The 288,358-nt window shown below is 42.8% G+C and overlaps 13 protein-coding genes and 1 long non-coding RNA gene across 36 annotated transcripts in view; 4 read left to right on the top strand and 10 right to left on the bottom strand.

Annotated features, from left to right (window-relative positions):
* Window positions 1-13,169: 13,169 nt before the first annotated feature.
* wu:fa11c10 (protein FAM110B) lies at window positions 13,170-37,536 on the bottom strand. Of its 4 annotated transcripts, none has more exons than XM_035645573.2 (3): window positions 37,382-37,536; window positions 18,311-18,735; window positions 13,170-17,952 (listed from the first exon to the last, which is right to left on the bottom strand). In XM_035645573.2, the coding sequence occupies exon 3, from the start codon at window positions 17,940-17,942 to the stop codon at window positions 16,533-16,535; it is 1,410 nt and encodes a 469-aa protein (XP_035501466.1). In that variant the 5' UTR covers window positions 17,943-17,952; window positions 18,311-18,735; window positions 37,382-37,536; the 3' UTR covers window positions 13,170-16,532. The 4 variants fall into 4 exon arrangements, with proteins under 4 accessions (XP_035501466.1, XP_035501467.1, XP_035501465.1 ...); XM_035645574.2 differs by having other exon boundaries at window positions 37,392-37,530; XM_035645572.2 differs by lacking the exon at window positions 37,382-37,536 and adding an exon at window positions 27,843-28,000.
* Window positions 37,537-57,822: 20,286 nt separating this feature from the next.
* LOC118317165 lies at window positions 57,823-67,304 on the top strand. 2 transcript variants are annotated; one of them, XM_035645644.2, is made up of 5 exons: window positions 57,823-57,841; window positions 63,700-63,799; window positions 64,562-64,726; window positions 66,412-66,543; window positions 66,884-67,304. In XM_035645644.2, exons 2-5 carry the CDS (start codon window positions 63,700-63,702, stop codon window positions 67,015-67,017), a joined length of 531 nt encoding a protein of 176 aa, XP_035501537.1. In that variant the 5' UTR covers window positions 57,823-57,841; the 3' UTR covers window positions 67,018-67,304. The 2 variants fall into 2 exon arrangements, with proteins under 2 accessions (XP_035501537.1, XP_035501536.1); XM_035645643.2 differs by lacking the exon at window positions 57,823-57,841 and adding an exon at window positions 62,053-62,246.
* Window positions 67,305-70,118: 2,814 nt separating this feature from the next.
* Window positions 70,119-100,992, bottom strand: bcl2l1 (BCL2 like 1). 5 transcript variants are annotated; one of them, XM_035644039.2, is made up of 3 exons: window positions 100,865-100,992; window positions 94,327-95,074; window positions 70,119-73,852 (listed from the first exon to the last, which is right to left on the bottom strand). In XM_035644039.2, exons 2-3 carry the CDS (start codon window positions 94,879-94,881, stop codon window positions 73,709-73,711), a joined length of 699 nt encoding a protein of 232 aa, XP_035499932.1. In that variant the 5' UTR covers window positions 94,882-95,074; window positions 100,865-100,992; the 3' UTR covers window positions 70,119-73,708. The 5 variants fall into 5 exon arrangements, with proteins under 5 accessions (XP_035499932.1, XP_035499935.1, XP_035499934.1 ...); XM_035644042.2 differs by lacking the exon at window positions 100,865-100,992 and adding an exon at window positions 98,774-98,971; XM_035644041.2 differs by lacking the exon at window positions 100,865-100,992 and adding an exon at window positions 98,787-98,971.
* Window positions 100,993-103,160: 2,168 nt separating this feature from the next.
* Window positions 103,161-130,778, bottom strand: arfgef2 (ADP-ribosylation factor guanine nucleotide-exchange factor 2 (brefeldin A-inhibited)). The gene is made up of 39 exons (XM_035644038.2): window positions 130,217-130,778; window positions 127,976-128,006; window positions 127,083-127,206; window positions 126,374-126,520; window positions 125,090-125,269; window positions 124,560-124,899; window positions 124,260-124,391; window positions 124,031-124,158; window positions 123,013-123,146; window positions 122,237-122,471; window positions 121,982-122,081; window positions 121,166-121,305; window positions 120,790-120,898; window positions 120,514-120,703; window positions 120,284-120,395; window positions 119,978-120,183; window positions 119,736-119,820; window positions 117,163-117,334; window positions 116,836-116,987; window positions 116,600-116,728; window positions 116,332-116,490; window positions 115,327-115,474; window positions 114,989-115,085; window positions 114,814-114,854; window positions 114,554-114,723; window positions 113,239-113,390; window positions 112,843-113,015; window positions 112,449-112,609; window positions 112,224-112,354; window positions 110,668-110,797; window positions 110,352-110,487; window positions 109,129-109,267; window positions 108,937-108,994; window positions 108,667-108,775; window positions 108,375-108,514; window positions 108,032-108,203; window positions 106,330-106,468; window positions 105,538-105,655; window positions 103,161-104,807 (listed from the first exon to the last, which is right to left on the bottom strand). The coding sequence occupies exons 1-39, from the start codon at window positions 130,425-130,427 to the stop codon at window positions 104,643-104,645; spliced, it is 5,595 nt and encodes a 1,864-aa protein (XP_035499931.2). The 5' UTR covers window positions 130,428-130,778; the 3' UTR covers window positions 103,161-104,642.
* A 189-nt stretch (window positions 130,779-130,967) lies between these two features.
* Window positions 130,968-150,842, bottom strand: pard6b (par-6 partitioning defective 6 homolog beta (C. elegans)). Its single transcript, XM_035645250.2, has 3 exons — window positions 150,447-150,842; window positions 148,833-149,055; window positions 130,968-135,015 (listed from the first exon to the last, which is right to left on the bottom strand). The coding sequence occupies exons 1-3, from the start codon at window positions 150,507-150,509 to the stop codon at window positions 134,081-134,083; spliced, it is 1,221 nt and encodes a 406-aa protein (XP_035501143.1). The 5' UTR covers window positions 150,510-150,842; the 3' UTR covers window positions 130,968-134,080.
* An 11,566-nt stretch (window positions 150,843-162,408) lies between these two features.
* Window positions 162,409-176,057, bottom strand: adnpb (activity-dependent neuroprotector homeobox b). 3 transcript variants are annotated; one of them, XM_035645786.2, is made up of 5 exons: window positions 175,481-176,057; window positions 175,020-175,126; window positions 167,826-167,942; window positions 166,702-166,794; window positions 162,409-166,527 (listed from the first exon to the last, which is right to left on the bottom strand). In XM_035645786.2, exons 3-5 carry the CDS (start codon window positions 167,931-167,933, stop codon window positions 163,516-163,518), a joined length of 3,213 nt encoding a protein of 1,070 aa, XP_035501679.2. In that variant the 5' UTR covers window positions 167,934-167,942; window positions 175,020-175,126; window positions 175,481-176,057; the 3' UTR covers window positions 162,409-163,515. The 3 variants fall into 3 exon arrangements, with proteins under 3 accessions (XP_035501679.2, XP_035501680.2, XP_047187030.1); XM_035645787.2 differs by lacking the exon at window positions 175,020-175,126; XM_047331074.1 differs by lacking the exons at window positions 175,020-175,126; window positions 175,481-176,057 and adding an exon at window positions 174,310-174,331.
* A 1,039-nt stretch (window positions 176,058-177,096) lies between these two features.
* On the bottom strand, window positions 177,097-180,954 carry dpm1 (dolichyl-phosphate mannosyltransferase subunit 1, catalytic). The gene is made up of 9 exons (XM_035645794.2): window positions 180,771-180,954; window positions 180,027-180,126; window positions 179,906-179,939; window positions 179,738-179,814; window positions 179,344-179,369; window positions 179,082-179,177; window positions 178,661-178,729; window positions 178,430-178,544; window positions 177,097-177,668 (listed from the first exon to the last, which is right to left on the bottom strand). The coding sequence occupies exons 1-9, from the start codon at window positions 180,911-180,913 to the stop codon at window positions 177,564-177,566; spliced, it is 765 nt and encodes a 254-aa protein (XP_035501687.1). The 5' UTR covers window positions 180,914-180,954; the 3' UTR covers window positions 177,097-177,563.
* Window positions 180,955-181,962: 1,008 nt separating this feature from the next.
* Window positions 181,963-219,034, bottom strand: LOC118317244 (collagen alpha-1(XIV) chain). Of its 7 annotated transcripts, none has more exons than XM_035645779.2 (42): window positions 218,605-219,034; window positions 215,550-215,681; window positions 213,342-213,446; window positions 210,134-210,319; window positions 206,038-206,211; window positions 204,532-204,729; window positions 203,826-203,993; window positions 201,422-201,541; window positions 201,159-201,323; window positions 200,246-200,404; window positions 199,924-200,096; window positions 199,235-199,364; window positions 198,418-198,563; window positions 197,997-198,126; window positions 197,535-197,674; window positions 196,766-196,892; window positions 196,471-196,610; window positions 196,242-196,374; window positions 194,617-194,762; window positions 194,284-194,413; window positions 194,078-194,194; window positions 193,835-193,981; window positions 193,519-193,575; window positions 191,493-191,531; window positions 191,237-191,375; window positions 189,898-190,040; window positions 189,391-189,500; window positions 188,903-189,061; window positions 188,733-188,810; window positions 187,910-187,996; window positions 187,744-187,797; window positions 186,349-186,444; window positions 186,176-186,229; window positions 185,825-185,878; window positions 185,664-185,717; window positions 184,552-184,623; window positions 184,425-184,460; window positions 184,248-184,314; window positions 183,933-184,121; window positions 183,705-183,782; window positions 183,022-183,183; window positions 181,963-182,862 (listed from the first exon to the last, which is right to left on the bottom strand). In XM_035645779.2, exons 2-42 carry the CDS (start codon window positions 215,665-215,667, stop codon window positions 182,837-182,839), a joined length of 4,806 nt encoding a protein of 1,601 aa, XP_035501672.2. In that variant the 5' UTR covers window positions 215,668-215,681; window positions 218,605-219,034; the 3' UTR covers window positions 181,963-182,836. The 7 variants fall into 7 exon arrangements, with proteins under 7 accessions (XP_035501672.2, XP_035501671.2, XP_035501676.2 ...); XM_035645778.2 differs by having other exon boundaries at window positions 181,963-182,865; window positions 218,605-219,033; XM_035645783.2 differs by having other exon boundaries at window positions 181,963-182,865; window positions 215,550-215,587; window positions 218,605-219,033.
* A 163-nt stretch (window positions 219,035-219,197) lies between these two features.
* Window positions 219,198-227,364, bottom strand: slc35c2 (solute carrier family 35 member C2). 5 transcript variants are annotated; one of them, XR_007030485.1, is made up of 11 exons: window positions 226,302-226,819; window positions 225,761-225,974; window positions 225,405-225,555; window positions 225,004-225,067; window positions 224,798-224,870; window positions 223,516-223,684; window positions 222,938-223,021; window positions 221,343-221,518; window positions 220,963-221,092; window positions 220,601-220,694; window positions 220,322-220,464 (listed from the first exon to the last, which is right to left on the bottom strand). XR_007030485.1 is itself a non-coding variant. In XM_035645788.2 (10 exons), the coding sequence occupies exons 2-10, from the start codon at window positions 225,872-225,874 to the stop codon at window positions 220,319-220,321; spliced, it is 1,107 nt and encodes a 368-aa protein (XP_035501681.2). In that variant the 5' UTR covers window positions 225,875-225,974; window positions 227,229-227,364; the 3' UTR covers window positions 219,198-220,318. The 5 variants fall into 5 exon arrangements, 4 of the variants coding, with proteins under 4 accessions (XP_035501681.2, XP_035501684.2, XP_035501685.2 ...); XM_035645788.2 differs by lacking the exons at window positions 220,601-220,694; window positions 226,302-226,819 and adding an exon at window positions 227,229-227,364 and having other exon boundaries at window positions 219,198-220,464; XM_035645791.2 differs by lacking the exons at window positions 220,601-220,694; window positions 226,302-226,819 and adding an exon at window positions 227,229-227,341 and having other exon boundaries at window positions 219,198-220,464; window positions 225,761-225,971.
* On the top strand, window positions 227,314-228,153 carry taf13 (TATA-box binding protein associated factor 13). Of its 2 annotated transcripts, none has more exons than XM_035645797.2 (2): window positions 227,314-227,469; window positions 227,596-228,153. In XM_035645797.2, exon 2 carries the CDS (start codon window positions 227,597-227,599, stop codon window positions 227,969-227,971), a length of 375 nt encoding a protein of 124 aa, XP_035501690.1. In that variant the 5' UTR covers window positions 227,314-227,469; window position 227,596; the 3' UTR covers window positions 227,972-228,153. The 2 variants fall into 2 exon arrangements, with proteins under 2 accessions (XP_035501690.1, XP_035501692.1); XM_035645799.2 differs by having other exon boundaries at window positions 227,336-227,469; window positions 227,593-228,153.
* A 1,420-nt stretch (window positions 228,154-229,573) lies between these two features.
* Window positions 229,574-232,888, bottom strand: tnnc2.2 (troponin C2, fast skeletal type, tandem duplicate 2). Its single transcript, XM_035645796.2, has 6 exons — window positions 232,734-232,888; window positions 231,865-231,916; window positions 231,276-231,419; window positions 230,877-230,991; window positions 230,589-230,725; window positions 229,574-230,239 (listed from the first exon to the last, which is right to left on the bottom strand). The coding sequence occupies exons 1-6, from the start codon at window positions 232,734-232,736 to the stop codon at window positions 230,208-230,210; spliced, it is 483 nt and encodes a 160-aa protein (XP_035501689.1). The 5' UTR covers window positions 232,737-232,888; the 3' UTR covers window positions 229,574-230,207.
* Window positions 232,889-234,202: 1,314 nt separating this feature from the next.
* On the bottom strand, window positions 234,203-244,860 carry LOC118317249 (troponin C, skeletal muscle). Its single transcript, XM_035645795.2, has 6 exons — window positions 244,723-244,860; window positions 242,226-242,280; window positions 238,023-238,166; window positions 236,755-236,869; window positions 235,771-235,907; window positions 234,203-234,676 (listed from the first exon to the last, which is right to left on the bottom strand). The coding sequence occupies exons 1-6, from the start codon at window positions 244,723-244,725 to the stop codon at window positions 234,645-234,647; spliced, it is 486 nt and encodes a 161-aa protein (XP_035501688.1). The 5' UTR covers window positions 244,726-244,860; the 3' UTR covers window positions 234,203-234,644.
* On the top strand, window positions 235,904-238,374 carry LOC118317252. The gene is made up of 2 exons (XR_004795374.2): window positions 235,904-236,884; window positions 237,898-238,374. It is a non-coding gene; the product is annotated as an uncharacterized LOC118317252 (long non-coding RNA).
* A 37,596-nt stretch (window positions 244,861-282,456) lies between the features above and the next one.
* si:rp71-17i16.5 (phosphatidylinositol 4,5-bisphosphate 3-kinase catalytic subunit gamma isoform) overlaps window positions 282,457-288,358 on the top strand; it is a 12,151-nt gene continuing 6,249 nt past the window's right edge. The window contains exons 1-5 of one of the 2 annotated variants that reach the window (XM_047331164.1): window positions 282,457-282,572; window positions 282,757-282,969; window positions 284,338-285,485; window positions 285,910-286,573; window positions 287,413-287,478. In XM_047331164.1, coding sequence (XP_047187120.1) covers window positions 282,793-282,969; window positions 284,338-285,485; window positions 285,910-286,573; window positions 287,413-287,478 — 2,055 coding nt within the window. In that variant the 5' untranslated portion in view covers window positions 282,457-282,572; window positions 282,757-282,792. Of the gene's footprint in view, window positions 282,970-284,337; window positions 285,486-285,909; window positions 286,574-287,412; window positions 287,479-288,358 lie in introns of both variants that reach the window. The other variant, XM_035645636.2, reaches the window with a different exon arrangement.

Here is a 288,358-nt window from a genome sequence, read left to right as displayed (position 1 = left end):
ATTCCGGCAGTTACAGCTGCTACAACTGTTGGCTTGATCTCAGAAAACCTCTCTATAATTCATCTACACCCTTTCTACACATGCATTCATGCACCCACCCATGCATGCTTGCACACATCTACTACTGTGTGTCACACACATACACACACATACACACACACACACACACACACACACACACACACACACACACACACACAGGGGCAGGCTATGGACACAACTGCTTACAGATTCTCTGTTTACATATTTCATGAGTTAGACATCCAGGTCTAAGTCTTAATGGAGAAATTCAGCTGAATTATGGGCCCCTGGGTGCCACCTGGTCATGTGCATTTGCAAACTTAATAATACTACTATGACTTACTTCTGCTCACACTTACACACACAAATAGTTTTCCTTATTTTTTATTTTTTTGTCTTTCTTGGACACTGTATCTCCACGCACACACACATACTAACACACACACACACACACACACACACCTTGGGATCTCACCCTGTCAAATGGCTATTATTATCACATCAAGAACTAGAGATGGGAATTAGGGCTCATTGTAAGGGGGAAGGATCCAATTGCTGTGTTCTGGGGGTGCTCAAAATAATTATTTGGTAGATTTTGATATGTGAATTCCCCCGGCGTGAGATTAATAAAGACTTATCTTATCTTAAATAATGGCTCATCTATCTTTTATCTTCTGGGCTGTCCCAGGCTGACTGAATGAGAAAGTTAAACCATTGCTGTGTTTTTTAAGTGGCAGTGAGATTGTTTGTCGACCCTGTACTCTGCTTTATCATTGCTTTTACTGCTGAAGTGTATCCAAATGCTGTTGTATACTGGAGTTTGGCCCATTTTTTTCCTCAGGTTCACTTATCTGATTGGCTGTTTCTCATAAAGTATGTCTCTGTTTCCTTTGTTCATATCAAAGAGGCGTCAATAGGAATCAGATTGTTCACGAATGTAACATCACCACACACACACCTTTTATAGACAATGTAAATCAGACAAAAAAAGAAAGTGAAGGGCTGAATGGAGATAATGATGAATGTCATCATCATTATCAACCAGCTCACACACAGGAGGCAGCGGTTCGTCCGAATGCTCATGCACAAGACCTCAGAGGTTAAAACTTGCCCTCATCTGACTGCCTGCCCTGATAAGAGTTGTCTGAATGGTGTGGGTTTTGCCAGCAGAGAAACATCCTGTCTTCTTTTCACACTGTATGATTGATTTCACGCTCATCTTACTTCCAACTCTGCCTCACGTTTACATAACACTGGCAACAAACGGTAGAAATGTGCCTCATGATTTAACGAATACATTTATGGCTTTTTTTTTCTAAAGCACACAAGCCGATTTAGAAACGTCTTCCCAGACCCAAATAAATCAAACCAGAAGGCCCGAGCCATTACATCTTAATAATGCACGATTCTAGCCCCCATACACCCATAAGCAAACTTTCTTTCCTGTCTTGCTAAAATTCCTTGGCTCATTCCGGCGACCTAGTTTACAGCCCTCGTCTCTGAGCCGCAGAGAGTTGGTTGCTTTTGAAGATGCATTGAGCAGCACAGCATGACAAGCCCATTATAGAGCGGGAGAGGGTGAGATCGCTCAATTACCAACTGGCAAGACTTGAGGAAAATACAATGCTCACTATTCACTTAACCATCAGTTTTTATGACTCAGTGATAGATATTCATCTAGTGTTAGGTTATACATAATAATCTGTTATATCCAGGGATATAAAATGCAACCTGGACAAATAAATAGTAAAAATATATATTTACATATTTTGCTCAATCAAGTCAGTAATCCAGTTTTGTTAACATGAAAGGGTTTGTGAAAGACTGTATTCAGTATTTATTACTTTTTTCCTGGACTGTGACTAACTGTGACCCGTAGTTGCACTAGTTGGAATTAGAGTGTTATAGATATGAGATAATGAGAAAAGGTGCCATAGAGAAAATTACCTGCATACTGTAGAAAAGTCACAAACATGTCACCTTTGCAACCTCATTTACTGCCGCTTTGGAAAGTATTTTGAGTTTTGCACACTTTATTGTTTTGTAGATTGATGAAATGGGTTAAATCTTTTGGATATTTCATGCTAAATATAGGAACCCACAATGTCAAAGACACTGGAAAATGTATATAGCCTTTATATAATGTACAAATATGGCATCAAGTCTTGTTGGATTAAGGCTTGGTCACACCAGAAAAATTAAAAGTTGGAGAAATATGTGGTTCTTGATGCTTAGTGAAATAGGCACTACTGTACCTGCAGGGCTAGTTGACTACTGTGGAGCTAAATAACACACTCTAAATAAAAATCTGTACAAATCCCCGTGACATATTCACAAAAGTTAAACTCAACATCAATCATTTGCGCAGATCAGCCTGCAAATAAATTCACAGATTGCAGAAAAAGGTTCTTACGTCACAGCTTAGCACACCTGGACATGGGAAGCGTATCCCATTCCTTCTGGCAGCTCCTCTCAAGCGCAGTCAGACTGGAAGAGAACAGCTGTTCTCTGAGGTTTGGCTGAGCCATTCAAGGACGTTCAGACACTTATCCTGAAGTCACCCAAGTGTTGTCTTGGCTACATGCTTCAGGTTGTGCTAAAAGACTAACCTTCTCTGCAGTCCGAGGCCGTGTGCACTCACAGGCGGGTTTTCACAAGCCAGAGAGCAGTTTTTCCTGATGATCTGATAGTCCTACAGTGTATTTTGACAAACTCCAGGTGTGCTGCTACAATGAAGCTCTGTTACTGTGGCCATCGGGTTCTTGGTCACCACCTGTACTGTAGGTCCACTGTGCTTCTGAGAACAGATTTAGAAATGTCACACCCTTTCTCAGATCTGTGCCTCAACATGGTTTGATATATCTATGGAATTTCCCCTTTGTGGGACAAATAAATGTATATCTTATGTCTTAGCTTGGTCTTTGATTTAACAAACCGTAGTTATAGGAATTTTCACCCGTAGGAATTTTCATGTTGATTGAACTTTACTGAGGTTGACTTGAGATATCTCAAGAATATTCAAAGCCATCAGGAAGCACCTGAGCTCAGTGTCTTATTTTTTTTTTTTTTACAAATAATTGCCAAAAAAATTGGAAATGTATGAACTAAATACATTCTGTAATACAAGAAAGAGTGCTAAAGGAAATGAGTTTCAACTAATTTCAGAAGCAATATAACACGAAGATAATGGTAAGCCTGGTCTGTTGTTTGTTCTTGTACAGTTTGAAGAGAGGCAGGTCTGCTGGGCTGCTCAAAATAAAATAAAGCCGAGTGCACAAGTGCACTTGCGAACGCACCTGAGAGAGCACATCCAAACAAGTGCATGAAGGCTTTTACAGAGGTAATCAGGCAGACATGCAGTACAGTGGAGGCAACCGTGCTACTCTGATGAATCTGCAAACACACACACACTGACACAGTTAAGCCCCTGCACATGCACGCACACACGCACACAAACACACACACACACACACACACACACACACACACAGACACACACACACGCAAATCCTTTGTAAAACAATAGTGAAATATTAATCCAGGCTCAAATGCGGACTCTTCCTTAGTTGAGTGGAGAGAGGAGGCCAATGAGACAACCTACATATCAGGAGGTCTCCGACCGGATCCGGTTATTTCACATTAAAGTTGTTTTAACATCTTGCATTGCTCCCATCGTAATTTAGTAACAGTCCACTAACAGTTTGATGCCATGAAGTCCGGCTTCAGAAAGCTGTGTGCTTAACTGGAAAAGTCAGCGAGACATATTTGCGGGACAGTGGTGTGTGTGCGGGATGTACGGCAAGTTTAACTGACACAGCAGAGACAGAGGAACGTGCAGCCTCATTGTGCAGCCGAGTATAAGCTCGGCCATCTTACGGAGGCAGTTTCACGGACATTAGCTGGAGCCAAAAGTGGGCTACATCGTGCATTTGTAATTAGAACACGGTTTTTACTCCCTGTAAATCTCCTCGGCTCGGCGAAGACGGGGGAAGACAGAGGGCTGCCATTGTCTGTGAGAATGTTGCAGTTGTGTGCATTGTTTTCATGGTCTGAACACCCTGTGTGCATCTGTGTGTGTTGGTTTGTGTGCGTGCGTCCGTGCGGGTGGGTGTGTGTGTGTGTGTGTGTGTGTGTGTGTGTGTGTGTTTTGGATGCTCCAGGCACTTCCTGTATTCCTTTCTTGTTGGCTGTTTTAAGACAGAGGATGAGATTTGGGCTCAATTCATTACAAATTCTGGTCAATTTATGAAATCGTGCTCCTCTTCCACGGGGGGTTTTCAGTCACGTTATCGTCTCAGCAGAAAATCATCATCAAGAATCAACTTGAATACAACTTGAATTGTAGAAGCATCAGGCCCACCGTGTTCCCTTGGGAAATGCTCGACTGGAAGAGTAATGCTTAAAGCTTAATGTAAAAATAAAGCTGTCATGCAACTTTTTTCAAACGCTCACATCCCTGCTGCTCTGTGTGTAAAGGAAATTGTTAAGTTTTAAATCAGATCAACATGATATAAACCCTATTTCAAAATAGCTGAAACAAACAATTTTTTTCTGTGAATTTTACTTTTGATAACTGGCATAAACAATTTGGCTGGTTGTTGCCTGTATCAGATACTTTCCCACTGTCGAAAGGACAGCTGCTCATGACAGCTTTACTGTATCACCGAGTACCAGCTGTGGTCCAACGGTTCACTCTGAGAGACAACTGGCACACACACACATACACACACACACACACACAGACACACACACACACACACACACGCATAAGCATTCTCCATGCACGAGGCCCCCATGACCAATTGTCATAATGACTCTTGTGGCACATGAGAAGGCGATCGAGAGGCACATGTGGTAAGCCCCTCCATTACAAAATTCTCTAAAACTCTGCTTAAGTTCCCTTGGAGCAGGTCAGCATACTGACCGGCCCGAACATTTTGGAAGGATGGGAAAAAGAAGAAGAAGTTAAATGGAGTTTGCAATTTCATTTTCAAATGGTTAGAAATGCATTTTCAATTTAATTGTGACCTACATATTGCTTGCTTTAATTGAAAATTAGGCTGCATTGTTTATATTGCATTAACGTTTGAATACTGTCCACTGAGTAGCAGGTTAAGTGTTTGAAAATGAAAAGTCAAATGGAGTTTTCATTAAAATTTTCATATTGTTTTCAAATTGCATTATCATTTTAATATAGTCATAGAATTTCGATACAAGGATGTGAAAATGAAAATGAAAACTGGATTATTGAATTTTCATTTACATTTTTTTACTTTTACTACTGTTAACTGCTAAAGGTCTGCTGTTTTTAAAATGACCACATAAGCCGCTTGAACACATAACCTTTCTGGTCATCTTTTGGTGGAGGACAGTCTCTCTTGAACCCTCCTACAAAATGTCTGAAGTGTTTCTGATGTCATTGAAAGATTTTGTTCTTACTACTTGCTCAAACAAGTCCTCAACTTTGGCCGTGCCGAGAATGGTTCGCAAAGACAACAATTCATTGCTGTGATCCCAAGCAAAAATTTTTAAGGGGAAATTTTTCTGAATCATCTTTTCATAGAATTGTGAATACTATGTTCCATTTCTGCCTGATTGACCTATAATTCCGCTTCGGGCAAATAACACCTCCTAAACGTCTGGATCATAAGTTATCAAAGAGGTAGAGAAATTCCTTGCTGAGCTAGGAGCCACTCCGAGACGTGCTGTTGCTGACGAAGAGTGTCCGGTAAACATGGCTTTTCTATGTTTATCTGCTTTATTGGATTGAACTACCGGGCCCATTTGTTTGGAGAGGATGAAACCTCTGCGGATAATTCAGCTCTGGGTGTAAAACTCCTCAACCATTTTCACGGAAGGAATCCTGACCCAGGAGAAGCTTCAAGGGCAATGGTGGTGAAGAAAACGTCCATGATTCCACACTGCTGCACAACGTCACCAAACTTTTCAACAGCTTTTCATCATGTACCATCTTTGATTGAAGAAAATAATATTTTATAACATTCTTCATATGGGAGGGCTGAAAAATTGAAGCTGATTGCAAAAAATGTCCTCCATAATCCACTTTGTTTTACTCTGCGAACGTCCCCTGCACTCAGAGATTACTCACAGCTCAGACACATGTATGTTTCAGTGCTGCAAATATTTAACCAAGGGCAAAAGATCCCGTTATCTCCTCAAACACACACACACACGCACACACACACACACACACACACACACACACACAAACACACTTATCTATAGAAAAACCCCCACGAATGCTTGCCTAATGTGTGCATGCAAAAGCAGGTCAGAGGTGATCAGATACAAAGGGAGGAAAATACGAGACAAGCTGCAAAAGCTGGAAGCAAATACAGGATGTGAAATGAGATGAGGAATATGAATGAAATCGGGCTGATGTTATGACAGGAGAGGAGGCCGGTAGACTGTCACTGTCTGACTCAGCAATATATTCAATTTTCTGTGCTTTGACTGTGTGTGTGTTTTGGACGTTGTGGCTAAGTGTTTGTGCCCGACAGAAACAGCCACAGAGGGATCGTCATGTCATGGTATTTAAGCTCTGATCCAAAAACAAAAGGCTGCCTGTGAAAAAAACCAGAGACGAACGATAAGAGAAGTTCTGTGTGTTGCCTTCATGAAGCGGAGTCAGAGAGCTGGTTATTAGGTCACGTGTTTAAAGGTCACATGTTCTGCTGTATACATATAATATAAAAACTGCTTGAGTTCTGTACTTAATTCACTACAATAAGGCAACTTTGACAAAAAAAAGGAATTGCAGAGTTGATGTTTACTGTGATGAGCTAAAACTATGCTGTTTCACAAGTGGATTTTCATACCATTGGAAAAATTAAAGGAAAATTAAAACAAATGATCTAAAACTGCATCACAAACGGTTTTTAATACCGCCTAAATAAAAAAATTATTAAAAAAATATTTTTTGGGAAAAATACAAGTTCAAACAATTTTGTCATTTCCATGAAAAACAGGCTGTGTGTGGTTAACACTGTCGCCTCACAGCAAGAAGGTTCTTAGTTCTAATCAAGGATTGGACAAAAAACATTCAGGCCTTTGTGTGTGGAGATTGGAGATTCTAAATTGACCATAGATGTGAATGTGAGGTGAGAGTGAATGGTTGTTCGTCTCTGTATATTGGCCCTGTAATACGTTATTGACCTGTCCAGGGAAAACCCCGCCTCTAGCCCAATGTCAGCTGGGATTGGCTCCAGTCAGGTTATTATTTGGATTCACACAGTACTGTTTGTTGTCTACCAATTTTGTCATAACGCCATAGGCCTTATAGGCAAGTTTCACCACTCACCTGGTTTCTTGGCAACGCCACCGGGCTCTTATTTCTGACACTCAAAAAGTTCTGATTGAGTACTTAGTAATAAAGTTTATAAGATATGACTGGCTTATTGAGGGGAGGGGCGGGACATGTCATACAGACTCTTCTACCCAGGATTCTTTGCGGGGCTTGTCTCCTCCCTTATTATGACTCTGATAGACTCAGATTTTTTAAAAATCTGTGTTTATTTAGGTCTATTAAGACCAAACAGAAACTAATTTGAAAACTTGAAAATATAAACTACTTTATGGTATAGTTCTGACAATGGTCATGTGTGTGTGTGTGTGTGTGTTTGTGTGTGTGCGTGTGCGTGCGCTCGTGTGTGTGTGTGTGTGTGTGTGTGTGTGTGTTTGGCAGCCGTCATTGGACGGTAAACTCCATGTTTCCGCTATTTGCTGTGGGGCTGCTGGCCAGAGATTTCATTTCTGGCCACATATGGATGGTGTGAATTCCTTTTCTGAACACTGAAGAAAAAAGATCAAAGTGTTTATTTTTTATTTTTGGGACCTCCTGACCCTCTTTAAGCACACTAGCTACTGAATGAAAGGGAACTGACATGGGACCAAAGGATTGTGGAGGATCAAAACACTGCCTGAGGGGCATGTCTGCTTGGTGTTTGCACGTGGGACTGTTGTCATGTCAAAGTCCAACTGATCTCTTCCCAGATTGCTGTGCTTACTGAGGTCTTTAACTCACAGGTCAGTCCATTGCTGCTCGGACAGTCCCCGCAAGTCATAAAAAAGACAGGGCAAATGAATAAGCCTTTCATTAAGGATTAGGGGTGTAACGGTTCACAAAATTCACAGTTCGGTTTAATACGATACAGTGGTGTCACGGTTATGTACGTTTTCAATACAACAGCAAATTTGAAATGCCAAAGAAATGTCCTTGATTTTTTAATTTATTCAAACGAACATAATGATGTTAAATGTTTTTCACTTTGAACAATGCCCCCCCTTCTGGGTTGTCTTCTTAGCAGTATACATTCAAAAGCAGATCTTATTATTTAAAAAAATGTGTAGTATTGTAGTAGTTATAAACAAATACAAACAAAAAAAAAGTACATAAGAAACATATTTTTATTTATTGAACTCAAATGCGTGTTTTTACTAAAGTGAATGTCCACATTTTCTGTACACGGCAAAGATCTGCTTGATGTGACAATGTCACCTAGAGTGGAAAACACCCTCTCACTAGGGACAGGCGTTCACACCCAAGGAACAGCGTTACTGTGTGAGGTAATGTGCCGTTAGCTTTGTGTAGCCCTGGCTGCACTGGAGAGCAATTTTTTGCTTTGGGGAGGGGAGGTTCAGACAGCACGCTGCCTGTCACGTAGTGTGGACTGCCTCGTTGAGCGCAGTGGTTCATTTTTTTCCACTGGCAGTGTGTGTAACTGCCACTTACCTAACTCGGTGAGCGAGTCCACGAAACAGAAAACACAGGAAGAATTTGTTGTCTTTGGTTCAAAGTTACACTCAGTGTCTGTCAGGCTTTCATGCACCACTCTATAGGCATGATGAATTATTGATAATTTCTCTTTGCAGTTATCCTCCATAAAGAGTCTTAATCTGGCTCTTGTGTGTGTGTCTGTGTGTGTGCTTTGTGACTGTGTATGCGTCAGTGTTGCAAAACACCCACAGTTCACTTCTTTGGAAACAGAGCTTAGACACACTCAACTTAATGTAAGACTCTTAATCACAACGCCCTCTCACGCTTTCCTTAATGCACCAGACATTAGGAAACACCTCTTGCACTATGCAGCTGTTCTTCAATGTTAACATCTGTTTCTCCGACAGAGATTCACATTTCGATTGCACTTTGTTTCTTTATATTTCTTAAAATATTATGATATAATCTGTGTTGTTTTTCTGTTGCTCCATTGAAAATGAAGACACATTTGATTCGTTCCAGCCTTGAGATAGACTAGCAATCTGTCCTCCCAAACGTCAGCTGGCTCCAGCCTGCCGCCCACGAGCCCTTCAAAAGGAGTGTGGTAAAGATAATGGATGGAAATCAATAAATGGTAATGTCATTTGTTTTGCAGGTGTTTGGTCATAAATCAAAGTGTTGGACCGTTAAAACTTTGACCTGATGGTGGTGCTGGATTAAAAGTCGACAGGTCATCAAGGATTCTTTATCTGGGGACGATAAATGTTGTAGTAATCACCCCATAGTGGTTGACAGACTGACATTGCCATCCTGAGATCCTGCCAGGCCGTTAGAAACAACTGTATACAAGTTAAATCAATCACAGGAAAAAGTTCACATGCTCGGAATTGTGTCATGACGTTGTTGTTTTGAGGGAACAAATGAACAAGCCATTCAAAGCAAACAGTAACACAACTGGACGCTCGGAAGTTTCTGCTGGGGAGAACAAACCCCATTTAAAAAATCAGAAAACCGGTGAATCTGATTGGATGCGACTTGTCAGCTGATATTTGCACAACTGCGATTGTGACGTGCCTGGTGCTGGTTAACTGCAGTTGTACACATGTAAATTCAATGCTCTTTCTCAAAGGCTTAGTCTACATCCACACCACTAGTTTTCATTTTAAGAACGCCTCACTGCTTTTATGTTTGCGCCTGCCGCCCACACTACTCCAGAGTTTCAGAGAGCCTAAAACACTGCTCGCCCCGTTTTAGTATGGAAACTCCGGGGCTGCGTTTAATACTGAATTCCATTGTACTCGGAAATCAGGAAAAAACATGACTTCCGACTGGGAAAAGTGCAATGGGGATTCCAAATCAAAAACTCGGGCAAGATCCATGTACTGTAGACCAAGTCGGTAGAATTGCCATCACAGCAATATGGCATCGTAAAGTGTAGTCCTGCATTGTATTGTAGCTAACTAGCTAGGCACCCATTTATCATACACAATTTTGAACTGTGTGGTATGTTATTGGAATGAGCAAGACATGGACGTTTCTCTTCACTGATGGTGTTGTGATAACTCATGCAGGTAATCAGTACGTGCTTGTGATGTTCAGAGGCTAGCCAAACAAACATGAGTTACCTGCGGGCATCCATGTTTTCCCAAACAGATGAACTGGAACACAGTTGGATCGGAAGTCACAAAAAACGACACAGAATTATCGACTATCGACGGAATTATGTTGCATTGGCCACAAGTCTCTGCTGTGTCTGGCTTAAATACAAAGAAAGCTAGTTTGGTCTGAACTACATTGGGTTTGAGCACTGGTTACTGTGGATTTTTTTCAGTTTTTGACAGGCCTCTTTCCAACATATTGTCTCTTCGCCGCACTGAATGGTCTGAACCACAGCAGAAAACTCAGGAGTCAGCAATAGCTCAGTTTAGGAGGGATGGAAAACAATCATATCAGCGTGATTTTTTTTAACTCAAGTCGAGAGTTGGCCTTGAAAAGAAGACAAAATACTGCCTCACTGTACTGGCTGTGCAGTGAAAGGCTAAAAGAGTGAAGACAATAAGCTCTAAATTCCACTCCACTGGATCAACACGTCACCACTGCAGCCCAGTAGTCTCCCAACGCCAGAGAGTCATCCTCACAGGAATCCAATTACTCAGTACTCTGGTTTTAATTGTTTTGCATTACACAATAACATTTTCTGATGGATTCTTTGCATGTTGTTTTGTCTTTTTAACACACTTGATTTTGTGACTGCATGTGTTCGCCAGCTAAATTTAAACACTGGGATTGAGGGTATTTGCTGTTTGATCCTGTCTGAGGCTGATGAAAGATTAAGGCTGCACCGGGTCCAAATGTATAGAGGAGCATAAACAAAACAGAGTTCTTTGCGTGTGTTTCGGCAGCGGGCCAGTGTCCAAAGCTGATGTGATTGTGATGAACAGATAGAGAAGGAGAGAGGACGATAGGGACATGGATGTGGAGAGATAAGGCAATGCTCTGCAACAACACGTTAAGCTAACACAGACAGCCCAGTTTTGTTTTCCCACAGGGTATACAGTAGGTCCCAGTAAAAGACGCACTAGCACACACTCACAAACACACAAATATAGTAAAAAACAGAGATCCCATCTGCCCCGGCGCCTTAATCAGCTTATCACTCCCTGCACTGAGGCTGTTCAGAATGACTGTATCAAGCTTTGACATACATTAATGGCACCACTGGGATCAAACAAAATACAGCTTCTAACACAGCACCCCCCATCTCTCTCTCTCTCTCTCTCTCTCTCTCAAACACACACACACAAACACATGCCATACACGCTGCCGCTAACAACGCATTCCAAACATGCTCACATGCACAAACTGCCAAGACAACACTGCCAGGACAACACTGCCACACAAGATTGGAAACACACTCTGCATGTAAGCACTGTAAAAATCATTTAACATGCACACACGTACACACACACACACACACACACACACACACACACACACACACACACACACGCGCGCGCTCAGAACACAGGACAAGACAAGACTGAGACACGCAACAGAGCCAGCACAGGCAAACACCAACTGTGTGTGTGTGTATTTGTATTCTGACAGGATGCCAAAACCCAGCTGATCTCTAAGTAAATATGGACATACGGTCAGCCTCTGTAAGGAGTGACAGAGAGAGAGACAGAGAGGCCGGGTGCATGAGGTTGACACAGAGACGGTTCTTGCCGTGTTTTCCTCATCTGTCCACGGGGAGAGCGCAGCAGGCAGAGACATCTTATCCTCCCGCACACGTGTTCCTTTCCCAAAGCCGAGGCGTTAAGCCTTTTTGACTCACTTTCACGTCATCTCGGGGATTGAGATGAAAAACAAGGGAATTGTTGTGCCAAGCTGACTAGTTAGTTGTTGAAGTTTCACAGAGCCCCGAGAGGGACTGATGTGAAATGTGATGAGTTGGTCAAAATAAAGACTGCTACAGCTTGGAACTAAACCAGTGACCTATTTATTTTACACAGCATCTGCTTCTATACGCACAGTTTATGTCTAGGGCGGCGTTAAAATCCAGGATGTAGAGATGGTGGCCCTACTAAATTTAAATGGCTTATGCTCCGCAAAGAAAAATGCCACAACAAACAGTAAAAGATGTACTGTATGGCAACTGTGTGACTGTAGCAAAGGAGTTTTTAATACTTGTAATAGGCTGTAAAATAGGCGCCCAATGGGATGATGTTAAATATTTAGCTCCTTGTAAAAGAGGCAATAGACAACCTTCATGGCCCTAGTGGTTCCAGGTAGTATTATTGTTTGGACGCTGACGTAAAGACACTGCAGTCGCAAGACGCCAGTACGGACGAAGGGACTTTTCCTCAGAGCCGGTTCCTGAGGAAGTTGTCAGCACCACTTTGGAGACAACGCAGGAGAAGAAAGAAGTTTGTACACTGCAGCTCCTACTTCGTTTTCTGGCTCCTAGCTTTAACTAGCGCCCTGTAACAGTAAAAAAAAAAAAAATATGTTGGTTGTGTTACTTACTGATCTAGTAGAAATAAAACAAACCACATGGCATTTTGAAGCCTTTTGAAGTCTCAGAGCTCTTGTTTTATCTCTTTTTCTCTCACTCTCCTTCTTCGTCGGCTTTTGTTCCTCCATCAACAGGATCCTTTTTCTTTCCGGAGGTTTAGCTGTTTTTATCAATTCGGCAGTTCCATCGACCGCCATCTCTTCCTTGTTTTGGTTCCGCAATGGGTTCCGCAGTTCTATTGTGCTGTAAATGGAGTCGTAATTCTTTTGCGAAAACCACATCCCGGTGGCAAAGAGAATAATGTATAAGCAAGGCTTATAGGGACCAATATAAGCACAGATGGTGTCGTTTTTCTATCGCCATTAGACTGTGCAATGAGTTTTAACTTCATAATGACAAGTTTGAACAAAAAGTTTATTTCCACTTTATGCAGCCCTAAATTCAATAATGAAAACAATGATTTTAATTATCTTTTTACAAAGGAAAATTAAATGAAAACTGATGGCACCACTGGATAACTAACTAATGATCGTTTCCTTTGAAAATGACAATGTGACAGAATGTATAACACATTTTATTTACACAAAGGGTTATGGTTAAGGTTAAAGGATATCAATACGTATTGAGGTTATTTGCTCCTGTCACATTAGAGTTGAGTTACATTATCGTAGCTCATTCCCTCAATATCTCTCTCTTCTTCCCACTTCTACCTCCCCCCACTAACTTCCTGTCTCGTCCTGTTCCAATCCTCTTCCTTTAAAACTGCTGTTGGTCTTTGCAGCTCGTCTCCCTCTCCCCTCAGTGTTGCTGGCCGTTTATCAGAGCTGCCTGGGAGATCAGGCGGCTGGCTGTCATGATGGCCAGCCCCAGGCTCCAGGCGGCAATATTCATCACTTCAACAGTGCGCTCTCCACCACACTTCTCCAATCCTCCAGCCACCCACACGCTCAAAGCCAGTCGATCGAGAGCGTTAAATCACCGCATCCTGGAGACGATGTTTACAGTGATGGGGTGAGTGGGGATTCTGCGTGAGTGGTCACAGGTACTGAAGGAGCCACAGTCCTGCTGTGTGAAAAGCTCTGGTTAAGTCAGGCACGAGAAACTGACACACATTAGAAGTGCTGTTTGATCCCGGGAGCAAGTCTGCGTGGCGTGGTTTAGTACTCTTGTGGTCATATGATGACACACATCAAACAGGTTGTATTATTGGGAAATGTAGGAGGCAGGATTCTCTGCCTGTAATGCTTTGATTCAAACTATAAGTTTTCAAAGTTGGAGGCAGGCCTCCCCGAGGAGGCGGAGAGAGAGATCAAGTAGAAAAGCCTAAATGTGTGTGATTTGCTTGAAGAAATGCTGTAATTCAGAGATTGTGATGATTTTCTACACACATTCAACAACTAATAAAAGCATTAGGGCAGATTTTTATGTATCTGTTGCAGTCTGAAGTAAAGTCAAACAGGATCATCAGGCTCTCTGATCACATGGTTAATGCCAATGGAATCAAATAATTAAATTCACTAATCATAATCACATTTGCATCTGAGAGGAGGCACACACTATCAGACAGAGAAAACCCTTGATTTAGACCATTTTCTTTTTAATTTATTTAAGTAAAAATTAAATTCCAGAGAGTTTGGAAAAGGATGACCTCTCCAGCAGCATTATAATTTTCTTTGGCCAAAATTTACAATGCAGTGAATGGATAAGTTTTTAGTGTGGACCCCTTCTACACCCATTCATTTCACACTCTGCACCCCTCCAACGGAGCGTTTTATTGAGCAGTTGCTTTGTTCAGAGGGTCCAGAGCCCTGCAACAGGGTGGGGTCGTCGCAACAGCCCACCAGGCTGCAGACTGTGGCACACAACAACAACAATTTGTGCATTTTCATGTGGAGACTTAATTATGGACTGCGAGTCCAAGACTGGAGTGAGAGATTGTGTGTGTGCACACATTTCGTCATCTCAGATGATGTAGAACACTATCAAAGTAAACAAAAATGATCCAGGGGAGCTTGCCGAAAAGGGCTGCGCGTCAATTATTGATGTTGAAATGAGATTAGACCAAACATCTGCCTGTGCCGAACTGGACCGGAGTTCAGACGATCCCAACAACAAAAACACTGTGGAAAGCTGAGGAGCGACTGTTTGCTGCCTTGCACTGAAACCATGTGGGTCGACCATCATATTTACAGTCAACGTCAAAGATGAAGAAGAAAAAGAAAACAGCTAACATTAACTTTTTTTTTATTAACTGTTTAGAATACAACCATGGTAAAGCACTTTCTTCACTTGTAGACTCTTTGGGAATCCAGTGCCAGATTCAACAGCACACTTAATTCACTGTCACTGCTGCTGCTGCTGCTGCTGCTGCCACGTTCTCCAGCGCTCGGATGCGGCTGCTGCTGCAGGTTGCAAGAGGGAAACCTGGCTGGAACAGCTCCAAGAAGCTGGACACAGAGGGTGGAGAGCTTGCACAGGGGGAGCCAGACCTCCTCTCTTGCTTCCAGCGCTACAACGAGGAAGTCAAATAAACACACGACAACCTCACTTCCTGTCGTGCTCCCCATAGGGCACAAGTTACACGTAGCCCCCCCCGTAGACAACATTCACACTTGGGACTGGTGCCTGCATTAGCTTGAAAAATCTGATCCTACATAAACTGCACTGTAGCTGTAGTAGACGTGATGAGATTGCACTTCAGAGCACAAAAAGACTGAATTCTGTACACTAATCAAATAGTAAAAAATACATTAAATTACATTTTCCAAATAAATATTGGTCCTTTTTTCATTAGTATATCAAATACATCTTCCTGAGACACTTACAGAACAACAGAGATATTAATACACCGTAGATATCTCTTGATACTCTTCCTTTCACCCGCCCTTTGATTATTTCTCTTGAGGCAAAATAACTCCTCATGCTACACTTACTTCAACCATCCACTGATGAGATCATCCCTCATCACCTGACTTTCTCGCTCAACCGTGCCAAGACATATAGTACGCAGTAAACAGCACCAGCGCAGTGTGACCCAAGACACGAAAACCATGTTTTCCGATGCAAACACGTGTCAAGAGAAATGTTGCACTCAGACATACAGATGCCGCGAGCTGTACTAGGTTTACTGTAAATGACCTGAATGTACATCTGTGCGGGATTGCCTGTGTGAGAGTAATGTGTGTGTGCTTTTTGTTGAGATGACTTTCCCTTAAAGTAAAAATTGTGAACAAACGTTTTACTCACATGCGGACAAAAAATTGTCTTATAATAATAACAGCCTAACAGCCAAAAGGGTTTGTTTAAAAAAAATAGTTTAGGGAAGCTTTTGTTGTGACGTTTCACAGTATCAACATTGTTCGCTTCCTGGCGCTTGCTCGCCAGTCAACACACTGTGTGTGGCCAATTTCCAGTTCGGCTTTTTGCTGCAAAGCTCTCTGCTACACACACACACACACACGAACTGCACGCACAAACCGCATGCACGCACCCACACACGCAGACGCACACACACACGCACACACACACAAACACAAACTAAGTACCTTTAAATGAGGAAAAACATTTGCAAACATCATCTGTCTTCTTCCTCAACATCATCATTTATAACAGTCTATTATTGCTTCCTTATACCAGTATTGCTATACAAGATCAAGTGAAGGAAAAGGGAAATGTATCTTCCTGACTCGCAGCCCAGATAAAAAGACATGTACATACGTACAAAAAGGTCTGCTTCCCTGTTTTTTCCACATAGTTCTATACGTTGGAGACAATGCTGTTAGTGTCTCGTGCCTGGCGAATACCATATAGCCACTTTATGACCCGAGCGTTCCGCTCGATGACGGAGATGCCGTAGGGAACCCGTTCATTGGCCCCAGCAGGTCCGTCCTCGTCATCCTCGTTGTCCCTCGCCCGCTCCGCCTCGTCTCCGCACTCTGAGCTCGGCGTGCTGACGCTGCGGAGCTTGGAGATGGACACAATGTCCGAGTTGGCTTTTGTGAAGCGCTCCACTCCGCCCAACCCCTCCACCTCCTCCGGGTCCAGCCCGCAGTAGTTGAAGAACCGCTCCAGGTCGGCTGTTGCGCGGGAGTAGCGGTCGCTCAGGTCCGATTTGGAGCGGTGCAAGGATGGGTGCTTACGGGCAGACCCCTTGGAGCTGGCGTTGGATATGCGGGTGAAAGCGGGGGAGGCTGGCGGGATCATGCCCGCTCGCACCAGCATGGGACTGGGCGGCAGGTAGGCTGGAGGGGAGGGCAGAGCTTGGGAGGGGGTGTTCTGTTGAGGGTGAGGTTGGTTGTGTGGGGGTGCAGGAGGTGGTGGAGGCGGGACCTGGGGGTGTGGAACTTGGCCCTGTGGAGTCTGTCTGGGCCTGAGCTGGGGCTGCAGCTGGGCCCTCTGAGGCTTTCTTATCTCAGCCTGAGGCCGAACATCCACCCTGCGGACTGTCACTGAGTTAGGGGAGCTATAGGGCGCTGGAACCATAATGCGTGGTGCTCGTGCTGGAACAGGGGGTGGACGCCGGGTGAGTTCTCCTGCAGGGGTCCGGAGGTTGTTACTGAGCGGAGAGGAAGTGCAGGAGGAGGCAGTTGATGAGTTGGTGGTGCCATGATTCAAAGGTTTCAGGTTATTGAGGAGTCGGCTGCTCCTCTCCTGTTCTGCTGACAGGCTACTGCCGATGCTCTTAGCCCCCGATGACGGAGATGACGAGGAGGGGGAGGTAGATGAAGACAACTGGGAACAGGGCACCGGTCCGTCACATACATCATTGATTAGATTATTCAGAATATCCAAGTTAAGAGCAGGTCCTTTTCTCCCTTCAGCTCCCTCTCTTCCTCCCCGATTCTCCACGTCATTTGGGCAGCGGGGAACTTTGCGGGCCGGAGGGTTGCTGATCTGGCAATGGAGCATCATCCCCGGAGGAACGAGGGGCTTGCGGATGATTGGTGCTTTGATGGGAGCCTGACGGGTGAGGGCCACCTGCTGACTCTTGACGTACTTTGCCTTGTCGGCCTCCAGGCGCTCCACCGCACTAAGTTTACGTGCCCCGGGCTGAGCCTGTCGACGGAAGTAATCTGGGCCCTTGTTAAGTATCCTGAAGGGCATGGCAGAAGTGAAGGGAACTCCGGCCAGGCGGCCATCTGAAGGCCGCAGCGTCTCTACCGGCATGCTTGAGTAGCTGGCAGAGGGGAAAAAAGATTTTCAAGTCAAAAATAGTTGAAATAGTTTGAAATTATGTGAAAAGAAAAGAAATGACAGAGTGAATGATCAGGATTTGAGAGAAATAATAAGACAAAGATTGTTTAATAATTGTAAACAAAAGTGTTATATGGCTGTAATGTAACAACCAGAATGTTGTGAACAGGAGGTGTATGGTAGACTGAAGCAGCGATGAGAGTGGGGCTTTAATGCTCCACGAACATCCTTTTAGAGCTCCCACATGTCCTCTCTAAGCTTAAGAAAAGAGATCTTTTGTACTCTCGCTTTTCTTCCCAATCTCCTCCCCCTCCTCCCGGAGCCCCCTTTAACTTCCTTACCGGTCACTGTGGTGCTGCTGCTCTCACTTCTCTCCCCTCTCTTCCTCCTTTCTTCCCCGTCGCCCCTCTCGCTCTTTTATCCTTCCTATTTTCCGAGTCCCGGCTCAGTGAAAGGCTACTTGTGGGACAGGGTCAGTCGGGGTCAAATTCCACATCGGGTCCGGCCAGACCACCGCTGTTAGCTCAGCAGTGACCCAGAAGGGGGTTGAGGCTGCGGATCGGGGTCAGCCACAGCGCAGCTGATCTGATGGGAGCGCCTTATCCCAAATAGAGGTCGGGTAGATCAGCCGGCAACGATCCCGGCAACACGACAGCCTTTAGGTTCCCAGATGCGATGTCCGTTCAACTCGTGTGTTCAGCCTCAGTCCGTCTGGCCAGCTCACACAAAAAGCCGGCCGGCAACTCGGCAGCAGAGCCCCACAGTCCTGGAGAGGGTTTAAAAACAGATGGGAGTCCAAGTCAGATAATGGCAGAACACTGTCGTCTGTTGTCCGTTTTTCACTCTTCAAAACATCCACATACACACACACACACACACACACACACACACACTCTCTCTCTCTCTCTCTCTCTCTCTCTCTCACACACACACACACTCACACACACAATTCTCTGGCTGACAGACGGTGGCTCTCTTAAACACTGAAGTGGAGCAGACGGGACAGGCTTTAATACCACGTCTGGCTCCTCCCAGTCGGCCAATCACACGTCAGGCCAGGAGCCTGGCTGGGGCACAGGGGGCGGGATGGTAGACGGGAGGCGTGCTCGCATTGGTTCAACTCTAAAGGGATTTTGACCAATCGGGCTCCTCCCCCCCTCCAGGCGCAAACAAAACACCGAGGCAGGGTTTTCATTCAAATGAAAATTCTTTGAAGGGAGCAAGGGGGTAGAGAAAGAGAGAGAAGGGAGGACAACAGGCAAAACAGCTGCAATATTTGACACTGACTTGCATCAAGCTCAGCGGGGGAGCCGTGAAAACATTGTGGAAACATTGTGGAAAACACCCCCTGAACACAGTGAAAGGCTGCAAGACTGTTCAACTCGTCTTGCTCTATGCGTTTCACCACAGTGAAGACAAATTGTTGACAGTGTGAACAACGTTATTCTGTTTTCATTTTGATTTGAACCTTGCAGCTGGTGCTCGGGAGTGCAATGATTTCAGTTTCCACAAGCTGGCCGAATACATTCAGTATTTCTTTACAGACAAAGAAATGTGAAAAAGGACAGTGAAAGTTTTTTGTAACACCCAATTACTCGCTCAGAAACATTCATCTATATTTACCCCCTTCCTCCAAGCTACAATTTCCCCAAAAAATAATTCTCTACATCTACCCCCAACACAACTCCACATCGCTCCCCTCCTTTATCGTTTACAACATTATATTCCAGAGTTACATCACAACCGCCCCCCCCTTCCTCTTCCTCCACCTACTCACCTCCAACATATCTCCTATCCACACATTTTTAATTAGTCTTTTTATAGCAGTCTTCCTTTGCTTCCTCCCTCAACATGTGATGCTGTTTTTTGTCTCACATCTCCTACTCACTCATCCACGAAGAGCCGACCAGCAGCAGACAGAGCAAAAGCAACCATGACAGCTTACACTTGGACACACACACACACACACACACACACACACACACACACACACACATCTTTACCATGTGACAAACCAAACGAGGGTTTAAAATAGTTCAGCTTAAATTAAACACATTTGCATCAGAGAAAAATAAGAGTGGCAGAAGAAAGAGAGTGGTCCGAGTGAGGAGGAAATTTGTTATGTTATGTAGGAAGAAAGGGTCTTTTGTTTAGTTAGTTTCAGTTAGAGGACGACAGAAACTCTAGATGACACGATGATGACGATCAGTTTGAACTTTTGATATGATGATGCTGAGGGAGACGCACGCACGCACGCGCGCGCGCGCGCACGCACGCACGCACACACACACACACACACACACACACACACACACACACACACACACACACACACACACACACACACACACACACACACACACACACACACACACACACACACACACACACACACACACACACACACACACACACACACACACACACACACACACACACACACAGTACTATATTAAAACATCTTTGAGCCCGCTGTCGGACTCATTACGGACAGATGAAATATGAAAATCAATGAACAGATCTTTTTTTGTTATTTTATGGATAATTCTTCCATGTCATAACCTGGCGCTAAATTACCCACAATGAGCGCTAAGGTAGTCGAACAGTTACAGCCACGCCGCACAAAACACCCACAGTTTGATTGAAGGGACCTCTTATACCTGTTGTTCCCTTTCTCTCCCCTCGGTGGTTTGTCTGCCTCTTTGCTGCTCAAATTAAGGTGAAGTCAATAGATCTAATAATATTGTTCTGAGTCTTACTCCCTAAGACATATATGTCAGTTTATGTTTGCATATTTTGTGCTTTTCTTGAAAATCTTTAAAACCTAAAAAGGACCTTCTAAGGAAGAAGGAAAAGCCCTCAGCAGGAATGAAGGCCTTCTGCCCAGTCACTCACAACACCAGCGTCAGTGCAGTAGCTATAGGTGATTATAGAAATGGTTGTATACACTATGTGTCCATTCATAGAAACACGTCCTAGGAAAAGACTTTACCAGAAATGGTGAAGACAAACTGTCTGGTCGGAGAAACCTCAACTACCTCAGGTTTCGTACGCTGTGGCCTTGTCATTACCGGTACAAAGGCCTCTCCTAAAAAACACGTGTGTGTTTTCAGTCCAGATTTAGAGACTTTTCATGTCTTGCACACATTAAAGTCTCTTAGAATGGCCAGCGGCTTGACTTTGTCAAAGTGGACGAATCACATAAACACAGAGGGAAACTGTGTTTAGCGAATCATAAGGTCAGTTCACGCTAAAGAATACATGTTGCAAGAGCTGCAAGAGCTGTATAAAACATATACACACCCATAAAAAACCTTTTCAGCTGATAACTACATTCCCACGATCTACTCATTATTCCGTCTTTTTGTTATCTTATTGACCGCAACAGTTCTGCCACTAGCCTCTTTAACAGAGATCCTGCTGTCTCTGTGTGCTATCTTGGATATAGCATGCCAGGGTTCCAGGATCAGAGGCGTGAAGTGTACTGTAGCACAACAGCACCAATGCTCCCCCAATCTGTGTTTGTACCGTTTATACAGAATGACGAGGCAGAATAAAGGAGCGACATTCAAATAACAGCTGATAAATGAAGTCACACTTTGTGGAGATCAGATTTGGGAGTAGGCAAATGAATACCCAGTCCTTCGTCAGAGCTCGGCGACGAGAAGAGCCGTCAACACTCTGTTGGCCGAGATGGTCCTCAGTCTACTGACATTTGTGTCCTCAGTGTCTGAAGTCAGAAAGCTAAACGAAAATGACTGCTGTGGGGCTAATGTGTGCGTTACACCTCTGGCTTCCACAGAACAAAGTGCAAATTGATCAAGCACGGGTCCATGCATGTGTGTGTGTGTTTGAATTAGGTTGCGACAACTTCTAAGGGAAACAAAAACATCCCCTCATCCTGCCCTGTTCGACTTGTTTTTCTTTTTCTTACTTTCCATCTTTTATTTTCCGTTCATGTTCTGTTCTGCTGTTACACAAACAGCTGATGTCTCCAAAAGCGACGAGCGCACCACAGGCACCGACCACAGCGACAGACCACGGAATGATATTTTCTATTGCATGATGGAAACTTGCTGCGTTAGATTATCATAAAACTATGCAAACCGCTGTGTTGTTATGAATCGGACTGCTTTAAATTCGGCTTTCTAACCGTCATATTAGTGGGTAATTGTATGGCTTAGGATGTGTGCTGTGTGTGTCTGTGAGAGATTGGCTAGTGACTGAGTGGGTGAGTAGTATATTATCAAGACATACTGTAGAAAGAATAATAAAAATAAAAATAGGGAAAGGTAGAAGTGTGTATGTTAGAGCCGGAGGCAGGGGAAGCTTCGGATGTAGGAAGAGATGACGAGCACTGTACCACAACTGAATGACTCTGGTCCTCTACCAACCAGCCTGCATAACGCTAATTACAGTATAGGGAGAGCTCGTGACTGGGAGCAATTTGAGGGGCTAGTATTTTCTACCGCCAAGCAAATGATTGACGGAGTAAATAGCAAACATCAGCACGTAAGGAAGTGGATTTCAGGAGCAGAGGAAAGAGAAAGACCAGCTTTTTACACCTGTCTTCCTAGAAAATGCAGCACTGTGAGGGTGCAAACATTGTGTGACAGGAACAGGGTGTGATCGTCGGCGTGTTCTGTGACGCCATCAGGCTCGTCCTGTCGTGGTGGCCTTAGTACCAGCGGACGTTGACCTCAGACTGAAAAGAAAACAAGTGGGACTCCACCTAAAAAGATGTCACCGGATATCCCCTCCTGTCCAACGAGAAACTCGCAAAAGGTAGAATATCTCCTCTGAAAGAGCTTAAAGATTACATTTAACTGATCCTGGACTTTTGTGTGGGCCTTGTTTGTTTGCCTGAGAGCATAAAAGGGTTAGACAGACAGTGTTGTTCAGGCTACATCCACATTACTAAGTTTTCATCTCTATCCTTCAAACACCTGAAAACACATATCACATGACCATTAACGTACACTAAGCATGTGCTTGCCACAGGAAGCAGATCATCAGCTCTGCAGTTGGTTGATTTGTTGCGGAAAATACCAGGAGGAATAGCACCATATATATGTGGAATCTGTAGATATTGTTTCTGATGTGAAGCAAGATTCCAATCTCTGTTGACATCATTACATTTAGTAAACAATGGGATAGTGTTGGGGGTAAAAAACAAACAAAAAAGATGAACTCTGGAAACTCAGACCATGGCTTGATTCATTTACAGAGAAATGCCAACACTATGTTCAGCACCGTTCATCCTGTTATGGTTTACATAAAGCATCAACCCTGCAAATGAGACCTCAGCTGTTCTGTATATTTGTTCAGACAAAGGTGAAATTATTTCACTCTTCTTTTTCTATATTTTTGCCTTAACAACAACATCGTCCCTGTGCTGGAGAAGATTCAGTATCCTGGGGGTGCAGTTACATGCTAGAAAATAATATTAAAATCCTTCAACCTGTGAGGAAAATCTCTCTTTCATTAACATTTGGAAGAGTCACCTTCACCCCAGGCGGAGGCAGAAAGAACAGTGGGCACTTTGTGGCGAGTTACTCAGTGGTGAGTCACCCACTGGAGGGACAAGCAGGAGGCAGTGATACATTGCACAACAGGAAATGTGTGAGAAAGACAGAAAAACAAACAAATGTGCTCAGCTGGAGTGTTTGCTTCTGACTGTGTGTGTGACGAGCAGGCTGACCCTGTTTTTACGGTGACCTTTGCTCATCTATTTCTGGGCACTCCGACCGGCCTCTTTGCTGTGAAGTCGGTACACAATGCCCAGGCAGTTGCTTTAGAGGAATCACACATTGAAGTAAGCTGTGGCTGTGACTGGCTATCTAATCTAACCGCTGTTTAACAAAGATAACAACACCAGAAAACCAGAATGGCACTCAGGAGAGCCCATACCTCCGACAAGGCCCAACAGTCTCCTTAAATTCAATCGGGCCGCATCAAATCGCATGTTTAGTCTTGAGTGTACCAGCCCCTTTTCCCAGACCTACACCAACATTGAATGGGTACTTTCTTGGCCAATGTCCCATCCTTCTTCCAAGTTTCGAGGAAATCCTTTTGGCAGTTGCTGCGTAATCTGGCCAATAAACAAGCAGACAGGGCTGAAATAATAACCTTTGAAGTGGGGTTGTATGAGGTACTTATGCATAGTTAATATAATACCATATGGAGATGGTGATCAGCGCTGTCATTTTACGGATTTTGGAGGAGAAGTGGATGTAGAAAAAGTCTGATTCCTACTGTTGCAGAGGGGACCGCCGAAAAACGTCTTTTTCGCCACATTTTTAAATGCATACCTAAATATATCCTTTCAACTGTATGCTAAATAATGTATTTTTTCACTGCTTTAGTTTGCCGCCAGACAGCCATTTATTTTTGCACTTTTTTTCAAGCGTACTTTGGCCATGTATTACTACGCCAACTCACACCAGTGAAGAGCAGCAGCGTATTACTGAGCACAGAGATCCATAGAGCATCCATTGTCCTCTATTTTCTCATCACCATTTTACCAAGAAATAAAAAAAGATATCAAGTGTCCAGAGACTGCAACGAATCATGTCATCAAAAATATTGCTGGAGCGAGGACTTGTGGAATAGTCAATAATTAAAGAAAGGGTTGAAAGGTCGGGAAACCTACATGTATCTTAACGTGTATACGTGTGATGTGTACAAATTGCACCAGTGTTGTGAGGTGCACATCATTTTTTGATTATTCGACGCACACAGAACCGACAGCTGGTGGACGGTGAGAAAATATTCAATTATTTTAACAAAACATGTATTGCTTTAGAATCGCTGACTACCACTACAGGAAGTAGTAAAAGACCTTTCTGTAACACTTCCATAGTCTGACCAACTCTTGTTGCTCTTGTTCTGGTTGAATAAAAGCCTTATCTCATTACAAATTTTAGGTTTACATGATTACCCAGGTTGTGGCCTATCAGATTATGTGCATGCAACACAAAAGCACCAGCCCATCACCCCACTGGGACGCCCTGGTTTCGGTTTTTAAGTCAATAAAATCTTAACAGAAGGGTTGAAAAGGTTATCAGCCACTCCCCCTCAGGGCTGATTTAGGGAGGTCCAAAGACAGCTAATGAAGACAGAGAGGCGAGCAGCACGGCACCACAGCACCACACTTCACAGGATTCAACCCAATGCTCTGGCTCCGCCACACGGTGAACGCTGCGCCATAAAATGATATACATCACGTGACATCATATGATGCTTTATCGATTGTTTTGTCGTGTCGCAAATCACACTCTTTACCGCAATATTTTTCATCTTTTGGGCAACGCTTTCTGTTCCTCCATACAGCATGGATGCAGACAGGAAAGCAACACGAAGGCAACACAAACAGTGAACGTTGGTTGCACAGAACACAGTAACTCAGAACAGGAGCAGGAATAGGACCAGCCAAGACAAAAGGTCGTACCTAAAACAGGGGGCTACTTCTGTCGCATTAATGTGGTTTGTGCATGAAAAGTCTTAGCCTGGCGTAGCCAGACTAATACTCAAATGGGTATTAGTCTGGGACCTTTCAGTTCATTTTCGATTTCCAAGAGCCGTTACCAACATACTCCCGATGCAATTGGATAAACTTAAAAACCAGTGAGAGCAACGAATCATGTGAAAATGTCAACAGACTAGAGCAGAGAGGAGATGTTGAGTTTTTGTTGAGCAGCGAGTGTTGCTGTTTTAGTGGAGATAAATTTGAAGATATCAGGTACTTTTAGTCAAATGCTCGTTCATCAGCAGCAGCCTTGGTTGTTTACAAAAGTTGCTTCTCACCGCATCACGGTATAAACCCGTCCATTATCAGAGAATCGGTTGTGATTGGACTGGCAAGTTTTCTGCCGGGAGGAAAATCGCTTCCCGATGTAGGGGATCCAGGCAGAATCTGGCAGAGCAAATGAAATGAGCTCCCACAATTGGTCCGGGTCCCAGGCTAGAAAAGTCTGACACCAACCAGAAAACTGTAGTTTGAAAATGATGCCGCAGACCGGTCCTCACAATAGATTAAAAAACATAACTAACCTCTTTTACAACCTATGCAAAAATCATGTCAAACAGCACAGACGGAGTCTACGGATCAGAGCCACGTAAGTATAGTCGTTGAGTGCTGAAAACAAACCCGAAACTCAGACACTGCATGAGGCTTGAGCCCGCTGTACACCATATGGCAAAGAATCACGGACGAAGACGGAAGGAGGTAACAGCTGCTGTGACATCTTCACATCTGGATATGAAATGACCTATATTGGCATATGAGATTATGGTTATATTGCAGAGGCCTTCACAAAGTGCTGTGCCTTTATCAGCTCTGGCAACACTGCTCATTCCCACAGAAAGCAGCTCTCGGCCGGGTGGAGAACTTGACACACATGCATGAGTGAAGAGTCTGGACTACAGAGTTATGCAACCGTTATATGCACTGGGGTCTAGTCCACTGCAAAAACAACCACTGAACCATAAGCAGACAGTTATTATAGCATCTAGCTCCATCTTTGTATGCCATCCCCCCACTCTCTCCCTCCATTGCTCCCCTCTTCAACCCCCTCCTCCATCTCTGGCCATCACTGTCTGCGTCTGTGGCCCCAGGAAACACACACATCCATGCACAATTACACCCAATGGTGGGGTGGGGAGGGTTCAAATTAAATCCTGTCCTGTGTGCTTATGTGTATCCGTCATCCATGAATGTCATCATCCTCTTTTTCTCTGCGTGTTTATGCCATGAACAGAGTTTTGACTGAGCGAATAATCAGTGGGGAGCCAGTGGCTGAGTCTTCCCTTAAAGAAAACTAAACCCAATGGCATTTTTTCTGTCTGCACCCGATAACTAGCATGACTTTTTACAGGCCCTCAGGTTTACCGAGCAGGCAGAGGTTCTGACATTGCTGAGCCTCTAGAGGGTGAAATAATTCTGACCCAGCAAAGAATTTCTGCGGATCATGGAAACTGTGATGATACTCACCAAACTGATCTGCAGATCGGGATTTTCACATCTGCAGATCAGTGTTTCTAAATGTTTTGCGATCAACTCTCTCTCTCTCTCTCACACACACACACACACACACACACACACACACACACACACACACACACACACACACACACACACACACACACACACACACACACACACACACACACACACACACACACACACACACACACACACACACACACACACACACACACACACACACACACACACACACACGGGTACATACTACATACAGACACTCGTCCCTACAAATTAAATTATATGCCAACTTCATACCACAAGTGAAACCTCACATGGCTCATCAGAGTTCATTAGACGTTTGACCCCTTATCAACACGTGTCCGTGACATCATCTGAAGGGCGAGATAACGCTCTCCGAAAAACACTTTCCTTTTTCTGCAGGAAAGATCAGCATCAAACTTGTTAAAGTTACAACACACGGACCCATCCAGCCTGTCGCTCAGCTTCTCACCCTGTTACAGATGAGAGTGAGAATAGTCCTGGAGCAGAGCTGCCAAATGTTATACCCAAGACCAGTATTTTTAGAACAAGCTCAAGGAAGCGCAGGCAGAGAAACAGAGACAGACAATAGCTGCCTCTATTATAATGGCTCTATTTACATTGCTCTGGGTCAAGTCCACAAGCGTCACAGTGAAAACCTAATGCTCATGCTCTCGCTATCATCCTCAACAAACTAATCACTCATATAAAAATTCAGGAAGACATCACAACTATAATAATTAAGTGGAACATCACTCTCAAGTGTAGGAGTTTGCTACCAGAGCAAGAAGCACTGCTGCCTGATCACTGATCTGTGAGAAAAAGGAGCGAAGATTAAGTTTACTTACGTGATGTGTACAGGCAGTAAGATCCTAAAGTGGGTCTCTGTGGTGCAGGAGTCGTGAGTCACACTGAGAGTAGCAGGCAGGAGTGTGTGTGCGCCGCTGCTTTCGGCTGGTACGAGCGCCAGTGTTGTGTGTTCCAGCGTGTGAGCAAGCAAAATAAACACTAACCTGAGTGTCTCTCTGCTCCTTAGTAATATGCTCCCTTCCTTCTCCTCCCACTGCTGAGGTGGACTCCACCCCCCTCAGCAGGAACAGAGTTGGGAGAACAGGAAGCAGCCTTTTCTTGTTAATCGCACAACCTTTCCTGACTCATTTTCTTATGAATTTCCACAATCCATGGCAGTGGCTCCGGTAACACAGGAAATTATTTTTATGTTGTTGTTTTAAAACCTGCAGATGTGGTGGTAAGTAAGAAGTGAATAAAGTATCACCAGTGGGAATATTGGTGAAAACAATCAATTTCGGAGATCATCAATTAAACAGTGTTTACAGTACGGGGGCAAATCACTTGTGCAACTTAAATTCCAGGACTGATTTTGCTTTGCACGACAACCACTTTTTTGGACAGACGAGGCAGCTGGTTAAGCAAAAGAGGTTTACATTTACAACTCTCTGTTCTCGTTCAGTTCACGCATTAGACACTACTTCCTAGAGCTACAGTGGTAGCTACTTTAATAGACGAAGTTAGTCGACTATTCAAAGAGTTGAATAATCATTTCAGTAATTATTCAACTAAACATACAAACCAGCACTTAGTAGTTTTCCTCGATTGTAAATGTACATATCATCAGGATTCATACTAGAAATCTGAAAAAAATCGTATAGGCATTTCCTAATAAAACATTTTACAGACAACACGAGTGATCAGAAAAATTAACTGGTTGATAAATCTACTTGGTGCATTATGATACTTTAGAGTAGCATTAGAATATGCACACAGTATGAAAAAGAATGGAAACATAGTTTGACTAACTAGGTGGGTTTGCCAAATAAATGACTGATGGTTTCTACAAACCTGCATTGCCATAACAGGAGTGCCATTGCAGGAGGCCCCATAAACAACACAGTGTCCAGCAAAATAGTTTAAACTGAATTCAACTTTTGCATAAGAAAGTCGATAATGATAATACTTGACGAAGTGTAGGTGAGTTTACCTTCTCCTACAAGACTAAACCAGCAAATGCACTTGTCTGCATTCCTATATCAGTGGTTTACTTCACCTCCCGTACACCATAGCTGAGCTGCCCTTTCTCCTCACAGTCCAAACACACACAGCGCTGCTTATTTAAAGCAGTCAGCAAGGGTGGAGTGCACCAGTCCAACTTGCGGCGCGCACACACACACACACACACACACACATACACAAACACACACACACACACACACACAAACACACACGTAGACAAACTGACGCACAGAATCAGGCAAGTCTCAGAACGAACACGCGGTGGTCAGTGACTCTCCGGAGGCTGCAGCAGGGAGCAGACATCCACTTCTCACTGTGGAGGAAAAGCAAGTGGCTGCTCTCGAGTCCAAAACACACAGCAGTAGCCAGTGGGATCAGACAATAAATTATTCAGCTCGGTCAACAAACTCCAACACCTTCACTACCTAAGTTAACACCTTCTCCTCCCTTCCTTCCTCCCCTCCCTTCCAGCCTTGCTTCCAAAGAATGGGCCTGGCAAACAATCACATATTTAGCATTTCTGCTTTTAATTCCTTCTCTAATTTCTCCTTTTTTTTTTTTTTTACCTTTTGTGTCATTCCACATCTTGTGAAAGCCACATGATCTCTGTGCCATGGGGAACTATTTTCAACATAATACCCTATGAGCATCCCACCATCCCCTCTGGCAGTGGTAACATGCCTCCATGAGAACACACCTTTGCTCAGAGACACAGAGGAGACAGGTGGATTAAGAGCATTAGTGTGTGTGTGTGTGTGTGTGTGTGTGTGTGTGTGTGTGTGTGTGTGTGTGTGTGTGTGTGTGTGTGTGTGTTGGAGTATGAGTGTGTGTGCATGGTGCTTTCTCATTTGGCCAAATACTGTGTGATCCATTATTCACCCACACAATGATGAGACTATGGTCTGGATGCTCTGTTCACTGATTCTCATTTTGATTCATCAGCTGGAGATGTCTTTTTATAGTGGGATCTAAAAGAAGGAGAGGGGTGTAAAGTTACTGCAGCTCTAGCTTCTTTCTCTCACACCAAAATCACAACCTCTGTCACTTGTTGCACCCACACACCCACACACACGTGCACGCACACACGTGCAGGGAATAACATCTCACATTACTGCTCACATTACACCCTAGCTCGCACGAACACGCACTGCAGCCTGGTTTGGTAAACTGGAATCAGTCTCCTGAGCCAAGTGATGAACAATGTCGAGATGTGCGTATAAAATGGACAAAACTACTGTAATGATGCAGGCGACGAGCACAAGCTGTTGCGTGGCTGTGGCCTTAAAACTTTGCAACTGGTGTCTTGACTTTCACGAATGATAACAGGTGGCAGTTGAAACTCTAATTTCTGGAGGGCCTGGTTGCACTGACACTCGGTGTGTGTCGTCTTTTAAATACTCCATCAGGCCGAAAACAGGCAGCGCAGATATCTTGAGCTTGTTTAAACATTGTGGGTTCTTTAGGGCAACATGTGACACATTTCAAAGCCCCTGACCCACCAAAATCTGAATTTAGATAAAAAAACCATACTGCCCCACAGCGGACAAAACTCTGATTTCAGTTCAAAAAAAGGTTTGTTAATAATTCAAAGAGAGCAAGTGACAGTTGTGTGCATGTGCCTGCTGGTCAGCTGAATGACATATCCTCTTCAGACCATCCAGGGACACGTCACCTTGAACTATGTCGTCAGATGTTTTTGGCATAATGAAGGTATCATCTACATATGTGTTCACAAGAACAAAAACAGGTTGTATGATATGGTCATGTAATATCATGATACATACAGTGAGACAACAGAGCAACAGTGGAGATTTTCAGCATGAGTTCTACAAAGGCAGCTGATCCTTTGTCCTTGGCCCCAAAGCTCCAAATCATTGAATCTGACAATTCCCAGAATTGGGGATGCAATAAATAACCAATTTCATAATCATTTAATCTGTAATTTTCTCAATTAATCATTTGGTGTATGTGATGACAAAAAATTGGTTATAATGTCCCTCGATATTTCCCAAAGCCCAAGGTAAAATCTTGTTTCATCTCCCCAACAAATCTGAAATCTTTGGTTTAGTGTCATATAGATATATATATGCAAATTGTCACATTAGAAAACCATGAAAAATGATAACCCTGATCACATCAAGGTCATTTAGAATTAGAAGTTCCCTCCAACGCCGTGGAAGAGAACTGTAACTATCGTTGTTTTTACCTGACAAGATGCCTGTAGGCAAGACTCACAAGTCGGCAGCCATCTTGGCAAAGCCATAATAAGACCAGAATCCTCTCTAAAGGAAAGGGGAGAGATCTGTGACTGCACTTTTAACGGACAACAAGAAATAAAAACTACATATCAAAAATGCATTAATGAATTTTTTGCCCCACATAAGGTTTTACTTCTACTACACATGCGCAAAGGTGGGGATGTCACCAACTTTTGTTTTTACAGCTCAATCTAGAGATGAATCGATGTGATATTTTACATCTGATGTTTGAATAAATTGGAGTTAAAGTTGATGCATGACACAAGTTTTTCTCTGATATCCTGATTTGAACTCCATCTGATACCAGTTCAGGACATGTGTCAAATACAACCACCATCTTTGGCATTATGGACTATTCTATTCAGGATTCTTTACGTTGTTTGTCTCTACTCTTATGACATCTCTGATACTGCTGCTGCTCGTGAAGGGTCAACTGAACTTCATGTGTAAAATCATTAAAGGGTTGTTGGTTTTTTTTACATAAATCAAACAAAAGCTACTTTTAATAGAGTTTGTAAGTGTCAGTTAAGAAGTTGACTCAATGAACATTGACACAAAACAATAACATTTCTTTGAGATAGATTGCATAGCCCTCACGTGTATCTGCAGACAGTTTGCAGCTACAGTTAGTCCTGTAACATTGATCGTCAACATAAAGACATGTTCAAACCTGTTGGTCTGAGCTCTCTGGTTAAAAGGTCAGTGGGTCAGGTGTAGAGGAGCAGTGTAAATAATGGTTAACCAGAAGCATGTTGCTAAATAGCGATCTCTAAATAGCCAAAGGCGATGACAACAGAGAGAGGGCAGTCTCTCTCTCTCACGTGTAGCGAGGAAGCAGGGGCCCTGTGGCAAGGGAAAAAAAATGAGGAGGGAAAGATGGAAACGAAGGTCGGCATCCGGGCTGCTGTCGTTTGTCTTGGAGGGATTGAGCAGATGGTTGACAAGGGAGATCCTCCAGAAATAAATGAGCAAACACATCCACACCCACATGCTAATGCTCTTCCCAGCTCACAGTGTGGGCGTGTAGGGATTCATGAAAACCGAAGAGCACACACTTTGTTACATATCAAACACACTCGCGGCAGTACTCATTCACACACACACACACACACACACACACACACACACACACACACACACACACACACACACACACACACAGAGTCTGACATTATACAACGCACAAACATGCACATGTATATACATATGTACACTCATTACCAGCAGCAGGAGATGTTATAAAGGGAAGGTTCCTTTAACCTAAACTAAGAATACTGAACCAGGTTCTGCTTGGTGTAATCATTCCTCATTTTTATACTGGCCATGAAGAGATACATAGACACCTTATGCACTTATGCACAATGTAAGCAATGGGGAGAAGATTCACAGGGCTTGTTTGTTGATCTGAACCTAATATGAGTCTTTAGTTGTAAGTAACTGTCACACTGTAGCCTGATAACAAGTAATAATGCAGATGAGGGTTGACCCAACTGCAGAACATATACATTAGATTATTATATACCAATTTTTGTTTATAAGTACAAAATTATGTCAGTGGGACCTGGGTGGACCCTTGTGAACCTCGCGTAATTTGCAAAAGCAGAAAGTACAACACTGGCCTAAACCCTCTCTGACCCAAATACCCGAGACAGTACTAGTCATGTGTCTTCCCCCGACGTCAGCGTGACTCCTTGTCCTGTCAACATGTGTCTCCGCTCTACTGAACTCTACCAGAGGTCAGCAGCTCAGGACGTGCACACACCGAGTCCTCACATGCAAACGGCTTGTCTGGTAAGCCTGAGACAAACTGACAGCGATGTGCTGGATCAGAGGTAACGTACAGAGGAGGAGCTTGTGCGATGTTATTGTACTTCATCATTCTGTGTTTAATGCAGCTGTTAGCTGATCTGGCCTCTATGTGCAGAAAACACGTTTGTAAATTCGTCGTGTGATTCTGGGATTTTGTGCCTGGTGAAGTAAAACCTGTTTGCTGCTAAGTATATGACAACAAGCCACATGCAGATTGAGTCAAGAATCATAATTGGGCCAGACTCTGGGAACCAGACACTTATTGTAAGAGTGAATCAACGGTGACTACACAAGTACAGTATCCCGTTTGTGTGTGTGTGTGTGTGTGTGTGTGTGTGTGTGTGTGTGTGTGTGTGTGTGTGTGTGTGTGTGTGTGTGTGTGTGTGTGTGTGTGTGTGTGTGTGTGTGTGTGTGTTGTATTCTCTGGTCTAGTAGGGCATATTACTTTGCCTGGTCTTAAAAATGATGGCAAAAATAATATGACCCATCAACACACGGCAGTGCAGATAAGGTGCACACAAAGCTACAATAGCACCAAGATAAAGCCCAAACAGTTAGCACCACAGAACTGACATCAGCCTGAGATACACATAGAGAGAGAGAGAGAGAGAGAGAGAGAGAAAAGCATTTAAGCCTCTGACTCAGTCCCTGCAACACGGTGAATAGCACTTGTGGATTTTTGCAACAGGGGCGGTGTGGATTTTTTTCTGTGACAACACTTGGACCACACTGTCCCCATGTTAAGTGTGGGATAACTCTGCACTGCTGCATAGAAAAACAAAACAAATTTTCCCGTGTTCTTCTGCAATAATGGTGATGGCTATAATAGTATAGGCCCCAGCTAGTGGAGCACAATCCGGCACAGGCCACACTATTATTTCCTGGTTATTCATCATGGACGGATTGGTTTGTAGGTTTGGTAGGAAAAATATATTTTCCAGCTAATCACAGGCTTGCTGTCTGTTACAGACATTCTGGATGAGCCGAGAGAGAAAACACAACATCACCGGCATTAGCTGCAGTGCTCAGTTAAGACTATTGTGCATGCCATCACAGCAGGATGATGTAATAGCCAAGATTGAATGTTCCAGTGTGTGTCTATGTGGAGCACAAACTGTGATATTACTGCAGACATCGACCATAGCCCTTCATTAGAACAGATTCCCTCGTTTTTGCCCAAGCCAGCTAAACGCACAAGGCATCACCATCATAAATACTGAAAATTTTTAGAAAATTAATTAAAAAATTAAAAAGACAGAGAGAGCGACACAGAGAGCACACTTCATGAACCAAACATTAAACATGTTGACTTACTATTTAATGGCTTCAGAATTTTCTGCACAACATAGCAGTTCAAGCATACATCCTATAGTGCCAACTATGTGTTTGTGTTTTCAAGAAAAATCATTAATATGCAACTTTCCTATCTAAATCCAGCCATTTAAAACATTTTGTCTTATCAGAATCTTTGGTAGTTGCCCAGAAGTCAAACATTATAGATATTCCATTAGGAAAAATCTGCAACATATGCTTGGTGTAAAGCTGAATCAAACATTGCTATTCTTTAATCAATTAATATGCCGTTATTATACATAAATAAAAATAAAATATCGAAAAATTTCTATCACAGTTTCCAAGAGCCCTTGGAAGCGTCTTCTTTTTTAGTCCAACCCCCAATTTTATTCAATATGCTATGATATAAATGTAGCATGGCATAGCCAGACTAATGTGTTAGTCTGGGACCTCTCAATTTTTTCTAAGAGGCGTTACCCACGGACGCAGACCAAAAGGCCTCCGGACGCAATTGGATAGACCTACAACACATGAGAGCAACGAATTATGTGAAAATGTCAAAAGACTACAGCAGCGAGGAGATGTCTGGGATGATGATTCCACAGATTCTGTGAACGAGTGTTGCCATTTTTGTGGGAGAAATTTTAAAATATTGGGGAACTTTTAGTCGAACGCTCGTTCAACAGCGGCAGCCTTGGTTATCAACAAAAGTTGCTTCTCTCTGTGTCATAGTATGAACCCCGCCCACTCTCAGATAATCGGTTGTGATTGGACTGGCAAGTTGTCTGCCGGAGGGAAATCACTTCCCAATGGTTGGGATCCAGACAGCTTAGCAGAGCAAATTAAATGAGCTCCCAGAATTCATCTGGGTCCCAGGATATTATAACAGAGTCAAGCAGAAAATCCTCACACCAGATATATTAGATTGTTGCTTATCAAAATTGCTGCCAATACATAATGAGTGTTATTGTTTCCATCAAAGTGGTCTACTCAAACAATCAAACGACATGGTGAAGACAAATGAAAAGATTAAATTTTATCGGCGTCCATTTAAAAAAAGAAAAAAAAATTTCACTTTAGAATTCATCATCTTGAGTTTTTAAGCATGACTTATATATTATTTTCCCCTCCCCAGCTCTGCAAAGACGCTGCTCAGGCCAATTTGAGCTTCTGAATTAGACAAACAGCTCCAATTCTAGTAGAATATAATCAGACAACATTTTCCAAGTGCATTTCATAAGCCATCTCATGCTTTAACACCACGGATTTAAAAGTACAGCCCCTGACAAGGACACTAGTTGGCTGCGGTGAGCCCCTGTCTTGTGGTGTGTTGTGAACTTAAAACCCCTGTAAGTCTCTTTCCAGACACCACCAACCGATACACTTCCTCCCATTTGATGTCCCCTCTGTCTAATTGAGGGAAATAAAGTATCTGCAGATTCTTGAAAAGACAGATGTGAATAACAGGAGGCTTCTCTGCGCGCTGCTAAATGCACCCTGTCATGAGCTGTGACTAACATTTACAAAATCATATGCCTTTTCCATTTAAATAAAAGAAATACCGTAAAAAAAAAAGACCTTGTGCAGTGTAAACTGACTTTTCTAGGCTGCAGGACGCACATTCCTGGACTGAAAATGATTAAGAATGGAAATTACAAGCCGATGTGTTTATAACTGTTGCCCAAGGTGAACAGTTTTTGGAAGTCAGTTACTGTCCTCAGGGAGTGTGAGCCAATTATCAAACCAACATACTTTGGTTTGTGTCCTTTTCCCACATTATAGCTGGTGTCAAGAAAGGCCAGTGAGAAGGTCAACAGAAAGTCTTTAATGAACAATCAAAAGGATGTGTTTCTGTAGGTGAAGCCGAGCTTTGACCTCCAGGCAAACATGAGGAGAGAAAAAACAAGGGTGCGGTTGAATTTTGAAATTTGCTTAGGAAGTTACCTAAATCGTGAAATTACCCCGAAGTATTTAATAGGCAGCCATGATAAGAGCCCCACAATTCAATGCGGCAGCAATATTTTAACGCGACATGCCATGCACGAACGTAAACTAATAAATCCGAAGTAGAAGAAGAAGAAGAAAAGTATGAATATGACAAAGAAGGGACTCACGTCATCATGTAAATTACCATTACATATGAAGCATTATATGCCATACACTGAAAAATGCTGGATGGAGCTGCTGCATTTTTTGTAGTCCAATTTGTAGTCTCACAATCCAAATCCACCCCAAGTTTCAGGACTCGGTTATTTTACAACCCACAAAAAAATTACCACCTTGAGTCTTGATCTGCTCAAAAAAATCCAGATTCTTAATCTGACTCCAGACTCAAACTTGCTGATTCAAAGAAAACCAGACCAATACAGGAAGAGGATGTCTGATTCAACAATAGCATGTTTCAGGCCCCTAACTTCCTGCTCTGATGGAGAAAAGGGAACTGCTCTCCGCCCTCTTGTGAAAAAAAACAAACCCACGTGTGTAAATACAACAACAGTCCAGCAGTGTGAAGCTTATATGTGACCTTTAAACCAGACCAGACTCATATCCTCTGATACTCAAGTGGATTTCCTCTTTTTATGCAACAAGTGCCATGTTGTGTTCCCTCACAACTCTTCTAGGAATCACACGCTCCAGCTCTGACAGGCCTGGTTTCCCAACATCACATCGACACTAAGTTCTCCTCTGCAGATTTCAGGGGAAACGGAGGTGGTCTCAGGGACATGACAGACCCACTGCAGCCTACATGGGGCATGCTGAAATACCATGGAATGAATGGAAAAATACTGCTTGTAAAAGCCAGGTTAACACTTTTATTTTAAAAGAAATATTTAGATTTGGTTATAACCAACTGCAAGGCACCGTGAAGTGAATCCTTCCTTTCATAGTTTTTCAATCGAACTAGCGAGCACGATGCTAAAGTTACATCATAAACTGTGTTCACCATGTTCGCCACATCCATACCACCACTTTCATTATACAACTAAACTACTCACCACGACGTACTTCTTCAGTCCCTAAAAGACGTGTATGTATTTCTTCTGTGAGAAGTGTTGACGCAGGAACTTCAGGTTACCAGCAGACATTAGCCTTCCTTCAGTTAAATGAACCAACAGACAGCGGTGTCCACTTTCACGAACACTTTCAATGTTGGCGCGGACGGAACCACACGCGAACTCAGCCACAATGTAACAAACAGCGCTTCGTAATAATGTCCACGTTTGAAACGTGTAACGCCTTCAATTAAAGTGACGACGATTCTGTAACCGTTCGTTTGATGTCTGTGAAAAGCTGAATTTCTTTTGCAAAGCAAATATATATTTCAGCGCACTTAGACACTTAGCGCACCCCTAAAATGAGCCCCACTTTGGTACGGTCAGGTTTGACCTCATTGGTCGGCATGGACCATCTACAGTTTTGGACGACGCTGCGTTCCCCGGTACCTTGGCAACCCCTTCTTCTCGCGAGAATAAATACATGGAAACAACGCAACGGGTTTTATTTATTTATTTACTTTATTTTTATTTAACAAATCCATATATAAACAATATGGCTCAAAATTCTTCACCGTATTATAAAGGATCAGGTGCGAAAATATTATAAAATAATATAAATAAGAAAGAAGACAGAAAAAAACAAATAACATCAATAATTAAGTTAAAAATAAAGCTAGAGCATTTTTTGGAAATAATATTCTTCAATAATGTTAAAAAGTTTTACTGCATTACTTTTTTTCAAAACTTTAAGGGCTTTGACATACAAAATAAATTCATGGTGAAATACATTAAAATAAGGTTTCACTTTCATATACCCAGAAGAATTCAATTCAATTCAATTCAATTTTATTTGTATAGCGCCATATCACAACATACATTGTCTCAAGGCACTTTACATAGTGAGGTCAATATTACAATATTACAGGGAAAACCCAACAAATCCCACAATGAGCAAAGCACTTGGCGACGGTGGAGAGAAAAAACTCCCTTTTAACAGGAAAAAATCTCTGACAGAACCAGACTCTGTTGTGGGCGGTCATCTGTCTCGACCGGTTGGGGTGAGGAGAGAGAGGAGGAAGAGAGGAGAGGTGGGCAGAAAGAGGGTGGGAGGAGAGACAGTAGGAGAGAAGAGAGAGAGAGGACAGTTGTACAACTGCCGCTGTAATCTCTACCAGACTGATACTTATAATTAAAAAATACAATTATGTTGTTGTCATTATTAGTGATGATATTAATATTAATATTAATAATAGCAATAATAATAATGACGGGTTTGGGTCCTGCAGCTCTGGGGTCAGAGATACACTAGGAGAGATAGAAAACACAAACAGGGTTAGTGACATGTACTGTAAACATATCGGGGGATGGGGGGGGGTAGTATAACAGTTGCTTTAATTTCTACCAGACTGATACTTATAATTAGTGAAAACTGATACTTATAAATACAATGATGTTATTAATAATAATGATAGTAATAATAATAATGACGGGTTTGGATCCTGCAGATCTGGGGTCAGATCTACTAGGGGAGAGAGAAAACAGAGTTAGTGACATGTAATGTAGATACATGGGGGCAGAGAGAGAGAGAGAGAGAGAGAGAGAGATTGAAAAGGTGGGAGAAGGAGAGAGATATAAAGGGAGAGAAAGAGGGAGAAGGAGAGAACGGGAGAGGGAGAAAGATGCTAATGATATAAGTTCCCCCAGCAGTCTAGGCCTATAACAGCATAATAAAGAAATGGTTTATTAAACACCTGAGCAGTTCTAACTATAAGCTTTATCAAAAAGGAAGGTTTTAAGTTTAACTTTAAATGTAGACAGGGTATCTGCATCCCTGACACAAACTGGGAGCTGGTTCCAGAGGAGAGGAGCCTGGTGGCTGAAGGCTCTGCCTCCCATTCTACTTTTACAGACTCTGGAAACCACAAGTAATCCTGCATTTACAGAGCAAAGTGATCTATTGGGATAATATGAAACTAGGAGCTCTGTAAGATATGATGGAGCTTGATTATTAAGGGCTTTGTATGTTAGGAGCAGTAGTTTGAATTCTATTCTGAATTTTACAGGAAGCCAATGCAGAGATTCTAACACTGGAGAAATATGATCTCTTTTTCTAGTTCCTGTCAGAACTCGAGCTGCGGCATTTTGGATTAGCTGGAGGCTTTTCACAGACTTATTGGGGCATCCTAGCAGTAATGAATTACAGTAGTCCAGTCTAGAAGTAACAAAAGCATGGACTAGTTTTTCAGCATCCTTTTGAGAGAGGATGTTTCTAATGTTCTTGATATTGCGCAGGTGAAAGAAGGCTGTCCTAGAGACTTGTTTTAGGTGTGAGTCAAAGGACATGTCCTGGTCAAAGGTAACTCCAAGGTTTCTCACAGTAGAGCTGGAGGCCAAGGTAATGCCATCCAAGGTAACTATATGATCAGATAATGTTTCTCTGAGGTGTTTAGGGCCGAGTACAATGACCTCAGTTTTTTCTGAGTTTAGAAGTAAGGAGAATGAGGATCTTGTTGACAAGAAAGTAATCTTTGGTATTAGCCGTAACAAGTCCATAAACAATGTCTTTTTGAGAGAAGAGTACAAGTGGAGAAATCCATGGGTTAAGCCAGTCGTGTAGAACCAGCCAAAAGGCTTCAGAATACATGCATTGGAAGAATAAATGTTCAATTGTTTTGATATCAACACAGAAATTCTAAATCGTTGTCTTAATAATTCACTGGATCGATACACACCATTTAAGATCTTAAACTGGATCTCTTTAGCTTTGGTAGCAATGGGGAATTTCAAATATTGAGTTCAAAAATTCTGAGTAGTTTTTTTTTCTGGGTAGATTTGAGAAATTGATTTTTTATAAGATATACATGAGCATGAATTTGTTGAGTCAGACAGGCCTTCCTGCTGCAGTAGAGTTCTTCTGTATTATCACTGTTAAATGACTAATAATGCTCTGATAGTGTGTGTGTGTGTGCGTGCGTGTGTGCGTCCGTGCATTAACTATTAAATGATATATGTGTTCAATGACAACATTTAATATACTGTCATATTTAGTTCTGCAATATATTGCAATTATTGACATATTTTAGGGTTAGGGGTTACACAATGACAATTGACACAATCAAGGAACATGGCAATTCAACAATTAAATAAAGAGCAATTGGAAAGTGTAAAGTATGTTGGTCCTATCAGCCCCTTGTAGTAAAATGTCACCACTAAAATCGTACATTATTTCCACCATACTATTCTTATATTTACTGGAATAATATGCTTAATCCTAATAATTAACCATTAATGGGTGACAAGCAGACATATTACTGTACTATTATAGCCCTATACATTTTTCAACCTCTAATAAAACAAATCAAAACCAGAAACCGAGAGCTGAATGGTGATCAGGAAGATTAGTAAGGTACAGCATCCGCCTCATTCATGTTCTCCTAGGAGAGAGGCCATAGGAGGGGGTTGACAAAAACAAGCTGGGGGATGATCTAATGTTTTGGCAACAACCTGCCTTAATTAACTAATTCAGAATTACCTCAGCTCTAAGGGGAGCAGCGTGTTCTTCCCCCTCTTTCTCCTCGTGTGTGCAGAGGAAGATGCAACACTGAATGCACTTACTTAACAGTTCCCACAAGGACAATCATTGTTTTTCTGCTCCTCAGAAGCCCAAGCATTACCCCGTTTCACATTCCTCATCAAGTCAAAGAGGAAAGGCTAAATGCCTAGATAGGTGTCGATAAGAGGCAATGAGTACACATCCCAAACATCAAAGTGCTGCTAAGAGCTGTGTGTGAGGCGATCAGAGCACAACTAGAATATAACTGTGGGTGTTTAGTGGTGGATGCTGTGTGTTCAATGTGAAAACCAGGATTTTGTTCAGTGTGTATGAAATGGAAAAGGAACGTTGCAACTTGTAACCCCATTTGGATCATACCATCTATCTGTAGAAAACCAGAATGAAAAGGTCTGCAAAGACGAATCACACTTGATAGGCAGTGTCATCAGTATAACCTTACCTTTCCTGTAGCCCAATATGGAAAGACAGTTATACCAAGTTCTGTCCAAACATTCGGCAAACAAAGGTGGTGGAGGTGGTGTTCGAGCCATTCAGCTAATGATAAAAACATTGTAAATGATAATTTTCTTCGTACTTGTTCCACATCCATCCACAAAAACATCTATTAATGCAATTAAACCGCAAGTTTTAGAGTCCGTTGACATTGATTGGGGCGGTAGTATGATAGGCAAGTGAAAAGACATGGTTTAAATTCCAAAGCACATGCTTTCTCACCATTTTCACTTTCCTGAATGCTCAAACACAGAGCCCTTTCCTAAACTGTTTGTTCTCCTCCCGTGTCAGGCCGTGATCCGGCAGACAACAGAGATGTGTGGAAAAACACTCAGCCGCAAATTTGGTCTCAAGAGGACCGCTTTGCTGGCACAGTGGGGGTTCCAACACGGAAGGATCTGCCAAAAAAACATGTCTTGAACGCGGCTCAATGCAACGCAGCACAGACCCTGACACATGCAGGTTTTGAGGTTATGACACAGACAAATTCCTATTATAATACTGAGATAAGGAATTAACATAAAGCTGGCAGAGTTGATGTAAAATAACTTCTCTACTCCGTAATCTAGTTATTATCAGATGTTTTGAAACACAAAACCTGTAATTAATCCAAATACCATCTATAAATTCTGTGAAATAAAACAAAGTTGGCAAGGCTATCTTTTGTGTTTTTTGTTTGTTTTTTTGATCTTTCTACTTTGTCTGTTGTGGGGGGAAAAACTGAAGCTTCCGAACTGCAATCTGCATCTTTCTGAAGTAACAACAGAACAAGGTGAGTGGAGAGAAAGCATGAAATAAGACATTGCAAAGGAGATTTTGACTGTGTTCCTATCACAAAACAAAAACTTTGGTGTGTGATTGTGCCTTTATATAGTAAGTCTGGATCAGAGATGTGAGCTTCTTTCTCACTGTGGCACTGTAAGGGTTGGCAGGTCCTCATTTTTCCTGGTTATATAACTATCATATCTCTTTTATCTGCAAACTGGCATCAAACACACTCCAAACACATACACCTCCCACACCTTAAAACACACAAAGTGAAAGTATTTGTTGACTGCTCCAAGCACTTTCCTGCAGTTCACATTCAGTTTCTTGAGCATTTGCCATAAAGCTCATAATTACATTCATAGACGTGGCTGTTTCCCTTCTTGTGTAACAGAACAATTATTTCCTGAACAAAGAAATTATTTCCACAGAATCACATGCAATAAATATCCATGTAAATAGAAACCTGACTCACAGCTCCACTGACTCCGCCGATTGTCCTTTCACTGACTTCCAGTTAAAGAAGAGGAAGCTCATAAGGGCTCAGACTCTGACCCTTGGTTGAACCGCTGGACTTAAAAGAGAAGGAAATCATTCAGGGGCCCCTCGAAGACCCATCGGCTGCTTTGCTTGTTTTTGGTCACAGTGTATAACATACAGTAAGACAGGTGGTAGGCACATGGGAAAGTGCAGCTAATGTTAAATATGTTAAAGATGTTCAACAGATGCAGAGTAACATTAGTATTAATTTTGAGTCTTGTTTCTGACCACCTATTGAATGTAAGGGCAATATTCATGATCCTTTTAGCTCTGCTTTTGGTCTCCACTAGCTCCTGAGAAACACAATTAGTTCTTTGGCTGCGAGATGCTCAATTATAATTCACCAGCTAGTTGCTACATTTGTTAACTGTGGGTGTCTCAAATCCACAGAGGCTAACAATGTAGCAGGCTGGCCGGCAGGTAACGTAATGCAGAAAATGCCAAGACATACTAAAAAAAGATGAGTCTGTAGGGAATATCAACATTTTCCAAATACAATTGTAAATTGTATAATTCAGAAGGAAAAACACTATTCAACTAAAATGACAAAATATTAACTCATCACCCTACAGAAAAAAAACTTTCAAGGCCTTCCATTTCTGTAAATGTCAGCAAATATTTAATTTCTCATGAAATTGTGAACACCGCCACAGAGCCTATATGGACAAGTGAGCATGGTAAATGTCACCTTATTTGAAATTGTTCACTCAGGCAGTTGAAACAGCAGATGTGAGATGTGAAACTGAACTAAAATGTAAAGTTGCAGGCTTTAAAATACAAACATAACAAACAATGAGATCTAGAGAAATAAATGAATAGTCTACTGCCATGCCAGCTGCTCTGTACTGTACTGATTGCCCCTGATATACTTTGAACAAAATGAAAACTTGTATACTTACATAGCGTGACAGCTAACAATTGGATTTGTGCGATTAGTCAACTAAACAATTAAACATTGCTACCCTCATTAGTCGGCAGTGTTGAGCCTATGATGTTGTGCAGTCCTCACCACTAGTGGAACTAGTCTAGATTTTAATTTCCATTTAATCAAGAGGGAAATTAGTCTTTAGCAATTCCTAATCAGCACTAAACACAGAGTACGGCTGAGCTTTATGGGAATGTTGTTTTGCAGTTATCAAGTCATAAACCAAAGTATTGGGGGGGAATTGAAAGATCTGACCATATGATGGTGCTGGATAAAAAGGCAGTGGATCAAAGATCATCTCGAGGGGATATGACTGTCTGGCCCAAATTTCATGACAGTCCATCTGATAGTTGCTGAAATATCAACTGACCCAGTTTAAGGCCGTGCAACTAGTCCTGAAAAAAAATGAACGTCTACAGAGAGCTAAAAGGAAAAGTCCAAAGAACATTTATTAGAAGGATAAGCCCCTTGAGATGAACCATCTTGTTTTCATGGGGGTCCTTAACATAAAACACAATACATAGCACACAACAGCAGTTACACTCACCCATACACAAATATAAGCTCTCCCAAACCCACGGATTCCTCATCTTCATATAAACATATGCATATACATACATTAACATGTACATACAGAAACCCAAACGTACATACACACATTTAAATAAATGCATGAATATGTACACATAGGATCAGAAGCAGGAGCAGGTTGTTTTAAGAAGGGCAAATAGAGCCAGAGGCCCAGGTATTTATTATTATTACTGTCAAAATTGAGATTTCCTGCCTTTTACATAATAAATAAGGTCTAGGGGCTATGTAAGTACCGTTAAAGTGCCAAAACGGTCAATAAACAGACAAATACACACAACCTGCATTCAGCAGCTGCTTTTTTTTGCGATGCCCCAGGACCTCCGTATAATTGTGATGTTATAGCCGCCAGTCACAGCGGCCTGGCCCAGCAGCAGCTCCACGTCACGTCAGCTTTTTCCAGCTTCCAGTCCCTCAGCAGATTGATTTGGCGTCTTCAATATGGATTTTTTTTTATCTCTACTATAAAATATAATGAAAACAAACTTTGGAATGTTTGGATTTCTATGTACAGAATATGGGAAATTTAACTAAGAATTGAGTACAATGTAGAGTCAGCGTCTTTTAGGCCACATGTCAGTTCCCTCTTGCCTTCACCCTTTACTGTATGTGTGAATTGTTTGGTTTTTTTGACCAGCTCTCTCTATCAGGAGAGAGATGTCAGGAATAAGACTATAGACCTATTTATACAGCTGGCTTCCTGCTATTCAGGGGCTTCTGATGGAGAGAGGTCTGGCCTGGATAAAGGTAGTCCATCATAAACGACAGCTCCTCTCTCTCAAGTCTTCCGCTGGTCCATCCAACCAGCCCTCATCAACATTTCCCAGTTTCCCTCTCAAAACTATAAATGGAACTTCTTGGGAAGTAGATGTTCAAAAATAAAACAGCATTGTGTGTTGACTTCTTATTGGAATTCATGTAATCATTCTTCCACAGTTGGTGTGAAGTGTTTTTCCTGGATACTGTTCGATAGTTGTTGTTCACCTGATGCATCGTACATCACAGACAAGAGTCAGGATTTATTTCTACTGTTGCGGGAATTGCTGCTTAACTTCGAGCCAAATATTGAAACAAAGCTTGATACAGTAGCAAGTCACCAATATTATAAATATTTACACTTCAAACTGAGAGATGCAGCAGCACTAAAAAGCAAACACGGTGAAAGCGAAACCACAATGAACCGGACAAACAGTGAGAGAAACACGATCGGGTGAAGTCTCTCAGCAGCAGGCTCATCTGGTTTGCCTTGGCGTGCTGGTTAAAACGTGAAATGCGGACAGAGCAATTGCCCGGGCAGCAGACGAGACTTCCAGTGGAGCAGACCACAGCGTTCTTCTGTTTTTTTTTAATGGTGGTGTTGGGCTGTGTTACCTCCACACACTGGAATGTGAGCAAAACGGAAAAACTGACACATGCAAGTAAAAAAAAGCAGTAGCTAAATAACTGCATGCAGCTCCTCCATGAGCTCATGATGCAGGCAACACATTTCTACTCACATGTGGCAACAACCACTAACCAGCTCATGTGGTTCCTATTATTTACTGGATATAAAATGTATTTTATTGACAGCTATCATTACAATTTAATGTACTGTTCGCTGAAGACAAACTATTGACAGAAGACCCACGCATTTCTATCCATTTTGACTTCCTGCAACCTTACGTTACCCCAGAGAAGCACTTAGAAGGGTCATTTCACCCAAATCACCACTAAAACAGTCTCTCTCTTGCCATGCAGATAGTTTTGGTTTTATGAGACCAGAGTTTGAGATAAGCCACCACTTGTTAATCATCTGCCTACACCCCTGTACCGTGGCGGAAAAGGGAATGTTGTCTGTGCTGATCAAAACTTTAAAAAAAAAAATACATTTGCAGGGTGGCCTTTCTGAGGGGTGTCATTTCCATAGGGGATGGTCAAACACTAAAATCTCTCTGAACAGTCTGACTGACCAGGTGCCAAAATCTAGATGAGAGAAGATACGAATGATCATCGGAGCTGCACAGTGCACTCTTTGCAGTAAGCTTAACTAGCAGCAGCAGTCTACTCCCTCTCCCCCAGGAAACTGGAGCTGCCTTATCTTCTAAGCAGAGTTGTCTGGAACATATGGAACCTAAGAGGAAGACCTGCAGGCAATACTCAGGGCTAAAATAACAAGCACATCCTCTGCATGTTTTCCGTATTTGCAGTCAATATAACTGAACGTCAGTCAAGGATAAGTTAAATGAAAGAACATTATTTATTGTCAGGTCTCAATCAAGGAAACTAAACATGATAATAGGATTAATGTGTTAATAACAAATTTCAAATTGTTGTTTCATGCCATTATCATGGAAGTCAATGTTATTATTTTTTGTAATATAGAAAAGAGACTGATATTCATTTCTTAATAGTTTCTGCCTGCCAGCACTTCCAAAGCCTCTGAAACTTTACATATATTTGCCTTTTTTATATTCTGTCCAACTCCACTGTATCACGACTGTGGAAGAAGTTAGTGTTCAATATTTAAAAATAAATTGTCTGTATTACTACAAAATTGTAATGGGGGTGACTGCAGGTTAACAGGCCAGCAGGCCTGCGTCAGGGTAGAGAGGTAAAGGTCAAGGTTGACAAATTCAGGTCAGATGATCACAGAGCTGAGACAGATGGTGACTTAGGCAGCAGGTCCCATGATGTCACAGACACCCATGGGGTACCAATTCAAAGTCAATAGGCAAAGAGACAAGAGGGAAAAAGAGCAGAGTGGTGACAATGAGACAGGAGCTGAAAAACTTGTTGTAGGTAAGAATAATGGGAAGGTTTGACAGGAATTTTGGCAAACCCAATCTTTACCACTGGTAGCTGGTAATGACACTGTATATCAGCAGTAGCAAAATATTTTTATTGTGCCCAAATTCAGGAAAGAATTTGTCATCATTTGTTCAGTTCAGTACTTTATTCATCCAAAATTAGAAATGTGTCTTGCAGTCAGGAGCACAGAACCAATAACAATAGAAGTTACATGAAGACAAGAACAAAAGCACATACAAGTATTTCCTGAACACACAAAACAAAACACAAAAGAAAAAAAAAACGATTTAACTAAAAATATTAAAATTACATTTGCAAAATAAGCAGATTTATTGCGCGGGGAAAAAATGAGTTTTTACTCCTATTGCACTTGACCCGGGCTACCCTGAATATCTGACCTGCCGGAAGAGTTTCAAACTCAAAGTGAAGAGGGTGATTTATGCAGTATATAGACCTGGGCCTGTTTATGACCTGCTGGTCGAAGATAGCTGACAGAGGGGGTCAGTGGGACACCAATCACTTTGCCAGCCACCTTATGGCCACCACAACATGGCTCAGATTACTTTTATCCCTAATGTTCAGGTTACCACACCAAGCAATCATGGTAAATGTCATAACAGATTCAATAAAAGACTTGTAAAACAAGGACATCCTCACCCTATCAACATTAAAAACATTTAACTTCCTAAGGAAGTACAAGCGTTGCTGTCATTTCTTACAAACTGTATCAGAATTAGCATCACATTTCAGGTTCTTGTCAATGACTGTTCCAAGATATTTGTAGTGTTCTACAAATTCAATGCCAATTCCTTTGATAACAGTCTAAGGTTGTGGATGGGATTATCTTCTAAAATGCCACTTTGAAACTCAAATATATTAGAGTGGATTTCGCCTAAGCTTTAAAGTCATTTGTGGCCAGTCAGAAACTTTGTTCCGCTCAAGGGTTATGAAGCAGTTGGTATGATCTCAGATTCACATTTAGATCTGGCCAAAATTAATGGACCACGGAGGTAAATGAACCAGAGTCCAAGTACTGGAACACCGTCTTACTGAATGGAATCAAGAGTTAGTGAGGCACATAAACCCCCATAAAACCAAAGCTTTCGCACTTTGGTGATTGTAATGATTAAACAAACATGACACAATGTGTTGAATAGTAAAATGTACAGGTGCCAGTATGCAGCTTGCATGAACCTCACTGTTAGCATTTAACAGACAGATATCCCCTCCATCAAACTCTCAGCAAACAAAGCAAAACAGCATATTTCCCAAACTTTGTAACTATGCCTTTAAAAGAAAATGTTGAAATCGGATATTTCTCTTTTAAGTAATACTCATTTTTCACTCTGGTATCAAAACACACGAGCACTACACACACAAATGTGAGATGCACTGATAATAAATCCAATTTGCCAAATAAACTGCTGAAGTCAAACACATCTGACAACAATGCAAATCTGTGCCAAAGGTTGTAGAAAAAGTAAATAAGATAGATTTCCCCATTTTCTATGCTTCCCTCCCTCTTCCATTCATCCTCCCCTCTGCCGCCTGCACTTCCCCGCTTTGCAGACAACCAGCTGCTGCTCCACAATCTCCCTCTGAGTGAGGGATGATCCCCAGAGAGGAAAAGAGGGGATGGAGGTAGAGACGAGAGGAGGAAGAAGGGCTGGCAGGACGGAGGGAGGGAGTGGTTGGGTGCGACTAGACGCTCCGGGTCGCAGGTCAGGGCTACATGTGCCAGGATCTTTTGTGTTGAATCCCCCTCCATCACCACTTCCACTGTTGTTGTAGCACACGCTCATCGCTTGGTGTGAACTCTGGGGTTCCACACACACACACACACTCACAGAGGTCTCTGGTGGTCTCTGTCACACACACACACACACACACACACACACACGCACACTCACACACACACACACACACACACACACACATACACACGCACACGCACACGCACACACACACGCACACACACACACACACACACACACACACACACACACACACACACACACACGCACACACACACACACCCCTCTGACTGCCTGTGGGGGTCCCAGTCCAACAGACCCCACCCACACACTCATTACAGGGTTTAACCATGGACCTGTGATATAGGGTTTGGGTTTAACGGCAGAGTCAGGGTCAGAGCCCAGGGGAGCGAAAACCTCCCGACCCCAACCTCCACCCCCAAAACACACACACAGGCCCATGGGAAGATATAAGTCATAATCATTCTATTCTGTCATCCTTTCTCCCTCCAACTGCCCTCCACCTGAAATATTCCTCCATCTCTCCCCCCCTCTCTTATCCTTTTAATATTGCTGCATTTTCTTTTTTTTTGCCAACGAATTAAAAGAAACAGAGGAAAAGCAGGTCACTCAACTTTGGATTTGTTTCTGTATGGCAGCCAGGCAAACAGCTGCCATTAGAAAATAGTAATAATGTAAAAAGCTTGAAACACTTTCCAAAACACTGCACTTGGATTATGCAGAGAAATGGCTTCAAAAACGTCTTGGTTGAAAGGTTACAGAGCAAAACAGAAGTTTGTAGGGATTAAAGTCTGCTAAAGGCATCATTCTGTAAATTAAGTTTATTAAGTTTAGGAAAACGCTGAGAAGAGGGCAGGGCAGGTTTTAAGTGTCTATGAGAGAAAGACAAATATCTGTTGATGCACAGATTGCAGGGAGGAAATGGAACAGTAAAAGACTGCATTTCTTCTGACACTCAGCCAATCAAATCGTGTCCAACATTTTGGGAAATATGTTAATTTGCTTTCTTGTGGGGCAAAATGATACAACTCAACTCTGCATGCAAGAGCCTGAGCTACAGCTAGCCACCAGTTGGCTTAATTTAGCATATATGTATAATAAGCAGGGGGCAACAGTGAACTTTACATCTTGTTTGTTTAATCCGAACAAAAACTGAAGTGTATTTGTGTTGTGTATTTTTCAAACTCATATGAGGAGCTGAGTAAGAAAAAACTGTAACTTCAGCCTTTCGACATGTAATTCAAGGTTGGAGATTAAGGATGACAAGCGGCATCTGCCACTAGATAAAAAGAACTACACATGTCGACAAAGTGGTGACAACATGGCTGCAAAGCCTCAACCGCTGGCAATCACCTTTCATTGCTAACAGCTACAAGACACTGATAAATGCAGTAAATTTGAATGGAGACAAAAGAAACAAAAGAAAAAGGGGACTGACCATAAAATGATACTTATATCAACAAGAGGTTTTCCTGCACTTCCTGTTCTGCTGATATTGCATGTGGAGTCATGAATTTTGAGTGTTTGTTGGTCAGCTGGTGATGTCAGAGTAATGACAGGACTCCAGGAGCCAAAAGGTCCTCCAAATAATCCCCCATAAAAATCAAAAACTGTCATTTTTACGCCCAAGTTTTGTAAAGATTAAACGGACAAGATCAAATGTGTCAGTTACCTTGTTTCTAGTCTTCATGCAGATTCACCATCTCCTGACAGACTTGACAGCGATACTGAGCTTGTCTGTTGCAAGGAAGTGATTTAGGATTTATTTCCCAAAACTGTTGAATTATTCTTTTAATCTTTTTTTCCCCAGAAGGTTCAAGGATATCCTGTCTCTCCATGAATCACACAGCTGATCCTCTTCCACTACTAAGTCAGCACACGCATTGCTCACTGCTTACCCCAACCCCATCATTTTCCTGTTTCCTCCATGTTGAACCCACCACCACCACCACCACCATCACCCCAGACCCCGCTGACTCTCAGCTGTACGCATATAGAGGCACTACACCAAAACATGAATTATGGATCCAATGAAATGAATTATGAAAAGGTGAATAATATACAATGGCTGGTGCTGGAAGATGTGCATCTGTGGATGAGAAGCAAGAGTTGAATAATCCCAGAGAGCTGGATGTTATATTAGAGACAATGTTCGTTATCTTTGTGTTTGCTGACAAATACGACCCGTCTACTGAATCAGAGGCTGGTCACGGATCACATGCTGTTGTGGAAATTGTACTTTCATTCATTCTCAAATCAAAATCATCTCTTTAATCCTCAATATCAATTTAATGTGTCACGCAAGCTGGTGCTTTGCACAGAGCCAAAACTGAAAGTGTTGCTTTGGTGCAGGGAGATTTCAACTATGCACATGAATACAATGTAAACAGAGCAAACTAATCCACCATTAAAAATGATGCGGCGTGTGTAATGGGATAAAAACAAGGGGAAGTAGTTTGAAAAAACGTGCAGAAAATATAGTCTAAATAGCCAAAGATGAAAAAAAAAATTATTAGAGGCCAAGAAAGTTAAGGAGACAAATAGGAATATATATCATGTTCTAAATATATAAATTAAACAGTTGTAAAACACTTAATAATAGCAGAGTTTTCATTCATTTTTGTTATACTATGTCAATTTCTACTTTAATTAAATCATCTATGTTTATATCACTGTGGCATTCCCCCCATCAATGTTATTTCATGTAACATTTTTCAGCCAATCACATGCCCCGAGGCCAATTTTAAAGTGCCCCTCTGGAGATCTATTGTACATGTGAAAAATTAAGTTTTACATTCAATGCAATTTTTGTGTATTTTTGTGTCCTTACAACACTGCTGGGTCAATTTAATTCTGAATAAAACATTTCCGACGTCAATTCTTTAAAAAATCATATCATGTGAACTCCAGGAGGTAGACTGCTCTCACAGGGCTCAAACAACCTCAGGCAGCTCCATCGTCCCTCACTTTTGGCTCTCACCATGTCACTTGTTTGGAAACCAGGATATGAAGGCATTCCTTTGGAGAATTTCTGGATCTTTTCTCGGGGGGTGGGGTGATGAGAGGGTACCGTGTGTGTGTGTGTTAGATTTTTATTTAATTCGCTTTTGCTGCGTTTGTTGTTATTCGTTGTTGTGCTGTTTGACTCAACGTGTACACATTTAAGAAATATTTTAAACTATTTGAACAAAAATCCAGTTGAGTGGAATTTCATTCCAGAACACACACTGACATGGCCTTGGGTCCTGCCCGCAGCAGATTTTACTGTCAACTGACAAAACTGTACAGTTAGCAAACATGTGCCCCTTGGGTTTGACTTATACTTCACCTGATTCATTTTTAATTTCAAGTAAACATGCTTCCACGTCTATTTTGATTGTACTAACAGAACATTTGTAAAATTTGATAATAGAAGCACATCTGTTTTAACTGATTTTTAAAGTTCTCTTTTTCTTCAAAACAAAGAAATAAATACTAAATTAAATCACATTCAAGACATTTCGGGCAAAAAGATTCTGTCTTAAATTGAATTCAAAACACTTACAAAAGAAGCAGTATTAAGTTTAAGTATTAAGTATTGATGTGCTCAGCACCACTGAGGGATGAGGTAAAACCTCAAAACCTATTGTTAATCCAGTCGTGAAGGCAGTGGAGTTGTGTCACCGGTGAAAATGCAACTTGACATGCGAGTTTGAAGAGAACAGGGACCTGTACAGTATCACGAAACAAGGTCAACTTAGTCTGGTTCTCCTTAGATGACATGACTTCACCGAGACTAACATCAGTGATCCGAGATAACTGGTATCAAAAATGTATTTATCAACTGACTTAGCTAAGTGATTATCCATTTATAAAATGTAAAGAAGTGTGAGTTTGCAAGGTATTGAACAAATAATACAACCCTAAAATACTATCTCTCCAAAATATGACAGTTACAATGGTAAATCTAAATAAGTGTGAGTTTGTCTTTGACTATATTGCCTGTCTTTTGGCTTTTCCTTGCACTTCACAATTTTTTTCTGGTAAAGTAATTTTCGATATTCATTGCCACTAGACATGCAACCAAAAAAAGGAACAGAGAGGCTGGGACCGCAACACACACTGAAGGTGTGTGTTTACATTCTGTGCTCAGGACGTCATGACTCTACTGTATGTTTATGAGAGTTGTTGGCTGCTACATTCATGTTTTAAATGTTGTTTATGTAAACCACAGTTTTTTCAGAGCTGTTACGGTAAATGGGCAAATATTCAGGTGGCTGATTCTATTGGTTCCATAAACCTTCAATATTTCCAGTGACCACAGAACTCCACTCAGACAGTAACACTCCAAAAAGGGTGAAATGAAAATACTGAATGAATTTTGGGACATATTATTGGAACACAGGAATACTTTGTTCTTATTTATACTGCCTAGTTAATCAAAAAATATAATTTTAGGGTGAATAGAATAATACTGTTTATAATATGTTCGTGTCGGGTTTTTTTGAGGCACCTCTGACATACAACTGCGAAAAATTCACTTGGATGTCACATTGTGACGCGCGTCCTCAAACCTCTTCACCTCTGAACATCCGTAGCATAGGTCCAGTCATGAGCTGGTCTAAAACAGCTAATGACAAACCAACATTCTTCCGATTGTCTGTTGTCTACAGAAGAAAGACCATTAGCACCAATTATATCGACTCACGTTCCTGTCACGTTCGTCCAAGGCCCTGGGCGATTTAGGCCCCTTCACAATAGAGACCAAGGTGGCAGAGGAGGGCAGTGCTGTAGATGAATTGGTATTAAGTTAATTAGGGCCTAGCTGGGAACCCCATTGGGTCGGGACCCTGGTATTGTGTCCATAGGTGATCCATCATGAGAACTGAACCATTGCTGACACACAGAGGAAGGTTCACAGCTTTAAGGGCATAGAGTAAACTGAACCTCCGCTGCCACGGTAACCAACCAACACAACAGAGCTAAAAACAAGCCCACAAGAATACTAACCACTACTCATAATAATAATAATACTAATACTAGGGCTTGTTTGGATGTGACAGTTATTTCACTGTTACAACCTTTTTCATCAATGGTCAAATTTTCAGATGTTGCTTTTAATATTGTTTAATTTTAATGTCAATCATAAAACATTTAATACAATCTATGTGTTTGTACTGTAAATTGTAATATTTTGGACAATATACTAAGTTTTTTAGAGAGTAAGGATGGTACTTACTTATAAAACATACTTGGCACTACATGAACCTGGTTTTCTTCGGCATGGTTCTACTAACAGTATCACAATCAGTGTTCGTCACCATCTTCTGGTAGCAACAACATTCTCCTTATTTTCCTGATCATGGGAAAGAGAAATTACTGTAACTGGGTTTAGGAGAGAGTCAATTTATAGGGTTAGATTTCTACGAGACAGATCTACAGAAGTGATGAATAATAGGAGTGGAGGAACTAATGAATACACATGCTTCCTTTCAGCGCCTGGTATATTTTTATTTGGCCATTATCAAAACACTAAATGTGGGAAAATCTTTTGAAAGAAAGACGTTCATAACGGGAGATAAGTTCATAGCCTGGTAGAATCAATGCCATGAGCAGGAAAGCTGTTCTGCATCTAAGAAAGTCAAATATTTTGAGTTTCAAAGGTCAATTGTATCATGGGTGAGTCTGACGCAGCGACTCAGGTTGATACAAGTCAACTAAAAATCCTCAAGTTTCTTGGATTGTCATGAAAAATACATAGATAACTTCAACTTACAAACGTGAAAGAAGCTTCTGTGTTGACTAAAATAGATGTTGAGGGAATGGACTCCTCACACTACTCACTGCTTTAGAGCAGAACAACATCACCAATACCATAATACGGGTGAAAGAATATAGCAGCCGAGGAGAAATCGTATTACTGAAGACCCATTAAAACACATTATATAGTAAACTGGTTATTCAAATTCCCTCCCTTAACCTGATTTCTCCCTATAATCTGTTTGTCTAGTGTTCAATAATCACAGTGATTGAAGAACTTTTTCATCCCAGGGACACAACAATCAACCCTGACCCCCTGGATGAGACAAAGAAAATCTAAAACTGAAAAGTGAGGGTCAGACATCTTGCCCAGTTGAAACAGACAATGCTATTACACCTCACCAGACGTCTACTTTAAACAGCTATCAGAAGAGGAACTGAGAGGAGGAGGGCGAGGGAGAGAGAATGTGGAGGAGAAAACAAAGAGGAGGAGCCTCAGTGCTGATTAGGATCTTTTCCATGTCTGCATCAGCAGAAACAAACAGTGGAAGTCTTTCATCGGGTGAGTGGACATATGGAGGACAACTTGATCATGATGTGTCCAACAGCATGTTACTGAACAAGTTACTGATAAACTTGATTTGTAATCTGAACAGTGTGCCAACGTTTTTCCAATAAACTTAAAAGAATTAAAATCTAGATGCAGATGCTATTCAATCCCAAAACTCAACATTTTAATAAGATAAAAACAATGACAGTTAAGACCAAAATGATCAATTTTATGTTGTATCACTTTGCCCTGAGAAAGTTTCTGCCAGGTGCTGGAAAGGAGACTGGCCTATTGACGACCTTCAAATTCAGGAAGAACAATGTGGATTCTGTCCTGTCCTATAGGAACAAGGACTTGTTTTATGGACTTGTAAGGAACCACTGTGGCAGTATGGGACGGCCAAGGCTGTTACTATGAGCAACTTGGTCATCATTTAACTGGAGTGAGAGCTGTGTCTACATTCTAAGCAGGGAGTCAAGTGCTGATGTAAGGCTCTGCCAGAATTGTACCTTATCACTGATTCTCTAGTAATTTTCATGGACAGACTCCATGCACAGCTGAGATGAGGAGAGGGTTTGGTATGGTGGCCTCAGGATTACATCCCTGCTTTTTTATGGGTCATTCAGTTGGCTTCATCAAACCACAACCTCCAGAGAACTTTGGAGCTTACCACCAAATCTGAGGCCGGTACACTACCTGAAAACAGGCTTGGAATTAATCTCTGCCCAACGTGAAAGAGTCTGTGTGTCTTGTTCATGAGTGAGGCTGAAGACTGTGACAGTGAAGAGGGAAAAAAACATTAGACTCACCGGTCAATGTATGTTCTAACCCACACATTTGGACAAGAGATCTGGGTAATGACCAAGGGAGAGCAATCACATGGATGAGTTTCCCTGCAGGACAGTTGGACTCACCCTGAGGGTGTGCTCATACAGAACACAAAGCAAATTATCAGAGTAAATGGAAAAACTAATTTACCCAGAATGATGCACATTGATGAAGACGGATCTGCACAACTTGTAAAGTTTCAAAACATTTGTGCGTATCCAGGGTCTTTATCAATATACTTCATAAACGTAGAGAGATGAGAGGAAAAAGGAGAGAGTGGAGGGAAATAACATGGATTACTAGAGTTCCGATTGAGTTTCAACAGATAACGCCAGGCGTGTCCATCTGTAGCTTAAAGTTAACATCTGTACCATTGGCACATTAGCTGTTTGGGCAAAATAGGCACAAATGATGCAAAGCAAACATTTTCTTTGGTTTTTGTTTGAACACACAGAAGGAGACTGAGAAGCTTAGATGTCCGAAGCAGGCTCGGATTAGAACTGCAGCTCCCTTGTGTATAAGGGAGTCACTTGCGGAGGTATTATGGACATGTCCAACATCCCAAACACACAAGATGGTTTACATATCTTGCCAGCGAACACATGGCTAAAGAGAACACTTGGGCTACTTTGCTTAGCTAATTACCACAGCAGCCCCAACATAATTACACATGAAAGAAAGGTTGATATATAGAATCAAGCATGTCAACAGGCACGAAAAAATAATGAAATGTGGGCTGTATGTTTGGCTGCTGTCGTGGATTATGCGTGCAGAGCGGAGCGCTCGCTCATGGGCCACTTCGCAGTCCCTTTCATCCTCAGTCATGCATCGGTGTTCTCTTTGAGCGGATGCCAATAAGAGGGCAAGGGCAGAGGGCCCACCAATAAAACACAAAGCAGCAGAGAAGAATATGGCAGAAGCGATTGGGAAAAGGAATAATGAGGGAGAGAGGAGAAGAGGAGGAGGAGCAACGGCATTAGCATGGGAGTGGTGGCAGTATGACCCAGTTACACACAATGCCTCAAGGGTGGAAGTGGAGGGGACAGACAATCATGTAAACTCATGTGCCCACACACACACACACACACACATACACACACACACACACACACATACACACACACATTGAGGTGCCTGCCAAGGTTCATACATGTTCTTCAGGAAGGACAAGGCCAAGTACAACAAGCCTGGACATGCTGGGTTGAGGCAGTGCCAGATAGAGCTAGGCCCGAGTCTGAGGCTTTCACACAAAGAGCACGAGGCCAAGCCGTGACAGAAAGATGTGAGGCCACACACCATCGCACTCCGTTTTTTTCCCTTGGGTGACCTACATTCATCATGTTAGAGGAATTAAGACTTTATTCTTGCAGATGCATTCTTGTGACTCACAAGCAGACACTCAGTCCACGCTCCTTCTGTCTCTGTGCCCTGCGGTTTCCCCTCAGCTGAGTGAGCTGCAGCACTGTTATGTATGCCGTATACGAAGAGATGAAAGAGGAACTTGAGAGGAAAAAAAACAACTTACAAAGCACAGTGAAATCACAAGAAGCACGTCTACCGAATACTGTAACTGTCCTGCAGGGTTCACTGGACGGAATTCATTAAAAGCGCTCATCTCGACAAATGGAGATGATAAAGCATCCTCAGACAACCTCTTTCTCAGCTGCCATCAGAACCAAGAACCATCAATGTCACAGTAAAGCGGTGGGCTGGGTCTGTCTTTTGTCAGGATGTCAAGCAGGAAACACAGATCTGCTGTGTGTGTGTGTGTGTGTGTGTGTGTGTGTGTGTGTGTGTGTGTGTGTGCGCGTGTCTTTTGGTTAAGTCAAAATGACACTCTGATAACCCCCCCTTCAATCCTCATTTCTGCTGCTTCATTGTTGGAAACAGACGACGGGTGAGTGCTAAACAAAGGGGAAAGGAGAGATGACGAATGGCAAAGGTTTCCTCATGAGAGATGGAGAAACATTTACAATTCTAATGGGACAGGAGAGGGTTGCTGCAGGTCAAAATAGGGTGAAACCCCTCTGGGGATAGGGGACAAAGTGATTGTGGAGGAGAAGGGGAGAGGGGGTTGATTTGGGTTGATTTGCACCGTCACAGTCCTAACCTCATTTCCATAAATGAATCAAGGACGCGTGCCATACTGTGTTGGTATTGTAGTGGCAGCTGCTGTCTTTTCTTGACAGACGCAACGGCTTTGCGAGTGTCGGCGAGGGGGCCGCTCCATCACAAACACTTTCTTGCTGGTGAGATAAATGCACTTCATGAAGCTCGACTTTTCGAGAACTTGATCATCTATGATGGTACTTTGGATGTATTTCTGGAAAATCTCCTGCACAACAATAATGTTTGTGTTTCTTTGCTTCAGATGCTTTCCCAGAAATGAAAACTGAAACCCGGCTAGTCGGGCGGCATGTGGTTGGTTGATGATCTTGACAGACGACGTCTCTTACAAGAAGTTGGAGCAAACCGCTGGCACATCTGAGTTAACCATTAAATCCATGTTGAAAAACAGGAAAGGCAATGTGCTTTGAGGAAGTACTCTACAGTGTTTGAGTATCAGTTCAGTCTCAAATATGCAATTAATATGTGATTTACGTTAATAATATAAATAAACTGCAGCAGTTTTGCTCTTAATCGTGCTGCAAATATTCATACCAATGCTGCGGGACTAAAAGACCCACAATGTGTTTAAGTCAACAGTTGAAGTCAAAATGAAGTCACATTCCTGTTTCTAAGTCCTGTCGTCAAGCACAGTTTACACAAACACGCTAAATGCTGGTGATTATCTGCACGCCTGGGGCCAGAGTTACATGTTCCAACCCAGTGAAATATGACCTTGCCAGTTGCAGCGAGATAAACGAATGGCTTTCGTCAGTTTTAACTGACAAACATATCACTGTCTGTTCAAATGTGTTACATCAAGGAGATTTTCAGTCTGCTGCTCCCACAAAAAGGTTATGAAGTGCTGCCATCTAGTGGACATTTGTGACACCTCCAATTAAAGCAACACACTCATCTTTAAGGGTCAGTCCCCCCAAATATTTTCTCCCTTTTCCAGGTTTTGAGATTTCCATCTTTTTCAAAAAATTCTGCCTCCAGCCCAATACAATAGAAGTTAATGGAAACTGTGTTATTGAAACAGTACACTTGAAAGAATTTAATAATTGATAATAATTCACAAACTGTTACAATAAATGTTCCTAAAGTTTCCCTGAAGTGCTTCGTATCATAACCAATATAGCAAATGACTGAGTAATATGGAAAATGTCATACAAAGCCCACAGACAATTATAACCAGATTGTGCAGTTCGCCTCAGATTTGCAGAGCGTTTTTGCATCTTTCAGCTTATCGATTTGTTCTTTTAATGGCTTGGTTCACCATGACATACCTCAGCGTCACTCAGGAGAGATGTAGTGGGCAAAAAAAGGTGCTGATAAAACTACCAGGCATCAAACAGCAGACAAAGTTAGCAACTAGCCAATGCATATAATGGAGCACTTAGCAGCTAAAGAGCCAGATGTTTCACTTGGGAGTTGGTCGAACACAACATAAAGCAAAAAAGAGAGTGACTATTGTACTTTGATTCATCAGGTGGACAGAAACTTGACACCTTCTTTATAGACTTTATAGAGGCGTCTTTTCAACAACTAGAAAATTACGGCTTTTTCATCTTACACTTTTCAATCAAGACACGGCAAAGACGTCTTTTCAAAAAATTCTTGCTGGGTGGGTAATGTATACTTTGACTTATTGGAGTTAGCTGAATTGTATTGCATTAAAGGCCTTTCTGATATTTCTATATTTTATATTCTGTCTATATTGGTATATCAGTACCTCCAACAGACACTGTATGCAACCCTAGTGAATTCAATTTGGTATAGCACCAAATCACAACATACATTGTCTCAAGCCACTTTATATAGTGAGGTCAATATTACAATATTACAGGGAAAACCCAACAAATCCCACAATGAGCAAGCACTTGGCGACTGTGGAGAGAAAAAACTCCCTTTTAACAGAAAGAAATCTCTGACAGAACAAGACTCAGTTGTGGGCGGTCATCTTTCTCGACCGGTTGGGGTGAGGAGAGAAATGGGGAAGAGGAGAAGTGGGCAGAAAGAGGGTGGGAGGAGAGACAGTAGGAGAGAAGAGACAGAGAGGACAGTTGTACAACCGCCACTTTAATCTCTACCAGACTGATACTTATAATTTCAAAAAAATTTAGAATTATGCTGTTGTTATTATTAGTGATAATATCAAAGATACACTAGGAGAGAGAGAAAACAGAGTTAGTAACATGTAATGTAAATACATGGGGCAGAGAGAGAGAGAGAGAGAGAGAGAGAGAGAGAGAGAGAGAGATGCTGATGATATAAGTTCCCCCAGCAGTCTAGGCCTATAGCAGTATAACAAAGAAATGGTTTAGTAATCACTTGTGCAGCTCTAACTATCAGCTTTATCAAAGAGGAAGGTTTTAAGTTTAACTTTAAATGTAGACAGGATATCTGCCTCCCTGACACAAACTGGGAGCTGGTTCCAGAGGAGAGGAGCCTGGTGGCTGAAGGCTCTGCCTCCCATTCTACTTTTACAGACTCTGGGAACCACAAGTAGTCCTGCATGTACAGAACGAAGTGATCTATTGAGATAATATGAAACTATGAGCTCTGTAAGATATGGTGGAGCTTGATTATTAAGGGCTTTGTAGGTGAGGAGTAGGATTTTGAATTCTATTCTGAAATTTACAGGAAGCCAATGCAGAGATTCTAACACTGGAGAAATATGATCTCTTTTTCTAGTTCCTGTCAGGCCTTTCACAGATTTATTGGGGCATCCTAACATTAATGAATTACACAAGTCCAGTCTAGAAGTGACAAATGCATGGACTAGTTTTTCAGCATCCTTTTGAGATAGGATGTTTCTAATGTTCTTGATATCGCACAGGTGAAAGAAGGCTGTCCTAGGGACTTGTTTTATGTGTGAGTCAAGGGACATGTCCTGGTCAAAGATAACTTCAAGGTTCCTCTGAATGCAGTGGTTATAAGTTATTGCAACACTAACAACTAAATGGACTAACAACTAAAGCACAATTCTGACACAGGCACCATTTGCTTAGATAAAGCCAAATAGAATTATATAACAGGGTAATAATTGAGAAGCACTTGTCTGTTCCCGCTGCACGTACTTTGGCCTGTGTATGCGCGTGCGTGCGTGCGTGCGTGGAGGGAGAGCAGGTGAAAACAGACTGTGAAGCCAGGAAGGGTTAATGAGCCATGGCACGTACAGTATCCTTAGAGTTATATAACAGTACATGGTCTCCTATATTCAAATCACAAGCTAAATACTGGAAAGAAGCAAACTTTAAGTGGAAAATCTTATTGCATGTGTGTTAACTGTAGTTATCTAACTCACAAAACCAATATAATAAAAAAAATCTAAGAACATTTGTTTATTTAAATAACCCATGCAACAAAGTCACAAAGTTCAGTACTCGTACTAGTTGTTTCCGCTTTATAATTTATCTTATAAGATTTATTGCTCATTTTACTTCATTTTACTACCCCCAGGTTGTGTTTTGAGTCAGAGAGCATTATGCGGCGCACACAGCCAAGCAGTGTGCAGCATATGAACAAGTCTGTCCTTATGTGCCCTCTGGGACTCTCCTCCTGTTTTCACCCTGCCTCAGACCCGCCCACAGGCAGCCAGCCTCTGATAGAGATGGCCGGGTGCCAGCCCTAACTTGTGGAGGGGTTATTAAGTGAGAAATGTGGTAACTTGTCCCTTATTCTGTCTATTTTTCTATTACTCTTTTATATCCGCAAAGCACTCTCTCATTCGAGACAGGAAATACGGCACAATGTAAATATAGAACCCCTTCTGTGTCCTAATGTAACCTCTCCTAAAGTGAGCCCACCATCTTGTCTGAATTAGAGCTGTGAGGAGAGTGAGGAGCGTTTGTGAGGGACATAAGAGAAAGTTTATTTGTGTTGTCTTTGGGAACTGTTAGCAAAACTCAACCCACTCTCTGTTTCTCCCTCTGCCAGTAGGATCACATGCTTTGCTAGATTGTTTACTTGCACTTGTTTGGTCTTTCTCCTTTCTAAGCTCCCTCCCTCTGCATGCTCTATTTCTCTTCCTCCCATCCAGTCTCTCTCGCTCGCCCACCATTTGGTTCCTGCTTAGTGTTAGTCGTGGCGATAGAGCCGATACCAAAACGGGAAAACAGGCCTGAGCAGCACTTTTCTTTCAAGATTTGCTTTTTGACAGTTTGCAGCAGTTTCCCTTTTTGACAACCACTGTGAGTATCTGTCTTTGCTGAATCCAAGAAACAGACTATACTGTAAGAGTGTTTGGCGAGGAGCAGTTGAAGGAATGACAGAGTTACACCATTCCCTTCCCAAATCCCACACAGAGGCGGAGTGGCAGATGTGCAGAAATGATAGTGACATGACAAAGAATGAGCTGAGAGATTTCTACAAGTTCACCAATGTGCAGCAGCTGCATTCATTTGAGAAGCTAAAGAAATGACAGAATGAAGTGTGTCAAACCAGAAGGTTTTCTATTTATACCAGAACTAAAGGATTACCGAGTGGTTACAAAGATTTTACCATATCACTCCGTGCAGTGTCTGTCTCTGCATGAATAAAACACTTGTGTATAAACAGTAAGTATGAAAACTGAATGATATTTGTTTTTGGACATGAAAATTCCCTCCAGTAGCTTTTATTTTGCAAAATAAAAATGTTGAGAGCAAAGACTGTAATATTGAGTCAACGCTTTCACCTTTATCCTTTTCAGAAGGTCAGCTTGAACTCCTAAATTGACTAACTGCCAAATTCCGCCATTTTGTGTGTCTGTGTGTGTGTGTGTGTGTGTGTCTGTGATAATCCACAGAAAGGTGAAAGAACAAAAGCAATGTGAACAAAAATCTTCAAAAAAAACAAAATTTACAAAGTCATTGCACTGTTGTACACAATGATGTGATCTGTTCTGTATCACCGACCACCAAACTCGTCTGGCATGAGAATCAGCTTACTTACTTTCTTTTATTTTGATTTTGGAAGAACAGGTTTATGTTCACAGATCAAATCTCAACAACAAAAGTTATAGTGTATTCAGGCGCTTTTGTCCTGCTCAACAATTTACACTGTAACAAGAATAATATTGCATGTGGACATTTACTGTCCAAAGTGAGTAAACACACCTACATGAAGAACACTGGCACTGTCTTATCAGAGAGAGTCTAAAAAAAAGGTCAGTTCAGATTATGTATAGTAAAAATCAACACTTCCCCCTTCATTTGCACAAAAACAGGGCCCTTAAAATAATTTAGTAAACGAAAGTGGGTTTCCAGGATCAACTACTGTTCGGTTCAGGTTGAAATTTTTTTGTTTGTTTTGCTACCCGGTTAATTATTTCTTTGATTGTTTCCCACAGCTTCTGAAGGAAGCATTAGTATCAGCGGCATGAGTATCAGAAGCATTATCTGCAGTGGCAGAATTTGATAGATTTGATACTGTACATAAAAAAAACAAAATAATTTCACAGGAAGGTTTATTTGTCAACAGATATTTCTGTTAATACTTATCGAAATTTCTTAACCTAATTCAGCCACACACATATAAAAGATGATGACAGTTTGAAATTTAGTCAGCAGGGGTTCCACAGGTGCAGAGGATCTAGAGGATCCTGTGTTTTGTTAAAGTCTGGACTAAACTTGCAGGTTCGTGTGACTGTTCACCTGTTTTCAGATGCTGCACCTGACAGCAGGGCGCGTGGGAAGCCTCCTGGCCAGGAGAGCGACTGCGGCCTTGACCAACAGCAGCGTGAGGATGGCGAGCCACGGACACGGTACAACTACATTTGTGTTTTTCACTATGTGTGACTGAACTCACTGCCTCTCCAGAACAATGCTCCTTGTGTAGAATAGTCTTTGTTTTCTGGATGAACTGTGACTTTTATCAAGGTGCAGGTATACAGGTTTTTAAATAAATTCTGTAGGACAGTTGGGAATTTGAGAAGCTTTGCTGTTGCAAGAACCTTTAATCCAAATTTCACACAGTTGATAGTTACAGCTCCTCAAACTGGTGCCTCCAAAGTATAAATATAAAAAATATGTAGAGAACATCTGCCACCAGTGAACATGTTGATATTCCAACCCATGATTACTCAGTAGTCATTACATCATTGACAGGTGTTATGGTATCATAAGATGGTCTGTCATCTTCACTAATATCTTATGAAATGTCCCGCCGTTTGAATACGCAGAGACAGAACAGAGACATAAAGAGCTGCATAAAACTTTACCTTGAGTGTGTTGATGTGGATGTTTGGAGAATTTGGTACAAACCTGAGAGCACAGCAGAGGTTGAGTGGCATCTCAAATTAATGAGGCCAGATTCAAAATATATCAGTCTAATTTAAACAAAATTCCCAGTATTTTAGTTTTCATTTAGTTGTTTTTTTTGTGTGCATGTGCCAGAACAGGAAGCTTCTGTGTGCAAAACCAGAAGGTGGCGCTGTTGTACCATCATGACCCGACATCTTCTCTTGCATTGTTGCAGCATTTGATCCAAAAAAAGTAACTCCTCTTACCTCTGTGTGTCACTGCAGATGTGGCAGAGATGGTGGACATGTCTCAGCCATTATATGTGGACCGTGTGGACATTCCTCTGCCTGACAGACCCTACAAGGACACACTATCACCCGCTGAAGAGAGCCTGAAGCAGAAGGAGAAGGGGCCCTGGAGCCAGCTGTCTAAAGAGGAGAAGCTCGCCTGTATGTCCCTCACACAGAGGGGGAGGCATCACACAGTACATGAAGACAAGTTAAATACAATTCAATTCAATTCAATTCAATTTTATTTGTATAGCGCCAAATCACAACATACATTGTCTCAAGGCACTTTACATAGTGAGGTCAATATTACAATATTACAGGGAAAACCCAACAAATCCCACAATGAGCAAAGCACTTGGCGACGGTGGAGAGAAAAAACTCCCTTTTAACAGGAAGAAATCTCTGACAGAACCAGACTCAGTTGTGGGCGGTCATCTGTCTCGACCGGTTGGGGTGAGGAGAGAAATGAGGAAGAGAGGAGAGGTGGGCAGAAAGAGGGTGGGAGGAGAGACAGTAGGAGAGAAGAGAGAGAGAGAGGACAGTTGTACAACCGCCGCTGTAATCTCTACCAGACTGATACTTATAATTAAAAAATACAATTATGTTGTTGTTATTATTAGTGATGATATTAATATTCATAATAATAATAACAATAATAATGATGGGTTTGGGTCCTGCAGCTCTGGGGTCAGAGATACACTAGGAGAGATAGAAAACACAAACAGGGTTAGTGACATGTACTGTAAACATATCGGGGGATAGGGGGGTTGTATAACAGTTGCTCTAATTTCTACCAGACTGATACTTATAATTAGTGAAAACTGACACTTATAAATACAATGATGTTACAGTGACACACCTGAAGTCAATACAGTGAAGATCCACACAAGACCACCAGTCCTTTAAAAGAAATAAGTACAGTTAAAGTTCTGTACTCTAGTCCAAATCAGAAGTTTGTTTAGTACTGGTGCATTTTGGTTTCATACAAGTTTATACTTACATGTCAGAGTCGGGTACTGTGCCTTTTACTTCACTACATGAAAACACCCAACAGTATATGAACTAGTTAGATTACTATAATTGACATGTTAGCCCATCAGTAACAATAATCAGATAATATATTTCACAGTAAATCTCAAGTTGATTTTCCCAGCATCGTGGGTACTTTTACCTCTGATACTAAAACTGTGCTTTCTACTCTAGTACATGTATCTGACAGTTTGCTCCTTTTCAGAGTGAAATATTACTCACAACAACATGAAACGCTTACAACAGTGTTAAAGGGATTGAACCAGTATCCAAACATGACTACTTACTTGAAAAAAAAGCTGTCCAGTTTTGTTCCCTGTCCACACGTTTAATGTCAGACTCAAGTCCCTCAAATGGCTTAATTTAAATACCTGTTAAACAAATAAAGCAAAGATGGGAGAATACTAAAAAAAACTAAAATATAAATAATATAAATTAATGTTAACACTTTGTAGTTGTTCCAGCATCTCACAAGCCCCTGAATTCATCCTGGGACCGTATCTACAGTAATGACAGCTACTGTCACCTCAACCGGCTACCATGGTCAAATAAATGGACACATTTCCACTGATGCATCAAACAATCTAATTATGTCAAAAAATTTGAATATACCAATCACAAGGACTAACTAAATTCAAACAAACTATTCAGACTTTATCACTGCATCTCTTTGCACTCACCACGTGCAGTGGAGAAAATTAGGGAAAGGGATCCTGCCACAACACAGACCACAGAGAGAGGAGGGGGGTGGGTGAGCCTGTTGCATCCATGACACTGTACACCTTCCTGTTTTTCTCCTCTTTGACCTGCTGCAGTGTACCGACTCAAGTTCTGCCAGACCTTCCCAGAGATGCAGGAGCCGTCAGCAGAGTGGAAGACCGTCCTGGGGGGCATCTTCATCTTTCTGGGCTTGACTGGCCTGGTGGTCTGGTGGCAAAAAGTCTATGGTAAAAAAAAAAAAGTCTGCCTTAATACCTGTGAAAGGACAAACCCAAGCTGCGACAACATCGCACACACCAGGTGCTGCTACATTTCACCTGGTGCAGACCTTTCTTACAGCAGATTTTTTAACTCACTGCAGAAAAGGCCCAGTTGTAGCTAATGCATCGCATTAAGTCATGACAGGTAGCCATTGTGCACAGAACCAGGGCCCTGGCTGCAGGTGACTCATCTAAAAGGGACTGCAGCCTTTATTAGTTAATCATTAGGAGTCACAGCTCTCAGATGAGCATTACTGATTCACTGGTCTGCTGTATAGCTCTCTGTGCCTTCTCTTTCCCCCTCCAGTCTACCCTGCACGCCCCAGGACCTTCGATGACGACTGGCAGGCCAAACAGGTAAAGAGGATGTTGGACATGAGGGTCAACCCGGTCGAAGGCTTCTCCTCCAAGTGGGACTATGAGAAGGGCCAGTGGAAGTAGAGAGACAGCGGGACTGTGGCGGAGGCGGCGCAGCGTTTGGACCCATCATTTCAGAGTGTGGCTCTGCAAAGCTGATAATGAAACAGAGTTTGAATGTTTCAGTTTAGAAATTATAACCACTATGAATATGTAAAGTACGCTCCATCTCTGAGATAATTCTACTCTCTGTGCCTCCTCTGGCTGTCAGTCAGCTGCCTCCTCTCCAACCACTGCAGCCCTCTGTCATGGTGATAATAACTGTGTCCGTCCAGGTGTAGCCATACTATAATAAAGTTTTACTAAATGTCTCAGTCCCAGTCATTTATTATGTGGTGTAAGTTTTGCCAGATGGTCCTGACAAATATTGCATTTTACATGTCAGTGGTAGAATGTTACTAAGTGTATTTACTCAGGTACATTTAAAAGAGTGGGATAGTGATGTGCTTGAACAAGAATCATTAGCTTCAATACTTCTTGCTGCTTCTTACAGTTCTACAGCTAAACTAAAGCTTTAGTTACTTTTAAGGTTTTTTTTAATACAAGATAAAACAATTAGCTCCAAATGTGATGTTTTTCAGTGAAAATATTCCTTTAAGTGAGTTATCTCCACCTGCGCAAAAAGTAGCTTATATATTTAAGTTTTCCTTGTTCTGCGATACCTTATTGCTACCAGCATACAAATGTACAGTTCAATGACATCATGTAAAATAAAGGTGACGAGGCTTACAGAGAGGTGCGGAAGACATGAGTCAAAAACCAAAGGAGAGCAACCAGCAGGCGAACAAGTCCAGTAAGCAGGGCCGGAGTGGGGCCACTTTTCAGCCCGGGAGTTTCAGGCCCAAGACTGGCCAAAAAGTAGAGTCAAAAGAGAACCTCTACCATTTGCACCAGTGTCAAGAAGCTTCTTGCTTTGCTCAATACAACTGCTAATGTGCTGTTGAAGGCACAGATCATACCGGCTCAAAAGTGTGACCGACTCTAGAAAGTTGCCATGATTGACTGCAGTATTTTACTAGAGTATAAGCAGCCTCTGCTTGACCCACTCTGTAACTAAGTCCACATTTGCCTATGACTTTTATCACATCATGATGCGTTCAATCACCTGCTTCTTTTTCATCTGCTCATGATGTAGAGTCATTTGTTTGCCAGCCAGCAGCCTTTTCACATCTGCCCTTTGAGCCAACAGAAAGTAAGCATCAGCACTATCTCTGTGAATCTTACCTTTCTCATGCTCCTCTCCTCTATCCGCTGATGAACATGTTTCCATGTTTTCATACCTCCCTTTGCTGCAGGTGCAAATGCCAAACACACAGAACAATACAGTGATTGTGTTTTTTCACTGTATGTCAGCCACTTGCGGTTGGTGCCATGCTTGCTGTTAAAAGACTTTAGCTAGCAGAGGATGTTTTGTGGGTTGCTGAGGATGGTAATGGAAAAACGTGTCTGAATCCTGTGGTTGAGGATGAGCAAAATAATCAAAATGATGGGTCTTCTCGTCTACACTAGCATCTGTCTGTACTTCTGGGATCTTCTGCTGGGCTGCTGTTGTCTCACTGGATACTGTCTCTTTATCTCCTCTCTCAACATCTGACTCCCCTGTATTACATGGCATTAAAAACGCAGAAGTGCATAGACACTGTGTGTCATGACCGCAGGTAGGAACTCTTGATTAAACAACTTTAACCTATTATTTATTCAATCATTTTATTGTAATGCACTTATGCGGCACAATGAATTCTGTCTAGCATCACTTTAAATCTATAGCCTAATGTTAACACCATTCTGAATATCTGGATATCACATAGAATCTATCACCTCTCCTGCTCTATGTGTGTTATCAAATCTTTCATGAAATAACTTTCATTGATATTGTTTGCCCTGTTATCCTCTCTACCTGTCTCTTCTGCAGTCATGGCCTCTGGCTCCTCTTCCTCAGTTTCAGCAGGGGACTGGCCAAGAACAATCATGAAGAGGTCATTTTATTGTATACACAGATCAAGCTTGAGGTTGTTGGGTTTTTTTAAATCAATATTTACATGATATTAGCAAATGTTGTGATCACTATGGGCGATACAAATAGGCTAATATTCAAGCCTAAAATGTAACCCTAGATTACCCCGCCTAGATTACTGCAACTCCCTTCTCTTAGGTGACAACAAAAAATCCCTTGCCCGCCTCCAACTGGTCCAAGACTCAGCAGCTAGGCTTCTCACCAGCTTTAATAGACGGCATCACATAACCACAGTTTTAGCTTCACTTCATTGGCTCCCCATCCATTGTAGAATTGTTTTAAGATTGTACTAATTACTTTTAAAGCACAGCTTGTTCTTGAGGTCTCCAAGCTACATGAATGAAATGCTGACCCCTGCAAGCCAGCTCGCAGCCTTAGATCCTCAGGTGGGTCTTTCCTAGTTGTTCCAAAGTCGGGGCTCAAATCTAAGGGTGACCGAGCTTTCTCCATCAGGGCCCCTCGACTTTGGAACAGCCTGCCTGAGGAGATAAGGCAGGGTCTGTTTCTTCTTTAAAGTCAAAAACCCATTTCTATAGATTTCCTTTTATGTGATGTCGTCTTTAAATTGTCTTTTTATATCTTTTTTTTATACAGATATGTCATCTGAAAACCGTATTATTATTGTCTGTGATTTGTATGTTTTTGTGAAAGCACTTTGTGAAGCTGCCTTTGGTGCTATATGAATAAAATTATTATTATTATTATATTTAAAAATGTATATGAACCAGTCCTCAAGGCAGCCTACTCAGAGCCTGGTACAGTCCACTCAGAGCCTGGTAATATCAACTATTGTTAATATCATGTCAATATTATCACGCATCATCTTCCTGTCATTCTGTCATGAATGCTAATCAGTTGAGGTTTATTTTAAATCATGCTTATCAGGGAGTTGATGGTAACAGTACTAATCCTAATGAGTCTGGCGAGCTCCTGACTTTTAGTCCCAACCTCGTGACTCATGTTCCCATTTGTGGTTTAGAGCATTAAGTCTCAGTGGATGTTGTTGTGGGTTTAACAGTCAAAAAACTGTCGGCTAAATAAATTTCTCCTCTGGAAGACCAGTGATAACCTTGCTGACCCCAGTACTTTGTAAAGGATAAGACACACTCAGTACATCTTCCAACATGGGCTTTATTAGGTTCAATGTAGTTTAATTTTTACAGTGCCGCTCTATTACAGACAGTCAAACCACTGGACATGGTTGCGATCTTTGATTCTATACTCTCATGACGAACAAAGATGCCTCAGAGACCAACATTTTTGAAAATAATCCTTGTTTTGTCTGCATTTCTTTTGTCTAGTAGCAGTCCGATAATCCTAGAGAATAAAGACAGGAGAGACAATGCACAACAACGCAAAGGTGGAATTTAAGGCCATTTGAAGGGGCACAATTATGCTTTTTTACACCAAATATAAATAATGTTTAAAAGCCATCAGTTCTGTTTTTCTTAAATATGTCACTAAGCTAACGTACTATTCTAATCAGTTTAAATAACTAGCATATACATATATATGTGTATATATATATGTATGTATAGGGTCGTGCCAATGCCTTCACATTTCCTTCATTTGTGCTTATTTCAGCAACATTTTCGGCACATAGAAAGTCATCCTCACGCACGCACGCACGCACACACACACACGCACACACGCAATGTGTAGGAAGGGAACTTGTTGAACCTGTTTTAGTGAGGGCCTGGTCAGTAGAGGAAAGCCTATGAGCAGCTTCTTGGCGGGGCACACACTAGAAAAATATATATATGTATATAGACTGGACTGGAATGTATGGGAGCAGACCTTGGCTAATGACATGCTCAGGACACAAGCACGTAGAGGGCCAGTCTCATCAACAGTCAATTCAGGGTCAAGGCTTTTTTTTTGTCTTTTCTTTTAATTTGGTGAATGATTCTCTGAACTGTGCAGATGGAAAAGGGCAAAAGTCAAAACCAATGAAGGGAGACGAGTCCTGCTTCGAAGATGGCGGCACAGCTGTGTGTGGCAGTGTAGTGATGGATGTTCCACCTGTAAATCCAGATTCATTCATTTCATATGGCCGCTCTCTTTAATGTCCACTCTCTGTGGCTCCACACAGTTGAATCTAGTGCTGAGCCCTCCTCGTCAGATGAGCTTCCTGTTAGCCCTGTGTTGTGCTTTGTTACACCAGGACATAGTGTTGTGAGCTGGAGACAGTTTTTAGAATGAGCGGAAATTTAAAGCAATTGGAAGATCCTGGGAAAAGGGAAGAGAGAACCCCACACACTTAAACTCGCACGCACGCACGCACGCACACGCACACACACACGGGCACCTTTCCCTCCCTTCCTAGTTAATTAGCCCGGCTGACAGTTGTCAGTGCATCAAACACCACACGACAAACAGTCCTCCGACTCCAGCTTCTCCCCATCTACATGTGATTGACAGGTGGGTATAATACGAAATACACGTGTGTGTGTATGTGTGTTGAGCAGAAGGGGGGCCAACCTATGACAGACACACATGACTAGGTGCAGTGACAGCTGTGGGACCGCAGAGGAAGAGGTGGAGCTGGATGGAGAGGGAAAAGAGGAGGAGAGTTGAGACGGAGTTGGGGTGTGTGGGGAGGACGAGGCAGGGAAGTGGAGAGGTTGGTACTGTGAAGGAGTGTGTGTGAGATGCGATATGAAGGTTTGGGCGTCTTGTGTCACGCCCCAACAGCCACCGACAGCTGCTGATCTGCTGAAGATGGTGAACAGACAGATTGTGACACATTCCTTATCACGTTTAACTCAAATCACTTCAGATGCAGAAGGCAGCTGCTTCATCAGTTTGCTACATAAACCTTCAGACGTCGGATGTTTGCCGACATGCTTGTAAGATGTGACTAACAGATGAAAAAGATTGGAATGTTTATTGGATTAGCAGGAAAAAAACAGCTAAATAGTTTCGTCTTACACAATTATGAGTGAAAATGAGTGGTACTTTATTTTAACCTTATTGAGCAGTGTATATAAACAACTGCGGCTGCAGTCTTGATTACAGGTCTGGTCTATAAAATGTCCGAAAACTGTGAAAAATGGCAAAAGACCCAAAATGGCTGAAGAGAGAAAGAGAGAAAGTCATGGATCATCATGTGAGATTCGGAGCTCTGTCAATTAACTTGATAATTAAAACTTTTTAATAATTCTATAATATAGTTGTAATCAGACAGTTATTTTCAAGTGTTTATTAACACTTTTTTCAACAATGAGATCCTGTTACTTCTACAACTGGAGTATTAAAAGATAGTGTATGGGTGACATGTCTGAAGTGATAAATTGCCCAATATATTGGTTGAGATGAACAAACTGAAGATGCATTGTTAAGGCAATTTAAATATAGTTGTTGAAATGTTGTCAAAATAAGCCACTTAGCAACAAGAAAGAGCAGGAATGTCAAACTAGTTTGCAACTAATTGACAACAAATACTTTATTTAACACTTAAACTGACCAATGTGGTGGTTCAAGTAAAGCATTACCAAAGTGACAGCTTAACATCCAAATATTCGACCTTTCTGATTGTTGATGCTGCTGAATAATCTTCCAGAGTGTCACTGTGACCGCTGCCGCCCTCTCTCACTTGTGTGTGTGTGTGTGTGCTGCTACAGTATTTGCTGCATCCTTTAGCTACTGCGTATTCAACATGGATGGTCTGAGCCGTGGCGGCCTGCTCAGATGAAACGCAGATAACGCTGATTCTGAGAACCCGCCACACACACGCATACATGCACACAGTGATCTGGCAGTCAGCAGGCTGACTAAACACAAACAGGATCAAACCGAGGCCAAGTACAGTATGATCATAGAGCATGGATCAGCGGGAGCAGAGGGGTTTTAATGGTTCAGAAATCCCCCAAAAAAACACACCAACAAACACAAACAAGCAGAGGATTTAGTTTCCCATTGGGCTTTTAGTTTTGGTAAATTAAAATCTGACCTATTTTCATTCACCATTCATACAAAAAAAACCTGTAAGCATGAAGGACAAAAGGGCAAGACAAAAACAATCAGTGTATGGAGTCACAGGTTATGATGTTACGCTGCGTGGGCAGCTGATCTGGATGGCAGGGTGGCAGGAAATGGGGGACAACAGAAGCTTGTTCGGGGGGCCGGTGCTACATCCTCCCCCCTGCGTTCATTTGCCATATGGCACAGACAAAGCTATTGTCGAGCTGCGAGTTTGCAAGATGAGACGCGTAGAGCAGCCAAGGCCACACAACGCGCCGACTCTTTGTATCAGAGAGGTTCAGGTCTTTTACCTTTTTTATTTTTACGAGGATGAGAATGGGAAACCAAAATTTGTTAAAAACTAATACATACAAAAAGAAAAATTATACGAGTGGAGAAAGGGATCAGAAGGAACAATGAAAAAAAATAATAATATGCCCGTCTCTGTATGACCACGCATGTTTCGTCAGGGTGGAATCAGGGGAAAACATGAATACTAGTTCTCCTCCCCCTCCGGTCTCTTTTCTCAAAAGTCTGACAACACGTGAGGATTCTCAGTCCACTCTGTGGTGTGTGTGACGGGGGGGGGGGGTAGGTAAACATCATCAGCAGTTCCGATGAGACAAACAGGGCCTTCATTCTTTTACTTCCGTGGTGAGTACAATATGGGCAGTGAAGGAGGCGGGTGGAAAGGATGGTGGGAGAAGATTGTTTAGAGGCTTGTGGGTCCATCTCCTCTCACAGGCGCTTCTGGGCAATCAGTGAGCCCACCACGACCCCGGTCACCAGGGTCATCCCTGCCAGCAGCCACTTCTTGAAACTCTCCTGAGACCTTCGACTCCCTGCCGCCGCGTCCTGCCCGAAGATTTCAGCAAAGTGCTCCTGGAAGACATGGGGGGGACAAAGATAGACAAAAGAAAGGTTTAACATCAGGGTATCTGCTGCTTACTATGTGAGATGTATTCAAATGTCGAACAAAAAAAAATCCCCCATACACATGTAACAACTTCCCGAAAACTCGGGGGGAAAAAAGAAAAGCCACAGGCAGGTTCAGAGAGTCAGGTAGATTCCCCTCTGTAAAGGTCTCCAGGCCTCCAACCGGCAGACGGCTGCAGAGACACCCACAGCTGGGTCTCCGAATGACTGTCAAGACCGACGCGCTCGTGTGTGGGGAAATTTCCATCCACCACACTGATCATATAGGTGAGGCACCATCAAAAAAAAACCACAGCAGAAGCCACCTGCATTGATGCTGTGCACACTAACAACAAGATCTCACTGATTGAAAGGGAAAAAAATCCACATCATTTTATTCACTGGAAATAATGATATGCTTCAAAAAAAATTCCACCAGGCCTCCCCCTCCTTTTTCCAGGCATCCAATCAGCATTGCTGTGTGCTGACATTCTTTCCCGCTGCTGTCTTACACTGCCAATCCTGCATAACCACCCACTGAAATCATTTCCTGGAAATGAGCAGCAGAGCACGCTGTTCTCATCTCTGGCCACAGGGAGGCGCCAGTAATGCTCAAAACACTACTTCTAAGCGACAAAGACAAGACGGAATTACTGACACAGAAAGAAGGGGGAGGGGGATATGTGTTACTGTAGTGTATCAAAAGGGTTAGAGGATCTTGGGGCCTGTTCCATAAAGTGGATCTTACAACTGATTTAACTCTGAACTCTGAGTTGAAACTCTTAAACTCGAGACGTTAATCACGAGCATAATGAGTGAAAGACAGCAACTATCAACTGAGCAACAGTATCAAAATTCACCATCACATCGGGCCAGTTAAGTGCAGAAACTGCATTGTCCTCCATAAAAATAAAAATCAATGTGTTTATGCATGATATGCATGCTTAATAAAAACACAGCAGCAGACAAAGAGTTAAAGTGTCAAATTTTGTCTTAGTTTTATTTAGTGTTGTTGACACATTCATTAATTAAGACTTGTTTTTACTTATGAACCTATGATTGGTATCATAAGCAGCAAGGAATAATGATTCAGGGTGAAACAATGTCCATGTTAAAACTTATTATTATTTTTTGTAGGTCTACTTCACATATTAATCTCCTCTCGACAACATATAATGACTTTATTTCATCCTGCATTCGATTCAGAGCTTAAATGATCTGTCAACTAATCAATTCTTTCCCTAATCAGTTGTTTTCAGACAGTATTTCAAACAGTGAAGATTTGTTGCCCGTTTGTCATTCCTGATCGTAAAAATGAAAATCTTTAGCCTTTTCAGACAAAACAAGGAATTTTGAATGTCATCTTATACTCTGGTAAATTGTGATAAGAATTTAATCTGATATCAACATCTGCTGCTTACTACGAAAAATAGCCACTGATGTGCTGGTAACTGTTACAACCATATCTGTCCAAGAGACGCAGGCTCTGGAATGATCAGGTCAACCGAAAAGAGAGTCTTTTCCGAATTTTACTTAAATGTTATCTTTTAGAACTATTTTATTTAACTCTGAGGATTTTATGACTATGTAATCTGATTTAGGATTTTACCTACGTATTTTTCTAAGGTAAAACTGCTCAGTGTGCATCTTAATTAAAATGAATAAATAAGTAAAAACAAATCACAGGGATCTGTATCAAAAATGTTTATGATTTGATCAGCTCATATATTGTTATTAGTTGTTTTTTAAGCCCCCAAATATCAATAAATCAGGCTAAAAACTCCAGTATGAGTGGAGAAAAATAAATTCAATCATACATTCACTTTTCAAAAGTCTTTTACTCTCCAGTGAAACCAATCACACCATTAAAATATGACATCATCACTCACGATCGGTGTGGCTTGATCATGGGTAATAATGAATTTACGAACAATTTTGTCGTTTAAACAAAGGTTACTGTATGAATTTGAGATAAATGTTTCACTAAGAGGGGACAGCAGCCAAGAGAGCCACAGCGTCTCTTTTTTTCCCCCTTAACTTTTTCAGTAAATTTTTTGGGCCTGTGACTTTACTGAGATGGAAAGAACCCAGTGGGGAGCGATAGGAAACATAGGGAAGAGAGACGAAGGATGACGAGCAGTAAACAGTCTGGGAGTTCTGGCCAGGAGTCAAGCTGGAAAGCCGCTGCTCAGGGTATGTATGCCCATGTGTCCCCCCCGTCCCCAACCATTCAGCTATCAGGCTGCCGCAGTGTCAGAGTGTCTTATGTGAGACGTCACGGTTCAAAGAAATGTCTGATTGCACACAAAGGTGGTTACGTTAGTAAAGCTATTCCTCTGAGCATGATCTAATATTCATCAGAGAGTGAAGTTTTGCAAATTCATGAGTTTTTATAATATCACCGGGATCAATAAGAAATTAACCACCTCCTTAAACGCTCTAATACACTGCTGTAGGGGAGGGGTGGCGAGTTTCGGCCCACACGGACATAATGAGTGAGATGAAGAAGTAAAGGGGGAGTGACCGTCCCAAGTCAGAGGTGGTTTACACGAAAATTAATTGAGGGAGGATGAGGAGTGAGGCGTAGGCGTTTCATTCCTGAGTCATTCCAGGGGTTTTACGTCATTGTGATTTTCCTTTTGATCACAGATGTTTGGCGTGTAGCTCCTTTCACGCCCCACTGTCTCTGGCTGCCTGATGCGTGATATCATCATCCTCCTCCTCATCATCATCATCATCATCACACCTGGGCCGCCGCAAAAAAAAAGGCTAAACCCTGAACAATAATCCTGTCTGGTCTCTGAGTTCTCAGGAAACGTGTGCACAGTGACACTAGTAACTTGTAAATAATACATGAGTGCGTGTGGTGTCATGTCTGCAGAAACATAATGCTGAGTCGGGCTTCTGAGGAAGCTAATCTGACCTCACTGCTAAAATTTCTAAGAACACGCAGGCCCTGAATATGCTGGTGGAAGATAAGGGGGGAGATGGTGAAGTGGTGACATCACTCCTAAGATGACTTGCAGCTCGCCATGCGCATCATCACAAGAATATGATATCACAATGGTGTTGAAACAATTTTTCACAGTTCGATTTGCATGATCCATGTCAGGTTTACTTTCAGGCTCATTTCCAGAGTCTTTCACCACAATACGCCTGGTGCCATGTATAGTTTTGTTACTGTCAACAAATTTCATGAAAAAAAGAAAAGCCAACAAGTATTGTGAAATAGAAATTATAGATTTTGTAATTCAAATCAATCCCCATTTGAATGATCTGATGTTGATCCATAAAGTAGTGTACTGTAGAGTTGCAACAGTTTATCGAATAATCAATTAGTAATCGATTACTAAATTGATCGCCAACTATTTTGATAATCGATTAATCGGTTCAAGTAGTTTTTATGGGGAAAAAAGTCAAAATTCTCTTATTTCAGCTTCTCAAATTTGCTCCTTTATGACAGTTAACTAAATATATTTGATGTTTAGAAAAAAAAACATTGTCTTGGGATTTGGGGAACACAATCTTAATTTTTCACAATTTTATTTCATTTTATGGACTTAACAACTAATAGATTAATCGAGAAAATAATCAACAGGTTAATCAATTAATAAAATAATAGTTAGTTGCAGTCCTAGTGTACTATCCCTGCTCCGCAACCTCTGTGCCTCGGACAACACTGGTGGCACTTGTTGATCATGTTAAATTATGATAATACACTAATGTAACTGCTTTGGGGTTAATTTTTGTATATACACATGCATAAGGTTAGAGCCGTCCTTGTACCGTTGACAGCATCAGCTCTCTGAGAATCTCTTTCATATCTATTTAAACCAAACCATTATGAAGAATCATTGTCGATACCTATATACCTATAGCTCATATTCTTTAGAGGTCAGGGAAAATGCTTGTTTGGTACAGACACAAGCAAAAATCAATATCATCGCAGCTTTTATATATTTTTTCAATAAAAGTGAAATGCAAACATCACTATTCCCACTAAAATCATGATTTCTCGCAACTGCGATAGCTGTCAAAATATTTGCAATGATTATGATTTTTTTGCGTATCGTTCAGCCCTAATGTAACTGAAATATGCCAAATCAAATTGAGTCAAAAATCGATTTGGGGAAATCAGCGTGATGCACAGTCCTGACTGTCACTGTGTCAAAGAGATAAAAGCTTATTAGGAAACACATCTGTGAGCCACAGTGTTGACATGTCCCTAACCCAAACCTAGATGTTCTATTTGACAGTAACATAAGCTGTAGTCATAGATGAAAACCAAAACTGTAAGCGGGCCCTAGAGAGAAAGAGCAAAGCTGGTCTCACATTAGCTCCTTTCATTCATGGCTTCAGTCTAAATAAGCACCTGCCAAACATCCCTGAGAGGCATTTACACTTGTGTGTTGACTCAGTCAAAGAGCAGCATCTGAGGAATTTGTAAATATGTAACTTGGTGTAACAGGGGAGCAGGTTTGGGAGCCTCACGGGACGCCTGGCTGCCTCGCTAAAGGCAAGAAATTCTACTGGAGCAGTTTGGCCTCACACGGGGACCCTCTCTACCAGGGCCTTGTTCATCACTGAGAGGAATCACACTCTCTTCCTCCTCTGTGTTTGAGGAAGCTGCCAAGATTAAATGTTTGTCTTCAGCTTCACTTTTGACTTCCTAATGGCCTTGAAACCGCACATGACCAGTTTCAGAAAAGACTGTTGATATAACTTATGGCACCGATGACAACACGGTGTGATAAACTGCAGTCACGGTGAGTGTGTGACAGTGTGTAACAAGAGACTGGGTTGAAAACCGTGCAAGAGGAAAGTTGCTTTTAAGTATCACGACCACTTAGCTTCTATAAAGTAGAGAAAGTGGAATTACCCACAAGGGGCCGATAGATGTGCTGAAGTAAATAATGACGTAGGGTGATTACACCATAGTGCACATTAAGTAATGCGAGTCAGTGCTTTACTGCGGCCCGTTAAGTGTTTTTCCTGTGAAACCTAGAACAATGTGAGGAATGTGGGTGTAGAGAACAAAAGCGCAGCTCCTTGTGATGGTGACTGGCACCTATGTAAAAAAAAGACATGTCAAGACATGTTACCGTGCAGTGGGCATCATGAAGCTAGCTGTGTGTACTGATAACGTGGCACTGTCAGGGGATGCAATAGACATGCTGCCTTAAAAGCTGTCAAAAGTAGTTTTTAGATTTCATATCCTCAGTCCTGTCTTACTGTGCGTGGTACAGTACAGAAGATGGATCCTCCAGTGCTCATAAGTTCTTTTGAATTACAAAACCAACAGTGCACTATTCCATCCCTCAACCCTCTCCACTTACCAGTCTGTCTAACCAAGCCCATTGGTTCCCACTCTTTAAAAACATTTCAAAAATATATGCCAGCTAAAAAAGAAGAAGCCAGGGACTGTAAAGAAAAGAGGAAAATAGTGCATTTGATGGGGACTATTTTCAGCTGTGGATTAATACATATTTGGTGCTCTAGTGAGCGTTTCAGGCACAAGGACAGTGTCTCTACAGTGGTCATGTTTATGTACATGTCACACAGAGCAAGTGTATTAATAGTTTTTGAACAATGGAACATATGGCCAAGAAGAGGAAGGTATATCAGGCTTTGATACACACACTTTTTAGTAGGATATATTCACAGTTGGTTTAGATTTTACATGCGATTTGCTGGTGATGACAAAATATAGACAATCCCCAGACGTATCCATTAATCTTATTACAGACTACTAGAAAACAATTAACTTCCATACATACAAATAAATATATTCAAACTGACCATTCAATAGTTTTTCAGTGTATTAAGTTTGTTTTTCAGTGTCTGAAGTGTTTTTGCTAGTTTTCTTCCATTTTCCTATTTTAAAATTTATTTCGGCAGCAACGCACAGAATATTTTCACAAATAAAATAAAAGTTGGAATTTTGAATGCAGTAAAAATGTCAAATGAACAGTTAACAAGCAGCATCATAAGCTTATTGTGGTCATATTTGGCATTGAATGGTAGCATCTGCCTAGTTTATCAATCAGGTGATGTGCCTACAGCCAAGGAAAACATGCCGTCTAAAATTATGAATCAGGGAATCAGAAACTATAAAAGACCAGAATTTTTATTGCCATCAACACAATGAGTGACTGTTCACACATCAAGGTAACAGTGCTGGTTTGAAACGCTCCGTTTCCGCCCGGTCCCACCCGACAGGTAAACCCCGTCTTTATCTGCTCCCTTCCTTTCTCTTTGACACGGTCACGCCTTTATTTCTTTATCACTGCTAAGTTCCCAGAGGAAATCAGGTGCTAGGCAGCGGCCTGCAGAGTGCTTTCAGGTCTTGCTTTTTTTTCTCGGTCTGTCTACTTCTTTAACTTTCTTAACTTGTTAGCCAAGGAAAAAAACAGATGAAAGAAAGATTAGTTCATGAAAGGTAAGAGGTTGGGTATAAGAGAGAGAAATATTGAAGGGGCACAGGGAATGAGATTCTGCAGTTGGTTGCCACGGCTACCAGAAAGCAGCTGATTAGCGGGTGTGTGATGTGTGTTTGGGCCTGTAGGTCCGACTTCGTGGCTGACAAATGGCCCAATACTACATGTGGAGAAAGCAGCGTTTTAACGATCATTTGCAGTAGCTTCCCATTGATCAGCACCGACTTGTCGGTTGCTCCAGTGTTGCACCATAACAAGCTGCAACACTCAAATCCCCTGATATTGAAACCCCCTGAACACGACACACACACACACACACACACACACACACACACACACACACACACACACACACACACACACACACACACACACACACACACACACACACACACACACACACACACACACACACACACACACACACACACACACACACACACACACACACACACACACACAGATTAACTACCCACATCCTCTTCCTTTTAGGCAAAATGAGGCTGAAGACGGATTGAAATTCAATAGCTTAAGGATACTTTGAAAAAAGTGTATAGTGTTAATATTAGCAATCATATGCGCAATCGTTGTCAAACCACAGACGTTATCAGGGAGGAGACAAACCACTTGGAAGAATCCAGACTACAATAATCTGTAAGGCCAAAGATGGCGGTTGTATGACATATGTCCCACCTCCCCCTTAAAACAAAACCATCATTTGCCGAACTCAGGAAACATAGCAAGCCAATGATGTTGTTGCACTGACCCAAACGCACCGCTGAGGTTCATGACATGTTTGTACTATTGTGGCAGCCGCTGCCGACAGCCTTGATAAATGGAAGAAGAGGATATAAGAGAAAAACTTGTGTGATGCATTAGCTCTATTTATTCAAACACCAGGCATAACTCTCACATTTATTCAAGAGCTCTGGTGGGATGAGCTGATGGCGTCAAGTAACGAACCTTTGTATAAGAAGTTGGTGATGTGAAACATTGCTTAGGTGTAGTAGAAGTACATCTTGTGGGAGGAAAACTTTTCAAGCCTAATTTTAAAGCAAACTCTAAACTTCTAAATATGACGTTTTAATGTGCCTATAAAAGTTCAGTTGGGACTCCTCCTCATTCGTTTTGATCGTTCAGGTCTTGTTAGCCAAAAATAACTGCCCTGGGGGACATTGCCATGATGGCATCATGCACATTTAGGAGAAACTTCACAACTGTTCTCTCTGATCTCAACAACACACACTCAGAGTTCTTGTTGTTTCTATGGAATATATCACAGTCATGGATTTCCCACACAGCCCGTGTGTAAACAGTAGATCTCCACTGTGTACAGCTTCTTGTTTTTCCCTCTCCATCTTAGAGTTTAAGCTTGCTGTGATTAACATTGTGATAGTTGTATGTAATAATTAAGATATTATTATAAAAACTGAAATCTAGTATGAGGGGGCTTGACTGAAGATGTATCTGTCACATTATATGCACCAAAAGATTCATTTGTTTAATAAAAAAACCCCAAAAAGATTGATTAAGTCATTTATTAAGTCAGGTTTGTTGTGAATTTTAAGGTTGAACTGTATATGTAAGTGCCAGTCCCTCTGTGACACATCTGATGGCGACAGCTCGCTTTCAATCTAGCAACCTGCATGTATGCGTGTGACATTTGGCGTCTGGAAACTGGCTTAAAGACGCAGAGATGGTGGCTGTGATGAAACGGTGCTGACACTAGAGAGGATGCTGAAGGTGCGGGGAAGAATCTGGAGAATTCAGTAAAACTACATAGAAAATTAAAGTTCTGGGTTCTGACAAAAAAAGATAAAGACTAGACACACACACACATACACACTTTCACAAATAAAGGCCTCTTTGTGTGTGTGTGTGTGTGTGTGTGTGTGTGTGTGTGTGTGTGTGTGTGTGTGTGTGTGCACGCACAAACACTCCCTCTGAATAGCAGTGACTTGACAAAAACAATCTAGAGCAACCAGCTCTGTACCATTTCCATCCAGAGAAAGGGGACAAATGAGCTCACAAGGTTTACAGGAACTGTTGGAGGTCATGATCTGTGAGGCATTGTGGGAATAAACAAATCAAAAGTGGCTATACTTTTTTTTAATGAAGAGACAGAAATGTTTTTGGTGTTTTTAGCTTTTAACAAAAAAAACCATTTGATTTTGCTTTTGACTCTGGCTCTCAAACTTGTAATGATGTGCGAAAGTGTGGAAAATCTGTCAGTTTTGTGTTTTCTAAGAATCTGCGGTTTTGATATGGGTTTCAAATCAGAACACGGTCTCAGTGCCAAACCTTCACCACGTGACACCGTTTCTATGGAATTCCCTGTGAATGTGTTGTGAAGGTCATATCCTGTATGTGTGTGTGTGTGTACTGATACTGAATATACTGTCCCTTTCTCTACTAGACTAGATCTAAGGCAAACATTCTGACAAGCAGACTGACAACTTTTTCTAGACAACATCAAATCTATCCTGGCTTCATTGAGAGGCCTGCCTATCAATGAAGACAGTATTACAGAGGAATGGCTTTAAAGGATACTTCATCTTGGATGGCTAGGTTAGACTGAAACACAAAATTTTGATAGGGGGAAACCATAAGGAAAACAGATTAGAAACCCCAAAAGTGAGAAAGCAAGTTCACAAGGAGTGAGTGACCCAAAGTAGGGCCCTTCCCCGAGTGTCAAAAGGTGAAGGAGCTGGGTCATTTACAAATGTCATCAGCCCTGGCTGGCGCTCGACAAAACTTCCTGTAAGTTGCAACACTTGGGATGTGTACACGTAAACAGTGTGTGGCCAGTGCAGTGTCCCCGAGCCCAGAGCACAGTGTGGAACACAAGACATCATGTATTTTTGTGAGTTGAGTAATTTCACTGTTGACTGCGTGACCGATGAAATAGCGGCTGAAAGGAGCAACAGACGCAGGTGACACGATGTCCTGCCTGCTGAAACAAGATGATGTCATACAAGCAGAGGGAGTGTAGATAAAGTAACAAGTTCAGTGAGTAAATGCAATATTTGTGCGCATGTGTGCGTTTGTGTGCCGTGACCTCTGCCTTATATCGCACCAAAGAGTCCGGGAGGGGATCACAGGATCAGTCAATGACTCGGCAAGATCGAAACTAACAGCAGATTAACAGAGAGTGAAAAACACTGAATTTGAGATTATATATCTAAACATACACAAACATTAACAATCCCATTAATGACGTAGTTGTAATATATCTTATGCACAAACAGTATTTCAGACTCCTTGTGTTTATTTCAAACTGAGCACAGTTGCTTCCTGTTTGGTTTGATTACTCCTTTTTTTCTTTTTGGCCTGATGTGAGAGCATCTGTGGCAATACCCACTTGACCGGACAGGATTCAGAAGAACACACCTGTGTACACAGGTTCCCACAATTAACACTGCTAGTCAGAATTAAAGCCTGAGCTGGGTCATTTCTTCCTGCAATCAAATTCCATCAGGGTATATATATCTAGCCAACGATAGAAAACTCCTGGAAGAAAACGGTGTCCCTCAGTCCTTTATGGTAGAGTGGACACTGAGGCCACTTATGGGTAACACTTGGAGTGCGTACAAGGCACTGAAAGGACTCTGAGATCATGACAACAACCGTTCTCTGGCCTGATGAGACCAACACTGGACTCTTTGTCCTGAACAGCTATTTCTTGAAAAAGAAAACCTGCTTCAGAGTGAACACAGCCTTCATGCTGCCTTTAAACTGGGTGTTTACTGTGTTCTAGAGAAGAGCTCTCATGTGGTATTCATGACCTTCGACCTCTGGATTTTATGAAAGCTAACAGTTCAAGAGATATGACGCCTTTGCTGATGTTTTCAAAAATGGTGGAGACAACGCAGTTCATTTTTCTTTTGGCGATTATTTAAAAAATGTAATTCTAGTTGTAAAATATATATTTTTTGTAATTTTATAAGTTTAAATGTAGATAACCTAACAGCCTTTTCTCTCTGTCAATACACCTGGATGGGCAATGGATTCCTCCATTTTGTTACACAATTGCTAGCTTGCTAAATTGTTAGCATCTGTGGCTTCTACAGATCGACAGAAACGTTACCCTGTTGCCGTTGCCTAGCAGCGGTTGTCGACTTAACCACCTGAACAACGCTGGAGTGACCTCACAAGAAGTCTCTGAATGTCCTTGAATGCAACATCATCTCAAGAGAGATGTGAAGATTTCAAAAAACACTGAGCTTTACAGGATCAGCAAGGAAGAATGGGAATCCAAATGCAAAATCACCTCATATTCTTCATCCTAATAAACATTATCATCACCATCAATTGTTATATTAATTGTTGACAAATGTGTTTTTTTTATTATTCTAGTGATTTAGTAGTTGCAGGATCAGTCAGTTTCAACCCTTACACCAACAAATCTGTGTCTAGTCAGAAAAACAAGCCACAAAGCGTGGGCCTGTTCCTCCTCCCTTATCAATGTCCTCATTATCTCCACAAGTAGCATCTCTTCCTGCTCCTCCTCAAGGCCTTTGGCCGCTTTTTCATGCTTATCACAATTGTCCAGGCATTTTGAGAGGCAGGGACGTCAGGCCGACTGCTAAAGCTTCAACATGACCAAGACAGGAAGGAATCACTGCAGTGCTGAGCACTGAGTGGAGCAGACCACCCTACAGCACAGTCAGATCTTACAACTCTAGCTGATGACCTGTAAGCAGCTAGAAGGCAAAAATCTTGCAGATAATAGATTCTGTATGAGATAATACTAACAGGAGCAAAGTCAAGTAAAATGTGGATCAGGTCCAATCTGAAAACAATGACAGCTCAAGCTAACACTCACACAGAGGAAAGTCACACGCAGCAAAAATATGAAAAATATATATTATGCTGGCTGATCCCTGAAGAGGAGAGCCTCCTTTTGGATCACAAATGCTTTAAATGTGCATGTTTGATATTGCTGGAACATTTCTTCGACTGCTCAATGTAGTAATTTGACATGGAATGTCAGTTGATGCAGTTCCTCTCCGCTTATTTTTTCTGATGCACTGCTCGGAAACTTGGAATATTAAGTGACAAGCTGACGAGTAGCAGCCACGCGCACAAAGTGTCACACAGCTGTTGATGAAGCTTAGGGTCCAGGAGCAGAGTTGCGCAGAAAGATGTTTGATAAGAACTTAATAAAAAACCTCTGCATGACCCTCATGGAGACCTGGAGTTCAGCCAGGCTTTTAAAACAACTCCAACTGGCACCAGGAAGACGGATAAGCAGCTTCACAGCACAACCGAAACCTGCATGGTAGGTTTTACATTCCATCAGTCATTTAGCTATTTTACACTCCTGATCACTGCCAACCAAATCACAATGTTGGCATCCAAGGGGAGGGGCAGGGGGGCGACAGACCTGGTTTGAAGTGGGATGGATCGAAGCAGGCAAAATTTGGAAAGTGAAATATTAAATCGGACACTTGATGGTGTTTGTGCCAGAAGCAGTGTATCTCTGAAGTACTCTTTCTTCTGTTTTTGGACCTCAGAGCTCTGTGTGTGTGTGTGTGTGTGTGTGTGTGTGTGTGTGTGTGTGTGTGTGTGTGTGTGTGTGTGTGTGTGTGTGTGTGCGCGCACATGTTGAGCCGGCGGTGAGGCCATGAATTAAAGAGAAGATTAATGAGTCCGGACATGGAGGCTCAGACTCCAATCTGTTCCCAGTCCCACTCTGGGGGCTGTTTCTCTCCACAAAACCCAATTCTGTCAGTGCGTGCACACACAGACACACTACACACAGAGGAGAGGTAAAGAAGACAGGGTTTCTCTGACTGGATGTCTTCAGCAGTACAACCCTCCACCCTGCAGGCCCTCACGCCACCCAGACACCTCGACGTGACCCTGAGACCTGCCATCTGTCTGGAGGAGAGATGAACAAGACGGATCGGGATGCAGTGAAAGACACAAAGACGGGCAGGGAGTGGGACAGAATCAGAAAGATTAATGGGAGGAAACTACAACAGAGGGTTGGAACAGGCTGATGAGTAAAAACAAAAAAGCCGATTAAAAAAATGACTAGAAACTGAAAAGGGGGAAACGTGAGGAGAGAAGTATGTGGAAAGAGGAGCAAGTGGTGGAGGAGAGGCTCGCAGAGAGGCTCGCAGACAGACTGAAAATGGAAACTACACTTCCTGTTTCTTACTGTACATTTTCACAAAGTCTGATGACATGAAAGAAACTCCCTTCAGCAACAGATGCATATCTATAGGCCATGCACCGGCCGTTTTGGTTCTCTCTTTCTATTATCCGCTCTCTTATTGCGGAGCTGCTGAAGATATGCTTTGTCTTTATTACTTTGCCCCCACGGCCATTCAAACAAGCCCATATGAAGTTAACGATGATGGCCTTGATGCTCTTTATCATCGTTTAGTCCTCGTGCTGTACGAGATCGGCTGCTGCATTACCATGAAATACTCATCAAGCCTCTCTATCCATCCCTCAGCTCTCCCACTTTAATACATGCCATGAGACTCAGTAATCCCGTGATATGCCCCATAATCTGATCACAGATATGAGGCGTAGAGAGAGAAACAGAGAGGAGAGAGTGGGGAAGCGACAAAGAGTGAAGGATGAAGAGGAATGAAACGCAATCAAAGGAGAGGGATTCACTCTGCTGCATGAAGAGAGAAGGTGGATTTTTTTTTAAGAATCTGGCACAGGAGGAAACAGAGACGTGGGCTAGAGGAGAGGGGTTAAAAAAATGAGGGGGCAAGTAGACAGCAATAGATGGGAGAAATAAGAGGGAGATGGAAGCGGGGGAGGGTGTCACTCGTGACCTGATTTCAACACTAAGCCTTGGAGAAGTGGAGCAGCACGCAGGCAGCCGAATGCCGCATCTTCACTCTGCTCTACAGACCTACAGCTGTTCACGCGGCATATAGAAATGTGCACCACACCGTGCGCGCAGCGTAACCCACTGGCCCGCATGCTGCATCCTCGACTAGCTGAGTCACCACCAGCCTCGTCTTCATCTCTCGCCTGCCTTCGTGCCACCTGCATCTGCCCCCTATACCCTCGTCTTCTCCATTCTCGGCTTCCATGCACTGCCAGACAATTCTGGGGGGGCACGTAACCGGTGCACTACAGTGGAAGCCTGATGCCTCCCTGTCTGTCAAACGCTGCTCTAATAGCTCATACCGGCGTCTCGCTGCTATGACAACAATGTGTGTGTTTCCAAATGAGAGAGAGAAGACACAGATAAAGAGATTTAGATGCAGTGTAAATGCTACAAATGTGGTCATTAGAGTCTGTAATAATATTTCACTGCTGTGTGTGTGCTCCAGGGCTCCAGGGACCGTCACACACAACTGACAGAAGTAAACGCACGCACGCACGTCGATTCGGTCTACATCTGCAGTTTGGTTGTGTTCTCATGCTTTTGCACCAACTCCTTCTCCTTAGAGGCAAATGACTGTGTTTACAAGTGGGACACCTGCACTTGCACTCATGTAAACACGACCAACACACAACATGGCTGATGTTCTTGTCATGGAGCTGGAGGCAACTGAATCATACAATCTGTTTGTTGTCATTTTCAAGCTGTGGCTCTGACACACACCATTGAGTACAGCCGCGCGCGCGTGCAGCAACACACACACACACGCACGCACGCACGTCACGGATCTCTAACGATCAATCTGCATAGAGCCGCCCACCACAGAGGTGTTGATTGACAGCGCCCGAAAAAAAAGGGCTGCCATGGATCCAATGCAAAAAAAAGGGATTGCAGGAGCAGTGTGTGTGTGCGCGCGTGCGTATTGTATGTGTCGCAAATTAAAGAATGAGACAAAGTCAAAATTGCGTCCTTTTCAGAGATGGCTCTGCATGCAAAGCGACGGCAACACCTGTGGGCACAACTAAATAGCCAGTACAGCAAATTCCTCTGTGTCTGTGTGTGTGTGTGTGTGTGTGTGTGTGTGTGTGTGTGTGTGTGTGTGTGTGTGTGTGTGTGTGTGTGTGTGTGTGTGTGTGTGTGTGTGTGTGTGTGTGTGGCCACCAGTCCTTTGTTTGAGGTAGTCACATGACCAGTCTGACTTGCCGCCGTCCCCTCCCCTCTGCAGCACGCCAACATACAATAAAACGCTCAAACGCACTAGACAACACCACTCGTGCCATGTGTGAATCAGTTCATGGAAACTTCCCTCGATGAAAATAGCAACAACACCGTCCCTAAAAACAAAGCCCAGTAAAACTACAACAACGACAAAAAGAAAACAAATCTCTCCTAATTAGTCACACGTGAGCCATTAGCGATAAAGGGAAGAGGAGGAGGATGAGATGGAGAGAGATGAGAGGGGGGTAAAAGAGGGATGATGGTAGAGTGAAGGGATGGTGGCAGGTGCATTGGTGGGTGAGCAAGGGATCAAGTCGGAGGAAATCAGTTTATCTTTTTTAATAAACAACCTGACAAACATAGGAAGAAGCATTGGAAGATGGGTACACGGGGTAAACGCCGAGAGGAATAGGGCATGTCTGACCTGTAATATGTTTGGCCACTAGTCTGTAGTACAGAGATGGATATAGGGATGGAGGGTGGGTAAGGGATGAAAAGGAGAAAGGAAAGCAGAGGAAGGGCAGGCAAGGTGGGAAATGAAGGAGCTCAAAAATGATTGATAGAGCAAGAGGGGGGAAGAGGAGGGGAAGAGGGGAGGAGCAGATAGAAAAATAAGGGACAAATATCGACTGGTGGCAGGGGGAGGCGTGCACGCAGAGGAGAAACAGAGGGAGGGACGTATAGGAGATGAAGTGGGGGTTGTGTGAGAGAGAGAGAGAGAGAGAGAGAGAGAGAGGCAGACTGGATAGGTCCCAAGGGTGAGATTTCCTGCTTTTCTTCAATAGGGCAGTCTGACAGACGACTCTGTGGATCTAACTGCCTATCCTATGTGCATGTTAATTACAGAGACAGAGAGAGAGAGAGAGAGAGAGAGAGAGAGTGTGTGTGTCCGTGTGTGTGTATGTATAAATAAGTCTGCTAAGGAAAATGGCACAAAGGAAGCTCAGGTGTTTCCCTTGTCAAAACAAGTCAATGGACGAACCCTCCATAGGCCTTTAGTTGCAGACTCTGTGTCTAACCCACTTTACACTACAGCCTGTTTTGCATGTCATAATCACACACATAGATATAAACTACTGGATGTGGAATGAAATAGGCCAAAACAAACAACATGTTAGTCAATCTCTTAACATATCATCAAAAGATATCGATATATCTCAGCCCAAAGGGGAAACCACCACCAGTTGTGTGCTCTTGGTAAAGAAGGAACATGTCAGCCGGTATGAATGTCAGGCTTTGGGTAAGCTCAGTGATCAGGTCATTAATGTTTGTGTTTATGGGATTTCTTGAGGATGAGAAAAATATAGGGGATCACAAGACTTGAAGTGCTAGTGCTGAAAACTGCATATATCAAAGACATTTTTCTTCTAGTTAACTTTTCTTTGACCTTACAGAGACCAGCGACACCACAAAGAAAAACAACTGGGCTAATGGTCTCTTCTATTCTCCTGCTTCTGTACCCCCCCACCACACACGCGCACACACAGCTCCAGACAAGCTTCCCCACACCGTGGCAGTGTGGTTCTTCTAAATGAGTTAAGCCTTTATTAGTCTGTCAGAGGGGGGGGGGGAAAACATTGTTTCCCTCAATAGCAGGTCGAGACATTATTCATCTATAATTGGTAATAACCCTGTACCCCCACCCTGGGGCGGCTCAATCTTCACTGAGTAATCACTGCCATCGCCTGCTCTGCTGGAAACAGCGTTATTAGGTCGATGGCACCGTCTCTACCTCTGCTGTCTGCCGAGGAGGTTTATCTCCTGACAATACGTGGCTGCAGTCCCGCGCTGCTTCTGAAACCACATGCTGCAGCGAGGAGAGTATGTCTGAGCATATTCATCTCACATCTTCCGAGCTGCCATCAAATACCAAATCTCAGCATCCTGGACAGTGGGAGCTCAAAAAAAGCTGCGGCAGGATCGTTTGTGCTGCGGTTTTATGACAGCAAGATTTGTACTGCTGAGCAAAAACACCTTTCACTTCTCAATACTCGACTGACACCTCAACTATTTCACATGCCCAAAAGGCTGTAACGTGGTGTGTGTAGAAGTGTTTACGTGGACTTCATAACAGCTTCTCAGTAGCATGGCCTCCACTTATAACTTGTGATTTTTTTTCAAAATTGGCAGATGAATCGATCAAATATTTTGTCTATAAAATGTCAGAGAATTGTGAAGATCAAAGAGCACATTGTGACTCAAGTGCTTGTTTTATTCAACCCATGAATAACTAAAAACTATTCATTTGATTTTCGAAAAAAAGTTGCCAGTTAATATTTTGTCATTCTTCTATCAATTATGCACCTTATTACTTCAGCTCTGTGCAGAATGGTGCATTCCTGTGCAGTCATAAAATGGAAAAAATATTATTATCGTTATTGCTTTTCTAATAAGGCGTTAGGTTGTGAGTGTAATGCTGTAATGTTGGAGTCTCTTCTTAGGTGACAGATTATGGATCTTAAACAAATACTGCACATTTGACCTTAAGATTAGCTTCACAACATTGGTTTAAATCATCCGTTTACATCATATTTTATCATGTATTGAATCACCCTCAAACAAAACTGTCCTCTCTATCACAACCCTTCCAAACAGTAAATATTTAAAAATAAATTATTAGACGGTGAGACGGAGCGTTCGCTGGGGGGAAGGGGGAGTAAGTGACCTTGCTGCTGTTAAGAGCAGACTGGTATTTCATCAGCTAACACTAAGGGCACACCTGCCTCACAGCCACACAAAGGTTCCAACATCTGCCAACGGCTCTGTGCGACATCCCTGTGAGGAGGCATCAGGGGAGGGAACGAAGGAAGGAAGGCAGAAAGAAAGAAAGACAGAGAAAGGGGAATAAAGGGCAGAAAGAAAGAAAAACAACAGTCTCATGTGGGTTTACTAAGAGACTCTGGTGCGTTTCAGGGAAAGTCTGGGTTGGCTTTGAACAGTTGAACCACGAAAAAAAAAGAGAAAGTGAAGGTACTGGGACAAAGAGGGGAAAAGCAGTGAGTGACAGGACTGATAAGAGATGATATGACTCTTGTAGTAAACCACCTACTGAACTGAATATTCTACAGAGAGCGCTGCGGCTCACCGGGAATACCCCTGTGGCAACCTATGAACAACTGACACGGGACACATGCCCTCTCTCCCAGCACCAAGACACTGAATCAACGGGAAGAAGTGAAAAAAAAAAAAGTGAATTATACGAAGCTTTGCGAGGGAAGGATGTGGCATCATGTGCTCAGGAGAATGGAAGGAGAAGTGAAACCATACCAGAGGATACTGGTTCATGCTGATCCATTCAACAATTCCTGATGAAGTCATTCACTTCTCTGCGTCCGGGTTACACTGACATGCAAGCAAGAAACCGCAAGCAACGACGACGTGTTAACTGATGTTATTAGCCCAACTTGTGGTTGCTAAGCCAACTGTAGCAGCATTTAAAATGTGTCTGGGTGTTTGTGTGTGTTTGAGGGAGAGAGTGTGTGGGCGCCTCGATTGTTTTGAAAATGACATGAGCTGCACATGACAGATGTGTTGTTTTTACAACGTTAAAATTATTTATTAGTGGTCAGCTTTAGTTTAACCTTTTAGATGACCCTCTTCAAGGCTGATCCATTTTCACCCAGAACATTTTCTATGAAAAATTGTACAAACAGCTATGAAAAGACAATTTAATCATTATCACATTAAGGAAAAATACTATTTTACATTCAATTTCTGCATTTTTAGCCATCCAGAGATTATGTAGTATCGCAGCTGTTTGAGCTAAATGCTAATATCCCGATACGAACATGTTGAGCAGGTAATGTTCGTGAAACGTACCTCATTTAATCTCTGGGACATGGAAATGCTCAACATGATTCCATTCCACAGAGACGTTGGGATACAATAGACAACAATACCACCACCCGGGACACGTATTGAAACCCTGGCCCCCCTTTACAGAATTTGTGGAGAGTGTATCACTCACCTGAGCCAGATTGATTGTAAGGTATGTTATGCAACGTTCCTATCTTACACGCTATTAAAAAATGTACATATCAGTAATCTATTACATTTTATTAAACATTTTGAGAATGATACAAAACAAGAATACAATAAAAATCTAAACAAACTGTCGGTACATTAGTCTTCCTTCGTCCTTTTAATAAATGTCATAAGGGTCACAGCGACCATATACAACCAGTTTCTTTTCATGGTGTAATATACAGCCACCGGAACGCAAATAGGATTTTGAGCTGCGGGGACGCTGACGCACACCACATGTCACACTTCTACTTAATTACATGTGATTTACATTTTGCCCATCTTGCCATATACTTATCATATATTAAAGTCTTAACAGAAAGGTTATCAGTAACCTATTCGTATGTAATTTTTTCTGTCTAAATTACCTACTTTCTTTGTTCATTTTGCCACTGTGTTTGGCGTTGGGGTTGAGGGTTCTGTACTACTGGCCCATCAAGACACTGTACCCAATAGATATTTCAGTGTGGACCACAGCGGTGATGCCTCTAGCATGGCTACACACATCAGCGCTACAGCGCATTTATGAGAGTGGACCTCCCGCAGCAGTTCATGAGGATCCCACAACATCAGTGTCATCCCGTCACCTGTTTCCATATCGTCATTCTGCCAAACCCCTCAACCTCCTCCATCTCTGCGTTATCTCCACGTTTCAGCCCAACGCTGAAATAAATAAATATATTTGAAGTCGACAGTAAACACACACGACAACAAAGCCATGCTCTGCCCAATTGGATTTTTTTTCTAGGTACACGGTTTCAGCCAATGGTATGTCAGCTTCCATAGGATCAACCTTCGACCCGGTGTTATGTAGCGCTGGGGTGAATATAAACAGCCCCTCCCCTCGCTCCCCCCTCGCTTCATACCAGTAAATGGTCAGCACAAAGGAAAAGAGCTGACCTTTACTGTGCACGAAGAGTGCATGAGCGCGTGCACGCACACACACACGCACACACACACACACACACAGGGGTAGTCAGGTACAATACGGCCCACTTTCGAGCTGACCCCAGAAAATAAAACAAGAAAAAAAAAAACAGAGCTTTCATACATGCAGCTGTGGACAAAAGGGGAAAAAACGAACAGATAGTGGAAGAAAAAAAAAAGCAAAGCATAGAGCCAATCAACTGACTGGAGTAAAACAAAGGGCTATCTGTAAAAACCCTGGACTTCATCCCACCCTGTGATGCGAGATCTTCGATCCCCAGGCAGGCGCCGCACAGCTACAAAGCCCTGATGTAGCCTGTTAAGCCCCCCACTTCGACTCAGCCCATTGAGCTCCATGCTGCTGATCAATTAGAGAACAGCTGAAACCAGCTGCTGAACACACAAACAAACATTATGTTTTACCGTTTTTAATCACAGATGCTTTTTGATACCATGTGCTCTGCCTTTTTACTGCTCTATCAAATCTAATCTGAAGGGGGGTTTTTCCTTCAACCTTGTCACGTTTTTTTCCTAGTTAAAAAAATCGTTATGCTCTGGATTTTTCTGTCCCATGTGAGATAGAACTCGCAACCAAATTTGAGGTGTCACTGGAGGTCACTCCGTGCATACAGCCAAGCCTCACTGTCCAGACAGAAGCACAGCTGACCAACGCACACATGATGCATTCAATACATCAATAAACCTGAGGAAAACCTTACTTTAAAAGTAAGTGAGAGATGTTATGGTGCATACAACCATACAAGCATCCGAACACATTTCAAAAACTAGTTGAAAAAACAAATGCTTTATCCATATTTTCCTCCTGACCACGACCTCAGTTTAGCTTACCTATATAACTGAACGCTGTGATGCTGAAGGGTCCTGGTCTCATGGGGGGTATTCATTAAGTGTGTGTGTGAGAGTGAGAGAGAGAGAGAGAGAGAGAGCGAGAGCAAGAGAGAGAGAGAGAGACTCACCCATCCTCCTTGACTTTGGATCCAGGGCTGGATGTTGTTGTCTAGGTACACCGTCATCCACTCAACGATCCTGCCCACCAGCGAACTCATCTCCTTCTCCACACACTCCACACTCAGCGCCCCGCCAAATGCAAAAAGCCCTATGATGCGGCCCCAGTTGACGCCGTCCCGGAACACCTCGTTCATCACACTCTCGAAGCTTTGGTAGGCCGTGGCCGGCGTGATGTGCAGCTGGTTGTGCAGATCGCTGAAGGCGCGCGCGTACCGCAGCTCAAACTCGTTGGCCGAGTCCCGAAGGGCCTCTTTTACTGCATCCAGGCTCGGCGATGAAGGCAACCGTTGCAGCCGCAGTGGGGACTCTGGGGGGGTCCCGGGATTCACGCCGTTTAGAGTTCCGTTGGCATGCGGCGCTGTCTGCTGTTCCTCCCCCAAACCTGCCTCCCCCCGATCAGTCCTGTTCGGAGGCTCATTAAGTCCCATATGGTTGAGAGGATATTTCCTCTGGGAGAGTTTATACTGTATGTAGAAAACCACCAGTTCTTTGTTCTGAGACATTTTTGTGTTTAAATTAGCCTTTTCTCTTCGCTCCGGTACTTCCCCACTCCTCACTGTGTTAGAGTGAATGCTCGCTGTGCCAGGCTTTCTCCCTGCTTTCCTCTGTTCAGACAACCATGGTCAGCTGATATCCAGAGGAGACTTTGGGGGTGAAAGCCAAACCTACAGAAAAGCTGACGAATCCACTCAGGCCCTGTGGAGAAACGACAATAAAAGGTCAAAGTCTGGACAGCCTATAAGAACGCGCTGGTTATAGGTGTGAGGGAAAGGGGTAGTGTGCAGGGATGGTCGGAGACATTCAAATTAAATTTGGACAGGTGGGGTCAGAGTGCTTCTCTCTAATTGGGCTGTTACATATGGAGCAGATGGCAATGATATTAATGAGACAATGGTAGAGAGAGTAGTAGTGTGTTGTGTGTGCGTGCGTGTGCGTGCGTGCGCTTGTGGTAGAGACAGACAAAGGAAGGGGTGGTGTGAGGAAGGTGAGGTTTCGGTGATGAGCGATCAGAGGGACACAGTGGCCCTAGGATCCGTGCAGACCACCACCACCTCCTAATCAATGATCTCTGACCTCCTGTCTGAGCTTTTAGGCACTCTGTTTATCTCAGCTCTAGGCTGTCTCTTTTACTGTCACACACACACACACACACACACACACACACACACACACACACACACACACACACACACACACACACACACACACACACACACACACACACACACACACACACACACACACACACACACACACACACACACACACACACACACACACACACACACACACACACACACACACGCACACACGCAGACAGAGAGAGAGAGTCCCTTGAGTCACCATATGAAATAGAATGGCAACAAGTCGGCATATTGCTGCCCCAGTAAGGGATTTTTAGATTGCATAGCGTAATCAGTGTTGCCATCCTGTTGCCCGAGATGTCAATCCGGCTCTGTGACTAGCTTCAAAATGGAACAATGAAGGCACAACATTCCCGCCCTGAACCGGCTGTGTTGGAGGACCGATTATCTTTGCTGGAGGTTGGTCTGCATGCATTCATACACATCATCATTACAGCCTCACATCACTGCTTCCATTCTGGGTCTAACTCTGGTCTGACACTACTCCGCTTTGGTTTGAACATGTCAATACAAGATAAACTACCGTCGGCGGTTAAGCATTGATGTATGAAACTGCAATTGCAGTCTTACGTTAAGAGTGACACAGGGTTTAACCCTCGACAGCACTCCAGTATGAAAGGGTCAAAAGTAAGCTGAGCTGAGCACATTATTGACAATTGATATATGAGGATTGCAAAAACTACTTTTGTGCAAAAAAAAAGCATTCAAAATGTCACAATTGTTTATACATTGAAAAGGTGGCCCTGAAAATAGAGATATTGATTGATTTATTAATTAATATTGTTGATACACAAACAAAAATCCCCTCAGCTGAAGCTGAATTGATTTATCATTTAAGAGTGAATCCACAAATCTTTTTTTAAGAAAAATAATCCCAAACACTACCTAGTTCCAATTTGTACTTTGTGATCATTTGCTGCCCATTTCTGTCCTATGCAACAATAAATGTAATACATCATAGGTTTGAACTGCAGGTCGGCGAACAAGGGCATAAGATGACATCACTTCAGGAGATTGTTTGGGGTTTTCAACAATTTTCAGACATTTTACAGAAAAAGTGGTGAATCGGTTCGTTAGATTATATCCCCAAAATTCATTTCTATAAAATAATCATAACTTGTCGCCCCCCCAGAAAGCGCAACATTTTCCAGCGAAAAAACACTCTTTCACAGCTCTTACAACAGCTTGACATCCATACCAAGATGTATGGTAAAACTTAACTTCATCAAACATTAATGTCCATAACCCGCAGCCATCAAATCCCAGTTAAGCTGGGCCTACATCCCTGGAACAAAAGACAACACGAGGGTGCAGCTGGGCGACGGATACCTTCCGTCGTCCCCTGCTGCCTGTCACTGTGTCGAGCTGGGCCGGGGTGTCTGCACACCCCGTGCGGGCTGTGGTCGGAACAGGACCTGTCGACGATCCCCGACCGCCTGTTGGTCGTCACGTGACCACCTGACCTTTCCTCTAACTATTCTGACATTTAAGCCGATAATCGGCAGTGGGAGCCAACAATTAGTGTGCGCGGCAGATCGAGGGGAGCTCCGCGCAAACAGCGCTGCTGACGTTACATAGTACACAACTATTCTCCATAAACAGGCACAAAGGAAGCCCGGTCCGGTCTCCGCCGGGCGAACGAGCAAACTGCTCTGCCTCCAGCCTAACCCCGACACGTCAACCTCTTCCAAAGTCCCAGCGCTCAGCCGACGACCTGGTTGGTGTACGAGTCATCTCAGACGGAGACCCGCGCGGCCACAGAGCAGTCGAGTGTTTACTACGGCCACATGGCCCCGCGCTCCCAACACGTGGCTCGGGTTCCAATAGCGCGGCGCTGACGTAAACACCGCGCAGCTCCTACGGGAACACCGAGGCGCCGCGACCAGGGAGCAGCGCCTGAACACAACATGCACGACGACGTGCGCTCAAACGGGCACTCGAATGAAAAAGCAAAAGCAGAGGCGGAGCTCGTGGAACCTGGACTGTGACTCGTCGATAAGGCAGCCGCGGGTGCGACCGGACCGCACCGATCTGCCTGCGAGCTCCAGTCTGTCAGCCCCGTGTGCGCGCGTCAGAGGATCCACTCAGTCCGGCGATGCAGACCGTGTCAACGGACCAACGCGAGCGTCTTACCCGCGGTAACGAGTGAAATCGCACGGGAGTTATCCTCGATTTGTTTCCCTCTGTCGAAACGTCCCGAACCTGTCTGTCTGTCTGTGTCCGTCTATACAGAAGCTGTCACGAGCCAGGAATGTTAGATAGGCCACTTTGTGTGAAAGAGTGTGTGAACGGATCCTCCCACGCCCCCCGCCTCCTCCTCCTCCATCGCATGCCCAGCCCTCCTCTATTACGTAACAGGACGCCTTCCGAGATATCCGGTTAACCGTCGATCCTCGTTTGTACTGTCTCTAAAATCCCTAAACGAGGAAAAACTCCATCGGCTAGTATAACCTGGGACCACACCATAATCTCTTCTATCAGTTTTAGAACAGATAAGAACACTTACTTACTTAATACTTGTTTCCATAGTAATAAGTGGTGGGGGACGTCCGACTACACTAGCACCCTTTTGTTCCCATTGGACCTCTCACACGCCTTATTTTGTTTGGTGCATTCACTGACGCGCTTCTCCTTTACGCCGTCCGGCTGTGAACGTTGCTCGCGAATTAACGGGCTCGGTGGGAGCCCCTGAAGGCAGCACAAGCCATCCCGTTCTCCTGTTACAAACACTGGGCTGAGACCTTTCAACGGCAGCACACTAACACGAAGAAACACTTTGCGACACCACCCTCTGCTCCAGCTTTACAACGACTGTGCCACACGTAGGAAGCAGCATTGCAAAGCTGATTTCAGGGCAAAGCAACACACACACACACACACACACACACACACAGAGCTCCGTCTGCTCCCTTACCGTAGGTGGCTGCTGAAGATGGCTGTCACTGTCAAATAACCTACTACAGTGTTGGTGTGGTTGCACATTCGCTTGCTGTAAACCTGGAGAGGTGTATGCGCAGTGGTCAAACCATTCAGTGCAGCCTGCTCGTGCATTCGCATAATACAACTCGGTGGAGAGAGGCTAGCAGGAAGCTAAATTATGGTTACGCATTCTTCCAAATCTGTCGACCTCCTTACTCTGACTGAATCCTGGGAGGAAAACCCACCACCCCCCTCCTCCTACGCTTTACTCCTCGCACAGTTTCACCAGCGATATGAACACGGCCATCGGAGGGTAGATTCGCAGACGAACCTGAAGCTCTTACTTGAATGGTGTTCTCCACAAAATCGTTGTCTGGCGTCTCAGAATCCAGACCCCGGCAGGAGTAATGCCATCCGTCATTGCTAGCCTGCCCTGGCTAGCTGCTACTGGCTACCGCGGATCCGCCCACAGCTACGCACCCTGCGTAACTTCAACACGTCAGTCCGACTGCGTTCAGGTGAAGTCCGGCCAGAGAGAGCGAGGGGGGGGTACTCTACGACAAGTGCTGTCTCTTCACCAGAAAATGGTATTTGCGACCGTGGTGAAGTTAGTTTAAGGTTGGACAATTCACATACAGACACCGATTGTCGCGGACACGACGGCTATCCCACCTTTCATTTAGGGACCATCAACAAATTCCAATCCAAATTTTCAACAAATGAACATAAGCATGGGTAGCGCCAGGAATTTTTTTTTTACACTGCTGTTGCTTAGTAGTTGCTATGTGACAGAATGGTGTTGCAAGTCAGGACCACTGAGCCCTGTCGCGAGACTACATTGCACTTTGAGATTGCTTTTAGCAATGAAAAGTGCTCTATAAATGAAATGTAATATTATTATTATTATTATTATTATTATTATCACACTACGCATGGTTTCATGTTGGTTTTGCTAAAAGTCAATGAAACCATCATTAAATGAAAATTGTTGGTGTGAGGTGTTATTATGTCAAATCTTGGTGATGCTATAGCCAAGCTACACCCTGGTGCCGCCCATGACTATAGAGATTTTGTCACGGTGACGTTGTGCAGTTAAATATCTCAGGAGCAAGACGGCTGCGGCGGTGAGATGGCGTCAGTTGTACTCCTCAAGCTGCAGCAGCTGGTAGCCACCTCTGTGATGACAGAACTTTGCCCAGATTGGTTTAAAGGCCTCATTGACACACATGATGTGTCTTATTTATTCTGGGAAGATCAGGGGCCTATGTGTGGCGGGTGTCACAGAGTAAAAAAAGGGGAGGTGCCCCAATTACGAAATGTAGCAGATATAGGGCTACCGGCAGGAGGAACTGTAGCGGTTTTTGGGGCTCAGGCCGGCGGAGTGAGGAAGATTGTGCACACCTCATTCCATGCTGGCGTGCAGAGGGATGCTTCAGTGCAGGAAAACCGACCCGCTTCCCTGCTCGCTGGAAGACGGCTGGTAGTCGGTCTGTGTGGATGTAGCTCACCGTACCAGAGCATCAGTGGGCCATTTGCTGCTCTTGCCATATGATTAATTTTGTGGTTTGATTAATATGTTTTGAGGGTTTGCTTTTGTCAATCTGTTTTACTTCCCTCACTAACAAAAAACATTGCATTAGTTGAACTCTGCCAGATAGTGAGGGTGGGCTTAAGGTGTGCCATGGTTCATTTGTTTGCAGTGAAAGTAATCACAAGTGTAAACCGGTGTGTTATCGTCAACATCGTCAAAAACATTAATAAAGCTCTTAATATGATATGAGAATAAACTCTGATACCTGCAGTTAATTCGGTATAAGCAGCATGTCAAATCTGCTTTTCAAAAAATTATATGTAAATAATATGAACAAATAACTAGAATAGAAAACAACCACTCAAAATATTTTTTTGATATTTAAAGTCAGCCCAAAGATATACGACAAATAAGCACATTTGTTAGGTTTATTATTGAATGAGTATTTTTGTCGTTTTTTCTGATGACGATCAAACTATTTTGAACAGAAGTTAAAGTGGTGTCAAATTGTTTCTGCTGCTAAAAAATAAGTAGTTTATGTGTAATGAGGTCATTCTGAATTGTTCATTCATAATAATTAGAAATACTTAACAGTTCCAGGAGATGTGACAATATGCCGTGTGCAATGACAAGGAAACCTTTCCTTACCCTTACCAAAACCATAACCCTATAACCTGATTTAAATTAACCGCAGCATTTAAATGTTTAAAATCATAGAAAATACATGAGAAGTTATGTTGTTGCCCACAATCTTTAGAATTTAGGACAGAATCGAATATAGAATATAAAATTTTGAATATTTAGAATTCCAGGAGACTTGACAATTCGCATGGGCAAACCGTGAACCAATGAATATGTTCATTCTTATCGTGTTGTCTGCCTCAGACATACCTCAGAAATTGTGTTCGTCTTTCCAGTTGGTGGTCTAGGTCCGGTTTAATACTTCCAAAAGTGATCAAGTAACTCAGTGTGTCGCCTCTGTGTCTGCTATGATTCAAATGAGATTCTGAGAGGATTCACTACCTGTTATATGCTATGACATCACAGATCACATGGGGTGTGTGGCTTTGATCCTTTGATCATTGCACCAGTGGGGATGATCACATTTGCATCATAGTGTAAATGTATTGATTTTATTTTAGTTTTCATTTTACAACTGCACTAAATTCTAGACCCATAACACTGGTTTTGAAAAGTAATACTTCATATAAAGGGAAACACAATTTATATGTAGCACACCTATCCCTATTTTAGTCCTGGAAGGGCAGCGTACAGAGTGCTGAAATCCGGCAAATTTAATTCATAATAATGAATACTTTAAGTAAGGATATCTGAGTTACTGTATTCAACTTATATGAACTGTAATTAAAGCACTGAAATATTTAACTGTACCAAACTGTACCACAAAAACTTAAACAGCAAAATGCTGCACAGAAATGTATTGTAATTAATTTATTAATTTATTAATATCACCAGTGCTTGAATATATTGAATCAAATGGAAAAGCATAAATCACACAGGTATCCGTTTTAAAAATAATAATCATTTTCACCTTAAAAAAATACCAGACATCTGCAGGTTCCAGCTTCTGAAAAGAAGCATTTAAATGCTTTAAAAGTGTCAAATCAAAGACAATATATGAGATGTTAGATTGTTGCCCACCATCGTTGGAATTCCAGGAGATGTGATAACATGCATGCAAAAGCGTGTTGCACGAGTGTAGAGCCACAATGCTGCAGCATTCACACTTCCAAATCTTGGTACAAACCACATTGCTTCAATGCTTCAATGCTAGACTCAATTGGAACCAAACGTTGACATGTTGTATGTACATCTCCCCTGCATAAGTTTGTACATTTTCATACAATTCTGCCTACAGGGGGCACTACTGTGTTATTATAACCTGACATTTCTACAATTTTGTGGTCTTTCTTTCTTTCTTTCTTGTGGTCAATCTTTGTGGAAACGTGGTACGCATGTTCTGATGACAATGCAGACGGCGTGTAAAAGTGAGACACCGATAGCCCTGCCTTTAAAGAGCTCCTTTGTCTCTTTTTGCTCATTTTTTTGTGAAAGGGCATGTAAATGTTGGCTTTACACTCAAAGTGGCCAGAACCACGATTCCAATGGGATAAAAGGTTGTAAAATGTCTCCACTAAATGTGAAATGATGTAGCTTGTTTTATAAATCACTATTAACTGGTGGATTTACAACTGTTAACTTGTTTTAAGTGGCCATGAAGAAACTGTTTAATCTCTTAATCTCAATATGACATTTTAAATGATAGGAAATAGAAGACAACTGAAAAGTTAATTTACTCTGAATCTAACAGCGGAATATGGGCAAAACATTGTTTTAACCAGTTTGTCAAGTATGCAAAGCAATAAAGTCCAATAAAAAAGATGTGCCCTATTTGTCTCATATAACATTGTAACAAATATAACAAAATATAACAAATAACTCCAGTGGGTCATGTGACCTGGAAGCTATTGAAAAAAAAATCTTTTCAAAGAGGTATTTATTGATGGTCCCTAAGTGAAAGCACTGGTGAGGGCTCGGTGAGATAGCTGTCACCGTCTGTCACATTACCAACCTAAAGCTAACTTCTCGGCAGTGTATTTGCGACTCCTCCCCCGGACTTGCTGACAACTAGCCGGCTAGTAGCAGGACAGGAGTCTCCAGTGTTTAGCGTTAGCGCTAACTAGCTAAACATGAGCTAGTTTGCTGGAGCCACTCATCTTACCCCACATGGATTATTTAAGAGTTGACTTAAACACATCTCCTTATGGTTTGTCCATCTACTCACTGGTTTATGGATCAATAACATGGCAATCTCTGAGTCTGAACAGGGGCCCGTGCGGCAGCTGACAGACAGCATCCAATTTTGTTTACCCTCACAAAGGATGTGAGAGGTCTCCATGGTAACCTTTGTTACCCCCTAAACTGCAGCGCGCCTCAGGCCTGCTACCACTTTGAGCGCAGTGCCCCCCCCTGGCCTTCTTTATGTATGGTCACTGGAGATCCACCCTCCACACTTCCATCTTAACTAATTTAGCTTTATTTACTAACTTTATCAAAACTGTGAGAGTCAGTGAGGCAGATATTGCAGTAATTATTATTAAGGATGTTTGTGTTTGACATGTCAAAAGCTCAACACCACGTTAACACTGGATCAATAGTCAGTGGATTGGATCAGAAGTCAGGTTTATTGATTACCTCACCAAATGCTTGAAAGATTACATCACAATATGTATAGAACCGTATAGCACTTTCATTTCTATGTATCTTACATTGAAAACTTTACAGTCTGCCTTTTTTCCCATTTACTGTATATATATATATATATATATATATATATATTTCTTCCCTAGCTTAAGGGAAGAAAAGTAGACATCCATAGTTGCGCAGGAAGGAATGCTTTTCAAAAAATATTTAAATGCACTTAAAATAATTACAAACATCCTTCTTTTTAATAAAAAAAAGGCATGGAATAAACTACCAAGTATCCAGGACGCAGAGATTCCAGTATCTCTGTAGGTGCGAGATTTGGTTTTGCTCTGTTCCTAAATCCTTCTGCGGCTGAAGTCTCCTTTTGAACCCTAGTGAGCGGTCCACTAGTGAAACGGACAACAACTGTGTCACCTCATTGGGCCAACCAATTAGTGGGAGGGGTTATGAGCCAGATGTAATTCTAAAGCCAGGAGGAGTTGACTCCATGTGAAGTCCTTCAATGTAAAGTCTTAGTGGGTCAACACATTAAGGAATGCATGACAAATAAGTAAGGAAGTAACCAAGTCTTTCAACCATCCTTTCATTGTAATTATCCTGGAAACAATCATCATTAAACAAATTAAGGAAAATGAGGAAAAATAAATAAGTAAAATCTCAATGACAAGCAAGAATAATAAAGACGTTGTTGTCACAGAGAGCAAAGATGCTCCAAACGAAGCTGCATTCCATCTCCGACAGTGTTGTAAGAGATGCAGCTGAGAGTCTCAGTCTCTCCAACAATAACACAAGATAACACACACATAAGAAGGAACATAAACATTAAAGTGACAAACAATGCTTTGGGACGGGTGTTGGTACATGAGGGATCAGATATTACAACATCTTTTGATTAGATCACCAATCTCACAAGGATGAGCGACACTCATGGTGTCATCATTGCGAACAGGCACAGGTGGCCAAAAGAGATTTTCCGCAAATCAAGATTCATCAAATTCAATGGTGTAATCCACTCGTTTTCAGCATGTAGATATACTTTCTTTTGTTAAGTATTGAATAGAAATAGAATCGGGTACAGGGTTTGCGACAATATCAATAAATTATCTGTTTGCAGTTCTTTTCTGGAGATTAGTCAGGGGGGATGATGAATGACAACAGTCAGCAGAGAGAGCTGGTCACAGTGCTGTTCATCCCGAGAGAAACAAGGGAGGAAGTACAGGGTAAAGACTTTTCTACGAGCCGAGTGTGGTAGAAAAGCCGAACACTTAAATGCAGAGTCCTGCAGCGAGACAGAAAAGTCTTTGTCATCCTCCTGCTGACATTGTAGCCCCTCTGTAATCTGTCTCCTGTCCAAGAGGCTCGTATGTGCTACATCCACCTCCATCATCTCTGTTCTGCACCCCCATCCGCCCCCTACCGAGTGGTCCTGCATCCAAACAATCTAGGATGCGGGAGACCGGGCAGACGCCGCCTCGGGAGAAGCGATGTGGAAGACAGAGCCGATGCGCAGGAAGAAACGCCTGAGGACGGCCCGCAGCTCCGGGATCAGGTCAAACTGCATCATTTCACACATTTGGGGGTAGTAGCAGGAAGCATGAGGCTTGAACTGGAAATAAAGTAAATGTACATTAGCAGCGCAGCGACACATGCATGTGCTTGCACGTCTGCTAGTTTCCGTAAAATGTAACCACTGTTATTTGAAAGTTGCACAACAGAAACATGAAAGGCAGTTGCTCTGGGATGTGTAGCCACTGCTTTGATGTTTAAATTAACATGTTTTTGTTGTACTTTTCTGCTTATGAGGGAAAGTTCACTGAATTACATACTTTCCAAAAATTCACAGTGGACCTTGCAAAAGAGAATGGTGAAGGCTGGTCCACTTTAACAACGCTGTTATGATTTTAGTTGATGCAGTGGTTTGTGCGGCATTCTGTTCTGAAAGCTGGCTGCACTGTGCCAACACTTCCTCCTACTTCAAGATGCATACTGGGTTGTTTTCTGCCTGAAACCTGCTACAGTTCGGCCCTGGAAAGAAACCCTGAGTCATGGGCTGCCATGAATCATCCATGAGTCATGCACTCAAATAGAGAGAGAGGGCATGATTCACAGTGGTCAGCTCACTCAAGTGTTTACAATCACAAAAAAATCAAATTAAAAGAGAACATATGAAGAGTCGATATCACATAGTTTTGACCGCCATCATTATAAATGAATGGGACATTTTATCAGTTTTCTACAGTATGTTTCCCCGGAGCCTTTTTCATTTCTGATCCTTGTTCTTAATCACAGCTGGACATGTCTAGATGGAAATGTACTGCGTGTGTGTGAGCACCTGCCTTGTCATCGGGCAGCCGTAGCGTCCTGGTGAGCAGCAGCATGAGCAGGCTGTTCCACGCCTCTCTGTGACTCTCTGAGGTCAGACTGATGAAGTAGGCCAGAGCTTCACTGCACACCCTGAGAGACGACACGATGCACCAGCATAGGGTTATAACCAACACAACACTGAACATCATTCACCTCTGCTTCTGTATTATTATTATTATCATCATTATTGTAGTAGAGCAGCAGACGAAGGCGGACATCCTGAACTAAGGCACCAACACCACACAAATGTGCTCTTGATGTCATACATGAGTTCACCAGTGAAGCTGCTCAGCCACAAACACGACACGATGATTAGTACCACGCTCTAACATGCCTATAAATTCTACTCAGTGCACAAACTGTGTACACTTCATAAATACATAACGAGTAATGAGCTGTGTGTCAGAACACCACTTTCTGCAACTGACACAGTTGGTGCCTATTTATCGAAGGTTTCATTTCTAACCAAGCAATAACATGCCGGCGACATTTTGAGGTAGTGGTGATGAGCAATGGTGATTACTCATCATGCAATCAGCTGTGTTTTACTATATACTATAATATTTTGGTTTATTACATCTGTAAAAGTATTGTGTAGCTTTAGTCCAATATATCTTAATTCTTTTGTTGAAAATACGAGTGATTTATACTGAGCTTGTGCACTGTAGTTTATCGTGCTCACATTCACCGTCCTGCTGTTGTCAATACTCACTGGTGCACCAAATGTGTATGGAGATTTTAATAAAGACGTATGTTGTACTCACAGCAGCAGGCGTGTCTGGATGTCAGGCCACGAGTCCTGCAGCTGAGGGTCAGAGTACATCCTGAACAAGATCCTGAGGCTGCAGGCCAGACTGCTGGTTTCCTGCTTCAACAGGTTGGGTTTGGATTTCCCTTTAAAGCCTGATGGCAAAGAGAGAGATGATTATTGTTAAAAAAAGAAGAAAACAACAACAACAAAAGAGGGATGTGCATGGCCAAAGGACAAACAACCTGTAACTGCAATGCCAGGGATCTTTCATAGGGAGTTACGATGTAACTAGATGTGAATAGCCTTGGACCCAGACGATTTCTGGGATTTCATTTGCTCTGCCAGAATATGTTTGGATCCCCTCCACTTGAAAGTCATTTTCCCTCCGACAGAGAACTTGCCAGTCCAATCACCATGACGCGGAGAGGACAACGTTTGTGATTGGACCGGCAAGTCTCCTGCCAGAGGAACCTTCCAATTTCCAACTTTCCAATGGAGGGGATCCAGACTGCGTTTCATTAGTGGTTCAACATGCCCTCCTTCACTTCCCCTCAGCAGCAGCAATGTGTGGGGTGGTGCTTAAATATCATAATTTTTCTTATTAAGCAGGCATTGAGAGAAAACCTATTGGAAGCCACCGCACGGCGGAAAAAAAGTGGCCTCTATAAAGAAATCAAAAATCAGTCACATTCTTTTTTTTCTTTCTTTTTTTTGCATGAATCCCTGCTACCGTCTCACTTAACAATGGCAAAACTAACTATTGACCCTTTTTCCTCATTAAATTAAATTCAATTGTGACATTGTGAACTTAAAATAAAACAGCACATTGTAATTTCTGTAAGTTGTTTATTCATTTATCAGAAATACAGGCGAAAATGTGGATAACTGTGTTGCAGGCCGATTTAAGATGTGCCCCTCAAATTTTCAGTGAAAACAGTTAGTCTAGAGCCCTGCACTTATGATGGCGGCAGGGATTCCCCCGAGGGCAAGTGCTGAGGGTAAGTGAACAAGGGCATGTTGAAACCACTAATGAAACGCAGACCGAGTCTCAATTCCCGACCCCTTAACTGACATCAGCTGGTAAGCGATTGAGTGTGAGGCAGCAAGTGCTCCACGTGTATAAATAGCAATGTGGGAGCACGCTGCACCATAACACGTAGTGCTCCTCTGATTGTATGTGTTGTTAATATATAATCTTAAATTCTTGTTAATTTCATGTTTCTTTGTAAATGTAGAAAAACCATCTCCCAGCTGTTTGTTCATACTGACATGAAAACTTTTTTCTTTTTTGTCTTGTAATTTCAACTTCAGGGGTGATTGCTCCTACCTACGCTGCCGTTTGGTTTGTATACCGACATCACAGCACTATGAACTGTGGGTAATTCCCATCGGCAAAGTCTGCAGAAACGCAGATTTACAGAAAGTGTTCATGAAGGACTCACAAAGTCTGCGAGAGAGCCCTCGAACAATTGACGATTACACAGTGGGACAGACTTATCAGGAATGTGCAGGATCAGAGTCTGTGAGTCCTTGAGGGTGGACATTGGGACTGTGTTATAAGGTATTTGAAGGTGTGCAAACACTCTTTTTTATCTTAGCAACAGTCACATAATTTTGGCATGTTTCTAAACCTATCTACCACATATTCAGAACAAGTGCACAAGAATTTTATGGAGCAGAGGAACTAAAATTAAGGACCCTCCCCGTCTCATTACCTGCCCTCCAGAGCGCCGTCCTCTGTTCGTTGTTGGAGTTGAAGTCCTTGGCGAAGGTGTGCGACTCCAGCAGACAGTCAAGCAGCTTGAAGAGGTGTGCGGAGGTCATGTGTCTGTACATCCCCTGATCCGGACCCAGCTCGCTGCCCTCAGACTCCTCCAGAGCATCTCGCTGATGGGAGGAAAGTGTCGGACAACTTAAGTTATAAGTGACGATTAAACATCCACAGGGCTGTCTTTTTACCGGCCTCAGACCTGATCTGACATTTGATCACAGCAGGACTGCTTCCTCATTTAATTCATATTAGAGAGCAGCATTTCACAGTCGCTGCTGTGACCTTACCTGCGCAGCAGCCATGTTCTCAGCATCCTCCTTCTTGCTGGTAGCTGGATAGAAGACAATGTTGTCTATGGTCTGGATTAGTTCGAGCTGTACCACACATTTTATCAGCAGCCCGGCAAACAGCTTCTGGTCTGAAACTCCTGTATTGCAAAACAAATAAAAAGATCAGTAACATCCTAAAATATGTGATTTGAGTTTAAACCTCCAATTTTCAGATTGGCAGGTTCAATTTGAATTTATATGACACACAAGCATACCAATATGTGTATGCATATGCATGCCATGTACTCACGAGCATTGGACTTGCCCTTCCAGGTGTCGTCGCTGGACATCTGGCTGTGTCCTCTCTCAGACAGAGCTCTGTCGTAGCTGCTCTGGGACTGACTATCGAAATCAGCATCCTGAAGAAGTGCAGTGACAAAAGCATTCACAGTGAAAGACTGATGGGAAATAAAACTGTCTATAAGCAGTTTATCGTGCTCCAGACCAAGTATGCAGCATCTGCAGAGCTGCTGTTGCACATAATCGTATAGTCTGTGAGTGAATGTATTTGTTTTCTTACAAAATGCTTGCCATCAGCAGTTTCCTCATCCTGTCCAGCCGGTCGCCAAGTCAACAAACTGATGTGAAAAAGCAAACACAACAGCTATAATTCCTTCCTCTGCTGTGAGTTTTGGCATTAAAAGCAGTTAACGTACCTACGATAAATCAAAGACCGGAGTGAACGGACCGAGCTGAGCGGTGAAGGACTTACACGTGAGGGCTGGTGTTCTGGAAGATCTCCAGCATACAGGAACAGGTGATTTTCCAGACCTCTGGACTGAACTTCTCCCCGTTCAGAATCACCAGGTTCTCCAGGCAGTTGGTTCCCGACCTAGCCAGCTGCTCGTTGTCTACAGGAGAAAGGTTATGACTTCATAGCCGCTACGTAAGAACACTGAACCTCACATAGCCTCGAGGTTAGTCTGGAACTGAAGTCTATCGAAATCAAAAGATTTCTGTCACGGTTGCTGAATGTTTCTGACGAGATACGATGGTGCAATGTGGACTGCTTTTTACTATATTTCATTTGTCATAAATTGATGGTACAGTTTGAAGGAAAAATGTGCTTAGCCTAGATCAAAATCCCAAACTTTTTTTGTCAAAGAAAAGGTTAAGCTCTCTTTTCCCTTTTTCCTCTCTGCTCTTTACTGTCCACCATTAAGTAGAAGGCAAATTTAATCTTTACAAAATACTTAGAACTATATAGAAAGTACTAAACAGAAATTAGATGGAGAGGAGATTTATGTATTTTTTCTTTTGCTGAAGGGTGGGTAGCTTAAAGTTTTTTAAGAAAGCCGGAGCAGAGACATTACTCTTCCTCATCCCAAACTTATATCCTGTTTTATTTATTCTCATAAAAGGCCACTGAGTTTAAGCCTCAATGTAACTTATTCAATAATAGCGATAATAACAGACATTATTATGATGCTTGCAGTAGGGTTAGTTGAACTTCTATGATGATGAGGGTTTTTACACTTAAAGTTGTAGTCTTACGAGAATAAAGTCGAAATATTACGAGAATTAAGTAGTAAAATTATAAGATTAAAGTAGTCAATTTGGTCTCTGTGTTTTTTTAGTGGAGAAGTGTCAGAAGAGCAGTCCTATGCGTTAAAATGAGGAACGTGGAGCACTTTCTGAAGCTGTACTTCAGTCTAGGTCAACGAGCAAAATCGTTAAATAAACATGGGTTTAACATGGGTAACATGACATTGACGTAGCTGTTGTCAGTGTGGCATGACATCAGAGATAGCTGTTGCCAAGGCTCACGCCTGTTTCCTGGGTTGCTGTTTATTCCTTAATATAATATTAAATTGAATTTAAAATTTTCTAGTAAAATCACGACTTAATTCTCATAATATTCCGACTTCATTCTCGGAGTCTCACTTTTATTTTTTCCCCTCAATGTGGCCCTTAGATGTGGTCAGCTTTACTAACCTTGCCTGACACACCACTGTAGCTGCGTGAAGATGTCAACCAGCAGGATTTCACTGAGTGGCTCATAGAACTGAGTGAACACGTCACAGATGGCATAGAGCGCGTGGTTACATGTTGTCGTCATCCACTCCGTTTTCTGGAAGCAAACAACAAACAAACATGAGGAGGTATTTAGTAAGGTTTTTGTTTTTTTAAATCCTCCCGTATCATTCTGACTGTGTGCATAAAATAGTTTCCAGCTGCTGAGGTTTAAAAATCCCGGAGGAGGATATAACCTTCAGATATCAAAAAACATAAACGAGCGGCAAGCTCTGACCTCTGTCTGCTGCTCAGGGAGCTTCATGTTGTCGAAGATGCGGAAGACGATTCTGAAGAGGTCGTGCCACCAGTGCTTCTCGAAGGTGTGGCCGTAACTCTTCATGATCTCAAACATGACTGTGAGACCTCTGTCAGGAAAGACAAACCATCATCAGACCAGACGGCGTTCAGCTTCGTCACAAGCAAGAAGAAATAATGCATGATATAACAAGACTGGTGCTGCAATATGAGAGGAATGCTGGAATCGCTCTTCCAGCATTATAAAGTCATATTTTTCTAAATGAAATCGATGACGGAATTGGACTTCATGCTTGGGAAAACATTGATAGTATTTAGCAACAGGTCATGTGTATAAAATCCCACTTGGCACCAGATGTTTGAGCGAGAGATCAGTGCAGGTATAGTACCGGACATAGTTTAAATTCCTAAACATGGTTCTTTTGGATTTATGTTTTTAGTGGTAAGCTCTTCTTAATTTACTAATAAGAAGAGCTCTTCTAAGTTTTATATTTGGAAGAGCTTAAAGGGATAGTTCAGTGATTTTTAAGTGGGGTTGTATGAGTTACTTATGCATAGTTAATATGTTACCTCATGGGAAGGTGATCAGCGATGTCATTTAACGGAATTTGGAGGGGAAATGGAAGTAACGTAAGTCTCAGTCCCACTGTTGCAGAGGGGACCACAGAAAAACGTATTTTCTGTTTTTTTCAGTGTTTGCTGAGGGAGGAGCGATGAAGAGAAGGCAAGAAAGTAAGGAAACAAGATCAAACTAGTTGGTGTTTTTTTTTTATTCATTGCTTTGGTTTTCCGCCAGATAGCCGTTTAAGTTTGCACTTTTTTTCAAGCGTACTTCGGCCATGTATTACTGCGCCAACTTACCGCGTTAGCTGTGAGTCGAACAGCTGATTTGCGGAATGATACTGCACCGGCGCGGTACTGAAGCAGTGAAAAAGTAAGTCCTCCAGCGTACAATTGAACGGATATCTTTTTTTTAGGAAAGCATTTAAAAATGTGGCGAAAAAGACGTTTTTCGGTGGTCCCCTCTGCAATAGTGGGACTTAGACTTCCGTTATTTCCATTTCCCCTCCAAACTCCGTTAAATGACATCGCTGATCACCATCTCCATAAGGTAACATATTAACAGTAACTCATTAAACACCACTTTAAAATCACTGAAATATCCCTTTAACAGATGCTTAATTTTAGCGAAGATTTACTATTTATTACTATAACTATGTATTATTTATATTAAAGTAGCAAATAACGAAAATAAAAAGGACTCAGTTTTTAGTATAGTTGGTCTATTGTTATGTAATGATTAATATGATTGATGAATCTATGATTATTATTATTATTTCACATCATGTTTAGATAGTTCCACGTACTTTTTATTTGGTTTATTTATTTCTATTTATAGTTTTTGTAGATGCAATAACAAAGGAGAATATTTCAAAGACACAAAGGTTTAGCAACAGTAACAGTGACAGTAACAGTGTGCAAAGAGCTTAAACTAGACACCAAAGTGAAACAACAGTTTGAGAGACGCTTCTCTACCTGGTCCGGACATCCAGCTTGCAGCGGTTGATGATACAAGAGAGCTCAAACAGAATGGGGAACCAGCCACGGACCCATACTCGATCCCCCGGGGCAACGTTCATGTCATCGCTGGTGTATTCCCTCAGAGCCTGGACAGCAACACGGCCGGATATAACATCCAAAGTTTTGAAGAAAGCACAGAGTCATACAGTTGACGTTTCGTCAAAGGTCGGCTTCTCCTACCTGAGGCCTTTCTGAGACGTATTTAGCGCAGTGCCGTATGAGTCGGATCGCCTCCATGCTGGTGTCAGGAAAAGCTGCGTTGCACACAAACTCTGACAAGCACTTCACTGCATCTTGGAACGAGTCTATAGCAGCCGCAAAGTGCTCCCGGAAAGTGTTTGCTGAGGGAGGAGTGATGAAGAGAAGGCAAGAAAGTAAGGAAACAAAATCAAACTAGTTGCTTTTTTTTAATCCATTGTTTCATAAATCTCCCGTCACTAATTCTCACTCTCAGTCTACAGCAGGCCTGAGGACCTGTCTCACCGTCATCTAAACAGATTGATACAGCACAACCTCAGGCACTTGGCTGAGCCAAAATGGCTGCCACTGGGGAAACAGCTGCAGTGGTACTCACTGACAATGTGCCCTGTGGTCTGGAAGGCCAGCTCCACTATGGTCTCGTCGTGGTCTGCGGCTGCCTGGTGAAACACTGAGAAGATGTTCTTCCAGCCTGAACGGATGTTGGCTGCTTGGGAGTTGACCATCTGAGCCACACACCGGATCACCATGTCTCTTATAGTGGGGGACCTGTTCACATGGTGAAGAACAATAAATACAGAATATTTTACTGAAAAAAACTTGTTTATGTTCCATATATCTAGTGTAAATAACCTGTTTGTTCCTCACTAGTCTGAACCATTCTCACTCATATGACCCATGTCCCTTTGTTCTTAAAAATAAACATAGGCCATTTCTGTACGGAGAGAGAACAGCTTCTCATCTAACCAACCAATAATGTTATATCATCTACCTGTTCTTCTTCATGATGTGCTCAAACGGCCTGAGGAAGTCTTTCTGGAAGCGGAAATTGGCCAGCTCTCCTTTCTCCAAGAACTTCATGGAGAGCTGCCTCAGCGAGTCCACGGCAAAAATGGCTACATCCTCATTAGGGTTACAGCCAACCTATAGGAAACACAAGAGTCATTAATGGAACTCAGCCATGCATTAAATTCGCTCTGTACTAAAATATAGTAGCTCTGCCAAAATACAGTCTGGATCCCCCTCCTTTGGGAAGTCATTTCCCCAGCAGAAAATCACAACCGATTATGTTTTAATGGGCAGGGTTTATACCACAACGCTGAGAAAAGTGACATTTGTAAACAACCAAGGTTTGCCTCTGATGAACGAGCATTTGACTAAAGAGCCCGATATATACACACAAAACGGCAACAATCATTCAGACATTGTGGAATCATCATCACAGGCATCTCCTCGCTGCTCTAGTCTGTTGACATTTTTGCATCGCTCAACAGACAGATTCATCTGCGTCTGTTGGTAACGCCTCTTGGAAATCGAAAATGAACCTAGACGTCCCAGACTAATACACATTTGAGTATTAGTCTGACTACGCCAGGCTAGTTTAAACCTTCACTAAAATATATTTTGGGCCACCTACGGGCACGACAACAAGTTGTACATACAACACTAACATGTAATTGATATTCCTAATGTGTTAGGTAAGTTAGTAATTAAAACTTCCTGCAGGTACAGAGCAACATCAGCATAAATCTGGAGTTGTGTTTCTGGCCTCCTGACAAAGATACGTCCTCACTCACTCTCTATCTCAATACTTACTCACGTTCGAGCTCCTGAGGTAAATTATCAGGCCATTTAGCCACTAGCTGCTCTGTTATGTTCACATGTTGGTAGCAGACTCTGTCTGTGTGCTGTCACGGTGCTGGCCAGGTAGTGGGCTGTGGTTTTTTCCCAACTATTTTGCTGCTGCTGAAAACAACACTGATGAAAGCAGTGAGATGAAACACTGACTAAAAAATAAATATACAACTTAAGGACCAAAACATGTCCTACCTAAGAACATTAAAATTAATAGGTCCCACCCGGACACTGCAGACGCCCTAAACAGACAGATCTTAAGAGCCTTCTCACGCCCCTGTTATAAATCTGAGTCCTCAAGGGGCACTAGAGGATGACACTTACTGCACAGAGCAGCATGGGGCACCAACAAAAGAAAACCTTGTCATCGCTGCTTCTGTCTGCCACAGTGCTCGTCACTGAAAGCAGTTCAAGGCGATTCATCTTCACAACTGAAACTTTGCCCCACTGACCTTGTTGAAGTGGTCCCCAATGACCTGCCAAATTCGAGACCACTGCAGCCGGATGCGGTTCATGTTGTAGTAGGAAATCTCCACGATCTTTTGCAAGCTGAACATTCTGGGCTGGTGTGCCGAGGCAAGCTCATCCATAGACACCGCACACAACCACCGCACAAAGTCCACTAGAAACAGTCCAACAGCGACACCGTGAGTGACTTTTTCAAAGATGCACTAAGACACTGTATGTGCGGAGCCGAGAATGTCACACTCACCAATTGCATTTCCATCTAGCCTAGTGGAACCAGTGAAGATCCTGCAGAAAGATATATATGAAAAAAGAACCTTTAGAATTTGTCGGGAACAGAAAAGTTTGTTCATCATAAAGGACATACTGTATAACAATCCTGCATTTATTACGGTATTAATATTCTGAGAATATTATCCCACCTGTCCACAGCCACCACCACACTCTGAGAGCTGGTTTCTCCCACAGACTCCTGGATATGAGCCATCTGTCTCTTGTCCTGACTCCCCACCAGGTTCCCTGCAACAACAAAACATCCAACACAAGCTAATGAAAACAGTTGGACATCAGACACATACTACAGGATATCAGACTGTTAGGAGCACACTGAACAAGGCCTTATTTCAGAATGAGTGTTTGCTCAGAAAGAAAGTCACTGTCTTTGCATTAAACACTGGCTTCTTCAATAGCTTGTTCTCCCACCTGAACCCCCTTTCAGGTGGGGGAACAAGTTATGTTGCTTGTGTACTCGTGTACCTACCCAGCCCCAGGGGCATGAACTCCTCTGTGCCGGAGGGTAAACCCTTAATGCCAGCCTCCTTGTCCCGGACCACCCCAGAAATGTAGCGCGTCTTTACCCCAGTGCCGATCAGCTGGGCAAGCTCCAGCTGACTGATACACCTCAGGATCTACCACACACAGATGGCACAGTTAAGATGCTAAAAAAAAATCTCTTAATATTGGTCATAAATCAGCACTTCTATTATTAAAAACTAATGGTTGTGACATAACAGTTTTTTTGTTGTATGATGCATCTTGGTCAGCAAGATCACCCAATCACCTTTGTTCTGTAATTTTACACAAATCTAAAAATAGATTTGAAATAATGAATTAATAAAAAATAGAACAAGTTCACAGCGAGTGGAATTTTTTTCCAAAGCTTTCATGGCTGCACATTATCTGAGGAGCAGCAAGTGTGATCGAAGGAGCAGAAACTGTTAGTTGTCACGGTCTTAAGTCATTAATTTTGCAAAGGTCCTTTTTTCCTGTTGCTGTAAAAATGCTCTGCTTTTCTAGAGAAAAGGATGTGTTTGTTTGTTTTTTGCATCTAACACAATTTAAAAATTCAGCCACAAAAGTATCTTTTAATTAGCTCAGTGATATCAACAATACACACTCATATTGCTGCCTGGATACCATTGATTGGTAAATCCTAACAAGTTAGGAAGTCACTGGAGCTTTCCTTAGTATCAGCACAAATATCAGATATTCACTAACTGAAGAGAGTTGAGGAAAAAAAGTAGGAATGTTAGGACCAAATTAGTTACTTACACCAATGTTTTTTAGGAATGACTTACAACTCTAACACAAAACATTTTCTGCAATAATCTTTCAACATAAAACTCAACTTTAATTAATTTACTTTCTCCCACAGGTGAGGTGGCAAGCTCTCTTCTCACCGCCTCCCATTTTAGGTTAAATTCAAAGTGTCATTAAACTATGTTCTTTTATTCGTTAACAAAAGGAAGTTATCTTTGAGATTCACCTCATGCCAGGAGTTGCCCAGGTAGTTTCCGTCTGTGTGGGCCACGGTGATCAGGGTCTTGATGGTGTCGATGTTCTTCTGCTTCATCTCTGTGATGCTGGAACTGGCCGTCAGCAGCGTGAATCTGGCTAAAGCCTGGACATAGGCATCTCGCTCCAACTATGGACAGAAAGGCCAGTTACTACATTGTCTGTTGGATCGTTAAGTCAATTTAATTGTGACAAGTTGAGAAGGAAAAAAAACATCTGCGTGTAAAACTTCACCAGACCTGCATGCTGAAGATGCAGGCAATCCTGATGGCACATCGAATGCCCTCCAGACACAGTGAGGCCACCTCTGGGTCATCACAGTCCTGCAGTCCCACACTAAACGCTGCCAGCAAGGGGGTCCACGCCAACTACAAAACAGACATTGGAAACTAGTATCCTTAATCCTGCTTCAGGTCTTCTCATCTCCACCTCTTGACTAACAACGTTACGACTGACAGTTTCAATGACACCATACCTTGAACATGGGTCTGACGTGTTCCAGGTGTGTGGCACTGAAGAAGGGGGCCTGAGCGTGGCTAACCGCCTCCATTAACGCCTTAGCGGTCTTCGCCATCTGCTCCATCTCCATGTTGTACAGCAAACGACGCTGCTTCTCGCTGGCCACACCTGGAGGGAGGAAAAAACTGTGTTTTTAAGCAGTCTGTGAGTGGTGTCTGGGAGACGTTGAGAATACGGGACGTCACAGTGATGCATCACTAGTCTATGTGTTACATACTGTTCAAAGAGCCAGGTTAGAAGAGAAAAACGCAATCCTGACTTAACGTGTGAAAAAGCCACTTACTCTGCTTGGTGGACTTTGGGGTGATTGAAAACTCTTTGCTCTCCTTCATGGCAATTTTCTTGCCTGCAATCTCATCGTATATGGAGGATAGATACTCTTCTGGCAGGTCCTTGCTGTCGTTAATACCGCGGTTCATCTTGATGTACTGCTCCTTTGTCATCTTGTTCTTCACCTGCAAACATGATCAAAATGGAGAAAAACTGTTGGGAGTAGGGATGAAACAGTTACGCGTTTCACAGTAAAACACGGTGAAATTCCCGATGGTTAGTTCTACCGTATAAAATTAAAATTATCATTAAATCTGCAGTAGATTACCGTGGATTTATTCCACCTGGGTTATTATGCATGGCATAAGGCGGTGACAGTGCACCAGAAGTATTGGCATATTTTGGCATTTATAAAAGGGCTGAGGGACAGTTGATAGAAGGTGGCTATCCTGTCTACAGAACATGAAGCCTGAACTCGGATGAAAGGGCTCTGGTTTCATGGTTAAACTCCTGATGGGTAGTATCACCATTTAAAAATTCAAGTTTTCATTAAAACAGTGTTCGATTTAAAGATTCAGGGTAAAGACTGAACAGCAACCAAAGTTATCAACACAGATGCAGGCTCATTGTCCAACGTGGGTTTGATTTTCATCAATGACCACGTTCAAGCTTGAAGTAGTCACTGTTCCGCTCCATATGCAAATAGACATGTACATTAAACACATCCAAACCTAATTTTGTGGGGGGGGGGGGGGGGGGGGGGGGGTCTGAATATGACTGATGGGTCTGTTGTCAACGTGTGTGTGGTGGCCACAAACAAATTAATGTATGTGAAACAACGAGGATTGGGCTCTACTAACTTATTTGTATTTATGTTTGTTGTGCATGGTGACATTGTATATATAGAACTCAATATGTGTGTGTGTGTGTGTGTGTGTGTGTGTGTGTGTGTGTGTGTGTGTGTGTGTGTGTGCGTGTGTGCGAGAAAGAAAACATGATTAAGTAATTACATTATTAAGTATTTATAGCAATATTGCTTACTGCGCCCACTTAATTTAAAAAATAATTTTACTAATTACTTTTTAAAAGCACTGCTTGGTCTTGCTCCAAGCTACATGAATGAAATGCTGATCCCCTACAAACCAGCTCGCAGCCTTAGAACCTCAGGTGGGTCTTTACTAGTTTTTCCAAAGTCGAGGCTCAAATCTTAGGGTGACTGAGTTTTGTCCATCAGGGCCCCTCGACTTTGGAACAGCCTGCCTGAGGAGATAAGGCTGGCAGAGTCTGCGCCTTCTTAAAGTCACTTTAAAAACTCATTTCTATAGACTTGCTTTTATGTGATGTTGTCTTTTTATATAATTTTTTATACAGATATATGACCTGAACACCGTATTATTGTTGGAATGCTGATTTCAATTGTCTGTGATTTGTATGTTTTTGTGAAAGCACTTTGTGAAGCTGCTTCTGAAAGGTGCCATATAAATAAAATTATTATTATTATTATTGTGTGGTGCTGTAAATCCCATCTCTCTCCCTGCTCCTCCCTGGATACAATCTGTTTGTCAAGGTGGGACATATTTCACACCTGACTGTCTTTAAATTTCAGACACAATTTCCTCCATCACAGTCAGCAGCAATAAATCAGGTGCAAGCAGCTATTGGTACAGTTCAGACAGATATAGGGCTGTGCCTCCCCATCATCCATTTGAATGAAGACACTGCGTTGTCGCAGAGGGCCCTGACAAAGGGACATGGGGCTGTCCCTCTCAAAAAATAATAATAAAGAAATAACAGCACACAGCTTAACTTTGGTTGGGACACAGTGTAACATTATCTGACAAGGAGCTGCTGTAGCCAATCAAAAAAACATGTAAGCACAAATGGTTACTCTCACAGTGCAGCTAAAAACAAAATTACTTTGCTTTGATAGCTTTCTTGAGCTAAAAAAATCCTGAAATCCTCCAAAGAGTGTTAAAAATCGCTTTGCATTTTGGCATCTGACATGTTTTTTAAGCTTTTCATTCATTCATTCATTCATCGTCTACCGCTTTATCCATTTAAGGGACGCGGGGGGTCGCTGGAGCCAATCCCAGCTAACATTGGGCGAGAGGCTGGGTACACCCTGGACAGGTCGCCAGCCTATCACAGGGCCACATACAGAGACGGACAACCATTCACTCTCACATTCACACCTACGGTCAATTTAGAGTCTCCAATGAACCTAACCCCATTCTGCATGTCTTTGGACTGTGGGAGGAAGCCGGAGAACCCGGAGAGAAACCACGCATACACGGGGAGAACATGCAAACTCCACACAGAAAGGCCCTGGTTGAACCAGGTTTTTAAGCTTTTATTTATTTTTATTTATTAAAATGTAGCTTTTTTGGGGGTCTGAATACCTTCAAATACATACTGCAACTTTTAACTTATCATTCATTTTACCTCCATAAAACCTTTGTGTGATAAAATCCCTAAGAAATTCTCCACAGACACAAAACACAGCTGAATCCTCAATTAGACAAGAGTCCACATACGACGTCACGGTGATGACAGTGACAGGACACAAAAACAATGAACAGTTCTCACCTGAGGACTGTGCAGGTCTGTAGTGAGCATAATGATGGAGTACGCCAGCACGTAGGCAGTGTCTGCACTGGCAAACAGAGTCTGTCTGTAAAACAAGTCACATGTCAGGGCAACAGACAACATCTGCACTGGTCTTGGTACTTGGCACTGGTAAAAATATAAAAAGACCTGAACCTGGCGCACTCTGAGAAACATTAATAAATCTCTTCAAGCCTAGGAGATATATTTGGGTGAAGCCTTACCCCTGGTTGCACTCCAGGTATCGAGCGGCAAACTTCTCCATCAGCCTGTCGATCTTCTGGGCCTCACCAGGAAGCCTGAAGCCTTCCAGGAACGCCCGGAGAGCCGAGACAAAGTCCCGCCCTAAGAAGTCCAGCTGGTCCACGTAGCAGTACATAACTTCTATGTTGAACTTGATGTTCTCACCCAGGTACTCTCCCACCTGAGTCTGTGGATGCAGAGGAAGAGCAGTTGGAGGATTACTGACCTGGATGAACGTGTTTGTTGCTGGAGAATACTGTACAATTGAACCCTGTGTGATCCCTCACCGTGTCCAGTCTGTCCTCCTGGTGCAGGAACTGGGCAATGTCCTCAGCTGCAGATGCCAGCATGCCCTGGTCCTGCAGGTACTGCACACCTCGCTTCGGCTTCTTGTTGAAGCTAGGGGAAGAAAGGAGGAACAAATCAATGCTCGTCTTCTCTAAACAAAGCTGCACTCAGGGAAACCGTAACTAAACTGTGATGTAAATCTTAACCAGGCTGAGAAAAAGGGGCTCACAGTTCGATGCCGTGCTCGATGATGTCCTTCTGCTGCTTGATAACCTCATACTGCTCCGGATGGTCCGCCTGGGACGCTGGGAGACTTGAGGAGACGGTGGAGTCCAGCGAGCTGATGCTGTCGCGGCGTCCGACCAGTTGCTCTGAGAGCTTCATCTCTCCTCCGTCACTGTCAGGCGGATGCTCCTGGCCTGCAAACATCACACCATCACACAGTCATTATGTGTTAAGATCTTCACATCAGCTGTGCAGTGTTCCCTGTCCACAAGACACTTACCCAGGTTAGCTAGAAGGTTTGGATTGACATACATGTCCTTGCTCCACTCGACCATACATTTGAGGATGGAAACCAGACACTCCAAACCCTTTTTACGTAGACTCAGCTCCTGTGGATATTACAGAGCCACCCACACTCACATTAACACAGGTAAGTGGTTGTTACACATAAAGCCTGACATCAGAAATTATGGCCAGAAGGATCCTGCTTCACCATTCACCACATTACAAGTAGAAGCTTATGATTTAATGATGTATTTCGTGAACGGCTTAACAACAACAATATAAAATATATGAAACATTGAGTTATTTTCTGCTCCTTCGGCTGTTATGGTGTTGATCCGTTTAATATATGTCACAGTGAGCCTGCATCGTACCTGCAGAGGAGTCATCCCGAGCTCCTGACCGCTCCTGCCCTGAGCGATCTTTGACAGGTCGTTGACAAGGCGCTCGAAGATATTTGCAGCATTCAAGTCACAGTCGTAGTTCACATAGATGTCGACCACACACTGGGCATCTGGGAGAGAAGAGTGTGTCACAAAACTGGACATCCTTACAGACGCAGGACAATTTAAATGATACAACAGGGTGATGATACACTGTTGGCTGTAGTGATCAGTATCTACATGTAAAATGAATGACTTGACTCACAGCGCTTCCTAAATCCATGAACAGGGATTTAATGAATACAAATTTGAAGACAACTGTGCCAGTTTTACCAAAATGTGACCCTTGAACAATAAAACCTATTTGACGCATTTTGGATTTAATGCATTAGTGTCAATTAAAATAACAACACAATCACTCCAAAGGTGGCACAAGGAAAATAGATGACAAACAAGCTGCTGGACATCAGTACTCTCCAAAAGCTTTTGGTCAATACTCTAGGAAATCTATTTTTGGCTTCCTTTTTTATTTTTTTGTGTGATGTGCAGGGCAAAAAAAACAACTTATCAGACCAACTTTCTCTTCATGCCACCTGCATTAACGAATTAATTAATACGTAAAATGCAAGAGTCCAAATGTCTTCTTATTCTATTTTGTGCACTGTCTGACATTATGTAATAGGCTGCCGGCGTTTAACATAGCTATAAAGTCAAATTGAGGTCTTACTGTGATTGTGTGTTTCTTTTTTATTTTTAGCTACTTTTTTTGTTTTAGTTTGAGGAAAACTTGTCTGAGTGGATTTATACCTGCACAGATACGTGTTAGCGTCTGGATGACCATCCACTTGTGCTCAAAGGAGCTGGTAGAAGTCTCCAGGATGGTGAGAAAAATCTCCCGAAAAAACACCTGAGGCAAGGAGGACAAAAAGAGTGTGACACTTATATCAAACAGGCTGCACCAGCCTAAATTATTAAATGACACAGCTGTGAGAACACATTTATACAGTCTAAGATTTGTCAGAATGACGACACAGATGACACTGTGCTGGCGGCAGTCTGCACCTCAATCTGCATCTTCAGGTGGACCTTGAAGTGGGAGAGCAGGGTGAGGAAGATAGCCAGGGAGAGCTCGAAAACCTCCGGCACAGAGGACACACCGTTTTTGGAAAGTGCCACGCACAGATACTGTTTGATGGCGTTGACAAACATCTCGTGAGTGCGAAACACTGGCCCGGCACCCTGCAGCACGGAGAGTAGCAGCTGCAGTGAGACAATCTTGGACCGCAACTCATGGGACCTGTGGAGGAGTATGGGAATCAGTTATAGGCCTCAAGTAGAAATGTAAAGCGATCCACAGGGACATTTGAGAGGCAGGTATAGCAGCATGTTCAGGAGGAGAAATCAATGTGTCTTAATGTCTTTCATATGAATAGTGCTGCACAGTTTACTCTGCATTGAGGAAAACAAAGAATACTAAGCTACAGTGATGTTTCAGCATGGTATCTAATGTAGGCCGGGGTGACGTCTCTGTGAGCCTCCTACTCAGCTCAGTTTACTTTGGCCTGTTCAGACTGGCTGGCCCAGGGTCTAATGTTACAGTAACTAGAGATGACAGAACCACACCAGGATGGAAAGGGGTAAGTTAACCTGAGATGAAACGGCATGCGTGAGCTGGAGGCAGCTATATTTATTCTGGCAAACAGTGGCATGAACAAAAGAAGTTGCCACGTAAAAACCTCAGGTGTATCGGGGCAGGAATGTTGATGATTGAGGACCAGTGTTAGCACAACAGAGGTGATTATCCAATGAAATAATAGAAAAACAAACAAAACACTCACTTTGGGTCTGGAGGTCCATCAGCGAGTGGCTTCATGGAGAGTTTGCAAAGCGAGCGGAACACCAGGAAGGCGTCTTTCTGCAGGATGTGAGAGAATCGGGCAGCGTTGTGGGGTCCCTGCAGGCCCTCAGCATCCTGAGACAGACAAAGAAAGACGATCCCAAATTATGTATCACATTATGCATCTCTGAATTGTCAGCCTGAACCCAAGTCTTTGCCAGGACAGTTCAGGGTCAGAGGTTGGAGTCAAGAGTTCCTTTCTTTCACTGTGGAGCTCAACAATATTTCCAACAGGGTAAACATGCTCCCTATTTACCTTTTTGCCTTACTCTTCATATTGTTTTGTCACTTTCACTACTTAATCAGCTTTTACATCATATTCATAAACACATTCTCAACCCACAACAAATCTTCAACTTGCCTTTGCTATTCTGCCCATTGTGACTGATAAGAGGAACTAAACAGTGTCGGTTGATAAAATCAAAGAGGAACATTTCTACACAAAGAAGTAAGCTTCCTTGACTTGTGTGATACATACGTGGCACTAGCTGCAAAGTGCAGAACAGGGCAATAGAATCAGCTTCTGTCAGAGAGGATTTATTTCATGTCCTCTACTCAAATGAAAAATAGAGAGCGAGTCTTTGCTCTGTGGTCACAAGAAAAGAGACTATAAAACAGAACAGGATGTGTAGGTGTAAAGGGGACACATGATGGACACCAGAGGGAAAGTGTAAACGATATTTTAATCAATGGATATTTTGGTTGTTCAGGACTATTAAAAGTGATGAAATATGCTGTTCCACTCTGTCATTACTTTGCAATCCCAAATTATTTTTGCACCTGTTTAGCAGCTCCCAACACTTTTCACTGAGGTGACAGAATACATCAGGACACTTAAGTAGAAAGGCCATTCACAATGATTGACGATCAAATGTATTATTTATTTCATACTGTTAACCACAAATGAATAATGCATCCACAAGAATTTGTTAACAGCTAATGTTATTAACACTGCTCACCAGCATATCTGTGGAGGAAACTGAGGATCGGTCCTCAATGATGCCGTTCATCTGCTGGCCCTCTGCTCTGACTCTTGGGGGAGCCACTTCAGTCTGCTCAGGAACAGGGGGGGCTGGGTGCTCACCTCCTGGAGGGAAGGCCAGAGTGACTCCAGGTCACAACCAGGAAAGAAAAAAATCACATGTATACATGTGTATAGAAATTTATTAGAACAAGATCAGTTCAGACCTGTTCCGCTGTGCGTCTCTGTTGGCTCTTCCTCCTCTCCTTCAGTCGTCGCCGCCTCTGCTGGATCTGGATCGCTCTCTGGTTTGTCGCCCTCTACAGCTGGAGGCGTCTCTGCACCTTCGTCTTCAAAAACTGAGAATGAGGAGGGATTAAGATGAAAGAAGCTTAAACATGAAAGCTGCACCTCCCACTGTAACACTTCTAAACAGAGTTAGAAGAAAAACAAAAAAAGCTTCCAGGCTTCAGCTGAATTGGAACTTAAAATTTAAACTGAAACTGGAAGCCCAAGTTGTCACACACCATCTGAAGGTGTGACCTGTTCTTCTCCTCCATTCATTCGCTCATTGCCCCTCTCAGGTTCTCCATTGATTGATTGTGTGTCTGGAGCCTGGTCCTGGTCCTGGTCCTGGTCCAGGTCCAGGTCCAGGTCAGCGGCTGATGGTTGTGGTGGTGTGGAGCTGATGGTATTGGTGGTTGTGAGGTCTGGAGTACTGGCTGCAGGAGATAGGTAGCTCTGGGGCTCTGGGGTGGGCGTCCGGTCAGACCACGGGGAGCCCGACCTCCGATTACCTGGGACTGGAGACGGGTTCTGCTGGGGAGGTCGCAGCCGCTCTTTCTCCTGCTCCTGAGCCTCCAGAGCCTGCGGAGGCAGGAGGGTTTGTTTTATAAACACAATTATCTGGGTCTGCTTCACACAAACCAGGAACCAGGCCAATTCAATTTATTTCAAGACAGTGCAGAGTAAAAATAATAAATTATCCCATGCTTAGCTAAAAAAATAGCATCAGTTTATAGGTGTAACGCAACGATGAGTAATGAGCTACACTAACGGCCTGGTTCTCCATGCGTGTGAAGATAACGTTGAGCATCTGTGTGAGTGTGGCCTTGGCGGTGGTCTGGTTGATGAGGTTGCGGCTGGCCAGGTATATGTTGTAGCAGGTCCTGACGGTGAGGAGCACCGTGCCCTCGTGGATCTCTATGTGCGGGGAGGTCACTGTAGTCAGCAGGGCCTGGGCAGAGGGAAAGGGAAGTCAAGAGTTATCACACAGGATGTCTTACACCTGCTGAATCATCAGGTATTACTTGTCTTCCTCACTTCTGGTGAGCGTTCAAGCCGCAGTTATTTTGTTCTTATACTCTGTTACCATTTTGTTGTTAGAAATAAGATGGAAGAAATCAAACTTATTACAACAAGATTCATTTAGATTTAACCCTGATTCACACTGATTCTGTTCGGCCCAAAATAATCTGGAAGTGTGAGGGGTAAACCTCCCAAACTGCCCTCGGAATCATTGGGTGGCCCTGCCATAATAATTATCAAACATGTTTGATATTTAGGATTTAAAATGTGGAAAATTATATCAGTACTTTTCGAGCAGAACCAATGAGATAGACGAGTTGAGCAGCTGACAGCCAGTGTTGTCGAGCTTACATTGATAGCATCACTGTCAGCTGTTCAACATTATGGAAATGGCGACCACAGGTGCGGTACAGGTGAGTTGGAGGCTGATCGATATGTGGCAAGAACACAACGTTTCTTCTGAGACCTATCACAACCGTGACGTGAGGTGGTGCATCACTCCTTCTAAAGCAAATTATGATCTTAATATTATCCTGTCTATGTGTGATGTGCAATTATTTTCAAATCTCGTAATGTGTGCATGTCTGAGATCCAAGAGAAGAATATCTATCCAGTAGTCTGAGACCAGCTTCAGTCAGTGTAACTGGACTGCACTGACATTAACGTGTCCTTCGGTGGTAACTGTAAGACAAACTAATGTTGATAATCTGACGTATAAATCCTTGGTCAACAGCGATAACACTGTGTGCTTCTCACAGGCCAGACTTTGACCTTTCCAACCAACCAGGATGTGTTCCAGATAAAGACGCACAAAAAGGCAAGGCATATTTAAACCCTTTAAATTTCGTATAACTTTTCTAAATTCCTTACTTAAGAACAGATATAACATGAAGGAAAACTAATTTTCTCATTACATGACTGACACCTCATGACTTCAGTCCTGCCTCTTTGACCAAACCGTGTCCCAACTAAACAACTGCCCCTGACAGGTGGAGGATCTGAAGGCAGCCAGGTGTACGGAGGCTGGGCGTACCTTGATGATCTGGAGCTGGACTCCCTCATCAGTCTGTGGGCCCTGGAAGCAGTTGCAAATTGTTTCCACCAGCCGGTCGATCAGCCTTTTGCCGGGGCTCCTGCTGTCCGGGGCGTTGCCTGTGATGTGGCCGTACGCGATCAGTTTCTACCGTAGAGCAACAGGGCACATGTTAGCGCAGCGGAGGTTTTTGATTCTGCGTTCTTTTTGAGGTGTACATGTGTGAATTTAGGGTAGATTTGAGCAGCATTTTAATCCAATTCTGAAAATTTGCAAGTATTTGAGTAAAAGAGAACATCCTGTCGTTGCTTGTTGTGTCAAGTATAAATCAAGCCCCCAAAACACCGGATTCTACATTTCCCATAATGCAACTCCAAGAGCTCTTTGTTTGATCCTCCCTGTCAGCTCCTGTAAATACAAATGTCTTTCAAACTCCTGCCTTCACTTTGTAACACAGACTTTAGAATTAAAGAAAACCCTGATAACATCATTGGGTTATTGTGTCCAACTTGGAAAGTTATTTAATATTTGTTTGTGTGTGGAATGTAGAGCCATTGTTCTAGGTGCATGGTAAAGCTGTTATAACCGGATTCCTGCTGTGATAAAGTGAAATAATCACTTTGAAAACTGAAGCTGAATGTTCGCGCGAGTGCGTGCGTGCGTGCGTGCGTGCGTGCGTGCGTGCGTGTGTGTAACATTGAATATTAACCTGCAGACAGTCCAATGAGGTACTAACTATCCGGGGGGACTTTGACTGACAGGCCAACTCAAAGGGAAGCACATATTTGTCAGCCTCGATGTAGTTGGCTCTGGGTGGGACCACTGTACCATCCCTGCAGGAACCAGAGGAGAGCAATAAACACTGCTTGTTCAAATAATCAAAACATAGTAAAGGTACAACTAAAACTTAATGGTATGTTAATAAATCAAGTGTAGTGTAAAAACCAGGGCTGCAACTAAAGATTATTTACATAATCGATTAATCTGTCGATTATTTTCTCGATTAGTTGTTTGGTCCATAAAATGTCATAGAATTGTGAAAAATTAAGATCGTGTTTTCCCAAATCCCAAGATAATGTTTTCTTTTTTCCAAACACCAAATATATTTAGTTTACTGTCATAGAGGAGCAAAGAAATCAGAAGATATTCACATTTAAGAAGTTAAAATCAGAATTTTTACTATTTTTTTCATTAAAACTACTTGTACCGATTAGTCGATTATTAAAATAGTTAGCGATTAATTTAGTAATCGAATACTGATCGATTTATTGATTAACTGTTGCAGCTCTAGTAAAAACATTACGCCATACATCTTAATTTACTATACAGCAGAATTTAAATCTTTGAAAAGCATAATGGCATATGATTATGGAAACAGCTTCCCTATAGAAGTAGACATATTACCTAAAGCCTGTCTGAAGTGCTGCTGATGTACTACAAAGCAGCAGTTATAAAATCACCTTGGTCACAAATCACAGTGAGGGTTTACTGCAGACTGCTTGAGGGCAGGCCTTACCTTGGCTTCTTACCGCATGTCACAAGAAAAGGACGTAAACCTTTAATCTACTACTCATTCATGGGGGGGTGCATAAGAGTACTTACTTTTGTTTTTCAAGCTCTGCCTTGATTTCATCTATGAAGGGAGACAGAGGAGATTAAATGTTATTGAAGTCTTAACTTTGACCCATGCAGCTCACAGCATTGTGACATGAATGATTGGACTCTAAATCTGGGGGTTATTTGTCTGATCACAAGTCTGACGACAGTAAGATGTGTTGTCCTTTTCATTTCCCTGCATTTTCTTCAAATTCTTTCTTTTCTGGTCAAAATATTCTTCATATGACAACCCCTATTGCTAATCACACCTGGTCAAAGTGAACAGCCACCAGATTAGTCTCTCTCTCCTTCCCTACATCGCCCTTCCAATCTGCGACACTTTCTACACTATGCTCCTGAGAGCCTATCCTATTCTTCATAATTTTCAACCCTCGCTGATCAATCAAAAGCTATACGCACACTTCCCATCAACCCGGTGAAGCAGCTTTGGCTACACAGTGAGTAATGGTGAGCATTCAGCCAGATCGATTAGATTCACACACGGCGTGGCAGCGAACACCTCGAAAGTCCTCTTTCAAAATCTCCCCATATCACAGGGCTGCACAGAGGAAATGAGCTTGTGCAAGGTCCACAGAAATATCACAGTCAATGTTATATAGTGATCATATATTTCAATGAGCCAGTTCTTTTTTCTGTGCTGTATAAATGAGCACTTGACCAAATTCTAGAAAGGTATTACTAATACTTGCGCTCTTTTTATTTTTGTGAGCTGGCTAAGCTCTGGTGTTGCACTGGGGAAAAAAACAGCCATTAAAAACTAATCTCTCTACCCTCTGCATGCCTAATGAATCGTGGAGGCCAAAGGATGAAAAGTCCTGCATAACTTGAATATTAGAACAGAAACAACTAGAAGGTCACTCAGCAGAGCTCATACCACCGCCGAGGCCCAACAGTCCCCTAAGACTCAATCAAGCTGCACCAAATTGCACACACTCGTAGATATCAGTCCCCTACATATGCCAGATTATTTTCAACAAGATCCATGAATTATTCCATGGGAAAATCTGTGAAGATGTCAACAACAACAAAAAAAAACTTCTATCTCCCAATGTTAAAGAAAGTGATGATAACAAAGTTTAATGGGTTCTGTCTTGGCCCCATGTCCCATCCTTCTACCAAGTTTCATAGAAATATGTTCAGTAAACAAACCAACCAACTAACTTAAAATAACAAACCTTTTGGCAAGTTTGTGGCAATGGTGGTAAAATTGGATATTCGTGAAGCTTGCATAGAGTTTACTTAAAGCATGGGTCAGCAGCATGAGGAGGCGGAGAGGAGCGTTAGGTTCTGCTGGTATCATGAATAATGAGAGTGTCACTGGCAGGAGCAGAGCAGAAAGAGCAGCTCTCTCTCACACACACACACACACACACACACACACCAACCTGTTGGACTTGGCTCTGTGACATTTATATCATTGCAGTCAGTCCTGCGGTTCAACAGCCTAAATGTACCTCAGTATGTAAGTATAACCTGTTGTTGCCAACCCCACAAAAACCCTGGCACTGCAAAAACAACTGCTAACTGTGGACAGGTATCAGACCACTGTCTGACAAGTGTTACCCCCATTAAACCCCCTCGTATATCACAACAGATTTATGACAAGGAGCTGGGTGCACACGAATGGAAAGGGCTGAGTGAGTTGAGATGCAAACAGCATTATCACAAACACATGGTGTGTGTGTGTGTGTGTGTGTGTGTGTGTGTGTGTGTGTGTGTGTCACTTTCAGCGGCTGTGATGACTAGAAACGCAGGGACGTCAGAGTATCCTGGAGTCAGACAGCCTGTTTGTCTGGGTGCAGAGTAGGACCGGGCTGTCCGACTGGCTGACAGTGCTACGTACAACACAGCGATTGGTCTGTTTGACTAGCTAACCTAGCCCCGACTGTGTAACCGAACTAGCTTACGGCGGCCACCAGTTAGCTCGTTTGCCTGCAGGCGTTGACAGCAGTCGGGGCGCCGTGGAGGCAGACTGTTAGCATTTTAGATTGAACATAGCGATGTGAGACGTGCCGCTGAAAACACATTTGGCCAACGCTTCCTGTGAACGTCAACGGTTACACCGAACGACGCAGGCCACTCAGATGCTAGCGCTAGCGAAAGCTAACTCGGTAGCCCTCCCCTGTCTCTCTCTTGACAAGCCAGGCACGACAGCAATGTGTCGGATAACAGCCACATCCAACACGGCGGCTCGGCAGAGCCAGCACACAGAACATACACACTCACCGAGCGCAACCTGACAGGCTTTGCGCAGCTGGCCGTGCTGGCTCCTCTTCACCTCCTTATCCGAGAGGATTTTCTCCAGAGCCCTGGACAGAAACATACTCTTGGTTTTACTGTTTTCTGCCTTCGACTGCGAGTAGTAGTGGTTCTGCTGCGGCTGCTGCTGCTGCTGCTGCGGTGGCCGGTGTTGCTGTTGTTGTTGTTGCTGCTGCATCTCTCGGTCTTGTCGCCGTTCCCCTCTCAGGCCGTCATCTTCGGCCCGGGCCCCGCGAACTAGCAGGTGTCTAGGTAAAACTAACGAAAGCCTGGCTATCGGTGTCAGTCCAGTCGAGTCGCTACCTCAGCTCCACGCCGCCATGCTGGTTACACGTCAAGTCACATGACTCTCAGCCGTTGACACTACATCCCGAGGAGTGGGTGTCCTCCGAGTAGACACGTAGATCATTCCACAGACGCCTGTTCGTCGCCTGGAGTGGAAATTGTAAAAGTTGCCCCGTGAAACGCACCTGAGAGGAGCTTTGATCGTTTTAACCGCGCCAACGTCACGGGAGTTGAGCAACAGTTTTTCGTTTTTACCGCTGTAACAAATCAAGCGCTCCCAAGGAGCAGAGACCGTTCCTGACATGTCCTACAGGTGGTGCCAAAGCACTGCAGTGACTCACTGTTGAGCTTGTTAACCGTGTACTACACTTTCGTGTTACCTCCGGACAGTACAGTAACACCGCAACTGTCTCCACATACTGAACACCACAGATCGCTACACATTAGTTTATTTTATCCAGCTCCTTAAATCAGAAATTACAGGTGTACATCTATTTATTCATACATCTCCAGTTGAATTTTAAAACATTTTTTTCATTAAATGTGATAAAAATGTACATCATATATAGCATCGATATGAAAATACTGACAATCTTCATTACAAATCTATACCATAGGATTTATCTGGCAAGCAAAAAAAAAACATCGCTCAATCACTTAAAAAAAAAGTCACTTCTTTTGAGGTTGTGCTAATACAACTGTTTTTTTTCACACAAATAATAATTATAATTCACAGTATGGGGAAAAAAAGAAGATAATAATAGTGTCATGTCTTATATGTGTGTCGGATTCTCCTCTTGCTTTAGCCAGAACAGTGAAATCACCTATTGAAATCGTCACCTAATGGGCAATGACATCTACTGTACTGTACCATGAGATGTATGGCCAAAAACAACAATCACGAATGAACAAAAACATACAAGTTATAAAAAAATAAAGTCGTACAATGTGTACAGTGAAAGACAATATGCAAACACATGATTAGAGAATAAATAACGAATGCCGCCATGGTTACAATCCCAGTGTCCTGTGGTTTAAGTAGAGATAGAAAATAAATTAACATTGATTTCTTAAAAAATCTTCCGTTCAGAGAACCATTCATCACTGTGTTTACTGTGGGGAATGAAAGACGCCAGGATCACACCATCACCCACTCTACTATAAAAAGCCCAAAAAGACAGTACCTGGTTAATTTAGTTTGAAATACAATGGCGGACGCACGTGTGTTGTTTTCCAGTCATATATATATTCAGTGTGACAGGCTCATCAGATATTTAAAACAGCAAACACAACTAAAAGTGATAAACATTAATGGATGGTGATTATATGGGTATTACGAGAGCATATTGGCTCAGGTGAAACCAATAGGCATCACTGAAAGAGACTGTGCAAGTCAACAATGTTTCAGTGAGCAATAATGATAACGATATTGCCTTAATTAATAATAGACCATCTGCTCTAACTTCAGGGAGGCAGCGGACAGCAGTCTGTTACGGTAATGGATATTTACACCGAATAAGTGTTGGTGAGCTGCTTCACAAACGAGAGGTAAACGAACTCCGACTCCTTTCTGTGGGATGTGTTCAAGAACACAGAAAAGCCCTCATACGCAATTTAAAGCTGCTGTGTGAACGTTTGTTGGTGAATTCATATACAACTCCACAACCCAAATTTTTGCAAGTCAAGTCGAATCAATTGCATTTATACAGCCCCAAAGCCACAAACTTCCCTCAAAGGTTGAAATTAATTTTCAAACACTATTTGAAAACATTTTTCGACTGCAGCTTTAAAACAAAAAACGATGAACTTTGAAGGATTCTTACACTTGGGGCTGATCTTGTGTTTTTGTGTTGAGAGGAAGCTCAATACAGCCTCGCTTCAATTGGAATGCCAAATGCACACAAGGGCTAAGACCTGCTGTAAATGAGGCAGACCTGCCGCACCTTCAACAAATACAGGAAGTGAATCAGTTTGTGCCCAGTGTACCTGCATGTGTGTGTGTTTCATGCCTCAATCTAACCAGGGTTCACTTTGAGATACAGGCAGTTCATCTATTCTCACCGTGTACCACTCATGTCTGAGGTTGTGTTTGCTATTAGTGTTGCAGTCCAACTATAGCTGTGCCATCTAGGCCCAAAGTCAATATCAAGCATTTGCTCATAGAGTGTAATTAATTGAGTTCAATAGGAATAACGATATATATAGAGAGTTTTTAAGAAAATGGAGCAGAAACACTGGAGAGAACACTTTTCATATGTGAATGTCTCAGGACACATCCAAGTGATCTCAGGGCCTGGACAGACAGAGATAAATATACTTTACAGCACTGGGATTAGATATATTGTGTTGTGGTCCAGACAGAACTGAAGGGGAAGAGAACAAACAAACAAAATAAAATCACACTCACATTTTGACATTTGTACACATGCAGCAGGGGAAATAGCCCTTGTCATGGAAAGGAAAAAAGACTGCAATGTTAAGAAAACTAATTATAACATGTCCCATTCCCAGGTAGGAGCAATTTTATGTGAGTGACTGACGCGCAAACATATGGAATATGGTCATGCTGGAGGATTCTTGTAAAATACAAGGATCCTATATTCAAAAAAATAAACAGAAAGAAAATAGTCAAATGATATAAATCACAGGGGTAGAATTATTAAAAAAACACCAACCATTCAGTCATTAACGCAGCAGGTAGAGAGGAGAAGTTGTTAAAACCATCTGAGCCGAAACAAAAAGCCCAGACTTGTTTTTTGTTTTTTTGTTTTAGCGGTCTATCCTCGAATAAAAATGTCACTCTTATTACAGATCTCAATAACTGGTCGATTGTTGGGCAACGAATTCTGTGGACAGTACTGCAACCGTTGAGCAATGTGATCACCTGGGGGAAGGGAGCATGTAAGGCAGGTAGAAGTAGTGTGGTGCAGGGGTAGATGTGTGGGGTGAAAAGGCAAAAAACACTAAGCATAAACCCAGCACCAGATTGTCAACGAATGCTTGAGTTAAAATCTGTGTCTGTTATGGAACCTGACTTGTTCTCAGGACTTTTACCTTCATCTACTGTATTCATGGGACTGATGAGAAGAAATGGGAGAGAGAAAGAGACTAGAATGCCCTCTAGTGGACATTCAGCATAAATACAGTTTTTGGGTTAAAAACAAGTGCTCCTAGTGGTTTAAAAATAAAGTGGAGAGTAAGGTAGAAGTAACTACACTGTCTTCTTCACTTCTTTCTCTGACAATTCTGTGCATGAAGAACTCGGGGGGGGGGGGGGGGGTCACCACTATGGCACACATGCATAGTAATTGGCATGTAGAGGTGCAGTGTGTGATGCGTAAATGTTCGGATGTACAAACAATTAGCTGTCAGATTTAATATGCACACGCATTATTGTGCTTCTCAGTTACAGTCACAGTATGATGGAACACCAAGTCCCGGGTTTGAACTGCCAGTCCATGGCTCCCCCCCAGTGTGTGTGGAAGTATTTGAGTGTTTGTTTCTCTTGTGTATTTGTTTCCAGTGTTTTGTGTGCGAATGTGGAGTCTACAGAGTTATAACAGTGCCATCTTCCTCCAGGCTCCGCCTCTCCACAGCTCTGTCTGGCGATGGCGTGGTCGAAGGGGCGTTGGCGTAGCTTAGTGATCCACTGCTGCCACTGGCCGGCAGGGTCCCGTTGGCGTTGATGGAATGAGCAGAGGCGGAGGTGGTGACAGTGCGGAGGTTGAGGTGCGGCTCGTACCGAAGCAGCGAGGGCATGCTGTAGTTGGAGGGCGTGCGTCTGATTGGCTCTGCCTCGCCTCCCACCTCGATCACCAGGTCCTCGTCATCCTCGTCGCTCTCCAGCTCCCCGACGGGGAAGTTCTGGATGATGTGCGATGGCATGGAGGCTAACGCACCGACACCACCATGTGATGAGTAACCATAGTAGCTGGCCCCACTGTCTGACGAGCGTCCTGAGCTACCAGAGGCCGCACCTCCTCCTCCTCCGCTGCGAACAACATTGTTCCGCTGGTTGGCAGGCTTCACTGTGATAATGAGGTTGTGGCTGTTGGCGATCATCATGTCTGTCACCTGGTCCAGAGACTTCCCACCCACCTCGATACCGTTCACCTCCAGCACCTCATCATTAACCGCAAGCAGACCGGTGCTCTCCGCCAGCCCGCCAGGCACCATGCGAGAGATGAATATCCCTGGGACCTTCTCCAGGCCTTGTGGAGTGACCCGTACGCTGGAGCCATCGCGGATGTAGAAGCCCAATGGTTTTTCCTGGCCGTGCTTGTACAGGCGAACACGTCGGTGCGTCTCTGGGAGGATGTCCACGTCGATAATGGAAGACACAGGGCGGAAGTCCTTAGGGAGGCTGATGATGACCGGTGGTTTCTTCCTGTTGGCGTCAGGCCGCAGGAGAACAGCAGAAAGCACTGTGTTTTTCTTCCTGGTCAGCGAGTCCGTGCCAAAAGGGTTGTAATCAGCTTCCTCTGCAAAACAGGAAGATAGAGGAAGTAGAGAAAGAGAAGAGGAAGAGAAAAGGGGGAAAGGATGGCAGGAAGCAGAAGAGAAAAACAAAGAAGACGTTAACAAAAGCTGGTTAATTTTCCATTCATATCAAGCTGGGCTCACTATACATGAAGTCGTTATTCAGGCTGACATTCTCTTGCATCATGTAGTTTCAGCAGAATGGATAATGCTTTTGTAACAGAGCAGCTCTCAGCCTCAGGTGTCACTGCAGGCATCTGTATTAGACACACACACACACACACACACACACACACACACACACACACACACACACACACACACACACACACACACACACACACACACACACACACACACACACACACACACACACACACACACACACACACACACACACACACACACACACACACACACACACACACACACACACACACAACACGCTGATCCCCACAACTCCCCTCAGGTCGCACTGATGCAAATGCCACAGCAGCCAAACAGGCGCTAAGGCCGACTCCTTCATCAGCACTCTGCGACTGCAGCGCACAAATTAGCCTCCATATGCCACGTGCAGCATTGCAGTTGCATTTGGTGCACAGGGAAGCTGTTTTATGGATTTAATGAGCATATGGTTGGTGTTGGCAAGTCCTGTTCCTCGCCAACAGCTTTTGAAAGACCAGTTTGGCAGTTGGAGAAAACAGGCTTATTTCCTTTCATGTGAGAGTTTGATGATGATCATATCTGTCCAGTTAGCAGCTAGCATAAAGACTGGCAGCACAGCAGGGGATTACGCTCAGTCCAAAAGTGAATGAATCTGCCAAGCAGCATCTTCAGAGCTCACTAACATTACATCTTACAGAATACAGATGTGTAAAAAAAGACACGTTCATGTTTTACAAGGTGTTAAGAGCCGCAGTACTTCGTGGCAGGGAGCATTGACTTGCTGTCACCTCGACAAACCCTTTTGCTGTTTTCACACTATACATTAAACTGACTATGTATGTGAGCTGTAAGAGGTGCTGGCAAGTCGATTTTATAAACTGTGGACAGAGCCAAGAGCCAAGCTCGCCATGTCCTTTAGTCTTTAAGCTAAGCTAAGCTAACTGTCTTCTGGCTGTACCTTAGTATCTAAAGTGGCGTGAAATCTTCCAGATTTCAGTGTTGGCTGATTTGGGTGCAAATAAGACACCACAGGTCACAGAACTCTGGGGGCAGCAAAACTATTATTGTCGTTATAATAGAGAAGTCGGGCTACAATTGGCTCTTTTCCATCTCTCTGAGAGCCACAGTGATCCGAGTGAAGCCAATGCAGAAGTGCCTAAAACCTGTATTCTCTGAAATGACCAGTAGAGGGTGACTCCACAAGTTGCAAAAAGTTTCTGTAGAAGTCTATTTAAATAAGTGCTTCTCACTTGATTTACAAAGTCGGAAAACATTTTCCTGAGTAGTTTATGGTCTCTTTGGCTAGTGCCATGTTAATTTTGTAAATTATGTTTTCATTTAGAGTAAAATAAACGATAAAGCACCGTATACATTGGGGCATGGATACAGCGTGATTGACAGCTGGTATCGTCCAATAGGTGCAGGTTGCAGGTGTAGGTGGATGTGCATTGGACAAGTTCTAAGTCCCCCTGGGGTGATAATAAAGATCCCTGGTCCTTGAATATCATGGTCATATTTTAGCTGCATGCGTCACTGGGATCATGCCACTAAACTTCTATGGTATGTGCATTTTGCAGTGGAAGTGTGTACATGTACACACTCAGGCCACTATAGACTTTAACCCAGCATGGCTCATATTAACACTAGAACAATGGGCTGGACATGTAAGGGAGGGAAAAACTGGACCTTGGCTCTCTAATAGTTAACCAGCATGATATAAGCAGCTGAACATTAACAGGACTTCCAATTTCTTTTTCGGCTGGTCTCACTCAAGTTTTTGTATGGTTTTGTATGGTGTTATTTTTAACATCTTTCTTCTAATTATGTCCCAAACTTTATCACCTTTCACATATACCTCAATTTTAGACATTTAACGGCACTTTGAAATCTCTGTTTTTAGATGAAAGTTGATCTATTAATAGAGCTCTGGCAATCTTACACTGAATACTTCTGTATCCTATTTGTCTCTTCTTCTTCTCGTTTTGTGAGTTGTAATCTCGGGTGGCTGATAAAGAGTCCAGCCCTCACGTTCTGACAGGTACGCACCCCACCGCTCCCCCCTCCATCCCTAAAACCAAAACAAAGGAGCGATTGTCCCGAGAAAGAGCGACAGTCTCGCATTTCAGTTCCCATGGGGCACAAGTCTAGAGTGTACACATTTGCTATATCTTTGCCAGCTTCCTACCTTGGTATGAGCCAACTACAAAGGGGAATATAGCAACAGTTGCTTCATAAGGCTGCGTGAGGTCAAAATGCTAAAACACATGTTAGACTACCCAAGCGCCATTCCTGTTGTAACTGTTCTTTCTAATGCACACAAACAACACGGTCATAAAAGGAGCATAAGGGGTGTACAGGTGGATGGTACACAACACTTGCACGTGTGCACGCACACGCACGCACACACACACACACACACACACACACACACACACACACACACACACACACACACACACACACACACACACACACACACACACACACACACACACACACACACACACACACACACACACACACACACACACACACACACACACACACACACACACACACACACACACACACACCTTCCATCACTGACACAAGGGTTGCTCTTGCAGTGCAATCATGCATAGGAGTAGGCAACCCTCCACATCTCATTTCACTCTCTCTAGTCTTCCTTTCATCTAAACCATCCCTCAATCTCGAGCATATGAAAGACCTGACAACAGAAAGTTGAGGGAAAAGAATGTGATGGTCCCTCAGGGCCACTCACAGGCCCACACACAAACGACAAGGAGATGCTGTTCTAGCGTCAAATGGTATAAGGGTGCAGTTTCTAGTCTAGTGTGACTCCACCCACACACATGGAAACGACATATGCAAGCATCTGCAAGCCCATACAAGCAGGCATTAATTTGAACACATATCGCACACACACAGAGTACATGGGTATCTATAAGGTTTATCTGTGGTTAGTTGATGCCTGAGCCCTAATGAACAGCAGCGCTGAGGAACACAACACACTGAAACATTATAGCTCACTAGCGCACACAAGCAATGCTCTCAGTCTAATTGGCTACAAAGGCCTATAGGCAAACCATAATGTAAACACACACAAACACACACTGTTCCTCATTTGGTAAAGAACAAATTATCATATTTTTTTTCTATTTTAAACACAAGACTCCACACTATCCACAGAAAGACTGGAAATCAGGAGCACCGGGACGGTCGCTCTTTGGGCCACTTGAGCAGGCTTTTTTTTTTGCTTCCATCTCACAGAGAGAGCACACCAATCCCTCGCTGTTAGCATCTGAAGGTAGCTAGCAAAGCCAAGTGACTTGAAGTCATCGGATATAAGAAGCTTTGTCAAAAGAAAGGATGATGGCAACAGATGTAGGTGATGCTGGAGGAAGAGTTACCTCCTATTGGTGAAGCAGTGGATGAGTCAGGACGTGAGAACAATTCCAGGTTTTTCTTTAGCTGTCATGCTGCTAGCTCAGAGTTCTCCAAGAGACCTATTCTATAGCCCGTGGATTTAGCGTCCTTGCTAGCGCGTCTGTCTCACCTCTCGGAGGTTGTGAGTTCTAGGCCTCGAGGTTTGAGGACGGATACTATATTGAATCATTCTTTCCCCAGATTTTTTCATAAATGGCACCACAAGGTGCACATATATCATGCGCGCTTTTATACTGTGCAGCACCCCTCAGCAAAAATATGTTCCCACGCGCCTGATAGAGACCGATTAAGAGTAGGACAGGGCCACTGACGTCACCTATATTGGAATAGTGTAACGTTTTGGGATGAGGTTTTGACGTTCTGTACCTTTTTATGTTGAACAAAAATGTAACGTGGCTTCAATAAATTACTACTCAAATTAAGGAGCTAATTGGCCACACATGCAAATGTTTTTAGCTTACATGTTAGCATATCTTTGTTTCAGCAACTCAGGTTGACATTAGGACAGGTTTTTTATTTTTCGAGGCATTTTTCAGTTTGCACATGTAGCTAAAACGTTTTACATTAAGACTATGTTATAAATGTGTGTATGAAAGATGTCAGCAGTTACCAGGCAGAGAGGGTTAAAGGAAACATGCTATTGGTTCCATTCAGGCAAATGCAGGATCCAGCGTTTTCGGGGGTTGACCTGTACTTGAGACTAAAGGTGATGGTATCTAGTGTTCAATATAACACTACCAATTCTTCTGGTTAGCATTGCTAAAGCGCCCTCTTTACTCTGACAAATACCAAGACAGTCTGTCCATACTTGGGGAATTATTCACAAACGCTGAAGAGAAAATATAATCTTCAACCCTGCACTTGCCATGGCTCTGCACAGGTTATGTATTCCAACTATGCAATGGCTTCTTTTATTTGCCACACTTTGAATAGAGTCAGTGAAGAGCAGTGGAAGCAAAGCAACAGAGGAGAAACTGACAACCCAGCAACACATCGTCACAAGTGAGGCCACACGAAACGTTGCCTCGTCATCCTTCTCTGTACTATGTAACTTCACACACACACACACACACACACACACACACACACACACACACACACACACACACACACACACACACACACACACACACACACACACACACACACACACACACACACACACACACACACACACACACACACACACACACACACACACACACACACACACACACACAGGGTGAACAGCTAATGCATCTCCCTCCTGACATTGAAGGGATGAAGAAAACTCCGGGATGGGAAGGGGATGTCACTTGTGTGGACTGGTTGGATTGGTTGCACACATCATCTTCCTCAGTGCTCTATTCTTTACACACTCTGGACACATCACGGTCAAACTGTGGACTTTGGTTTTTAAAGACCCTGTGTCTCAGAACAAGAGGAATGTGCTGGCAATTCAGAACACGCCACAGCCACTGACACCATTAGCTCTATCCCCAACAACTTATTTTGACCAAAAACATCCATGGAAACAATATTGTTGTTTTGTTTTTTTAAATGAGAAAATGTATCTTGTGTGCTGTACACATTGAAAAAAAACGAACTGGGTGTATTTCTGTAGTGCTGCACCTTTTTTTAATTGACAGAAACCCAGCTCTAGTAGCACACTCTCATTACACCTACGTTATACAATTATGATGACACGCGATGACGAGGCTCTGGGTTTCCTTGTCGCGTAATGACTCTCAACAACAACGACACCAACAATCCATTACTTCCTTGTACTTGTAGTGGGGGCTGTGTTCGGAAAACCTGATACTGCGTCCAGGTGAAACAACACGACCCGATAGGAGCCCTGTGACTGTCACAGTACTACTAATACTATCACTACTACAACTACCACTGCTTTTACTACTAATACTGATAGTCTTAATGTAAAAGTAGAATATTTCCCTGTATGACATGACAAAACAATTCACCACTACTATCGCTACTACTATGCTTGGATAATTACAGGTACAATGAAAACAGATGAATGAAAAAGGTGGATAAATATGGATAAGTGGTGCCCCAGCTAAAAGCAAAAGATTTTTAATTTGTATATCATGAATAACGAATGCTGCCAGTGAAACCAGTCTACAGTATCCCAACATAACACGCGTCTCAACAATCAGAGTGTCAAAAAATCACAAAGACAAAAGAAAAGCAAGGTTGTGATTCTCTGGAAACAGTCAGGTTTGTTGATGACAAGGGTTGGACAATTACCACACAGCCGGTGCCACGGTGTTCCAGACACAGAACGATACACGAGGGGGAGTGTATGGGGGGTGCAGTTGAGAAAAACCAGAGGTGAAGTTAAACTTAAGATGTGAAACAGGCAGGAGTGGGAGAAATACAGCAAATAAACACACAGGACAGAGAGAGAGAGAGAGAGAGAGAGAGAGAGAGAGAGAGAGAGAGAGAGAGAGAGAGAGAGAGAGAGAGAGAAGAAAGAAAAAACTTTCAAAGGAGTACATTCCCGGAGGGATACTATTCCTGGTGTGGTGCGCATAACTCCCTGGCACAGCCCAGATAAAAAAAACTGCCTTGTTGCTGCTGATAAGAGAAAGAAGTGGAATGAGTGAGGTCAAAGGGAGAGTGCTGAGCGGAAAGGACGGAATAGAAAAAATAAAAAAACGTAGTCAATACAGTCTGTTTAGTCGACCAATATGTGTGAGGTGTCTGGGAAAGAGAGACGCTGTGGAGGCAGAGACAAAGCCTTGATATGTAATTGAGCTGACAATTTGAAGAATGACTTGCTAAATCCATAATTAATAAAAGGACTCTGTTCACAGACATTAGCCTGTTTCCAGGCCTCCTCATATAATCTCACTCATGAATTCACTATTACACTCATCAGTCCTGCTTTATTACTCTGTCTTGACACGGGTCATTTATCAGAAAATAAAAAAACTAAAATCTACACTGCAGGGGAACTCATCTTTGGTGAAGCAGTATGTAATGTACAATCATCACAGCTTACCACAGAGATTAATGCAGCAGTAACACATTTCATGTGCCAGTCTACACTGTACTATTTACAGCATTTCTCCTGTCCTGTGTGCATGTTTGCATCTCGTCACTGCGGTATGAAGCAGTTCCATCAATTTCTTTTGTGCTGGCATAGACACTGCTCTCTTTCCTCTGCAATAACTCCTCACCCTCCAATTGTGTTAAATTCCTTACTTTAATCTGTCCTTCATTCACTACAGTCCATCTCTCAGCTTCTCCACCTGTCCGTCCCCCTTGGTCTTGCAGAGTCGCCCCTTTCTGCCCCATTATCCTTCTCTTCCCTTGAACTGCTCTGTCTGTCTGTCTGTCTGTCTGTCTGTCTGTCTGTCTGTCTGTCCTGTCAATGCTGGGATTTGTAAAGATGCTTCCAAGGCTAGATCAAGCACAGAACTTTGAAGCCAGCACAGGGTTGGGGGGGCTATCTGCTGAGGAACAAGAGCTTGTCCAGGACAACAACTTGATGAACAGGACCGGGAAGACAAGTATGGATTTGGTGAGGGACTGAAAAATGAAGCTAGGACTCAGTGTGGGTCATGGAGACTGGGCTGGTAATGGCAGAGTACAGCTGGTGCTTGGACTCAGGGCACCTGGAAAAAATAATGTGCCTAGGGCTGAGGCTGGATTTGAACTTGGGACAGGGAAGGGTAGTGGACCGGGGGCAGGTCATTTGGGTAGGATGTAGACTTCAGTGCCGTGTTATTTCAAAGAGGCGGAGTCAGGGGCATGGTGGCTGGATCTGGGTCTGATAAACCAAGCCTTCATATATATATATATATATATATATACACACACACACATATATATATATATACACACACACATATATATATATATACACACACACACATATATATATATATATACATATATATATATATATATTTAAAATGTCAATAATTCCTAAAAATGTCGTAATCAAACCCGACTAATAAATGTATAATAGACTTGATATTTTACAGTTTAATCATATACTTAATCATTAATAACTATAAATAAATAAAACACATAAAACCAAATATACAGAATTAATATGAAGAGAAAAATTACATTCAGTTGATACAGGCTTAGATCACAAAGACTAAACTTCGCTGCTTCAGTTTCACAGTCCTGGTATTGTACATGCTGTTCCACTGTCATGCTCACATTGCTAACCGGTACACTTGTAAACAAAGAAGCTGTCATTAATTTTATTAACGACACCCATGCTTTTCCTACTGTGACAAGTCAAACGTCCTGCATGCTGTGAGACAAAAACCTATCGGTGCATATTTCAAAGGCCAGGGAGAACTTATCTTGATCCTAGCTCATAACTCAGAATTTGCCCTTGGAAACACTTACTTGGAAACACTTTCATTAGAATCATTAGGTAGGGATCTCATTACAGCCAGTGTGGACAGGAAACAATAAAAACAATATATAACCTTTTCACTATACATACGGTCATGCGGTTGTCATTTTGACTCTGAATGTAGAAAGGATAAGTGACATAGTTAGTAAAAAACAGTGGTAGCAGTTAAGCAACAGTGTTTGGGAGCATGTCAGAGCCTTCTGGTTCCTGCCTGCTAGCCTGGGTAAATAGGCCGGACTGGTGTGCTAAAAGAGATTCACAGATAAGCACATCACTTATCGTGCTTCATATCAGTGCCGCTGTAGCAAACAGCCCAAGGGACAGAGAGAACAGAGAGATTGTGTTTTTAAATGAAACCTCAGCAATAAATAACAGCCAAAAAAAAAGATGGCACACATTGTTACTGTATTCTGACATGTCATAAGGGAATGGTTAGCAATTTTCTACTATGACTGCCACCAAGGATTTTCTTCCTTTGATCATGGAGTGGAAACACAAATCAAGTCTTAGGCAATCTTCATATAATAATGTCAACACAGTACACTTATCGCTCAGAAAATGTCCATACCATCCTAGGTCAAAACCAGTGGATTAGCTCCAAATGGGCTAATCCCTCCCTCTATCCATTAATCGACTCTAACCAACTCTGAGCTGAAACATTCTGATAGACTCTATGACAGAGAGCCTGGACCACCGATGCCCCCCCACCACTCTTTTTCCATGTAAGCCAACCTCACTCCATCTTGGTATAAAAGGGCAGAGAGTAAGGTTTAAGCCAGGCCTTGTCAGGCCTTGCGCTCGCTCTCATTTTAAATGTTCAATGGCTCCCCGTTTCTTTCACCCTCTCTCTCTGTCCATCTCCACCCCTTGTTGACTGAGCCCTGGTCTGCTGTCCAGTCTGGCCTGTTGTCCTGTCCAATCTAGCCAGCAGACATGATCAGAGGCTGGCCACATTCCACCCAAAATGCCCCCCTCCCTCCCTCCATCTCTCTCTCTCTTTATTTATTTCTCTCCCACCCTCCCCAGCTTGGGCCTCATTCAGCATTCTTCCATCACTAATACTATTCCCACTATCCTCTCTCTCTCTCTCTCTCTCTCCCTCCCTCTCTCCCTCCCTCCCTCCCCCCCCCCTCTCTCTCTCTCCCTCTCTCTCTCCCTCTCTCTCTCTCTCCCTCTCTCTCTTTCTCCCTCTCTCTCTCTCTCCCCCTCTCTCTCCCTCCCTCCCTCTTGTTGCATTCCTATCACACTTGCACTACTCCCTCTCTATTCCCCACATCTCTAATTACACGCCTTGCCAAAACAATGCCTTATACATTACTCCCTCTTTTAATACTGTTTACTCTCTCTCTCTCTCTCTCTCCCTTTCATCCTTCCAAGGCTCTTATTAGGCCAAAGACATGTTCCTCCTCCATGCGTTCCTCCACCAGTGCTATGAATCCATCGTTACCCTCACTCATTACATGCATCATCCGGGGGGAATCATTTGTGCTCTGTGGACAACTTTAGCTCCTTGGCAGGGGTGGCCGATTATCATTTTCTCAGATCACGCTCTTAAACTGCTCTCCTGCCATGCTTGGAGGGAGACGACGTCTATTGCACCTGCCAGCACTTTGTCTCTCCCGCTTTAATCCTTTCGTCTCAAGCCTGCAGCATAAATCTCTCCTTCCGTGCTCATTCTGACTTTATGCTTTGTCTCTTTCATCTAAAACTTTTTCTCCACCACTCTCTTTGTCTCATCTGGCTCTCCTCCAACTGTCGCACTCGCAGCTCATCCCTGTCACTACTCACCTACGGCATCACTCCCCTTCATTAATCTACAGACTTTGTACAGTACATTGTTTATTACACTCTGAGATGCTGGTGTTATCCCACTCCTACTGCTTGCTTTGCAGGGTGGGTAGACTTTGTCTGTGTACATTTCCCTTTCTGTGGCCGAATGACTCATTCACTGGTGACTAATTACCAAGACGGTCCCTGCTGGGATATGCAAATACGAGCATTCCTGTCCCTCTCCATACCTTTCCCCTCTTGTGAAGGGTGAAATCGCTGAAACGGTGCGAGCAATATCACTAAACAAACCCACACCCTGAGAGAGACCGTACAAACAGCAGCCACCAACACATGGAAGAGAACCCTAAAAAGCAAAGAATGTTCTGGATGACCGATGGAATCACTTGAACCGAGGAAAATCTCCTCAGAAAACTAAGTGTACAGCCAATCAAACACAAACCCAGGCATGTCTAAAAGTTTCCCTGATGTCAGTTTTGCTTGTATCAGAAACGTTCCCTGAACTGTAACATTGAATACTTCCTCTGAATGGAAGTCAAGAGGCCAACATGGCCAACTACAATATCATAAAGGCAACAATGCAATTCTCCTGAAACTTTTTGCAATCCAATAGAATGATTTACTGTCTACTGTATGTACAAATATTAATAAAAGTGTGTGAAGCACATGGACCACACACTGCAAAACTTATCACATCAATCTTGGAATATTTGTAGTGATTATAAAATGTCAGCCAGAGCTGGAGTGATAAATCAGACAGGCCACTACATCTTGCAGCTGCAGTTAGTCCAAAACAGAGTTCACACCAGCGTTCACTACATTATCCTGGCTGTTTGTCAAAACCAGACTTCATCTAAGTATCCTGTTGTTTAGCAAGAAAGCCATTTTCTCTGGTAAACCCACATTCTTTTTGGCTCAGCTTAATTATATGAACCAAAAACATTAACATAGGAATGTTGAGACGGGTCCGTGGTCTCTTCTGAGACCTAAAACAAGATATTTAATGTATACCACTCTATACAGTGTTCTCACATTGAAACCTTTTCCCAACCTACACAACATCTGATCCAAAAAGACTGTCATCTTATATTCCTCTTGAGATCCTTATTAAGTTTTAATGTTAAAAAACGTACGGAAATTTGATGCATCACGAATCATAATCATATTTTTTTTTAATCTAAAATTTTGATATTGGTAGTGGCTTCAAAAGAAAAAAATCCGGTGGGCTATAATCTCAACATCTACCTTTAATCACTGCGCTGCTGTTGTGAAGATCTGTTACTGGTTTTCACTTGAAAGCAAATTGCTCATTATCACAATACTCCAACAATACTCTGTGGAAGACAAGGTGTTAGGATAAACTTACTTGGGACTACCATAAGGCCGGATGTGAAAGCGAAATATCTCATTATCACAATACTCCAACAATACTCTGTGGAAGACAAGGTGTTAGGATAAACTTACTTGGGACTACCATAAGGCCAGATGTGAAACATCCAAGCCACCAACCAGCTGGCAACAGCTGCTCTTTGTCAGCATTTAAAAGCAGCACTCGCTGACAAAAATACACTCTATATTATTCTAAAGAGAAACTAACATCAACACTACTCAATGGGCCATTTTTTCGTTGACGGCTGACTAATGACCACAATGTTCTCCATTTACACTGAGCTTAGCAAAACAGTGTGAACCAGGAAATAGCTCTGAGCAGCTATCAGTGAATCATGATGTTCTATCTGGACTGGGTAAGTCATATTCTTTATGATTCTCATTCTATTTATGGACGAAAAGAGTAGTGTATAGTTTGTATTTGGGTTGTGTCTGACACATACAATACTCACACTTGCTCATTAGCTACGGCTGCTTGAGGATCTCAAACAAACTGAAATGACAAATGAAGCAGGAGTCAGACAGACCACTTGTGTTTTCAAGTCTGAATGCTAGTGGTCCTGCTCCCAGCATGCTTTGCCGCTCTCAACAGCCTTAAAGAGACTCCAGCCCTGTTAATCCACCTATGAACGGGCCTCTTCAGTGTCGCCATGACAACCGATAAACAGTGGACACCTCACTGCTAGTTCAATAGCCATCAGCGCATTGTTCATGGACGGAGGCCAGGGCGTAGTTTGCCGAGATGTACCCGTGTGTGTTGAAGCAATTTTGGAAATGACCGGCAGAGACGCGCTGCACACGGGGACGAACACTCGCTCCATTTTCGGCGGTGAACAATGCAACAATAATGGCTGATCAGTAATGTAGTGATGATGCATAAACAACAACAATGTAGCCATTATTGAAGACCCAGACCACAACAATACAACAACAGATGCCAACAGCCGAACATCCCTGCCTCTGTCCGTACACCAGCTGCACACACAGAGCACCTATCCTGGGAGACACACAGACTGGGTTTAGTCTTCCAGACAAATAACACCACATGACACACAGGGACTGAACTGTCATCATTTTAACAGAAGGGATCCGTAAGATACATGTTTATAATCACAGAGAGCGAGTCTTGTTATCATTCTCTCCAAACTAACTATGACCCACAGTGTTAACTAGTGTGAAATCCTGCTCTACGGCAATAATAACCAATTCTAACTACTGACCATCACTTACATAATCAATCATTTTACTGTCTCAAAAGAACAAAGTAGCTGTCTGATAGTATTATCGTCCAGCTCATGTCTGTAAGACTGTAGTGCAAACTGTAGTGCTCTAAATACAAACTGGTTTAGTGGAGTTACTCAGCAGTCAGGAGATAAAGACTGCACAGGTTAGACGTGACCCTCCCACGATGACCCTCCACCATCACCTTCCTCTTATGCTGCTGATAACATAAACAAGTTTGGTGTTGCAGATCCTACTTTAACAACAAACACGGTCATCATGACAAAAACAGTTATCACAAAAACAATTTCTCCACAGCAATTCATGTTATTCTGTCAGTCATTTCGCACAAAATTTAAAGACTTTCCAGATAAACAGCACTGAGTGCTCAGTGTTAGAAATGCTCTGGCCTGACCAACCTTACTTGGCCCCAACAAAGGGAAGCCATTAACTCACAATATAGCCATCACTGGAGATAATAACTGCAGATAGATAATAAATGATCTATAAGCTGCCAATTTGCTGCATCTGCACACTGCAGAGCCTTTTAAGCTGGGACGAAATGGTGCTTGATAGGGGGGCGGGGTGGTAGCTTACTCAGGAGGGAAACCTGGGTCTGAGGGCAAGAGGTCTGTAGGGGGTTGTGGCTGCATTAGCGTTAGTGTACGACTCCTGGCTTTGTTCTACGTATCTCCTCTACAAGGCCAGTGCATGACCGATGTGGGATGCCTGCATGGCTGTTTTCGTGTTTTTGTATGTGTGTGTGTGTGTGTGTGTGTGTGTGTGTGTGTGTGTGTGTGTGTGTGTGTTTTGTTTGTGTGTGTGCGCGCGCAGCAGTGAGCCCAGCATGGGGGCTAGTGTCTGGAGCGTGTAATTGAAACATGGTCCCATGCAGCGCTACACAGTGACCCCACTAATCTCCTCCTGACAAAGTGGCTTAGCTTCTATAGGGTCATATGGCACAGCGAGGCGGCTTAAACACAACAGCGCGAGCAGCCCGCCCTGCCACAGCCAGCAGACCCAGGGGTGCTCCCAGCATTCAACAGGTCCGTCCTACCCTTGCAGTTATTTATTTATTTTTCAGCCAACATCTCAGCAAGGTCACTGACCTTTTACTTCTTGGGACAGTAGTGGGACTCCAAATGACAGCCAAGGGATTCAGTAGTTTGGTTGCAATGACAGCTCAATGTGGACAAAATCCACAGCAAACATGCAGCCCAACAAAGACAATGCAATATGATACTGACACATCGTCATTTTATCTTTTTTGTTTTATTATCTAGACAAAATACACAGCTTTATAACATCTTCTCCTATACCATCTTATCAAGTTGCATTTTTTTTGGCTTCTTCACAGGAAAGCATTATCTCATCTGACAAACGAGTGGAACAAGGTCTCTTAGCACACACACTTCCTCTGTGCCTTACCTTTCCTCTGCAGGAACAGCCTGAGTAGAGGGCTGGCAGTGGAGATGGCCTTGTGGTAGTTGTCATCGTTGTTGATGGGCAGCAGGTCGCCGTGCACGTCAGCATAGCCCACCAGCAACTCCACGTTGGGGATGCGGTGCACGTGCTGCAGGAGGCCATAGAACTCATCGAATCGGCCCGGCTTTGACCGATCCAGAGAGAAACGACGGAACTCTGCACCAAACTGAGGTGGGACAGACGAGTATACACGTGAGGACAAAAAAATACACACATGGCTTAGAAAGACAAGGAGAAGGAGTCCAATATAAGTGCCAGAAAAAAAAATTGTGTGACACAGGTAGAAAGCCTATCCATCCGATGCATGCTATTTAAAGGGTCAGAGATTTGGGACTGTGAGGCAGACACTGCACTGCACAGTTAGAATCGCAAGACACCACATGTGACGAATTATTAATGTAGACCGTGGGACATGTGTGTCCCTGTCTTTCGTGTTCAAGACTGTGCTGTGAAATTAAGCTGCCTGACCGAATGTGTGGAAACGTGATGAAGGTATCAGCACACACATGCAGAACCACAAAACACACTGCTGGCTTCTGAGTAAAGTCATAACCCGTGGTGATGTGAATGGATCAATGGCTGCTCGGGATGCCCGGTCTCTGGCTCAACGCCCCCATTGGTGGTGTTGATAAGTGTTGTGGTTACTGTTGCGCAGCACTGACAAAAGATGATCTACTCTTCACTGCCAACACGGACTGCAGACATCTAATGCGCTGGAGCAAAGCAGAAAATCGTATTAATTACAGGTAAGGAAGCAGACTGCGGGTCACAGGCCTGCGTCTTGAGCATGTGAAGACAAAAACAGTTTTAAGTGACCCTGCACTGGAGCGCTAAAGGGCAAATAATAACACTTTGCGTGAAGTGATTGGGAGGGGGCAAACAGACAGGTCACCGTTTGAGTCAACATATATAACTGGCACTTAACACTAGTTGGGAGCAGCAAGCTGCGGCCTGAGGGGCCCATTCCTCAGCACGATCGTCACCACGCCACAGCTGCCCGTGGCGGAGGGAGCCGCGGGCCCGCGACAGGCCGAGTGACACCTGCGAGCAGGCGAACACGACACGACAAGCAGCTTTCAACTGGCTTATTACACATAAACATCTTGTGAGTTGGGTGAACTTTCCCACTGGATTGTGTTGAAACTAAAACGTCATTCAAACTCTGCGCCAAGTATTCTACGGGGGAAAAAAAGAGCAGGGATGGAGGACGTGGGGGCTGTGACAGGTGACACGGGCTCACTGTGGCGTCAGCTGACGAGAACCTCCAGCTCCAGAACTCACAAGCTAGCTTATCAAACTTACCGGCGTGGAATCGAAACCGCACCACGAAACTAGCGTCAAAGTTTGAAATGTGGCGAGCTACTGGCGAGCTAGTCCGAGTAGCAGCGCCTGTGTTGACTAGTTAAGCTTCTAGCTGGTGTCTTGTGGTAATTTGTGCGACAGCGTAACTTGCTATCAAACCACTTAGCAGGCTAAATTAGCCGAAACAGTGGCGGCAGAGAAGAGTAAAGGCTCGAAATGGAGCGAGTGAAGTGACCGAGAAGAATCCATATGCACCTTGCTCTTCACCTCCACGGCGCTCAGTGAACGGTTGCTCGGCACTCGGTGGTTTTTGTTCATGTTTCGCTAGCAGCGGGACCGCCGCCGGACCACTCACGCACTCGCCCTGTTCCTGCCGCCGCCGCCGCCGTGTTTCCAAACACCGTATGTGTAGAGGAGCAGTTATTTCCCCAGTAAACACGGACTGTCCCACGACTCCTCGACGTCCCGGCTGCTTCGTCTCTCCAAGAATGTGACGACCGCTGCCAACCAGCCCGGCTCAGCCCGGAAACTTATCTCCTGTCATATTTACTGATGCCGGAGCTGCGACAACACAACTATAACGCACTGTGCGCGCGGTTTACCTTTGCTTCCAACTCTGCCGCTGTGTGCGTGTGTGTCAGGAGAGTTCGACGACGTCGGACTTCAAAATAAAAGACGCGGCCTCTGTCTTTCTGTTTCGACTTCAAAATAAGAGCCCTCCAGTGCCATCAAACAGACTGTGACCTGCAGCAGCTCCCAGCCTTTCTCAAAACAACCAGATAGTCAGATCATCGCCATAACTGAAATTAATCAACACCTGTATGTTTAATTCATCCAGCAGACCTCATTGTTCTATTGCCATGATTTGGTAACAGCACCACCCCCACGTGACCCAGTGAAGTCTTTTATTATTTTTATTTAATTTTTTTTCATGGGTTTACACTGTGAAAAAAATATATATATTTAGGCCCACATTCAAATACACACACAGGAAGCTGAGAGCTTGTACAGACACCTCTCCTAATAACTTAAGGTGAAACAAACTGGATTATGAGAAACAAACAATAAGCGACAGACAAGACTGACTGAAAACAAAAGAAAACCACATACTGTATGTGTAACAAATATTTTTCATAGCAAATGTCCATCAGTCAATGCTGTGGCTGTGAAGTAGACAGTGTTTGTTCAGGATGTTTCTTCAAAGTAAACAAAGATGAATCATGAACAATGCGTACATTTGAATTGCACAAAAGTTTAATCCAGATTTTGCTGGAGGCTCAAGCCCCATTAAGGTCCCATTCAGGAACTGCTATTGCAACAATTTAAATTATTTCCCTTTAGCCTGTAAATAACAAATGTGACTAAGAATAAGCATTAATGTTATACTTCACCTGATTCTGTGGTCTCAGCCAGATGGAGGTTTGGGCTACTAAGGTCCTCCCACCAGAATTAAGTAAACCTCATCTTCATTTTTTTATTCACGATAATATATCCTTATAGTGTGCCAAAATTTAAGTTGTAACAGGAAATACATTTGTCATTTCATCATAAGATGTATGGGATCATTTGTATGTTTTGTTGGTGTTACTTTGTGTTGTATGTTCCAAGAATATAAAATGAATCATTACAATGTCAGATATAGCTCTACATGCATCATTTATGTGGGCAATATATGTAAAATATTTATAGATGACTGCACCATATTTCTTATTGTCTAGTGACATCTTCTGGCCAAAGCCATACAGGCCTGCTGCAGCAGGCTACTTTCAGTGTACAGTATGCATGCACTTACAGTGTGTAAACTGCAAAATTCACAGTGATCCCCATCAAGGTAAGTAGCATTGCACCTGGCAACGCAACATAGAAAGACATAAACAATCACAGTACACCCAGCACTGACTTTGAAAACAAAGTAGAAAGAAGTTCACTGCACAGTTGTTTAGTGGTTAGCGCTGTTGTCTACAGCATCCTGGTTCGAACCAACCAGGGCCTTTTTGTGTTGAGTTTGCATGTTCTCCCCATGTATGTGTGGGTTCTCTCCGGGTTCTCCGGCTTCCTCCCACAGTCCAAAGACATGCAGATTGGGGTTAGATTAATTGGAGACTCTAAGACCCCCCCAAAAGTGTGTACTACTCCATTCACAGAACAGTGCAAACTAGCTCCGGCCAGAAAAGAAAGAGAAGTGGGAGCACTTGGTGCAAAACTGAGCACAAGGACAAGCTGAGAAACATAGACTTGCAGGTCCTCAACTGGCAGCTTCGTTAAATCTGGAAAACACCAGTCTGAATGTTTGTGAAATGTACAATTAATGAAGATCCTGAAGGAGGGTTTAACATCATCTGTCAAATATGGTGGAGGATATGTGATGGTTTGAGATGCTGTGTTAGTGATGAAGTCAGAGATTTTAACAGGATAAAAGGGATCTTGAACAAGGAAAGCTATCACTGCATTTTGCAAAGTCATGCTATGTGTAAGATGCTGGTTTGGAGCCAATGTTTTCCTACAACAGGACAATGACCCAAGGCAAAATTCCAAAATATGCACTTACCAGTCAGCTGGGGTCTATAATGGAGTGGCCAATGGAGTCACTGGATATCCACCCTATTGAGCTGTTTTTGAGAACACCATGACCAATTTGATACACAAGAGGTGCCCATCAAACTAATTCAACTTTGGGGAGGTGCTTCAAGAAGCATGGGGGGAAATGTCTTCAGATGACCTCATCATATTGGAATTAAACGTGCAATGCTGTGATTGCTGCCAATTGACAACTGTATGACAATAGCAATGTTTATAGATTCATCGTTATTTCTAAACTTTTCAATGTCTTGACAAGACATTTTACTGAGTGACCCCAACCTTGTGTTAATCCAGAAGCAATAATGATTTATTTAGTCACTGTCACCACCTTTTCAGTATGACTCAGGTCGATTTTTCAAATTGTATACACCGATCTTAAGGTTTTGGTCCAAAATCCATGAAATGTCTTGCTACTGTGATCTAGTATCTTTTCTTCTGATTCAAATGTAAGGTTTAAAGGGGGACACTGTGGTAATGGCGCATGGGCAAGAAACCCATTGTACGTGGGTGGGACAAGACCCAAAATATTTGACCCACACACTTTTACCATCTATCTATTCACATGGCGTAACTATCGACGGTGAAACCGGTGCCACGCAACGTGGCCCAGAGGTTTGCAGGGGGTGGGAGGATTATATTTCTTTCTTTTTTCCATCAGCACAAAGCATACGCACAGTCTGGACTCAGGACTAGCACGCTGCTGTAAGGTGGTTAACACTGTAGCCTCACTCCAAATACTAGATTCTTTGGTTGAAGTAAGGTAGATCCGTTGTCCTGCAGCATTACCAAACTTTGACTGATCGTCAGCTGGCAGTCAGTCGCCATGACACTATCCTGTAAGGTACCTGAATAAACTTGGAAATTCATTTTGTCCATGACCATGTTGAGCAATGCAGGCCCAAAGGCAGCGCAGCAGCTACAAATCACAACGCTCCCTTCACCCATCTTCACTGTTGGGGTGATGATTTCATAATCATATGCTGGATGCTCTTCAATGACCTGAGATTTTCACAAACTCTGATGATTCTTTATTGCTTTTAGCTGTGACTCTACGGTTGTTTTATTATTCAAAGAGCATTCTGTGTCATGCCAGTGGAGTAAACATAGTTGGCTGCCAATGGAGAGTAGCTGAAGAACTTAATCGCTTTGAGAATTTTTCTGATCTAATCTGTGTGAGATCACTGCACAAGACAATGTAGCATCAACACTACCACAGAGACACTGCAAAATTCGATCTCCATCAAAGCGAGAGCATGACAATTCTTCTGAATTTGACCTTAAGATTCACAACAGACCATATCCTTCTGTGACATGATAAAATAGAATGTAGTCTAACTGGAGCACAAGTTTAGAGTCAGTCAGCAAACACAACACATTCAACGTGCAATTACTGATTCTTTTGGCCCTTTGGGGCAGTGGAGACAAGCTGTGAACACAGTTATAGTCATATAACAATATGGCAAACTGTGTAACTGGGATGATCTGAGTTTATTGGTTTATTATTGTTCTTTGTTTATCGCCTGATTCTCAACCTTCATGGTTCTCTTGTGTATGTCCAATGCGCCACCTACTGGCTGATGTAATTAATACCTCACAGAGACACTGCTGGGTTTAGGGTTAGGGTTAGGTTAGTCTTTTGAAGGGGTTGTGCGTTCATGGCGCTCTTTAAGCAGCTCATGTTGTTCTTTGATTTCCATGTCGAAACCAGTCAATGTCTTCCCTTCCTTCCCTTTCTTAGATATTATTTACCGGGACAGTGCCTTAATCAGTCCCACACGGTGTTAATAGGCTAATTATCATACTATTTTACTTTCACCCTTGCCTTTGTTCGTGGTAAATTATATTACTCTTCATATGGTATTTTGTCAATGTTAGCTTTGTTATTGTCCACCGTTTAAGAGTGGTAAATTCATTGTGCCATGCGTTCAGGTCATGTTCAATCTGTAGTGAATTAAGTGTTGTTAATTAAGGGCTGTATCATAGGTGATAAGGCACCAGATCGCACTTGTTGCCGAGGTTGGTTCAGTATTAGACTGTAGTGGTGATATGTGTTATATTTAAAGCTGTAGTCTTTAGGATTGAGAGAAGTGTGGACATAGCCTCAGAATTCAGAACCCAACGACTCCTGTTCCCTCCTCCTCCACAACTCCTCCCAGCCCTCCGTGCCCGTGCACGCTACCATGGCAACCGAAGCAAGGCAAGGTACGTAACATGACGTTCCCATCGTTAAGAAGCTAACCTGAAGCTAACACGGACTACTGTCCACATTGATAGACTATAAGACGTTTTTTTAGTTATCCTTGCCTCACGTTATTACCTGTGACTTTTTGTGAAAACAACATCGTCAGTGTTTTTGAACGTAGTTGACCGTAAATCAGTTTATATTAGCTTGTTTACGTACCTATCGTTAGCTAGCACGTTAGCAACTGCAGTGTTACATGGTAGGCCTGTAAATTAACAGCTTTATCTTCACATACATCATTTGTTGCTTTGCAAGATGACTGACGCTTTTATCTATGTTTTATAACATCATTAGAGCTTTGACACTGGTACACTGGACTCCGATGAGGAGGTGAACACAGCTGCTTCGATGAGCAGTCGGGCGAGAGAAGAGGGAGTCGCATACGAGCCGCAGCGGGCGTGGGAGACGGGGCAGAGGTCGGCGTGTTGGCCCCACACCCGAGGACCTGGGAGCCGAAGACACAGCTGATCTTCATGTGATGAGCCAGTTGGTCCCTCCCGCTTGCACTGGTTTCATCCCAAGATGGTTTAGCTTCAGACTGTGCTATATGTAAATACTGTGCTGTGCAATATCTATTTTTTTCATTTCATTTATTTATTTCACAGTTATATTTTAATATTTATGCAACCTCAGTATTTGCTTTGCAATACAGTGTATTTTCAAAGTGATTGTTTTCTCATTGCATACATATACAACAACGTTTAGATTACTTACTACTATCAATAAAACTTTTTGAATCAATTCAAGGCATTACAAATATATTAATTTGGGGTAATCAGATTCACTGGTTCAGTACCCCAAATGCAGTAGCTCAAAGAAAAGCATAAAAAACATGTATCAAAGTACAATGATGTAATATTGTCAAGCTTTACTTTGCATTAATAAAATACAGTAGTATTGAATATTCCTTCCTCAGCTGTTCCCCCGGCAAAGTCGGCATCTGTGGAGAAAAGCTACATGAGTATGTGAAACTGATCCAGCAAAACATATTCCTCCTCACAAATTCATCTCGCATCTTAGCATAGCACGGGATGCTACGTTGGTGATAAAATAGTGAAGCTAACTAAACGGTCCGACATAGATGGGGGAACATTTGGCCACGAGAGGACAGACAACGACACACGTCTGGAAAACTCTCAAAACAATTAGACCGTTTGGACACGAACATATGTTCAGCTATTATGCTACAAACACCGCTAACCACTAGCCATAGCACTGTGGGCCTAGCAACTAGCAGCCTGATCACAACAGTACAGTAATACACGGTCACAGAGTGCGACATGGAAAATAAAAGATGAAGTAAACAGAGATAATTATTGGTCAAGCAGAACGCATCGTTTGTGAACTCTGTCGGTGTCGTTGCTTCTGTGGAGCCGCTCCGAAGTTTACATCTGCTCGATCTGCTTCCTTCCTTTTAGCTTGTTTTTGGTCGTGGTCTTTGTCGCATATGCGGTTTCTGCAAAGGAGCCGGGCAGTTTTTTTTCGATCCTTGGTGTTTCTCTACCACAGTGTTTTCAAACTATCTCTGCTTCTGCTGTAAGCTCCTCGTTGTGAAGACGTGAACTTGGTCGTAACCGAGCGAGTGAGGATGTGCACCGGGGCTGCAGCGCTGCGCCGCTCGTCCCCGGATGACAGACAGAGCGGAGAGACGCCCCCTGGCTGTGATTGGACATTTTTGCTCGGGCACGGTGGATTCTGGCGAATGGCATTAAAAGCAGTAGAGGGTGCTGAGTGACCCATACCCCCTTTTCCACCGAGGCAAAATCGGGGCCGGTTCGGAGCCGGTGCCCAATCGGGAACCAGTTCTTTTGTTTTCCACCGCGAGAGAACCGGTTCCCGGCCGGAAAAACAGATTATCGAAACCAAAACACACCAACGAAAACATTGACCACCATTTTTAAAAACACACTTTAAACCATGGACGCATAAACAAAACAGTGGTCCGTGGAGGAGACCAATTGTCTCCTTGCACTGTGGTCTTCAACTGAGATCCAGGAAAAGTTGGAGGGTGCCACTCGCACAAAAGCCATCCTGGAACAGCTGCAGAAGGAGATGGCTACGGCGGGCTAAGAACGGACCGCCGAGCAAATTAGTAACAAACAAAAAAAATTGTAGTTGTTATGATTGAAGCTGCCGCGAGGTTGCCGGCAAGGCGGAGACGTTTGCAGACGTTTACAGTGACGCCATGACGTGGCTCTCTTGCCGGTGGAAACAAACCACCCTGGAACCAGTTGCGAACCGGTCCCAGCACCGGCCCGGAACTGGAACTTGGTTCCCGTTGGTGGAAAAGGGGTACCAGAGTCTGTCACAGACGATCTGTCTCACATATTACTACCAGCATATAGCGACAGTTTCATTAAATATGAAGAAAAGTTATTTTTACAAATCCTACAGACAGCAGCTTTAATGAAAGCTATATTAACAGTATGTTGTTGCTGTCGGGTTCTTTGTACATTTATATGTGTATATCTGTCACTTTTGGAAATATTGTGTTTACATCATTTATATAATTTAGGTAATTTAATTCACTTTAGTAAATTAAGCTATTTCATTTCGTATTTCCTCTTTGTTTGCTTCTGTAGAACCAATTGACACCCACCTCTACAATAAAGAAGACAACAAAGTGTCTTGAGTATTGGGTTTTGTGTGTTCTGACCGACACTCAGTTGCAAGCGTCACTTATCCAACCAGTTAAGACAGAGCTTTGAACACTCAGCTATAAATAGCAAAAACAACGAGATGGCACAAAGATTCTGTTGAGAACTTCAGAGTTGGTAATAATCTGTGAGTTCATAACTATGGCTATCATGGCTTACTCAATGCCAGCAGCCTGGCTACTTTCCAAAGCAGAAAAAAATCCCAATTTGAACAAATTATTTCGAGTAAAACATCTGGTAGGCTGGTTGTGTAACGAACTGATCGAGTAGAATGAAGACAAACTGTTGTTTTTGAAGCCTGTCACTTCTTAAAGCTCTCTCAACGGAGTGAATACCCGTCCGAGGTTCACTCCTTTTTTTTCTCTTTTTTGATCACTCTCCATCTTCACCTGCTTTTGTTCTTCCGTCAACGGGTTTTTTTTCTCTTGCAAAATTGAGGTCCATTGTCTGCCACTTCCTACACTGGGGATAGATGCTATTCTCTTCCATGTTTTGGTTACAAAATGGGTGACGCAGTTCCTTTGTGTCGTAAGTCGATTCGTCATTTTTCTACGAAAACCACGTCCCGGGGGCCAAGAGAGTAACATGGTGAAAGTAAGGCTTGTAGGGCACCAATAATTTCAAAGACCATTAAACTGTGCAATCAGTTTTAACATCATAATGACAAGTTATAGCCCAAAAAGTTTTTCTAGATCCGCTTTAACATCAGTTTCACTGTATGAATCTAAAGTTTTGTTTACATCAGCCATCAAAAGTTTCTATACCATGTAAGGTTGCATAGCAGCAAGAACCTTAAAAGTGCATTTTATCTTTTATAAATTCAACTTTGAAAGTCATAAAAAGATGGACACTACATAAGGCACACACACACAAATCTTCTTGCATTACACCACTGCTATTTCCAACAGCTGGTAAAGACACAAGGAGGAGAACTCAGGTCTTCACTCACAAAATGAATTAGACATTGAGACACAGGTGAAACCGATCAGGGCAAGGCCGCCAATCACAGCGGTGGGAAACACAGACAACAGGAAGTGGGCATCTCAAAGGGAAGTCAGTGACAAAAAGCAAAACAGGAGATACTACAACAAGTAAACATGAGTCTGGGAGTGGAGTTTGGACGTGACACACTTTCTAAAGCAAGTTACGATATACTGCAGGAGTGCACTGCTGAGTCTGCAGGATTCTGAAAAACACTAGGTAAGTATAGGCTGTTCCTGACGTGGCGGCAGTGATGTTACCCTTACACATGATACAACTCAGAGGATAAAGCAGCAGGGTCACATGGGGATGAAGGAGATGAAAACAAACGCCCCCCTTGGAAAGGTGTCGAGAATCACTTGATCTCTCTATCACTGTGCTTATTAAATTTCATTATCTTTTTTAAATACAAACAGATCACAGTCAACATTTTCACCATAATCATTTTTTAGTTCTAGTGAAATACTAGACCTTTCACCTCTACGAGCTTCTAAATGTCCTTGACCACATTTAGCCTAAAATCTGTGGCGTGGTTTCACATTGGCTCATTTGTAGGGGTCAGCTGAAAATGAGCTGCTTCTTCTTGATTTCCTGAACAGAGAACTTACTGAACTATCTTAATGTTCCATGACTTTAATCAAAGGTTCCCCTCTCTCTCAATGAAGAGGATGGAAGTAATCAATTCAAGCTGACAGACAGTGCCCGTGGATGTGTGTGTGTGTGTGTTTGGGCCACTGAGTAGGCCCCTCTGACTGCAGGAGGCGCTAGTAGTGGGATGGAGGTCTGTGACCATCTCCCTCCGGTCTACCCCCCTCAATCCCCTACCTTCTGCTGTGTCTATACGTCTTCCCCCTCAGCCACCCACTCATGCCAGCCCCTCACCTACTGCATCACCCAGCACTGCAGAAGCATAAAAGGCCGTTTCTCCCCCGCAGTCTGCAAGGCCTGCCACCCCCCTCTACATACACAGACAGACAGACAGACACACACACACACACACACACACACACACACACACACACTCTTTCTGTCTGTGCAGCCGTTATTGTCCCAGTTTGTGGCACCCTGATCGAGACGACCCCTGGCCGCAATTCTCAAAGGATGCAAAGCACGAGATGAAATGTTGCACCCACAACATCACATGCGTCCTTTCAGTCATACACACTTGCAAACACGCATGTTATTTATCTTTTGCTAAAAAGGAATCTCTCACTCGCTGCTGTCAGTTTCCTACAGGGGGCGCCACTAGTGACTCCACTGCAGCCCCCCCCCCACGCCTGGCACCCCTCCGGCATGTCCCTTCTTCTCACTTCCACACGCCACCCCCCTCTCCCCCTCTGTCTCCCCTTCTCCCTCTCTCACCCTGATCATCCCTGCCGACTGCAGGTCAGATGGGGGCAAATGCTAAACTGACCTGTGTCCAGTTCAAACAATTAGCCTCCCTTCTGTTAAGTACAAGGGCTGTTTTGTATTGGCTGCCTGTACTTCTTTGTGTCTGAGCGCACGCACGCACGAACGCAGGCACACACACACACACACACAAACACACACATAGAGGCCTCTTTAACCCTCTCCTTGTGCCATAGGGGGCGCCAGTCTCTACAACACCACCACCATCACCTCCCCTCCCTCTCCCCTCTTTCTGTCTCTCCTCCTCCTCCTCTCCCTTCCACCCCTCCTCCATCTGCCCCTACCACTTCCTCCCCTCTTTCTACCTTGCCATTTTCTCCTCTCCTTCCCCTCCCTCCACTTGGCTTCTCCTCCTTGGCGCTCCCGTCTCTCTCTGACTCCCTTTTTCCCCTCCTCCCCCCTTCTCTCTCTCTCTCTCTCTCACCCTCCCCTTCCCCCTTTGAAAGGCTGTTGGGTGCTCCTTCTGCACACAGCACTGCAGATGAGGCCTCCCCCACAGTCTGTCAGGCCTCTCTCTCTCTCTCCTTCAGCCTCCCCCACCACTCCTTCCCTTCCTCCCTCTCCCGCTCCTCACAACAGCATAGCAACACTGACTAGCCAGCCAAGGAGAGTCTTTCCTCTCTCTCTTTCCCTCCCTCCCTCACAATTGCACTGGGGTAATTTCCCTCCATTTTAGATTCTTCGTCCCTGAGCGGCAAAGGGTGGGATTATAATAAAATACGTGCAAGTAAAAACATAGATAGTTGATGTTCACTTCAACCTCACTCAATTTATTTGGGTTGGTTGAGCAGTGTGACTCAGTAGATCATATCTTAGTCAGATCTGATTGATCTCTACTGGAGAACCTTTTATCCCATGGTGCACCTCAGCAAAGGGTTAATAATGTAGCGTTGTATTTCTAAACAAGGCCTCTCCACATCCATTCACAAGTAACACAAAGACAGCGTCCATGTGATGTAGTATTGTAAAAGCAGAACACAAAGGGACATATTGAACCTCTCACAAAACTCATCATATATTCTGTTTCATGTTTTCTTATGGCAGCTCACTTGAAGAGGGGTTTTACACCGGTACAGTATTTTTGAGGAGCGGGATCTTCAATTATTTCACAAATATTCTGATGATGCTTTACCTAGTGGTGAACTCTGATTAATTATACCAGAGATTTACAGCATAATACCTCTCTTATGTTGCGAGGTTAGATTGGGGGGCACTATTTTTGTTACCAGGAAAAGTTGGATATTTTCCTGGGGCTATTTTTGTCTACGTAGAGACACAACTAATCTCAACGTCATGTCTGATGAATCAAGGTGCACATTCTTTGCTGGGATGAGGATATGGGAAGGAATCCGTTTAATAAGTAGCGATAGTGTGCTTCACTTTCTTGCACAACAAATCAGATCACATATGAAAGACATTTAATTAAAAACTGAAACGTCAGCACTATACACCACACAAGATTATTTTTCCCCCCTGGCTGCTGGCCTGGATTTGGAATGTTTAATTGTAAAGTCTGACAACAAGAATGATTTGTGTAGAAAACCTTCAACGACACAGCTTTTCAGATCATACTTAAACTGGTTTATTCAAACTGGTAGTTGAAAGATTGTCAAAGTTTTCAAATGTCATTTTCGTATTTTTGTGACAATGTTTGCTTTATACATCATGAAAGAGCTTCAAATTAATAGGTGACATCCATGTGTACCAATAGGCAACAGTCTTGTCCCTCTACCCTCAAACAGAATCAAACAGAAGTGTGAGAGCATCCCTGGTGACCCGCTGCTCTACAAAAAAAGTCTTTGATGGGGTTGAGCGACACGTTCCAACAGTGGGGAATGTTTTTGCAAAGAGATGTTTGTTAAATGTGGTCGGTGCTTAGGAGATTAATCTGTTGACCTTTTCAGATTTATCTTGGGACTACTTTGGGGTGTTAAAAACCACTGCAGCTTCGTATTTCAAACAGCAATCAATGCACCATTAACCATGCAACCTCCAGCCTCCGCTGAGAAGTGATTTATGGTCCCTTTTTTAGACCGAGAGGAGGCACACTTCAGTCACTGCTGTACTACTGGTACAGATACGATCAGTCTGTAACACAACCAATCGCGCATAGAAAGTTTCGCTCTGGTCCCTGGAGTTTTGCGCGTGACACTGTTTTAGTGTGACGTAAGCAAAGAAGCGGGTTTAAGAAGCAGTGTAAACCAGTTGCAGACAAAGCAAATTTACAATACTCATAATCTGAAAGAGAGAGAGAGACATTTAAAGCACCAAGAACCTTTTTTTTTTTATGTGCACTAACCATCTGTTCCTTTAGTTGAACTCAGAAACTGCCACGCGTCGCCCTTAGTTGTGTGAGAAGCACAATTACAGCACTTTATTGTTCATAAATGCTTAAGTGAAAAAAATGAAAACGTAAAAACAAATACACACAATTCAAAAAACACATACTAAACACAACTGTTTTTCGGGGGGAAAATTGCTTTCACTTTTATGGATGCCAGTGTGGTGCTTATCGTCCACTCTCATGGGCAAAAGGAACAAAGTTTAAAAAAGGAACACAACAGTCGGGGCTCATGATAACAAGGCTGCAAAAAGTTGATGAAATGCTCCTTTATACCTTGAGATAACAGCTGAGTGCCACTATTCTTTCAGATCAGAACTCATAACAAAAAGAAGGTATAATTAAAAAAATAAAATTATGATCAGATTAAAAAGGCAAAAACTAATCGATTCTGTCTTCATTTATAGATATATTATTTTGCAAAAAAAACCAACAACCCTAGGTTTTGTTAAAAAATAAACTTAAACATACATGAAAATACCGGCCACCAAAGCAACACCTATTATTAAGCATATCAATATAGAACATATGAGGTTACCTTACACACAGGTAATAGCAAATATTGAAGGGAACATGTACAGCAACATCTGTCCAAACATGTCTAAAAGACTGTACAAATTTACACTACCTATCTTGGTATAACTACGTGAAAAACAATGGATTATCTGGCCAGCCTGAAAGCTTTACCTCACAACGACTCAATGTTTTCAGCCACGCGCACACACGTTCGGAGGCTACATCAACATGAATAACTCCTTGTCTCAATGTAATAAAGTATATAGAAGGCCCAAAACTTTTTTTTAAATATTCGTTTGGTGTAACTTAACGGTCTTCTTTGCATCTCCCGTCCCACACGAAGGGGAGAACACATTAAAACATTTAACACAACTCTTTACATCAGACCTAGCTGCTCGTGGAGTCCTGCTTTTAAATGTCATTGGATGGCTTGTTTTGAGTTTTTCATTTCAGGAGACTTCTCTCCGCATCTCTCCCCTCCTTCGCGGACGCCCAATCTCACAAATCGGTGTCCCTCAGTTGAGGCGAGGCAGATTTGTTTGGCGTGGATCAAATCTAAAGTGTCTCTCCGACTGTGCGGGTGGTTTTGGATTTTTGTCAGACCTGCTGTTTGCCCAGCTGGGCCCCGTCTCTCCTGCTTCTGGCAGACGATGGTACAAACTTGGGAATAATGATGGGCAGAGGGTCTCTTTCTTTAGCAGCCTGTCTTCCAGGGCCCTCTGTGGGCCTGAAGCCATTCTCTACATGTGGCCCTTCGTACTCGCCGTCGTCATCATCCTCCTCCTCATCATCATCGTCGTCCTCGTCATCCTCATCATCGTCCTCGTCTGACATGTCATCTAGATCCGAAACAATCTTGGCCCCTGTCCTCTGCTCCACTTGCTCCTTGGCTCCAAGAAGCGGTTTGTTACCATGGCAATGTACCTCTCCCTCTCGCTCCTTGTTATATTTCTGCCGCTCTTCCTCATCACTGTCAGAGTCAATAGCGATGGGCTCAGAAAGGCCAAGGGCCTTTTTTTGTGCTGAGGTGCTGTTGATTGTCTTGGTTTGGTCTGTGCTGGCACTGTTGGGTTTAGGGGCAGTCAGCATTGCTCTAGAACCTTCCACAGTCCCAGTTCGCTTTCCCCTTGGCGAAGGAGCCACGCCTCCATTAGCAGCTACAAGCTCCCGGTGTTTCCGCAACGCCTGTTCTGACACGCCCATACGTGTCCTGCTTGTCCGCCTCTTGCTATGTCTGACCTCGTACGCACCATCATGGACGAAAGCTAGCTCGTGACTCACTTTGCTGACCTCGTGCATGCTGAAGCCGAGCAACACGTTGGCATTTTGGGTTTCGCAATCATATGTGCACTTCCTCCTCCTATTGACAAAGTGGCTGGAGATGTCTGACTTCCATAGCCACAGACTGGCCGCCAGCTTCTCCACCTCCCGCTGCGTGGGATACGGCGCTAGATTGAAATACTGAGTTAGAAAGGCCTTTCTGGACTCGTACGAATCGTTTTCGTGTCCTTTGGGGTTAAGAGCCAGGACTACAGGTTCATCGGGATTTTCGACAAAAGTAGACGGACCATTGCTATCCCGCGGGTGCGCCCTTTGCCCAGGGGGTCCCGGCCTCCTTCGTTTTGGTGCACTAGTGTCCGAACCATCAAAGTTGGCCCGTTTGAGAGCGCTGCTCTGGGCCTGGCTGACCCGAGAGGATTGAGCGACCCGGCTGTCCTGCCCATTCTGGGATTTCCCAACGCCTCGACAATGCACTAAGTGTAGAGTGATGGTCGAGGCAGTCATGTTGCTAGTATAAACCCCTAAGCAGTGAATACACTTGTAGGTGAGTTTCTTTTCTACAGGATGGACTGTCTGAATCACCTGGTGCCTCTCTCGCAGGTGGTGGGCCAGTGCGTCGGAGATTGGGCCCTTGAGGATAGAAAAGCAAAGAGGACATAGTGTCTTGCCCACGTCCCTTTTGTAGGGCACAGATGCCTGTGGGGCACTCTTGGTTGGCACACCGTCAGCAGCCACGGAAGGTGTTTTGGGCGGGTGCTGGGGCATTAACCTCTTGCTTGATAGTAGCGAGGCGGACAAGGCCGATGACACAGAGCTGTTGTTGTTCTGAGAATGAAACGCCACCGACTCCTCTGGAGCGTCTCTCATGTTGTAGGTAGTGACAATCAACTGCACATTCTTGGGATTGCCCTGCTGCAGAGTGAGATCAAATGTCAAGGGGGAGTCTGTGCGCGGGCCAACACTCTCATCTGGGTGCGACAGCCGCATGTGGGCCACCATCTTCTCCACATCGTTGAAGGTGGCACGGCAGTGCGGGCAGGACAGGCCATGGATCAGCATGTGATTTAACAGAGTGTCACTGGGGAGATAGCGGTTGCAGTAGAGACACTTGCTGGTGAAGTTGTGGATCTTCATGATGTAGTTGGCAACGGCAGGCACCTTCTCTGCTTTGTGCTCCTTTTCAAAATGAGCACTGTACACGTTCTCTGGGAAGAGCTCATTGCAGATGGTGCAGATCTTCCACTTCTGTGTGTAGGACGTGCCGAGGACTGAGGACCCTTTCTTGCCTGTGAGAGACGCTACAGTCGTGGCTGCTGCTTGCACACGTGAACCCAGGGGGTTGGATTTGAGTGAGGAAGAGGCGCTGACCACAACTGGACTCCGCAGGCTTCCGCTGGAAATAAGCTGCTTGGCTGCATGTGACTGCTGGGGCACGGAAACCTGAGCATTGCCCGGTAAGCTAACCCTCACCTGATGACCGCCGACCGAGAACTGCTGGGCCTTTAATCCTACTGCGTCATGCTTCAACCCGGCTAGGAGACTCTGAGAGTTGAAGCCCGACTTCGATGCGATAACAACCCGACCAAGCTGCTGCGAGCCGGGAGACCTGGTAGTGGCCATTACTGCACCTTTAGGGCCCATCCCGATGATGGTCTTGTCTCCTTGGGTTTTCGGAGGGTTCATGATGATGGGTTTGGGACGGGGGACTATCACACTGGTGTGCCCGATCATAGCAGTCACCTGGTAGCCAATCCTCTCGTGGTCCTCGATGACATGCTGAACGAGGGCCTCGTACGTCCTCGGAACAAACAAACACTTCTTGCAGTGAATCTGGTTACTGTTAACATTGTTTGTGTTGCTACTTTCTGTATTCCCCGCGGCTCCCACTGTGCCGCCATTCTGAGCATTTGTCTTCTCTCCCGGTTTCGCAATATACGGCTGGGCAACTTGCTGGAAGTGTTCCCGGTAGATGTGCTTTCGCACCACATTGTACAAAGGGTCCCTGTAGGTGCATTTCTTGCAGTAGTACACAGCCTGCTCCACGCTGTCCCCACTCCTCTTCAACAGCCCCTCCTTCATCATGATCCCGCCAGCTCCTGCCACCATTCCACCGGAGCCATGCCGCACAGCGCTGTTGGGCATGTGGAAAAGTTTGATGTGCGTTTCCAGAGTCTTTTTGTTTCCATTGTAAGTGCAGTAGGGGCAGTTGAGCAGGATGTTGTTCTCAAAGTCCTCGCTGTGGACATTGCGGAAGTGGCTCTTGTATGCGGAGAAGTACTTGGACGAAAAGAGGCAGCCGGAGCAGCAGAAGGGCTTTGATCTGTAGTCCTGGAGACACAAAGGTGAGGAAAAGATGGGACTTTATAAATGTTCTTTGACAGAATTAGAAACATTTCCTTGTCACGTTACACAGTTTCTGTTATTGTGGGTTTAACAAAACCAGAATAACTGAAACCAACAGATTCACATATCGGAGTGGAACCGTATGTGTGCGTCACACACCTGGACTTTGGTATGTGATGGTTCCCACATGCACACATCTTCCCAGGTAGTGTGCTTTATATACACCTCTGGAGGAGTAAAGTCTTTGTAGTCCTAAACAACAAGGAAACAAAGATTAATACTTTTGAAACATTCACCAGGCAAAGAAAGCAAAATGTCTCAGGGTTCATGAGATACACGTGTAAATGGTGGATTTATTTCAGCTTTTTTGCTTTTAGCTCTTAAATAAAGCCTGATAAAACCTGTGTCCAACAAAGGCTGATGGGATGAGCGCTAAACAAAAATGAGACAATAATTTTCCATTTTTCAGATTTTGTAGGTTTGAAATCATACCTCTGTTCCCTGTTTGCTACTAACACCTTTACTTTATGGGGGCTTTTAGGACCGGAAAATCAGTCGACATTCCGACTCATGGTCTCTAGATAATCTTACTGTGGGAAGTAACATATGTCATAGGCTGTGGTTCAAAGTTCTCATGACTAAATCAATTACAATTTATTTCTGAAATTGGTCAAATGGTAAAAATTGTGACATAATTCAGACAGTCCCCTCTAAGAGTCTAAACCCCCCCCCCCATCAACAATTCTTCATGTTTGTGCCTCGGCCTCTATGAAATCCAGAGAACTGAATGGTGAATTATGTAAAGCTCTCGGTGTCTGCTTTTAAGGCCGGGGAGCATCTTTCTCCTACACTGAGTGAGATTTAACAGAATGAGGACATGGTGTCAATGAGGATAATCACATATTACTATATGTGTTGTAAGTACAGTTCATAGATTCCAATCATCATACATTTACTGGTGCCAGGACACTCTGCTGCTTTACCATTATGTCCTTCAGCGAGGCAAACAGAGTTTAGTTTAGTAGATACTTTATTTATCCCGAGGGAAATTCAGGCATCCAGCAGCATTTACAAACATACATACATTAAACATACATCAATCCTACATAAAATAAAAATACAAAATTAAACTCAAACTAATTCCTAAACTGATATTATTAAATCAAGTTCTTACACCTCAAACAAGAGATGAAAATAATGCCGGGAACATTAATGTGAAGACAATTATGTAAACATGGAATGCCTCTTAAGCATCAACACAGTGGTACGTGCTGCATGCTCACCTCTAGGTGATCCCTGCAGAACTCCAGGCCGATGTCTCCCAGAACCCTCTTGACATTTTTCCTGGCTTTGCGCAGACTGCCCAAGTTATTAACAGGGAGCTGGAACATGCTGCCCACCTGAATGGAAAAGACACAGCATGTGATCAACAGGTGTCGGGTTAGAGTACAGACAGGTGTCTATAAACCGACTGTTCTCGGACAGAAACATTTTAATTGGCTTAACTTGCCAAGTATAATAACAGAGGGGAGGCCTTGGACAAGACAACTACTATAGCATCTGCAGCAAGAGTCATATTAGTCAGATTAGCCCAATCGTACACAGCCCTGTGTCACTACAGTGCAAAGGGCTGTGTTGTGGGGGTATGTTGATTAAGGAACTGTAGGCTAGATGCAATAGGTCCAGTCTGAATAACAGATTAATGCAGTTTAAGAGTTTGTGATGCTTACAGATACAATTTTACAACGTCAACTAACACAATCCAGATCATCGATGAGGTTTATTTCAACCCTTCGGCGGATGTACACGGCCTCATCAGTCGGTCTCTCACTTCTCACATTGGTCATAAACTGTCGAAAACATGGATGGATGTGCGCATCCCATTCTCACTGTGGCTGCAGGTACGTACACACAACCACAGCGCCAACCTTCTTCTTCTTCTCTCACACACACACACACACACACACACACACACACACACACACACACACACACACACACACACACACACACACACACACACACACACACACACACACACACACACACACACACACACACACACACACACACACACACACACACACACACACACACACACACACACACACACACACACACACTTCAAAACCCATAAATACACCTGCTTAAAGGGCCAGGCTTGGCTCGTAACACTGTGCTGAGTTTGTAAACTTTGAAAGAGTGACAGTGACACGTACAAGATATAAGGTAACGTTGACCACCGGCTCACTGGCTACCATGCTTTATGTTGTTTACTACACTGTTCTTCTTCTTGGTTTCATGGCGCGCACCACTCTTTACCTATCACTACACAGTGTGAAAGTGGCCAATTGCCGATTAAAAAAACATGGTTCTACACGGTAATTTTGGTGTGAAAGTGGCATTAGAGAAATGTCCTGCCACCACTTGTTAACCTGCAATTTACCATTAACGGACAAGATTAAAATGTACTATTAAGAATGGACAAGTGAACATTTTTTCACATGTGCAAATAATAGCAGCATAAACAATAGAACTTGAGGATCCAAACATCATTGCACACCAAATTTGTCCCTCCATAGTTGCATAATGATACACATCTCAAACATATAAAAAGCTAAATTTGGCCTCTAAATTGGCATTTTGCGCTGTTGCTTCCTCGTCGAGCTGTATGCAGTGCACTTTACCCAGCTGTCTCACTCTCTCTTACACCAACAAACTGAGCCATCTGTCATAGTTGGGCTGGCCATCGGCAGCACAAGGAATAAACCTGCCATATTTGTGACCCAGTGGCCTGTCAGTGTTTACCACACTCAACGGGCAAGACGAACTCTGCAGAACACCTGCCCTCTGTTGTTACACCAGTACACGAGCATGTGGGCCACTGCATGCACATTCAGTCTGCAATCCCAATTATAAACCCTATTCAGAAGCAGCAACATGCTGACATGCTGTGGGGTTGATCTGGTGCATACTGTGTTAGTACGTCGCGAGACCTGTCGCGTAGAATAGAAACTCAAATGGTACCCATGTACCAGGACTGCAAAAAAACCGCCTTGTCCAGCCTCCGGAGGCGCGCCTGATTTTAGATATTTTGTATATAAACAAACTTTCATATAAGTTTTCTACATTTCACACAGCAGATATTCTGATCTGACTCAACAGTCAAACAGAATGAGATATTATTGTAATGTGCTTTTCCTACTGTAACATGTCAAAAAGTCTTCTGTGAAAATGTCCCAACAAATCTTCAATTCAGAGTTTTAATGGGCTGATAAAGCTTGAGCAGACAAATATAATTCCATCCAAGCTTTAAGACTCCATATCAATGACTGTAAATAAAGATGGACGACAAATCTCTACTTTCTCTCACTGTACAGAAAAAAAGAAGCCAAAATATCCCAGATTCAGGCTCTTTCATGTTAGATGATAACATGGTTTGGAGCCGGAGTCTGCGCATTACCAATGTGGAGTGGTGCAACAGTGTCAAGGTCAATTTCATCTATCAATTATGAGGTTTATCCCCATTTTCATAGCATCAATTAACTTATTTAAACCAAAATGATGTGAACATATCAGTGTAATTAAACTAATGAAATGACAGAAAGCATCTTTGGGAAAAATGTATTCGGTGTACTTTGACTTTTAAATTTGGACCAAATCTGCTAACACGAAGAAGGGCGAGGATTATGACATGTACTGCAGCCAAGGGGCAAGCCAGGTGTTTTGGCTACTCTTTTGAGGGCTAACATGTTTTCCATCTTTAAATATTGTAATTTCTCCAGATGGAGAAAACATACCCCAAAGTAGAATTTTGTTAACGGAAATCGTGACAAAAATGATCAGTCAACGACTTATTTTTTCCTACTAAAACAAGACTAGGGGGCGAACTTTCTCTGGGGTTTGCTCTCTAGGGAGGGAAGGATGCGGCAGGAGACTGATCGGTGTTGCGTCAGCAGTGAAGTGGGCTTTGTACTGGACAGTTGTGGTGAAGAGGGAGCTGAGCCAGAAGGCAAAGCTTTCAATTTACCAGTCGATTTATGTTCCAAACTATGGTCATGAGCTTTGGGTCATGACTCAGAACAAGATCGCAAATACAAGCAGCTGAAATTAGTTTCCTTTGCAGGGACCAAGCAGAACTTCTGAACAAATGAATTACATTTTTCATCAGCGAATAAAAAAACAAGGCAATAAAAAGAAAGAGAAGAATGGACAAGTCTTATTTACCAACCTGCATGCATCTCTAAACACATTTAATATATAGAGACTAGCAAAACAATTTCCTCCACTGTTCAGAAGAGGATTTAGAGGCTTGACCTGTTGCACTACTAATAATAAATAACACCATACATAGTTATTATGTCTGTCAGTAAGGTTTTCTGATGTTACCTGCTTCAGGAAGAAACTAATTCATGGACTTTTTTAATCAAATATTCACTGATAGGTGTGACTGAAAACATGCAGGCAGCACAAACTTTTATAAAGATGTAAGCTAACTATCAAGCGCTGTGAATGTTGAAGAAAAATTAACATTACTACAGGCGACGACCTTTAGTGTTGCTAGTTCAAGGAACAAATGTTGGCATCCAATTAAACATCCTATAGACGAACACATAACAAAGAAGCCAGTTATGAACTAGGGGTGTTGAAATTAATCGTTTCTACGAGGCATCGCGATGCGGAAGTGGACGATGCTGCAACGATGCAGTGACGGACAATAATCAATTATAGATTACTGCCGTTACTTGTTGATTTTCTGACCGCAGCTGGACAATAAAGTTTTAGAGTTCAAAATGACTTCCTGGTAGTAGTAGCGCCTGTCAAGGAAATAACGGACCAAGCTCAGGCAAGAATTGATGCTGTTACAGAGCGTTTATTGTTACGCCTGTACTGTATCATTTATACAAAATAATGTCACAGAGACCATTGTATGAACCAGCGTGATCCAAGAAGGAATAACAACTTTATTTATCACGTCAAACACTATAGCGCATCCACTCCCTACTTCTGTTCTGCCCTTCACAATAAAACCTCAACTTAAAATCACTCAGCATTTTGCTGAGGCAACCCAAAAACAGATTCCAATTAAAATGTAATGTTACATTAATAAATTAGCTTACACTATGTTGCTGTTTGCTAAGTCTCCTTTTTTAGGTTAAAATAATAAAATAAAAAAGGGAGTTCATATATATCTGACTGCTTTGATTCATTGATGAAAACGTAGCCATGATGCGCAGTAATATAAAAAATGGAAGATGCTTCACATTGTGATGCTCCCTGCTGCATCACGAAATCGAATTGAATCGTAACGTTGACAGGAAAATCGTAATCGAATCGAATCGTGAGACCAGTGAAGATTCACACCCCTATTCAATGCTACCTGTACTTTTGTGTTCCAGATGTTAGTCACAATCAGGAAGTGCTCTTGTCCTGTGATGTTTTGTAGAATACAGGTTACAGCAGTACTGTAATTTATTGCACCTTTCCAAAACATTTGAATAGTCAATGTTGTTGTTGCGGGATTTATGTTTTGTTTTGATGACCATTTTCACACTTATAATGTAGATGGTAAGCTTAGCCTCTATTTATTTTGATTTATAATTTAATTTACTGTTAAGACATTTATTTTAACATTTAAATATTTTCTTTTATGAATAAGTGCACTATATAAACTAACAGTTTGATTTAAGTGTTGTTGTGGGTTTTTTTTTCCACATTCAATAAGTGTCCTTTCTTGGATAAAATAAAAGTATTAAGGGAGTGCTTAGGGTCTGACTGCTTGTATTAACTGTTGAAAATGTAGCCATGTTCAGTAGAATAGAAAATTGAGAGGGCAACGCATTGCTATGCATCGCGATGAATCGGGATATCGAATCGAAGACAGGATAATCGTAATCGTAATCGAATCGAATCGTGAGACCAGTGAAGATTCACACCCCTAGTAATGACATTATCTAGCTATACAGCCTCTTCTCTGAAAGTATTACAGTTATGAATGACTCACTGATCTCCAGTGAAAAACACATGTATCTGCAGTAAGGCTAGATTAACAGGAACAACCCAGAGTTGGAGATGCTAACTGGATTTACTGAGAAGATCAGTCTGCCGAAATGCAGAGCAGAGTGAGATGGACGCGTTACGAGAGACACCTGTAACCAAGTAACTGTACACAAAGATGGCGACTGCTGTGGCCTCAAGATGCATTTTTGACAACAAATTAAAAATGTGTCACGAAAATGAGACCAGCATCTCACTGACAAAAAACAAAGCTGAAGTGTGTCATAAAATCAATAATAATACACAATTCTAAAGATTGAAAACCAAAACCAAGGCTGTCAAGATGACCATTTCTGAAGTTTGTGACGTCTAGTTTTAGTGATAAATATTCCTGTTAGTGGTTTCACACCATTTCTGTCTGACACACAGTGACAATGCTTCGAGATATACAGCAATGTGCCGGCAAAGATGTCTAGCAATAAACAATGAAGGTTTCTAATTTAAAACAAAAAACATTATTCTTTCCAAATATACATGAAAGAAGCGCACTCACAGACTTGTTGGACATTAAAATCACAGTGCATTTTCGTGAGAAAATGTGGCGTAAACATAACCTTTGTTTCTGTCGTAGAGAACTTCAGCACATGTTTATCTACAAAGTCACAAGCCACTGCTCAGTGGTTTATTCATTATGTGTTTTTATTAATAACTTATTTTGTTATTAGTGCAGCCACCTTTTTGCCAGAAGAGGTCGAAAGTTGCTCTAGTCAAATATCTCTTTTCAAATCAGTGCTAGATTTAGTGGGGTCAAAGGTCGATGATGCATGATGACATAAAGGCGGGTGGCTGCAACAAACTGTCCCGTCCCAAACAATTCCTGTGGACACCTGCTCTTATTTCCCTTCTAGAAGACCCAAAACAGATGATAGGGAAACTGTACGTGCGTGTGTGTGTGTGTGTGTGTGTGTGTGCGCGTGTGTCTGCAGCAACTTTTGGCCTAGTGATGAGTCGATTCTCTTGTCAGTAGGCTGTCTGTGGAAAGGATAGGGTGAGTTAAAGAAACACCCCCCCTACACACTTCCCCCTGTCTCTCTGTCCCACATGACTTGTAGATGGCGCTAGAGAGCCATGCCATTATGTAAGCTTCCCTATATTCTGCCGGCCCCCTTTTTCTCCCTGCCTCGCAATGGCAGCACAGAATGGCGCCTCCTATTGAGTCAGCAGCAGCCTCTACAATATGTCTGCAGTGGAGGGGGAGGGAGGGAGGTTGAGAGGGAGGAAGGGGAGGGACAGAGGGAGCGAGAGAGATCAGGGGAGGGGGAGGGCGAGAAAGGATGAGGCTGGGGGTGGGGGTGAGGGAGCTGGGAGGGGGAGTGGGTGAGCAAGCGAGGGTAGGAGTGTGAGGGGAGAGATGAGAGGAAAGGAGAGAGGACAGAGAGTGAGTGACGGAAGTGGAGGGGGGAGGCAGGGAGGTCGGGCGGACAGGCTCAGAGGAGAGGAGAAGGGAGGGAGGGGGAGAGGCTAGGGGGATGGAAGCGGGTGAGAGAACGAGGGGGCGATGGATGTGCAAGCAGGGGAGGGGGGGCATGGGAGGAAGAAAGGGAGAGAGAGAAAAAAAGGCCAAGGAGAGGCTGAGCAGGAGGGAAGGGAGTGAGAGAAGGAAGAGGAGAGGGAGGAAAGGCGATAGGAGGCTGCTCTGCTGAGGGCTGCTAGCAGAAAACAGGCTTCCCCTTCCACTGTGGTGTGGAGAAAAAAAAGGGGCCTACAAACCTTCAACCACAGATTTCCTGATGTTCTCTCACTCCTCCACCGGGACACGGTAGCCTACGATCTGTACGACTACTGCTGTTCACAGTTCACAATTCTCCTTTGAGTTGTAGATGTGGATCGAGAAGGGGGGGGGGGGTCTGGTGACACCCATGGTCACCAACACACCGGGGGAAAGTTTGAGATGGATTAGTGCACTGGGGTTAGTTGTGTCATTAGGCTCAACACCTGAGTGTGTAACCGTTAGCCATAAAGGCAGAGGGCTGTCTGTACATGGGGACACGTGTGTGTGTGTGTGTGTGTGTGTGTGTGTGTGTGTGTGTGTGTGTGTGTGTGTGTGTGTGTGTGTGTGTGTGTCTGTGTGTGGATGGATGGATGTAAGTCGGTAGTGCCCTGGCCGAGTGACAGCCCCTCTCCCCATCCTCTCCACTGGTTCGTACACGAGGTCCGGGTGCCTCACAGCCCCGGTGTCGTCGTCGTCCCCCCCGGCCGGACCCTGGTCACCTCTGACGGTTCGACTATTCTGAATGAAACTTACATGACGCAGGCCACGTTTGGATGACTGACATGCCACGGTCTGTCTGTGACCGAGGATGTATCGTGCGTGTGTGTGTGTGTGTGTGTGCGTGCGTGGGTGCCCCCCACTCCCACAAAGACAAAACTCTGCGTACATCAGTGTGGCTTCACATTCACAATCCTATCGGAAACATTACCTCGAACCGTCGCGCTGCCGTCAGTGTCAGTTCATCTGGTCTCGTGTCAACATCTGGCAGTATCCGGATCGATCGCGTTGGCAGGGAGCTGCCGCCGCTGACAAAGACTGGGGGGACACACCGCGCTGAGTTAGCATGCTAAGCTAGCCAACTCGCAACAACAACATTGACTATTCAAAAGCGACCGCTGCCGGGTTTCCCCCCCCCCCCCCCCGAGTGTCCGCCAGGCACGTTCGCCCGTGTGTGAACGGGGCTGCTGTAAACACAGCCCGCCGGCGGAGTCGCTCAACTCGAGTTCACGCTGAACCGCCCGCGCCGACTTGTACAAACCCCGACGTTAGCTCGTGTGTGCACAGCCAAGTTACCTTTAGCCGTAGTCGCATCGCCGCAGGTAGCAGCGGCTAACGGCAAACCACCTCTCTCCGAGGGAACACGGCCAACGTCATGACAGACAAGTTTACCTGCTTTCACGTCCAGTGCGCCCGCCCGAGCGAGATGTGTCACCCCGGGATGAGTGGGACAATGCGCGCACACACACACAGTTTCGCTTCTTTCCAGATATCCCGGCGGTCTCCTCTCAGGTGATAACTAGCTCCGTCGGTGCTCTCCCCAAGCCCCACGGTCCCCTCGCCGACAGGGGGCTATCCTCTTCCCTCCGGTCGGCCAACGGGCACAGAAAGCCTCCGAGTCCGAGTCTCATCGGACAGCCACAGCCTCCATTCCACGGAGCGGCGAGGGCGGACACATGTCCCTGCTGCTGGGAGCAACAACCGGCGGACTCAGTCTTTCAAATGGATACCTCGAAGAGCGCCTGAGAGCCCCTGGCAGCTGACAACGCTTAGATCATTCTCCTCTGACAGACAATACACATCCAGCCTAGAAACTGCCCTATCCAAAATGGCGCAAATAAAAGGGGCGGAAGTGACATCTACTTGATTAGCATAAATAATCTCATTGTGATGTCCTCGCGAGCCCGACCCTGATTGGTTTGTCAATCAATTCGGCCAGTTAAGAAAATGCCTGCTTCAAAAAAAAACCCCGACCTCATCTCGTCCCTCAAAACCAGCCTTTGAAAAAAAGCCTTTGATTTCTCTGTCCGCGGCTGTGGGGTAAACAACCCGGCATGGTAGTTGCGCGATCTGACCGACAGCGGGCGTCCTTCTGGAGTGGATTTCACCGATTTGGGCGCATGCGCGGTGTTGCTACATCTGGCACCCTCCCCCACCTCCTCCTCCTGCCTGCGGAGGGTCGGATGTACACAGGGCCTCAGCACTCAGCTCAGGAGTGGTGTCAACAATAGGTGGCGCTGTATTGTGCTGTGTTAATAACAGCACAGTTCTGTCAAACGAACCGGAACTACTTTCCTGTAGGGCGCCTGGTGATGGTCAGCCCCAGGCCCTGCACTGCCCATCAGCACTGTCCATCCCCAGTGACACTGCACTTGGTTGAAGTAGTGGTCAATGTTCTCCATCAGCAGGGGTTAATTCTTGCCCATCATTATCATCATCATGAGCCCACCCCCATTCTTTCCACTTTCTGTGCACAGATGTGCAAAATGAGTTGCTGGAGTTCTCAGGGTCACTGGTTGTTCATGCGGCCCTGGGGCCATTGTCTGCCCACTTGCTGTGCAGTCTCGCACATTACAACTTCATCGTCGCGAGACGTGTAAAGTTAATGGTCTTTAACCTCTGACTTTTTAAAAAGCATTCAAATATATAATCCTGGTGTGACCCCTGGCTGACATTTCCATTAGAGTATGTGTCAGAGATGACGACTACTCCCTGAGGACAAAGTATACAATACTACACGCTAGATAAGATCATGGTGTTTTGTTTTTTTTCAAACTAGTTTTCAATTGAATTTCACACTTAACCACGTTACAACATTATCACCATGATCATCCAGGACATGCCTGAGGTCACATACTTGCACATTGTCTATGCTAAAACCTCCTGCGATGTTCAAGTCTTCGGCTTGTGTTAGCTGAGCTGCCTGTGTTTTAAAATGAGCCGCACCACACATGTTCCCGGTTTGACATCATGAATGAATGACAGAGAACGAAAACAAAAAAACAGAGTCAACATTACAAACTGTTTAATTTGATACAAACAATGACAGGAGGAGCAGTTCACTGTAAACCCTACTCTCTCACAGAGAGGAGTCAGCGGTCCAGACTGGGAATGACGAGTCACTGTGACTTGTTCACATTTCATTGAGGATCATGATGGCAAAGTAAAGCACTATGTTGATTCAGTATTCTAGATGGCTACTCACAAGGAGTTACTGTATATTTACTGCTAACGGGACAGAGACGTGTCTCGTGTCATTTGCCGTCATGTCAATGAACATGAGGCAAGTGGAGCTTTTTTCTCCCCTTATTACAATTTGGATATAACTACAGTATAGTACGTAAGACAGCAACTTTAAGAGTGAGAGGAACAGTTGAAGAACGTGGGATGTTATCCTATGTTTAACCTCTGATGTGACCCCCGGATGATATTTCCATTAGTGTGTCAGAGAGTACATCGCATAGTGCATCACTGATCATGTGGTGGCAAAGAGCGTGAGCAGTCCTTTCACGAATGACAAGATCTCGTTCCCTCCCAGTTTGGACTCTCCATAAACTCGATCCACAAAGGAAATGGGCACCTGTGAGTTAGAAGAAGAAGAGAATTCTTTTGCAGTTCACATCCAAAAGTCTGAAGTCACGACACTGAAATTGGCTTCAGATTCTGCATATAAGTTACATTTTAATGATGGTATTTCTCTGATTCCAAGCCCCCCAAAAAGTGTGATTTCTGCGATTTTTCTATATTAAATGTTATCAGATGATTTCTAGACTACACATGGCCTCACAAATCTGAAACTGAGAGTCCACCTGTTGTTCCAGTCCAGGTTTGATAAATCCACCTATAATGGTTTTTGACCAAGACCTGGTCTGATGTGGTTTGGATGCAGACCGTTTTCACAAATACAACACTGGTTTCACAAATCTGAATGTGGGCTTCAAACAGTCTACTAGTTAACCTAGTCCTGAACGACACATCGAAGTAAACAAGACCCAGAAAAGTGAAGTTTATAAAGTAGACCTAGTCCAATGTGGTCTCTCCCTCCCTCCTCCCCCGTTTCACGAAGTTTTCAAGAGTCCATATTTGACAACTGTAGTGGCCTTAAAGCTTTTCAGTTTCACAATTGGGACAATGGGTTTAAATGGAGTTAAGACCTTTACTTTGATTTCTAATCAGTTTTCATATTTTGTGTGTTGTGTAAATAAGGAGAATCAAGTGACATATTATACATTTCCTCAAAATCAGAAGCTGCGACTCAGAAGCCAACTTCACAGTTGAAAACCATTCATGCGCTTAACATAAAACACAAAAAATACACAAGTGAGTGACAGGATGAATTACCTCTCCGACTGTGTAGTTGAGTTGTCTGGCACGGACGATCATCTCCATCTGAAAGACATAACCTTTGGACACGCAGCGCTCAACCAGATTCTCCAGCACCTTCTTCTTGTACAGCCTGACATGAATGAGAGGAAAAAAGGCAACAACAGCAGGAGTGTGAGACAGCACACTTTGAGGCACGTGCAGCTTCAACGGTCAGTGGCATTTCCCAGCAGCCCTCACACCACTTACCTGAAGCTGCCTGTGAGGTCCGAAGCGTTGGGTCTCAGCAACACTTGAGTCAAAAAGTTGGCTCCTCGGCTGTGAGCAAGAGATGGAGGAGGAAGGAAGAAGAGAAAATTAAACCTCTGGCCCAGTCCACACATACAAGAGTATTTTTTTTTTACAAAACTCTGTCCAGGGTAAATATTTTCAGAAACAATTATGAGTTACAGGGTTTAAACATCATTGTTGTCTGACTGCCAAAACCACTAACAGCCATTATTGTAGGTTCATGATTGGTCATAATGGTGTTACAGTTAACCTGTTGCTTTGGCCTTTCGTGCGATTTCCTGTCTGAGATTTCAACAGAGATTTTTTTAAAGAACGTGTGTTCTAATCAGGATCTGTGCAAAACAATAATGGGAAATCTAAAACAGTACACCATTGCTACCTGATGAGTTTCCTGCGCAAGTCCCAGCCATATACGCCTCCATTGCCTGCGTAACGAGTACTAGACACCAGGTCGTAGTTAGCCTCCCTCTGCTTCCTAGCGAACGAGAAAAAAACAGTGTCTAAATGACAGGATGTATCCACAATTTAACTTCAGCCTGTCATGTGTGGGACACTGACTCAATATTATTGTTTAAATAGGGAGATTTTTCCCTCAGTATATGAATTATAAAATCAGGAAATGGAAATTCGGAAACACTTACTGAATAAATTCTGGGATAAATTTGGGCTGAAAGAAAAAAAAAAACAGACAGTCACTGAAAAAAACAACACCAGCCAAATACTATCTCTAATTCAAAACCTGTTATAGAAACAGTTAGACCTGAAATGACTACTTAGTTTATCAATTAGCCATCCAAAAGACAATTAATCAACAACTGTTTTAATAATAGGTTATTTTAAACAGTGGATTTGCTTCTTTGATTTAATAAATCAAAAGAGCGACAGCTAGTAACCGTTAACTACAGCCCCAGCTTCAGAGTCATGTGTTGTGTGGCCACCGCTGGTTCTCATGCCAGGAATAGTGCAAACACACCCAGTGTGAGCGAGTGAACTGTGAACCTACTGTGTACAAACAATGAAGTAAGCTCCACTCACGTGATGGGACAGATCTGCATCCATTATGAAGATGAAGTTCCCAGTTGCATGCTTCACGCCGTGGATGTAGGCAGTGCCTAGGGAAGGGAAGCAGGAGTTCGTCAGTAGTAGGCACCGGTTACACCAACCTGAATCTCACACACACCAATACACCAATCTCATACTCACCTAGGCCCAATTTCTTCGCTCGAGGTCGTAGAAGCTGAAACATAGAACAGAGAGAGCGTCAGGGTAAGCGCCATTCATTTACTAGAGCAGCGCTTTTCACACAGACTGACTCTTCACTTACAATCCTGTCCTTGCCGTAGATTTTCTGCAGCTGCTCTGCCACCTCCAGTGTGCCATCTGGGCTTCCGTCGTCAATGACAATTATCTCGTAGTCATATCCACTGCATGCACAAAAGAAATTATACTTCAGGTGGTAGTGAGCAAAGTAAAGTATATTATATATTATATTATATCCTGTATTAAATAAAAAAATTATAATATCAGTTATAATATCAGTAGCCCGTTCTGTCCTGTAAATCGAGCTCTAAATGTGACGTCAATGTTACTAGGTAGCTAACCATGTATGTAAGAGGGCCGCAGTGGAGACACTAACCAGAATAAATAAAAATAGAAACTTAAAACAATGTAGCAGCTTGTCACGTTCTGCCATGATTTTTGTTTGCATTTGGTCGCGGAGGTCGTAAGTTGAACCTCCCTGGTTCACATTCGTGGTGTCCGAGTTGTCCTGAACGCAGCATTGCTACAGTTGCGAAGACAATGGTTGACATTATGAGCGCCCTAGATCCTTACCATTACCTTCACCACCACAACTACATGCCTTAACCTTAACCTCACGAAAACATAACCGTAAGCCGGACATTTAAACCAAGCGTTAGCCCTCAAATAGCCATTTGCAGTAGTGAGGAGCACTTCCTCTCTCAGGAGTAGTGACAGCTCATCACGGCCTGGAATTACCACAGCAGTAATGGTGGCTAACGCTAGCAGTAACCGCGCAGCTTTGCTTCTGTAGCTCGTCACAACTCACCTTTCACCGAAATATTTCACCAGCAGCCACACAATCAACGGAAGGTTCTCTCGCTCGTTGTAGGTCGGTAATAATACGGAATATTTGTCCCCACTGTCCCGGTTTGTCTGTGGGCTTTTTCGGCTCGCCATTGCGACGTGCATCTACTTCATCCCCACCGCGTAAACAAGACACACACACAACATCCTGTTTGTTATTTTCAAAATAAATAAAGTATTGGAGGGAATATACTGGAAAATCTACTGTGTGCAATTACATTTTTACAATGGTGGAAGAAGTACTACTTTTTAAAAGTAAAATAAGCAATACCACAGTGTATAAATACTCTGCTATATGCAAAACTCAAAATTTCACTCAAGAAAACGTTCATAGGTTAATATTAATATGATTGAACCTAATATTCTTACAGACCAAAATATACTTATGTAGAACATCCCATTCCATAATAATCTATATTATTATTATTATACATAATATTCACACATACATTTTTTAAGAAAGTGAAACTGCAAAATAGATATTGTGGAATATATATATATATTTACACACACATAAAATATCGTCAAAACTGATGTTGTTCAGTATTTGAACTGAGGTACATTCTACAGCAATATTCAATCTGTTTACATATGCTACACTGAAAAATCCCACTTTAATCACAGAAACATTTACCTGTTCACACATTTAGCCCCAATGTGTTCCTGTCTTCTTATTAGCAGGTTATACAACTCATCTATATTAAATTTACAGTGTATTAGCAGTTTATTAACACCTCACAATCGTGGGGGGAAAAATCAGTTTTGTAATGAAAAGCCATTATTTATCTTTATTTTGAAAAAAACAGACATTTCAAACAAAACCGGAAAATGATCGTACCACTGAAACCAACTTGACACTTTACTTGTCGCTTATAGGCTGGAACTTCCTGGTCCTCTTCAAAATAATCACGACTGGAAACGCTTCCTTCAACTTGGTTCTGACAAAGGATTATGACTTTATCATCGTTACTGATTATTATTATTGAGTTTATTCACTTACTCTCCAAAGAGAAGGTCAAGGTCAGATTGTACAGATTCAGTGTCTTACTCAAGAGCTCGTCAGCAGAAGACACGCCTGCTGTCAGAGTCTTTCCAGCATGAAACAAGTTTCACGACACAACTATAGAGCTATTTTGGAAATAAAACATACTTCATTTGACACATATTAATGGAATTTTATTAACAAAATTTAAAAAAATCAAACATACAAAAACAAATGCCGGCACGCACGCACGCACGCACGCACGCACGCACGCACGCACGCACGCACGCACGCACGCACGCACACACACACGCACACACACACACACACACACACACACACACACACACACACACACACACAGGACGTAATGCTTATAACCCAAACCCCAGGATATTATACAAATGTAAACATAAATTTTCAACGTGAATACATACAGTATAAAATATCAATAAAAATATCATAACATGAATAACTGTATAGTAACATAAAATATACAAATTATGGTACACAAATATTCTCACAGTATGATTTCTACCATGGAGAAGACCATGGATTGTGTGTTTTCCTTATCCTCGAGGCAGTAAAGGTTAGCATGGCAGAGGAAACTGGTAGAAATGTAATGCAGGTGGATAACTAAACTACTTGGTATTGATACAGTGCATGAGTACATATCATGGTGTGAATAATGGTGCATAAGACTGGACTTAACTGATCCCAGTGGGAACATATTTTCTTTTATGAGGCTATTTGTTCATCAAAACACTGATCTATAACAGAAAACTTCCAACTTTTTTTCTTCTCAGCTGTTTTATTTATGTCAAAGAATTCAACAACAAAAGGACGGAGAGGTCTCCTTCCTGTGTTATTTCCTTTTCTCACATTTAATGAAGCATCCTTATTCAGTCAGAGGCAAGTTCAACACACAAACATCTTCATTGGTGCTTTTTAAAATCTCCATTCCCAGTCCGTCATTCAGCTCCTAAAGAACCACAGTCGTTTTCCGACAGATGTCTGTCACTCAGTCACTGCTTCTTCATATCCATTCAGGGCTGGTAGCCATAATAAGGGTCTTCTGGATAAAGAGTGTACACAAAAAAAAGAATCAAGTGTAGGCCAAAAAACAGAGCTCAAAGGGAAGGTAATATTGGATATAACATTCGTCAGGGACACAAACACATATCCGAGAACGTATATCTTAATATACCCAGGACCTGTCCTTGCAGCTAACCTGTTTGCTGGGGAGCTTGGTGGCAGCCTCCGCTACTGTCGCACACACCCGGTGGTCCAATCTCGCCTGGCTGTCCTGGAGGTCCAGGGATCCCGGCTGGTCCAGGTTTACCGTCATCTCCTTTGGAACCGGGAACTCCCAGCTTGGACTCACCCGGAGGCCCTGCAGAGAGACATGATACACATGCATCAGAACCACACTTCTGTACATGTTGAGTGTAACTATAGTTCAGAGATTATTTATCGCATCTGATACAACTGACAGCATTACACTGTTAAAAAGATCAGAGCAGTAAAAGATAATGAATATTGTGGGTATGAGCCTGACCGTTTGTGACCGTAAAGGACAGATCTCAACAGGGCCATGAATTATTTTCTGTTTTTATCATTTGTGAATATTTGCCTCATATGTCGGATCATATGTGCCTGTACAAGCGGACCGGTTTGAGTTTTGTCTCCAGCTCGTCCATATGGCCAATGCACCGGATGCGCCGTGAGCACCAAGTTCCAAAAAATGAGAGGTGCACGACCTATGCGGCACCTATGCCCACTGTGCGGCACGGGAAGTAAAATCAAAATGACGTCACCGCGGCCGTGCGGATGGACAGATGCGTCAAGCATAAATCCAGCGTAAGCCCCAGCAACCATTAAAAATCCAGCACAGATATGAAATGCAGCGGTTACCTGCTAATCCTTTGACCCCAGTCGGCCCCTGGACAGTGGTCCCTCCATCCCCTTTCCCCCCGGGCATCCCTCTCTGCCCTGCAGAAGAGGTAGTTACCAGTCAGCAAAATTAAAGCTTGAAATGATCACAAAATGAGAAAGAAGGTGACATAATTATAATCTATTAATGTCAGATCTGTGTTTGTTTTCTTTTCATTTAACCATACCATCTACCGGACCTAGTCTTACCCTGTTCTCCTGGATACCCAGTCCTGCCTGGTCTCCCTCTCGTGCCAATGTTGCCCTGGGAACCCCTGGTACCTGGTGGGCCCTTGGGCCCTGGTATACCGGGTTCCCCCGGGGGCCCCACTGGCTCCTCAATGGGAGCTGGCTTCCGACCTATCTCGTTAATGAACATGTCGAGCTTCAGCACCTCCTCTGAAAATGCAAGAGAACGTCTTTGCATCTGGAGTTTATTTTGATTTAGAGTCACACAGACAAGAACACAGATGCCGTCGCTGTCAAAGTCTTACGGTTTGACCTGCTCGCTAACAGAGGACTTACTGTGCACGAGCTGCTCGCAGGCCTGTGTGACCAGCTGGTAGATCATGGCCATAGACTGAGGTTCCCCCTGCAATACACCAGCAGACTCACCAACTGTGGCTCAATAAAAGCCAGTGTTTAATTCTGAAATTTGATTTTTTACACAAAAATGTGAAATATTGCAAAGATATCACCCACCTTCTCTCCTCGTTCTCCTTTACCACCTGACAGACCCTGTAAAGTGAAAGACATATGAACATAGACTATAAATAAAGAAATCTTCAGACAAATAATGACTGAGGCTGTGATTTGTCCCTTTGCTTACTGTAGGTCCAACAGGTCCTGAGCGGCCTCTTTCCCCTAAAGGCCCTGGGTATCCTGGCAGTCCTTGGAAACCCTGTACAATACACACAGATGGACAGGTGGAACAGCAGATGAATGACACACCGGACAGACAGATTTACAGTCGGAAAATCCCTCAGTTCACTCTGTCAGTTTGTATCACCCTGCAATTAGTGTGAAACACAGAAATGTTTCACTAATTGACCTGCAATGAGAATGTTCCTCGACAGTCTGGAAAGGTGATCTATTGGATCCAAGTCAGGGGACACACTCTTCTCTAAAGACTTGGTGTGTGATTTTTTGTGTTGGAGATCATTGTCGTGTTGTTCTGCCAAGACTCTTGAGACTGGGACTCCTCTTTTCGATCAGTAAACTGACACGCTACAAATTGTTGTCGGTTCCAGTAGCTGAGTGACATGCAAAATTTATATCAAGGCAGGCGATCTGCACCTTACTCTGGTAAAAATATTTCTGGCCTGAAGGTGGAGTCAAAGCTCATACCATGTCCAAATTGAAAAGTGTTCTCTCTCCGTACATTTGTACATGAATATCAGTCCATTGAATTTTAATAGTTAAGGGTGTTAGGTGTGATGGTGGCAGAAGACAAAAGGTCAGGGCTCACAAAAAATATTAGGATTTATCTTCCTAACCCTAACCCCCCCATCAAATATCCACAGTGGATTTCAGACATGCTTCCAGCATTCACAACTTAAACATTTTTCTGCCTTTTTTTGGGGTCCGCTTCTCCTTCCACATTTTTTAACCTAGAAACTTCAATTCAAAAATCAAAACGTTCAGCTCCATTAGGGCATTCCGGCTTGTATGCAACCTTTAGCATAACTGTCAAAGTAATTACACATTAACTACCATTTCCCACTTTTCCAACTCTTCATACCCTTTCATAAATTCAAGCGGGCAATCCAGCTCAGGATCAGCCTTTCAGCAGCCAAAGTTCCCACCCTAATGTATTCAGAAATTGGGTTTTCTAGTAAGTTATTTAAATTCTTCTTCTCGGTCATGGACCAAATTGTTTTGCATAGGTTGAAGTTTTCACCTGATATGAATGACATGAATGAAAGTAAAAGTCAATCTTACCCTGGGTCCAGTGAGACCAGGTGCACCGATGTTACCTTCGACCCCCCTGATGCCCTGTGACACACACCAGAGAGAAGAAAAGAGACACAGAGGGAGAGAGGGGTCATTGCTTCAGCTCAGACACATCTCCTTTCTGTACTGGCTGGGTTCACACTGCTTACCTGGGGGCCTGGGAGCCCCTCTTCCCCTTTGGGGCCTGGAGGTCCTGGTAAACCCTACAGGGAAAGACCACAGTGACGGACAAGATTGATGGGTTTACATACAACATTTCAAAATTCAGTTATTTTATATATATATATATATATATATATATATATATATATATATATATATATATATATATATATGTATATGTATATATGTATATATATGTGTATATATATATATATATATATATATATATATATATATATATATATATATATATATATATATATATATATATATATATATATATGTGTATATATATATATATATATATAGGTGTTTCTGCTATTTAAATTTAATCTCACCTGGGCTCCTGGCCGCCCAGGACCCCCCTTTTCCCCCCTTGTACCCGGTGGACCCTAACAGGAAAAATATGAAAACAGAGAGATGGTAAATCTTTTACACAAATAAATCATCATTAGATACATACACATAAATCTTTAGAGGTAAGATGTTTAAGGATAAGACGTTTCCTCACCATTTTGCCGTGGACAGTGATTCCTCTGGGACCTGCGCTGCCAACAGGTCCGAGGCCTCCCTCAAATCCCGATTTTCCTGAAGGACCCAGCCCCCCCTGAAACACAGAGAAAACCAACATCAGTTTGGGGCTCCAACATCAGTTTGGGGCTCCAATGCAAACTTCAAGATGTGTGAATGCTGATTATACATGTAGCAAAGGAGCTGGAGGATGACATTTCTGTACACAGTGTGAATCTTTAGAGATTGTTTAGAAGAGGCAGATTTTACCCAGACAAGACTTCTCCGAACTGAGACGCCAAAATCAGAGAACTGCCCTTCCTTCCAAAGAGGAGCCTGATGTAACATCTCATGTATTGTTTATTATTGTATTTTAAGACGCTTTCAGACTAAATATCACACAATCTTTTTGGTTTTATCTGAAACAATCTCTTCAAGGTCATGTACAGAATCAATATCGAGCCTCTAGATTTTCACAAAGAGATTAGGTACAGGTGTGGAGGAGTGAATAAAATCAGCCAGCCTTTGAACTATCCTGAGATCAGCACACACCTTTCATTTAACTTATCCTCTGAATCTTAAATACTGACAGTATGAAGGTGAGACAGACATTTTAGGGTTTGAGTGAGAAACATTTTGACAGCCTCTATGATTAAATGGGGCAGTGAGCATTTCTACAGTTATATTTCCGAATATTTCCTCACGGTCCGTTAGCTGTCACTTTTGAGTGTGCGCGAAAAAAAATCTGCCACACAACAATGCAAGGGCAGTTTGTTAACATCACTTGTCGACAACTTAAGAGACGTGCTGAAGGGAGGCGCTGCAACTCCGTTTTGGCCTAGTAGTTAGTGCGATGGACTCCCATACCGGAGGTCGCGGCCTGACCAAAGCAGCAAATTCACAACAACAGAAAAGAGAGAAACAGGCTTTCTCCAGAATCGCTTACTGCCCCTTGAATGCTGATTGATAATATTCACAACACCAGTTTTTACACATAACTCAGTGCAGTTCAGCCTTCAGATAGAAAACGCAATATCTGCTTTGATTCTCTGTCTTGTAAACCACCTCACCTAGAATGCATCTAAAGTCAGTGGATGACATTTAAATCGTTCAGCATGACAACGATTGTAAACATACAGCGAGAGCCAGTGGCGGTTCGAGTGTGACAGCGCGCAGCGAGGTCCAGAAAAAACGAGTTGGCTGCTGTAGTGAATTTGCAGTTCAGGTCGCAGTCTGTCTGTTAATAAATGCTGCAGTCAGCGTCTCAAGGCAAAGGAGAAGTTTCTGTGTGTAATTGCGAGCTGTCCGTGCCGCTCCCGGACGACTGCCGCCTTAATCCGCCACTGGCCAGAACAACCAAAGAGCTTTTCAGGGTGATTTTTTAATTTAATTTCACCTTTTGGCCTTGCTCTCCCTTCTCGCCTTTCTCTCCACGAGGACCTGGTTTTCCCTGGTAAAAAACAACAACACAAAAACAAAATCAGCTCGTTATTAAACAACTGGATCGCACAAAAAGTGATTCAACAAACAGACTAATGGTTAAGTGTTTTGTATGTATGTACAGTTGGTCCGGGGGAACCAGGCGCTCCAGGGACGTCAGAGGAACAGGTACAGGTGTACGCCAGGGCAGGACAGCTCTCCTCATCTCTCTGAGGCACACAACAGACAGATATTAGAAAAAAACACAAGTCTGCCCTTGAAGCCACTAGTATGAAATATTTACCCTCATTCTATTAGATAAAAGTGATGACAGCAGCATGGGGCAGGGAAGAAATGAACAGGCTAATATTGAAGCCATGAGACATTCGCAAAATTTTTATACATACTGTAAATATAATCAGTTTATAATGTCAAAAAGAAAATTATTTTCATTCTGCAATGGATGGTCAAGAGCAACGCAATGGGAACCTTCAGAGTAAGTTCTTTGCTCATTGCATTTCATACAGGTGGTATACACAGTCTATGTTATCTTCTTCCAACAAACATGAAGCCAAAATATCTCGGATATAGATGCTGCCATATTGTGCTGGTGACATCATTTGGAGCGACAGTCTGAGCTTTAGTGATTGGGGAGCGGAGCCGTGGTATCGAGGTCTGGTCATTTTTAAAGCATCAAATATCGTCAGAAAAAAAAGTAAGAAACCATCTAAATCATTTTTTTGCTGTGCACATTTTTGGTGGTCGATATCCCATCAGCTAACATGGATGAGGGCGGGGTTAATGGCCTATACTGCAGCCAGTCACCAGGGGGCGATCAAGATGTTTTGACTGTACTTTTGGGAGCTTTCATGGTATTCATCTTTATAGTCTATGCAGGTATCAACTCACAATAAGCTTGCACCAAAATAGGATTGAGGAAGGGTAAATGTAAACAGAGAGACTGACCAGTGCAGGCAGGTCACAGCAGGTGTCCTCTGAAGCCCATGTGGTGTTACAGACGATCTCAAAGGACTGCAGTTGGAACTGGATACGATGGAGATCACAGGATGAAAGTTAAGTGTGTACAACATTATTGGCAGACTGGGCAGAAATAGAACTGGACAGAGTAACAGTACCGGCGCCGATCCACTATTGGGTCCTCTGGTCTTCACCAGTTTCCCCAGCATCTCAAAACCGTCAGTGGGCAGGGAGCCCAGGGGGCGGGCTGGCCTCTCCCCCACACGCTGGCAGTCCACAGAAAGGGACACACTCACCTGGCTGACAGACAAGTGAACCTGCCGATTGGAGGAGAGAGGGCTCATCAAATGCAACAACAGGTGATTTAAAAAAAGGGCAACTCTACCCAACAAACTATAAATCTATTATTATTGCAATTATCATACTTCTTAATTCATCTTGGGGAATAAGCATGATCTAAGCTTTAGAGCTGTAGTTCCTATAATTTTGGGTGAGAGGTACAATTTTTATGATCTATATTTGTTTACCTATTGGCAAACTGGCACACTATTCTGAATTAGATATTAGCAACTATCACTGGATAACTCTGATACTGGAGCTTTTACTGTTCTCTAAGTCTTTCTGTGTACACTACAGTATATCTCACCTTGTGAAAGCTGCCATAGAAGAGTCTGCGGACCTGCGGATGGTCAAAGGTCAGTTCCTGCACCTCTCCCCTGTAGTCAAGACTGAAGTACACCAGATGCTTCGTAGTAGCTGTGGACGATATTCACTCGTAACTTTTATTTCTTGTATTAAGCTATGGGGCTCTTAAGATGACAATGTCAGCTGAATGCTTTCCACAACTTTGTTCTGGCTGGGTCTTTGGAAAAAGTTGTCCTGGTGTAATTGCTTTGGAAATGAAAAAATTAAAATAAATAGCTGCAACAAATATCTATTTTCCCAATGAAAAGTCTGAAGCATGTTCTATAGTAATGAAAAAATGCCCGTCCAGATTCCCTATATGTTAAAATATGATTTCAAACTTCAATGTTCATTTTGCTTATTTACACTCCTCCTGACAAAATAAGATCTTATGACAGACTTTGAGACTGAAGGGATGACACAGCTCCCTGCAGTGTGGAACACGACAGATGTGAAAACGATCACTCACGGTCGAGCACCACTCCCATCTTGGGCTGGAAGTCATCATCAGTGAGCTGCCAGAGGGCGAAGGGCTCCCTGGGTGTGTCCTGCAACACGCGGAAGGCGATGCTAATGGTGTGTTCTGGAGAGAAACCTGCAGGGTGGATAAACCTGGAAGGAGAGAGGGGAGAGCAATCATTTTACTCCCAGGTAAAGGTAATCTGCTCCATCCTTCTTCTGAAGAAGAAACCATTGGAATTGCGACTTAAGATACAGTAAGCATGTTTGTAGTATGTTGTATGTTTGAAGAAGGAGGGAGGGTCATGGCAAATAATGGGGATTGGTTAGCTAATGTAATGAAAAACAGTCAAAAGCACTGTAGTAATAAGCTAGTTTTCTTTTATAGTTAGTTTAATATTTAATTTAATTTTGTATTTTTATTTTATGTAGGATTGATGTATGTTTGTAAATGCTGCTGGATGCCTGAATTTCCCTCGGGATAAATAAAGTATCTACTACTACTAAAAGCAGCAGCTGTGAAAACAGAGGCTTTGACATAAAATAAATATGGTAATGTTGTAGATTAGAAAAAAAAACAATTACATTAACATTAAAACAGGAATAGCAGTACCAGCAATGGCTCTATGGATTTTTTTTTTTCCAATTCCAAGTGAATTTTGGCTCATTCAGAAAGAATGAGGACCAGATATTTGTCTTTATAGCGAGAGTCCCAAACTATGTAACAGCATGACAAACCTTAATAACACCACTGGATACTTTTATCCTTTTCTTGTACCGTTACTTTTCCACTGTTTTATTTATCAGTGGTTGTCTGTGTTTTGCTTGTCTGTTTTCTACGGAGCCCTGGAAGGGACATGGAAGAAGAAAATGTACATTTTTTGCGAGATCCCGCAAAAGCGAGATAATTGCTCATGATTATAACCAGGATGCCAAGGTAATGGCTTGCGTCAATATGCAGATGTTTCTCACTTGTGTTCAAAGTGTGTCTACTGCCAAACACTGATTTAATTTAATTTCAAAATAAAACTCTATACACCTCTCCCACAGGTGTGTGCAGTCTGCTGTTTCGTCTGTGGAGATTCTCAGTCATGCATTGCATTTTCTTGAAGACATTTTTCTCCTTCGTCCAAGAAGCTTATTACATGTCCGGTTAGTCCGCCGTTGTGTTTGGTTTCCGTGCCATGCTGAACTGTCCCAGAAGCACATTGCAACTTTTGTGCGTTCTCGCAAAACTACATCTCTGGGGCTCAGTAGTTTTCTAATTTGTCCTCCTTTGCATTCATGGAAATTAGTGGATCAAGACAAGGTGGAATAATAGAAAAGAGAGGATGGTGAACCAGTCTCACTTTGTGCTCTGTGTCAGTTGGACGTCTCTGAACAGGGTGTACGTTGGGAGGGTGTTGAAGACAAAAGGCTCGGCTGCCACACCTTCCACGGAGGAGTGAGCACTCTGAGTCAGACCAAACGCCTCCATCATGTCAAACCCTGACAACAAACACGTGAGGTGTATATCTTGTGAGACAACATTGTGACAGTCTTTAATCTGATGTTTCAATTGTTCAAAATGAGCCTTTTATGAGTGTTTGCAGTTGTTTCTCTCACCTTTAACTATGCTGTTTCTGATGGTGACATCAGGACACACTGCAACACAAGAGGGCAGTGTTGAGTTAATAACACAGGATATTTTATCGGCATTTTCAGTCCATATTTTAAAAAAAACATCCACTAAAAATCACATCTGGCTCCAGGTACATTAAGATAAATTTGCTATTGGACCAAGGACCATCTGATAAGAAGCTCTCAGGAAAGAAGTTATTCACTATAATTATTAAATATAGAGCTGGGGAGAAAACCTAGTTTTGTGTTCTGAAGCGATGGTACAAACACATTTAATTCCAACCCATAAATAAAGCATGAACCATGACAGCAGTCCTCTTGATTGCAATAAAATGTATTTCAACCACTTTGTCAAAATCCCTTGTTACATACAGTGCATACAGAAAGTATTTAAACACCCTTAAATTTTTCACAATTTTTTATGTTGCAGCCTTATGTTAAAATCATTTAAATTAATTGTCCAGCTGTGTTGAGTTAAATTGATTGGACATGATTTGGAAAGGCACACACCTGTCTATATAAGGCCTTACAGCTCACAGTGCATATCAGAGTGAAATGAGAGCCATGAGGTCGAAGGAACTGGCCGAAGAGCTCAGAGACAGAATTGTGGCAAGGCGCAGATCTGGGCAAGGCTACAAAAAAAATTCTCAGCACAGTGGCCTCCATAATCGTTAAATGGAACAAGTTTCGGACAACCAAGACCCTTCCTAGAGCTGGCCATCCAGCCAAACTGAGCAGTCGGGGGAGAAGAGCCTTGGTGAGAGAGGTAACCAAGAACCTAAAGATGACTCTGGCTGAGCTCCAGAGATCCTGTGTGGAGATGGAAGAAAGTACCGGAAAGACAACCATCACTGCAGCCCTCCACCAATCTGGGCTATATGGCCGAGTGGCCCGACAGAAGCCTCTCCTCAGTGCAAGACACATGAAAGCCTGCATAGAATTATGCAATGAACCCCCTAAAGGACTCCCAGACTGTGAGAAATAAGATTCTCTGGTCTGATGAGACCAAGATTGAACTCTTTGGCCTCAACTCTAATCGGTATGTGTGGAGAAACCAGGTACTGCTCATCACCTGCCCAATACCATCCTAACGGTGAAACATGGTGGTGGCAGCATCATGCAGTGGGGGTGTCTTTCAGCTGCAGGGACGGGGCGACTGGTCTTAATTGAAGGAAAGATGAATGCGGCAAAGTACAGAGACATCCTGGATGAAAACCTTTTCCAGAGTGCTCAGGACCTCAGACTGAGGCAAAGGTTTACCTTCCAACAACAATGACCCTAAGCACACATCCAAAATAACAAAGGGGAGGCTTAGGAATAACTCTGTGAATGTTCTTGAATGGCCCAGACAGAGCCCTGACTTAAACCCAATGTAACATCTCTGGAGAGACCTGAAAATGGCTGTCCACCAACGTTCCCCATCCAACCTGACAGAGCTGGAGAAGATCGGCAAGGAAGACTGGCAGAAAATCCCAAAATCCAGGTGTGAAATACTTGTTGCATCATTCCAAGAAGACTCATGGCTGTATTAGTTCAAAAAGGTGCTTTCTAATAAGTACTGCGCAAAGGGTCTGAATACTTATGTTCACGTGATATTTCAGTTTTTCTTTTTAAATGAATTTGTTAAAGTTTTTTTTATAATTCTGTTTTTGTGATGTCATTCTGGGGTGCTGAGTGTAGATTGATGAGGAATACAATTAATTTAAATGATTTTAACATAAGGCTGCAACATAGCAAATGGTGAAAATTGAAGGGGGTCTGAATACTTTCTGTATGCACTGTATGTTCCCATTGTGTTGATGTATCGAGGACAACAGAAACAACAAAACTGATGTATTACCCATTCTGCTGAGGACCTGCTTGAGTCTGGATGAAAATGTCTCCCAGAACATAACCTGCCCGCTCAATTTGGACTGACATGATGTTCCCAAAAAGCTTACATGAAATAATCCATGTTCTCATCGTACTTATTGCTACATAAGAAGACAAGGTTGACGTGCTGATTGGTCACCTTCGTTGTGGATAGGATACATCCGGGGATGGATGGGAATTCTGGCTGGAGCTGTGGCTGTAAAAAGAACGAGTGCATTTTTGGTTAAAGTTCATACACAATATGTATCTGCACACAGAAACAATTACTGTCACCACTAACAAGTGATTTTGTACATGATGTGCTGGCACCAGCCAAGAAATCATTTATTTCCCACCTTTTACATGTTAGTCATTAATTTGAAAATAAATTCATAAAAGCAAACGCCAGCCTTCATGGTTAGTCAACTAACTCCAATGTCTACCACACTGTGGATGTTACCACTATCAAACCAAACCTGTTGGATGGAGAATGGAGACAGCAGCGCCCTCTGCTGAGCTGAGGAGTGAGTGCACGCTGATGCGATACAGAGTCTCTGGTTCCAGATCAGTGAAACAATGACTGCTGCTGGACTCATCCACTCTTTCTTCCTTTGTTTCCTTGTCTATATGCACATACACAGGACATACACACACGTGTGCACACTGATGAGTAAATTCACAGTGGTTACATTCACTTGACAGATTTTACTATAGATTACCTTTGACCGACTGAATGACAATACGATATCCATCGACCACAGACACGGGTCTCCAGGACACACAGATGCTGGTGTGGTCCGACCTGACCACGCTCACACTGCTCACCCGCAGACTGGCTAGAGAGAGAGACTAGCGTAAAACCTTGTCCAGCATGGGATTATTTTCACAAAGTTTTGTGTGTATCCCTTCAGTGTGTTAGACTCACTGGTTTTGCCCTGAGTTGAACCGCTGCCACCTTCTCTGTTGCGGTACTCTGCGGTGACCAGGATGCTATACCGTGTATCTGGCTGCAATGACTCTAGCACCACCCGCTTTTGGCCACCTGGGACCAATACCTGTAGATAACAAACCCACCTCTATAAGACAAGCTTTAAAATAAAACGTAAATCTGTTGATCTGTTGCATTGTTGTAGTGTCTGTGAGCCAAGAGTAGCACAGTCCCTTAAAATGTTGCATTCTTACTGTATGTTATAACAGAAGGATATAGAAATAAACATTTTGTGTGGGGAAAAAGAGGTGATGATTACAGCACACTTACAGTACTGTCCTGGGTTTCGGTTGCGGTGAGTGCAGTGTAAGACACACGGTACTGGAGGACGTGCGCGTTGGGAGGCGCCCAGCTGACCACAAGGCTGACCGCAGTCTCCTCGGAGACCGAAACACTGGATGGGCCTCCACCAGACACTGCAGGGATAAAATAGAAAAGCAGTGATATTCATACTACAAGGTAAAATCAGCTCAAATCAGTTATATAAAAAAATAAAAGAAATACAGCATGTAAAAACAGGAACATATAAAAAATACAATGAGCCGCTCACTAGATCTCTTTAACTGTGTGCCAGTGTAACGTGTGTGTGTGTGGAGCTGATCAGTCAAAGGTCAAAGTCAACAGATATATCTGCTCAAACAATAGGGCTTGTTACGGCTGCTGCCTGCTCCTTCCCCTGGGTTTAACCATTGTTGTGAGTTTGTTTGAATATGCTGAGAAGGATCGGTGGTTCCCAGTTGGGGATTGGTCCAGCCAGGTCCAGGCCCTCCCACTTCCTGCTTGGAGCAGTAGATTTTACTTGTTTAGATTCACTAGGTTCAGGGGTGCTGTTTCACTTCTATTTATGTTTGGTTGCAAAGTTGGTCAAGTTAGACAATTAGGTTTTGTTAATAGGCTGTTTATGAAGTTAAGTGAATTAGATCTTGTTGTAAAGAGTCCTCTTTCAGTTATATATTTTTTTCTATGTTTTAAACAGCACCCACAGGCCCGTTCTTTTTTTTGTTCCTTTTTGAACCTAGCTTTGTTTAATCAATTTGAACTCTCTTTTAATAAATAACTCTACTTTTTACCAAAAACACCTGGTTTTATGTTGCTTCCCTTTCCTGTCACAAGCTGGGTCATAACAGGGCTTAAGAGAAAATCAATGATAATATGATGTCATGTGATAAGTGACGTCATGAAGAACTGAAGTCACAATGAATCAGAAAATGTTGTCATACATCGTTCAAAAATGCATTTTTTTTTCCCCAGGTATGTCTGCGTCCTATAGACACAGATCATGAGCTTCTATAGATCTGAAATAATTTATGATCATATGGTGGGAATGATGTCCTCAGGACATCACTATGAAGTGAGAAAACACATCATTTTGTGAAGTAATGAAGTAATATTACAGTTTATTCAGATGAACCAATCATTTGTCATCATATTATATAAATATGTCATGATGAAATGTATTTGTTATAACATAAAAAGGTTAGCATTGCCTGATTGAGATATATACAGTGTGCTCGCAGGATATACCCCTCGGATGCTCTTCATTGTTTTTGGGTCCATTCTGAGAGAAAATCTCAGGCTGAAACCGTTGATCTCCTGTCTCACACCAACAGTCGTGCCACAGTAAAAGTCACCGAAATCAATTTTTTTCTTGTTACATTTTGATGTTTGCTGTGAACATTAACTCAGTCTCCCGACCTGTATCTGCAGGATGTTGGGAGTAGGATGGCTGCCACATGATTGGCCTATTGGATAATTATATGAATGAGGAGGAGAACCTAATAAACTGCTCACTGAGTGTGCAGTTCAATGCTACAGTTTAGAGAAATAACCATTCAGTGCTGCTGATGTTTTTTTTTTTTTCAGTGTGTGTATGTGTGTGCGTGCGTGCGACTCACAGGTGCTATAGCGTATGGCCACAGCTTCGCTCTGGGCTCCATCTCCATAAAGTGCAGACAAAGAGATCTGGTATTCCTTATCATCCTCCACCCCCTCCAGGATCGCCCCTTCACTCTCGCCACTTACCCTCAACTAAAATAGACAACAAGGGATAAAAACAGCAACATTTATATTCACCATTAGGACACTTTTTACAACGCAACCATCCATTCATCCATCCATCCCCACCTGTCTAAGGTCCCCTCCGCTGAGGGAGATCCACTTGATGAGGTACGACACTACATCATCAGCTGCAGCCCCCCAGCGCACAGTGATGTCACTGCCTGAGAAATTAGACACCCTGAGGTCTGAGGGGGAAGGCACCTTCACTGGGGGAGAAGGATGAGGGTGGGAGAATTTTTCATCCACAGTTCATTTTATGTTGTTATCGCACAAAAGGATTCCCTTGATGCATCAAATGAAATTGAAGACAATGTCTTTAACCACACTGAACATTCAGCATGTGTAATTATGTTTGTCTTACATGTGGTGACGTTACTGGTAAGGGCTGCAGAGAAGCCTTGTGGGTAGTGAGACTGCACTGAAACCAGGTATCTGGACAAAGAAGACAGGTTCTGCACCAGGACCGAGTTCAATCCTGTTACTTCCACCTGCAAAGATATTTATTTTATGAATGGCTGAAACACACTGTAACAGTTACAGGACATTTTGTAATTTGGTTCTTTTAGACGTACATACTTTTTGAATTCTAAGTGTGTCTCTGTAATGATTTCCTTAAAGTCAAATAATATCTGTTTCCTTTACATTTAATTTCTGTATTTTAATAAGCTTTAATCTCTCTTTCAATCAAAAAATATTTGTGATGTTTTGAAAAGGTTTTTCATGAAATGTTGCCGTTTACAGCCATGTCTTGGGACAAATGTGCGTTGTGACCTTGACCTTTGACAACCAGATTCTAATCCGGTCATCCTTGAGTCTACTCAAATGTTTTTGCCAGTTGTAATGAAAATCCTGATGAATGGCATCCACAGGACATGAGCTGACAGTGACCAGGACATGGCATTCCAGAGATATTGTGTACAATCCGAAAATGTAATCACTCTAGTTCCTGGCTGCCGTCGTTGCAGAGGCATAAAAATACAGTTGTATATCATGGATGTTAAAATCTGTAACTGGTTTTAATGTTGTGACTGTTCGATCTGCAAATGTTTCTTTTTGAAAATCTTAGGTCTGAGTAAGGTTTGGGAAGTAGAAGGCTTGTGGTTTGACGTCGGTTAATATTGTTAAACTACCTGCTTGATGTCACTGCCGTGGTTGGTGCTGTAGGTGATTCTGTGGCCGGGGACGTCCACAGCTCCGGGCGCCCAGCTCACCCTCAGCATACTGTGGGTGACCATCGGAAACTGAATACTCACAGGCGATGGGAGAGGGACTGCAAGGGAGGAAAAAAATGAGGCCATAAGTCGATGACAGACAATGATAAATCAGTGCACTCAAGCTATTTATTTTATTTATGTCATTGGGATGTTTCTTTTCTTTACAGTATGTTGATAATAGAAAAGATAGAGAGAATAATGAGTAAGGTCTCAAAAAAAATGAATAGATAGAGAAATGTTAGAAAAAGAGAATGTGAGAGAAAAAGTGGAATGACTTCCATGGACAGAAATACAGAAAGAAGAGGGTTAAAGGAGAAAATAGAAATGGAAAGTAAAAAGTATAGGGTGGGACCATCTGGGGAATTCTGGGCATCTTACATGTGGTGGCCACAGCAGTGACAGGGTCACTGGGATCCTCGTCATAGAGAGCATACAGCGTGACAGAGTAGTCTGTTTCCGGCAGCAGCCCCGCCAGCTCCACCATTGTCTGGTCTGCACTGAATTTCTCCTACAGTTACCAAAATACAAATGCGGAGTTAGAAGCTTGTTGTTATATGTAAAAGGTGTGGTCCAACACTTTGTGCTGAGTTGGGATTCCTGCTACCCCTGTTAGTGCAGGATGGAACAGTAATCAAACCTGTTCTCACTATAAAATTTTCATGAGAAATTAATTCAATGAAATGAGTGATTACTCGAAAGACTTACCTGCTGAAGTTAGATTATCTAAACCTGTCACTACTAAATCTCTTTGTGAACACACAAAGCACACACACAAAGCACAGAGGAATCCAGTTCCCACCTCCTTGGCGTCGTCAGGCTCTCCATGGTTGAGAGCCGAGTACAGGATCATGTACTGTGTCGCGCCGGGCGCTGCACCCCAGCTCACCTGCAGCATGCTGAAAGAGGAAGGAGTCAACTCTAGGTTGACAGGCATGGCGAGGGGCACTGAGTGAGGGAGACAGAAAGAGACAAAGGAAAGAGGAGGAGAGACTTTTCTTATACCCTGTGTTCGGTTTGCTGCTATTTTAGTAACTAAAAGAATTGTAACAAGTCAGCAGTGACTGCAGTACATATCTGAGATAACTGAAAGCACACACCGATCAGACATATTGTTGTAAACCATTGAAGGTTCAAGTGAATAACACTTATTATTTCATTAAAATAGCACCTGACAAGGGCTGGGATATATTAGCCGGCAAGTGAACAGTCAGTTCTTGGAATGTACGCATTGGAAGCAGGAATAATGGCCAAGCGTAAGGATCTCCGTCACTTTTACAAGGGCCAAACTGTGATGGCTAGATGGGATCAGAACCTCATTACAGCGACAGGTCTTGTGGGGTGTTCCAAGGAAATAAATTAAATTAAAAATTTAAAAATAAGACTTAGACAATACACACACAAATTGATTGTTCTTCATTGCTGATTTTAGCCTTTTTATATTATTAATTGACAGTAATAAAATGGAACAGCAACAGATTGCTCCTTTAAGCATAGCATATCATCCAGGTGCCCAGAGTTCAATTTCAGTATGGACTGAGACACATCAAGTGACAAATGTGACTGATGAACAAATAAATCCTTTAAAATACAATATCTAATGGTGATGCCAGTCTTACACGTCGTGACTGTTCCTCTGAGTGCCAGGCCAACATCGTTTTCATACACAGGGAAGATGGACACGTGGTACAGTGTCTGAGAGGAGAGGCCTTCCAGCAGTACAGTGGACTCTGAGCCGGCTAGTACCACCTAGAGACGAAGCATCAAAGAAATGCATCAAACTCCAACCTCTTCACAATTCTAATATTCTGTAAAATTGTTCCTTGTAAAATCCCAAAAAATTGAAACTGTACACAAAAATCATTAACCCTGATTAATGTATTAATCAATATATTGTTATAAAATGATGGTCTGTAAACAGCTATTAAAGATTTATCCAGCTGTCAGGTGAATTTGAGCTGGCAATGTAATTTTCATAATAGCTCGAATATGATTATATAGACATTTTAGTATATTTCGGGGATTTTTCCCTAATTATTCATTAAAGCTGATCTGTCAAGGTCTAAGTTTCACATGGTACATTCTGCATATCAATAAGGGTCCGGACGCAAACGTTGAAAAAAGTTCATTAGTGGTTGCACTGGCATTTAAAAAAATACAATAACCAACTTTTCTTGTTGTATTCTAAGAAGAATACAATGTAATGTACTATGTGGAGGCTGCTTGGAATTTTTCATGGTTAAATATCACTCTGCTTATGTCAAACTACCTAATGTGGTAACAATGTCTGTGTGGCAGGGTTTCTGACCTCCTGTGGTCTCTGACCCTCTGCACTGTGGTAAACCACTCTGTACTGCTGCACTGGCTGAGCGGGATTGGTCCAGTGTAGCTTCACTTCTCTGGAGCCCAGTTCAGAGAAGCGCAGGTCAGTAGGACTGGGGTAGGAGAGCGCTGGGTCGTCTGTGGGTGCAGGCTCCATTCCTGGCGAGCACAATAACAAAGGATTTGCACTTTAGAAGTCAGTGATATATCATTTTGAGGAAACTAAAACCTGCAGTGAAAAAATTAGGTTTGCATTTTGAAGAACAAAAATGTCTAGAAAAGAAAGACAGAAAGATGTAGTAGATCACGTTTTGAAATGCCACGGTCTTCTATCCTCCCACACAGAATGTGTACCAGTCGTGCCACCAGTTTACTGAGCAGAGGGAAGTCGTTGACATTGTAGACGTTCAGATCCACTGGCTCCGATGCCACTTGTCTCAACTCGGCTTCATCAGCGTTCTTCACACCTGAATAACACAAAGTTATAAAATGGTTCAGCCTACTTAACACAAAGAGGATTTCAAACCAAATACTCTGCTTCTAAACAACAAACATAGAGAACAATTAACAATAATTTGTTACATCCCAGAGGCTGAAGAAAGAAAATAAATGCTGCTTACAGTTCCATGGACACAGAAATGCAGGGGATGAATTTGAATGGATTAAAAAAACATGAGCCCTAAAATACAAGTTAAAGGTTCATCAATCAGCCACAACGTTAAAACCACTGATGGTGGAAGTAGCACTAGGGTGGGCTAGGATGAAGCTCAGCACCTCCAAATGCTTTGTACCCTTAAGTTGAGTTTTCATCCAGGTTTCTGGGACAGACAGCAAGCCCCTGCCCGAGGATCTCAAGGTAACAACAGGTAAACAACAGGTCCTACAAAAAGTGGTCAGAGGAAGGACAATCATGAGAACTGGGCGCCCTAAACATTATTGCAGACCAAGTATACCCATTCATAGCCGCAGTATTCCCTGATGGGAGTGGCCTCTTTTAGCAGGATAATGTGAGCTGCCACTCGGAACTGGAACAAAATGTTCAGGACTGGTTTAAGGAACACGACAATGACTTGGTCGCCAAATTCCCCAGATGTAAATCCAATCATACGACTTAAAGGATTTGCTGCTCACATTTTGTTGCCTGATACCACAAGACACCTGCAGAGGTTTTATGGAGTCCGGGTGTTACACAACCTAACCCTCTCTCCTTTTCAGTCTCACCTACAGCGATGATCTCCACCCCGGCATTCTTAAGCCTGTTTGCAGCAGCAATGGCGTCATCCTGAGATTTCCCATCGGTCAACAAAACCAGGAATAAGGGTGTGTCCGACCTCGCTCCTGCCTCAGCTCTCATGTTCTCCTCCATGACGTGGAGCAGTGCCTGGCCTTGGAGAAGGATGTATGGTTAAACACTGACAGACATGCAGTACATACCGGAAGAGTGTCAAACAGTATTGAAGGTGCATTGCGTGATGTGTGTTTACCTGTAAATGTGTTTCCTCCCTTATATCTAAAGTTCCTCACGGCCTCCAGCAGCTGATCTTTAGTGGTGAAGTTGTTGAGATGCCACTCTGTGCGAGGGTCTCCACTGTACTGGATGAGACCTGGGACAAAAACATTAGTTGTGTATTTTATCTCAACCTAAACAATCATAACCGAAAATTACTGTGAAAAGATAATGTTTTTTGGAAAGGCGGTGTGTTTGTAGGCTAATGATATGCACTACTGTAAAAGCTGTGAATGAAGGAGAAGCTAAAGGAGTATGGAAATTAGGAATAACCTGAAGGATGAAATACACAAAAAAGGTGTTTGATTGGAAGAAAAAAAAGTTTTGAAATAGCAACTACGTAACTAAAACGGGGCCCATACCTGCATCAAGGCATAACAGTCCTTAAAATGTCTGTCTTTTAAAAATAACCAGTGTACAATCTCAACACCATAAATAGGCCTATGTCTATTTTCTTATCCAAACTTTATGCCCTGAGAACCGGACAAAAATTGAAAAATATTAAAGAAATAATTCCTGGATCCGCCACTTTAACCGGATCCACACCAAACCTTAGTGTGTTCTTCGTTGGGCCATGATCCATTAATCAGCCAAATAGTTTAAATTGTTGTTTTTTTGCCTTATCATTCTGGCTAATCAACAAACAAACAAACAAACAAACATACAAACAGTCATTGGTAATTAATCCTTGAGGTAATTAAAATATAAGCACTGAAATAAGATGTTTATATAATAAGTATACTAACATGACTAGAGGTATGAATTTTGTATTCGCTGAAAGGAGATGAAGGGAACTGGTTCCTGGTAGTTACTTGGCTTATAACATTGCTAAGGCCTTTTTGTTTGGTTGTTAGGTGGCTACTATGGTATTCCAGCCAGTTGCTAGGTCAGTAAAAGTTGGTTGCTTACACCTGGATTCCAGGTTTCTATAGATAGCTTCTGTATTCACGAAAATTACTGTGAGTGGAAGCACAAGCTTTCAGGGGGCAAAACTGCTTTGGTAGTCGGTCACAAATTTGTAGTTCACTGTTGTAATCAAGGCTCAGAGCTGGATAAACGTGTTTGTTTTTCACTTGCATATTAATGATAAATAATGTAAAATGTTACCTTACAATAGTTGACCAGTTGAGTAGAATACACGGGTTTCCCATTTGCAAACAATTGACAACATGGCACAACTCTCAGGTAGAAAACACATAACTGTTAAGAGGTGAAGTGTGCAACACACATTCTTGCATTGCATATCTTTTTTAACCAAATGGCACATTTGATAATCCTCTGTAAACTCTGGCAGCTATATATGCCAGTGTGACACAGCAGCTAGTGGCCATAATGGTGCACAAGGCTATTCACACAGAGTGATAAAAAAATAAAAAAACATGATAAAAACTTGTTGTCATGTTGTTTTCCTGCTACTCACTGCTTACCACTCACTTTAATTATTGTAACTGTAACATAAGCATGTATTGAAAACCTGCAATTTCCTCAAAATATCAGAATCTAATATGACTGCAGTGTAAACAGGCAGAGAGTTATTTTTCTGCCACACAGGATCATGAACAGAGATGCCTACACACAACAACGTGATACACTTACCGTCCTCAGCCATCGGTCTGCTCTGATGAGCTGTCACAGATTTCCAAACTACAACTCTATTGTATATTGTATTGCATGTCAGACACAGAATATTCATTAATCAGCCTTATCACACGGTGACAGTGGGAGCTCTCTGACTGTAAAACTGCTGTTTATTCCAGCAGATTCAGTGTAAAACCATCTGCATAGCTCTGACCAGATCGTTTGAGCTAACCACTAACTCTACTCCCTGAGCTTACAGACAAGTTTACTTCTTGGGATAATGAACATGTTTCACTCAATAGCTTTGTGATTCACACAGGTTAAAGCACAAAGCAAACTTTTCATATTGACCTCCTAAGCTCTCAGCATAGGTTTATATAAAAGTGGTTGTCATTTTGTTCCAGGTGGTTGCTATGGCATTTCTAAGTGGTTTCTAGGCAGTTGTTGCAGTGCTCTGGGATATGTTACATTACATTATATTACATTCATTTAGCAGGCGCTTTTGTCCAAAGCGACTTACAATAAGTGCTTTCAACCAAGGAGATGTAACCCAAAAGTGCAAGAATCAAGAGAGTAATGTGTGTTTGTGTATGTATCATCATTTATGGTGTACCCCTTCAAGTCTGCATCCAGGTATCATGCAGTATGACATGAATAAACAGAAGACACAGGAAGCCCTCTGTGAGGCAGATGGCCTCCACACACACACACACACACACACACACACACACACACACACACACACACACACACACACACACACACACACACACACACACACACACACACACACAGGTCCTCACCGATCTGAATATGGTTCGGCCCGATGTGGAAGGGTGTCACCAGGCCCTCCAGGAAGTCTCTGACACGTCGGAAGTTGGTGCGTCCAATGCTCCAGGAGCCATCCACCAGCAGCATGATTTCTGCCGCCGCATCGCTCTCGCACTCAAATGGTTTCCTTGGAGATATGCCTTAGTAAAAGATTAAAAAGGAAGCATTAATCAACTGATCCTAAACTGTTCCAGAGACTTGTTGGATCTAAGCCTAAGAGATAACACACTTTATAGTGGCTTATATCCTTTCATTTGTCACACATCTGTATATTTGGGAGTACATGGGTAAATTCATGGTTTTAGATCAGGAAACAGATGGGCCTCTGCATTTAGGCAGGCAAAATGTCTATGTTTACATGTGTTGACAAAGTGCTTTCATGGACCTGAGTGAGTTTCCTTGTTTGTGTGAATCCCTTGGATTATGAGGGAGAAGACACATGTGCCCTGCAGTCAAACAGGGTGGCCTGTCATTATCCTTTACCTTTACCTCTTCCTCCCAGTGTAAACACTGTCATCACATTTCACACCGACACTTACTGCTCTCAAGTCATTTGTTTCCTTAAGATACTCTGATTAACTTCCTGCTCCATTTCTACCATCATGTTTGGCCTCATTAAAATAATGTCGACCTGAGTCTGTCGTGTCAACTCTATGTAACACTGGAGAGCGGGGCTACCTGTAACTGGCTGGGTAGGGATGGGCGTCTTCGGGAGTTTCTCCTCGGCTGGTTTGCCCTGTGTTGTCCCTTGCTCCTCCTTGTTTTCCACCTTAGACCGATTTCGCTCTTTTTCTTTCTTCCTCTTCCTCTTCTCTTTGGCAGTTTTCTCTGTGGCCTCATCAGGGAGTTCGGAGGGGGTTTCTGTAGCCAGGGGCTCTGGAGGAGAGGGATAATGGTAAGCACATGGGTGAGGCTGCGATAAGATAAGCAAAGATTGTTTAAGAGACCAGATGAGGCTGTAAGTGACAGGAAATCTACTGTTGATATTAGATCAGTCTGACTTCAGTATCAAAGGAAAAAGTGGGAGAAAACATAATTTCCTTGTTAACTCATAAATGTTGTTTTAATGATAAATAGGTTAAATATTTCCTTCTTTGTCCTCTATTAATCTTGTCCATGCTTTTATTTCGTGTTCCCTCTTATTCTCTGAAGATGGTTACTCCACCCACAGTTGCGGGGCTGTCATTATTGTGTGTGTATTTGTGCCAAAGCCCTTTGGTGTGGCCCTGCATAAATACAGTGTACTGTACGTACAGTACACATGTGGGCTTGCTTGGTTGTAGGTGTGTGTTGGCTGCAGTTCTGCTGCGTCCGTCCTCTATGTCAGCATTATAATGAGAGAGGCCATGGAAGATCAGAGCAGGCAGGCTTCTGACTAAGACAAAAATAATCTCCTCACATCACACAGGGTTTTAGGCTCTGTGCACCGTCTGTTAGTGAATCATTTCAAAATCTTACTGACTTCAAAGAAGGCTTTAGATAGCCAGGCGTCAGAGTAGATCAGTGAATTTTCAACTCCTTACTGTCCCAAAGGGCCTCTTAGATCTGATGGGGTAGGCCTGTTAGCTTTTCCAGGATAAAGTCAAGGAATGATCAAGCTTCTGCTGCACTGGCAACAGATTTAACACAGTCTTTCAGTTAGTATTCATAGAATAGAATAGAATAGAACTTTATTGTCCACTTGAGTGCAAAATTGTCTTGGCTCACCAGTGAACAAACAGAAGCATAGAGACTGACAGTCTCGAATTTGAAATCATGCCTTACTATACATTTTCTTACCTTGCCTGATCACTGGCCTTACTCATTCAAATAATACAGCTTTTTTTCTCATGCTGCTCATGCTTTGTTAATGAGTCAGATTTGTATGACTGTTTAATCCCTTATCGATTTTTGTTTTTTAAGTAACTGTGATTTCAGGCTGTTTCCCTACACATAAAATCTCTTAACACTCTTGCATAATGTAAATAATCTTTTGTTATTACTATAAAATATAAATACAGACAATATAATAATGTTTAAAAACAAGCAAAATTTGTTTAGGTCAGTGTGCCACCATCATAAATCTATCTATCTATCTATGTATCTATGAATTGCCTATTATTTTGTCAGGATCCAAGTTATCATAATGTAATAATACCCACAGATGTGTGCGTGTGTAGTGTTATTATCTACTAGTCACACTACCTTTGGTAGTAGCAGGAGCAGCGGTGGTGGGGCTCGGGTACAGAATTGTTGGCAGGCCCAGCAGAGCCTCTGTTGCATCGTCCACGTCTCCTGACCCAGACCCACCTGGCGACAACTTCTTCCGGTGCTCTCGGCTTCCACTGCGGATCATTTCTTCGTCCCGCAGACCCTCCACTGGAAGAGAGAAATGGGAATAATCTTTACTAATTCATATTCCTGAATGTCAAAGAGTCAAATGTTTTAAACAAAAAAAGCTTTTTACACTTTTCACTGGCATTACTACCTGTCGCAGCTCCCCAATGACTTATTTTTCTTTCTGTAAGTTTTCTCTGTGTTTGTGAGTGTGTGATTTGACAGCAGGCCCAGCCGTGGGGTGTGGTCTTCCCGGGTTCCTGGCTGGGTTGCACACCAGTTTCTCATCAGGCTTGTTACCTCTTGCATAAAGGCTGTGACTCTTCGTCTACTCGTCACCAGGTTGTTTTGCCTAGAATGTGGTAAAACTCTTGGTCAGCCATTCCTTTGACCTTATAAATGATCGTGCTCTGGGATTTTTTGCCTTCTCTGAGTCCTCTGCCTCAGAAACTCTGCCTGCTTGAACCCTGAAACTCAGCCCGAGCCTGGAACCCAGTGACTAAGCCATCGCCAAACACTTGCTGCTTTGCATAGCCACCCGCATTCCTCATCCCCTCACCCTTAACAAATTATTGAATCTGATTAAATTCTTATTGAGTCTGCATTCTGGGTCAAAAGCCTAGTATCTCTCTTAACGATATCACTTTACAGCAAACATGAAGCCCCTTTAAATCCTAATCCAGGTGTTACAAATTATTAATTTCATTAAATCAATTATCTCATAATGAAAAGCCTATGTACGGACTAATCCCTCTGCATCTTTAAACGAAAGACAACCATGCTAGTGGCTCTGACTGTGAGACTGTAAACATTGAAATGCTTGGAGCTAAATGCAAATGTCAGCATGCTCACATGCAGTGACACTGCTAACATGCTGATAGCAGATATAATATTTATCATGTCCATCGTCTTGGTTAGTAAGGCCGATGTCACGGCTAGGCTGTGATGCTGGGGATCCCAGCACCTCCTCCCCTTTCCTGTAGCTTCTCTGTGTGTATATCTTTGGTTGTGTATGTGTGTGATTGTGTGTTTGTGTGTGTAGTTTGTCCCAGCCATCAGCGGCTCATCGCCGTCACCTGTGGAGGCAGCCACAGGTGGCACTCATCGTAATCAGACCTGGACATCATAAAGACGTGGACCTCGCTGGGACGCGTCGCCAGATGATTATACCAGTTTTACGGTGGTGTTGATGTACGCCCACTAAACTTCACGTTTAGCTTTCTCCTGTGTTTTTGTGAAACCCCCAACTAACCCCACGTTAGCTTTCCTACCTAAAGAAATCCAGGATTGGAATTTTGTCGACACCAAATCATGCCACTGACCAGCACCCATCAGCTGGCTTTCCTTCTGTGCTGCCTCACTCCACACCACCTCTGTCTCCCTGTCCAAGGATCCATCAGATTATCTGCACACCTGCCCTCATTGCCCTGCCTGCCTCTGCTCAACATTCTCCACAATATTAATAAACCTGTTCCTCCTTTTTACGCTAAATCCTATCTCTGCCTGCTTGGTCAAAAAAACACACCACTGACCCCAACAGCTGAGGTTGATGCAAATTGGTTTTTGGAGGTGATTGTTGAAAATTTGGCCTGATGGTGGCGCTGGATGAAAAGTTGCAGAGTCGCCAAAGTTATTACAAATGATCTCGAGGGAAACGTGAATTTCTAAACCAAATTTAGAGACAGTCCATCAGGTAGTTGTGTCATGTCATGGTGGCCATGTCAGGAGATCGCCAAAGTCATTAGGATTCATCATCTGAGGACCATGATTGTCTGTACCAACACTGCCATCCCTAAAGCCTTATCACTAACATGATATAAAAAGCTGTATCTGAATCAGGAAAACATGTCTTCTCAATTTCAGTACACACAGCAAACATGTAATCACTCAACCACGTGTGTTATTATTAATCACAATGTTACGAAACATCAGCACCGTTGGTAGAATCATTTTATCAGTGGACTCTGGTCGGGTACTTTCTGGGATAATGTATAAATAAATGGATTTTTCTGTCATTTCAGTTTCCTTGTTTCACATAATTAGCTCTGGCTAGACAATGATGATGAGTAAATACAGGCAATAACACAACCAATCATTGTTTGTTTTTGACAATAGGTGGTAGCCTCCTGCTTTTTGAGTAAAACTACAGCAATGCTTTCTGAATGCTGATTATGCAGCAGCATGACAGGACAACATATTTATTTTTAAACTAGATTTCAGTATTAGATAGGTGGTGGAGGTTAGAGAGAGAAAAAAAACTGAATTATTCTGGAGGTAAAGACAGCTGTTTGACATGTTATACTATTTAACTGTCTTCACCAGGCCTTGTTGGCTAATCCTTGCCTGGAGTCAAGAGACACGTTCAACAGCAGCAAATTGGTGGTGAAATTCCCAGGGAAGTAGAAGAACTATCTAAACACAGTGACCTACTATCACTAGCACGGTTCAAAATAAGTCCTGGGCCCTGAGGGGCTGAAAGCAATTGGAAAAGGTGAAACATCAGGAAGGAATTCCCAGACTGCCATCGTTCCAACGAGACAGCCGGTGTTACGAATTTCCAAGTCTACATGTTTTTCTGGCGTGTCTGCACATGTTCCACTCGACACAGTAACCCACTATCACTCGCATACGGTTCGCAGGCAACCACAGGCTACATCCAAACTGCCACTGCAACTGCTGTGGAAATGAAAGTGTTGGAAACAGAGACGTCTAAAATAACCCGGGGAACAATCAGTGTGAATCACTTTACCTAATGCCATGCAGAGCCAAAGATTCAAAAACAGGTCCACCCTGTACATTTAAGACTAAGTGTGCTCTCCTCTCTGCAGTTCAGCACAGTGGGTAGAAAGCCATTACTGACTGTGTCATTTTGCTGCTAAGGTCTCCTTTGTGAGCCAAAGAGGAACTAATGTGAGTGGGCGGATTTACAGCCCAGGAACACGCTTCTCTCATGTAACTACACAGTGACTTCAAACACAACCCACCTTCAGCCTGTAATCTAGCCAGAGTTGTACTGTGTGTGTGTGTGTGTGTGTGTGTGTGTGTGTGTGTGTGTGTGTGTGTGTGTGTGTGTGTGTGTGTGTGTGTGTGTGTGTGTGTGTGTAAAAAATGCACCACTTCCTATAATGTAACTTTGCAGTCTTGCTAAAGTCACAATACCAAGTGAGTGAGCAGCAGGGCTGATAGTATTCCTTTTTTATTTTTTATCTCTAGTGTTGTACATCACATCATGCCTGTGGATTTTACGTTCCTTTCTTCAACCCCACAAAACACAACTGTAGCATGTTTTGTGAATTCCAGTTAACCATAAAAATAAAATGTTTGGCTCACAGATGACATTATATCATATGAGAGGGCCTATAGGTATGAAGTGATGCTCACTCTCACTCATACACATACATTCCGATGAACGAGCCGCCTTATAATTTTTGATTATTCCACACACTGTCTACTTCTTTCCCACGTTCATTTCTTTCTCCTGTTAATCTATGGCAAGTAAACTGCACATCCATAATGCATATTTCAACCTCTAAGTTACAGGGGCAGTAAGCTACTTTGGAGAAAGCTTGTTTCTCTCTTTGTTGTTGTTGTTGTTATTTTCCTGCTCTGGCAGGGCCGCGAACCTGTGATCTCCAGTATGGAAGATCTAACGCACTTACCACTATGCCAAAACCACGTAGTTGCAGCGCCACCCGCTAGCATGTCTCTTAAGATGTCGACGACTGATGTTTACAAACTGCACTTGCAGTGGTGCAGACCAGTGTGCTTTCACAGGTCATTACACATTTTCTATAACATACTTCTGTTCCTGCTCACCTGGGATAATTTACTTAAATGAAGCGTTTTCTTTTAGTACACTTGTTCTCAGAGGCCCTTATCTCAATGAGCTCTTACAAGTCATTTGCTCCGATTGTAGTCATCTACCTCCCTCTGTGCTCTATTTCCTTCTCTTTTTTCAGCAAACCTTTTCTCTTATTCCTCCCATCCACATTGCCGTGCTTCTTACTAGTGAATCGTCTCTTTGCAAGAAGTTTCTCTGTCGTCCCATTGAGCACCAGAACCTGGAGGGCGTATTCCTGACTGGAGTCCAGTCCTGCCACGGTAGCCCGGCCCCGTGTGGTGGTCAGCATCAGCTCTGGCTGTGGGACCTCTGGAAAAGAAGACAAGCATTTTGGTGGATTAAAGCCTTTGGTGTTGATATGAGATTATGGGGAGTCACGGTTCCGAGCATCACTTAAGATCTTTTTCTGTTTCATGCACATGCCATCATGTGCATAAAACATGATTATGTTCATATCATGTTTCATAATCATGAAACATGAGTGTCATAAACGATAAAATTTGGTAAACTTCGCCAATTTAAAGTTATCAGATATTTTAGTGCCAAGGGCATGTATACTCTTTAATACTGTCCACTGCTTTTCTAGCAATTTGACAGGATATTTTCCACAAAGTTCCCTCTCTTACAGTCCCGTCTTTAGTTATGCCACTATCAAGTTGACAGTAACTATTGCTGAAACCATTTACAAGACCAGACACCTTCCTCCTGTAATGCTGATTCATCTGAACTTGTTACTAACCCATCCACGGCAAATGTCAATGTTTCAACTGAGTCATCATAAATAGTCCAATCTTTTGCAGTAGAGAAATCGTCCCTGGCTGGCCCCATTTGGAAGCGGCTTAGAAGGAGTGTTCACTACTTGCTACCTGGCCTGCATGGAAATGTGTCCTAAGTTTAAAACTATGTCATTGTTTCATCTTTTAAATTGTTCCATTTTAATGTTCCAAATTATGTTCAATGAATTTACAGATGGTCTCATAATATAATGATTAAAAATTCAGCACAGCCTTAGGTGTCCACTTGTCACAATTTATATTCAATGAAGGCTCAACTTCATTTTTTATATCGTAAAAGTAAATGTTTTCTTTTAACAAAAAAACACTACCAGATGTTGAGTGACATATTACTCATAGCCCCGCCTCTCAACAGTCTCCTGCTCTTGGATGTCAGGGTCAGAGCCGCTTCTCAAAATGTGTTCTCCCGAGTGCTGAACACGTATTTCTCAGCATCCTGCTGAGAAATACTTGAGGTCTAACTGGAGTAGTACGATAGTAATTTGAAAAGTCTTTGCTTCCAGTACTTCAGACTAACTGAAATATCAAGAAATCTAAACAGTGAAAAATGCAAATTGTCTGTCTCTGTAGGTAAACATGAAGTACAGGCTGTATTTGCTGTACATTCACCCTGAAGCTAGACCTTTTCAGCGGCTTGATGCATAAAAACCCCTCCCTCCTTTCTCCATCTGCCTCTTCCTCTCCTCTATACAAATGATACATCGCTTCCTCCTCTGTCCCCCAAAACCACAGATCTATGTTGCGACCTTCTGCAATTCTTCTTTAATGCATTTCCCAGAACTGCACTGCCTTACCTTGCCCTTTAATCTCATCAACCACACCTTTTCATCGTCTTGCTGCCCCCCCTCCCCGCAAAGTCTTGTGTTCGATTGAGATCTTCTCCTAAACCCACACGCCCCCACTACTGCCCCTGTCTCTCTTTTAGAACTTCCTGGGCTTAGCTGAACACTGGAATGGCAGATAAGACCTTGAAAGAGAGAAAACAGTGTTAAAGGAAGAGGTGAGAGGGGTTGATGTGAAGGTGGATGGCTGGAGAGGCTGCTGCGTTCTTATCCAGTGTGGATTACAGTGAGATGAAAAGCGCGTTAACACTATATTTAGTAAGTAAGTAATTTCCAACTAGAGAAGGGGGTACGTTTGCACTTTAGACATACAGGATGCTGATATAAAAGGTTTATGATCAGATTTGGATTGGATCATGGCCAATCCATTTTATGATGTCACTCAATAATGGAAAGGGAATTGATATTGCATTGCAATCTTTTTAATTTCCTTTTAATTTGTCTACTGAAAGCTACAATGTTTTGCTACAATGTCCCTGCATGTAAGTTTTCTTCGTTTGTTGCTGTGTGGACAAATGTGAGCAAAACCAACAGCAGAGAATTTTCCTGCACATGTGCATACAATAACACAATAAATAAATAATACATAGAGCAATCAATCATGTCAGGAATTTGACCGTGCCAGGTGTCGTAAAATGGAAATAGAAACAGATCTTTGTCTGTTTTCTGAAAGAAACCTCATTATGGAGGAAAACTTGGACCGTGATAATCACACCGCAGGTCACTTGAAAACTGGACAGAATAAGCAATTAAGAGTGTAGTAGAAGGATGGAGGCATGAAGCAAAAAAAAAATAATAATATATAACTATACTGCTGCCTCGTTCAGGTGTAAGCCATTGCTGAAATTTTTTATGAATAGCCAGGTGTTGTTGTTTGTGTGTGTGTTGGAGAGAGAGAGAGCGAGAGGAGCCAGGAGGTGTTGAGTGAATCAATGAAGCGTTACAAAATTGAATTGATTTAGCAATAAGAATGTGGCCATGTGTGTCCCAGACTTCTGGATGTAGTCTGAGAGATCAGATCTCAATCCGTATTGGGTGTCACACTTGTAATTTGAACTGTTCACATGTGCAAGTTCATGCAGACATTAAACACTGAGGAGAAAACATTTTTCAGTCAGTCCCCGTCTACTGTACACTATCTCCACAAAAATATACGTCTTTATTGTCTTGCTTTGCTTTATTATAAGTTAGAAATTGTGTATTTAAGTCATAGTTGTAATAAAAGGTTTAAAAAAAGTTTTTTAAACTTAAGGTAAAAACATTTCATTAGGCTTTTTGCCATCTACCTTAAATCAAATTCCATTGTGCGCATCAACAACCTTCGGGATAATACAAGCCTGCCTGTATAACCATATGCAGAGCTGATTTCAAATGCTCCATCAGTGCTCCTAAATTTAACATTTAACTTTCTGAGGAAGAGTTTTCTTTCCAGTCGAGCTCTCTTTCATTGAAATATACTTCTGCTGCACATTTGAGAGGAAAGCTATATTGAGATTTTCCAGGCCAGGCAGAAAACAAATCTTTTCTCCATGTACGGGCTTGAATCCTTATGTGAATATATAATATTTTCTTGAAGAACTTAGTAGTGTTATAGATTTTTGGAGATTATGTTTAGCTGCGTGATTCAGATTTATGTTACTGATAAATTCCTTTATGTGAAATTCCACATATGATTGACAGCCAGGGAAGTCTCACCTGAGATGGGTCTCACCCGGACCTTGTAACCCTGAATGGGTCCATCAGCCTCCTTCCATTTCATCTGCAGTCTGTCCTCAGACAGTACCGTCAGTTTCAGACGACCTTGACATTCACAGAGACAAAGGGGAGAAAAATATACGAGTGTCTGCATGTTGCCTATAGTCAAGGATTTGGGTCAAGAGACAGGGGAGAGCATGACAGCTGCAGGCTTTTCAGAGATCAAAGAAAAAAAAGCCCCCTCACTTCCTTCTCCCAAATATCAAATCCACGTCTTGATTTAACTTCATCTACATAATTTCCAGCAGGGGTTTTCTAACAAGCAGCATCTTTCATGTTTCTATCCTCTCACCCTCCCTCCAACCCTCTTTCCAGCTGCCCGTTCATCCATCAAAGCGCACCCTGTCCTCTCGGCTGGTATAGAAACGGGAACAGGACGTTGGTTGGGGACTGGAAGGTCATAGGCCATGTAAGAGGAACGTCACAGACTTAAACTGTTTCAGGGTTTTGTATGTACTATGTGGCGGGCTAATAGATTGAGAAGAAGATGAGGGGGGGAGGGGTGAGCGGAAGCAAAGAAGACAAAGAAGTGTAGACATGAACATGAATCACAGAACTTAGTCTTCATCGCCTCTGTGGATGCATGACCTAAGCACTCAACAGATTTTTTTTTCTGACTATGTGTGTGTGTTTGTGCGTGCGTGCGTGCGTGCCTGCGTGCGTGCTACGTGCGTGCATGTGAATATTTGTGACAGGGGCCTCGAAGGATCCTCATTTTCTTGGGTGCCTGGCAGAGGATCACGTAGGGTCCAATGGGGATTTAGAGAGACTGGGGTCAAGGGTCTAACAGACCCACTGACAAAAACAACTTTTCCACACAGACAGGCATATACAGCAATGTAGACAGGCACAATAGCTCTGTTGTACTTCGTGATTTGTGGGGTGAGAGATTTGTGTAGTTGTGGGTGATAATTTTTAGTTGAGCATTGAAACAGTTAATCCCTTGAGGATTTCTTGTTGTTTTTTTCCATTAACTTTTTATATAAAATGTAGAATAAAGTAACCATGGAAAAAAAACATCAAAATTATTGAAAAGCACTGCACTGTGACTGTTCTTCTAAACTAGTCGAAGAAAAAAAGGTTAGAATCAATATCCTGAAAATATGTAATCAAAAATGAATTATTAATTAATAACACATAACGTCATTTTTATGACAATTCAATTCAATCATATTGCCAAGTAATAAAACGCCTTTGAGATGTGGTACAAGAGGAGACTGGCAGCATGAGCGTGCGGCTGACAAATCTGCAGCAATGATGTGATGCAGTCATGTCAACATGGAGCAGAATGTCATGGAGTCCTTTTATCTATTAAAATAGATCAAATGACTGACTTGCGTGAGTTATGACATTGTGTATGGTAATATTATTGGTTTTGGTAAAAAAAAATTGTTACAATACAGTTAGCTTACAAGCTAGCAATGCTTGCTGTATGTCAAAGAATAATAAGGCTATAAAAATTCTACATTACAGTTAATTTTCATCACATATTACAATTAATTTTGTAAAAATGTAAAACTGAAAAACACTATCTTCTGGGACAAAGCCATCTAACTAGCTTGTATCCCTAGTAGTTTGTCTACTGTGGCTAAAGATATGGCAATATTTCTTTTTAACAACAAAATTTGTAGGAATAATATAGTGGGTTTTTCCTATGTAAGTAAAAATAACATTAAATAGCTACTAAACTTTATCCATAGTAACGTTAACTACATTTTTGTAGCTAATGATATTTACCACCGAAGTTAACTAGATGCTTTTTGAGGACCCCGTTACCATGCCGCACTACGTCAGCTCCATAATCTCCAGCTGTGTAATTAATATAAGCTGCTTTCAGTCTTGCACTTAAATACGAGCATTTCCCTGAACTTCTCCGGAAAATGTCTGAGTGAGCCGACATGAGCAGACAGCGGGAAAATCTCTGAAAGATTCACAGCGAGCATGTGTGCGCTCTACCCAGGCACCAACCCTCGCCCCAGCGTTCCAGAAATCTTCTTGCTGTTGTGAACCTGCCTGATTTGGACAATATATTGCTGCATTCTTCTTGTGAACAGCAGGCTTCAGGCAATGTCCGCCCCCAATTTTCTGGACATTTTCCAGAGTACATGTCTTGAAACAGTAATACATTGGTGGTGGGAATAACTGTACCTTGGCCTTGGACCCCTGGGGACAGCAGCAGAAGAACACTGAGTAGGAAACACAGCATTAGCCAGAAAGGTGATGATGATAGTGATGATGAGGATGAAGCGAGGGGGTGAGGAGACATGAGACAGATGGAGCCTGGAAACATGAAAATCAAAGGGATTAATGTTTGATTACATACATATATGAACTTAGTAGCTCCTGTTGATCAGCAGAATCAGCAACAATTCTGTGTAATCACTGAAATAACGTTTGAAGCGAAAATTTAAAATGTTAAAAAAAATTCCATTTGGCCCAGCATGTCAGGTGTGACTTATTTATTTGGGTTTCGGACAACTGGTCACACCTGACAATACATTTGAATTTGTCAACTTTCGAGCATTTTATATTCTGATACTTTATAGACCAAATGAATGCAAATCAATCAATCATGAAAATAATATGCTATTGGTTGACACTGTGCTTTTCTGAAAATATTAGCAAGCTTTTGAATGGGTTTCATTCTAGTATATACAGGCAGCAGATGAAATACGTTGTTGTCTTGTTTTGGAAAAAGAAAAAATTCAATCTCTGTTTCTTAACCTGGCACCAGCTGATCCTGTCACCTTTTCCCATGGGAACTCTTTTATGGCTGACACAGACTACAGGTGCTTCAGTCCTTGTCCCCATTACAGACCCTCAAACTTCAGACGGCTAATAACATGCACAGGGCTGTAATATGAACAAAACACGCAGCACTTATGGAGGTTGTTAAACTAACACGCCTCAGTCTGAGATGGCCAGTGTTTAACAGCACACAGAGTGCAACACTAAATGCTTTCAACTGGTTCTGTCACCTTTAGATGCACATACTATATCAGTGGATTGTTTTGATATACCCTCGTGAAAAAATATTATTTGCAAGCAAAGGAACGCACAACATGCACAAGAGCCTCGAGAATCGTTGTTTCACTCTGCTGCCACACATCTGTATGGGAGCATCATAACCAGGGATCGTTTGCATTTGGGAGGGTTATAAATCAAAAAGGTTTTATGATCACAGCTCATTTTTATATTTCGAAAAAGGCCTGACTCCAATAAAACAAGGCTAAATGTACTGCGGGATTTTGAAATACACTGTGAAACTGTAGGGTAACGAATATGAGTTGTGTAGGCAGGTGCTCTTTAGAAAAGAAAGGCCAAAAATGCCGACATTATTCTCTGTGAATAAGAACACTTTTCAGCAGAGAGCAGACTGGACAAAGCTACAATTAACTCAGCTGTTACACTGCCAGCATATTTAATCATCCAAGTATGGGAAAGTGTGTGTGTGTGTGTGTGTGGGGGAGCGGAAAAGAAAGGGCGGAAGAGAAGAAACACAAACATAGAAGCACAAGACAGCGCTATGATGAGCAGACCTGAAGAGGCTGAACATGAAACACATATCATATCATATAATATCGAACCATTCTACCTATGATGGTATAGTTTGAAGGCAACATTAACTGTCTTATCATTCATATTATGGATCTTATGGTTTTTGAATGTTAAATCTACATTACTTCCTTCAAAATTGAGTTGATTTCTTTAATTCAGAGTTCCTGTCAGAGTCGTGATTAGTCGGGCGACCACTGAAGAGAGTTCAAGAGGAACTTCCAGCCTGCCAAAATGCTTCTCAGTCCACTTGACGTACAGCCACCCTGTGCAGTGTGTGACGTGACTATATTTGCTCTTTTTTGTATGTTTTCCTCGTGTTTCACATGTAGCCGCATGCCTGAATGTTGCCAAGTCGGAATTTACACTCCGGTCGCATGTGTCATGCATACCTGTCTGCCTGCCTGTCAGACACAGGAGTAGGTGGGTGTCGTAATGCAATGCAGAGTGCATTAATGTATTTCTTCATTAAGATATCTTCACAATAGAAGGAACTTAACTCAACTTTCGACTTATAACTGACCTCTTAATTCATCTGATTTTATTTTACGAAAGTATAGGCAGCAGTAGACATTTAGCCTGTAGTTCACTTTGACTGAACAACACGGGTCATGAGATTGGTGTTGCTGTGCAAAATGAAAGAATCATATTTTTTCTCTCTATGCATAGGAAAATAAATTTGACAAGGCACTAACTCTCGTGGATCCCTCTATGGAAATTACAATATCCAACATGAAATGTATCCTACTATTAATTGAATGATGATTTAGCCTTTGCTGTTTCTCCTCACTGTGATTCTGTAGATGACAATACTACAAGACAAAATTGTCTAAACCACACAATATCCTGAACTCCAGTTAACCCAGAAAGTGTCCTTGTGGCCTGTGGATGAGGGGGCAGAACAAATCTGATTTTATTTCTATGTTTTGAGCTTAATAATGTCATGAATCAACTTAAAAAACTAATAAAAACCACAATATACTGTGCACAAATATGAAAATTATGCTATGTAGACACTCACTGCTTTGGAAACACCTATTTAGCATTTATGAGCGTTAATTATACACTAATGCATTCATATCTAATTATATAAAATTGTATTTGTCAACAACTATAAGTGTTGCTGTGGGCAACCATTACTGACAGCTGAATGAATGAGAATATTTTTAACATTGTCAACTATATCAAATAACTCTTCACAGGAAAAGATTGTTGAATTGTTGAAAAATGCTCCCGTAAGCTGTATACGACTACATTACCGTGTGTTATAAAACATTACAAATATTTTTTTTTTCCCATCGATAATAAATATTAAATTGAGGGGCGTAAGAAATGAGCTGTTACCAGCTGCTATATATTTATAGACGCCCCGGGCCAGGTGCGGCTGTTGATTTGAGCAACTGCGCACATTCGCTTGTTGCTCACGGGAGGAGTTTCATCAGTAGAAAAATTATAAACCGCCGGTTGTTTTGTCACACGTTTAGCAAAGAGGTGAATGTTCACCACATTTCGGCTGTACCTCTTTTCTCTTCTTTTGTTTTAGAACTACAGGCGTGAAGCAGACTGTAGCCCGCCTGCCGCGGCGCGGTGACGACAGCACACAGCGGCTCCTGCTCCGCCTTCTGCGGGCGGCCAGGTGAGCTCTTACCTGGCTGCTGGCACTTCGCGTAGCTAATGTTCCTCCGCGCGGGCTCCGCACAGCATACCGGAGGGGGATAGCGGTGTCCGCGCCGGTGCCAGTTCCGCCGTAAACTGCGCGGCCAGCTCTCCTCGGCAGGTCGTACGTGAGCACCTCGGGGGGTGGAACCCGAGACGCGTCGGGGCGCCTCCTGCCGCTCCGGCGTGGGCGTGGTGCTCCGGAGAAGCCTGCGACCTCGGCAGAGCGAACGGGGCCCCGCTTCGGAAGTACTTCTGTGGGCGCCAACGCCGCCGCCTGGAGGGAGCGCGGCTTGATCTCAGGCGTCGGCGTCGGATCTAATCTGGCCGGCGAGCGCACGTGCCGGGACGTGAGGGTAAACCGCTCTGCAGGTCAGCCAGGTGCAGCGCGGAAGACGAGGCCCGCGAGCCACAGACGACTACACGCGGAGGGATTTGTAATGTGGCGAAGTGAGAGGTGACAGATTCCAATGCATCCTCCGTCGCAGCAGCGGAGGCCTGTGCTCCCTGCGGGGCTAATGTGATCAAAACATGCAATAAAGTTCACGTTCAGAAGGAAGAAGGTGAAAATGACTTCCCAACATATGAGATATCACACTTTTATTCTGGAATTGAAAAATAACCATTTATTTTCCTAATTTTTCCATCTCATTGCAACATTGCTGATTTTTTTTTTTTTTTTTTACAGAAATTCCAGTCAACCCCCCCATAACATCATTTAAAGACATTTACTTTCTTAAATTGGGTTAAAACTGAAGAACTTCAGCTACATAATCACAGATTGAAATCATGATGATTTTGAAAACAGCTATTTAAAACACATTCGTAAAGGCACGTTTGGGTGCAGTCGTGCGACACTGACCCAAATGGCTGGAAACCATTCATTTTAGATCAAATGTCGTTTCCAACCCTGCTGCTCTTTTCACAATTTCATTGAGATTTTGATTATTAAAAAAATCACCATGTTGTGACAAGTTACAGTTCTGGACACAACAGGGAATTACGGCATGGACCTTAAGGCTTTAGGTGGTTTAGTTGTGACGGGCACTTCTTTTTTTTATACACCAAAATATTATTTGGTTAGTCAAAAAATAACCTGTTTTAGATTTAATGTTCCCACTCTTAAATGCTGTGGTACCTGAACCACCAGAAAAATTCTAGTTTATCATTTACCAAACACTTGCATGAGAAACTTTCCATAATGAATTCCGATTTCCCAACACTTTATTCTGTAGGGAAATTTCTGTAGGCCACTTCACCGAATTCCATTAGACTACACCTTCATACACATCTGCATGTAGGTGTTTAAAGCATACAAAGATTTTCCCACAGTTTGACAATTATGGAGCAAAGAAAAATGACCCAGTACAATTCAAGGTGTCAAAGTAGCATTTAAAACTGTGAAGCTCTCTTCCCCCCATAGATCATACTTTGACACTTGCATGTATTAGCTACATTTCGGAAGCGCCCCTAAGGCGAAACATCATAACTTGTGTCACGTTCACAGTCCACAGTTCATGTACAGCTGATAGTCGCCTGAAGACACAATCAGTGGAAGTAAAGCGCAGAGGAGGCAGTTCCCTCTTTTTTGTGGCAGTGTGTCCCAAGCAGTTTTTGGACTTATTTGGTGTCTTGTGAAATTGTTGTAGAGCAACAATATTTCGTGTGACTGCTGTCGAGACCTAATTGGCCCATATCCTGCAATGTCAGTGCAGAGTGATTTCTTGGTCCTCGTCTTCGTCGCTGTATCCGCCTGCAGCTGAATCCGTCGCTCCGTCTCTGCTCTGCTGCAGCAACGGCAACTCGTGCTCTGGGCTCCTGCTGTTCAGCTGCCTTAAAGATGGGACCTTATCTGATGGGGGGAAAAAATATCCCTAATTTGACATTGTCATCGCTTCTTTGAAGTGCACCTCCACCCTGAAAATGTGCATGATTAGTGTTACTTAAAACTAGATTTTTGTAACATTGAAGGCTGCTATCACATTTACCTACTGAGGAGGGAGAGCTTCTCTGTGCTCATCGTTTGAAAGCCAAATATGGTTCAATATGCAATTTACACATTGTGATGTGGAAACTTGAAGCCTGAGGAAAGACTATTCGGTGAGCTAGGAAACATCTCGTGTCCAATGGTTAAACTTTTAAAGTTAAAAAAATATCTGCATATTCATGGATTCTGGATTTTACAGGAAAGAAGAATGGTTGTAGTTTTTAAACAAGGCGATTTTCTGTAATTGTATCAGACAAAATATTATTACGTGTTTGGAGGGGATTTTGAAACATTTGTTGGTTTTTATAGCTACCAAAAAATGTACACTGTATACTTAAGAATAACAACAAATTGTGCACTTACTTTTCGAATAATACGTTTTCAGTCCCACATGCAATGAAATGCCACAAAGGCACACAGTGAATCCCAGCCAATTTAGGGCACTCATTTTGTCTCCCATCAGAGCTGCTGCCAAAAGCAGAGTGCACACCTCCTGCAGAAAAACAAGACCACAAAGAACAACAGGATGATTTATGTATTCGATAGGTCTGAAAAAGAGCAGAACACTGCAGCCGCGTGGGGCTTCTCAAAGCTGTGATGCTCACTACTCAGCAGAAAACAGGTTGGATTGATGAAAAACTGAGACTGAGAGATGAAATACTGGTACAGGTAGTATTTACAAGCAGTACAAGCAACAAAATGCAAACACAGGCATATGCTTACATATTGAACTCAAAAAGCACCTTAAAGATCCCCGATATTGACAGAGTGAGACTGGAGGTTCGGGAGACGAGCAGGAACTCTGAGAAACCCAAACCAAAGGCCAGTGAGCCGCCGACGCTCAGGAAGAAGAGCGAATAAAGGAGAGGTGAAAGCTCCGTTACCCGGAACATCTTTTCTGAGGTACTGAGGCTCAGCCCTGGACAGAGACGGAGAGGAGGGAATAAACACAGAGCTGTTTAGTAAAGGCATTGTTTACCAGACACTAAGGTCACAAAGGACTTCTCTGACCTGTCCAATCACATCTCAGGTTTTTCAAAACCAGTCGGATGTAGAGTTTGTTTTAAAGAGGTTATTCCAGAGAATGCCACATAACATGCTAAACTGGCAAAGTAATGAAAAAGAAAGAGGGAAGGACCTTATCGGTGTGAGATCTTTGACAGGCGATGTCAAGCAGCTGGATTGCCACGAGCATCACAAACGAAACTATGAACATAATCATATTTGCACGGTCAGGGGAACAGTGTTTACTCAGGTTCCACCTCATGCTCAAACATTACATGAAGTGCATAATGACTGTTTGTTTGGGAGTGTGAAGAAAAAAACAATACACCCTTGATCTGCAGCTACTTGTTACGTTGGCTATTCAAGCTGAAAACCACGAGAAAAAGAAATGTAAGAATATGTGACACTGGAGGCACAGTGGAAGTGCGGGCCTGTCCTGGTGACCACACATCAATCAGTTCTCCTTATAGTAATGACGTTATTCTCTCTTATCAGGGGAAAAAAACATGATAGTAGAGATTTTGTGACATAACAATACAGTGAAGTCTACATAAAATTTGTCTATATTCTTTATATACACAATAATTTAAATATTGGTGGTGCCAAACTGATTAAAATTGACTAAGAAGTACAGGTGAAATACTTTTATGAACCAAAAATATGAAGAGGAAGAGAAAGATTGATCTTGATAAGGCATACCAAGTCGCAATGTTGCACTCAAGCACATTTGTCAGTGGAAATGTCCATAAGCCTTAACACAACACAGAATCTCAAAAAAAAAATAATCAAAAATGGATTCTTATTCATGAGCTTGAAACTTCAACTGTATGCAACACTGTGAACATACTGTAAATAAACTCTAAATATTACATCTTTTATAAGGGACTTTTTATTCTATGTAAAGCAATTTGTATTTTATTTGTATAAAAAATGCTTTATAAATAAAGTCTGATTGATTGATTGATTTGAGAAAAATGTGTTACTAAATTCAACACTGCTTTTCTGGAATTTTTTAATTGCTTCAATTGAATACTCCGTCAGCTCCTGAACGTATGTTTAATTTCTTTACTGTCACCTGATTGTAACTCTAATGCTGCATGGTTGCTCCCACTTATATGTAAAAAAAAAAAAAAAAACACAAAAAAACACAGCACATCCTCTTTCATCGAGTGGGTCCTAGAGACTGAACGACCACTGGTCTGTGCCAAGAGTCCATGCAACATTTTCTTTGAAAACCACACAAATACTGTATTTATGGTAATAGTTTTGGTTTACTGCATCCTCACACTTTACAGCAGAGTGAGGACGACAAAGTACAGCTACTACGTCTCACCTTCGTTACAGAGGAAGAGAGGAAATAGACCAAGGAACATGAGAGGTTGCAGGTGGTACATGGTGTCGATCGGGTTCTGAAGACCTGAAGGAAGGTGCAACATGACAAAACAGTTTAAGAAAAAAAAAAGTTTAAAGAGGAGGACAATTTTAAATCTAGAACCAATATCTCAGTTTTGAAAAACATAAATAAAAATGTTGATGTTCTGAACAGTGGAGTAAGGTTTTACTGTAATTCTAATCTAATTCTTCTAGTTCTTCTAATTTGTCTACTGTTTACTTGGGGTGATATTAAATAATGTATTAATATTTTTTTTCTATTTTATTCTGCAGTGCTAAATTCTAAAAGTTTCACACAAATATTATCTACCTATTCATCAAATCCTTCAGACTTAGAGGACTACCAAACGTATCGCACAGTCAGGGAACAGTGAGTGACTGAAAGAGCAATAGTTGGATTCATCATTTTTCATTTGCATTCGGAGCTGCCTCTCTTTCCAGCCTGTGGTTCACCTCGATTCATTCGGGGACTGCTCAATATATTCATCATTTTCAATGTGACAGTGACTCAACACCGACCCAGCTCTGCCTTCTGCATGAGGACCTGGGTGAGGGTCCAGCGGATCCCCCCTATGAAGGACGCCAGGAGCACCATGATGAATCCCTCCAGCTCGAACTGAGTAGACTCGTATGTAAACATAAACAGACCGATGGAGATCAGCAGGACCACCAGGATCAGGAATGGGTTCTGATCAAACGGACATGAGAAAAAGGGTATTAGGGTCAGACATAAGAAACAAAAAAAGAGGGAGAAGTTGTTTTTTTTTCCTTTTCATTTTACATGTTGAAAAAAATATGAAATGTTGAGAATAAAGACGAAATTTTGGGAATAACATCTAAACACAACTAAATCAGAAGAAGAATATTCCAGAATAAGGTGAAATGCTATTTTGTAATTAAAGTTGTAATGTTGAAAATAAAGTCTCCTCCTCTGGTCCATCAAACCCAGTAAGTGACTGACAGCAGCAGTGTTTCACATCCTTGGAGTGATGGTGTAGCCATACATATCTTTGCATTTGCCCATTAGCACTTAGCAGTTACAGTATTTCAGTTTGTACGAACGTGGCCTCTTCTGAGCTTGTTTGGTTTCTCTTAAATAGACAGTTTCTGGCACAATCTCTTCAAAGACGTAATACTGATTACCACACAGTGTTCCTGCGCGAAAAGAGAATAAAAATACTTGTTACTAAAACTGATTCTGAAGTACATTTACACCAATTCAACTAGCCATGCATTTCAAAAGGCAGTCACATTCACCAACATTTGTAGTTTGATATATTCTTAAAAGTTATATTTTAACCTTGAAATTTCACGTTTATTCTGGTATGAAAAATAATGTCTCGGTGTACGCTTTCTATCCATGCTCAGTTTTATGAGAAGTGAAGTTAGCTTGTGTAACATTATTTTTGACTACAATGAGACCATTACAAGCTTCAGGGTTCAATCAAACAGACCTTTGGATTAACAAAGGTGTGAGCACACTGAATGACCACTCACTTTACTGAGTGCAGCAGATTTATCTGATTAAAAAATTACACTTCCTCTTTAAAAATAATGTGCTGAACAGTCTGTTCTTCTTTTTTGTTTGACTGGAAAATAAAGAAAGCCCAGCCTCTTGCTTGCATATGGAGTATGTATGCCCTTGTTGCAGTTGTGAGCATAAAACACAATTCAGCTGTGATTGAATTCATTATTTTTGTGTGACACTGTGAAAAAAAACACTGGTTTAGTTTAACCATTTTGTGGTCAACACGTGATTTCCACAGATGTTTGAATAAAATAAAAAAAAATTGTCACTCACCGGCTCCTCTAGTTTAAACACCAGGGAGAAAAAGAGGATAAAGAGCACAGCTGTGGACTTGGTCATGGTGTACCTGGAATATGATACGAAACAAGAGCCGCAAATACAAAGCAATAACAGCTTAAATAAAACACTAATAAGCTGAAATGTGTCAGTTCATACTGAAATCATATCTTCCATTTAAGAAGTAAAAACCACAAACTTACAAGCTAATGGTGATGAAGAGTAAGCTCCAGTTGGAAAGTCCAATATCCAGTGCTGTGGCCAAGGCTGGGTGAGATGGACAGAATACAGGATTTAGGGAGACAAACACCTTGAAAACACAGGGTTTTGTAACATTCAGTTAGTAAGGAAAAAGCTTTTTAAAAAAGGTGCTTTGTAATCTGCTTTTTTATCTTGGTTGATAGCTACATTGGTTTGATTAAATGCATTGGTCAAAACCCTTGGCCAGGATGCAATGTTTCACTAATCACTATGGACTTTAGTCGCAGATTTCTTCACAGAGTCAGCGATGAGCTGATTAACGACTGACTGTCAGTCTCCTTTCTAAACACTTTGTGCCGTCTTCTGAACCGTAAAACTCTCAAAATCCACACTAAAATCTCACCAGTGGGCGCCACTTTAATGAGGTAATCTTTCCAGCTCAAAATGACACGGGGCTTCCCTGTCCAGAACTGCATGGCCCGTCGCGTTAGAGCCGACAGGCAGAAGATGATGGTGAGGTGGACTAACGTCATGAAGAGGGGATAGCGGAATCCCTGGAAGGAAGGGAGAGAAAAAGAGACAGGGTCAGCTCAGACAGGGATGGCCTGCTCGCGGTAGGTCTTTAACCGCCCCAGGTTCCAACCAGACAACACAATCAGAGATTTCGTTTTGATTATTTACATTAATCATAATCAAGTATAACCAGGCACGTCCTGTGTAGAGGCACAGTGGTATTGCTTTGCGAGCTCCTTCACTTACCTTCATCAGCCATTTGTTATAGAAGGTGATGCCAATGGAGAAGGTGTAGTAGAGGAGAACTAATCCGACATTGCGAAGCCCCCGGCAAAGGAACTGGACAGGGCACGCCGCCATGTAGGGGCTGCCAGGGTCGGCTGTCCGGCAGAAACAGCTACAGAAGGGAGGTCATCTCCAAACTGACCGTGCATCCATTCCCATCAGCCACAGCTGACTGCTGCAGGAGAGAGGGGAGGGTGTCCCGTGTGGAGGGGGAGAGGGGCGACAGATGGGGGGGGGGTCAGAGTTTGGCTGCATTTGTTGCACAGCAAGCAAGCACAAGGTTTTAGAGAGTGTTGAATGAGACAAGTGCGGCGTTAGCTTATCGGCAACATCGACCACAATGAGCAAGTCGCTAAATCACAGCAGCTAGCCATTCGGACGACTGACCTGACGTTAAACAACATGACAGAGGAACAGAGTTGGCTCGGTGTTATTAAAGAGACAGCCTCGGCTAACAGTAGCGAGTGAGCTCTCCCGTAGCTAGCGCAGTTGCAGCACTCACCGGGTCGTAGTTGTCGAGCTGAGTTTGACAGGAGCGGTTTGACTCTGATTGCTTTCTGTGCTAACCGCCGTTTAGCTCATTGCCTCGCGTTAGGCTGCACGCCGGGCTGATGTCAAGTCAATTTCGCGTAGCTGGCGTTTGTAAACGAGCTAACGTTTAGACCGTAGCCGACGTTGTTGAACTTCCACAGTCAGCACTCGATTTGTGCAACTGTTGACAAGAGTGCACACGGCGCGTGTCGTTTTCCGTGCGATGACACGCCACGGACTGAACTGCGTCGACCAACCCGCCTCATTAACAGCTACAGGGGCAACTTGTCGCCTACTGGTCACTTGCACAGAGAATTGCGGCCGTCGCCGAAGTGTCACGAACCGCACTTCAATTCGGCGTCCACATTACGTCACGGGCGGAAAAAAAAATCTCATTAAACTTTAATATTCCAGGGCCGGAATAATTTAGCCCCTTTACATGGACACATAGTTAGCCCAGAGATGACCCTTGGCCCGGGGCTATGCTTTTCACAATGATCAGCTAATGTTTATAGTCACTCTGTAATGACGCGTCACTGGGCTGCTCTTAAAACAGGAAGCAGTGCAGTTACACACACGCACCTCAGATCCGTTTTCAGGGGATAGCCACGCAAAACTGGGGGGGGGGGTTAACCCTTCTGCTCCGGAGCAGAGCGAAATAAACCCTGGGCTAAAGTCGGAGTTAGCCTCTTTTGAAATGTGCCAGGGTACAGACTGACAGTGTGGAAGCTTATTTAGCCCGGAGCTAACAGCTCCCTTAGCCCCCGGCTAAGTGAAGTGTGAAGCACAAACAGCCACAGAGGCAGGTGTATGAAATTGTCATCATTTGCGTTTATTCTTTCTCGAAACATGAAAACACATTGGGAGACAAACAGCGTCGGGTGTTAGAGGCACCTACCGTCAGTCACGTTGACTTGTCATTGTGGCTTATCACCATGTGCAAACTTTGTGGTGTCACATAGCGTGGATCGCTACTCGTGGGAGTCAATGACGGGCGTCAAGCGGTGAAACGACCGCTAGGGGCAGTGTTCTTTAACAGGTGACCTTCTTTCTCCCACAACCTCTTCCTCAGTCAAGGAAACCGAGGCGGAAGTCAACGGCTTTGTTTTCCCGGCTGAGCTGAGAGGTGCCGCTTTTGGGTGGGTGAATGTAATGTTTATATATATATATATATATATATATATATATATATATATATATATATATATATATGTTAACGCGACGGCCCAGTTGCATTGAGGTGTGTCCGTGTTGTTCTCAAGCAGGATGGCAGATGAGGAGGACGACAACGGCTTCGACGAGGAGCTGGACGACGGCACCAGTGGGGTCGACGTCGGCCACGGCAAGAGGAAACGGCTCTTCTCCAAGGAGCTGCGCTGCATGATGTACGGCTTCGGGGACGACCAGAACCCGTACACGGAGTCCGTGGACATCCTGGAGGACCTGGTGATCGAGTTCATCACGGAAATGACCCACAAGGCCATGTCCATCGGACGCCAGGGCCGCGTGCAGGTGGAGGACATCGTCTTTCTGATTCGCAAGGACCCGAGGAAGTTCGCCCGAGTCAAAGACCTGCTGACCATGAACGAGGAGTTGAAGAGGGCCCGGAAGGCTTTTGACGAGGCCAATTACGGCTCGTAAACTCACCACGGGACACCTTTGTGTCTGCTGTGGCCGTTCACTTCGGTCACCCTTGTTGCCCCCAAACTCACAAGTGATTTTCATTATTTTACAGATAATGTGGCGATCGCGATGAGCACTGTCAAGTTGTTGTCATGCTGCCTGGGAGTGTTTGAAATAAAGTGACCTGCATATTGTTTTAATTAACATGAATATAAAGTGCCCGAATAGATCTGGACAGTGATAATTATGGCCTCAACAACACTAACAAATCAACTGAAGGACAATAGTATTCATATTAGTGCTGGGCGGTATGACCAAAAACTTATAATATGGTATTTTTCCGAATTATACCGGTAATTATATATCACAGTATTTTTTTTATTTTTTTTTTACATGGCTGGGCATAGGGATGGGCGTTTTACCATTTTGTAATGTTTTACTAATTGAGTGATGCATTACTCAGGGATATTTGTTTATAATGGCTTATTATACTGTCAAGAGGAGTATACAATATAGAAAAAAAGAATTTTCGGGAATGGAGCAGTTCTTGTGTGTGCGTGGCAGAGTGAATGGGGGAGAGATGGGGCGAGTGTTGGCATGGTGAGGTCCGGAGAGAAGCGAGAGAGAGTTGTGACTGTGCGGAGCTGGTTGCAGTATTTCTTTAGCTCAGCAACATTTGCAGTAAATAGTTATTTGGTCCACGTCAGACTTTTTAAAACCCCAAACCCTCCAAGCAACAGAATTTCTTTGTCATCATGGTCAATAAAACTTTATTAAACTTCTTTTTCAGACCTGTCCTTCATGTTTTCTGCTCAAGAGCTTTAGCATGCCTTTTAGCGATGCACCAGTGAAAAGGGTCTCCCTCAAACAGCGCCAGTGCTCTTCGCGACGTTCCAACCATTAGTTACCGTATATGAAAAATATTATCATACGGAAAATAAATAACGGTATTATGTATGAACCGGTATACCGCCCAGCCCTAATCTGTATCACGCTGCAACCACCGAATGTGCTTTTACAGTTGCCAACACACCTAATCATCAGCATTAACATAATTGAACCATAGCTTGAGAACCTAGCAAGATTTATGAGGTTTTTATTTGCACCCACCTCAGCTTGGAGTTATGATGACTAGAGCAACAAAGACGAGCCGATTATCAGCGGATTCATTACCAATGATTATCTTCATTGGTCATTTTGTTTGGGAAAACGTAGCTGCAGGTTCTTCTTGCGTGTGACTATTTCCTCTGATTATGAATTGAATAATTTGGGGTTTTGGTGCATTAGTTGGACGAGCTGCATCACATTTCACTCTGGGTAGACTGTGGTGGACCTTGTCTTATTTATTATTTTCTGACATTTCAAAGTGAAAATGATTGTTAGCGGCAGCACCAGTGACATCTAGATAAATCCTTAATTTCACCCTATGTTGTGGACATTACCTCAGTTAGGAATTTTGGTCCTCATATTTTATAAAAGTGTCTGCAATTCTGTGAGCTCAGCTCTGTTGTCTCAGTGGCCAGTGAAGTCAAATGTATGGCACCTTCACAAATTAACTCCATTACAGGGCATTATGGCGCAGGCAAACCTCGCTGTGGTTCAAACAGAAATGGACAAAAAGAAGAAACAAATAGATTTTATTGATATTCCTCAAAGCAAATTTTTTTTTTACACGGACCATAAATATGACAGACCAACTACAAGTGAGCATGTGTTAGTTCATTTATTCTGTTCAAGCAAAACACTCCTTGTACAGTGAAGTGGTTGAATGAATTGGTCTAAGCAGCAGGTGACAGGCTGCTATTCTATCTAGACTACATCCAGATCAGAGCTTTACCAACGGAGTTGGGAGGGGAGTGGGGGGGCAGGTGTCGCAGGTGACACGTGACGGCATTCGCAGTGCAAAGGCCGTGTGCCTTGCATTTTCCCCACTGTAGCCTTACCGTCCTGTCATGAAGTACAGTGTCTGCGCAGCATCCACAGGCCGTGTGCATTCAAAATCAAGCTGGGGTAGAGTGTAACCCAGCCAGTGGCGAACCCCCTCCCAACCCCAGCTGGGTGTCCTAGCTGTCTGTGGAGGATGGCTATAAGGATGGAGGAGAGAGGCAGTGAACCAGGTGGACAGGAGGGCGGAGATTGAGTGGGTGGATGGCTGATGTTGGATAAAGGGTTTAGTGGGTCAAAGGGGGAGTGTGTGTTCAGAGTGGGGGGTTCACAGGGTGGGGAGGAGGAATGTCCATGAGTCTTTCTGGTTCTACTGCACATTCTCCATCATCTTGAGGAATTCTGGAAAAGAAAAATGAGATGCGCCATGTCATTAATGCCACAACAGCACGAATTGAAACCCCCAATTGTAGTAGCTCAATTTGAACATGCCAGTAATGTTTCAGGCTGTGTCAACAGTTTGTAAGAGGCTAAATTAAAGTAAATAAATACATAAAAAAGACGTTCATCAAATAAATATGTCAAAGACAACCAATAGCCAATGTTAAGGTTATCAAAACTTCACCATTCAAGTACTGGACTTACTGTAAACAATACAGGAAAACTCCAATGCTGCTATTAAAAATTTAAGCCAAGTTAAAGTGGATAAGTTAGCCTAAAACCTGCATCGTCATCATCATCATGCACGTACCGTCAAAGTCCAGCATGCCGTCAGCGTTCTTGTCTCCATCCTTCATCAGCTCGTCAACCTCATCCTCTGAGATGGGCTCGCCGGTGCTGCGGATGATGAGGGCGAACTCCTCTCTGTCGATGTAGCCGTCACCGTTCCTGGGCAAAAGACAACAAACTAAATGTGTATGATTGTAAACACAAACAAGCTTTTAGAAATATGAACAAAGTGCAACCATGTCTGCAGCATCATTCAGGGCTACTTGAATCACGCGCTCTGTGAGCGCGCGCCACAACAGTGTCACCGTACTTGTCGAACACGCGGAAGCACTCCGCCAGCTCTTCCTCGCTCTTGCCGGCCTGGTCCTCCTTTAGCAGTCTCACCATCATGACCAAGAACTCCTCGAAGTCAATGGTACCGCTACCTGAGGGTGAACAAGAAGCCGTACAACTGACTAACAACGGTCAGCCCGGCGCGGCAGGACAGGGCGCACGTCTTTTGCGCACGTCTTTTGCGCACCATTTTTCGCACGAACTACTGTTAAATGAAACACTGGAGAGACCAGTTCCACAGATCTCTTTAGTTTACTGGTATAATTTATGAGAAGAAGCGTAACTGTTACTTGTATTGCATTGTAGGCTGTTGTGCAATGTGCGTAAAAATGTCTTTGCAGTTTGACTATCAGAGACACTGATACCCGTTGCTCACCATCCTCGTCGACCTCCTCGATGATCTCATCCAACTCCTCTCTTGTCGGGTTCTGGCCCAGCATCCTCATCACCTGACCCAACTCCTTGGTGCTGATGTCACCGCCACCGTCGGTGTCGAACATGTCGAAAGCGGCCTTGAACTCTGGGCAAGACAAAGGAGACGGGTCAAATTCGGAGAGTTTCATTCGAGATAGCAGTGTTGAAAGACTGTGGCTCCTGACTAAAAAAAACTTAGAAGCAGTAGGACATTACACACGTCAGCATTAAAACAACGATTACGCACGAGTTATGGCCTGTAACATATTTTACCACTTGCTGTGGCGTTGTGCTGAGCATTCTGTCCCAGTGCTACTGGCACTGATCCAACGCAGAGGAGCTCATATTGTCTCTTTTTTTTCCTCTTCTTCTAATTGAGCTCATTCTTAAAATGAGAAAAGTCGTAAGAGGTGGAACTGGAAGGGTTCATTTCACCTCAATATGCAGAGGTGAGGTCATTGTTAAAACCCCCTTGGTCGCTCGTCCTTTGTAACCTGCTTCAGATTTGGTTCTATGGTGCAAAGTAACGCGTCACTGTAGCTTTTACTCACCGGCCAGCATCTCCTCGCTCAGGTAGGAGCGGGCCTCTTGTTGCGCGTCAGTCTGGAAGAAAACAGGTGCCACGGCGTCACATCGTCATTCACTACAGGCCTCATGCATGAGTCCAGTTGAAACCCTTAGCTGTCATACGGAGTCTCGTAGCAATTTCCACGACACATAGGATGCTCATGATTGATTACAAAAATTATAATAATACAAAACGGAAATGTTAAATCCACATCAACATTTGTAAGTGTAAACTACAGTAAAGATGATACAAAATGTAAAACAAACATTGTTATTTTTTTCTAGTCACTGTATGATTTGTGTTCGTGATCATAACAATTCATAAGGTAGGCTACGTGGAATGACGTCCGCGCGCCTCAGCAGATTCCTTGCGCCGGGTGAAAATGAGTCCGGCTATTTCAGGCTCAACACATTAGGCTCGCTGTATATGGCCTGAAGACATCCAATCCCTGGGAATTTGACGCCCAAGCAGAATCCGCAGCTGTCAACCACTCTGCTTGCAGCAGCCCATTTTAAATTTGTCCAAGGATTAAGAGCATTTACAACAAACATAACTGGCCCTAACGCATGGGCTGTTTTTGAAATATTTTAATTTAAATGCGGCTGAAAATGTGCCCAAAATTTCATATTTAGGGGAAAAAATTTAAATATAGCTATTTTAAAGGAAACAAAATAGTAATCTTAACCTCACCAACAGAAGGAAACGTGGTCACTGGATTGGTTTTTACGCATTCAAATGTCCATATAATCACTCATTACATTTCCAATCCACAGGCTCTCATTAATACGGTTTAATAACTGGCTGCTTGGCTTCAACTCAGAATATTTCAACTGCTCTTTTAACTGGTCTTACCATGTTTGTGGATTAGCTTTCCCCCCCAAATATCCAAGGATAAAAGAAAAGCCCAAAGGAGTGGTCAATCCGTGTGCACCCGGACAGAGAGACTAGACGTCAAGTGAAGGTTCACACACACTTTAAACGGGACAGTCAGGTCCCGCCCCCTGCCGCTCACAGGCCATCCAGATTTAGTCTCCTGAACTTTTAGGGTTCTGGGGCCAGGGCAAGCCAATCACACTTTGGAGGGGAAAGCTCTTGTAGCAAGGTTAAGAATGTGGAAGAAGTAAAGTAGGGGCTTTTCGCACAACTTGGGGTTGTACAGGAAGAGGTAGACAAATGTACAGAGAAAAGGAAAGATGGAAAGTAAAGGTTTTTTTGAGGGGGGGAGGGGGGCACAGCTTTGCACAGGGTATTTCGTTCTCTCTTTCACCTGGTTTGTTAAGACTGGGGGGGGGGGGGGGGGGGTTGTAGGTTTTGTGATGATGGCGTTTCAATCTGGAGCGTGCAATTCAAAACCAAGAAATGCTAGGGGCTGGGCCTTAATCTCACCCAACCCTCAACCCCCCCCACACCACCACCTGCCCCCGCCTCCACTGTTTTAGCCATGCCCTGAATAGCCTGAGACGAAACAGGGACACGAAGCAAGCTCCTCCGTGCACTCCCGGTGCCACTTTGCCTGCGAAACGCAACCTGGTGCTCCTTGTATGGTGGGCAGTTCCTGAAGGAGGAGGGCCCCGGGGTGAGAGATGGGATAGGAGGATAGGATGCTCAGGAGAGGAGCAGTCGTGAAGAAAGGGGAGGGATGTCACTTTTCAGAGGTGGTGGGGGTCTTACAGGCTATATACTCAAAGGCAGACCTGTACTCTCCAAAGGGAGAATGAACTCATCTGCTCTGCGGCTGACTCTCTCAAAGCCTCTAGTGCTGGCCGGCTGCTCAGCTTCCCCTCCTCGCACACTGGGGCCTGGCCACACGGGGGCACTGATTCATGTGCTGGGACACGGCTGCATGAAGATCAGCATCACAGTGTTGCTCATGACAGACTTAGGCGGAGAAGAAACTGCAAAAGATAGGTTGAAAACCAGATCACTGAACTGTTTCTGCAGATGTCATAGTCTTCAGTTGAATGGCACAGGGAATCTATGCAAATAGAGCCATTTCAAAGTCAAGCATGGAGGCTTAGTGTGAAGTTGGGACTGGAACAAAGAGAAGACCAGTTGTAGCTGAACAGTGTATCTTAGTGTGTGAAGGGACGATGTTGCTGGTGGTGTAGATAGTGAAGGTGCATCGGTGTGTGTGTCAGGCGTTGGTTGTCAGTGTGGATGACCACTTTTCATGTGGTTGTGTGTATGTGTGCGTGTCTGAGAAGGCAGACAGTGGTCAGTGGACACAGAGATTGGATGAAGAGTGAAGCCGACGAGGAGTCAGACAAGATCAGGGGTGTCAGACATGCACGATACAATAACTGGTCAAGATGAACAATAAGCAGAAGGAGACAGTTGATTTATTTCAAAGGAACAGGACAGGATGGAGGAGAGATTCAGTTTTTAGGGCAAACTTGGGGGCTGGGTGGGGTGGGGGCATCCTGGGTGGTGTTGCATTTCTGGAGAAACAGCAGCTGCCCAGTAGACAGCTGAGTGGCCAAGGAGATGGCAGGATGGCAGTGAGAGAGTGTCTTCGTCTTAAATGGTTTGAAGGTATATTTATAGATTCCGTCACCAAGCCCCCTTCATATGGAAAGGGGAGGGGAGGGGGGATTAAAGGCGTTCTACTTGTAGCCATTTAGATATCTCAGAAAATATGACATATTCATAATTATACAGCGGGCTTTGTAGCATTTGACCTCTGCTCCGAACAGATTTCCATCAGACAGCATGCTCAACTCTCTCTCCGGGGAGCGTTCACCAAGGAATGTAGAGCCAGCCTCATTACTGGACATTCTCCATCATTTTCAGAAACTCTGGTGGGAGAAAGAAGAGGGGGCCACAGTCAGTTAACCGACCCACCACCGCTCCATCAGACTGATCAGTGACTGACTGCATAGGTTATGATGACAATATATTGTATGTTGAACTTGAACAGTGCTTCATTCCTGTCACCTTGTTTCAACTGTAATAATGTTCAAAAGATCAATAGGCTAATATCTCTTTGTCTGCTTTATTCAAGGGGAATTTCATCAAAGAATAGTTCAGCATTTTTGTAAACATATTGTGTTTATTTTCTTTCTAGAAGTTAGTTGAGAACACGCCTGCAGTTGAAGCTCTATACTGTTGATGTGTAATTTATTTATGAGGACTCCACCAAGGACCCAATTTCACACAATTTGAAAAAAAAATTCTCACAGATGAAATAACATTTCTTTAGTTGCTCAACTTGCTTTTAAACCCATGAAACTTGGAACAATGAGTCAGTCATGATGAAAATTAAGCCCTAAAAATTGGTCTTGCACATGGCCGTGGTAGGCACATGTATCATGCCCACATGTAAAAATAGAATAAATTCACAGACCTCCACCATGGAAATTTATTAAAACATTGCATTTTTTGCGTGCCTTGGCGAGTTTTTCCTGACACAGGAAGTTGTTGTATTTGGAATGCACATGGTCAGATCAACCCCAGACTCTCTCTGTCTGTCTGTCTGTCTGTCTGTCTGTCTGCCTGCCTGCCTGCCTGCCTGCCTGCCTGCCTGTCTGTCTGCCTTCCTGCCTGCCTGTCTGTCAGCAGGACAGACTACTCAACCGATTTCCATTAAATTTCGTGGAGGGGTGGAGAAGAACCCATTAAACTTTGCTGTGGATTTGGATAAACTGGCAAATACAGAACTTTTTTTTCTTCACTGTCTTCAACATGATGAGGTAGGACGTTAGCCGTGGTGGAGGTTTTCGCTCTCCATGTGCCCTTTTAGTTTATTAATTATTTTCTTTTGAAACTATCTGAGGTTATTTTCTTCAAAAAAAGGAGAGAAAAATCAATATTTGAGAAATTGATAATATCTGACAGTTAATTACAATTCTGGAGCCAAAAGTCCACAGGAGCTTATGTTGCTCAGTCTTACCATCAAAATCAATCTTTCCATCTTTGTTTGTGTCTGATTCCCCAAACATCTCATCAATATCTTCCTCTGCCACTGACTCTCCAGTGAGATGGAGGATATCTCCAAACTCCTCCCGGTCGACAAAACCATCTCCGTTCCTGCAGAGGAAAAGAAATTAAGTGAAAACTAGTGAAAACTAGTTTCTCACCCGCCTGCTCTGTTACGTAATCACACAAATTCACTGTGGCAATTCATTAAAAAGTTTTCGTTTTTAAAGTTAAGGGCAGATTTCATTAAAATTAATGCTGTATGTTCCATATAAGCCATATTTAATTTTTGAGGCTGCTAAACAAGTGCTATAGGGGTAAAAAGTCAAATCCACATATAGATTAGATAGATTTTTTTTTTTTTTACATAAATGCAATATGTTTGGGAATAAGGTGTGCTTAGGTGGAGATTTTGAGAAAACATAATAATCATGTCTCTCTCTCTCTCATTGTCGTTTGTTTTCTGTCAGTGGATTGCTACAGTAAGGGGTGGGGGGTGGAATTATGGCATGAAGTTCTATCTATCTGGAAATGCTTTCTGGCAATTATAAAATAAAAAGAAAGGAAAAAAACATTTAATAATGATAATTACCAATAAACAAAGAAGAAGAAGAAAATCTCACTTGGTTTCAAGGCATTCTGTACTTAATTTGAGAGATAGGGAACATGGAAAGAGAGGGGGTATGACATGCAACAGGGGTCCCCTGGTGTATTATGAGGTAAAATTTATACATGAAGTAGCTTAACGTAATAATGTGCATTTTAGATTAGTGCAACACAAAGTGCTTTTAAAAGTGTTTAATGATCCTGCAGGACATAAAATGTTTCCTATTCGTAAGACATTCTAACTTATTGGCTTTTCAACTTAGCCCAAACACAAAGTGTACATGAATCTTGGATGCAGCAACATATTCAAGGGTGTTTGCGTTTGGCCCTATGTTAGTGTCGATTGTCATACTTGTCAAAAATACGGAAGCATTCTGAGAGTTCCTCTTCGCTCTTTCCAGTCTGGTCCTCCTTTAACTGTTGCACCATCATGACCAGGAACTCTTCGAAGTCGATGGTACCACTGCCTGAGGAAAGGGGAGGTAAGTTCACAGCAAACTCCTCTGCTGTAATTGTGTGATGATGAGTAAAAGGCTTTGGTAGAAAGAACTAGAATAGCACTCAAAAGACAAATTGTACAATTTTAGAAAAAATGGATTGAATTTATAACCCCAGCGTGCACAGACTTTGTGCGACTAATGTTTCAAGCTCCCCTCCTTTAAAGGGGAAGAGATGATAATCCGGTACACTTTTTGTAAAAATTCAGAGAATATTTCCTTCTGTCTATTAGCAGCAGACACTACGAATCAGGGGGTTTTGGCCTTGCGGTTGTGGGTTCAAGCCCGACCAGAGCAGTAAAATCATCACCAACACAGAATCTTTCTCCAAAATTTCTGAACGCCCCTTTAATTGATGAGAAACGTGGATATGATAGCTCCCTTGGTTCTGTTTTAGTAGAGTAGAGAGTAGAGAAGGGCACATGTAAGAAAGTTGAACACGTGTAACAGCAGGAAGATTTGTTTAAGTACACACACAGATTTGCAGGATGTTATGTAAGTGAATACGTGGACTTGATAAACCTGTATGTGATGGAAGGTACTCTTGGATATACACTTGAATGAAAGATGGACAGCAGATTTTTAAATACCTCTTTCTGTACAAATGCAGATATATGCAAAAAATGACAAAAATATCTTGAAGACTGCTGTTTGCAAAATTGGAAAAATTCTCCATACTCTTTTTTACCTTCCAAATAAGAAATACATTAAAAAAAAGCAACTATATTTTTTGTTACAATCAAATATGTTAATCCTATATACAGCTGTATGCAAAGTGTTGAAGCAAGTTCCATATTTCGTTAACTTTTCAGGTGAAAAGAAATAGATACAGCCCCTGTGAACAGACATCGTATTAAACTTCAAATTTCAGTGCACTGTTTCAATTTTTTTTCTTGAACGTCTATACAACATTAAAATAAATTAAACAGTGATTGTGAAATGTGCAAAAGCTAGCAAATGCTTGCCAGATTTATACATTTTCATCCTTTTTCCTGCAGATCACCTCGAGTTTTGAAATATTTTTAAGCTGTACTTCACAGCCAATATGGGCAGCCAATACATTACGGTCACGCAAAACACAGCTTCCCCTTTGTATTCAATGAAGGCCAGACAATGATCTCACCATCCTCATCGACCTCCTCAATGATGGCATCCAACTCCTCCCTTGACGGGTTCTGGCCCAGCATCCTCATTACCTGACCCAACTCCTTGGTGCTGATGTCACCGCCACCATCTGTGTCAAACATGTCGAAGGCAGCCTTGAACTCTGGGTAAGGGGAGGAAGTTGTTTCAGTTCATAAAGTATCAGTCTTATCTAGCAAAACAATGACAAATACAACAAACTATGACTCTTTTGCTCAAATGTCACATTTTGGAAGTACAAAATGTCTTATTAAATGACCTGAAAAGGGCAAAAATGGGCTCTAGTTACAACAGTATATAAATAAAATAATAAAATAAAACTCAAAAATGTCCTTAGTAATTCATAACTGCTTATTCATTCCAAATGATTCAATCTGACTCCTTACCAACATCAGGGGCCTGTACTACGTGGCAAGGTTAATCTACTCCGATTTAAAGGGCCCATATTATGCCCCCTTTTACACAAGTTACATTGGTTTTCAGGTGTGTGAACTACATGTCTTTGCCATTCCATGTCAAAACACCTCAAGGATCAAGCCACACAGCACCCTCCTCTTTCTGTATAAACAGCCCTGTGAGACTACGGTCGATTCCAGCGCTTTTCTGCTCACTCCTCGCCCCCTCCCTTCATGTTCCGCAAAGCTCCTCCTCGCTCCTCCTCGCGTCTGCTGCGCAACTACGGCGTTGCGCTGCCATGACAACAGTCGCACGTGACAAGGCACATACACGATGTAGAGACCCGGGAGGCCCAGAACACGTTCTCCATAATTACACACAGAGCACAAGGGGCTGGGCGATACAACATTGACGACATCCCGGTCGCGAGTCTAGCTACGCCGGTAGCCGGTAGCCGGTAGCCGTGACCGACCGCCGGCAGCCGCGACCTCCGCCGCAAGCCGGGAGCCGCGACCGACCGCCGGCAGCCGCGACCGAACGCCGGCAGCCGCGACCGAACGCCGGCAGCCGCGACCGAACGCCGCAAGCAGGGAGCCGCGACCGAACGCCGCAAGCCGGGAGCCGCGACCGACCACCGGCAGCCGCAAGCTGGGAGCCGCCGCAAGCCGGGAGCCGCGACCGGCAGCCGCGACCGAACGCCGGCAGCCCCGACCTCCGCCGCAAGCCGGGAGCCGCGACCGACCGCTGGTAGCCGCGACCGACCGCCGGCAGACGCGATCTGTTTTTCCGCACTTCTAGGGGGGAGGTGCTGCTCAGTTGGGGGCGTGGTCGCCCCAGTAGCAGGAGTCAACTTACGTCACTTGACGCCCGGGCTATGAATGGCTCGTTTACAGACCGTCTGCACGATCAACCCAAACCACGAATCAACGACTCACTGTTTTCTTTTCATTCTCCGTGGGCTGGCAGACACCCCAGATAATATACGTGGAGGCAGGCTGAAAAGGTGCCTGGAGCATAATATGGCCCCTTTAACGTGGGGTTAACCACAAACCTCGAGGTTGCCAAAATCTGGCTGCCTGACTTTGAGTTAAACGCAGGGCCGGCGGCTGGCATAAATGCTTTATGCGGTTGTTTAGGTCCACAATCGCTAGGGGGGGCCACACAATCAGTGTGACTTTTTAAAAAAAAAATTAATATAGTGTATCACATCCTTCAAAGCATTTAAAATGACTGACTTTTTTTTCAATTCACTTTTTACAGTCCACAAACTTACGTTGTATTAAAAAACAAACAGGAGACCTGACAGGTACTAAGACCACATGGAAACTGCACCCAGTCAAGCTCCCGCACACACTCTCCATTCAAACAGATTCAGACAGACAGAAACTGAGCTTACAATGTCCAAACCCTGACATGACAACAGACATATGACATTTCTTTCAAAGAAAGAGTGTGAATGACGTCTTCAGACACAAGCTATATTAAGCTAGCTGATGTTACATTACAAATATTCATAGTAAGATCATGTTGGCATATGGATATCTCTTTTTAAATGTCTTCAAGTTAATCTTAGATGGCCATAGAAACTGCCATTGTTGAACTGCTGTTATTTTATACATTTCAAATGAGCACAGCAAATCCAGACCAGCCCCTCTTCCCTCTCACCAAAGAACCAGCACATGGCTAATTAATATGAACGTCAATGACATCATCAGACCTTGCCATGAAATTCAACACTGCACTGAAATTAAATGAGGGTGGGGGTCAGTGTTCATACAACCACAGGTTGTAGGATATTCATGGTGGTGATCATCATTCATATCCATACAAACTGTGTGTTTATGATTAAATTCTTTACCACAGCACACAATTGTTTAGGAGAGTATAAAGCCTCAAAGTTCATCAGATTGATGAATTTAACTTTGAAATGTACATATTTTTCTTCCGGGGAAGCATGTCCCCGGACACCCCTAATGAGTTTGTATGTTGGAAACATTTGGCAATAATCTTACTACACAATTCAGTACAATGTGTAACAAAGGTCCAGTCATTTTTAGACAATTTAAAGGACAAGTTATACATCTTTTGGGGTCTATAAACTACAATGATTTTTTTTCCCCCTGATCAAAAGTTCACTTATTTGTTAGGACTATTTTGCACTTTCATTTAAATTTTTCATTTCTATTTATTTGTTTAAATATTTAGGTCATTTGGCTTTATTTATCAACCTTATTGTTTGCAAGTTTGCTGCTTTTATAGTTTAAATATGTTGACTTTATTATTTATTATTATTATGAAGGAAGTAGGAGGTTTGTTGTTAATTAATTAGTCCATCTTTTTATCTGTATAAGTAGTGTGTGTGATTTTGTGGTTGAGCTGGTAGTGTTTTGGGGCCACAAACAAAATCTTGTTTGGGGCCACCAAAATCCTAGGGCTGGCCCTGGTTAAGCGGTAAAACGAAGGTGGTTATGTCAAACTCTACTAGTGATGCCTATTCACAGCTGGTAAAAAAGACTAAGTATCAATTTCTAATGCACCTGCGTGAAGCTGCTTTGTTATTATCCTCCAATAAAAAGTGTTCCACATCTGTGTTGCTCTATGTAAACAAGAATTTTTAAAAAGGTAAAGGAAAGTAAGGAGAAAAAAAAGTCCACAATGCGCAGCACAGAAGCTGAACCACATTGAATGTCCATATTTTTGTACTGTAGGTTTTACAGACGAGAATCAAATCAATGAAACCTTATTACAAAATGTCTCTTTTATTTCAATTTTATTTCAAATGAGCATCTTGAACAAGTGCAAAAAGTGCAGGCGCAGAGCAACAGGTTTTATAAAATCATTGTGGGAGAAATGAAACTGTTCATGCTGCGATGAACTGTTGTAAAAATGTGATGTGGACAAAAAAATTTAAGCAACCAATAAAATCTATAATAGTTCTCATCATTATTACTGAGTACAGATGTAGTCTACATTTATAAAAAATAACTGAACTGGAGGAGAAACCTCCTGCTGAGGGGGCAATCAGTTCTGACCATGGTGGTAATATCAAATCAATTGTTTTGATGACATGGTTTAATTAAAATAATTTGATGTAGTTCTCATGTCTTATGTACAGTTCAGGGGAAAACTATTGAGTTTCCATTTTAATAAAAATTAAATCGGCCATCTAATGTGTCTTTGTCCTGAATATTACATACATAGAATATAACAAAGTAATCATGTCAGTTCAAATAGCATATGATCAAATACCTGAACATTGATGATGTGAAATAATTTCCGATTCATAATCCTCTCATGTTCTCCTATAGGAGCTTTAATGTGTGAGCAATAGTTGGAGCACAAATAGCAGCATAATAGTCAACAGCACGAATCATTATCATGAATCCTTTAGTAAATAGATTTTCTTTATGTAGGCCTGCTACTATGCATATTAAAAAAGGCTGGCCTTTTTTTATATACTGCAAATCCTGTGATCGTATAAAAGCGTTATTGATCTTGAGAACATTTAAATGTACAGGGAGAAATGTCCTCTGGAACTGAAAGTTGTCAAAGATAATGAATATATCTTTCATAAAGAACATCACTGGGGTGTCCCGTGGATTCTGGCAGTCTCTAAACCCACTTTAGAGACGTTTACCCACTTGGGGTGACTTCTCATTTCCTGTAGATGTTAATATCAGCATCTTCTTGTAAGGCTAATTGGATTTCTAGAAACTAGTAGTTATTCAGTAACTGACTACATGACCCAACCCTACCGCTAACTACGTAGTGGAGGAGATGGACTGACCTGCAATCATCTCCTCAGTCAGGAAGGAGCGGGCATCGCTTTGGGCATCGGTGGGCTTAAGAAAAAGAAATGAAAAAGGGGAAGGGCAGTGGTGAAAGGATGAAAGAGGACATGGGCAGAGAGAAAGGTTATGTCTCTCATCTTCCATATACTGTACACTTGCAGCTGCACAGTCATGTCACACATCTAATGACCTAATACCAGAGCATTTTATAAGAATATCTTAGTAGGCTAGAATACACATTTTATTATGTAGTAATGATGCTACAGCGTAGTAATGACTAATGAGTACCCTTGTATCAATGTTGCATTAGCTACCGAGTACTCATGTGATAATGTATCAATGACCAAAAAGTATGCGATAATGACTAATCAGCAGTCATGCGATAATGTAGTGATGATAAAATAATCTAGCAGTGATTACTGCATACTTGTGTAATAATGTAGGAATGACTACTGAGTACTATTTTAGCAATGTTGCGATAACTCGTGATAATGTGACAATGACCAATGAGTAGACATGTAATAATGTAGCAAATATTCAATAATTTGCTACGTTTAGTGATTAATCATGTAATAATGTAGCAATGAATACACAGTGCTCATTTAGTAATGTAGTGATAACTAATGCATAATACTGTAGTAATGGTGTCATCATATAGCAATGACTACTGAGTACTCTTGTAAACATGTAGTAATGACTAAAGAGTACTCATGAAATAATGTAGTAATGATTTAACAATGGGTACCAAGTACCCAGGTGATGATGTATTAGCGACTAATATCCATGTGATAATGTAATTCAGTAATGTAGTCATGACTAATGAGTACTCATGTAATCATGTTGTAATGATGTAATAATATAGCAATGCCTACTTAATTTTATAGGATTTATAATATTCATAATAATGTAGTTATGATGTTACAATGTAGTAATGATTACTGAGTAGCCATGTGATGATGTATTAGTGACTATTTAATAGTCATGTGTTAATGTAGTAATGACTACGGAGTACCCATTTAGTACTGCAGTAATGGCTAATGAGTGATATGATAGTAGTAGTAGTAATGATGTAATATAGCAATGCCTACTGAGCACCCCTATGACAATGTAGTAATGACTACGGAGTACTTGTTTAATAATGTAGTAATGACTGTGTATGCATGTAATATCTATTGAAATAAATAGTTTGTAAAGATGTAAGAAAAAACACATTAAAATCCAAACCTTCAGCAAAATCCAACCTTTCAGAATATTTTGGGTAATCATAACTCAAAGTCTGTGTTTCTAGTAAACGCATGATAACACATGTATTTCTGCACGTTGTTGTATAGCTAGAACACTAAAACACTGGTATCATCCTTCCTCCTTAAAGATAACCTTTGTTTTTCCATCCAGCCTGAATAAACAAAAGGAGAAACCTAAAGTCAGAGACAGAACCATTATGAACTCAGTGACAGCCAATGACTGGAAATAGTGTTAGGTCAGGTAAGAAGTCATGTTTAATCCACCCCCAGCTGTCTGCACAAGTTAATGGTTCTTAAAGGGGAATGCTGTTCAATAGAACAGTCACGAATCACAAATCTTCACATTATTTCTTTACAGGAAGAGAATAGTTGAGGTTTTATACTGATACTGGTTTTGATGAGTCTGGACCAACCAGTTACTCTACACCTGTCTTGTGCCAGATGCTGCCCTAAGTTTTTTAAGAAATATTAACTAGAGTAATTCAAAGTGTAACAATACCAAAGGGATCCTTAGCTCAACTACTAGTCCTCTTTACTTGTTATATAAACTCCTCTTCCTCTGTATTTTCAGGAGACACAAGTTATGTTCCTTCTTTCCACATTTGCTTTACTGAACCTCATTATTATAAAAATAAATGGATGGTCACACAATCCCTCTCATTAGTTCTCTTTAAGGATTATTTTAAAGTGAGACTAGGATTTGAGAGGGATTCTTTTCAAGGTGAATGTCCTAAATTGGGACACTGAGAAAAGGCAGCATGTCTTCTCACTTTACTCAGCTGTGAGTTTTCTATCTTTAGTATCGCCCCCTCCGACCTAAATATCAATCATATTATGTTTAGTTACAAAGCGATGAAAGACAAAAGCAAAGCAAAGTCACATCATTCTGTGAACAAACTGCAAAGTGGAGTTACAGAAGTTGAACATGTGAACAGAGGTTTCCAACAACAGGTTAGGAAAATTAATTTTCATGTCTGGCAAGTATTATGAAAAACAAGCGGCAAAAAAGAATTCCCAAGAATCCCGAGAGACAAAGCTGAAATCCAACTACGCTGCAGATGAAGAACTGCCGGATGACTGAGGGTGAGCAGAAAAAATTGGATTTTGCTTCATTTAATCTTCTCCATCTTCTGCCACATGGATTTCAATCCTCAGTGGAAAACAAAAGCGAATCTTCAAAAACAATTCAAACTCAAATTCCTTCTTCTCGTTTCCCCCTTTACCTCCCTCTCAGTTGTCGGTTTCTTACCATGGTGGCTGGCTGTGCTGAACAACAGACACCGGAAAAAACAACAGACGTCTGGGAAATAAACCGCCGTCAAACACAGTTCAGGTGGCACTGTGGCTTTTACTCTCCTCCCTAAGTACCCTCTCATCCCACTACACTTTTACTGAAAATGATCAGGATTGGGCAAGAGCCCCCCTCCTCAGATCAGAGCCAGCCAATCAAAGCCAACTTTAATTTGTGCCCTCTTACAATCGCCTCATGGACATCCCCTTGTGTGGCACACTCTCCTATCCCCCATATTTAGATAACAGACAACCTCAGTGACATTGATCTTTAAAAAAAAAGAAAAACAAAACAGGCACTGCAGGCATCAGGCAGCTGGAGGTTATTTTGGCAGCGGATGAACTGGGCATCTCAGTGCAGATGGACACTTGATTTCACATACTGTAGATGAACCAGAGAGCACACACACACACACACACACACACACACACACACACACACAAAGATTAACAGCTCCCTGCATGCATGGATTCCCGGCCCCTTTCGGAGTGTCTGTTAACCCATCTATCTGCCCGTCTCCCTGTCCTCACCGCTGCGGACTTGCCCTTGCACTTATGACATCTGTAACTTAAGAGGTGTGCGATGGACTACATCAACCATTTTAGCTATTGGTTTCTCACCCCAACAACAAGTCAACACACACAAAACATCATGTGGCAGCAAACAGGCAACCCAGGTAGAGATTACAGCTGAGAAAGGGGTAACGTTTAGAGGAGAGCTTTTTTGAGTTTTATTGATATGGATAACACCACGTTTACCTATGTTTTTATATTCATACACATCATGAATCCAGCTCACTTTTGTACTGTGCATAGTTCAGGGTCTTGTGTTAAATTTAACACTTGCTATCCCATTGAAATCTATCTCTATCTCTGGAGAGTCTACAGCAATGCAAGTGCTTGTAAAACTGTGCTCAGCTAAAAGCTAACTATGACTGACAATGCTATTCAACAGGAACTGTCCACCATGCTCATTGCTCACCATCTTAGTTTAGTGTTAGCATGTTTGATAATTAGCACCGATGGGGCTGAATGATATGTAAAAAAGGATCACTAAATTTATTACAATTCACCATTAGGATGAATGAATGAACACCAGAGTTTGTGGCAAAAAAACCAAAATGAGGAGTTTGATTTGTCAGAGAGATGCAATCCAAGGATTCCTTCTAGCTTCACACCACCAAGTGACTCATGATTCCCTGATGATCTTGGTGTTCACACTGGAATTTTAAGCAGAGGCAAAGGCTCCACAGCTCAGATCTCTCACTGGAAATCTATTTATACCCACAAAAGTGTTTCATTGGCATGGAAACATAAGCTGTGGTCGCTAATAATTTATCAGGCCTCTTATCATGAAGTTAATAATCATGCTCATACATGTTCAATTGGTTATTGACAAAATCATTATTGGAATTCAACAGAAAAAAAGAAGAACAACGAAACCTTTTCGTCATAAAGATCCAGTGTGTAGTATTTATAAGGATCTGCTAGCAGAATTAAATCTAATATTCATAATTATTTTTTCATTAGTGTATAATAGACTGAAACTAAAAATCCTTCTGTTTTCATTACCTTAGAATGAGCCCTTCATATTAAACTAATACAAACCAAACATCGGTTCCAGAGAGGGTCTTTTTTTATGCTTGGAACAGTAGGGGTGATGGGAGAGGATTCAATTGGTTGCAATCTACCTCTTCACCTCTAGATGCCACTAAATTCTACACACTAAACTTGTAAGGGCTCTGGAAGGCTTACCCAGCAGTTAGTCGAATGAAGATGAAAATAAAGCTTCACAAGAACATAAAATAACCCTACGGAAAGTACGAGGAGCAGGACGGATAACTTGAGTAAACTTATATTTTGTGGAAATTTTGTATTTTTTCAGTGCTTTATACAACAGAGGAGAATAAAGTGACAGCTTTGCTTCGATGGCAGATGCTGAAAATATTGGGCAAGAGCCCGATGGAGCAGACGCATATGCAGCTAGAGAAGAAAAATAATAAATCAGCTAACCAGCTCAATGATGTTGCTTCAACTCTGTATTTTACTGGCTGTGTTTAAACTCAATTTTCAATAGTATAGTACGACGTAAATTTCTACTTCACCATTTAGCAATAACATAAAGTTTTGCTCCACAGGTTCACTAAAACTAATTTTGAAAAGGTTGATAAGTTATCGTGGTTCTGCCTGATTGATTCTTTGCTTTCTTTGTGGACTCTGTGTTTATTCTTTGTTGTACCCTTCCATGTGTGCCTCAGTGAAGTAGATTTCTTGTGATCGCTTGTGTTCCGTTGGTTCCAGTTTTATTTTGAGATTCTTTTCCCTTCCACCTCTGTCTTGTTATTGATCACTTTACTATACTTGTTCCCCGCCCTTGTGACCTGTCCTAATTTGTTTCACATATTAGAAACATGTTAAGACAATCCCTTCTGTGTCTTACTTTTTCCAGTTGAGCCTTTTCTTGCAATCCTACAATGTCCCCCAGTCCAGTGAAAGAATCGATTAGGCATTTAGAGAAAAATAACTACCAACGCTGTCGCTGTCTTCGTCTTAGTTGTGTGCTGCAGCCCATAAGCAGCTTGAAGTGCTGCTGAAGAAAATCTTAAAAAGGTTGCTATGAAGTGTCGGTAAAAGTGAAAAACAATGGGCCTCATGCAAGGACATGTTTGTATTCTAATCCTAAATTTCTCCAACATCTGTTCGTACCGTGTGTTCGTAAGAAGAGGCCTCCTTGGATTCATCAAACTCTTCTATCTTCAGAAAAAAATGTAAATTGCGTCCACAGGATGAATGTCATCTGTGCATATTTGAGCCGCGGGTCGCAAATTAGCATAATCAACGACCCAAAAATACCATATAAGGTTTCACTTCCTTCCTCGTGTCCGGAAGTGTTCATTCATGAAAACGCCATTAAAGAGTAAAAAGAAGACGTTTAGGAGATCAGAGATTGAAGTTCTGTTTCCAGAGATCCAGGAGTTAAGTGACGGACTAAAGCAGATCTGTTAATACTGAGTCACCTGCTAGTTGCACTGTCACTGAAATGAACAGGAAATGAATAGATATGAAAATGGCTTATAAAAAACAAAACACTTGCTACAGCGAGGTGATCCATGACTGCAAGAGGGTCAGGATTAGCCTGTCACTGATATGAATGGAAAAAAAACGTGCCTTAACCTGCGATGTTTTAGCTGGTGCTGGATCAGTGCACCTTCGTTCATTGCAATATTATACAAAATACAGCATGTAATAATTAGTTTACATTTCTTCTCTGGCGTGTAAAGCAGTTCACAGTTGTGATAAAGCTCATCCACCTGCCCTCACAATATCAACAGTGCGCTTGACCACGGCACGAGTGCGCATACGCTTATGATGCTTCTGTCTCGTCTGACCATTGTTGTCACGAGCCAATTTGAATGAATTTATGGGTAGATGATGTGAAAATAGTTTGCATGGTGACAATAAACAACCGACATGTCAAGCCAACAACTCTGTGCGCCCGTGCACAACATGCATGCCAACTGCCAAAGATGTGTGCTCCCCTGGCCATTGCGCAACACTGTTAACACGTTCTATACATGTAGAATTATATTATAATTCGAATTGCTGAATTAAACAGATTATGTTTACATAGCGAGGAGAATATATATATATATACACGTATATTTACAATTAATTTAATGTATATATGCATAATTGCTTCAAAGTGATGAACAAACGACTCATACGTGGAAAAACTTGGTTTGATTAACAGCAGAGCAATTTACGAGACTCCTACGGCAGGTTTTGCAACTTGTAAATTCTGTGCCTATTTGAAAAAAGGTGAATGCGGGAAGTTCTCCTAAATCACTCTGCGTACGAACGGTTCTTGGATGAGGCCCAATGATCAGTCAACATGTAAATGCTTTAAAAATAACCCCTCTATATTGGACATTAATAAATTCATGTAATACTTTTGGGCACATTCTAAATTTTTACAATTGTTTGCTCAGTTTCAAGTGGCCCTCATGGTCGATGCTTGTTTAATGACTCCAGTTACCCTTTCACATCCATGATTCTTCAGTACAATGTGGTGTGACACCTCTCTTTGTGTCCTTTTCAGATATCTTGCATGGCTGGTAGTGGGTGAGGCTGACCAGTTAACTCCGAATCCATAACCATAACCTTGTGGTTACTGTTACCATGACAGAAAGGTGTGAAGGTGTGCGCCACCTTCTTCTGAAGCTTGTATTATTTTTACCATGACAACAAAGGTCTGGTACGCCTGCCTTTGACATGCTTACAAACAGCCTATATATTTAGGGTTGGAGTACTGGTAGAAGATACAAAAATATTTTTGCATTTAGATTCACATTAGATTCCCTAAAAAGACCTATTTAAAAATTCAGTTTGAAATTTACTGGCATATCAATCTGCCCACATTGTACTCTCATTTATTTATTCCATTCCTCCTTTTTAGCACACCTGCTCTCCTAATCCTTTATTTATTCCATTCCTCCTTTTTGGCACACCTGCTCTCCTAATCCTCTGTGATGGTCTCGGTTTTTGTTGCTTCTGTCTTTTCCTTTTCTCCTCCCTCCCCTGTGTTTTGTTTCTGCTTCAGGTTATGGCAGGAGGCGTGGCTGGCCTCACAGATGACACACACCTGTCCAGCATCACCAGCAATCACCCTTTCCTCTACTTAAACACGGTCATGACTTAGCCACGCTGCCAGAAGATTCCCTTTGTTTCCCTCCCATGGGGCTTGTGAATTTTGGTTAAAAATTAAAACTTGAAAGCAGTTATTGTCCCTGGTCTCCTGCAATTTCTTCGGTCCTAACCCCAGCCGTAACAGAATCTTCTGGCCATAAAATGGACCCTGCGGAGACCGAACAATTCAAACATGCTTTGTCGACTCAAAGTGCGTTCGTCAGCCAACACGAGGCCACACTGAGGAAAGTCATGGAGGCTCTGCAACAGCTCACTACCAGTGTGACGCAGCTCGATGGCCGGCTGGACCATGTGGCAACTCGGCTCAGCAGCGTCATGACCACCGATAGTTTTCCACCTCAATCTACACCACCTGCTGCTCCTCCTGGTTCTCAGTCTCTCCTGCTTCGTGAGCCCTTCATCCCGATCCCTGCCAGGTACTCCGGTGACCTAGGTACTTGCTCCCAGTTCCTACACCAGTGTTCACTGGTTTTCAGTCAGCAACCAGCTACTTATGCTACAGATCAATCAAAAACAGCTTTTATTATGAGTCTGTGTTCTGATAAAGCCTCTGCCTGGGCCTTAGCTTTCTCCCAACACAACCCTGTTTTGTGCTCAGACTACTCAGCTTTCACTTCGGAGATGCGAAGGGTTTTTGATCATCCCGTTAAGGGTAAAGAAGCAGTCAGCCAGTTATTGTCCTTGAACCAGGGTAGAAACTAAGTTTCCCAGTATGCACTGGACTTTTGCATTTTAGCTGCTGAGTGTGGGTGGGATCAGGCAGCTTTACAGGCAGTATTTTTAAAGGGACTCTCTGAAGAAATAAAGGATGAGCTAGCCACTAGAGATGAAACTACATCCCTAGAAGAACTCATTAAACTAGCCACCCGACTAGATAACAGACTCAGGGAAAGACAAAGGGAGAAGGCTGAGGGTCGGAGAGCCAGGTCCTTCTCCTCATCAACTTCTAGGCCCCACCAGCAGCTACCAACCCCTTTGAGAGACTTCAGTGGTAACCCTGAAGCCACTTCACATCCACCAGCCAATTCTGAGGAGCCCATGCAGCTGGGACGAGCTAGGCTGACTCCAGCTGAGAGACAACGTCGCTTCCACCTCGGCCTGTGTTTCTACTGTGGCCAGGAAGGACATCCCATGTCCAAGTGTCCAGTTCGACCAAAAGGGGAGGCTCATCAGCCAGCAGGGGGGTGTTGGTGAGCCATACTTCCCTAACCTCAACCCCCTCAAAAAGCAAGAGGATCCAAGTCCAAGGTATGCTACGCTGGGCACATGACACCTTGCCCATTCAAGTTCTGATAGACTCTGGTGCAGACGATAATTTCATTGACAATGAACTTGTTAGCCAGGCTAATATTCCCACTATAGCTCTTTCAAAACCCAAGGAGGTTCTAGCTCTTGATGGAGCTAGAACCACCCATGTCCTCACCCATGTCTCCTGTTGTAATTGGGCTACCTTGGCTTGAGATTCACAATCCACATATTGACTGGTCCACGGCCTCCATAGTTAACTGGAGTGTTTTTTGTCATGCTAACTGTCTACGTTCAGCCATACCCACCAGAGTTCCCAGCTCTCCAAGCCTCCCAGAGGAGATTGATTTATCAGCTGTCCCCCGTGAGTATCATGACCTCAAGCAGGGGTTCAGCAAGCACTCTGTTGCTCCCTCATAGACCTTATGATTGTGCTATTGACTTACTCCCTGGTTCTCCTCTCCCTTCAAAGAAACTCTACAACCTCTCCAAGCCTGAGAGAGAAACCATGGAGACGTACATCCAGGACTCCCTGGCGACCGGCCTCATTCGCCCCTCATCGTCCCCTGTGGGGGCCGGGTCTTTCTTTGTTAGAAAGAAGGACGGATCCCTGCGTCCTTGTATAGACTACACAGGTTTGAATGCAATCACAATTAAGAACAAGTATCCTCTACCACTTATTGACTCAGCTTTTGCCCCCCTCCATGACTCTGTGATTTTCACCAAATTGGACTTGAGAAATGCTTACCACTTGGTGAGAATTAAGGAGGGGGATGAGTGGAAGACTGCTTTTGATACTCACCTTGGCCACTTTGAGTACCAGGTAATGCCTTTTGGACTAACTAACGCTCCAGCAGTGTTTCAAGCACTGATTAATGATGTTCTGCGAGACATGTTGAATAGATTTGTTTTTGTGTATCTTGATGACATTTTGATTTTCTCCAAGAATGTAAAGGAACATGTGTTGCATGTCAGAACAGTGTTGCAGAGGCTAATGGAGAACAAGCTTTATGTTAAAGCAGAAAAATGTGAATTCAATGTCTCAACTGTTACTTTCCTGGGTTTTATCATTGACCAAGGCCAATTAAAACCTGATCCAGCCAAAATCAAAGCTGTCATGGAGTGGCCGGTTCCTACCACTCGCAAACTCCTCCAGAGGTTCTTGGGGTTTGCAAACTTCTACAGACGATTTATTAAAAACTATAGCAGGTTGGCAGCTCCACTCACTCAGTTGACTTCAATGAAGAAGGCTTTTGTGTGGTCCTCAGCGGCACAGGCTGCTTTCAATATCCTCAAGGAAAAGTTTTCTAGTGCCCCTGTTCTAGTACACCCTGACCCAGGTCTGCAGTTCATCGTGGAGGTCGACGCCTCGGACTCAGGGATGGGTGCCATACTCTCCCAGCGATCTCCAGACGACCACAAGCTCCACCCCTGTGCTTTCTTCTCCAGACACCTCTCTCCAGCTGAGCAGAACTATGATGTAGGGAACCGGGAGCTGCTAGCAGTTGTGTTGGCCCTGCAAGAATGGAGGCACTGGCTTGAAGGTGCTGTACAACCTTTCATTGTGTGGACTGATCATAAAAACCTTGCATATTTACGCTCTGCTCGTAGGCTGAACCCTCGTCAGGCACGGTGGGCACTTTTCCTAGGAAGATTCAACTTCACTCTTACCTACCGCCCTGGTTCCCGAAACACCAAGCCTGATGCCTTGTCCCGCCACTTCACGTCCCCAGTTGAGGAGGCTCCTATGGAAACCATTGTCCCGTCCTCCTGTGTGATTGGAGCAGCCTGGTGGGAGGTTGAGCAGGAAGTTGAGGATGCTCTCTGGGGGCATACTATTCCAGAGCACTGCCCAGAAGGTAAGCTCTTCGTTCCACCCTTGGTGAGGTCGTCTGTGCTCCAGTGGTGTCATTCGCCCTTGCCGATACCTCATCGCCCCTGGTCGCACGTTGCTGTGGATTTTATTACTGGCTTACCCCCATCAGATGGTAATACAGTTATTCTTACCCTTGTCGATCGTTTTTCCAAGTCAGTCCATTTTGTACCTCTGCCTAAACTCCCCTCAGCATTAGAAACTGCCAACCTTCTTGTGCTTCATTTGTTTCGTCTCCATGGTATCCCCCAGGATATTGTTTCTGACCGGGGTCCCCAGTTTGCCTCCCAAGTCTGGAAAGCTTTCTGTCATGCTCTGGGAGCTTCAGCCAGCCTCTCGTCCGGTTACCACCCACAAACCAATGGTCAGACAGAACGAGCCAACCAGGACCTGGGGGCATCCCTACGATGTGTGGCATCTCGTCTTCCAGCCTCTTGGTCAACTCACCTGCCTTGGATTGAATACGCCCACAACTCCCTGGTTGGCACTGCCACAGGTATGTCCCCGTTCATGGTCTCCCAGGGTTATCAACCTCTATTTCCAAGTCAGGAGTCTGAAGTTGCAGGCCCCTCAGTCCAGGCCCATCTACACCGTGCCCGCCGTGTCTGGCGAGAAGCCCGAGCAGCTTTGACACGGACAGCTACTAGAAACCAACGATTGGCAGATCGACATCGGACCCCTGCTCCGAATTACCAGGTTGGGCAAGAGGTTTGGCTCTCGTCACGTGACCTCCCTCTTCAGACTGATTCACGCAAACTAGCTCCCAAGTACATCGGGCCATACGTCATTGAACGCATCATTAACCCTAGTGTCGTTAGGCTTAGACTTCCTCCCGCTTTGAGGGTGCATCCTGCTTTCCATGTGTCTCTGCTCAAACCCGTCATTAGGAGCCCCCTGAGCCCTCCGGCCGAGCCCCCTCCACCCCCCCGGCTCGTTGACGGTCATCCTGCATTTACGGTCCACCGCCTGCTGGATGTGCGCAGGCGGGGCCGTGGTTTCCAGTACCTCGTAGACTGGGAGGGGTACGGCCCTGAGAAGAGGTCTTGGATCAGCAAGGCCCTCATTTTGGACCCTGTTCTGCTCGCTGATTTCTATCAGGAGTTCCCGGACAAGCCTGGGAGGCCGCCAGGTGGCGTCCATTGAGGGGGGGGGTACTGTGATGGTCTCGGTTTTTGTTGCTTCTGTTTTTTCCTTTTCTCCCCCCTCCCCTGTGTTTTGTTTCTGCTTCAGGTTATGGCAGGAGGCGTGGCTGGCCTCACAGATGACACACACTTGTCCAGCATCACCAGCAGTCACCCTTTCCTCTACTTAAACACGGTCATGACTTAGCCACGCTGCCAGAAGATTCCCTTTGTTTCCCTCCCATGGGGCTTGTGAATTTTGGTTAAAAATTAAAACTTGAAAGCAGTTATTGTCCCTGGTCTCCTGCAATTTCTTCGGTCCTAACCCCAGCCGTAACATCCTCCTTTTTATAGATTATATTGCAAAATAAACAATGAAGGACGTTGCAAGAAATATCGATTTCAGACATAGCCATGACTAACATAGCTGCCATCATCATCATCACTACCATCTGAGATCAGACGCCTCATTAAAGAGAAGCAGTACCAGGCATCGCATTAGTGGATAGTGTGATATTATTAGTAATATTCAGGCACACAAAAGATGTTGTAAAACATTTAAATAGCCCTTGATTGGAAAAAGGTTCCCCACCCTTGCATTACACCCGTCACACTCCACACCTTTTCTCCACTCTTCAATCCCTGCTCTCCTCTTTTTATCACCCTCCCTTTGTTTTCCATGTTTTGATCCTCACCCATCTCCTCTTTCCCTGTTAACCTCCTCTCAGACGACCAACCCCCCCACCCCCCGAGGGTCAGCCTCCATGCCATTAGACTTATGTCACCTCTTTCATGGAGCGCCGGTTTGCTGCCTGACTGACAGCACCAGCTGATGCTCTCACAACTCAAGACTTTCCAGAAGCGCTTCTCCTCTTGTCATGTGAGACAAACAGGCGTTGAAGGGTGAGACTAAATCTTGGTCAAAGGACAATGGGGAAATTGATTTGCCTCTTTTTTTGTCACTTTCTTTTCTTTCTTCTTATTCCACTTTCTTCTCTTCTACCCCAAATGAAATTTATTATTATTCTATTCCTGGACATTCCACAGGGGGGTAGCTGTAGCCTTTAGACAAACAACCTATATAAGGCTGGAGGTATGCTATCACTCCTCCCCCACTGTCCCTTTGGCCCTTCATCCTGATCCCTCTTATGCCTCTCTCTGCTCTTCTTCTTTTCCCTTTTCTCACTGATGCTTCTAGTAGCCCCTCTCATGAAATCATCTCCAACAACTTATTTACACCTTATTCCAAAAAATGCAAATAAAAACCATGTTAATGAGGCCCACATTTTCCATTTGTGTTGAGACCGTGTCTGAGACGTTTTGTTGACTGGTCCTTTTTGAGACTGTTGTATTATTTGCAGTGTTGTAACAAAATGAATACAAGTGTTTCCAGGGGGTTCTGGGTTTTTTTCCACTGAATGAGAAGAAATGCTCAAGTTTGCTGAATTAAATAACCTCAATATTTCATGTTTCACTTACACTTAATGTACTGATGACAATTGTGAAGGCAGGCAATGGGTTGAAAATCTATTACAGATCAGATTACAGATTACAGCCACTGTGATTTAGTGGCGTGGGCCGGTCTCCAGGCTATTTTACTGAGACTTTCCCTCCAGCGCCACCAGGAGGCTCACATATGTGATCTTAAAGGTGATGTTGCAGGACTGCCATTAAATTTGATGGCATCAATTTGCCCCGATAGGTGTTATTAATGAGTTGTAGACAAGAACATCTGACAATTTGATTATGAAAATCATTCAAACTCTAGTATGTGTGAAGTTGTGTTTTTGTCCTTGATCGATTCATTCACACACCGCATCTGCTCCAGCACACTGCATGGATCTTTGACCAGGAGGTCAAAAAAATAATATATTTTCACCATACTGTCTCCTAGTTAAAATGTATTAATACAGCAGGCGCGGCCTGTACATATGGGCAGGTGGGGCCGCGCCAAAAAAAAATCATCCACCCCAAAACCTAGTTCCTTTTTATAAACTTTCGATTTTGAAAGTTGAGATAGTCATTTCAGGGATTCAGTCTCAATTTAGGGCATGGCTCAATATTGGTGCAGGAGACCTCAGCGCCCCACTGTCGCTGGCAGATTTATCATGTGGCGTAGTGGTCAAAGATAGGAACTGCAGTCAGTGCCCATAGTGGCTTTACTCTGCAGGTCTGTTTTCTTTAAGTTAACACTTCCTGCAGAAATAGCGACCAGCGGCAACACAGCAAGACTTGTAGAAATACGATGAAAGACCTCGATGCATTAACAACGCTGTTGATGTAAAAGCGACTGACACATGACATTCCTGATTTCAATAAAGCTACGATCGAAACATGTGCGCATCTGAAAGATCAGCGTGCCAAGTTCCAGGTGTGGTGACCTATTTTATTTATTTTTAATGCTCATGCAATTGATATGTTTCAGCTCCCCAAATATCTTGTCGTATTTGTTTTATTTTCTGTGTTGTCCAATTCAATTCTCAAAACTTTATTGTCTATCACATCGTGACAGAAAATTCTCTGACTTCCATGTTTATAGTGGGTGTTTTTTTGTCACGCACACTGGATATTGTCGTAAATCTTTACATTGTATTGACTACTCCTGCATAATGTTTGCTGCTGGCTGGTATGTGAATGTACTGTCTATTAATAAATATGTGCAATATACTTAATTATTAAAATAACGATATGAAAAGTGGGCGTTGCTAGCGATTGAGTGCCCGGAGCCAGTGTCTGCCCCACTAGAATTTATGACCACGGGCCAATAAGCAATTCATACATCAGAGGGATTTATGAATTGCTGACCTCTGCACTGCAGTTACCAGCCTTTAACACCGGGGGTCAGTCTGCTCCTTTATAGTGAGTCAAAGATAGATAGATAAATAAATAGTTAGATAGATAGATAGTTACTTAATTTATCCCAAGCTGGAAAATTCCGGTGTAAGAGCAGCACGTTTCACACAGCACACTTTAACAATATAAACGATATCTACACAAATGAATGTAAAATATACGAATTGCAAAAAGTAAAGACAATAAGAATAATACATATTAATACATTTACATGGAATATTAACAGTGGAAATAGTGCGGTAAGTACACTCAGTTCCCAGATGATGATGCGTTCATGACTCAGAAGCTGTTCATAAAACAATTCCATTTTAAATCCTGATAGAGAGGAAATCTATAATGTAAAGTTGAATTTGTATTTGGATTCATATGGTCACAGAATTCAAAATGCACATCTTCTTTATGCTACAGTGCATATATGACTTTCCAACTCCCTACTTCAGATTCAGGACAATCTATAGACATTAATCAAAGAAAAGTCCCACTTTATTCTGAAGACGCATTCCAACCTCTGCCCGGAAACCAGCCAAAGGCTTCCTGAAAATCTACTTTTTATCCCTAGTTTTCAAAAACTGTATCTGTTGTTATGTAAATACTAGATTACACCAGGCCCGGGTTAACACCACTAAGGGTGCGCCAGGATGACGACTCTTCAAGTGCCCCCCCCCCCTCTGACTTCACACATTAAAAAGTGACATTTATACCTCTTTCACACCAAAATTACCGTGTAGACACGGGTTTTCGACGCGCGTTTAGTGGGCAATTGGCCACTTTCACACTGCGAGCAGACCAGGGTCTGATGATCGTGTAGTGACAGTTGGCGGCCATAGGCGGCGGTAGAGAGCGGCGCGCGCCACAAAGCAAAGAAGAAGAACAGTGTAGTAAACAACAGAAAGCATGGTAGCCAGTGAGCGGGTGGTCAGCGGTACCTTATGTCTTGTACGCGTCACTGTCACTCTTTCAAGGTTTACAAACTCAGCGCAGTGTTACGAGCCGAGCCTGGTCCTTTAAGCAGGTGGATTTATGGGTTTTGAAGTGTGTGCGTACGAGAGAAGAAGAAGGTTGGCGCTGCATGCTGTGTTTGTGTACGTAGCTGCAGCCACAAGGAGAACGGGCTCCGCACATCATCCATGTTACCGACAGTTTATGGCCACTGTGTAATGAGAGACCGCCTGATGAGGCCGTGTGTGTCCGCCGAAGGGTTGAAATAAAGTGCCCCGTTCTGAACCTCATCGATCTGGATTGTGTTAGTTGTTACCACCAACGAGCCAAAGCTAGGCTAAGCGAGCTAGCTGCATGCGAGAGGTCTCTTTACTACAGTTCGGACACTGCAGTTACCGGCGGACGAGTCGATATTTGCGCAAATATGCGGGTTCACCCGGGTGTGACGTTCACATCAATGCCGATCGGAGGTGAAGCCGATTATTACCCGGGTCTATTGAAGACCCGGGGCTGAGTGCCGATTAAACGTTTTCACACTGCAGAAAACGCCGGGTGTTAGCGGGTTTAAACTGTTTTTTTTTGGCCAGTGTGAAGGGGGCTTTAATGTGGCATGAGCACCATAGATTTACAAGAACATATAGCCAATATACACACTACAGACAAAATGAAGACCCAACCAAAACATGACAAATGCCATCAAGCCCTCACAGTGATGCTCAAATCTCAGCATCAGTGTGAGGGCTTGATGGCAACTCACATCCCAATGCAACAGGTCATGCACCCAAATATATATAGTTTGCATCTGAATTGCAATTCTTTTTTGTAATTCTTTTTTGTACATGATTCTGTTGGTTATTTACTGGCTGCAGACAAGATGGCAGACATCGACCACAATGACCACTTGGCTCTTCTCCCCAGCTGGTCCTGATTAACATTAACGGATGACTCATGTTCTACTCACGTGTCATACTGATTCATTTAATCATTCGCACCTGCGCTCTCTTCCCACTGTGACGTACCAACATGGCTGCCCTGAAACAGACCTGTATCTTAGCTTCACGTTTCCCATGTAAAGCTACTGCCACTTATATATTATTGTGAAATGACATAAACCACAGACCACAGACAGTACGTTCAGTTTTAATACTGTGAGCTAGCAGTATATATATATATATATATATATATATATATATATATATATATATATATGTATATATATGTATATGTGTATATATATATATATATATAAAAATATATATTATAGAAATATGTCAAGCAACATTCTGCTAAGAGATCCTTTCTGATGAGGCCAAACCCCCTGCCATTGCCACACAGATACAACTTACACTTCAGTGTCCCCAATACAACCCTCATTCCTTTAAAACTGTCTGCTCCGGCTGCTCTATAAAACTGGAGAGCACGATTGGCCAACTCACCGCAGCCTGTCAGTCAGCCTAGACGGAGATGCGCTGCAAACTGGCGCATCAACATAAAACTATTGTTAATTGCTGAGGTCAGACTCGGAGGGGAGAGAACACACGTTTGCCTGACAGCTGTTCCCGCAGTTCACTCATGCAGACTTTTCTCTTCTCAGGATAGTTAGGCTTCGTCCACTCACAATATTGAGTAACTTATCAGGGGGAGGCGGGGCCCACCCCGGTCGGGGTTCACAGGTAGCCGGAGATGCTGGAGGATGGAGACCAGTAAAGCGCACAACGCCTCTGGCAAGTAGGATGATTATAACAGCGGAAGCCTATTTTACATCGATAACTCTGACAATGCCTATGGATGCGCACAACTTCACCCAGCAGTGCGACTGGCTCAGTGAAGAGAACCAGACTGAGCCGCGCGTAACCGGGCGGCTGGACCTCGCCGGCTGCCTCTTTCTGACCATAATTCCCAACGGACACGCGGTTCCAGCTCTGATCAGCGTCTTTGCGCTGCTGATCCTCTTCTCGTTTCTGATTAACTGGCTCACCCTGTTCGGGATGCGACGATCCGATGACCTCTCCTGGGAGCCGCGTATCGCTTTCCTCAAGAATCTGATTGTGAGCGACCTCATGCAGACGGTCACCATCAGCCCGACGATCATCCACTCACTAGTCCGACGCCGCACGATAGAGTTCGACACCTGGTGTTACGTCCAGTATTTCACAGGAACCATAACCATCTTCTCCAGCCTCACCACCATCACCTGCATGGCGCTGGAGCGCTACTTGTACGTGTGCCACGCCATCCACTATCTGGTCATCCTCACTCGGATGCGTCTGCGGCTAACCCTGAGCCTCATCTGGATCTTCTCCATCTCCGTCAGCACCATCAACATGGTGCTGCTGCACACGGGCCAAGGGCGAAGTAGCGAACCCGTCACCAAGGGGCTGCTGTGCGAACCCGACGTGGTGGAGCAGCACATGGGATTCCCCCGTGCCTCCGCCGTTTTCCGAAAACTCGTGGGCTCGTTCACTCTGCTGCTGTGCCTTCTGGCGCACGCCTTCTCCTACCTGAGGATGTACCGCGACGCGCGCAACGCCGTGGTACCGTTCAAGGCGGTCAACACCAAGGCGCGCAAGACTGTGCTGTACTACTGCGGCATGCTGTTCGTGCAGCTGCTGCCCCTGCTGATGAAAGTCATCTCGGACGCGGTGTGGGAGGTCGAGGGGACCGTGGCGATGATGGCACGGTCCCCTCCGACTCAGGGCGACAGCAGCACGAAGATGACCCCCTCGGCCACGGCGGTCGGGCTCCACATGTGTCTGCTGGTAATGCTCGTGGTGCCACCGTGCATCAACCCACTGGTGTACATGCTGAGGGACGCGGGGATGAGGCAGCTGCTGCTCAGCCTGTTCCGGAGGTGGATGCGGGACAGGCGCGCGGATGTGTGCGGAGTGGACGGAAGGAGAATCAGAGACGTCGAGCATCGACACGGAGCTCAGGCGGGGTGATCATTGTAATGTTTGACCCCGATGCAGGAACATCTGTTTTTGTACAAGTTCTCCTATTTTTACGTTTAGAGTGGGCTCAGCAAAAGTGGGATATTAATAAGAATTGTCTTTTACTTATTCAGAACCCTTTAACTTTTACTGTGCTTTATATGAATCCATTTCCAATGTACTACATGCCTTTATAATAATAATGTGAAAAGATTTTTCTTTGGGGCCACATTCAGGGACAGTGGGAGACAATTCCCCGTACATAATCCAGCGCTGTGTGGGCTGTGTGCTGCGGGTCATTGTCGTGCTGATGTAACAGACTAAAAGAAGAATTTACTTTTAGAAAAATACAATTCATTTGAAAAACTTTTATCCATTTACTAATTAATTGTTACAGTAATCACAGTATTGTATTTTTCAGGACATGTACTTTAATGTTTGGTTGTGGACAGACAGACAGGTGTGCAGCCAGGTGGATTGTTAGTGGATGTGTTGGGGTCGCCCCCCCCCCCCCCCCCCTTAAGTAGACAGGTTTAGGGTGAGAGCTGTGCAACACACATGCATTTATCCACCCCCTTATTCTTAGTCAAACTGTGGGCTGCTGGGAGCATTGAGGGGCTCCACAGTTGTGCTTGTGTGTTTTTGCAGCTTGTTGTCAAATTGATAGTGTGTTGGGCTCAGGACCTTGGTACATGGTTATGTGCTTAAAAATACAGTATGACCACACCTTGAACATTTTTTCACTTTTTATTAAAGACTGTTTTTGTGTAATATGTGAATATTGTGTATTTTGTGTATGACCTAAAAGTGAAATAAAGACTATATAGACTTTGGCAGGAAGACTCATCTTGAATCTTGAAATAAAAATGAATTTCAACATATTGTGGGATCTTCATAATGATCAATTGAAAGTTGAATTGTAACTGCTATAATTTGGAATGTTCCTCTAAATCCCCTATTTGTAAGGGTCTTGTCTATGATTCTTTTTAGGCTTTATAATATTGACAGAAATACAACTTATTGACTGTATTAACACTTTTCTTAATGAAATCACATCAAGTATTCACAAAATTTAATACAATGTTTAAAAAAAATATCAAACAAATATGATGAAACATTTTAAAATAATGTGGAACGTTATGTTACTCTCTCAGTTCAGGACTATTGGGGTCTCTACTTTAAATGTAGAGAGCTATTCATAGCAGAGTGTTTGTCAATTTAAGCTTAAAAAAATGCATTTCCTTTAAGGCTTCTGTTATTATTATTTGTTTATTTATCTACGTAATTGTCACTTATTAATTCATCAAACTCTAATTCCTACTCTTTTATTTACTTAATTCTATTTTGTAGGTTGCCACAATGTGGTTTTACATTTACAGAACATTTTGAACAGCTGTAGTTATATATCCTCACCTCTTTCCCTGCATAAGGCCTGGTTGGAAAAGAAGTGTGTTTCTTCATTTCTGGCTGCTGGATTTTTACCTTTATGCATTGACTTTTGCTGTGTATAAAATGGTCCCCTGTCAGTACGTGTGTTAGAACGACCATTTAGCGGCTGGGTGGACAATAAGGCAGACATGAAAATCATGGAAGGTTTACCCACCAGGTGGAGCTTTATTGCCATACAGTCATCCTGACACTCAAGTGAGGTCTGACCAGCAGCACAGACAGATGGAAACTGGAGCCTTGTCACTGGGACCCATCTTGGATTGAAACACTTACAGGTGGCAATGAATTTCTTCTCTCCTGGCTTAACCAGTTTACAATATTCACGGAAGCAATTAAATACTATTTAAACAATATAAACTCTATTTCAATTCCTTCCCCCTCACACATATAATAACAACCCATAAGTACAATAATAGAAAATACACACAGCCACCAAATCCCCCTCTCCAATTCTCCCACTTCGTCCCTCCCGGAACCTTTAAATGGGTGCTGTGGCCTGGGGGACTCATTTGGCCGAACACCCTGGAGTGGACAAAGGACAGGTGAGTGTGAATCAAGCAAGCCCCGGGGACTTCGCTCCACCTTGAAGCAAAAAAGACATGGCGGCCATTTCCGTGGTACTGCAGCTCAAATCCAATGCGGCCGCGGTGCAAGCTGGGTATGCGCAGTCATGTCGCGTCCCCGGAACGAGGTTTCTTGCTCGGTTACGGTGAACATGTATGTGAAGTCAGTCTGATACTGAAGACTGATGTCAGGCGGAACGGAATTAAAATACACGTGGGTCGGATGGTTGTGATCCGCTCGTCGCTGCGTCGAGATGGTTTAAATACCGAAGCAGAATATAAACGAGGAGCAGGTTGCGGTGTTGACGTGTAAGCTAACAACAACAGGCTGAGCTGCTCAGGCAGGCGGCGTACTGTTTCGTCAGGAACTGTTTTGTCAGGAACATGCAGCCTTCAATTAATCTACATATGGAAGCCTGATGAACCCATCAGACTTCCATAACCCATCAAATGAACTATAAACATCCAAAATATCAATTATTCATCACCATTAACAAGTTGAGTTTAACTTACAAAACCCAAATGAATCTCACGTCATAAAAGATTTAATTTATATTTAATCCATCATGAACAGATCATTTTGCTGTACTTCAGTCCACATACAGTAAACATACATGTGACATGCTCATCAGCTCGTCTATTGGACAAACTACTTGTGGCTCTAAACCTTTTTTAAAATGTTACACTATTAGATACAGTTTGGTCGTTGACAGTGACATTATTGAAAGTAAAGATATTCATAAATACAAGTGAAATCAAAAAGCTGAGGTGGATCAAAGTGGTGAGGCTCCTAAAAGACTTCTCAAATAATCAAAGACAAAATATGAGTGTATCATTGGTTTAAATCAACACATTGCATCTCATATGCTACAACCTAAATAAATAAAGTCCTGACAGGTCATGTGACTGTTGGAGGAGCCGGTGTTGCACTGAAGAGAAGGCTTGCATGATGAACTCAGCTCAGCCCTGACTGCAGCAGACAGCTGTGGGGAACCATGACACATATCAGCATTAACACTGAAGACATGTCATACAAATATACTGTTCAATATAAACAGGTAAAGAACGTATTTATAAAGACCCAATAATAACTTTATCCAGCACTTTGTAGTTATCTCTCTCTCTCTCACTCTCTCTCTCTCTCTCTCACACACACACTCACTCACTCACTCACTCACTCAGCATCAGTGTGTCAATAAAAATGACAGAGACAGAATTAACTCTTCTTGTCTGGTTGTGGTTTGTTGTGGCGAATCCAGTGACTCGTTTTCACTGGTTAATATTTAATTCAATTCAATTCAATTCAATTTTATTTGTATAGCGCCATATCGCAACATTCATTGTCTCAAGGCACTTAACATAGTGAGGTCAATATTACAATATTACAGGGAAAACCCAACAAATCCCACAATGAGCAAAGCACTTGGCGACTGTGGAGAGAAAAAACGCCCTTTTAACAGGAAGAAATCTCTGACAGAACCAGACTCAGTTGTGGTCGGTCATCTGTCTCGACCGGTTGGGGTGAGGAGAGAAATGAGGAAGAGAGGAGAGGTGGGCAGAAAGAGGGTGGGAGGCGAGACAGTAGGAGAGAAGAGAGAGAGAGGACAGTTGTACAACCGCCGCTGTAATCTCTACCAGACTGATACTTATAATTAAAAAATACAATTATGTTGTTGTTATTATTAGTGATGATATTAATATTAATAATAATAATAACAATAATAATGACGGGTTTGGGTCCTGCAGCTCTGGGGTCAGAGATACACTAGGAGAGATAGAAAACACAAACAGGGTTAGTGACATGTACTGTAAACATATCGGGGGATAAGGGGGTAGTATAACAGTTGCTTTAATTTCTACCAGACTGATACTTATAATTAGTGAAAACTGACACTTATAAATACAATGATGTTATTAATAATAATAATAGTAATAATAATAATGACGGGTATGGATCCTGCAGCTCTGGGGTCAGATGTACTAGGAGAGAGAGAAAACAGAGTTAGTGACATGTAATGTAGATACATGGGGGCAGAGAGAGAGAGAGAGAGGGAGAAGGAGAGAATGGGAAAGGGAAAGGGAGAAAGATGCTCATGATATAAGCTCCCCCAGCAGTCTAGGCCTATAGCAGCATAATAAAGAAATGGTTTATTAAACACCTGAGCAGCTCTAACTATAAGGTTTATCAAAGAGGAATGTTTTAAGTTTAACTTTAAATGTAGAGAGGGTATCTGCCTCCCTGACACAAAATGGGAGCTGGTTCCAGAGGAGAGGAGCCTGGTGGCTGAAGGCTCTGCCTCCCATTCTACTTTTACAGACTCTGGGAACCACAAGTAGTCCTGCATTTACAGAGTGAAGTGATCTATTGAGATAATATGAAACTATGAGCTCTGTAAGATATGATGGAGCTTGATTATTAAGGGCTTTGTAGGTTAGGAGCAGTATTTTGAATTCTATTCTGAATTTTACAGGAAGCCAATGCAGAGATCCTAACCCTGGAGAAATATGATCTATTTTTCTAGTTCCTGTCAGAACTCGTTCTGCGGCATTTTGGATTAACTGGAGGCTTTTCACAGACTTATTGGGGCATCCTAGCAGTAATGAATTACAGTAGTCCAGTCTAGAAGTAACAAATGCATGGACTAGTTTTCAGCATCCTTTTGAGATAGGATGTTTCTAATGCTCTTGATATTGCGCAGGTGAAAGAAGGCTGTCCTAGAGACGTGTTTTATGTGTGAGTCAAAGGACATGTCCTGGTCAAAGGTAACTCCAAGGTTTCTCACAGTAGAGCTGGAGGCCAAGGTAATGCCATCCAAGGTAACTATATGATCAGATAATGTTTCTCTGAGGTATTTAGGGCCGAGTATAATGACCTCAGTTTTTTCTGAATTTAGAAGTTAAAAAATAAAGTCATCCAGGCCTTTATGTCTTTAAGACAGTCCTGAAGTTTCTCTACCTGATTAGTTTCATCTGGCTTTATAGATAAATACAGCTGGGTATCATCAGCGTAGCAATGGAAATTGATGTGGTGTTTTCTTATAATATTGCCTAAAGGAAGCATATATAAAGTGAAAAGTATCGGTCCCAGTACAGAACCTTGTGGTACTCCATGTCTCACTTTTGTATGAATGGAAGATTTGTTATTAACGTTAACAAACTGAAATCTATCGGATAAGTAGGACTTAAACCTTTCTAGTGCTGTTCCTTTAATCCCAATGTGTTCTAGTCTCTGTAACAGAATTTTGTGATCGGTGGTATCAAATGCAGCACTAAGATCTAAAAGGACGAGAACAGAAACATGTCCACTGTCTGAGGCCATGAGAAGGTCGTTGGTAACCTTCAGCAGTGCTGTTTCTGTACTATGATGTTTTCTAAACCCTGACTGAAAGTCTTCAAGCAGACTATTTCTGTGTAAATAGTCACATAACTGGTTAGCAACAGTTTTTTCAAGGATTTTAGAGATAAAGGGGAGGTTTGATATGGGTCTATAGTTAGCTAAGATATCAGAGTCTAGAGTCGGTTTTTTGAGCAGAGGTTTAACTACTGCCACCTTAAAGTCCTTTGGTACATAGCCTGTTAATATAGATAAATTGATCTGATCTAATATGGAATTATTAATTAAAGGTAATACATCCTTAAATAGCCTTAATGAATAAGATCTAAAAGACAGGTTGATGGCTTGGATGAAGTGACAAGTGAAGTCAGCTCAGCCAGATCTATAGGGGAGAAGCATTCTAAATATAAATTAGGCGATACTATTGGTTCAGAAGCTACTGTACTGGACAGTGTGTCTGTGCTATTAGTGGGAAGAAGCTGGTAAATTTTTTCTCTGATGGTAATAATCTTCTTAGTAAAGAAGCTCATGAAATCATTGCTACTTAGAGTTGGAGGAATAGACTGTTCAGTAGAGCTTTTTTAAAAACACGTATTAACCATGAAATCAACAATTTTAGCGATTTAATATAAACTTACTTCTCACAAGAACTTCGTTGTCGGTCGATGTTGCCGTCTGCACACATCCGCAGTTTCACATCCGAGGCGAGTCCCGTAGAAGTCAGAGTACACATCCGTGAAGTCCGCTAGCATCGGATTTAGCGTAGCATTCATGGAGGCGCAGAGTTAGATCCAGAACGCGGTTTGCTCGTTCGCATTACCCAGAGGCATGATGGGAGAGACGCTACTGCGCAGAATCAGTAGGCCCATGTCCAGGAAGTACCGCGGAAGTCAGAAAACTTTTTTGGAACATGCGCTGGGTGAGCAACTTTTGTTGAAATAAATGGCGCCGCTATCTTGTCAGGGCGACATCCGGTATATAGGTTATAATTAAAATCTACGGAATCAAGGGGCCAACTCTGAGGCCGTTTCTCAATGTACGTTCTTCTCTGTACTTGCGTTCTCGTGAAACGTCATCAGTCGCGGCCAAAGTACTGTTCCAATACAAAGAAAGCATCAAGCCAAGAACGGTCCACCAACTCGGATGTTGTTCTTGCCGCGCCCCCTTTACCGAGGATGCATCGGAGGAGACTTGTGTGTTCTTGGGAGAGCCAGGTACCCCAGAATGCATTTCGCGACAACAAACGGCAACGCGATTTCGATCCATTTATACAGTATATTGCAATGCTATTTTCCTCACTCACCAAAATGTCCTCCACAACCCACCACAACGTTTTTTTCCCCGCCACTGGCCATTATGTGTAGTCTACAGAGTGCAAAATTTATCACCTTTTTTTTCTTTGCTTTGGCCCACACTCCAGCAGGTAGGTGACAGTAATGCGCCATACACACTAGGTGCCACCCACTATAAACAAAATACAGTTGAATATCTACAGAACACAAACACACAAACCTCTTTATTTACAAACGTGTCTTATTATTTTTTGTTTGTGTCTTTGTTATTAGGTAAGGACCTGCCTGAATGACTCCACTGTGCTGACCATGTTCTGTCTCCAAGAGCAAAGAAGAAAAAATTAATCACTCAGTTCTTATCATTACATGTACTGTTAGACAGCTTTTAAAATATATTTAAATCACACAAACCTGTTATTGCTTAAGGTTTTATCTGTAGTGTATGAGTTATTTGTCAATTAATAGATTTGAATCTATTAGATTTGAATGTGAAATCTCACATATTCAGTCAGTATTAAAGACAAAAATAGTTATGATATAAACATAATTATTAGCCAGAACCAGAAGTTATAGATTAACTCTCAGATTTATTTTTAGTGAAGGTACAAAACACAAAAGGTGGACAATATTAAAATTATAGAACACATTTAATATACAGACTGAGCATGTGCAACCGGTAACAGCTGAGCACAGAATGAGCCCAGAGGTGCAGAGTCCATGTGGTGGGAGGAGAAGGGGATACAGTGTGGGACTGTAGGGGAGGAGAAGAGCAGAGGTAATAAGTGTTGTAGCTATAGTTGGTATTTTTTATAAACATTGATGAACATAAAATAAAATCAACATTGTCCATGATAGTCAGGGACATATTTAGACTTAACAAAGTGTGTCCTGAAGGCCAAATTCAATAGCAGTGACACTGCCAACTGTAGCAGTTACAGGTTTGCTGAGGTGAGTCTGCTGCAGGTCGTCTTCATGTTGACCAGCCTGGAGTCAGGCCCTGCCAAGATGGCGAAGGCTGAGCCGCTGCGGAACCGCCCACTTTGGGCTTCAAAACCGGCCTGCAGAAACCGATGGGTGACGTCACAGAAGCTACATCCATTTTTATATACAGTCTATGGTGTGAATATACATAATAAATATGGCATGTAACTTCAATAAATTATCCAAACATAATATATATAAAATGTGCAAATGCAATGAGCAAAATGTTCTGTGCAAGTCTCGCCAATAAAGTGCAAATACTGCGAAAAAAGTGCAAATTGTCTTTCTTAATATGCAAAGTTAAGCTATTTGTTAAAGGTGAAATTAATACAAACCCAAATGTGCAAAATGTACAAGGCTAAAGCCATCAGTTACCAGTAATGAAGTGCCCCTTCATTACAACGTGGCTGCTTTATATATAAACTCCAATACATTCATTTTTTCCAGCCTTTGATGCTAGTTAATTTTGAGAGAAAGGTTTCACCAAATGGATTATATGTGATGCCTCTCATCAAAAACTTGGAAACCTATGTTTTACACCAGAGGGCAGTGTGTATAAGCGGTGCAGGCACACCTGAGGTTTCTGAAACCCACCACGGCCTGGACCTCTGTTCAGGATCTTAACGAAAAGAACAAAATAAATCAAAAGACAGAGTCGATGGCTTTCCGATGGATCCAGGCTCACCAATGCTTTACGCTGTGCCTAGGTGTCCTTTTTCAAACACCTCAGGACGTCTCCCCAGATGAGCACAGCCGCATGGTTGGATATCTACCTGGGCAGGACTCAGCTAAAGGCCGAACAGGAAGTAGTCATCTCTCACTGAGATAACTTACACATTGCAGTATGGCTCCTTAGAATCAGGATGTCTAACTATAATCTAAGACTATGACACAGAATGGCACAGTATCAAGATGTCTTAAATATAATCTAAGACTATGACGCTCAGAGACAGTGACGTCCAGAGACAGTGACCTGACCTTCCAAAGATAAGATGGCCTCGCACAGTGCACCAACAACAGTTACTCACAAAGGGGAGGAGAAAATTCTACGACATGGGGCATGCCAAAACTTACAAAAAGCCTCTTGGAGCTAGGTCCAACAGGAAGACAGATGTTTTAAATTTAGTGTCATACCGACACACTATTCGTAGAGAAATAATGAAATTAACTTCACAATTCATTCCTTAACGGCATTGCTGTAGCAGCATGGTGAATATGATGTTTCGCCATCAAACAGGAGGTTATTGTATCTCACATATACATTATCCCATCTTCCTCAAACCTATAGTCCCAGCCTGAAGACATCTGTATACCAATATTAATTTATAGTGACGCGTCACCGAGTGGTAACAGGAAACCACCCTTGTGTTACACTCATTATTTAATTTTCATGAAACATTCGTGGTTTGGTCAACAGTTGATGTACAGCAAAATGATGCATGTTATAAGAACGCTCCATCACCAGATAATGTAACACAACAAGTGGTAAAAAATGAATGACATAATAGGTCTGATGAAGTTATGTTATATTATATCATATCTTATTATGTCTTTTCTGGCGTGTAGGGCAGCGTACCCCCAGCTGTGTTAAGGTTCATCCAGCTGGCCTTCACAACAGCAACTGTGAGCTTTACCTTGGCACGAGTGCTCATGTGATGCTTGTTGTATGAACACTCCTGTCAAGTCTGTGGGTGGACTAGAGATGTCACAAGCTAAATTGAGTAAATTTTTGGAAAATGATCTGGCAAATAGCTTGCATGGTGACAATTAACAACTCAGATGTCAAGCCAGCGACTCTGCGCGCCTTGGGTGGCAAAGACAGGTACATGAATACATCCATCCGGAAACGGCCCTCTCGACCCACTCGGATAACATCACTAGCCTGGACCAAGACGTAGTGGAGCTATGCTCGATAACGGAAGAGAACGGTGCTCTCCAGGCTGCCGTGGAGGACTTGGTGTCTCGCTCAAAGCGTCAGAATCTAAGAGTGATTGGGCTTCCTGAGGACATTGAAGGTAACAACCCGAGACAATTCATGGCAGATTTATTCAAGGAAGTGGCTGCAGAGGCACTATGGAACTCCACACCTGAACTAGACCGTGCCCATCGTAGGCTCAGATCCAAACCTCGTCAAGGATCCCGCCCTGTGATAGTGCGCTTTCATCGCTACATCGATAAAGAGAGAGTGTTGCTTTGGGCAAAGGAACACCGCAATATGACTTATCGGGGTCATAACATCAAGTTTTACGAGGACTTCAGTGCTGCAGTGGCGAAGAGGCGAGCTGCTTTCAACCAGGTGAAATCCTTGCTTTTTAAGAAAGGGATACGATTCGGCATGATCTACCCTGCCCGGCTGCGCGTCACTTTCAACGGTATGACCCACATCTTTGACTGCCCGGAGCAAGCGGAGCTGTTTTACGACGAACGCATATGCGACTGATGAAAGAGGGAGCCAGCGGAACGATCACCGATATATGTGAACTAACAATTCTTTTGGGACCATTATCTTTATTTATTAAATTTTTTTTTGCTGGACTTTCTCGAGGTAAGGCGCGACTACACTGTTGAAATGGACCACTGACTATTAGCAGTACCACCTGTTACTCCATCCCATCTCCAGTTAAATATGGACAGTGTTTAAGTATCATGGCCAGATGTTTTGCTTTATTCCACCTGTGGCTTTTGTGTTTTGTTTATATAGAAAATGTCTTGTCTATTCAAGGAAACACACTTTTAATTCCCAAACATGTGGGTATTAAAATCCACCACTGTCTTTACTTTGTATAGGGCTTGAAGTCACCAGTTTATGGCCTGGAACTATTTATTTTAGTGTATTTAAAAAAAAAAAGAGGGATTTTCTCCTATCTCTGCCTGCACATTTTAGATGGAGGATTACATGTTCAGTCTGGTACAATTACTGGTCCTTCCTTTTTCCCGCCTTTCAGTGTTGCTTCAGATTGCTTTCATAAATAACTGTTACAAACTTTTATATGGCGTATATTTTGGTTCATCAGGAGGTAACCTACTGCATGGTAAACCGGTTGTGTGTACTCCAGTTCTGCAACTCGTCTTGTTCCGTTATGACGAGCTTAGGAAGCAACTTGTTGAATGGTTTACAGTCGAAACACTGGCCAGTGTGTTTTTGGAGGAATGTGTGTTTTTTCTTTATTTACTGGGAGTTTTTTTGTGTTTCTTTCTTAAAGCTAACTTCATCTGGATGCTACCGTAATGCTCATCTGGTTCCTAACCAGGATGCTCATTTATTTCCTACCATTCTTATTAATATCTTTGTATTTAATCATTCAAAAGTGATTAATGGCTAACCCAAGTATCTCCCAGAGAGGTCTGAGTGGGTCTATTATTCGGCTTGTGAGTTGGAACGTTCGCGGACTTGGGGGCCCAATAAAGCGATCCAAAGTGTTTTCACACCTCAAGGGTCTTAACACTGACATTGCTTTCCTTCAGGAGACCCATTTGCGTATAAATGATCATTGCAGAATGCGCAAACCATGGGTTGGGCAAATATTCCATTCAGCTTTCAACAGTAGATCCAGGGGTGCTGCTATTCTTATTAACAAACGTATCCAGTTCTCCCCTGATCAGATCATATCTGATCCCCATGGGCATTATGTTATAGTAAGTGGCACATTATATCAGACTTCAGTTGTATTGGTTAATGTTTACGCCCCTAATTGTGACAACCCACATTTTATGACTTCCCTTTTTTCAAAAATTCCCAACTTGGATACTCATCGTCTCATTTTAGGGGGAGACCTGAACCTAGTAATAGACCCCAAACTTCACCGATCCCACCCGAAAGTACTTATACCCTCTGCCATGTCGAAGACACTATCATCTAATATGAGCCAATTGGGCTGCATAGATGCTTGGCGCCTGCTCCACCCATTCGCAAAAGAATTTTCTTATCTCTCCAAAGTACACCAAGCTTATTCCCCAACGACTATTTATTTATAGACAGGGCTCTTCTACCTGCTGTGAAATCCACAGAATATTCTGATATTGTTATTTCTGATCACGCTCCTCACATTTTAGATTTATCTCACTTATCACTACAAAACAGTGGAAGTTTAACACAGGCCTACTAGCTGAAGATGAGTTCTGTGATTATATTTAGAAAAAACCCTGTCATCCTTGAGAATAATAAGACTGAGTCCACATAGCCCTCTCTGTTATGGGAAACATTAAAAGCAGTAATTAGGGGAGATATTATCTCATACAGCACACTTCTGGCTAAGTAAAATAAACTAAAACAGCAAGAGCCTATTGATGCAATCCTCAGCATAGATGGAGAATATTCAAGCTCCCCCAGTCCAGAATTGTATGCTAAAAGGGTTAAATTACAATCTGATTATGACCTTCTCTCTACAAATAAAGCAGAGTACCTTTTAAGACGGACCAAAGGGACATACTATGAATATGGTGATGAAGCCAGCTGTATCCTCGCCCTCCAACTTAAACGTCAGTCTGCCTCAAATTTCATATCACAAATATATGACTCCTCTCACTCCCTAACTACCAGCCCAGCTGAAATAAACTCCACCTTTTCTTATTATTATTCTAACCTGTATCAGTCCGAACCTCCTGCAAATAAGACCACAATGGATAATTTCCTGGATAACATTGATATATCTCGATAGATCCTCATATTAAAGAGGAGTTGGAAAAACCTATACAGTTGGAAGAATTAACTTCTTGTCTTAAACTAATACAAAATAACAAAGCTCCAGGGCCGGATGGATTTCCGGTTGACTTTTATAAAAAGTTCTCCCACCACCTTGCTCCTTTGTTATTAGACATGTTTAAAGATTCACTAAAGCGGGGCTCTCCAACTTTAAATCAGGCTTCAATCTTGCTCATTCCTAAGAAAGACAAGAACTTAGATGAATGTAGCAGCTGGAGACCGATAAGTCTATTAAATTCAGACGTAAAACTTCTAGCCAAAGTACTAGCATGCCGTTTGGACCCTTGTCTACCCGACATAATTTCTTTAGATCAAACATGGTTTGTTAGAGGTCGCAAGCTATCATCTAACATTAGAAGACTTTTAAATATTGTGCTATCTCCTGACACGTCCCAAGCTGCTGAAATGGTTATATCTTTAGATGCGGAGAAAGCCTTCGATCGGGTTGAATGGGACTACTTGTTTTCTGTTTTGGGGAAATTTGGCTTTGGGTCTAAATTTATTTGTTGGGCTCAACTTTTATACTCTGCCCCTTCTGCTTGTGTGACAACTAACTTTCAAAGGTCTGAATATTTCCCTCTATCAAGAGGGACCCGCCAAGGTTGCCCAATGTCTCCCTTGCTTTTTGCCATAGCAATAGAGACCCTTTCCATTGCTCTCAAATCTTCTTCATGTTTCACTGGTATTTTTAGAGCTGGACTAGAACATTGAGTGTCTCTCTATGCTGATGACCTGTTGCTATATATCACGGACCCAGTTTGCTGTGTAGATAATATTTTACAAATCTTGGCAACTTTCGGATCATTCTCAGGTTATAAATTAAACATCAGTAAAAGCGAGTGTTTTCCGGTAAACATGGCAGCTAAACAGATCCCATCAAATGCACTACCATTTCGATTAGCCCATAACAGCTTTCGCTATCTAGGTATTAATATTTCTCACTCCCTCCCCTCACTATATAAGAATCATTTTTTTGCAAAGTTGGTTATGGAAATTAGGTCTGACCTGGCACGCTGGGACTCTCTCCCTCTCTCTTTGATAGGCAGAATCAATTCTATTAAAATGAATATTCTTCTGAGATTTTTGTTTCTTATCCAGTGTCTTCCAGTTTTTTGTATCTAAATCATTTATACATATGTTAGACAAAATGATCTCTTTATTTGGGTTGGTAAGAACCAAAGAGCGCCTCGAACAACACTCCAAAGAAGGAAATCAGATGGGGGCCTTGCACTGCCTAACTTATTATTTTACTATCGGGCTGCCAATCTTCAAAAAATCCATGCCTGGTGTAATTCTCCCAGTTTAGACTGGTGCATAATGGAGGATGCTTCTTGCCATCCCTCATCTCTGGCGGCTCTGGTTTGTGCCCCTCTAGCTTCTCGTAATCCTAGTTATATTAAAAACCCAATTGTACTTTCCTCTTTGAAAATTTGGAAACAATTCAGGCAAAATTTCAAACTTTCAACTCCCATCCTATTAAGCCCTATTTGAAAACAAACATTTCTTTCCCCCCTCCAATGCAGACACAGCTTTCACTTTGTGATGATCTCCATCTCATCTCATCTCATCTCATCTCATCTCATCTTCAACCGCTTATCCGTGGTCGGGTCGCGGGGGCAGCAGCTTCAGTTGGGGGCCCCAAACTTCCCTTTCCCGGGCCACATTAACAAGGTCTGACTGGGGGATCCCGAGGCGTTCCCAGGCCAGTGTGGAGATATAATCTCTCCACCTAGTCCTGGGTCTACCCCGAGGTCTCTACCCAGCTGGACGTGCCTGGAACACCTCCCAGGGGAGGCGCCCAGGGGGCATCCTTTCCAGATGCCCGAACCACCTTAACTGGCTCCTTTCTACGCAAAGGAGCAGCGGCTCTACTCCGAGCTCCTCACGGATGACTGAGCTTCTCACCCTATCTCTAAGGGAGACCCCAGCCACCTTTCTAAGGAAACCCATTTCGGCCGCTTGTACTCGCAATCTCGTTTTTTCGGTCACGACCCATCCTTCATGACCATAGGTGAGGGTAGGAACAAAGATTGACCGGTAGATCGAGAGCTTTGCCTTCCGGCTCAGCTCCCTTTTTGTCACAACGGTGCGGCAAAGCGAGTGCAATACCGCCCCCGCTGCTCCAATTCTACGGCCAATCTCACGCTCCATTGTCCCCTCACTCGCAAACAAGACCCCGAGGTACTTAAACTCCTTTACTTGAGGTAAGGGCTCATTCCCTACCCAGAGTAGACAATCCACCGGTTTCCTGCTGAGAACCATGGCCTCAGATTTTGAGGTGCTGATTCTCATCCCAACCGCTCCACACTCGGCTGCGAACTGATCCAGTGAGTGCTGAAGATCACAGACCGATGGTGCCATCAGGACCACATCATCTGCAAAAAGCAGTGATGAGATCCCCAGGCCACCGAGCTGCAACCCCACCCCACCACGACTACGCCTCGATATCCTGTCCATGAATATCACAAACAGGATTGGTGACAAAGCGCACCCCTGGCGGAGACCAACCCCCACCGGGAACGAATCCGACTTACTGCCGAGAACCCGGACACAGCTATTGCTTTGAGTATACAGGGATTGGATGGCCCCAAGAAGTGACCCCCTCACCCCATACTCCCTCAGCACCTCCCACAGTATCTCCCGGGGGACCCGGTCATACGCCTTCTCCAAATCCACAAAGCACATGTAGACTGGATGGGCATACTCCCAGGCCCCCTCCAGGATCCTTGCAAGGGTAAAGAGCTGGTCCGTCGTTCCACGTGCAGGACGGAATCCACATTGTTCCTCTTCAATCTGAGGTTCGACTATTGGCCGAACCCTCCTTTCCAGCACCTTGGAGTAGACTTTACCCGGGAGGCTGAGAAGTGTGATACCCCTGTAATTGGCACACACTCTCTGGTCCCCCTTTTTGAACAGGGGAACCACCACCCCGGTCTGCCACTCGTTTGGCACTGTACCTGACCTCCACGCAATGTTGCAGAGACGTGTCAACCAAGACAGCCCCTCCACACCCAAAGCTTTCAACATTTCTGGGCGGATCTCATCAACCCCTGGGGCTTTGCCACTGTGAAGTTGTTTGACTACCACAGTGACCTCCGCCAGGGAAATTGACGATGATCCTCCATCAGCCTCCAGCTCTGCCTCTACCATAGAGGGCGTGTTAGTCGGATTCAGGAGTTCCTCAAAATGCTCCTTCCACCGCCCGATTACCTCCTCAGTTGAGGTCAACAGTGTCCCATCCTTACTGTACACAGCGTGGATGGTTCCCCGTTTCCCCCTCCTGAGATGTCGAATGGTTTTCCAGAAGCATCTTGGTGCCGACCTAAAGTCCTTCTCCATGACTTCTCCGAACTTCTCCCACATCCGCTGTTTTGTCTCTGACACGGCAGAGGCTGCAGCCCTTCGGGCCCGTCGGTACCTTGCAACTGCTTCCGGAGTCCTCTGGGATAACATATCCCTAAAGGACTCCTTCTTCAGTTGGACAGCTTCCCTGACCACCGGTGTCCACCACGGAGTTCGAGGGTTACCGCCCCTTGAGGCACCTAAGACCTTGAGACCACAGCTCACCGCCGCAGCTTCAGCAATGGAAGCTTTGAACATTTCCCACTCGGGTTCAATGCCCCCAACCTCCACAGGAATGCCAGAAAAGCTCCGCCGGAGGTGTGAGTTGAAAATCTCCTGGATGGGGGCCTCCTCCAGACGTTCCCAGTTCACCCGCACTACACGTTTGGGCTTACCAGGTCTATCCAGAGTCTTCCCCCACCCCCGGATCCAACTCACCACCAGATGATGATCAGTTGACAGCTCCGCCCCTCTCTTCACCCGAGTGTCCAAAACATGCGGCCTCAGATCAGATGAAACGATCACAAAATCGATCATCGACCTTTGGCCTAGGGTGCTCTGGTACCATGTACACTTATGAGCATCCTTATGTTCGAACATGGTGTTTATTATAGACAAGCCATGGCTAGCACAGAAGTCTAATAACAAACAACCACTTGGGTTCTGATCAGGGAGGCCGTTCTTCCCAATCACGCCTCTCCAGGTGTCTCCATCATTGCCCACGTGGGCGTTGAAGTCTCCCAGCAGAACAACGGAGTCCCCTACTGGGGTCCTTTGCAGGACTCCATTCAGGGTCTCCAAAAAGGCCGAATACTCTGAACTCCTGTTTGGTGCATATGCACAAACAACAGTCAGAGTTTTCCCCCCCACCACCCGAAGGCGTAGGGAGGCGACCCTTTTGTCCACCGGGGTAAACTCCAACATAGCGGCGCTCAGCCGGGGGTTTGTGAGTATCCCCACACCCGCCCGTCGCCTCTCCCCCTGGGCAACTCCAGAGAAAAAAAGAGTCCAACCCCTATCCAGGAGTACAGTTCCAGAACCGAAACTGTGCGTAGAGGTAAGCCCCACCAGATCCAACTGGTAGCGCTCCACCTCCCGCACAAGCTCCCGCTCCTTCCCCCACAGAGATGTGACGTTCCACGTCCCCAGAGCCAGCTTCTGCAGCCCAGGTCCGGTTCGTCGAGGTCCCCGACCTCCACTGCCACCCGTGTGGCAGCGCACCCGACACCAGCGGTTATTCCTATGAGTGGTGGGCCCACAGGATGGAGAGGAGGTAGGTGCCACGTAGCTTTTTCGGGCTGTGCCCGGCCGGGCTCCGTGGCAAACCCGGCCACTAGGCGCTCGCCGACGAGCCCGCGGCCTGGGCCTAGCTCCAGACGGGGGCCCCGGGCTTCCTCCGGGCTGGGTCCCTTTTCCTCTTCCTCTGTTGTCCATGGTGTCTTTGTTGAACCATACTTAGTCTGGCCCCTCGCCTGAGACCACTCTGCCATGGGAAACCCTACCAGGAGCACTAGGCTCCAGACAACACAGCCCTCAGGTTCATAGGGACACACAAACCCCTCCACCACGGTAAGGTGATGGTTCCCATGATCTCCATGTTAAATATAATTTACCCCAATTTCATATGTTTCAATACTTCCAAGCACGGAATTATGCTCGCACACACTTTACTTCTTTCCCTCAATCTCCAATGGGATCTCTTATTACTGAGGTACTCTCTCTTCCAATGGCTCGTAGTAAGATTTCAGTATTATTTGACCTCATATCATCTTCGACATGTCCTTCCTTATGAGGGTCAGGGAGAGTTGGGAAAGAGAGCTTGGCTTTGATTTGACAGATGGGTGGTGGAGAGAGGCACTGATCAGGGTCAATTCTACATCTTGTGCTCGTCTTAGTTAAATCCAATTTAAGGTTCTCCACAAAATTCATTTCACAAAAAACAGACTTCGTAGGCTTTTTCCAGGCACAAATGATATCTGTGATAGATGTGGTTTATCTCCAGCAAACCATGTTCATATGTTTTTTTCTTGTCCCAAACTAGTCAATTTCTGGTCATGTTTTTTTAAATCGTTAAACAATGTCCTCAATATCAAGTTGGAACCCTGCTCACTGATATCCATCTTTGGGTGTACCTCGTACTCCAACTAGTCTCACTAAGAAAAACTCTGATGTTGTTGCATTTGCCTCACTCATAGCCCGCAGACGTATTCTGCTACATTGGAAAAGCCCAAACGCTCCTCCTACTACTTCTTAGTCAAGTGATTTAATGTCTTTTCTGTCTGGATAAAGTTAAATATTCCCTAAGAGGCTCGGCAGCCAATTTTTATAAAAGATGGCAACCTCTCATCACATATGTAAACACCCTCCCCTCTCTGGACCCCAACTGAATCAATCTGATGCATCCAATTTTTTTATTTTATCAAATTTTTGAGTGAACACACTGGGCATCCTTTATTTATTTATTTATTATTTTTATTATTAATTTTTCTCTTTCGCCTCCCTTTATATTTTATTCTATTTTTTTTTTCCTTCTTTATATTTATGTTCCTATTTACCCTCACCAACTAATTAATTACTTATGCTTTTTTTTTCTCTCCCTCTTTATTCTTTGGGGATGTTCTTTTTCTGGTTCTTTGTTCTACTGTTCCATAAAACAAAAAAGGGTGGAAAACAGCTGTGGTATAACTGTATATCTTTTATTAATGCTTGTGAAATGCTGGTCTCCAATAAAAAAATGGAAAAAATAAATAAAAAAATGAATACATCCATCCATCCATCCATCGTCTACCACTTAATCCACTTAAGGGTCGCGGGGGCGCTGGAGCCAATCCCAGCTGACATTGGGCGAGAGGCGGGGTACACCTTCGACAGGTCGCCAGCCTATCGCACGACCACATATAGAGACGGACAACCATTCACTCTCACATTCACACCTACGGTCAATTTAGAGTCTTCAATTTACCTAACCCCATTCTGCATGTCTTTGGACTGTGGGATGAAGCCAGAGAACTCACACATACACAGGGAGAACATGCAAAGACCTTCTTGCTGTGAGGTGAGCTAACCACTAACACCACCATGCAGCCCACATAAATACATGTAGACTTTAAATATAATTTGAGTTGCAGAGTTGAACAGAATTATGTCAACATAATGAGGACAAATGTGTATATATATATATATATATATGAATGAAGTTGTACGCATGATTTAAGAACAAATCTGTTCACCCGCAATGCACGGAATAACATCTTTTTCATTTGCAGAGTGTGGATGCGGAAGTGCACAGCTGTGTAAACCCGAGTCAGTGTATGTTTTGGTCATTGGATTTTCTTTTCAGAAACGGGTATTAAAAAACAAAAAACGAATTAGATATTTTCCTTTTGAAATACAAAATTGGAAAACAAGCCGTTTTTTATTTTTCATGGTCAAAAGGGGATGAGCGAAATTTTGATGAAATTGTTTAATGAAACAAAGGCCTGTTTTCTCATATTCTCAAACCGGATGTGGTGGTTTTCACGGCAAGAGCGCCAACTGTAGGACTGCCAGTCTGAGCGCAAGCGCGTTCTGTCATGGCGACAACAGAATCTGTCAGTTCTCAATGGTTTCTTGAATAATGTATAATTAATATATTATTAATATTGTATTATGATTACATGTAAATATGATATATTGTATAGAACTTAGATAGTGTACAATGTTTAATTTCTTGCATTAAAGTTTTAATTAAAAAAATGTAGTGGGGATTAGTTTTTTGACATATGATGGGGTGGGGTGGGGGATGGTTTGTCATGTACTACTGTAAACACCTTCGGGGTGGGGGGGTCGATCAAAAATCTGGTGCTTTGAAAACCACCACATCCGGTCTGACCATATGAGAAAACGGGCCTATTTTTCTTTTGAGTTTTCTAGTAATTAGATTTTTTGTTATTCAAAATAGAAAATGAAAATCAAACCACTTTTAAAATTTTGCTCATCCCCTTTTGACCATGAAAAAGAAATTTGGTATTTTGTATTTTAAAAAAAGAAAATCGAATAACCGTTAGTTTTTTGTTTTTTAATACCCATTTCTGAAAAGAAAATCCAATGACCAAGACATACACTGACCAACCAGCATGCGACCAGCAAGAATGTTTCAAGGCAACAATGTGAATTTCGATCCCTTGCTATGAAACAGGAAGTTGTGACCAAGTACTTAGTTCCTTTAGAAGCCTTTCCACCTGTATGCAAATCAGAAGATTCTAGTGAATACCAAAATCTCTGTTTTGTTTTCATTAGCCTTGTGCCGTCTGCTTGAACATCTGCTACTGCTCTTGTTACAGTTCTCACCTTTGCTTTATTCAGTACTTTACCAAACTTTTTAAAATAAGGCACTTTGACCTACATTGTTCAAGAACACACACACACACGCACACACGTTTGACAATTGCTTTGCGTGTGTTCTGTTTGGTGTACAGGACCTAATACACAGATGTCATGTCAAGTACAGAGCATTTACTTAAAACTCTCAGGTAAAGTCAGACAGAACAAGGAACTAAGTTGAAGACATGAGGAACCACTGGAGAGTTGAACAGAAGTACGAGGATAACAGGGAGGAAGAACAGACAAACTGACAAAGAGGACTTTATGCTATCCATGTTGATGCTCTGTTGTTTGCCTTGCCCGCCCTACATCATTGACAGTGATGTCTAAGCAAATGTGAAGAGGTCAAAGGCTTTCACAATAAAACAAATCCTTGCAGCTGACAGGAAGCTGATTTGATGTTAAAAATGCTGCATAATCATTTTCATTTCTGCTTTCTTCAGAAATAAAACACTTTTGTTCTCAGCTGCTGCCTGCCCACATTTACTAGATTCTTTACCATTTCTTACCTGTGCCCGCCGCTCCCATTTATGGGTCCGTGTGTAGGACGCTGAGGCGGACCACAGACTTAGCAGGAATAATTGGATACAGGTGAAAAACATTTGGGCAGGTAAAACAATCATATAATACATTTTTTGTAAATGTATCTGGAAAGTCCCTCATAGCAGCAGATCATAACACTGAGACAGGATACATGTATGTACCAGTGTTGTTTCCTCTCAAAGTTGAATAGTGTGTACATAATTTTACAAATTGCTACGCTATCAATGCTTCTTGCAGTGACACTCAATGTACTAGAAATGTAAAGCCTGGGAACGATTGGGAATAAGTAAAAAGGAGAGTCTCATTGCAATGTTGAAGAATAGAAGGACCTGAAGAATCCAAATGCAAGCAACAAATCACTGGTGAAACTCAAGAAGACAAGGCACCTCCACTTTATAAAACAAAAAAAAACTAGCAGAGTTATTTTTTTTTAAATGCAAGTCTGTGTTTGACAAGCTTAAAGAACCACTCCAGTCACATTTTAAAGGATATAAAAATAATCTCCATTGCCTTCTATTTTGTTTGTAAACCCCAAATAGTAAAAAAAACAAAAACTGGAATGGGCCTGGAAACCATCCACTCTCTCTCTCTCCCTCATTGACGAATTCTGAGACTATGAATATTCATGATATGCAAATATCACAGGCGCGCTAGGTTGACCAGTGGCAGGATGTACCCAACAAGATGGTTTGCGTCAACATCGGCGAGATTCAGCCATAAAACGTTAACGAACTGCTAATGCTAACGCTAACTGTCTGCTGACACACCTGCCGTCCTCTCATGGATGCGCTACCTCTTTGTGCACTGGAAGTTTACGGTTTCTTTGCCTACATTTGCATATTCAACAGCGATTGGTTTTCTGTATTTGTGACCTACCAAATCTAGCTTGCCAAGATTCGGATGCCTGTCATCTGTAATTCCTTTTTCAGTCCCTGTCAGAATAAGTGACACTCAAAAATCCCCACTGATACACTATGGCATGTGAAATGTCATTAACTTCCCCTGATCAGTGGTAAATTTAAGTTGAATCCACATTCCACTCTTCAGTGTTCTCATAGCAGAGCAAGCCAAACAACCCAAACAGGTTCAGTACATTTCTACAAGACACTGGGTACACACCCTTTCCATCTGTTTGAATTTGAGTTTACAGAAGTTCTCATTTTCCTTCCTGTTGTCATATGACAACATTTTTGAGAACATAAAAAGTGTTGGCTGGTAAACTAAGGGAAACACTTTATTTTATTCTGTATTGTATTGTATTTAAAGCAGAACTCTATCAAAGTACCTATACACCCAGTTTTTTTGTGAAACTTTACCAGGGGAAATGTTATCTCTATGTGTATCTCTGCTCTAATTTATAACCTCTGAGTACAAAAACGGAACAAGGAAGTCAACCTTTTTACAGTGTCGGTAAATGCTTTGTTAGTATTTATTTCTGTGCTGGTGTTTGAGAACAGGTATGAAAGAATGAGGAAGTCCTGTACAATCACAAAAAGAGAAGTCTGTGTCACACAGTCACACAGGTACAGACTGGCATGGACCTCGACCTCAAAGCAGCACCAGTCTTCGCAAGGTGTGTTTAGAGACTTCTAGAGAATTTGCATTGTTGGTGCGCTGTCTACAATGCCACCTTTACAACCTGAGAGTCAATCTGCAGAGATAGATTTTATACGCACTTAAATACATCTGCACTAAGTTTTAACTTCAGGTTTTGCTCTCTTGCAATATAAATGGACTTTGGATTGTTCCTGAATCAGTCTGACAGTCTACATGCTGTGGACGCTCCATCAGAGATGTTGACACTAAGCTCCTCTGAGAACAATCTGAAGTTTATCTGTGAGTTTAAGCCTGGGTCTGGTCCACTACCAGGCAGTGATGATTGCAATGCCGATATGGATTGCAAGTCAGTGTCAGTCATCATCCCCGCACAGTGCAGCATCTACCAACTGCGGCTACGCATCTGTATGCAGGTAGGCACACCCACATTTGATGATCTGTTGGTCAAATGTGTATTTAAAATTTTTGATTATGTTTTTAAAAAATATATATATATATATATATATCTATTCATAGCTGGTTTTTGCAACTAAGTACATTCTAAAGCACTGTATGGATAAAAAAAGAAAATAAAGAATAGACAGGGTCAGGAAAAGTCTTATTAATGTTTGTGGTAGTCGGTCCACCACTTTGTGGCAAGCTTGTCTTAACATGTTATGTATAAAGTCAAAAATAGGATGGTTCCAGACTGTATCCAGAAGCTGTTTCAGATTAGAGAGCAAATATGACCTAAGGGGAATGTGCATGTTTACTAAGATTGACACAAATGTAAAACAAATATGTATATCAGCAAAAGGAGTAAACATATGGAACTTTTTAGATGAGGAAATTAAAATGTGTAACATGCTACAAAGATTTAAATAAAAATAAAAGTGAGGGTATATGAATGGGAATGTATTTTGTTTTGTTGTCTTCCGCAAGTAATATGAGTGTTAATATGTAATACTGTATGTATATTCAGAAACTAATAATAATTAAAATAATAATTAATAATAATAAATTAATAATATTGATACGATCCTGAGGGACCTAAGAACAACATAGATAAAATATAATGTAAAAGGGGTAAGTGTAACAAGCAAATGCTTCAACCTACACCCTAAGGTATTCAGTATTGAGTATAAAAGTGGTTAAGACGACACTGTTTTTGTTTTTTTTACTATTTATGTTATGTTTGTAATCGAAATAAACTAAACTAAACTAAACATTTGGATGGATTGTCTCAAAATTTGGTAGAGCGTATTATGACGTATATGTTCTTTTTAAAGAACGCAAACCTCTTGCTGTAGTTATGTATATGGCTGCTAGAGGTCAGCGGTGGACGTGGTAAGTCCGTTAAGTTTGTGTATGTAATCGGATTTGCTTATATTCTGTAAAGTAATCATGCTGATTCTCTGCCATATCACCCTAACCCTAACCGTCACCCTTACCTATACCGGCTCTTAAACTATTCATCGGTATACAGTAGCAAACAGAGGCCAAATATGCTCTGAGGCGGAAAAAAGCATTTGTGGTGTACCTCTTGTCACCGGTAGAGGTGCTATTTTAGGACATGGTCAATATGGTTGTTTTTATCACTTATGAAATTGTTTGTCGTATGAGTTGAAGGGCTTGTTTGTTATTTAGCAAAGCATCTTTATGCTATGGTGCACTGCAGTACACTATCTCTATGCTATTTCAAGTTACAACTTTCCAGAGCTCCTAACATGAATGTAAACCCTTGGTCGTGTATCAAGATATTATCCAGCTACAATAATCAACATTTGTCTCTTTGCCTGCAGGCCCAGGAAAAAAACTGCCATCCAGATCCACTTACAATACTTGACCCAGAGAGATACACTCTGCTATATGCCAGGGGGGATGACTGGTATGAGGCCTACGATGACTGTCAGGTTATCAGGACATTAGACATTCCATGGTCACGTGATGACACTGGCCGCTTGTCAGCACAGATAGTGGTTAAACCTTTGGTGGCAATTGATTCAGAGGAGAAGAAGAAACAGCAGCAGTGTCTGGCTTACCTGATTGGACACAACCTGGAGAAAGAAGCATCCGACAGACTTGGTGAGCTCACATTTACCCGCAGGAAACTGTCATCTCCAAGAAGGCAAGAGCTAAAAAATCGGGATGACAAGTTGTATGCCACAGAGCCATGGGTAACATGTGCCCCCATTCCGACTGACCTGCAGGACAGACTAAACAGGAAGCTTCCTGTCACCCTCCATTACATGAACAAGATCAGCTTCAGCATTCAGGTTGATTTTGGTGCAACGCCAGATGTTCTCCTGAAAATTTTCAGAAGAGTGTTGGCAGACCAGGGGCTTGATGATGACACATCTGATAGTCTGGTGTTAAAAGTCTCAGGGAGGGAGGAATTTCTATCTGGAGATTACCCCCTCAGCGATTTCCACTGGGTTCGACAGTGCTTGAAGACCAACCAAGACCTCCACCTCTCTGTGGTACCTGAGTCACAGCTTGTTGAGGAGACTGTCCAGTTTGTGGACTGGCCGCTTGTTGATGGTTTCAGTGGCCAGTTCAGCTCCCATTGTGATCTGTGCCTTGACGGGAAAGATTTGGATGACATCTTCATGATATCCTTGTGGGACTGCAACAGAAAACTCAGAGTCAAATTGCTTGGCTTTGACATCCCAAATCCTCCAAGCAAATGCCCTCAGGCCGTTTATGTTGAAGCCTCTATACTTTATGGCAAAAAGCTTCTCTCTTCAGTGTCCTCTGTTCCCAAGGCGTTTGCAGATGAAGTGCTGTGGAATGAATGGCTAGAATTTGATGTTCTCCTCAGGGATCTGCCACGTGGAGCTAAGCTGGGTTTCACCATCAATGCAAGTGCTGGTGACATCTCCCCAGTTACCAAAGACTCAGGGGAAGGGAAGGTGCTCTACTTTGTTAATCTTCTCCTCATAGATCACAGGTCAGTTTTTTGTATCAAGAAAGACAAGACAGTGTTAAATGTAAAAAAGGCAAACCAAGATAAAAAAAAATGTTCCCAGGAGCTGATGAGAGCAACTTCTTAATTGAATTTCTCACAGAATTTATACTTTTACTTTATTATGCTTAAGGTTAGGGTCAGCCAAGAAGTTATGGTCGAGGTTAAGTCTCTGGGAAATTAATGTACTGTAAGTAAATGCAATGTCCTTGGGAGTCATGGAAACCTGTATGTATGTGTGTGTGTGTGTGTGTGTGTGTGTGTGTGTATGTGTGTTTGTGCGTGTTTTCCCTCATTTATTCATACAGCAACATAAGAGTGCTCTTTAAGAACAATTTAGGATTTGGTGAGTTTTTATTTTCTCAAGTTGTGCGTTCTTTGTCATCAAGGATCTTGTTCATCCCTGCAGGTCTGTCCTCAGCCAGGGCTCCCACACCCTGTACATGTGGACCTACCCTGATCAGGAGGAAGAAGCCATCACCTACCAGGCAGACAAACTGTCCTCTGCTACTAACCCAGACGTAACTGACTCCATGGCTATCAGCTTCCTTCTAGACCGCTACAGTTTCCCTGTGGTTCTGCCAAATAGCCTTAATACCCCTGAAAGTTATGGCAGTCCCACCTCCAGCCTCTCCCCAACTAAATCAACTGCCTTCTCTCATGAATCGTCTTCCTCACACTTTTCACCCAGTTCCACTCCGTCCAGCACAGATTCTTCCTCTCTGCATGTGAACTCACCTCAGGGCCCCTCAACTGACACTGTGGTTCTCAGATCTCCATCCTCAGCTTCCAGCACCAACACACCTTGCCTAAAAAGGTTCCGGGAGGAGAGCGTCCGCTATGCCTCCAACCTACCCCACTACCTGCGCAATGTTGATTGGATGAAACGCAGGGTGGTTAAGGATATTCACTGGCTACTGGAAAACTGGGATCCTGGGGATCTGGATGTTACGGTGGCCCTGGAGCTGTTAAGCATGGACTTTGCTGACGAGAGGGTCAGGGGACTTGCAGTCCAGAGATTGGAAAGCCTGTCCAATGATGATGTTTTGAAGTATTTGCTACAGCTTGTGCAGGTCACATCAATTACAAAAACAAATTGACATATGTTTGTAGAACTGTGAGGAAACACTCTCAATATAATGCAAACCTATGCAAAACCATTGCAAAAACCCACACCAATTACATCAAATATTTGTAAAGATTTATATTCACCCCTATAATAACTAAATTTAATAACAAAGGGAATTTACAATGAACACAGTGGCTGATTTACCACTTGCAATTCTGAGAAATTATCTTATTAATATTTTTCAAAACAAATTGTAGATCCTTCGAGGGAAACAAAAGTGGGCTTACATTACACTTTGTAATGTAGTTGAAAACACTTTTCTTTTTAAAAGTAAATTAAAGCATATTATTCAAAACAGTGGATCCTGAATTTCAAACAAAGGTAAACAAATTAAATTTTGCCAGCTAAAGAAATGTCAACTGTCATATTTCGTCAGCTGTAGCTGACTGGAGACACTTCTCTTTGTAAGGTCTCTTATTAAAAAGAGAACCGTGTTAAAGTTTTAAATGTTCATATAGAGTCAATGCAGCAACCTGAGCGGTTAATGAGCCATAGAGGACACAGAAATTGAAAAACATGCATTGTTGTATATATCAGTGTAGCCAGTTAGACCTCTTAATATAGTATGTAGGATAAGGAAAAATGTAAGCACAGACTGTTTAACCCACCTTTTCGTAGTTTGAATAATTCTTTTTCGCCCAAAGGACTTAGGTGTCTGTGTAGATATGTTGGGAGGTTAAGACTGTAAATTGGTGTCATTAGGGCCCGAGCGCCGATCAGCAGGAGGCTGGCCAAGGCCTTCTTGTTACTCATTGTTTTTCTTTGTTCCATTTATTCATACAGACTCTTAAAGTGGAACCTTACCATGACAGCTTCCTTGCTCGGTACCTCATCCAAAGAGCTCTACGGGTGAGTCACACCGCATCTTTTTTTAGAATTTAACATATAATGCCAATCTGAAGTCATTTAAGGTCATTTTCCTTATATCCCCCAATTCCTCATTCCTGTATAAAAGATTGTGGATGAAATTTAACGTGAATTGTGAAACCTAATCCTAACCCAAAGAGCCTTTCCATTTTTTTTTGCCATTTCCCTTCACTTTCAATAATATTTCGAGTAATTTATTCACTGCAGGTCTCTATTTTTGGGGTGAAAGGGTTTCTCAAGTACAATTTCTCTTTCATTGAAGGCTTTGTGTCTCAAATGGTACGCGCTCCCTGTAGCTGTTCATTTCAATAAATTTTATTTTCACTGACTTACATGCTGAGAAGAATCTGGAGACCTGGGTTTAGGATAGAATGAGTCTTTACTCACAGGAAGTGAATCCAGATGAGGCAACCTAAACAGGCAAGAAGGAGAGATAGTCCAAAAACACAACCAAAGTTCATACACTGGAAAACAACACTTTATGCTGGAATGCATGCACATGAGGGTGATATGTCAATCTGGCAGTGGAGCAAAGGCAAGGCGGACTATTAAAAGGGGTTTCTTGGTTTGAAAAGCAGGGACAGGAATCGATTCAGGTGACAGGTGTGTGATGGTAAAGTGACCAGGAACTGCATGGACAGAAAATATCAGTAATTTTCAAAATAAAAGAGAAAGTAGATATTACAGAAACTTTACATGATTAAAATGCATACATTTACTAATTACTTTTAATCCTCTGTAAAGATTCATGTTTCCTCTAATATTTGAAATTTATCGTATTGTGTGTCATTGACTCACACAATAGTGAGCAAAGGTGGGAAAGTTTGATCAAAAATGACCTCCCTCACATCTTTCACTGCAG

This window comes from Scophthalmus maximus, chromosome 3 (assembly GCF_022379125.1).
Source record: "Scophthalmus maximus strain ysfricsl-2021 chromosome 3, ASM2237912v1, whole genome shotgun sequence".
NCBI lineage: Eukaryota > Metazoa > Chordata > Actinopteri > Pleuronectiformes > Scophthalmidae > Scophthalmus > Scophthalmus maximus.
This window is presented reverse-complemented; position numbering and strand designations above follow the sequence as displayed.

What these genes read in the sequence shown, in the direction of transcription:
- wu:fa11c10 (XM_035645573.2), bottom strand. Translation starts at nt 17,942, where the DNA reads ATGCCGGTAGAGACGCTGCGGCCTTCAGATGGCCGCCTGGCCGGAGTT.
- LOC118317165 (XM_035645644.2), top strand. Translation starts at nt 63,700, where the DNA reads ATGCTGCACCTGACAGCAGGGCGCGTGGGAAGCCTCCTGGCCAGGAGA. An exon ending in TAAAGAGGAGAAGCTCGCCT is followed by an intron (nt 64,727 to 66,411) that starts GTATGTCCCTCA and finishes GACCTGCTGCAG; the next exon opens with TGTACCGACTCAAGTTCTGC. An exon ending in CTGGTGGCAAAAAGTCTATG is followed by an intron (nt 66,544 to 66,883) that starts GTAAAAAAAAAA and finishes TTCCCCCTCCAG; the next exon opens with TCTACCCTGCACGCCCCAGG.
- bcl2l1 (XM_035644039.2), bottom strand. Translation starts at nt 94,881, where the DNA reads ATGTCTCAGAACAAAGAACTGGTGGTTTTCTACATACAGTATAAACTC. An exon ending in TCCAAAGTCAAGGAGGATGG is followed by an intron (nt 73,853 to 94,326) that starts GTGAGTCTCTCT and finishes CATGTCTTCCAG; the next exon opens with GAGCACTTTGCTGAAATCTT.
- arfgef2 (XM_035644038.2), bottom strand. Translation starts at nt 130,427, where the DNA reads ATGCAGCAGCAACAACAACAACAGCAACACCGGCCACCGCAGCAGCAG. An exon ending in GTTCATGCCCCTGGGGCTGG is followed by an intron (nt 115,086 to 115,326) that starts GTAGGTACACGA and finishes TTGTTGTTGCAG; the next exon opens with GGAACCTGGTGGGGAGTCAG. An exon ending in ACGTCTCAGAAAGGCCTCAG is followed by an intron (nt 112,355 to 112,448) that starts GTAGGAGAAGCC and finishes GTTGCTGTCCAG; the next exon opens with GCTCTGAGGGAATACACCAG.
- pard6b (XM_035645250.2), bottom strand. Translation starts at nt 150,509, where the DNA reads ATGAACAAAAACCACCGAGTGCCGAGCAACCGTTCACTGAGCGCCGTG. An exon ending in CCGTGGAGGTGAAGAGCAAG is followed by an intron (nt 149,056 to 150,446) that starts GTGCATATGGAT and finishes GTCCCACCTCAG; the next exon opens with TTTGGTGCAGAGTTCCGTCG. An exon ending in GCTGTTCCTGCAGAGGAAAG is followed by an intron (nt 135,016 to 148,832) that starts GTAAGGCACAGA and finishes CCTGTTTTGCAG; the next exon opens with AGGAAGCTGATTACAACCCT.
- adnpb (XM_035645786.2), bottom strand. Translation starts at nt 167,933, where the DNA reads ATGTTCCAGCTCCCTGTTAATAACTTGGGCAGTCTGCGCAAAGCCAGG. An exon ending in TCTGCAGGGATCACCTAGAG is followed by an intron (nt 166,795 to 167,825) that starts GTGAGCATGCAG and finishes CTTGTTGTTTAG; the next exon opens with GACTACAAAGACTTTACTCC. An exon ending in CATCACATACCAAAGTCCAG is followed by an intron (nt 166,528 to 166,701) that starts GTGTGTGACGCA and finishes TTGTGTCTCCAG; the next exon opens with GACTACAGATCAAAGCCCTT.
- dpm1 (XM_035645794.2), bottom strand. Translation starts at nt 180,913, where the DNA reads ATGCACGTCGCAATGGCGAGCCGAAAAAGCCCACAGACAAACCGGGAC. An exon ending in ATGCAGATCTGTCCCATCAC is followed by an intron (nt 179,370 to 179,737) that starts GTGAGTGGAGCT and finishes TTTTTCTTTCAG; the next exon opens with CCCAAATTTATCCCAGAATT. An exon ending in TTTATCCCAGAATTTATTCA is followed by an intron (nt 179,178 to 179,343) that starts GTAAGTGTTTCC and finishes CTCGTTCGCTAG; the next exon opens with GAAGCAGAGGGAGGCTAACT.
- LOC118317244 (XM_035645778.2), bottom strand. Translation starts at nt 215,667, where the DNA reads ATGTCTCCTCACCCCCTCGCTTCATCCTCATCATCACTATCATCATCA. An exon ending in GCGGAGGGGACCTTAGACAG is followed by an intron (nt 196,375 to 196,470) that starts GTGGGGATGGAT and finishes TGTCTATTTTAG; the next exon opens with TTGAGGGTAAGTGGCGAGAG. An exon ending in TGTCATTCAGTCGGTCAAAG is followed by an intron (nt 193,982 to 194,077) that starts GTAATCTATAGT and finishes ATGTGCATATAG; the next exon opens with ACAAGGAAACAAAGGAAGAA.
- slc35c2 (XM_035645788.2), bottom strand. Translation starts at nt 225,874, where the DNA reads ATGGCGGCGTGCCCTGTCCAGTTCCTTTGCCGGGGGCTTCGCAATGTC. An exon ending in TCTCTTCCTCTGTAACGAAG is followed by an intron (nt 221,519 to 222,937) that starts GTGAGACGTAGT and finishes GTCTCTGTCCAG; the next exon opens with GGCTGAGCCTCAGTACCTCA. An exon ending in CAATATCGGGGATCTTTAAG is followed by an intron (nt 221,093 to 221,342) that starts GTGCTTTTTGAG and finishes GTTTTTCTGCAG; the next exon opens with GAGGTGTGCACTCTGCTTTT.
- taf13 (XM_035645797.2), top strand. Translation starts at nt 227,597, where the DNA reads ATGGCAGATGAGGAGGACGACAACGGCTTCGACGAGGAGCTGGACGAC.
- tnnc2.2 (XM_035645796.2), bottom strand. An exon ending in CGAGGAGGTCGACGAGGATG is followed by an intron (nt 230,992 to 231,275) that starts GTGAGCAACGGG and finishes GTTCACCCTCAG; the next exon opens with GTAGCGGTACCATTGACTTC. An exon ending in TGCTTCCGCGTGTTCGACAA is followed by an intron (nt 230,726 to 230,876) that starts GTACGGTGACAC and finishes TCTTTTGCCCAG; the next exon opens with GAACGGTGACGGCTACATCG.
- LOC118317249 (XM_035645795.2), bottom strand. An exon ending in TGCTTCCGTATTTTTGACAA is followed by an intron (nt 235,908 to 236,754) that starts GTATGACAATCG and finishes TTTCCTCTGCAG; the next exon opens with GAACGGAGATGGTTTTGTCG. An exon ending in TGGAAAGATTGATTTTGATG is followed by an intron (nt 234,677 to 235,770) that starts GTAAGACTGAGC and finishes TTCTCCCACCAG; the next exon opens with AGTTTCTGAAAATGATGGAG.